Genomic DNA, 287,428 nt, shown 5'->3' on the forward strand with positions numbered 1-287,428 from the left:
ATTGAGTCAGTGATGCCATCCAGCCATCTCATCCTCTGTCGTCCCCTTCTCCTCCTGCCCCCAATCCCTCCCAGCATCAGAGTCTTTTTCAATGAGTTAATTCTTCGCATGAGGTGGCCAAAGTACTGGAGTTTCAACTTTAGCATCATTCCTTCCAAAGAAATCCCAGGGCTGATCTCCTTCAGAATGGACTGGTTGGATCTCCTTGCAGTCCAAGGGACCCTCAAGAGTCTTCTCCAACACCACAGTTCAAAAGCATCAATTCTTCGGTGCTCAGCCTTCTTCACAGTCCAACTCTCACATCCATACCTGACCACTGGGAAAACCATAGGCTTGACTAGACGGACCTTAGTCAGCAAAGTAATGTCTCTGCTTTTGAATATGCTATCTAGGTTGGTCATAACTTTTCTTCCAAGGAGTAAACGTCTTTTAATTTCATGGCTGCAATCACCATCTGCACTGGTTTTGGAGCCCAAAAAAATAAAGTCTGACACTGCTTCCACTGTTTCCCCATCTATTTCCCATGAAGTGTGATGGAACCGGATGCCATGATCTTCGTTTTCTGAATGTTGAGCTTTAAGTCAACTTTTTCACTCTCCTCTTTTACTTTCATCAAGAGGCTTTTTAGTTCCTCTTCACTTTCTGCCATAAGGGTGGTGTCATCTGCATATCTGAGGTTATTGATATTTCTCCCGGCAATCTTGATTCCAGCTTGTGTTTCTTCCAGTCCAGCATTTCTCATGATGTACTCTGCATATAAGTTAAATAAGCAGGGTGACAATATACAGCCTTGTATGTATGGGGTACTCCTTTTCCTATTTGGAACCAGTCTGTTGTTCCATCTCCAGCTCTAACTGTTGCTTCCTGACCTGCTTACAGATTTCTCAAGAGGCAGGTCAGGTGGTCTGGTATTCCCATCTCTCAGAGCATAGTCAGGTGATTATATATATATGAAGTAAAATGAAGTGAAGTCGCTCAGTCATGTCTGACTCTTTGCGACCCCAGGGACTGGAGCCTACTAGGCTCCTCCATCCATGGGATTTTCCAGGCAAGAGTACTGGAGTGGGTTGCCATTTCCTTCTCCAGAGGATCTTCCTGACCCAGGGATCGAACCCAGGTCTCCCACACTGAGGTAGACGCTTTACCGTCTGAGCCACCAGGGAAGTTATATATATATATGTGTGTGTGTGTGTGTGTGTGTGTATTTATATAAAAATATTTTAATTGTGGTAAAACACATATAAAATAAAGAATTAAAGTGTACAACTCAATGACATTTAGTGCCTTCACAATGCTGTGCAGCCTTCTCGACTTTCTAGCTTCAGAACATTTTTATCACCTTCAAAAGGAGACCCTATACCCAATGAAGAATGAAGCAGTCATTCTTTATTCCTGTCTCCCCCAGCTTCTGAGCACCACTAATTTGCTTTGTCTCTGTGGATTTGCCTGGTATGAATATTTCATATAGTAGAAATCATACAATATGTGTCTTTTATATCTGGTTTCTTTCACTTAGCATAATGGCTTGCACGTTCATTCCTGGGGTAACATGTACCACTTCATTTCTTTTTTATGGGCAAATAGTATTCCATTGTATGACTGAACAGCTATACTCCATTGTCTAGCTGCTCCTCAACTAATGGACATGTGGGTTGTTTTCACCTTTTAGCTCTTGTGAATTGTGCTGCTATGAAAATTTGTGAATGACTTTTTGTTTGAACACTTTGTTTTGAATTCTTTGGGGTATATACCTAGAAGTTGAATTGTTGAGTCATATAATAAGTCTATGTCTATTGCTGTGGTTGTTGTTATTCAGTCACTCAGTCGTGTCTGATTCTTGCAACCCCATGGACTGTAGCCTGCCAGGATCCTCTGTCCATGGGATTTTCCAGGCAAGAATACAAGAGTGGGTTGCCATTTCCTTCTCTATGTTCAATCTAGTGAGGAAATATCAAACTGTTTTCCTTAGCAATTGCATCATTTTACATTTATATTCATATAGCATTTACATTATATGAGGATTCCAATTTCTCTACATTCTTGCTAACATTTTATATTTTCCTTTTTTTTTTTTAGCATAGCCATCCTAGTGGGGATGAGTGTTAGATATATTTCAAAGTACATGCTCAGCTTAAATGATTCCTATCTACAAATGCCTTATTGTCAGCTGTAGAGAGTGACTCCCAACAGCTGTTTATGTCTAATGGGACCTTGACTCCTAGTCACAGTTGATTGGGTCAGGAATTCCTGAGCAATCTGGCCCAAAAGAGTTCCTTCCATGGGAGCTTTGTTTGAGAAAGAGGGATGGAGGGGAGAGAGACTGGGTTCATATGGCTGAGATATGAACTTTAGGAGCTGTGGGGGCCTGTCTTTGGTCCTACATGTGGACAGAGTAGCAGAGCCTAGGGGAAAAGAATGGACACAAATACTCAGGGAGAAACAGAAACAAAAGCTGGGGAGAACACATGTCCCCTGAGTTTCTGACAGTTACAAGTTCCCAGTTCTGAGTTTTCCTTGGGCCTGAGGCATTTTCGCCCCTAGGGTCTGTAAATCACCTTCCATCCTAACACGGGTGAGCCAACTCTGGTGAATTTCTATTTCTTGCACATAATAGAATCTAGGGCAGCAACAATTCATGGCTACTCTCACCACCTACTTGACTGAAGAGGGGCTTGCACACTGTAGGCCAGAAGAAAATATCTATAAGACCGCTTCCATTTTTTTTTCTCCTAAAAATCTGTTCTTGTGTCCTCACTGACATTGCCTGTGCCCACCAACCCAATGTACACTTGGAGGCAAATCGAATATATTAACTTCATCTAATATTCATGAAACACCCTGAAGGGCAGGGTGTCCAGCACTTTGCTACCACTTTGATGTGTCTCTTGGCATCTGTTCTAGATTTTTTCCCCCCAGTAGCAGAACTCTTTCATTCAGCTCCCCACATGTCATGTTTTGCTGATTTGGTGATCACAGTAACCTTTCCCAGTCTCACAGAGCTGTTCAAGGGCAGCAAGGTAACATGGCGTGGCAAAAAGGACACTCAACAGGGAGTTTTGTGGAACCAAATTCTGGTCCTATTCCTGTACTCACTTCGCTCTGCAATGCTGACTAAATCATGAGATGCTCTTGATCTGTTTTCCCATCTGTGGAAGTGGGAGAGAAAAATAATACTTTCTCTGCCTACTTCACAGAGACACCAGCTAAAATTAGGTCATGGATGTGAACATTCTATGAGGCAAAAATATAGAAATTGCTGTATCTAAAATGACAGTGAACTCTCTTGATTTCTATCCCACTCTCAGACATCAAGTTCAAGGTCCTCACTTAATGTTACTTGGATTTAACTCTAGTTTTTTTTTTTTCTTTTAAGATATATTATGACTGTATTAAAAACCTAGAGAGCCCCTGAGAGCTGGGGCCCTCTGCAGACTCCTCTGTGGCTTGGGGTGTCTCAGAGGGTATGCTGGGATAGGACTGATGCCTTGGAAAATTCACCACAGTTCCAGCTCTGTAAGGAGACAGGACAGCTCAATGTAAGGTGGAAGCCTGGGTGAACCAGCAGGAAAGGGCTGGGCTCTTCTGGGCACGGTGAGCGGTCCTCCCCGACACCATGACTGCACGACGGTGAAGGCAACCCTGGGGTTCTACCTTGCAGTGTTTGGCTTACATGTTAGACAGATGGTGTTGGTAGGTGGGGACTGAGGAAAGTCGTTTGGAAAGGGTTATGCCTTTTCTTCTGCTAGGACTTCAGTGTTGGTTTTTTGTTAATGCCTCATGAGTTAGGCTGCCTTGGAGGTTTGTTATTGCTATGGTTACCCTGAGCATACCACAGACCTCAAGACACAGAGAGATGTCTTATGTTTAGGGAGAGGCTGGTTTTCCAAAAGGTTTTAATTCGTGTGTCTTTGAATTTGTTTTAGTTCTTGGCCCCATGCTGTGCTTCAGTTTAATAAGAGTCTCTCTTCCAGCTCTCCTGGCAGCGTCCCCCTGCTGCTTATAACTGATGCTCAGTGGCCCAGTGGTGGGGAGCAGGGGAGTATTTCTGAGGATCTGGTTAATATTCAGGCTTGGGAAGGCCCTGTGTTGCTGGTGTCACGGTGTGGCGTGTTCAGTGCTCCAGCCTTGCCCGTCGCTGTAGTTACTCTTGTACATGTTTCTGCCTCTCCCCTGGGGATAGAAGTGTGTGTGTGTGTGTGTGTGTGTGTGTGTGTGTGTACTCCCCTTCCCCAGTACCTCAAGAGTGATACTCTCTATTACCCTTCCTTCCCAGATTAAGACTCTGCTTCCATCTAGGAGGTGGGGAAAATGGCCCAGGTTCTGTGTCCCAACCACAGCAACTGCATTGCTTCTCCTGCATTGCTCCATGAGGGAAGTTTCCTCAGAATCCACCGCCATCTTCCTTCCCTGTGAGCAATGGCAGAAGGCTAGGTAACAAAGACTGCAGGCTGAACCTCTCCCTTCAGACACTGTCCTGAGTGGCTGAACACTTCCCAGATTTCCACATGTAACATTCACCAATTCTTCAACTACTCTCAACATATCCAGGGTTGACATAAGGGAAATGCTGTGGTCCTCACAACTGGCTGAGTGCAGGAGCTGAGACTTGCATTCTGAAAAACTTTCCAACTTTCCAAGTTGGTTAAAGATCAGCAGCCACTTCTATGTGTTAAGCATACGTTTTTCACTTTTTCTTGAAGAAGAATAATATGTTGAGGAATGCTATTATATGCAAATAGGAGCCAAGATAAGATGAATCCACACTAAAAACACATCTTTATCTTAGTCTGTTTTACCAGGTAACAGTTTCTGCCTCTGGGTATAATTTTTGGCTGAGATTCATTGCCTCATGGATCATGTGTTATGGGAAAGGCAGTGAAATTAAGGCTGTAATCTCCATGCCTTTCTTTGAGTTGATTTACTGCTTTGACCTCTACACATGGTAGAAAATGTGTTTCTCAGAAGCTCGAAGATTATATGGTTTTTACAACTTGAACCTCAGAAAGAGAATTTATCAATTCAAAAATCTTGCCCTGTTTCTTCTGAAGGGATCATTAGACTTAGGTTGATTCTGTGACATATTATTTGTGGTGTGGGGATGGGGAGAGTGTCTGTGATGTGTGGTCTCCTTACCTGAGACCACATCCATCAGTCCAGAGTTTGTGCTTTTAACCCCAAGATGCCACTGACAGAATTAAAATGGAGCAAACAGGTTCATTTCCCGTTTTTAAGAGCTGGATGATGTTGAACTTGGAAAGATTATATCTAGGCAAGACAGTGTCCGTGTTGGATTCACACAGCTCCCTTTCTTGGTCCACAGTGTTGTCGTAATCAGGAAAATTCCTGCTCATCTTTAGAGGTGAAACACTCTAGGCATTTTCCTGCTGCAGTGATAGCAGCTTCATCCGATGTGCACCTCCTCTCATTTCCCAGCTGCGTAGGAGTCACTCAGCCCGTTTTGAGGCTTTTTTTTTTTTTTCAGAGGAAGTTCTTCCATATGTAGCTGTACGTTCAGTGTGTTCGTGGGAGGAGGTGCGTTCAGGACTCTCTTCCATCGCCATCTTGGGCCCATTTCTCTGTTTTGAATATGGCTCTGTCTCTTCATCCATTCCTCTTGGATGCTAACACACATTTTTTAAAATTACAAATAAAGGAAGTGAGAGACATGCCTCCTGTTCTGTTTTAAGGCAGGCTAATTTCTTGTCATTTCTTAAGGACTGTATTTATTTCCCTTTAACCCAACAGGCCATTTCCTAACAAATCTCCACAGTGTATGTATATGTCCATCAGACTGGTTTGCAAGCTTGTCTGCACCTTAGACTCTAGGGGAGCTTTGGAAAATACTAATGCCTGTGTCCCACCCCCTAGAGATCATGATGTCACTGAGCTGTAGTATGGTTTGGGCTTTGGAAATTTATAAAGATCCCTAAATGATTCTAACGTGTAGCTAGGTTTGGGAATCAATGTTTTTAAGGTTTTTTTTAAAAAAAATCTTATCAACTTGGGGTTCATCCCAGCTTGGCTCATCAGAAGCATTTCCCTCATAAACCACTGTAGGAAACAACAGGAGATTAATCCTAAATCCATCCTTCTTCCTACTGTGATTGCCTTGGTCTTCATCAGGTTAATTGAAACCCCTTCTGATAAGTGCAGGGAAACCATTAATGGAGGCTTCACTTATCTGCATGTACATTTCCTGTTCTGCTGTGTCCTCCCTCCAGGAATTTAGTTATGATTTGCTTTTTTTTTTTTTTTTTTCAATTCAAATGGTTTCTCACTGTACCTGAGTGGCTGACTGGGTCTGTCTGCCTGCTGTCTTCATTTCTGGGTGGACAAAATTTCCCTTTCCATGAATGTCATCTCCATCTCTGGATCTAGCCAGCCAGCTTGGCAAGCTTGTTTCAAGGGTTGCTTGGGCAACACCTCAGACTGAGACATTTCACAATTTAGAGCCAGACTTGGATGAAGCAATTCTGCACTTCTGCATTTATCTATTCCTGTCTGACTGGGGACAGTTGAACCTACTGTTGATTCTGTAACATAAGTAAATCCCATTAGGAACCCTCTGGTAGTTATAGCCAATACCATATCGGCTTTCATTAGGAGCTAATGCAGATACAAACCTGAACACAAATTCTCTGGGGTCTTTTGAGCCACCCCCTGACCCCTGGGAGTTTATGAACATCATCTCACTGAGGATCTGAATTCTAAAGTGCAAACTAAGACTGCTGTTTCATCAGAGCATCGTCCCCACTTAGCATGAGTCGCTGCGTTTCATCTACCTTAGCCCTCTGGGTTTATAACACCATCTGATTTCCAGGGAGTAGGGGTGATAGAAGATTAAATGCTTTCAGTCAAACAGGCATTACTGAGTCCTGGGTTATTTTAGGCCATGTGGTGCCATAGCCGGTGACAGTCCTTATCCTCTCCCTTCTTCTGTGGTTCACTGCTTCTCTAATTGGCTAGAGCCAGGGCATCAATCCCAAGCAAGGATGAGAGTTGAAACTCACCCAGGTAATCAACAGAGGGCCAAAATCATTATTTCCCTGTTAGGTTTAAGACCTTCTTAATTTTTTTAGTCGTTTAAATTATTTTGTTCTCTGTCTCTTTGAAGTAAGCTATTGTTACATTAAACTATCATTTTAGATAGTTTAAAGAAATTTATTATTACTTTCATTGATTAAACTGTAAAGGCATTTTTTCCCCACTTTACCTTTGCTTCAGGGACCCAAGAGAAGTCCAGAAAGGTATGTGATGCCCAAGGCCACGTAACTTCTCTAGATTAGGGCAAAAATGGGACATTTCACTTACGTATTATTCATGCAGTATCGCTATTAATAATAACAGAATCTATTGAGCATTTACTATGAGCCAGATACTTTACTAAGCTCTTTCCATAATTTATTTCAATTACTTCTTGTCCCACCCTATGAAGTAGATATTATTTATTATCCTCATTTTACATATGAGGATGTAGAAACTTAGGGAATTTAAAGCTCATACAGCTATTCATAGTAAATGGTGGGATCAGAACTTGAACTTATCCTGACTGCTACAGTGTTCATGTTCCTAATCTCTAGAGTCTTCTGAGATGATCTACTTTTATGGAAATTTTATCCTTAAATCGCAGTAATATATATTTCTACGACTTTAAAAACTAAGTCCAGAATGATTGTTGGGGTTGTGAATACGAGGGATCAATAGTTTAATGAACATAATAGTCACTGGAAAAATCATTATCAATGGGTTGATTGGCAAACAGCATTTTGTTCACTCAGATTCTGGACTGGGTTCTAGATGTTAGGAGACGATGGAAGGAGGGCAATTTGGCCTCCTGGGGGTTCTTTAGCCATATCTGTGCTCTGTCACTGCTCATTCCAGCCCTGCTCTAAGGCCTCCTCATTGCACCAACCTCATATAAAAGTGATAGAACTGGCTGACGAGGCTGAGGACTGCTGAGGCTTTTGAAGGAAAAGACAGCAATTTCAGAAAATGAATCCTGTGGTTTAGAAAGAAATCAGCTGAATTTATGATCTGAGCTCATTTTGTTCTGTTCTATTTTTTTTAATAAAGAAGAGAAAAAAAATGTTCTCATCACAAAGAAAACATTTTTGTTAGGTCTGGAGAATTACAGTCTATGCATGAAGGCTTTAATCCTCTGAGATACCTAGATTTTGGAAGTCAAAAGGGACCATTACAGATAACTTTTTCTTCTGAGTCCTAAATTTTACAGAAAGGGAACTGAGGCCTGGAGAGAGTTTGGGACCATGTATTAATAACTAATTAGTGGAAGCTAACAACCAGTTTTCCTGCCTTTTCTATCTCAATCCTTTTTATTTCTGCTCTTTAAATGACAGGATATTCATAGGCCACTGGGAGAGAAAAGAAAACAAGATAGCTTCTGCTTCTTCAAGAAAGGTCAATGAGAGCTCTGAAACTTCTAGAAGCAGAGTCAAATTATTTAATCCAATTTCAGGAATAGTCTTGATTTTATTAGCTGAGGGAACTGAATAAGGAGGTAAAGACCCCACAAAGCAAGATTTATTGCTGCTTTCCATGAAAGCACAGGGAAAATAAATATTGGCTTAATGGGAATTTGGGCCTATAATTTAATTCTCTGTCTCAGCTTAGAGAAACAACCCACAGACAAAAGGTCCATAGATCCTACTTGTGATCTCCTGAGCCAGTGAGGAAAGGGATCACCCCATTTCTCTAGGGACCCCTACAATGAGAGGTTACCTCTATAGTATGGATATCTAGAAGGGAAGAAATCTACTGGACTCTTATCGGCATGGGAAGCATGTTAAAAGGGACAGCGCGAGACTTCCCTGGTGGCTCAGTGGTAAAGAATCCGACTGGCAAGGCAGGAGACGTGGGTTTGATCCCTGATCTGGGAAGATCCCAGGGCTGAGGAGCGACTAAGCCTGTGCACCATAGCCACTGAGGCCTTGCGTCTGGAGCCCACGCTCTGCAACAGAGGAAGCCACCGCAGTGAGAAACCTCAGCACAACTAGAGAGCGACCCCTGCGCTCTGGAACTAGAGAAAGGCCCTCGCAGCAACAAAGACCCAGCACAGCCATAAATAAATAAATAAATAAAATTAAACAACGAAAAATTTTAAGTGCCAATGCTTCATCACCAGACCTGTGAAGTAAAGGGAAAGGTTTTCTTAGAAAATCTCTAGCAAGGATGCAGCCAGCGGTACTAATGTTAGTTCCCAGGGGAAGGGTTTGGAGGCACAGCGAAGAAAAGGAAAGAGGACTGGGGCTGTGTCAATTCAATAAGCACTTACTGGATGCTAACTGTGTGTTGGGTTGGTCAAAAAGTTCGAGTTTTCCCATAAGATCATATGGAAAAAACCCAAATGAATTTTTTGGCCAACTCAATAGTAGGTACCAAGAGATAAATAAAACCTTCTCTGTCCCTGGAAATACTTGCAGATGAGTAGGAACTAGCAACCACAGAGGAACTTGTTCCCCGGATTTCAGACACCAACATGCAAAACTGTCCTGCATCCTAGCAGCTCATTTCCATTTTGAGACCTTGTTCTGTTACAGTTCTTGGGCAGCTTAGTTCACTCCTGTGGGCTACGAAACTCCCCAACCAATTAGCAGCTCACAGATGTCAACCCAGCAGCTGGGTGCTGGGTGAGGCACACACAGCCAGCCAAAATCTCAGGATGCTTGAAAGGAAAAAAGAGAAACTCAGAATCAGCTGATGCACCCAGTTTCCTTCCCCAGACGCCATCCGTGCAAACTGGCAGCAGGCCCTGTCCCAGCCCAGCTCAGAAACTCAGTTCTTGACGGCAGCCTCACTCTATCAAGACTTCAGTTATTGAGGAGAGGGACTGTTTGCTTGTGTTTACAAAAAAAAAAAAAAAAAAGCATTATCTATTATGGGACCCAATCCAGGCCAGTGCCAGTTGGATCAATCAACCTTTTAAAAATCTTTTTAGGATAAAGATTCAGCTACAGTCATGAATTAAAAATGTGAGGGAGAGAAAAATAGTACACAGCTTATAGTGGTTAACACTGCGTTTAAAACCAAAGTGTGACACTATATTAATCTTGTTGAGGCCTAATAGACATTGACTAACATTTGTTTTCACCATTTCGTTTATGATTGGTAATCATTAAAGATTATTGAGTTTTGCGGAAGGTGAAAAGGAGAATGGGTTCAGTGGGGAAAGGGAACATAAGTCATGGCTAAATCAATCTTTTTAAAATTAAAAAGCCCTCAGAATTTCCCACCAAAGCCTTGTATCTGATTGCTAAATATTAAACGAGTGCCTTATTGGCCAGTTTTACTCATCCCTACAGATGTATTTCCAAGTCATGAATCTTATATATACATACAAGATAGTAGATGAGGTAAGTGGTGGTACCCATAGCTGTTAGGGTAAGTCTGTGCATCCCTAAGTGAATCACCCATTGTTCCTTTGTACTTTTACAGGTAGAGTCATGACAAAGATTTCAGGAAACTGCAGGCAGGCCTCATGGGCGTGCCTCCAGCGCTGTTACCCAGAGCTTCCCACTCAGAAGTGCCGTACACTTGAGTTTTAATGCTCACCATTCACCATCTTGAAATTGTTGGTAATTTTATCTTTGATTTCGTTTCTGGAAGTGAAGTCTATTGGACAATGGAGCATGAGTCCATGGACTGCAGGCTTTACTTTCCTACAGTCCTGTCTTCTAGACTTCCTGCCTCCCTGACAGATCTTGACTGTCTCTTCATGCCACTGTCACCTTCTGTTCCTGGCAGGGACCTGGACACAGGTGTGGGGAGGGTCCAAGTTGGGTGTATGCTCATGGCATCTCATGGTAGGGTGAGGGGGCAGGAGTCTCTGCTCTGGGCTCACAATGCCGCAGAGGGCGGTTGCAGATCTGGGTACCAAGTGCAGCCAGCATGGAGGCTGCAATCTCCCAGGGAAGCACTTGTTGACCATGGGTTGGGGCAGCAGGCCTACGAGAAGGGGGAAGTTGATTTCCTCACTCCTGGCCAGGGCCCTACATTTTCATTTTTGCAATGGACCCTGTTGGCAAGGGGTCAACTTCAAAGACTGTGAAAGTGGGGAGAACGTCTTGATACACAGAGTTTTTAACATGGTATCTAGCTTGATATAAGAGCTTCCCTGGTGGCTTAGTGATAAAAAATCCAACTGCCAAGCAGGAGACTGGGGTTTGATCTCTGGGTTGGGAAGATCCCCTGGAGAAGGAAATAGCAACCCACTCTGGTATTCTTTCCTGGGAAGTCCCATGGCCAGAGGAGCCTGACGGGCTACAGTCCATGGGGCCACAAAGAGTCAGACACGACTTAGCGACTAAACAACAACAACAAGCTTGATATAAAACTTGTTAGTAAATATATTAGAAGAAGAAAAAAAAAGTTCCTGCTCTCAAGGGATTTACAATCTAGTTGGAAATAGATGAAATTGACAAAGATGAAATAACAAGACTTCATCAAGGATGCAGAATTAGAGGACCACTGTCCTGAAAGTATGATTTAGGTATAGAGGAGAGGGAGGAAGTGCTCCACATTGTAGGGAAACCAGTGCACCCTAAGAACTTAAGCTGATTCGATGACTGTTGTATATTTCTGGTTCAAGGCCATTCACTCACAGCATTCCAAGGGCAGGACTGTCCTGGTAAGAAGGGAAGATGTGGCAGCAGGCGTGGCTGATGTGGATCACTGAGTGAGAGGCCTGACAGAACAGAAGGATTGTGATTAAGGTGGGAGGCTCACTGCATGGAACTGAATTGTATCAGGTAAAGGAGAGAAAATGGGTTAAGAGCCTCTCAGTTGTGTACACTGAGGTGTATATAGCAGGCTGCTACTATTCAACACAGTAGGCCACTCCAAGTTCTTCCTAGACCAGCTAAGAGAGAATAAAGGGAAATGACCTTGTGCTTAAGATGAAATGAACTCGAATTTCACAGGGAGCTCAACGATGAGGGGAAAAAGCAAATATTCTCTGGTGAAGGTTGACTTAATTAGCTATTTTAATAATTCATGAGCCTTTAAAATGTTTGCCAGAAGATTCAGAGCTCAGATTCTGCTTCTGGTGTTTAGCTCTGGGTTTTCTCCATCACAGATTGTGCTGCCTCATGAATCAACAGGAGCCTGGGAGTGTGAGGCCTGGTTGGCCAGACCCTGCACAGTCCTTAGCCCTTTGGGGCTTAAAGCCTCTTTGCGAATCTGATGAAAGGTCTGCACCCCTGCCCTAGGAAAATGTTTGTATATACAAATTTGGGGCTTTACAGATCCCCCTGAGGTCTACCTTGAACTCCAGGTTAAGAATCCTTGATTTAGAAGATCTCTAGGGACTGGAACATTCTCTTTTCACTTACCCACAAGCTGTTGTGTCAGTGTGTTACCTGCGGACATGCTGTGACTCCTGGGCTTGTGGGCAAGCAGCCTCCTGTGGCTGTTTTTTGCAAAGTGAGAGATGGGAACTGTGGGATCTGTTTATCAGGCTGAAGTAACAGCACTAATGCAGAAAAAAAACTGAACGAATCAAAAGCTGTGAGTCAGCTCCCTCCCCGCCACCTGCTAGCAGGAAGCCTTCTGGAGCTGAGGGGGTGAGCTCCAGAGTCACCGCCTGGAGCTCCCAAATCCCAGTTCATGCATTTTCTGGCTGTGACTTGGGGGAACCACTTAACCTTTCTTAGCCTCAGTTTCCTCATTTGTAAAATGGGATTTTACAGATTCACCCTGCTTCCTCATGTTCTGAGTAAACCACCTCCATCATGTACAGGGCCTGGGCCACCAGCGCTCAGGAAAGGGAGCTCGTACCCCTCATTCCACCCACAATGAAGAACGGGGCTGTGAATTTGGGAACATCTTCTTGATTTAATGCTGGGGGAGGGGACAGACTGAGCAGTGGCCGGGAGCTCTCTCTCTGAACCCTTGCCTATAGGGTGCCTCTCCCCTCCTCCACCCTCCAGAGGACTCCCCTCAGGGAACGTAGAAGGGGTGCAGCTCAGGAGCCAGTGGTCTGAAGTCGCTCCTCCCCTCATCCTGTCCGCCTCTGCTCGGGTGCGTGGAGGCTGCAGGAAACGTTGGACGGACATACTGGGGTTTTTCTGGCTGCCGGCCTGACTGCTGCAGAAGAGAGAGAGAGAAGAGGGGGAAAGAGGAGGCAGCTGCGTGCGATTCAGGAGGCCACAGTGACACTGGGGCTGTTCTTGGGGGACCTGCAGAGCTGGGCAGGCCGTAGCTGCTGCTCCCAAGGACCTTGCAACTTTGACGTGGAAATAAGACAAGCCCCAGGAAGGGGGATGACAAAGGGCTGCATTGCTGGATGCAGAACGTGCTGTCCAATAGAGTCCGGGAAGGGTGGGGACAGTGAGGGCAGGATGCTGGAAAACAGGTTTCTGCGGTGCCAGGCGGTCGACGGGCACTGACTCTAGCTCTCACAGTCCCCCTCCAGCATAGACCCTGTTACCCTTCACGGTGCAGCGAGGAAACGAGGAAGCTCAGTGTCGGTGACTCAATCAAGGGCCATCGCTGTTCCGTGGAGCCAGAGCATTCAAACCACGTTTTCCTGCCTCTGAAACGCTTTGCCCCCATTTCTTCGCCGGGTTAGCTAGGTGAAGCGGGAGGCGTCCGTAGCCCTAACCCGAGGCCGGCCAGGCCCTTGCCAGGTGCCTAGAGCGCTGCGCAAGCCCGGAGTCTGGCTGGGTAAATATTTGCCCTGGGATCGGGAAGGGGAGAATGCCCCTTTCTTGGCTCTCGGCAGCTCTGGGAAGTTCACGCGCGCTGTTTACCTTTCCTACCACATTCCCCCGCGAGGAATTCTCCTGCCTCGCTTCCCTCCGCCGCAGACCAGGCGGAGTGGACTGGAGGGCGGTGCCTGGGTCCTAGAGAGCAGGTCTCAGACCTGCCTGGGACCGCCCCACGTCTCATTTGTCTTCTTTCAAATTGCAACCTCTACCTGAAAATCCTAGTTAAGAAAAAAATACCTCACCGCATTTAACAAGGCCGACTTAGGAGGAATGTTTTGAGGCCTTTGCAACCCCAGCGCGGAGGAAGACTGCGTGTGTTTGAGCTCCTACAGAGGAGGCAGGTTGCATTTACCAGGATAAGCCTGCATCTCACAGACTGACTGTGGATCAGTGAGAAGCAGGTCTACAGCCAGCAGCCTCAGGCACGCTCCAGCCGGGCTTGGGCTTCTGCTGAACAGGAACCCTGTCATCATTCTAGGGAGTTTTCTGAGCCGTCTCCTGATCTGATTTGTAGCTGGTGATGTGAGTGCGTTACCCAATGCTGGGTGCCAAGCAGAAAGCAAAATGAGACCCTCTCCATTCATTTTCAGCCATTGATTTGATGACGTTGATGGACTATGATTTTTAAATGGAAAGGGCTTTGTCATCACGATTTTTCAATAAAATTCTAGCACAGCTCTTTATTTCCTGACTAAGGCCCTAGGGATCTTTTCTACCATGTTGGGTATGACATATTCCCCAGGGTCAGCTTTTTATTTCATTGCCATTTTAAGTGTATCAGAGCATGTGGCTAGAATTTACATATAAATAATAGATTTCTGGATGGTAAAAGCTTGTATTATTACTTACACGTAGTAATGTCCCTCTGGATGGTAAAAAACCCAGCATAATATTGATTTTTCTTGCTGTCACTTGAATATGAATTGACTTTGTGTAAGGACCAGGAGCTCACTGGATTGAATTTAGGAAATTGGTAAGACAAATTTGACCTCAGTGGGTTTGAATGATTACAATGTAATAAACATATAAAGGCTAGGGAGCTAATTTATCACTGCTTTCAGTTTTATTTATTTGAGATTGCTTCATCGTTGGTATAAATAAGCTTTATTAAAGATTATGGATTCAATTTTCAAATGACCTATAAATGGCTTTCTGTTGAGAGATTACTTGATTTGTTGGTTTCCTGAATAAAACATGTTTTTGCCCAGTGGGTTATATAGCCCATATATTAATATTAGAAGGTTATTCTCTTGAACTTGGCATCTCTGATGTGCAACGTTTGATTTGTTCTCTGATCTATTTGTCTTCACTCTCTTTAATACACTGAGATGGAATGCATAACCTCTTAGGACCTGCACTTCAATGAATCATAAGAAAATGTCTGTCTGTGTGGCAGTTCATCAGCTGAATGATAATTCTGGTTCCCTTTAAAAATGTTAAAGTGTCTGAGCTTCAAAATAGACTGACTGCAGTGAAAGGCATGAAAACTGTTGTGGGTCACTGATGGGGAACCATAATTGACCTCAGCTTTGGTCGCATGGTAACAGAGATCACTGCATACCACAGAATTACCAACACACTGCCCACAAAGTCGGGAAATTTCTGCATTTGCAGTTCAGAAAGCTCCATAGAGCAGACCCTTGTAGAGAAGAGGCAGCCTGTCAGGAGAGCTGGAGCTTCTAGGAAGATGGCAAAAGGGCGCTCTAGAAGCCCGCCATGTTGTAAAAACCAGTTCAATTTCAGTCCTTTCACAAAGGGGTTGTAACTTTACAGCCCTACCGGCTAATGAAAACACTGATGGGAAAATTAATTAGTATATATATGAAGCATCTCTGAATGCTGAGACTGGGGAGGACCTTGGGAGGCCATTTATTTTCATTTTCTGGAGGCCAGTTGGCATATTTCAATGTTTTAAAGCTATTGTCTAAAGTGTTGAGAAAGCGAAATGCCTAAAGAAGGAAGATTCTACTTCTCTCCAGGAAACTCCATTTGTTGCTGTCATTGTTATCTTCCTGCATCATAAAACTCCAGATTGAAGGATATAAAGTTCCAGTGGAAAGGAAGTCATCACCCAACGTCAGTTTTGGAAGAAATGATTCCACTTGTTGATGACAGTCAACATGATGTCAACATGACAGTCAACATAACATGATCATTCCATGATCAACAGCTTTAAAGGGGTCTCCAGTGAGGAGACTTGGGCGGCTCAGGTCAAACTAAATTGGGCCACAGACCAAACTGGTTTTAAATGTATTGACTTTAAGATTTTAAATTGACTGAATAACTCCAAAGTCTAACAAAGCAATACAAATAGTTAAACTATTCTCTCATAAAGGTGTTGAGATCCAGGAGTGAGTCAGTGCACACTAGTGCAATGAAGACAAATCAAATTCCCATCTTAAGGGAGCCTGCCCCTAAATGGAGAGGTTGGTGAGAAGCCTGGAGGGCTGCCTGGCTTACTGAGTCCTCACTTCAAACCCCAAACTTCCTCTCCTCTTTTGAAACCCTCCAAATACCAAGTTTGTCATTTTCCACTTCCCACTGAAAGATAATTCTCTTTCCCCAAGATGCTTCAGATGATCCTAAAGCCTAGCCCCTTCTGACCACATCAGCAATAAGGCACTATGCACACCCCAGTTCAGCTTTACCTCTGATTGGTCTGAGTGTTCCCACTGTCTTCTTGTCTTTCTATCTTCCAGGCACCCATCATTGTACCTATCATATAGTAGATACTCCAGTTTTCTTGTTGCTGGTAGTTTGTTGACACAATTTTAGTGGGATCTGAAAGTTCTGTACGAACAGAGAACTTAAGTTAGACTCTCAGCAGTAAACCTGCTTTTTCAATGCCAACATCGATTTTCTGTCTGACAAAAAAGATTATTTCCATTGTCCATCTAGAGCCCACTGTATTCTAGAAACTGTAGGTTGAAACCCTGCCTTTGAAAAGCTTTTAGTTAACTGACATAAAAAAAGAACTACTTTGAATTCCTATGTCATATATATTGCCTTGAAATGTGTTCTAGTTGTTTTACATTTATAGATTCTGTATCTCCTGTTAGAATAGGGTTTTCCTTTTCTTTTTATTTCATATAGTGCCCAGAACAGTGCTTAGCACTAGTAGGTGCTAGTAAGAACCCAGATAATGAATGGATGGATGACTAAGTACTGTATTCGCAGACAGAAAAGTGAAGTGGATAGGTTTGGAGGTCAGATAGGAGTTGAGTTATAAATCTAATTCTGAACTCTACCAGCTTGTGTGACTGGGAAAAATATGTAAATCCTTTAAGCTTCAGCTATTCCATCTATAAACTTGGATGGTTGTAGAACTGACCCTACAAGTTTGCTGTGAGGATTAAATGGGATACTAACTGTAAAATGCTTAGCACAGAACCTAGAATATAGTGTTTGAACATTTTAGCTACTGTTTTAATCAGAAGTGATAAAAACAGGGAAAGAAAGGTAAGGAGGGTGGGAGACAGGGATTACTGGAGTTATCATGGCTGGATTAGAGGGTTAGCAGAATTTTAAAGAGGATGGAGGTGGGAGCCAGTGGTGTATGGTGTAGAAACGAGTCGGGGACACTGGCTTTTTTAGACCTGGCTCTCCATTCAGCTGGATGCGGGACCTTGGGCAAATCATCTCATCTTTAGGGCCTTAATTTCTTTGGTAGAAGGTTACATTAAATGACCTCTGGAATCTCTTCCCACCCAAACAATGTATATTTTTAGGGAAAAGATTTCTATGATGTCTTTCTCCCTCTCCTTACTAAAAAAAAAAAAAAACCAAAAACAAAAACAGAGCAAACCCTTCAAATAAGAGATTACATGACTATTTGCAATCTGAGGTCCAGAGAGGTTATGAAACTTACCCCAAGATTACAGAGCTGATTGGTGGTGACTTGGATACAAATCCCTACCTCCTGAGTCCCTGGGTAGTGGTGGGCCCTCTATATAATGTCAGATGACTCAAAGGCAGAAGAGGGCATAGCTCAGGAGGCACTTTCTGGGGCTAGGAAAGCATAATGCAGGGCCTGCTGTGAGATAATGCCGCTAGATATAGAAAGGCATAGATGAAGGAGAACTTTGATCCACAGCTAAGAGCTTTAATAAGATGTAGATAGCTAGGAATCAAGGTACCTAATAATAGTTCCACTTTATTTACTGTTAAAAATATAGGCAGTCTGGAGAGAAGATATTCAAATATAGAAACAAACATGAACACAAAAGAAAAATTAGCAAAGGAGTTTTCTGTACAAATAGCCAAAATGATAGTCTTGTGGGTTCAGATGAATATGGGAATGACTTTTGGGGACCTAGAACAGTAGCTACCTCCCTTTCTTTCCTGCTGTTAAGGTAACCCAGCTGTGGATGTGACTGGTGATAGAAGCAAGGTCCCATGCCGTAAAGAGCAATATGGCATAGGAACCTGGAATGTCAGGTCCATGAATCAAGGCAAATTGGAAGTGGTCAAATAGGAGATGGCAAGAGTGAACATTGACATTCTAGGAATCAGCAAACTAAAATGGACTGGAATGGGTGAATTTAACTCAGATGACCATTATATCTACTACTGTGGGCAGGAATCCCTCAGAAGAAATGGAGTAGCCATCATGGTCAACAAAAGAGTCCGAAATACAGTACTTGGATGCAATCTCAAAAATGACAGAATGATCTCTCTCTGTTCGTTTTCAAGGCAAACCATTCAATATCACAGTAATCCAAGTCTATGCCCCAACCAGTAACACTGAAGAAGCTGAAGTTGAATGAAGTTCTATGAAGATCTACAAGACCTTTTAGAACTAACACCCAAAAAAGATGTCCTTTTCATTATAGGGGACTGGAATGCAAAAGTAGGGAGTCAAGAAACACCTGGAGTAACAGGCAAATTTGTCCTTGGAATACGGAATGAAGCAGGGCAAAGACTAATAGAGTTTTGCCAAGAAAATGCACTGGTCATAGCAAACACCTTCTTCCAACAACACAAGACTCTACACATGGACATCACCAGATGGTCAACACTGAAATCAGATTGATTATATTCTTTGCAGCAAAAGATGGAGAAGCTCTATACAGTCAACAAAAACAAGACCAGGAGCTGACTGTGGCTCAGATCATGAACTCCTCATTACCAAATTCAGACTGAAATTGAAGAAAGCAGGGAAAACCGCTAGACCATTCAGGTATGACCTAAATCAAATCCCTTATGATTATACAGTGGAAGTGAGAAATAGATTTAAGGGCCTAGATCTGATAGAGTGCCTGATGAACTATAGACTAAGGTTTGTGACATTGTACAGGAGACAGGGATCAAGACCATACCCATGGAAAAGAAATGCAAAAAAGCAAAATGGCTGTCTGGGGAAGCCTTACAAATAGCTGTGAAAAGAAGAGAAGTGAAAAGCAAAGGAGAAAAGTAAAAATATAAGCATCTGAATGCAGAGTTCCAAAGAATAGCAAGACGAGATAAGAAAGCCTTCTTCAGCGATCAATGCAAAAAAATAGAGGAAAACAACAGAATGGGAAAGACTAGAGATCTCTTCAAGAAAATTAGAGATACCAAGGGAACATTTCATGCAAAGATGGGCTCGATAAAGAACAGAAATGGTATGGACCTAACAGAAGCAGAAGATATTAAGACGAGATGGCAAGAATACACAGAAGAACTGTGCAAAAAAGATCTTCATGACCCGGATAATCACAATGGTGTGATCACTCATCTAGAGCCAGACATCCTGGAATGTGAAGTCAAGTGCGCCTTAGACAGCATCACTAGAACAAAGCTAGTGGAGGTGATGGAATTCCAGTAGAGCTGTTTCAAATCCTGAAAGATGATGCTGTGAAAGTGCTGTACTCAATATGCCAGCAAATTTGGGAAACTCAGCAGTGGCCACAGGACTGGAAAAGGTCAGTTTTCATTCCAATTCCAAAGAAAGGCAATGCCAAAGAATGCTCAAACTACTGCACGATTGCACTCATCTCACATGCTAGTAAAGTAATGCTCAAAATTCTCCAGGCCAGACTTCAGCAATACGTGAACCATGAACTCCCTGATGTTCAAGCTGGTTTTAGAAAAGGCAGAGGAACCAGAGATCAAATTGCCAACATCCACTGGATCATGGAAAAAGCAAGAGAGTTCCAGAAAAACATCTATTTCTGCTTTTTTGACTAGGCCAAAGCCTTTGACTGTGTGGATCATAATAAACTGTGGAAAATTCTGAGAGAGATGGGAATACCAGACCACCTGACCTGTCTCTTGAGAAATCTGTATGCAGGCCAGGAAGCAACAGTTAGAACTGGACATGGAACAACAGACTGGTTCCAAATAGAAAAAGGAGTACATCAAGGCTGTATATTGTCACCCTGCTTATTTAACTTCAATGCAGAGTACACCATGAGAAACCCTGGACTGGAAGAAGCACAAGCTGGAATCAAGATTGCTGGGAGAAATATCAATCACCTCAGATATGCAGATGACACCACCCTTATGGCAGAAAGTGAAAGGAACTAGAAAAAAGCCTCTTGATGAAAGTGAAAGAGGAGAGTGAAAAGTTGGCTTAAAGCTCAACATTCAGAAAATGAAGATCATGGCATCTGGTCCCATCACTCCATGGGAAATAGATGGGGAAACAGTGGAAACAGTGTCAGACTTTATTTTGGGGGGCTCCAAAATCAGTGCAGATGGTGATTTCAGCCATGAAATTAAAAGACGTTTACTCCTTGGAAGAAAAGTTATGACCAACCTAGATAGCATATTCAAAAGCAGAGATATTACTTTGCCAGCTAAGGTCCGTCTAGTCAAGGCTATGGTTTTTCCAGTAGTCATGTATGGATGTGAGAGTTGGACTGTGAAGAAGGCTGAGCGCCGAAGAATTGATGCTTTTGAACTGTGGTGTTGGAGAAGACTCTTGAGAGTCCCTTGGACTACAAGGAGATCCAACCAGTCCATTCTAAAGGAGATCAACCCTGGGATTTCTTTGGAAGGAATGTTGCTAAAGCTGAAACTCCAGTACTTTGGCCACCTGATGCGAAGAGTTGACTCATTGGAAAAGACTTTGATGCTGGGAGGGATTGGGGGCAGGAGCAGAAGGGGACGACAGAGGATGAGATGGCTGGATGGCATCACAGACTCGATGGACGTGAGTCTGAGTGAACTCCGGGAGCTGGTGATGGACAGGGAGGCCTGGCGTGCTGCGATTCATGGGGTCACAAAGAGTCGGACACGACTGAGTGACTGAACTGAACTGATCCCAAGCATTGAACTCTGAGATTATAGATATGCTCCTGCCAGCCTCCAGTTCTCTCTGGTTTCTAGAAAGCAAACAGGTGTGAGGATGAGAGCAGGGGCTGAAGGAAGATGTGGCCTCTCTGCCAAGGGCAGTTACTGCTGCCTCATGCCTGTGGAGGGTCTGTGCTTCTCTCTTGCCCAGGCCCTTCTTGTTTAAGCTTTCACCTTCAGCTTCCCAGTGGGCTTTGGGAGGTTATCCATTTTCCAGTTTGACTCAATGCTCACTTTTTACACCTGCCAGTATGAGACCTTGGGAAAGGACTGAAGGAGACATTAAGAGCTGTATAGAGATAGCACTGAGAGCAAGGATAAAAGTTGCACAGAGAAGAAAAACATCTGAGGACCTAGGGAGAGCCATTGAAATGTTTATTGGTTGGCTGAGTGCAATAAATACAGAATGATGAGTTTTTAAAAGTTTGGAATGAAAAACCAAAAAGAAAAGGGTGCATTTAGTATCTCTGAGGATCCTTGAGTTAAACAGCTGATTCCAGTTCTGAGCAGAGTAAGTATAAGGTAAGCCTGGAACATTTTGTGCCAGAAAGTAAGAAACTACTCAAAAACTGATGGAGATGTGTCAAAAGTACACTAGAGCTGGCATGAACAGTGCATACTGGCCAAATTTGGAACAACTTGAGCATGAAAAACTAAAATGAATGTAATTGATAGTACATTCAATTTTTTTTAAAACATACCAGTTAATAGGAATACTCAGAAAATGAAAGAAGAGGAGAGGAATGTACTTCTTTACAAAAAAAATGCCAGCTAATATATATCAAAGGGATCATAGAACTAAAAAAAAATTTTTTTGCAACCTGCAATATATTTATATTATTAAGCAAGGATCATCAGTGGATGATAAAATCACTAGGTGAAAAGTTATTAGGAAACAGGATATTCACACAGTGACAGAGTATTGTCCCACAGATTACTTATTAATTAAAAATGGAAAATATACCCTTACAATGATGAGGTCTCATAAATGCCATCTTAACTACGTGATCAAATTTGTCATCGCTAAGAGTGGAACAATGGCTGTTACGTGCTCTTGAGATGATGCAGTGTGAAAGACACAATATTACCTGTGAAGTATTTTTGCCAAGAGTCTTCATCCTGAATCTGTGAAGCCTTAAGACCTAAATTCTACTGTATAGGAAACAGAGGGATAGAGGAACAAGTTAAATGACACTAGAAGGAAACAATCAGACAAATCTAGCGTATGGACATTGTGAAAGAACACTGTACAGGATTCTTCAAAATATCAACATCCTGAGCAAACAATGAAGGTGGGGAAACCGATCCAGATCAAAACAATTAAAAGAGTCTAAGGAGGCACAACCTTGCAAAGTATAATCCTTGTCAGATCTAGTTAGGAAAAATGAAACAGCCATAAAACACATTTTGGTGACAATGACAGAAATTTAAGTATAGATTGGATCAAAGATAAAATTAAAGAATTTTAAAAAATGTGGTAATGGTGTTGTGCCTTTTAGGAAAATATCTTTATTCTTAGGAGAAATATGCTGAAATGTAGGGCTGAAGTGTAATGTCTGCAACTTACTGTCAAATGGTTCATCCAAAAAATTCCACATTTGTGTGTGTGTGCACATGCACGTGTGTGCTTAGAGAGACAGAGACTGAGCAATAGAGAGAGCACATACAGCGCATGCCAGCCACTGTTGGACCTAAGTGGATGGCACACGGATGGTTTACTGTACTCTTCCTTCAACTTTCCTGCCCAAAGTTTTAAAGATAAATTGAGAACTGACTTTCTGAGGAAATTGGCAGTCAGAGAAAAAGCTTATATCTGGAACATCCTAATCAATCCTATTGTTGTAATAGGGGCACCTCTCTGCCCCCCAGCCCCCACATGAATGACAGGGGCTCTGCCTGCTTCACTTTGAAGCCAGTGAACATGAGAATATGGCAGTAACAGAAAGGAGATGTTTTCGCTAAGTGACACCCCTTTTCTCAGGCAGAGGGAAGTCACTTGAGGAAAACATCTCACTACGTTTAGTTTAAGACATTAAAAATGAAGATTTACTCTAAGTTCTCTGAACAGAGCCTAGAAATATTGGCTAGATAATCAGATAGGGAATGGAAAACAATGAGAAACAGAGGACCCCCAATAATGATAACTTCCCAGTCTTGAGAATGGGAATCCTGATTTTTACCTGATAAAGCTAGTACGAAGAAAATGAAGTTAAAATTTGAGGTGCCATTGCAGAGAATTCACACCTCCATGGAGGCCCCCATACTACCAACACAATGTAAGCCAAAACATCAATTAGTTCTTTTCTGTGAAACCATTCAAAGTTGAAAGCACAATTTTTTTAGCTTAATTATGTGATGATTAATTGCTTTAATTCTTAATTTCATCAAACTAATATAGTCTGAATCATAAATTCTCAAAATAAGATGAGAAAAAATTACAATCTAAAAATTGTATAAACAATTATTGTATAATGACATCCAAAAAATTCCAAGGAAGATGAAAATTATATTTGACTACATATTTAGCATTTTCAAATTGATTTAAATAAAACTTACATAAGAAGATGAGAATTATCCTCTGGCTACTCTCTCTGATAAAAAAGATTTTGGTATTCATAAGACATCTCATGCTTTGTGAAAATCTTCTGAGTGCTATTAAAGTCACGTGGAAAAGGCATGTACAAAACAATCTTTGTCTGTTCATCCACTTATTCAGTCAACAAATTACTGAACATCAGCTATGTCCTAGCACCATGCAAGATAGTGAGGGTACAAAGACAGTTAAAGTCCCTGAAGGAAGTCAGTCTCACTGGGGCAGCTAATCTATAAGGATATTTTGAGAGAGAGTGATTCTTTCTCTTTGGACAAAGGAGAGAGGGCTTGTGGGGTTAGGAAGACATCACAGGGAATATGATGCTCGGGGCAAATATGAATGGATGTAGCATTGAATGCTACAATGAATGAATGCTACAAGCAATGAATGAATATGCAGCAGGTAGTAGGAACACAAAGAAGGATGTTCCAGGCAGAGGAAGCAGCAGGAGCGGACATAGGTATCCGCAAGTAGTGTGGCCTGGATGATGGGATGGAGGGAAGCACTCTGCAATGAGACCAGAATACAGGAAAGCAGATCCAGGTGAAATAATGCTGGGTTCAGTGTTTGATGTGATGTTTCAGGGCCTGAAGGCCTGTAAGAGGAGTTGTCAGTAGACACATTTAGGATTGCAAGAGAGGACCCTGTCTTAGGGCCCCATTCCGGCCCTCCTCCAGGTGCTCACCTCCACACAGGGCCACAGGGACCTCCCTACCCAGAGCCCACACTCTCTCCTACTCAAGACTCCTCTAGGTTTCCAGGATCACAGAATTCCTTGCTCAGATAGCACAGATCCTGCTTCTAGGCTCTGAGGGATGGTGGAGAAGCAGCTATTTGTGGGGCTGATGATGGACTTGGTCACAAGGACCAGAGTGAGTGCACATGTTGATGCCAGCCCCCTTATAGTATGTGATGGACTAAGGGTGAGAGGAGGACTGTGTGCCGTGGGTTGGAGGATGGCTTCCTCACACGTCATGGTCTGGTGTGGAAATCTGAACTTCTACAATTGACCACAGCCTTCCAGGTTATTATGAAAGTTTATCCATCAAGGTAGGAGGATAGAATATATTTTATTTGTTCATTAGATTGATTTGTGACGTTAACACATTTAACATATTGCTGTGTAAGCCTCCATTTGTACTCTCGACTGAGCCTACAAATGTTAAGGTGATCCTGAGCAGCTGAAAATACTAATCAGGAATTGAGGAGAGACTTTACCTCTGGCCATCTGTATTTGGGGGTGATCAGCACAGAGCCACTGCTGTGCAAGTGGGAGAGGGTGTTACAGTGGGTATCCAAAGTCACAAAGAAAAGAGAGCCATGGTTTAAACTTGGAGACATGCCATCTTTTAAGCAATAAGTGAAGGAATCAGCCAAGGAGCCTGCAGAGACACTGCCAGAGAGGTAGGAGAAATATTAGCAGAGCTAAGTTCCAAAAGCCAAGCAAGAAGAGGGTTTCAAGAGGAATAGAATGGTCAATAAAATGGACAGTGTATATAAAATGATCAGCACAGGGCGCGGCCGGAGGTGAGCAACCAGTCACCAGTGGCTGCAAGTGTCATGAGGATGGTAGAAGTGATGACGGTGATGACGATGTCTCTCTTCTTTACTGCTTCTTCTCTCTGCTTCAAACACCTTTCCCTCTTTCTCCACCTGAACCCAAATTCCTGTGGATTACATTCTCTAGGAAGTCTTCCTCTTGCCCATTGGGCTGTCTTCCTATGTGCCCCTGGGGTCATTCTTATCATAACTCATTCTTCTCACTGCACATTTATAACACATAATAGACTGCTGGTATTTATTAAAGGAGTGATCATGGTTTCTAGGGTGACCAACCACCCTAATTTAACTGTAACTGCCTGGTTTCAGCAATATAAGTCCTGTGTCCCAGGAAACCCCTCAATTCTAGGCAAACCTATATGGTTAGTCACCCTAAATTGATATCTTTTTTTTTAATGAATAAATGAGTGAGTGGCAGAATGTCAATATCAAAGTTAATGACCCTCAGCTTTTTCCATGTGTATATGAGCATAAGCCTATTCAGTAAGTCTGGAGGATTCACTGTTTTCCCTATACTCTTCACTCATCAAACTGACGATGCTGTGGACGAGACATTCTCATGACCTGGTTGTATTCTGGTCCCAGCTCTGTCTTGCCCTGTAGTCCTGGAAGGGGATAGCTTCCTTTTCTCAACCAGGGCTTCTTATCTGAACCACAGGAGAAGAAAATCATCTAAGTACTATTTTGTCATCTCTCTCCAGGTTGGTGCATAGGAGAGAAGTTGATGCACACTGTCAGTGCCTTAGGGCATTTAGGGCTTAATTCTTTCACCTGTTGAGAATCACACAGGACCTGCAGTCCAGAATGCCACTGGGGACTTCCCTGGTGGTACAGTGGATAAGAATCCACCTGCCAATGCAGGGGGGCATGGGTTTGATCCCTGATCCAGGAAGATTTCACATGCTGCAGAGCAACTAAGCTGGAACACCACAATGAAGAGTAGCCCCTTCTCTGCAACTAGAGAAAGCCTGCACAAAGCAACGAAGACCTGCATAGTCAAAAAAGAATGCCACTGAGATTGTCCTCTGCCTTTGTTCATAGCAGAGCTGGCTGGAAGAGAGAAGCTACAGAAAAGAAGTGTCAAGGATGAGGCTTGTGTTATCTCTATTCTGCAAATTGGGGAACTGAGGCCTGGAGAGGAAGTGAATTATTATTTTCCCAGGATAGACAAAGGTAGAAAGCCATAAGATCTCACCAGTTAGGAGAGGAAAGTAGACAACCAACCTCCCAGGCCTTGATGCAATGGTTAGTCACCAACTTTGCTTCTCAGCTGGCAGTTGCCAAAGTCAAGCTGCACTGTATGTCATCTTGTGGAAAACAAATGCTCTATAAATAAGTTGATTTGGAACAGTCTCAAATACACAAAACCCACAATGTGTTTAAATGTATGTCTTGACTTTTTTTTTTTTCTCTCATTTCCTTTCTCTTATTAGAGAGGTCAGCAAGGAAGATTTTGCAAGAGAGGCCTTAATAAAATTCAACGTAAGAAACCAGGAAGATCTTTTCTGTATTGTCTTTAAACAGACATATTTCATTACCAAATATTTATTTAAAAGCTCTTTGATTCAATACATCTGTCTGTAAGCATGCACCTGTATATTATACTCAAGCTGGTTATACATAATACATCAATCCCTTTAAAAACTCATTTTCTAGAAGAACTGATTATTCATTTTGTCATTTAATTTCTGATCATTAAAAATGTCATGTTTAAAAGCACTGCATACTGGTGGGGTATTGTATAAAGAGAGAATATTCTTAATGATTAGCCTGAAGGAAAAAACTGTTGATGGCTCTTCCATCTGAGGAAGAATCAGAGACAAATATCTGAAGAAAACTTAGACTTGGGTGATATCAGAATGAGGGGTAATGGGATAGTGGCCTTAGGGCTCTGATTTCAGCTCAATTCTGATGCAGTTACCCACTTTTAAGAAACATTCTCAGTGATACAGTGTGTTTCATTTGTGAGTGAAAGTAGTTCAGCTGTGTCCAACTTTTTGTAACCCCATGGACTATAGCATGCCAGGCTCCTCTGTCTATGGAATTCTCCAGGCAAGAATACTGGAATGGGTTGCCACTTCCTTCTCCAGGGGATCTTCCCAACCCAGGGATGGAACCTGGGTCTCCTGCACTGCAGACAGATTCTTTACTGTCTGAGCCACCAGGGAAGCCCTTGTTTCATTGGTGGGGTAAGTTAATTAAGCCCTCCCCTTGTGGCATCAATGCGTCACCATATTAGCAAGGACAATAGAAGCACACTGGGGGGTCCAGAACTTTTATTGAGTAGTCATTCATCTGACAGGAAGGTCACAGGGTTGCCAATACTAACTGAAAGAGCTCTTACTTTGTCTCTGATTTACCAGACTGAAAGAAAGAGAATCCACCTCTGGTCTATTGAAGACAAGAATACTCGAGTGTGTAGCCATTCCCTTCTCCAGGGGATCTTCCTGACCCAGGGATCAAACCTGGGTCTCCTGCATTGCGGGCAGATTCTTTATCATCTGAGCCACCAGGGAAGCCTAAGTTGTTTGCTGCTAAGTCGCTTCAGTCATGTCCGACTCTGTGCGACCCCATAGATGGCAGCCCACGAGGCTCCCCTGTCCCTGGGATTCTCCAGGCAAGAACACTGGAGTGGGTTGCCATTTCCTTCTCCAATGCATGAAAGTGAAAAGTGAAAGTGAAATTGCTCAGTCGTGTCCAACTCTTAGCGACCCCATGGACTGCAGCCTATCAGGCTCCTCCATCCATGGAATTTCTCCAGTCTAAGTTGTTTAAAGCAGGTTAAATTCCACTGAGGCTTTCCAAGTTGGTTCAGATAAGCTGTTAAGAAAGTATTTTGGTCTTGCTGGGCATTCTGGAGGTATTCTGGAGGGAACCTTCTTCTCAATAAGCAGAAATTACCTTGGTTTGCTGAAAATGCTATTCATTAGGTTTTACAAGGTTGTGCTTTTTAACCAGAAAATTATGAAGTCTTATTGTGGCCTAAGAGGATTTTTTCTGGTTCTACCAACATTCTTGAGGAACTGCAGTTTGAGCATGAATCCCTAGTTTCTTCCTAACTTCCCAGCACTATCTCCTGTAGTGGGCTCATCCTGGTAATGCCTAACCATTAACACTCCTCCACCGTGCCATGTAATTGCCTGCCTTTGTTCTTTCTTTCATCTAAACTTGCTGCTCTAGTCCTCCCTGCCTTTTCGCTTTTTCCTGGCCCATTATCATGTCAGACTCAATGAAGGAGTCATGTTCTCTGGAAACCCTCTTTGGAAACTCTATGGTGGGCCAAATCCTCTAAGCCCCCTCTAAGGTAACAATTACATTATTTTCAAATGAGTTTATACGATATGTAAATTGTTGCTATTCACTTGTTAAATATTCCAGGTTATACACACCCTTGCTTATTTTGGGTGGGACCAAGAAGGTAATTGTTTTTAAATGGGGTATGGGGAATATATGAAACAAGAATGACAGAATGCTGTAAACCTGAGTGATTGGTACTTTTTTTGTTACACTTTTCTCTCCATTTGTATATCCCTGGAGAAGTGAATGGCTGCCCACTCCAGTATTCTTGCCTGGAGAACTGACAGAGGAGCCTGGTAGGCTACAGTCCACTTGTATATAGTTTATATCTAAAGTTTTCCAAATTAAAAGTTCAAAAATTAAAAAAAAATTTTTCATGTGTGACAAAACGCGCGTAAAATTTACCATCATAACCATTTTAAAGTGTAGAGTTCAGTGGTACTAAATACGTAATGTTGTGCTACCATCACCGTCCATCCCCACAACTATTTTCATCTTGTAGAATCGAAACTCTTATCTATACTCATTAAACAATAACTCCTCATTCCCCCTTTCCCTGACAACCATCATTCTACTTTCTGTTTCTGTGATTTCTGAGTATTCCAAATACCTCAGATAAATGGAATCATACAATATATGACTTTTTGTGACTTACCTCACTTAGCATAATGTCCTTGAAGTTCATCCATGTTGTGGCATATTGCAGCATTTTTAAGGCCAAATAATATGCCATTTATGTACAACAGATGTATACCACATTTTGCTTATCCATTCATCCGCTGATGAACACTTGGATCCCTTTTACATTTTAGCTGTCTTGAATAGTGCCATGAACATGGGTGTAACAATATCTCTAAGATCCTGCTTTCAGTTCTTTTGAGTATATACCAAGAAGCACAATTGCTGGATCATATGGTAATTCTATTTTTAATTTTTTAAGGAACTGCCATGTTATTTTCCAAAGCGGCTGTACTGTTTTACATTCCCACCAACAGTGATTGCCAATTTCAGAGCTAATTTCTATGTGGCTTCAAAAATGTTCATTTAAACCTAAGAGATTAAAGACTCAAAAGGGCAAATTCATTAGGAAACTCAGTATGATCACATATACACAATACTATGGTTTTATTATGGTAACCACTGTGTGCCTATCCTGTACCGGGTACTTCAACACTTTACCTAGATGGTAATCTTTGCTGCTGCTGCTACTGCTGCTAAGTCGCTTCAGTCGTGTCCGACTCTGTGCGACCCCATAGACGGCAGCCCACCAGGTTCCTCCGTCCCTGAGATTCTCCAGGTAAGAACACTGGAGTGAGTTGCCATTTCCTTCTCCAATGCATGAAAGTGAAAAGTGAAAGTGAAGTCGTTCAGTCGTGTCCGACTCTTAGCGACCCAATAGACTGTGGCCCACCAGGCTCCTCGTCCATGGGATTTTCCAGGCAAGTGCTCGAGTGGGGTGCCATTGCCTTCTCCGAGATGATAATCTTTATATGATTCTAATTCTTATAACATTTCAAGATAGGTATTGTAACCTCCATTTTACAAATGAGGCTAAAGATTAAACGTCTCATCCAAGGTCGTACATCTGACCCAACCATTACTCATACCCAGGTCTCACTCCAAGCCAGAACCCTATTATTCCACAGTATCAAGGGGCTATTGGAATTTTGTATACTGCGTTTTTTAACCCCTCCCCTCCCCCCCGGTAAATTACCCCCATGATGAAGGCAAAGCGAAGTTGCTCAGTCGTGTCTGACTGTGACCCCATGGACTGTGGCCCACCAGGCTCCTCCGTCCATGACTGGAGGGGGTTGCCATTTCCTTCTCCAGGAGATCTTCCCGACCTAGGGATTGAACCCGGGTCTCCCGCATTGTAGGCAGCCGCTTTACTGTCAGCCAGCAAAGGGGAAGTATAAACGGAAGTTCCTTTAGGATTAGTCAGGTGAGCAGCTGCGTTCGCCCTTACCAAGATTTTCATGGGCTTTGTGGGCTCAGCTGGTAAAGAATCTGCCTGCAATGCCGGAGACGTGGGTTCGATCCCTGGGCAGGGAAGATCCCCTGGAGAAGGAAAAGGATACCCACTCCAGTATTCTGGCCTGGAGAATTCCATGGGGTCACAAAGAGTCGGACACGACTGAGTGATTTTCACTTTTTGCTTTGTGGGGGAGTTACATGGTAAACGTGTGGCCTCCATAAGGCGAATAAACGAGGCTGAGATGAAGAGCGCGGGGTACGGGTTTCACTGGGTCTTTCAGCTTCATTCTTAATCGCTATTTTCGTAGACCCCCTGCAGCGGGGCGGGAAAGCTTTCGTGCAAATGTAGCGAGGAAGGATGGGTGGAGGAGGAAACCTTTCCAGCCAACCGCAGTTGCCAGGACAGCGCGGCCCGAGCTGCAACGGCAGAAGCTGCACCGCGTCCCGGCAGCGGCTGCGAGCCCCAGTGACGCATTGCAGGTACGAACCAGCCAATCAGAGGAGGCTTCAACGATCATCGCGCTGCGCGTCGTTACTACGATGCTCTTCCGCGCCGCAAAGTAGCGCCTCTCAGGCGCCACTCCACCGGCTCTTCAACGGCTCGCTAGGGAGTGAAACACACTTACGTCATCCGTTCGTCCCCTTCCCTTTATCTTTTGCATCGTCTATCACATAATTGTGGATAAAAGGGTCTCGAGAGGAGTTGGAGGGGAGGGGGTTGGCCGGGACTCGTTTATGATGTTCCGTTATCTGAAGTGTGGCGGAAGGATCTGGCGGAGGGAGGTGTTTATGAGGCGCTGGGGGCGGAGGGGGAGAATTAGTTCGAGTGGAGCGAGCGAGCTGAGTAGTTGTGTGATTGTGTCCCGGAGACCGGTAACGCTTGCAGCATGGTGAGTGCGTCGCTAAGCTGTGGGCGCTCGGCCTGTAGGGGGTAAGAGGCTGAAGCGAATGGACGAAAGGGAACTAGCCTTTCTCACACTCTCTAGGATTGGTCTTCGCCAGGGGGATGGCGCGCCAGAGGCTGGGGGCGTCCACGGCGGTTGTGTCGCAGGTGCTCCCCCACCCCCACTCTCCTCAGGGAGGTGTCCCGTGGTGTACCGGGGGCCAGGCGCACCGCCCCCGGGACCTTGGAGGTCCTCAGAGGCTGGATGAGGATGGAGCCGGGGCGGGGGCAGCCTGGGTAGGCGAGGGTGGAAGGGCGGGAGGAGCGGGAGCGCAGAAGCCTTGGGTCGGGCATCTCAAAAGGTCAGCCAGGGGCCGTGTTCAAAAGCTCAACGGACGGTTGGTGCGGGCGCCAGGAAGCGCCTTTGTCCGCGCGCGGCCGCCATGCGCCGAGGGGGCGGGCGGGAGCGCGCGAGGCCCGGGGCGAGCGCCGGCGCCGCCGTTAGCCCGCAGCCCCCGCGTGCTGGGCCGGGAGGGAGCTGGGGGCGCGCGAGCGGGCGGGCGGACTAGCTGAGTGGGCCGAGTCCGCGGGGAGCGGCCGGGGGCGGGGCGGGCTCGGGACCGCGGCCGTCGCTCGCCAGACCCGGGCTCGAGCCCCAGCTGCTGCGCTGGCACCTGCAGGACTGCGGAGGTCTGGGCGTCCCGCGGCGCTGCGGGGTCGTCCGGTAGGGCAACGTTTGGGAAGGTCAGCCTCGTCCGATTCCCATCCCCCACCCCCGGTGGCTAGGAGGAAGCTCGGTGAATCCTGATCTTTCTGCTACATATGGGCCTTGAGGCCTAATTCCACTTCCCAGGCTAAATCTAAAAAAAATTTTAAGTGGTTTTGTCGTTGAAGGAAATGACTATATCTGAAGTTAAGCGCAGCCTCGCACTGCGCATCTCGTTAGAGAAAGCCAGAGACTCCAGCTGGCGTTTGAAAGGCGTTTTTCTATTCACTCACCGAAAGCCAGCTCCGAGGTGACTCCCGTTCTGTTGCCGAAGTCTATCTTACCCTCTAGTAACAATCGGAAGGATGCCTTTGACAGGGGCCACAGTCCTCTTTTGAGTGCTCACGTGCACGTTGAAATGTTTAAGATCCGTTAACACTGTATTGCCCCGCACCAACACCCTTGAAAATAGCTATTTCCGTAGCGAAAATGCCAGGTCATCTTTTAGGTGCAGTTTAATTCATTTGTACATTAATGATTGTCAAAGACTATGGTGATAAAAGAGTATATTGGGGGACGGGATTTTTTTTAAAGCATTTTCCTGTCACTTGAGACCGGAACTCTTGTTCTTTCCTGTTAAAAAAAGTCTAATGAGAGCGGTAATTTGCAATACTTATTTTGTGGTTCCTTCTGCCAAGTGGTTACAGGCGATGGGTGTGTCCAGGAGGCAAGGTGACATCTTAAACAGGAGTTGGGAATCCTTGCCAACTGAAACCTCCACCCTGTATGGGTGTGGGGAGAGGAGTTCACATTTGTTTGATGTACTCGTTCCATTTTGATATTTTAATTATTTTATCCTAAATTTGAATATGCTGGTTGAATTTACTCTTTAGGTGAAAATATAAGCATGTAATTAAGGTTCTGAATTGTGGGGTGATTTTTTTATATTATGTAAATGAAGTTTGTTTCTAATCACTGATAATTAAATCAAGATCTCCTTGATGAGGCACAGTTTGTATCTACCCTTTCGTGGTCCTTTGCCAAAAGTAAGCTTTTGTAGTTAGTGATAACGTCATTACTGTTTTGAGTGTTTTTGACCGTCATTGTTAACTAAATTGGGAAGCATCCTTGCTAAGTCACTTCAGTTGTGTCAGACTCTTTGCGAACCTATGGACTGTAGCCCGCCAGGCTCCTCTGTCTGTGGGATTCTCTGCGCAAAAATGCTGAAATGGGTTGCCCTTTCCTACTCCAGGGGATCTTCCCCACCCAAGGATGGAACCCTCCTGTCTTACACCTCCTGCATTGGCAGGCAGGTTCTTTACCGCTGGCATAGGTAATTTTATAATTACAAGACCTGAAGGTTTAAAATTAGGATTCCATAAAGTCAAAGAATGAACATTTATTTGATACGGAATAAGTTTGCTCACATGGCTCTTGGGTTTACATATAGTTGATATATAGTCATTGAAAGGGAAATTGATTAGTTTAAGAAGATTTGAGGCAGGGGTGATGAGATTAGTAAAAGATGTGAAGACGTGGAACTTTTGGTCACTTGAATCCAAGTAAATACCCATCGAACAGCAAGAAGATCTGTTTCTGTTAGACTAAAGAAATTAATTATGCCTCTATTAAAGTATTGAAAGTTCTAAGCTCAGATAGACTGATCAAATTAGGCCTTCAGTAAAGGTCCTAATTTTTAAGTAATTTATTCTAGTTTCCCTTTTGGGCCAAGATACTGTTCTATCAGAATTAAAGATATCTTTTAAACTCTATTGAAATAACTTACAGACTGCTTTTGATATAGGTAAAACAAATGCCCTGACTTCTGAAAGTAGAAAAATTTTTGCTTCGAATGGAAGCATTTGTTGTATCTAAGTAATACTTGGAGTAAACAGGAATGAATGCAAAATGAAAGTTTGTTCCATTTCAAGCCTATGGACTCATATTTATTGAGATAAGAATTTTGGATTATTTTTATACCACCTTTGACTAGATAAGCTCCGTGGTTATCCATACCTAATTCTGAATGCCATTTGGGAAATGTTAAATAGGCACATAATTCCCTTAAGGTCACACATGTAGTCTAGATTAGTGGACTCTGTTTTTCTCGGTGTTTACAAATCACCTGTGGTTCTTCAAAATGCAGTCTAGTCCAGTAAGTCTCAGCTGAAACCTGAGCAATATACTAATGTTTGGGAGCTTTCTCTAGAGTTGACAGTAGCAGTTGAAAGCAATATTTGTAGAAATAAAGGAGTAAGAAGTAATCATCTCTCTAGTGAATTACTCTTCACTGAGATAAACACATTTTAATGAGCTTGAGTTTTCCCAAAAGTATAATTCTTCTAGTTCTTCTACTAAGAAAATGACACTCTGCATAGACAAAAATAAGAACCAAATTTATTTGCATGTCATTGGAAAAAGCTTACAAATTACAGTGCTAGGGAGCTTTGAGTTTTTACTTTCAGTAGTTTTTAGTCTGAAAGTTACTGATGAAGGTTATTTTGAAGCCTTGGACTCTGGGTTAGTAGTAAATACAAAAGAAAGTTTTTTTTCTTCCTAAAACCTTCTCAGCTTTCATATGTGAGTCTTCCCAAAATCTCCTCCCTCACAACTTGTTGGAAAAACCCCACTGTCTCAGTTTCTGCAGATAGCAGTCAATCAGCTTTCACGTATGTTACTGTGTTTTCCACACGGGTTAACATTTTTAGTCCTAAACTGATTTCTTCTGCCCTATTTGTTCCTGGGCTTGTGGCTTCTGTTTGTGGAAATAGATTTTCTCATCTTAGAAAAAAGTTAAAAAATATGGAGAGTTTGCTGTAAAGGGCTTGATAATGCTCCACCTGTCTACCTTCATTGTGAAAGTTGAACTAGTCAGGTTGGTGTTTAATCTTAACATTGTAGGTTCTTTGGTTAATTAACTTACATAAAATAATTTTCACTGAACTTTTGGGGCTAGCCCTTTATATAGCTTCTAAATGCACAATGACTCTGCAAGGTAGGTATTAATATTCTGTGTTACAGATGGAGTTGACAATGAGAAGTTGAGTAACATGTCCAAGGTCACATGGTGGCAGAGCTGGGATACTAAACCAGTGATGCCTCAAAGCACCATGCCATGTTATTGTTATTTTAGAAATGATAGAAATCCTGCAGGATGGAATTAGATCAGAGGTAAATCGTCTATAGCCTCTAACAAAGTAAAAAAATAACAGTGGATTTACTGGATTTTAATTCTTATTTGTAGAGAACACAATCTGATTTTATACCAAATACTTGGAGAATTGGGATTTGTTAGGATAAAAGTAGATAATTTTTATTTTATAAACTTGTGCATTTGAGCTTGATTATTGGCTTTTCAATTTTAAATTGCTAGACTTGGCTTTTTTCCTAAAGACCTTGCATTTGCTTCAAGGTCAAATCAAAATTGATCGGGGAAAGAAATTTCTGCTTTTCTGGGTTTCTTCTCAAATGTTCTCATGCTGTCCCCTAGAGAAAATGTGAATGCCATCCTGTATTAAGGTTATTATCCTTTCCAGGGGTGTGTTCATTTAAAATGAAACCAGGCAGTGTTTATTTTTCTTTCATATCAATAAATGAATGGATTAATCACAGTATGCTTGACTTGTCAGTGCCTCTGAATATATGTTCCAATAAGCAGTGCATGTCCAGGGATGAAGGCCACGTGAGGAACAGGGAACCTTGTTATTTTGCAAGTATCTTTATAGTGTGCTCTGAATTTAAAACTTGAGGTATCGGCTGTGTCCAACAAGTGTTTAATCCTGACCCTACATGTTAGTTAGTAATTTTGTACTCCTGCTCCCTAAAATTTAACCTTAGCCTTTTTACCCGTCTGTAAGATAGAGTATTAATGGTGGTATTACCATTTAGGGTTGTGAAGATTGAATAAAAGCAACATATATAATGGGTTTCAGCAAATGCCTGAACATGCCCTTTTTTTAAAAGTAAAAACAAGTAAATCACTTTGGAATTTTAAACATCAAAAGAAAATGAATAACTGGACTTAACATTTTGTAAATAACGTACTTCAAATATTCAGAATCCTGGATTCTCTGCAGTTGCATGGCAGATGAGGAGGAGCAAAACTGGTAACTTTCATGTTGCCCCAACCAGTACACCTTGGATTTTTATCTTTTTGATAAAGAGTTTGCTTAGTAATCTTTGGGTTTTTTGAGGTTTGGAACATCACATGTTCAAATGAAGTATGTAATCACTTATAGGGAAAGTTTAAATGTAGTTCTTGTTTATTATTTTTGATTCAGTGGAGATTTCTGGTATTAATGGTTTTTATCTACCTGAGGAGATGAGCTTAAGTTTAGAAATACTTTGAGAAAGGAAACAATGCTTCTTTTCATCATCTATCCTTGCTTTAGAAGAATACAGTTCCAATTAAACTTTGTAGTGTTAGTGTGCTAGATTTGCTTTCTTAAAATTTATGTAAAATTTAGACTTTCTAATATATTCTGAAATATTTTCACGTCTTAAACTTGGGGGCAAGGTAGTTTAGCTTTGGAGATAAGTGAAGTCGCTCAGTCGTGTCCGACTCTTTGCGACCCCATGCACTGTAGCCCACCAAGCTCCTCCGTCCATGGGATTCTCCAGGCAAGAATACTGGAGTGGGTTGCTATTTGCCCCCTGTGTTTGGTACTAAGGAGTGAACTAAATGAAGTTGAGAAGTATATGAAACCAGATAAACCCTAAATGTTTTTAAACTTGTTTCTGTAACTGTTAAACTACATACTGTCAAGCCACTTACCTATTTCTTTGATTTCTTTTTAGGCTGACCAGCTGACTGAAGAGCAGATTGCAGGTGAGAAATAACTTTGCTAGGTTATACCCGTTGAATTTTATTATAAATTGAAAAGCCATTCTCAAAAAAAGATATTTGTATGAAAGAATTTACTTTGATCTGTGTAGTAGATGGGAACGAGTGTAATGTAAGAGAGTAATTGAACCTGCTTTGGCAAGTGAGAAGGTAAGCTTGTCTGTGAAAGATGTGTGGGGCTAACTGTAATTAAAGACATGTTTTTAGGTTATGTAGATATACTTTTGAGCCTGGTGTTGGGGTGCTCTTTGTTTTGTTTTTCTTGAAGTTATTTTAGTCTAAAGATTAATTCTGGGCAGTTTTTAACACTGAAACTTCAATCTCCACAAGAGGCCACGTAGTAGTTAACTTGAAATGTAAAATCAGAAAATGAATGTTGAATTTACTGTGGTTTAAAGTAGCTAATATTTTAACCTTAGAATTGCATATACGGTCGGTCAGTCAGGGAATAACCATTTCTCTAGTGAAAACTTAGGTCCAAAAGTTAGTATTCTGTTTTACAGACACAGTAAATTTGAGTTTTATCTTAAAAGCGGTGACAGCTATTGAATGAAATGTTTGTCTTGTATCCTTTAGTTTGCTGTGAAAATGTGAAATTGTTACATAAAACCTGATGTCATGTAGTCATCATGCTGAACCAGTAGTACTTTTGATTTTATTCTAATATTTTTGAGGTGGCTAGTTAACAAAATGTTGGGTAAACTTCTAAAGGGTTGTTTTAGTTGTTTTTTTTTTTTTAATTTCAGTGTTGAAATGCTTTTCAAAGTGTATTCCTTGATTTCCATTAAAGAGAGACTTGGTAACGAAAGCATCAGGAAGTTTTAACTGCAGTGGTTTTCCTGATAGGCAAAGAGTTTCAAGTGCTCAAAAGCACTAAAGCTTTTTTTTTTTTAACGCTAGAGAAAACTGAGAAACCCAGTTGGAACTCAGGTATTACTTTACTACCCCACACTTGATACACAGACTTGGCAGAGCCAGAAATCAATAATTTCAAATTCTCATCACAGATAATATTTGCTTGGACTGTATAAAGTAGAAGGCTGTTAGCACTGAGGACTTCTTACTATGTGCATTTGACTTAAGCTGGGAATTTGCTCTTTAGGGTTGGTAAATTTGTATGTATAGAGTATATTGAAGTAGGCAGGCAGAGCTTTGGAAATGATTTCTTTTGTTCATATATAGTATTTTAGGTGTATTGATGAAATGTAAGTTATTCTGGAATAGTTTTTTATGTATGACTCGGGCTATTATTTCCAATCTTAAGTTCTTACCTTCTCTAATAGACCTGTCTTCTTTGCCTTTGTTTCTCTGTAGTCTCAGTCAGGTAGTTCTGCATGGCACAGCTTGTTCACTTTAGGGTAGATAGTGAATTATTCAAAGTGTCAGTTACATAGCTGGTGCTCATTACTCCTTTCCCAAACACACATACAACTCTTTTAAAAAGTAGTTGGTGTCTGTTAAATTCAAGAGGATCAATCCTCAATACTTGATAGCATTTTTGTAAAGAATACATGCAGTTCATGGAACATTGTCCTTATGATAAATTCTATCTTTTCATTGATTCCTGTCATACAGTTAAATTCTAGTGAGAGTAGCAGGAAAATCTGTTCTAGGTTCTTTCCCTACCCTGCCTTTTCCTAGGCTTTTAATAAAGCTGTTCTTGGATGCCAAGTCTTAGTGAACCTTTAAAGTAGAGGAACTAAAGCTTTTATGCTACTAAAATAAAAATCCTTATTTTCTCGTTTCCCCACTACCTCCCACACAGTAAGGAGTGAGTAAATATTTCCTGAATATATAAATTTTCAAAGATATGTGCCACACAGATATGTTCTAAAGCAGTACCTACTCTATCCTAACAATTACTCTGCCTCCTCCTAGAGTCCCTTACTTTTGAGTTGCAAAGTTGAATATACTAAGGTACTTTTTCAGTTAGCTTTATCTTCATATGCTGACCGATCTAAAATTCCTCTAGCAGGTAACTTGGCCTAGAAAAATGTATGCTTACAGTTTAGGTGAAGTGTCTAGAATTGTTTGTTACCCTAGTCTTAAAGAGCAATCCAGAACAGTCTAGTGTGACATCAATAATAACAAGTTAATTTTGTTGATGACTTGCCATGATGTCGTTAGTTGTTGGTGTTTAAAGGAAAAATGTAAAATAATTTTTTTCTTTAAAGAAATTTATGCCTAAACTTTTAAATTTCAGTGTAGGGATAAAACTTCAGTTCAGTTCAGTCGCTCAGTCGTGTTTGACTCTTTGTGACCCCGTGAATCGCAGCACGCCAGGCCTCCTTGTCCATCACCGACTCCAGGAGTTCACTCAGATTCACGTCCATCGAGTCAGTGATGCCATCCAGCCATCTCATCTTTTGTCGTCCCCTTCTCCTCCTGCCCCCAGTCCCTCCCAGCATCAGAGTCTATTCCAATGAGTCAACTCTTGGCTTGAGGTGGCCAAAGTACTGGAGTTTCAGCTTTAGCATCATTCCTTCCAAAGAAATCCCAGGGCTGATCTCCTTCGGAATGGACTGGTTGGATCTCTTTGCAGTCCAGGCTTGATTTTAAAAAAAAGTACTAATCTTACTCAATAATAAAGGGCTTTAAGGATTTAAATACATGGCCTTTAAAGGATCATTAAGTTCAGAATTTTATAAATAAATAGAAATTGGTAAACAGACATTAGATGTTTCTTAATTACGATAACCTGTTTTAGTAATTGAATTTATGTAAAACATAATTAATTAGAAAGGTATCCTGTGGTTGCTAATGAAAATCTAAAATGAGTAATAATATGACTTCTGAAAGTTTCAACTTAGGCATAACTCTAATAGATTTTGGGAGGTTCCATCAGTTATATTGAAGAGAACTGTTTTACTGTGTATTGGAGTTTTGACTCCTAGGTTTATATTTCAAGTCATTCCTGGGAATTACTTGTTTAAAATGATATGCTTCTATATATGAAGATTAAACAAGTTCTGAAGCACAGGTGGCGAGCTATAAAAGCAGGTGAATTGATTTTTCAGTTTATTTTTATTTCAGGATTTTACAGGTATTTCTGCCTCTTAAACTTCTTGAAATTTAGAACATACATAAATGTGTAGCATGCATCTTTCAGAAATACTTTTTGAAATTAAGTCATTTAGTAAAATGATTATGTCTGATAGTTATATCTGGGGATTTTTGTACATAATGGTGTTAAATGATGCCTGTAATATAGCAGAGAATGTAATTAAATATAAATCTCTTAAGTAATTTTCCTGGAGGCCAAGTTACTAGGTGATAGATGCCAATGTGTTCAAACTCTTAATAGTTTATATACTTCAGACAGTATTTGTACATCCTGTTTTTAAAAAAACTCGGGTAAAGTAGAAATATTTTAATCAAATCCTGCTGTTTGCAGGACTTACTGATTTACTTTTGTCATTGAATTGGTCTAGGTTAGTATTGCATATTTTCATAAGATCAGTCAGTTTGGTTCTAAGCTTCTAATATCGGGACAGTTTCTCTGAAAACAAGTTAACATTTAAATGGAGTGGACTGTTTAGCACTGAGAGTAAGTAGCACTTACTACAGTGATACTAGTCTAAAGCTAAACAATTAAAAGAATCAAAGCAGAAGAAAATAGTGTGATAATCCAAAATGGTAATAGGACTCAGGTACTTGTGTGGGTAATTTTAAATAAAGAACCCATTTGGAGGCTATTGTGATAGTCTGGATAAAAGATGATGGGGTCATGAACCAAAATGTTGGATGTAGGGATGAAAAAAGAATCAGGCAGTATTTCAGCAGCAGAATTCAGCAGGCCTTGTTTCAGGGGAAAAGAGTTAAGGTAACTTGCTTGTATTCCTAGGGTTGCTGTGTATGGAAGTTTTCCCTGAGGTCAGCTAGGGGAGATGTCCTGTAGGATGTCAGAAATAAAAGTATTACATTGAGAGAGATGAGTGGACTAACTGAAGTCTTCATCATTAGTGGGCATAGATGAAATGGCCAAGGAGAGAGAAAAGAAGAAATTTGGTCAGATCTACATGCAAGAGACAAATAGCGAGACCCTTTGGCAGTATAAGGTAGAAAGTAAAGGACTTGTGAAAGTCAAGACAGGTTTTCCTCTGTAGTTTTGCTACAGGAAAATGACATCATCTCTTTTCTTGATATTTAAGTACTTGCCAAGCATAGTTCAATGTACTTTACTTATATTAATTATTTAACTTAGGAAGTAGGTACCAAGTGAACAAGTGAAAGTCACTCAGTCATGTCCAATTCTTTGTGACCCTTTGGCCTATGAGAGGAATTCCCCATGGAATTCTCCAGACCAGAAGACTGGAGTGGGTAGCCTTTCTCTTCTCCAGGGGATCTTCCCAACCCAGGTCTCGCATTGTAGGTGGATTCTTTACCAGCTGAGCCACAAGGGAAGGTACAGTTAGCCTTAAGTAACAAAAATGAGGAAGCTGAGGTGGAAAATTTGCCCAAGGTTCAATCACTAGTTAGTAGCAGAGCTGGCAATGGCACCCCACTCCAGTACTCTTGCCTGGAGAATCCCATGGATGGAGGAGCCTGGTGTGCTGCAGTCCATGGGGTTGCGAAGAGTCAGACACGACTGAGCGACTTCGCTTTCACTTTTCACTTTCATGCATTGGAGAAGGAAATGGCAACCCACTCCAGTGTTCTTGCCTGGAGAATCCCAGGGATGGGGGAGCCTGGTGGGCTGCCATCTATGGGGTCGCACAGAGTCGGACATGACTGAAGTGACTTAGCAGCAGCAGCAGCAGAGCTGGAATTCTTTTAAGCCCAGGCAGTTGAGTTCCAAATTCTGCTTTTAGTTTCTGCTTTATGTTTTTGTCTTTACTTGCTGATTGAGCCTAATATCTCTACTCCTACTCGCTTTGTTATTAGCTTATTAATGTGCTCTCTTGCACTGTTAAAGTAAATCTCTAGTTTCTCTGTATTTGGGTATCCTAGACTGTTCTAGTAGCTTTCCATGTAATCTAGTAGTGAACTATTGATAAAAACAACATCATTTCACAATAGTACCTTAAAGATTTTAGGCAATAATACATTTCATTCTGTTGCAAGCTTGGAATTTATATTCTGAAGAGAGGTCTAAATTATTTTTGTTTTCAATGATAATAACAGTTAAAACTGGCCATACATCCCTTTATCATCCCATTGTTAACATCATTACAGATTATTTGGTGATAGTCTCTTCTGTCTTCCAGAAAAGGAAACTAGCTTAATGCATGTTGTTCTAAAGTTTAAAGTTTTTTGTTTCTGATTTAGTAAGTGATTAAATGGACTTAATTTTGACTTTAAGGTTACTGTAAGTAGTACAGTTGCTGTATAGAAATAAACATATTTGGTCCTTTTCTATTGTGAGTGTAGGTTAGATCTGCAATTTAGAATTGTGTTCCACAGAAAATACAGAAGCCAGACATTTGGGGTTTTTTGGTTCTGCTTTTTCAACAATAATTTGACTTTTATCTAGTCTAGATTTTGTAGTTCCCTGTGAGATTTTAGATGGAAAAAACTCCCAGGTAGATCAGTATGAGCATATGATTAGCTTAAAAAGTTTGAAATACCACAAGGTTTTCCACCTTCAGGAATAAAAATCCCTTTTCAGGTCCTATCTCCATATAATATCTTTGCTTTGAGAGTTGATTAATACATTTCGCTTAGGTTACTTTATTTTTAACCTGTACATTTGGATTGTGTTTTCTTTTTCAAACAGAATTCAAAGAAGCTTTTTCACTATTTGACAAGGATGGTGATGGAACTATAACAACAAAGGAATTGGGAACTGTAATGCGGTCTCTTGGGCAGAATCCCACAGAAGCAGAGTTACAGGACATGATTAATGAAGTAGATGCTGATGGTACATCTTCTTAATTCTGGGTTTGAGAAGAGGGCGTTGAAGAAGTGGCATTTAAATTCTATTGTAATATTTCAGTATTTCAGATATTGTAATATTTCAACCAATACCATTGCAGGTAATGGCACAATTGACTTCCCGGAATTTCTGACAATGATGGCAAGAAAAATGAAAGATACAGACAGTGAAGAAGAAATTAGAGAAGCATTCCGTGTGTTTGATAAGGTCAGTATTTGAAACTGGATTTGTTCCGTTTTAATTTGAGGATTTTTAAATTTATTAGGATCTCTTAATCTCTGAAGATTTGTTTTTGTGATTATTTGCCAACATACTTTAATATCAAGCAGAAGCTTTCTAAGAATTTAGTGTAGATTTCCTAATAACATTATTTACCAACTGAGCCATGAGGGAAGCCCAGTAGTTTTATATATATATATATAGAGAGAGAGAGAGTATTAGTTTTGTGGCAGAAGAGGTATTGACTTTGAAACTAAGAAATAGTTAAATAAAGGTTTGTGTGGATTTCTAAAGTATATTTTGCTCCTGAATGTGAAGTTTAATAAACTTCTTATCTAGCTCATTACATCTATAATATTGCTCAGACATTCTACTAAATTTTTTGTAGGATGGTAATGGCTATATTAGTGCAGCAGAGCTCCGCCATGTGATGACAAACCTTGGAGAGAAGTTAACAGATGAAGAGGTTGATGAAATGATCAGGGAAGCAGATATTGATGGTGATGGTCAAGTAAACTATGAAGGTAAGTCTTCCACTGTCAGAGCCTTACCCTGTGCATCGCTGTCAGCTCCTACCCTTTTAAAAGAAGCACTGCACTCCAAACGAGGAGAAAACAATTTTTGGTAACCATTGTGGAACAGTTTTAAAAGCTTATTTCAGGATCCTCAAAATTAAGGTGACTTTAATGTCTTTCATTGGATTCTCCTTCCTCCAATTAGCTTTAAGTCTGAAATTATACATGCTTCTGTTCAGAAGTACTACATATGATAAACTAAAGCAATAATTTGGTTTATTTGTTAATAATCATAAGTAATTTTTGATTCATGAAGGACCCAGCCTTAGCAGTAAATTAGCTTTCCTCTGTACTTTATAATTTTGAGGAAAGACAGGGGAGTGGGAATTGCTCAGTAGTTGAGTAAATGTGATTGGTTTTGTCAGACTTTGCCATTGACTCAGCATCTTTGTATACTTCTTCTTTTTCAGAGTTTGTACAAATGATGACAGCAAAGTGAAGACATTGTACAGAATGTGTTAAATTTCTTGTACAAAATTGTTTATTTGCCTTTTCTTTGTTTGTAACTTATCTGTAAAAGGTTTCCCCCTACTGTCAAAAAAAAATATGCATGTATAGTAATTAGGACTTCATTCCTCCATGTTTTCTTCCCTTATCTTACTGTCATTGTCCTGAAACCTTATTTTAGAAAATTGATCAAGTAACATGTTGCATGTGGCTTACTCTGGATATATCTAAGCCCTTCTGCACATCTAAACTTAGATGGAGTTGGTCAAATGAGGGAACATCTGGGTTATGCCTTTTTTTTTTGAGTAGTTTTCTTTAGGAACTGTCAGCATGTTGTTGTTGAAGTGTGGAGTTGTAACTCTGCGTGGACTACGGACAGTCAACAATATGTACTTAAAAGTTGCACTATTGCAAAACGGGTGTTTTATCCAGGTACTCGTACACTATTTTTTTGTACTGCTGGTCCTATACCAGAAACATTTTCTTTTATTGTTAACTTGCTTTTTAAACTTTGTTTTAGCCACTTAAAGAAAATCTGCTTATGGCACAATTTGCCTCAAATCCATTCCAAGTTGTATATTTGTTTTCCAATAAAAAAATTACAATTTACCCAACTGTTGCTCTGAATCTGAGTCATTTAATTAATTTGATGTTGAACAATTTTGACAGTCAAATTGGGGGTGTAATTTCTTCTACTTGGTATAATTTAGATATTTATTTATTTTTACTATTTAAGATTGTATTTAGTTTTTAGATTGTGATACTTCCTTCAAAAGGTTTAACTGAAAGATTAAAAACTCTTGTGTAAGTGTACTTAGCATGGGGACTGACATAAGGTAGGTATCCAGTGTTGCCTACTTTTGTAATTTTCAGCTTTGGCTTTGTTTATCCATATTGACTTCAGCCATGTAATGATTTTTTTAAATATTTGGGCTTTAAAACCCCAAAATCCAAATTGGGGCAGGGGGTAGTTGTTTCACCTGTTTTCTAATTTTTTGCTCATAGTGTTTTTTAATTCTACTACATAAAACAAAGAATTTTCTGTTGTGCCTAACTATCTTCAACATGTTTTACAAATCCGATATCTTCTGTAGTGGCATGACAGTAACTAAACTTTGTTTTATTTAGAAGTTTTCCTTGCTTCTAGACTATTGCTTTCTTTGTACAAAAGGTGGCTATCAAGGTTTCTGTTTTTCTAATTAGTTTAAAATCTGTAGCAAACCAGAGCCAGGATGAAAACACTGAAGTATGTTCCTTGATTGTTAAAGCCACAAGGCATTTAATTTCCTAGAGGGCAGTTTGTTTGACAGGTTACTGTGCATTGTTGACTAGTATAATACCAATGTTAACCTTGCCAGAAAATGGAAAACTGGATGGTCGTGAAGGAAAAGAGACATGATTTAAATAGGACAAGGGAAGTTACAGGAATTGATCATCCTAATAGGGTTTTATTACATATTAGGCAGGTGATTAAGTAGGAAGACCTTCATTAGATACAAGTTTCATGTGCTGTTGAGGCACAATAATCTCCAGAGTATTAAACATGGGCTTTGGAGTTCTATTGAAGCAGTAGTCAGATCACTGTTCTGTATAACCTTGAGGTCAGTACTACCTGAGCCTCCGTTACCTTACACGTAAAATGGGTGTAATTTACCCAGGTGGTTTCTAACTTGGCTTTTGTAATAATCTTAGGTAAAGCACTTAGCATAGCTTCAGACATGACTGAGCACACACACAGCACTTCGCACAGTTCTTAGTATTTGCATTGTATTATATGCTGTTAATCAGTTACAATCCTTAAAAAATGAGGGAATTAGGCAAAGTTAATATTGGCGCTTTTCTAGTTCCAGTAGTTTGAAGTAAGGTGGTAAGGTGAAAGGGGAAAACATGTTTTTTGGTTACTTGTGCGCATCACACTGCTAATTTCATATTCTTGTAGTCTTAACAAAAGTCACACAGTTAAGCATTACATAATCTTAAATCAGAACTATAAAAAACCTTATCTTTTAAGTCTTAACCATATTACGTGGTTTATATTAGAAGCATCGTAGTAATTGTTAATTTTTTCTCAATACAATCTGTAGCATGTTTGCTTTCAGATAGTTAACCAAAACTATCACTGTGCAGTTAAAAATGATTCTACAATATGAAGTATTTTATCTAGAATTTTTTATTAAAAATCTGATGCATAGCATAGGCACCGTTGATCTCTACATAGTGTAATCTTGTCACAAAGAGAACGGCCTCCTCCCTTTAAAACTGCTGTTATGGTAACCTGAAAATCAAACAGTATACTGTACAAGACTGTTTTCTTAAGGGGACATTTTGTTTATTCTACATACTTAGTCTGTTTTATTGGCAAAGTCCTTGAAATCATTGACCCATGCTGTTTCTATTTTTGCAATACCCAAAACTATTTTCTCATCTAGGTGTTCCCTTATATTTCATACCTTCTATGGGTTTCTGGACTTCTCTGTACCTTTCATTGTATTCAGTCTCTAGGGTACCAGTCCCTAGTCTGCTGAGCCAGTTTTACAGGCTCAGCCAAAATAAGAAAGTAAAATGAGGCACAGTAATGGACTGGCTTAATCACTTTTGGTGAAAGTTCTGTATTTTACTTGTCTCTTGGTCTTGTAACTTCAGCTTTTTATTTCAAACCTGGTGCCTGGCTCCTCCTGCCCTTTGGCTGCTTTTAAGGCTTTGTTAAATGAATTTATTGAATAGCCCCAGTATTTTAGGAGAAGTTTAATGGTGTCTTCTCTTGCAACCCAGAAAAGTCACCCACCGATTACCTGTGAGTACTTGTTAGAGAATCTCAGTCTGTATTTTAACAACATTGCCAGATACTTCATGTGCACATTTGAAAAGTGCTGCTATAGTCCATTTTATGGTTTTAACATAAAAAAACTGTGTTGAAAGGGCTTGGATATGTTTCAAATTAGGGGAGACATGGTTTGTCACAGTGAGTCTTCAATAAAGAAGGCACAGGGTTCTTCAAGAGACTTAGAGGAGCTGACCCTTGAGGGTTGCCAGACCATGAAGAAGGGAATAGCACTTCAAGCAGAAGGGTCAGCATTTGGGGAGACATGGTGGGTGGCATGTTTGGGATTTGTAAGTGTACATCAGATCAGGAGGTTCTAATGGAAAGATGAGACTAGATTGTAAATTTTGCTTTTGTTCTAAAGGCAATAATTATTGAATGCATTGTGCTAAGACTGCAAGGTTTCAATGAAGTTAATCATGATTACCCCATGTGGGTTCCAATATGTTTCACCTCTTTATAGACAATAAATCAGCAAATACGAATCCTGGTAAGGGAGAAGAGGGATTCAAAAAGGATGGAAAAGGAATCGATGCAGTGATGAACTGAAGTCAAGCTTGCTAAGAGCTTGAGGAATCCCCATTGGTTTTGGCAACTGAATAACTGGCTAGTTTATTTACTAAATGCAGTTTTTAACTGAAAGGTGTATGATGTCAGAGTGACGGTTTCAGGGAAGTATGGGGCAGGTGAGGAAAGAAAGGAATCTACACTACTCTTGAAAGTTTGTGACAGGAACCAGAAACTCCATGGTATAGTGGACCATTGCGGGCACTGGAGTCAGGCCTGGATTTGAACTCGGTTCTGCCACTGTGTGTGATGCAGAGTCTGCTGTGCTAAACTGTCCAAGGAAGCCTGTTTCCCTCCTGCATAAAATGGGATTGATACCTAATTCACAGGGTTATATTGAGGATTAAATACATGTGAAGTATTTGAAACACAGCAGGTAATCGAACTATTAAGGTTGAGGGGACGTTTGGTTTTAAAGATGGAAATATGTATAGGTTGAGGAGCTACAGCCAAGATAGGCTGACAATGAAAAGGGTCTATACAGAGGGTAAAGGGTGGTCCGTGGTTTCACAGAATTGTATCCAGAGCTCACTGCACTTCTCAAAGCAGTGACACCCAGAAATTTCCTTCTGGAGGAGTTTAGAAACAATCTTAGAAAGCGGATGCTAAGGTTGATTTTCCCTTAAGCATGCTATCTCCTAGCATGGAGGTGATTTGGGAAAGGGCAGATGGAGATCATGGGATGCTCTAGCTCCTTTACAAGCCTCCTTGGCGCAGGCTCTTGGTGACTCCTGAGCCCTCGAGATTTTCTTACCATGCACGTGCGTGACGGTCTCGTCCCAGTGCGTGCCTGCCTCCCTTCCCCCACCAGCAGAGCCAAACCTACTGGCGGGTCTCCTGCGCATGCTCGAGAGCCGGCGGCCCGAGGCGCCTCCTGGCAACCGAACGCCAGCCTCGGCCTAGAGTGAAGAGGCAGCAATGGATCAATCTATCGCCATCACCTCCACCGCAGTAAGGAAGACCTGAGGCATGGGGCTTCTGCCTTGGGCTCGGTACCGCCTGCCTTCCCTGCCTTCAATTCTCAAAACACTGTTCCCCTTGCTGGGCTCCGCCAAAAACACCAGCTGTCTCTAATCCTGGGTCCTTGTGCCCCTCCGCTTCCTACCTCCATGCCTACGCCTGCAGTCCTTTCTTCCTGATCATTGAGTGCCCTTCATTTGCTTTTCTGCTGCCTAGCTCTCACTTACCTTTCCCCTTCGTCCTTTGTTTCCTGTCCTGTTTCCCACCTGCCACCCCCGTCTTAACCTATTGCTAGCTTGCGCTGGACAACTGCTTTTACAGGGTTATTAGATTCCTTCGTCTCCCTCCCTCCCCCACCATCTGCCAAGAGAGTGGGTTTTTCCTTCCTTGGGCAATTGGACATCTTTTTGCCTTGCTTCCTACTGTAGTATTTATAAAATATAACTCTTGTTTAGTTTTTAAATAAATTTGGGCAAGGGATGTTTAGCTAACTTGTGTAAAGTAATTCACCCCTAAAGTGAATATGAAGTGGGAGATAGGGGAAATTGAGGTCACCTGTCTTGGGCTAAACAAAACAGCAGCTGCCAGGTACCTTCCTTCAGATGTGTCGTGTTTACTTCTCCCTTCTTCGCGCTTCGTTTCCCTTGCCCTAGATAGTGGTGCCAGGAGGTCCAACCAGTCCATCCTAAGGGAGATCAGTCCTAGTTGTTCACTGGAAGGACTGATGCTGAAGTTGAAACTCCAGTACTTTGGCCACCTCATGCGAAGAGTTGACTCATTGGAAAAGACCCTGATGCTGGGAGGGATTGGGGGCAGGAGGAAAAGGGGACGACAGAGGATGAGATGGCTGGATGGCATCACCGACTCGACGGACATGAGTTTGAGTGAACTCCGGGAGTTGGTGATGGACAGGGAGGCCTGGCGGGGAGGCCTGGCGTGCTGCGATTCACGGGGTCGCAAAGAGTCGGACACGACTGAGCAGCTGAACTGAACTGAACTGAACTGAACTGAGGTAGTGGTGGAGACCTGTCTTAACTTGCCTGAAAACGTTCAATTTCTGTGACTATAAATGAGCAACAGAGAAGATTCAACATAAATCTAATAAAGGGAATGTATAGGAAGAAATTCAGACTTAGCAGTGCATATGAAGCAATGCTTTTTCAGAGAAATGCCTATATTTCATAGTAAAACTGAAGCCCAGAGTTCCTTATACATGGATATATGTTAGGAAGAATGAATTATATCAGTTTACTGATTAGATTATTATTTTTTATGCCTTGTTGCTTCAGATGACCTGTATTTCATAGCAATAAAAAAGCATTCTAAATGAAAGTGAAACTCAGTATTTTAACGATTTTGCCTAGTGGAAATAACAAAAGGAAAAAACTAAGCAACTGCGTTCTGTTGTCTTCACTGTTGACAGTGAAGCACCAAAATAATTTTCTTCTTAACTTGGCAGATAAGGTATTAAAAATAAAAGCCCCCACTTACTGAGTCCTGGTTGTGGGTACAGGTCTTCATGATGCCTTATTTTCGTGCCAGCTCTGGTGCCTTTTGTCCTCCTAAGAGGAAGCTGAGGTTCATGAGGGTTAACTTGCCTAGTGCACCTAGATAGTTGCTGAGCTGGAGTTCAAGCCCAAGTCATAGCATATGGAAATCTAGAAAATGGCACTTTCAACATTTGCAATATGGCCAGGAATTTGAGCCCCAATATTACATTAATTGGATGTCTATACATTTTTACCTTGAGCTCCCTGAGCCATAAATCATAATAACAATTATACAATTTTGGGTTTACATAACTCTTTGCTTCCCGCTGCTGCTGCTAAGTTGCTTTAGTCATGTCTGACTGTGACCCCATAGACGGCAGTCCACCAGGCTCCTCTGTCCATGGGATTTTCCAGGCAAGAGTACTGGAGTGGGGTGCCATTGCCTTCTCTGCTTTGCTTCCTGCTGCTAAGTCACGTCAGTCGTGTCCGACTCTGTGCAACCCCACAGACGGCAGCCTACTAGGCTCCTCTGTCTCTGGGATTCTCCAGGCAAGAACACTGGAGTGGGTTGCCATTTCCTTCTCCAATGCATGAAAGTGAAAATCGTAAGTGAAGTTGCTCAGTTGTGCCCAACTCTTAGCAACCCCATGGACTGCAGCCTACCAGGCTCCTCCGTCCATGGGATTTTCCAGGCAAGAGAACTGGAGTGGGATGCCATTGCCTTCTCAGCTTTGCTTCCTAAGAGCACCAAATTTTGTCACCTAATTATTCTTATGACATCTTGGTGAGATGGGGACGGTTCAGTTCAGTTCAGTTCAGTTGCTCAGTCGTGTTCGACTCTGCAACCTCCTGGACTGCAGCACGCCAGGCTTCCCTGTCCATCACCAACTCCTGAAGCTTCCTCAAACTCTATCAAGTGTGTGATGCCATTGAGTCAGTGATGCCATCTAACCATCTTGTCCTGTGATGGGGATGTTTATTACTCTAATTTACCCAAAGGAAATTTAGATGCTTAAAAAGCACTTAAGATCTTAAAATAGCAATTTAAGGAAATATTATAGGCAAAATTGATTATGGAGCTCTTGTTTTCATTCAGGGTGACCAGTTTCATACAGTACCAGTTTCTTCAAGTACATGTTTTATAAGTGATATTTAACTTCTAGTGATCACTTCTCAAATGAATAAGTACATTTTTATGTTTACTAATAGAAACCAACCCAGAAGTCATCATCTTTTGAAAGAGAAGGATGGTGGAGAACAGCATTAACGGTATGCGTATTTTCATCCTTTCCTATTTGAATCAGTATTTGAGTCTGACCTTTTAAATCACTAATACTTAATTTTAAGGAAACAATGGTTGTTCAGATCTACCTGGGCTTCTTTTATATTGATAATTTTAGTATCAGCACATGACTGAGAAACTAAAGTTTGAATGCAGTAAACCTTGGAAGTAAAACAACTGTAGGAGTCTAGGTGTTTTACACTACAGGTTATCTTGATAAAGCCAACTAAGCTTAGGCATTCTGGAAAGGTGTTTGACTTCAGTTTTTATCTTACTTCTTCAAAAAGTAAGAGCCTACGATAGCTTGTGTTAACATGGTCAATGTGTGAAAGCAAGATGGTGATAAAGGAAAGAAAGATGACCAGAAGGATCCTTCTCTCAAGATACATTATTTCTGTGTGGCAGAAATGTTTTCTATTCACACCTTTCCATAACAGAGGGGCCCTAGGGATCAAAGCCTCTTTGGAATGGAACTAATTTTAATGGTATAACTGAGTCGAGTGCTCAGTGGGAAGATGGTCACAAAAGCAGCAGTGACTAAACTGTCGGGCCTGGCCATTCAGCCATATTGTGGTTGTGATTTGAAAGTCCCAAACCTCTTATTGGACTAATTAGACCATATGTTCTGCCAGTTCATCCTCAATCTCGTGTTATTATCCTATAGCTTCCCACTTGAGGGTTAGAAAGAAACACGTGGTATCTATCCACTAAGCTGAAGTAGGATAACTTCTATTTAGTCAGGAAACTTATCCAGAGGGTTCTCATGAGAGACCTGACATTGATAGTCAAATAGAATCTCAAATTTAAGTATCTTTGAGGCTACTTTTTAAAAAGTTAAAGCTTTATCTATGGCCATAACCCATTTGCTATAGTTAAGCAATTGTCTCAGAAAGGAAGTCATCATGATTGTCTTGAAATGTTGTTCTGTGGGGAGTGTTTGCTTGATGGAATTTTATTAAAACATTTCTCTAAGTAAAACAAAGAGAAATGCTACTTAGGAGTGACCTTTGAAAGAATGATGCTTTAGGAGATGTTACCAATTTACATACTAACTTGAAAAATGATATCAATTCTCCACAGAACACTCCTAATCCTGGCACTTACCACTTGAAAACTTTTATTGAAGAATCCCTGTTAAATCCAGTGACAGCAACCTACAATTTTAAAAATGAAGGAAGGAAAAAACCACCTCTTTTGCAAAGAAATGATCCGGTGCTAAATGACCTTCCCCAGTACATGCCTCCTGACTTCTTGGACTTGTTAAAGAAGCAAGTGGCCACTTACTCATTTAAGGACAAACCGCGGTCAAGTCCCAGCATGCTGGTTTACAGAGATCAGGTAAAGTGCTAGTAGCACTTTGTGTGGGAAAGCTATCAAGAGGCCCAGAGGAAAATATTCTCTATACTTAGTATCTTCCCCAGGAGAAATTGAAAATCTATAGGGTGCCTTATTTCTTCCAGAAATCAAACAAAGCATGCTTCACTTGCAAATATGTCCAGCAAGATGTTTCCCTTCTCAGCCTAACGTGGACATGGGAAATTTTTTTTTCCTTGCTAGGCACTCTTGGTAGGATTCCCCTGACTTGGGGTCTTATCTATGATGGGGCCATGCTTCTGGTCTCTTCAAGCAGTTGATATGGTGTGTCCTCTTTTTCTTAAAGAGAAAACTGCCTTTCAGTGACTTGTCCTCATGTTAGAGTGTGAATATGACTATACACCATAGGAAAGCTTTTGCAAGAATTTCTTGCAGAAATGAGCATTGTGATATCAGTAGAGTCAGGTTGTACTCTAAGCTCTACCAGTTCATGCATCACATTAAGGATACTGAGCATGGCTGCTTATAGCCCTGGGCTAGGTTCTGTAAAGGGAAGATGTTTCTGACATAGAAATATTTAAGTAACAATACAAGAGCAAATAGATCACGTGCTGAGATAAATGGTGTTGCAGGAAAGGCCTAGAGAGAGCTCAGTGAAGGTGGGATTGAAAGGCTAGAATGCTCCCTGGATTGAGTAGGACTGAAGTTGGACCTTGGATAATATATAACATTCCTGTGGCTCTTAATAATTTACTGTGAGCTTCCACGTATATTCTGTTAGTAGTTCTTCCCAGGCATTCTGAAATAGGCAAGATGGATGTCACCCCCATTTTACAGATGAGAAAACTGAGATGAATAGGGATGAAGTAACTGGTTCCAAGGTGCATAGCTTATAAAGAAGGCAGTGCTTTTTTATGGTTGACCCAATTTTATTTTGTTATTATTTTTTATTAAAGTATCGTTAGATAGCATCACCCACTCAAGGAAATGGATTTGAGCAAACTCCAGGAGACAGTGAAGGACAAGGAAGCCTGGCGTGCTTCAGTCCATGGGGTTGCAAAGTCTCAGACATGACTTAGTGACTGAACAACATAGTTGGCTTACAGTGTTGTGTTAGTTTCAGGTGGACAGCAGAGTGATTCAGTTATACATATATATATCAGTTCAGTTCAGTTCAGTCTACCTCGTGCCTCTGGCCTTGAATGAGGGGCAGGGTTTCAGTGGGTGGAACCCAAAGGAGGCATTTCACAAGAAGGGTGGAGTTGAGACATGGACTTTGTCATTTGGGACTTTGGGCCTTAATATCTTCTATTTATAAAGGAGCTAATAATATGTATGAGCCTTTACAACCTTATCAGGATAGTATGATCATAATCTGAGACGATGCATTGCCACGTGGAGGTTGAATTGAATGGAAGGGGTTGTGGTTATTAGAATGGACAGGAAATCTTCAGCAAAATGAACCCATGTTGTGTCCAAGCAATGAACCCTTCCTAGGGCTTTGCAAATTATGGCTTTGAAACAGGACAGAATGATGAATGTGCACAGGGTAAATCTTGTCCTGTTCGGTTCAGTGGATGAATACAAGCACTGAATTATACATAGACTTTTATGGCTTGGTATCAGGTAACTAGGCGATATGTGAAATCGTCTTGGCCACCTCCTATGCAAAAATCATTCTTCCTCAGCCTCCTCCACCATTTACTTCCCTTCTGCTTCCTCTCTTCTGACTTTTTTGGGTTTCTGAAGGTAGACACAGGCCCACTGCTGAGAGAAGAAAAAATAGATGGTTGGTATTAGGCAAAATTTAATGCTTTAGAAGACCAAAAGAATTTGGCTTATCCAGAGGGATGGATAAAATGTTCTAAAAATACTTTCCTTATTTCTTTTTTTTCTTTCTCCTCTCTCTTCCACCTCCCAGAAAGGCTTGAGCTCCAGAAACTAGAAGAATCAAATGTTTTCCTAATTTTCTATTTCAAAGGTATATGATAACATAGTCACAAGAGGAGAGATATTCAGATGTAACTCTGTTTACTCACCAATAAAATTCATAATTCTGATTTTTTAATGGCAGAACTCAGTAAAACAGTCATTTGAATTCAAGGTGGTAGATACAGTATACATTATTGTTATTTACTAAGATCAGCATTCTCGGGCTTCATAATTCTTAATAGAATAGTCCTGTTATACCTCATTAATTCTGTTCTTTATTTGTAAGAAAGTTTTTACTATTTTTAACACCTTTATTCTGAAGCATATGATTCAACTAGAGAATCTGTATCGAAGAATCATCTGTGTGTTTATATTTATATTTTCACGTGTGTGTGTCTGTGCACGGTGGTTGTTCAGTCACTCAGTCGTGTCTGACTCTTTGCGACCCCATGGACTGTAGCCCCCCAGGCTCCTCTGTCCATGGGATTTCCCAGCAAGAATACTGGAGTGGGGTGCCATTTCCTTCTCCAAGGAATCTTCCCAACCCAGAAATTGAACGCACGTCTCCTGCATTGCAGGCAGTCTTCTGCACTGCAAGTGGGTTCTTTACTGCTGAGTAACTAGGGAAGCCCCATGTCTGTGTATATACTCATCTATATCTGACTCTTTCCAAAGAGTATTTGATATGGACCTAAAATTTTTACAATCATTTTTTTTCTTATCAGAGAAATAGTATATTTTTATTTTAGAATGTATATTCAAATATTCAAAAGTGGGACCATGTCTTTACAGTATGTGGTTTTATGACCTGATTTTCCCCAGTGTTGCTAACCCCTGGGTTACTTCCTCTACCTTATAGCTCCTTTGCTCCCTGCCACTCTTTCCACTACTCCTGTCACAATTTCAGTACTTTCAGAGATGATGATGATTTCCAACAATCTGGCTTCTCAGTGTTTTGAACTCTTCTTCACTTCAGCCACTCCCTCCTTAGATTTTTTTCGACCCCAATCATTTCAGCCATCCTTAATTTCAGTTGCATGCATTGCGCTATGATCACTGTCCCCAGATCTGCCTTGCTCACTCTGGCATCCCAGCCTCCACAATTTTTCTGTTCCCCCCAGTCTACAATCCACTGGTCCTGCTGTTACTGGAAAAATGGGTTTGCCTCTTGGTGGATGTTGAACCAAAAGATAAAACCAAGCCAAAGAGCAGAGAAGGAAGAATTATTGCTGCTGCTCTCAAGGCCTCGAATCACTGTCATCCCTTGGGTGTCCCCACCATCCACAGGCTCTGGACGAGCTTGTGCAAGTGTGTGCATGTGTGTGCAGCATGTGTCTGTCCAAGACCCTATCTGCTTACACAACCACCTTTCATTGCCTCTCAACTTGCTGATATTTTCCTTCCTTTCAAAGCTTAAGTTCCATAGTTACTCATTAGAGTTACTCCCTGCACACAACCTCGATTCCTTGACCTCTTGATGGCTCATCTTACTTGCTTGGCAAAGTCACAACCCTGGTCAGATCTCTCTGTGAACTTGGACCCTGCATTTGTATAGCTGAATGACTAGTCTCATTTTCAATTCTTTACCACCCATGGGTACAGAATTGTTGTCGTTCAGTCCCTAATCTGTTTACTCTCCCATTTTCCTGAGGTAGGTTTCTCTCACATCTTTCTTCTTTCTAAATCCTAAACACCTCCTCCTCAATCCTCATTCTTTTTTTCTCTTCTCAGCCTTTTGGCTTGTTCAGCCCCTCCTTCCTGCCTTCTTCCATTTGGAGGCCCAGGCATGCATACCTCTTCCCCATCTGCTCTCCCTCCCTGCTGATCTGATTTAGTCTCAAGGCTTTGAACACCAGCTGTTTGTTTGTGATTTCCGAATGTATATCTCCTGCCCAGACTTCTCTGTTGAACTCCAGGCTTGTATATCCAGTTGTTGTTTTGACTTCTCTGTTTTATGTCAAATTCAGGGTTTCTCACCCTTGGCTCTGTTGACTTTTTGGACAGGATAATTCTTTGTGGTAGGGGGAAGTCCTATGCTTTGTAGGATGTGTAACAGCATTTCAGGATAATTAGATGCCAATTAGCAGCCCCCTGCTCCCAGTTGTTCTTCGCTGGTGGCTTAGACAGTAAAGAATCTGCCCTACAATGCAGGAGACCTAGGTTCAATCCCTGGGTTGGGAAGATCCCCTGGAGGAGGGAATGGCAACCCACTGCAGTATTCTTGCCTGGAGAATCCTCATGGGTAGAGAAACCTGGTGGGCTACAGTCCATGGGGTCGCAAAGAGTTGGACACGATTGAGTGACTAAGCATACTTCCCAGTTGCAACAACCAAAACTGTCTTCAGACATTGTTCAAATGTCCCCTGGGGAAGGAGGGAAGTAAAAAAAAAAAATTTGATTGAGAACTTCTAGGTTTACTCTTTGTAACAGTGGGTGTGATCTCTGAGTGGCTCTTTTCAAGGCCAGCAGGTTGATGGTGAACTGGCTTCATCTGTGACCTCAACTCTTGTGTCTCCCCTCATTCTGGTCCTGACCAATGGCCTCTTCCAGGCTGCTTCTTGACTTTGCTACTCCCAATCCAACCTCATGTCTTTGCAACGGATCTTCCTTCATCTAGAATGCTCTTATCACAGATATCCATGTGACTTATTCCCTCTCCATCTTCAAATCTTTGTTCAAGGGTCACTTTCTCAATGAGCTTCATTTAAATTGGCCATCTGACACCCCGACCTTTCCTGCCCTCCTCTTTTGTTTCCTAAGAACCTAGAGCCATCAGTATACTATATAATTTATTTACAGTTTGCATTTATTATTTGTTGTCTGCCTCCTCCCATGAGAGTAAAGCTTTATGACGGCCTGAATACTTATCTGTTTTGTTCACTGTTAACATTTTTGCCTCTAGAATAGTGTCTGATTGGTTAATATTTGTTGAATGCATGGAATGAATTGATTGCTTGTATTTCTGAAATCCGACTGGGCCTTCATCATTTTGTTTCCCTGGATGTGTGATTATCTTTGACTGTGTATTGTTCATTGCCCCTGAAAGGTTGTTTCCTTGGATTCCCTAAGATGAAAGTGTTTTTCCTTCAGAGAAAGTTTGTTTTTGGTTTCTGCTAATATTTAGGGTGGTGCCACTTGAAATACACTGCTAATATATTCTTGGGTCACTCTAGTGATGGGAATTTGGACCAGAATCCATGAAAGGAACCAGCCCACGGTTATACTCTTTCAAGGATGGGTTTCTCCCTGTTGTCTCAATTCTGCGTAGCACCAAGACATCTCTTGCTGTACTCCCCTTAGCACTGGGGTGAGGTGGGAGGGTGGCTTTCAGGAAACTCCCTTTAGGGCCTCCAGTTTCTGTGGGTAGGACTCCCACCAGATCACCATCATCGATGATCCAAGCTTTAGCTTCTGGATTCTTCTAGGGCTTTAAAGTTCACTCAAATCCAGGTCTGTTCCTCTGCTGAGTTTAGTTTGGACCAGCTTAAATCCTTTGAGCAAAACTAGGCCATTTGTATCTCTGGTTTCTTGCTCTCTCTTGGTTTTGTTGTTGCTCAGTTGCTCAGTTGTGTCTGACTCTCTTGCGACCCCATGGACTATAGCCCTCCAGGCTCCTCAGTCCCTGGGACTCTCCAGGCAAGAAGCTGGAGTGGGTTGCCATGCCCTTCTCCAGGGGATCTTCCTGACCCAGGGATAGAACCTGAGTCTCTGATGTCTCCTGTCTTGGCAGGTGGATTCTTTACCACTAGCGCCACCTGGGAAGCCCATCTCTTGGTGTAGGGATCTTATATTCCTTATGACTTTATTATCAGTTTCATATCTCATTAAAAGCTCTTGTTTATTTTGTATATTTTGTCCCTCATTTCTAGTAGTTGTCTACAGTGGGAAGGTTCATCATCCAAGTAACCTAGCCTGCCATCAGCAGAAACCAGAACTTTTCTTTTTCCTTTGAAATATATTTTGAATCTTTTCCATGCATCATGATGCAAAGAAATGGAAAGATATCCCATGTTCATTGTTCAGAAGAGTTAATATAGTTGAAATGTCTGTACTACCCAAATCAATCTATAGATTTAATATAATACCTGTCAAAACACCCATGAATTTTTTTTTTGCATAACTAGAACATAATCCTACAATTTATATAGAACCACAAAAGACCTTGAATAGTGAAAGCAATCTTGAGGCAAAACAACAAAGCCAGAGTTATCACCCTCTCTGATTTCAAACTATACTACAAAGTTACAGTGATCAAAACAGTATAGTAATGGCATAGATAAATGGGACAGAATAGAGAGCCCAGAAATAAAACCATGCCTTTACGGTTAATTAAGTTACAACAAAGGATGCAAGAATATACAGTGGGAAGAAGACTGTGTCTTTAGTATTGATGCTGGGAAAACTGGACAACCACGTGTGAAAGAATGAAATTAGAGCTTTTTCCTATGTCATCCTAATGAGTAGGGTTGGATCTTTTAATTTACCCCAATTTTCTGACCTTGGAGTTGGTACAACACAACTGAAATACATATCCACACTAATAGCTTCCTGACTTTTTCTGTGACTCCAAGCTACTGCAGGATTTCTGAGTGCCTAATCAGCATGGATTGAAACATTGATTAACTAGGAGTAGCTGTTTTTATGGGCATATTGTCTAGATTCTCTGAGCCTTACATTGCAAGTGAGGAATGAAGCAGCATAGGTAGGAATTAGAGTAAAATGTGCTTACTGTATATAAATGCATGCATGCAAACATGCTTTACATACATGGACAAGGGAGCCCTCCAGGTAGCTTGCAGCATGTTCAGCGAAGAACAGAGAAGCAATCTCTTATGTAAGGCAGCTGAGTATTTAAGACTTCCTGGAAAAGTCTTAGTCCTCCCTCAGCTATATTGAATAGCAAAGAGTGGCCAATGCCAAGTAAAGCAGGACAAATAAAGAAGCTATGGATAACCAGTATTCCTTTCTAGAGTAAGGCTAAGAGTTTTTCCATGATTGCTTCATTGAAAAAAATCTTAGGCAATTGCTGAGTATAGATGAATAAAGAGTGGCTTTAAAGTTTTTTTTTTCCCCCTCACCTTTCAGTTCTCTTTCTTCCTTCTCCTCCTGTATATGTGTATATAAGGTGCCTGAGTGGGAGAGAGAGGGAGCAGAGAGCAAGGAGCATGAAGCATGCATTCACAGTGTAAAGTAAATAGAAAGCAAACACCTGTGTCATCGTCATCAAAATCAAGAAGTAGAATGCTGTGCCCCCCAAGAAAGCCCCCTGCTTAAAATACATTTCTATGCTTCCAGCATATAATAATAATAATAAATACCTATGTTCCCTAGATGTTTATTCTGTCAAGTGAGCAATTAACAATGCACAGGTGCATTAGGACATTGTGTCTATTTCATCATAAAATTTGTATTTACTGTTCTTATCACTGAATCCACAGAAAATGCCTCTGCAGTCAAAATTCTGTATTAATATAAGAAAGATAGCTGTAGGATCAGATACAATAGGTGAACTTACATGAGGCAGATAACACCAGGATATGAACGTCTCGTTTCCAACAAGAGCAGTATTGTATTTTTAAATCTGATTTTAAATTAATAGGGGTGGAAGAAGAGTGTCCGTTTTGAGAAGGATTCAACTCCTCCCTGCCAACTCCTTGAACATAGGAAGTTCCCATCTGTCTTCCCCTGGCTTCTCATTCTCTTTCTTTTTCTCCATCCCTCCCTTCACAGAGCCAGTTTACCAGTTCTATGCTTACCAGTTCCTAACTCTCCCTTACTTCTCTTACTCTGGGCTGACATCCACAGACCCAGGAATAATGGAGCTATCCAGGTGGTTTATAACAAGTTTCACAATGGGCAGAGAGACAGTCTGTTCTACAATGTTCTTCCTTCTTAGGATCTCCCCCTTGCCCCGCTCAAGGAAGTCTTACCTTTCTTTAAAGCATACTCAAATCTTGCTGTCTTTACCATCTTTATATCACCCAGTTAGATTTACTTATTTCTCCCCCCAACCTAGCTTTACTGAGGTATAACTGACAAATAAAATTGAACATATTTAAGGTGTACAACATGATTTGATATATGTATAAATTGTGAAATGGTTACCACAGTCAAGTTAATTAACACATCGATCACCTCACACAGTTACCATTGTGTGTGTGTGTGTGTGTGATAAAAACACATAAGATCTACTCTCCTAGCAATTCTCAAGTGTACAATACAGTATTATTAACTGTAGTCACTATGCTCTGCATTAGATCTCCAGAACTTATTTATCTTATAATAAAATTTGTATTTTGACCAATATTTCTCCATTTCCGCCATCTGTCAGCTCCTGGAATCACCATTTTACCCTGTGTTTCTATGAGTACAACCCTTTCATATTCCACACATCAGTGTTACAAAATGGTATTCGTCTTCCTCTGTTTGGCTTATTTGACTTAGAATAATGCTCTCCAGATTCATCCATGTTGTTGCAAATGCTAGGGTTTCCTTTTTTTTTAACAGCTGAACAACATAATATATCCAGTAAGGGGCTATATATCACATTTTCATTACCCATTCAACCATGGATGGACACCTAGTTTATTTCCATAGCTCGGTTGTCGTGAATAATGCCGCAGTGAATGTACACTGAAGATATCTCTTCCAAATATGGATTTTGTTTCCTTTGGATATATACCCGGAAGTGGGACTGCTGGATGATATGGTAGTTTTGTTTTTGATTTTTGAGGAATCTCCATACTGTTTTCCATAATGGCCATACCATTTTATGTTTGCACCAAAGTGCGCAGTTCAGTTCAGTCACTCAGTCGTGTCCGACTCTTTGCGAGCCCATGAACTGCAGCACGCCAGGCCTCCCTGTCCATCACCAACTCCCGGAGTCTACCCAAACTCATGTCCATTGAGTCGGTGATGCCATCCAACCATCTCATCCTCTGTCTTCCCCATCTCCTCTTACTCTCAATCTTGAAAATCTTCAGGGTCTTTTCAAATGAGTCAGCTCTTCACATCAGGTGGCCAAAGTATTGGAGCTTCAGCTTCAACATCAGTCCTTCCAATGAATACTCAGGACTGATCTCCTTTAGGATGGAGTGGTTGGATATCCTTGCAGTCCAACGAACTCTCAAGAGTCTTCTCCAACACCATAGTTCAAAAGCATCAATTCTTCGGCACTCAGCTTTCTTTATAGTCCAACTCTCACATCTATACATGACTACTGGAAAAACCATAGCATTGACTAGACAAACCTTTGTTGGCAAAGTAATGTCTCTGCTTTTTAATATGCTGTCTAGTGGTCATGTATGGATGTGAGAGTTGGACTGTGAAGAAGGCTGAGCGCCAAAGAATTGACGCTTTTGAACTGTGGTGTTGGAGAAGACTCTTGAGAGTCCCTTGGACTGCAAGGAGATCCAACCAGTCCATTCTGAAGGAGATCAGCCCTGGGATTTCTTTGGAGGGAATGATGCTAAAGCTGAAACTCCAGTACTTTGGCCACCTCATGCGAAGAGTTGACTCATTGGAAAAGACTCTGATGCTGGGAGGGATTGGGGGCAGGAGGAGAAGGGGACGACAGAGGATGAGATGGCTGGATGGCATCACAGACTCGATGGACGTGAGTCTGAGTGAACTCCGGGAGTTGGTGATGGACAGGGAGGCCTGGCGTGCTGCTATTCATGCGGTTGCAAAGAGTCGGACATGACTGAGCGACTGAACTGAACTGAACTGAGGGGGCGACTTCACTTTCACTTTTCACTTTCATGCATTGGAGAAGGAAATGGCAACCCACTCCAGTGTTCTTGCCTGGAGAATCCCAGGGATGGGGGAGCCTGGTGGGCTGCCGTCTCTGGGGTCACAAAGAGTCGGACATGACTGAAGTGACTTAGCAGCAGCAGCAGCAGCATGTTACACTTAAGCATTCAGTAATTTTGAAGGGTCTAATTTTGTTTTTTGCACAGGGACCTCCAGTCTCCCAGATACCATTTATTGAAGAGACTATAGCTTCCTTATTGTGTATTCTTGGTGCCCTTGTCAAAGATTAGTTGGCCATTTCTGTCTGGATTTATTTCTGGGCTCTGTATTTTATTCCATTAGTCTATGTGTCTGTTTTTATGCTGGTAACATCCTGTTTTGATTACCATAGCTCTGCAGTATAGTTTGAAATCAGAATGTGTGATATCTTCAGCTTTGTTCTTTCTCAAGATTGCTTTGATTATCTGGGGCCCTTTGTGGTTCTATGTTGATTTTAGAGTTATTTCTTCTATATCTTTGAAAAAATGCTGTTTTATGCTAGGGATTGCACTGAATCTGTAGATTGCTTTGGATAATCTGGATATTTTAACAGTATTAATTCTTTGAATCCATAACCATGGTATATCTTTCCATTTATTTGTGTCTTCAGCTTCTTTCATCAGTGTCTTATACTTTTCAGTGTACAGATCTTCCATCTCCTTAGTCAGATTTATTCCTAACTACGTTACATTTTTGATGCTATTGTAAATGAGCTTGTTTTCTTAATTTTTTTTAGATAGTTCATTATTAGTATATAAACTCAACTGAGTTTCTGTGTTGTTTTTGTATCCTGCAGCTTTACTGATTTTGTCATTAGTTCAAACAGTTTTTTGGTGGGGTTCTTTGTTGTTTAGTTGCTAAGTTGTGAACCCATGGACTCTTTTGTGAACCCATGGACGGTGGCTCACCAGTCTCCTCTGTCCACGTGATTTCCCAAGCAAGAATACTGGAGTGGGTTGCCATTTCCTTCTCCAAGGGATCTTCCCAACCCAGGGATCAACCCTGTATGTCTATATTGGCAGGCAGATTCTTTACCACTGAGTCACCTGGGAAGCTGGGAGTTCTTTAGAGTATTTTATATGTAAGGTCATGTCATCTGCAAACAGGGACAATTTTACTACTTCTTTTACAGTTTGGATACCTTTTATTTCATTTTCTTGCAGAATTACTCCCTAGGACTTCCAGTACTATGTTGAATAGGAATGGAGACTTAGGCACCCCTATTCTGTTCCTGGACTCAGAGGAACAGCTTTTCACCACTGAGCATGTGATGTTAGCTATGCGTCACCCAGTTGGGTTAATCTCTCTCTGCCCCCAGATGTCCAGTCTTTAACTTTTAGTATTGGTTATAGTGTCTTATGTTAGAATTGTTTATGTATTATGAGAACATGGCCTGTATTTCCCGCCACTCCTAGCAGTTCTTTACCAGCAGAGCAGGCTCACTGTTTTGTGGTCGATTGGATTTGTTGAATCAAGTATACTTAAAATGTGATTAATTGTACAACATTTTTCTACATACCACTGCAGGTGTACTGTCATAAAATTCACCATGTAAAGCGAGTATCTGTTGAGTGTTTTGAAGCTCTACCTTTGAAAATATACCTTTTCCATTCTTAAAATAGAAAATAAATGATATAATGTTGGTATGGTCATAAAATAAATTATATGAACGATAGATAACAAAGTGAGTTTGGGACCTCTGTTAATCTTTTATTGGTGTCCTTGTCTGTTCTGTGTAGTCAGTTAAGCTTTCGCCAGGGCAATACGAGCTGCTTCCTCCACCAGTTCCCAAGCAAGCTTCCAGGTAACTAAGTACTGATTAAGTTGCTTTTACTAATTTCACTCATGCCTCTCTATTTACATACTTAACAGCCAACACTAATGACTTTTAAACCTCATTTATGCCCATTATATTCAGATTAGCATTTTAAAATATTTAATAAGAATATGTTAAAGATCCTTACATTTAAAAATATGTTTGGAAAATCGTATCTTTTTTTTTTTTTAATATAGGAGCTTCGTATTTCGTTCTACGGTTCAAAGGTTTCCAACAGGCTGCTTCACTCCTGTAAGTATATTGATAGACCATAAACTCATGATGAATTTGATATTTAAAATAGGCAGTGATTCCTTTTGAGATGTCAAGATTAACATTTCACTCATCATAGTAGAAAGGCAGTGAATGATTAATGTGTTGATTCAAGATATACTTAAAATATATCTGAAGATACACCGGGGGTGGCAATGTAAGTAACACATTTGCAAAGTTATAGAAGAAAAGTAAAGGCTCTTTTACTCTCTTTAGCTCTTGATTCACATGACTTCTTCTTGAGGTCATCCCTAGTCACTTGTTCAGAATTCCCTGTCCCCCTTTCTTGGTTTGTCTTTCTTCATAGTGCTCATCGCCATCTGATACACTGCATCTAAAAGTTTACTTACCACGTTTTCACCTGTCTCCCCGCAGAACGCAAACGTCACAAAGGAGGGGATTTTTGTCTGTTCTTGCCTTGTATACTGAGCATCTAGGAAAATGGCTCACACAGAGTGCATAGTATTTGTTGAATTAATTATTAAAACCATCAGAGATATTCAATAGATCACTGTATTATTAATAAGAAAGAAAAGTATACCTAGTTTCTTTCTTTTCAAAAATGTAAAAATTCTTTCCTGTTTCTAAAAATTTTCAAATATGTGTACATGTGTTTGATAAAAATTAACTATTTTAGATAAGTAATCAGTAGGATGCCAAAAAATAAAAAGGGAAGAATGAGAAACTATGAAGTTATTTCAGGGTGTTTGGATGGACTTTAGTTATTTACTTGTAACTAGAAACTTAGCAGTGTGAGGGGGGAGACATACAGTGAACATCTGAAAGAGGAGCTGAGATAACTGAACTGAGCTCAAAAACGGGCTCCAGAATACATAAGATCTCTATATTTGATAAAGAAAGTATGACAACTCAGTAGGAAAGAGAGATATTTTATGCTAGATGATTAAATAACTTGTAAATATTATACTCTTCGTACCACATACAGTGAATTCCATATTGATTAAAGAATTAAATACTTTTGAACTATAAAACTAGAAGAACATATATTAGCATATATTTAATTTTGGGCTTCCAGGTGGTGCTAGTGGTAAAGAACCTGCTTGCCAATACAGGAGGCATAAGAGATGTGGGTTTGATCCCTGGGTCGGGAAGATCCTCCGGAGGAGGGCATGGCAAGCCAGTCCAGTATCCTTGCCTGGAGAATCCTATGGACAGAAGAGCCTGGTGGGCTACAGTCCACAGGGTCGCAGAGTTGGACATGGCTAAAATGACTTAACATACACAGACACATACACAGACATATTTAATTTTAGGATAAGGCAGATTTTCTGAGACAACAGAAATGGGTGGATTGCAAAGGAAAAGAAGCCTCAGGTTTGTTACATAAAATTTTGAATTTTTTGTACACCAGGAAACAAACTGTAAACAAAGTAAGTAGGCAAACGCAAATTAGGAAAAGTATTTTCAACATACATGGCAGATAAATAGTTAATGGCTTATCTTAAATTCTGTTAATAATTTATAGGAAATAGAAAAGTAAAACAGATAAAGACAGTGAATAGACCATTTGTAAATAAGAAATTCAGATATCCAATAAAGATGAAAAAATTTTGGTCTCACTAATACTTAAGTGTGGGAAACTGAAAAGCTGACTGAGGGACTTCCCTGGTGGTCTAGTGGTTAAAGAATCTTTTTAAATTGAAGTATAGCTGGTTTACAGGCTTCCCTGGTAACAGGGAAGAATCTGCCTGCAATGCAGGAGACCCCAGTTCGATCCCTGGGTTGGGAAGATCCCCTGGAGAAGGGAATGGGTACCCACTCCAGTATTCTTGGGCTTCCCTTGTGGCTCAGCTGGTAAAGAATCCGCCTGCAGTGTAGGAGAGCTGGGTTTAATCCCTGGGTTGAGAAGATCCCCTGGAGGAGGGAATGGGTACCCACTCCAGTATTCTGGCCTGGAGAATTCCACGGACAAGGAGCCTGGCAGGCTACATAATCCATGGAGTTGCTACGAGTCAGATGCAACTTTCACTTCATTTGATTTACAATATTGTGTTAGTTTCAGGTGTACAGCAAAGTGATTCCATTTTATATATGTATTTTTTCAGATTATTTTCCATTATGGGTTATTGTAAGATATTGAATATAGTCCCTGGCTATACAGTAAATCCTGTTGCTTATATGTTTTATGTGTAGTATTAGTAGTTTATATCTATTAATCCTGTATGTCTTAATTTACCCTCCCTCTCTCCCCTTTTGATAACCGTCTGTTTGTTTCCTGTGTTTTCCTGTTTTGTATATAGATTCACTTGTATTATTTTTTTGATTCTACATGTAAGAATCTAAATACATATCATATGTATTTGTCTTTCTCTTTCTAACTTACTTCACTTAGTATGATAATCTCTAGGTCCATCCATGTTGCTGCAAATGGCAGGATTTCATTTTTTATGACTAAATAATATTCCACTGTATTTCTACCACATCTACTTTATCCAGTTTCTGTTGATGGGCACTTGAGTTGTTTCCATGTTTGGCTGTTGTCAGTACTGCTGCTATGAAAATTGGGGTGTGTGTATCCTTTCAAATTAGAGTTTTCCTCTTTTCCAGGTAAATGCCAAGGAATGGGGTTGCTAGATCATATGGTAACACTGTTTTAGGGTTTTTTTTCCTTTAAGTAAGATGTGACTTTATTGCTAAATAATTGCTCAGTGATTATCTACAGAGTACTAAAGAATGAGATCTAATGAATTTGCAAATTGTTACCAAAGTATACATTAGAGTCATTGTCCCATGTTTTCCCATGAGTCTATTTAAATATTGAAAACGCCTTTTTCAAAATATATATCCGAAAAATTTGCTGATTTACTGTTTGCCAAGCATTCTGCTAGGCATTTTTTTAAAAATTTCTCTATTTTTAATTGGAGGATACTTGCTCTACCATATTGTGTGGGTTTCTGCCGTACATCAGCATGAGTCAGCCATAGGTGTTGTGTATGTCCCCGCCCTCTGGAGCCACTCGCCCGCCTCCCACGCTGTCCCGCCTCTCTAGGTGGTCACAGAGCACCAGGTTTGAGCTCCCTGCGTCGGGCGGTAACTCCCCACTGGCCATCTGTTTGCGTATGGTAATATGTGCATCTCAGCGCTGCTCTCTCCATTCGTCCCCCCTCTCCTTCCCCTGCTGTGCCCACAAGTCTGTTCTCTGTGTCTGCGTCTCCACTGCTGCCCTGCAGATGAGTTCAGCAGTACCATCTTTCTAGATTCCATATATATGTGTTAATATACGATGTTTGTTTTTCTCTTTCTGACTGACTTCACTCTGTATAATAGCCTCTAGGTTCATCTCCCTTGTTAGAACTGACTCAAATGTGTTCCTTTTCATGGCTGAGTAATTGTGCATATGTACCACGGCTTCTTTATCCATTCATCTGTCAGTGGACATCTAGGTTGCTTCCGTGTCCTGGTTATTGTAAATAGTGCTGCAATGAGCACTGGCACACGTGTGTTTTTCGATTATGGTTTCTTGAGGGTATATGCCTCGTAGTGGGATTGTTGGGTCATACAGTAGCTGTAGTCCTGGTTTTTTAAGGACTCTCCATACTATGCTCCATAGTGGCTGTATCAATTTATTTTCCCACCAACAATGCAGGAGTGTTTCCTTTTCTCCATATCCTCTCCAGTCTTAATTGTTTATAGATTTTTTGATGATGGCCGTTCTGACTGGTGTGAGGTGATACCTCATTATGGTTTCGATTTACATTTCTCTAATAATGAGGTGGTTGGATGGCATCACCACGTCATCCGCGTGATGTTGGATGACATCATCATGTCAATGGACTTGAGTCTGAGCAAGCTCCAGGGGTTGGTGATGGACAGGGAAGCCTGGCGTGCTGCAGTCTATGGGGTCGCAAAGAGTCGGGCACGACTGGGCGACTGAACTGCACTGAGTAATGAGTGATGCTGAACATCTTTTCATGTGTTTATTAGACATCTGTATGTCTTCTGTGGAGTATTTTTAGTTTCTGAAGGCACCTCCAGACTGTTCTCCATAGTGCCTGTACCAATTTACATTCCCCCCAGCACTGTAGGAGGCTTCTCTTCTCCACGCCCTCTCTAGCATCTATTATTTGTAGACTTTTTGGTGATGGTCTTTCTGACCAGTGTGAGGTGATACCTTGTGCTTTTGATTTGGAGTTTCTAATAATTAGAGATGCTGAGCATCTTTTCATGTGCCTGTTGGCCGGCTGTATGTCTGGAGGTTCTCTCAATTCCTGTTTTCAGTAAAGGTCCCTGTCTTTCCATCCCCTGGGATCCTGGATCCAGATCTATGGCTCAATCTCTTTAGAAATGAAACCTTTCATCTCCTACAGGGATGAGGAAAGGGCAGCTGCCTGACTGCTGAAAGTAGGTAGGTGGGGACCTAGAGAAAAGAGCTCAGTCAACCCTGCTGCACTTCACTGATGCCTAAGGCCTGAGATTCCTGAGCTTTTCTTGGATTCTGTGGAGGAAAGCAGCCCACTTCTCATCAGCAGGCCCTCTCCATGCACCAGGCTTCAGCTTTCTCCACCCTGCCACGTCAAGGACCATTCCTCCAAACTGCTTCACATTCTCTCAATATACATGATCTCTGTTGACTGTTATCTCTTCTCTTGATTGTATGTGTGTGTATATATGTGTGTATAGTGGTGTGTGTGTCTGGGTGGAAGAGGTAGTTGTGCCTTTTTATTTGACAAGGGAGGAGTGATAATAAATGCGTGTGATAATAAATGCATTGGCTTTGGCAGTAAGCGGTCAAGACAGTTCCCTTACCCTCACACACTGGGTGATATTATATTTCCTTTGAAATGCGTGCTTTCAATGAATGCCATGAGTTGAATAATGATTTGTTTATTATTAGTAAACAGTTAAAATTGAATGGGTTTTAGTCCAAGTTAGGCAGCAGGCATCCTGAAGGGTAAGCAGCCTGGTATGTGAAATAGCACAAAGCTGTTGGTTCTGACAGCTTTTGCCTTTGTTCTCATTGCTTTCTATGGAAGAGAAGGTTTTTGGAGATCCTTATTCTGCCATTTTCCTTGATGTCACCTCATCCATCCCGTTTTATAAATAAAAATGACTCACAGCTTGGAACATCCTGTCCTTCACCAAAGTGAAAAGAATACTTTCATGGAAAAGGTTCCAAGATATAGAATTAGCCCAGGGCCGTGATTCATGTCTGTCCTAAACATGCATTCCCAGAGCAGACTTGTGAGTTTAGTTTAGATCCACATACTGGTAAACGGCGGAGAGCAAACTGCTTTGATCCCAATGGTGGGAGATTGTGGCACTCGGTGTGAAGAAATGATGGTTGCTAGGAGAATATCATCTCAGATGTTCTGGAAATCAATGCCTTGATCCTTAGTATTACATTAATTTACACCTCTACCAGCAGTTAAAAGAGTATCCATTTCAAGAAATCTGTATAAATCTTGTTTAGCATTGTTAATTTGATAGTAAAAGAATGATATCTCATTATTTTAATTTAATCCATAGGATCTGAGGCTACACATTCTAATTATTTGTTAGCTAGTTCCTTGTGGCTTTTCTTGCACACTTTCTGGTCACATTCTTCCCCTAGTTATCTACTAGGTGGAATCACAACATTTTCTTTTTTAAGGTTTTTTTGGTGTGGACCATTTTTGAAGTCTTTATTGAATTTGTTACGGTATTGCTTCTGTTTTATGCCTCCTTTTTTTTTGGCTTGTGGGATCCACGACCCGGGATCGCACCCCTCGCACTGGAAGGCTTTTTTAAAAGTTTTATTGATTTATTTTTGGCTGTGCTGGATCTTCATTGCTGTGCGCGGGGTCTGGTTGCGGGGAACAGAAGCTGCTCTCTAGTTGCAGTATGTGAGCTTCTCATCGCTGTGGCTTCTCTTGTTGGAGCGTATACTGGCTCTAGAGTGCAGGCTCAGTAGTTGTGTGAAAGGGATTAGTTGCCTTGTGACACGTGGAATCTTCCTGTACCAGGGATCGATCCTGTGTCTCCTGAATTGGCAGGCAGATTCCTAATCACTGGACCACCAGGGAAGTTCCTAACATTCTTTTTTTGTTGCTTTGTATACACTCTATATATGAAGAAATAGTAATGCTTGCATTTGCTGAAGTTTTTGGGGAATTTTAGCTTTTACTTTTGTGTTTTCATATTTACACAAGTTTAAAATGTAAAATGTGTATATCGTCAGATCAGAGAGTTTGTAATTACCTTCTGGAACGTAAGTTCCATGAAAGAAGGGGCTGTCTTATTCACTGATGCCCCCAGCCCCTAGTACAGTGCTTCAAAAATGTGCTGAATCAACAAATGACATCTTTGTATCCTTTCCTTTTCCATTTCTCCCTTAAAAATTTAAAAAATTCCCTCCAGAGATATAATGTCACTTGTAATTCTCTTCAGTTTTGGGGGGCATTTTTTTTAAACAAATGTATCACTCTTTTAAAATGTATTATGTGTAAGATCACAGTGTCACTTGAGCCCTCTTGACTTAGGACAGGTTGCCTCACCATTGATACACATGAAACCTACAGTCACCAGAAATCTGACCTGCAGATCAGGTGCAAAACAGCATGACGACATACAGACATTCACTGAGTCACTTTAAACCCTTTAGAGAATAAGGCAAATTATAAAAGGTGGATACTTACAAGTATATCTCCTCCTCCTTTCATTCCATCATCTGTAAAAACCAGCTCGTTGAAATGTGTCAATCATTTATACCTAGAATCCCCAGGGGCAGCCTATCAAAAGAATGAAGAACCAGGTGAAAATGTGGCAGGTCACTATGCCATTTTTTAGTTGTAAAAAGGACAGTTACTTTGAATTTTAAAATACTTTAGGATCTTATGTGCCTGAAAGCCCCTCCATGTGGACAAGCCATTAGCACTTGTTAAAACACACAGCCTTTTCGTTTATGTCAGGAATTCCGTAGATGAATTTACACGTTGTCCCAGAGGTGTAGGTGCCTCTCAGGAGAGGCGGTTGCAAAGGGATTTGGAACCCTGTTGGAAGATGGTTTCTAATCTTTAGATTACCAATATAAGGTTGTATACTTATTGGATACTTCAGTTATTGATGAAATAATAATAATAATTGATTATGGCTGGGGCGGATGCATGCATGCTCAGCCATGTTTGACTCTTTGCCACCTGGATCAGTAGAATTGCTTTGTGTGTAGGAAAGACTGAGGGGAATGTTTGCGTGAGTATTTTGCAATAGACACCAGAAGCTATGTTCTACCAAAAGTAAAAAGGGCCCTTTTGTACTCACAGAAAAAAATTGTATTTGGAAACTTGTACCAGTCACCGTTTCCTTTTAGCACCATGATAATAATGACCAAGTCCTGCAGATCCCAAGATCCAATGCAAACACACAGTTCCCTCATAGCAAGTTTTTTTTTTTTTTCTTGGCTGCATGGCAGGCATGTGAGATCTTTATTTCCCCAACTAGTGATTGAATCTGCACCCCTTGCATTGGAAGCATGAAGTCTTAACCATTGGACTACCAGGGAAGTCCCCAGGATTTTTTCCAAGAGTAGAAAACAAACTGCAACAAATCAGTCATTCTTACCCAAGCAAAGCAGACAAAGTAGAACTTGCCATTTGCAGTTTCTCCTCCCCTCATCCGTCCCTTTAATTCTTGACCTGCAGAAAAATTGCGTGAACTTTGTTCCCTCCTGAATGCATTTCACAGTTTGGGCATTAAGGATGGCAGATATTCTGTACAACTTCTTTGAACATATAGGGAATACTGATGACTTTATTTAATACTCCCATTAAGGTAAGGAGGAGTAAGGAAGATTTTGTTTTTCCAAGTCTGTTTTCCCCAGTATCTATGAACCATAGCATCAGTGCTTTTCTAGTCTCTTGCTGGTGCAAGTATACAGAATACAACCCCTTGCAAAGCCACCAAAGTATTGAGCCACCAAAACTGTTTATATCTTTCAGCCAATTAATTTCATTGTTTGAAAACTCTCCTAAAGTAATAATTTATTTACAATAATATTCATCTATGCAAAGAATATCAAGGGATTGTTTATAATAGCAAGATGATGAGATAGCAACAATTTCATAGCTAGGAGAAGGAAATAATTTTAAAAGAATATTACATATCTACACAGAAGAATATTTTACAGCCATTAAAATAATTACTGTTAACATTGTAAAATAGCACCAGAAATGTTTATGAACTAACTTAGCAATCTCCAGCCTTTTTGGCACCAAGGACCAGTTTCATGGAAGGCGATTTTTCCAAGGAACGGGTGTGCAGCAGGGGAGATCCCTGATCTCATGCATAATGAAAAAATGCAGGTTGCAGTTTGGTATATCTATCATGATGAAAGTCATGTAAGAAAAGTTATGTTATTAAAAACAGGAAATGCAGCAAAATGCTTTTAGTGGCTATGCTGAGATGTTGTGATTAACGGTGGGTGTTTGCTTCCTTTCTCTCTTTTGCATTGCTATTATAATCTTTCAAAATACAATTTTTAAAAGTCAGAAAAATAGTTTGAAGAAAGGAGCCATGGAAATGGTCAACATAAATATATTTTGTTACTTTAATAAAGATAATGCCATTACTGCTACTTAATTAGGACTCGGTCATTCATATGGTTTGGGACTTCCAACAGTGATTTGCTGAGCAGATTCTTTTCAATTATTTCTCACAGTTGCATATAAAATGAAAAATGAGAGATACGCATCTTTCCTGGCAGTAGAAATAAAATCTTACCATGTCAAATGAAAAAAATGGGTTTCTTTTATTTGATGTCAGAAGTATTCAAGATGTTTCTGTATTTCTTAAAACCTGACAAGCCTATAAAGAATAGGAAAAGATCAGATAAACAGGAAAGAGTCTGTCCAGACACAAATGAGTGTTATGTGATTTATCTGTCTTAGTCGCATTTGACAGAAGTTTGAAGAGGGGAGAGCAGATTCACGGCATACTCTCTGCATTAAAACTAACATTATGGGGACTTCCCTGGTGGTCCAGTGGTTAGCACTTCACCTTCCAATACAGGGGGTGGGGGTTTGATCCCTTGTTGGGGAGCTAAAGTCCCACATGCTTCTCAGCCAAAACACTAAAACATAAAACAGAAACAATACTGTTACAGACTCCATAAAGACTTAAAAACGGTCCACATCAAGAAACCTTTTTAAAAAAAGTACTAGCATTATGAAAGAATGCTGAACCATTTCAGTTATTTCTGCAATTAAGGAATTAATTTGATTAAAAACTCAGCTTCAAATCCCGTGAGGAGCAGAAAAATAATTAGTAAACATGGTCACATTGAAAAAAAGCCAAATAGATGTCTGTTTGAATGGAATCTGAAAGTTAAGATGATTAAAACAGGCCCCAGTGTCAGTGTTCTCAAAGAGTTCACTTGTAGGTAACATTTTTGGAAAAATCAGTTCAGTTCAGTTCAGTCGCTCAGTTGTGTCCAACTCTTTGCAAGCCCATGGACCGCAGCACGCCAGGCCACCCTGTCCATCACCAACTCCTGGAGTTTACCCAAACTCGTGTCCATTGAGTCGGTGATACCATCCAACCATCTCATCCTCTGTTGTCCCCTTCTTCTCCTGGCTTCAGTCTTTCCCAGCATCAGGGTGTTTTCAAATGAGTCAGCTCTTCACATCAGGTGGCCAAAGTATTGGAGTTTCAGCTTCAACATCAGTCCTTCCAATGAACACTCAGGATTAATCTCCTTTAGGATGGAGATCTCCTTTAGGTTGGATCTCCTTGCAGTCCAAGGGACTCTCCAGAGTCTTCTCCAATACCACAGTTCAAAAGCATCAATTCTTCAGCGCTCAGACTTCTTTATGATCCAACTCTCACATCCATACACAACTACTGGAAAAACCATAACTTTGACTATACAGACCTTTGTTGGCAGAGTAATGTCTCTGCTTTTTAATATGCTGTCTAGATTGGTCATAACTTTCCTTCCAAGGAGTAAGCGTCTTTTAATTTCATGGCTGCAGTCACCATCTGCAGTGATTTTGGAGCCCCCAAAAATGAAGTCAGCCACTGTTTCCACTGTCTCCCTATTTACTTGCCATGAAGGGATGGGGCCAGATGCCATGATCTTAGTTTTCTGAATGTTGAGTTTTAATCCACCTTTTTCACTTTCCTCTTTCACTTTCATCAAGAGGTTCTTTAGTTCTTCTTCACTTTCTGCCATAAGGGTGGTGTCATCTGCATATCTGAGGTTATTGATATTTCTCCCGGCAGTCTTGATTCCAGCTTGTGCTTCATCCAGCCCAGCGTTTCTCATGATCTATTCTGCATATAAGTTAAATAAAGTGAAAATGAAGTTGCTTAGTTGTGTCTGACTCTTTGCAACTCTATGGACTGTAGCCCACCAGGCTCCTCCATCCATGGAATTTTCTAGGCAGGAGTCCTGGAGTGGGTTGCCATTTCCTTCTCCAGGGGATCAGCAGGGTGACGATATACAGCCTTGACATACTCCTTTTCCTATTTGGAACCAGTCTGTGTTCCATGTCCAGTCCTGACTGTTGCTTTCTGACCTGCATACAGAAAAATATAACCTTTCAAATATAACTACAGATGTACTAGGGCTTTTTAAGAAGTATGGAGCTTTAGAGATACCATCAATTCTTCAAATTTACTTTCATTTGTTTATTGGACTGTGCTGGGTCTTAGTTGGAGCACGTGAGATCAGGGTTTGAACCTGGGCCCCCTACATTGGGAGTACAGAGTCCTAGCCACTGGACCACCAGGGAAGTCCCAGTACTGTCAATTCTTAATTTCACAAACGTGGATAACTTTTGGCCCCTGCCAAGTTTAGTTCTACCCTAGCCACCAGCATACTTGTCTCCTTTCTCCTCTGAACCTTTAGACTTATTCTTACAGAATTCTAGAGTTTCCTGAGTTGGATACACCCTGCCACATGCCTCCTCCTGAATTCCCACAGAGGCATGTCCAGCTCCTCTATGTGCCCTCTCCCCTCCTTGCTGGGGCACCTCTTTTCTTCTGGGCAGTGTGGTCCAGTTATCACACCATCCACCCCACCAAATTTGGGTGAGATCATCTTTACCACCATGTCTAGTAATTTCAGTTTATGTTGTGTATTTCTTGTGTTTTGCATGTGTGTGTGTGTATATATATATATAGACATTTGGGGCTATACATTTTATTTTATCTCTGACTTTTTCTCTTTTCAAGTATGATTCATTGAAAATTGTTTGTGCCTAGGATCAGTAGAGACAGACCATGTGCTCTTTCGAGGTTCCCTTTAGCTTTATGACTTTAAAAGGAAAATAGCTTAAAACTAAGTACTGACACCTCCCAGCACCAAGAAGCATTGGATTAGGGTCCATTGTAATGACCGTATCTTAACTTATTATATCTGGTTGTTGCTGTTCAGTCTCTAAATTGCGTCCAACTCTGCGTCCCCATGGATTACAGCACACCAGGCTTCCCTGTCCTTCACTACCTCCCTGAGTTTGTTCAAACTCATGTCCATTGCATCAGTGATACGTCCCACCATTTCATCCTCTGTCACCCCCTTCTCCTCCTGCCTTCAATCTGTCCCAGCATCAGGGTCTTTTCCAATGAGTCAGCTCTTTGAATCAGGTGGCCCAAGTATTGGAGCTTCACCTTCAGCGTCAGTCCCTTCCAATGAATATTCAGGATTGATTTCCTTTAGGATTGACTGGTTTGATCTCCTTGCTGCCCAAGGGACTCAGGAGTCTTCAGCACCCCAGTTCAAAAGCATCAATTCTTCTGCACTCACCTTATTTATGGTCCAACTCTCACATCAGTACATGACTACTGGAAAAACTGTAGCTTTGACTATATGGACCTTTGTCAGCAAAGTGATGTCTCTGCTTTTTAATAAGCTGAATAGGTTTGTCATCACTTTCCTTCTAAGGAGCAAGCGTCTTATAATTTTGTGGCTACAGTCAGGAGTGACCCTATTTCCAGACAAGGTCACACTATGAGATACTGTGAACTCCAAATCCGCAGGTCTTAAGAATTTTGAGGGAACATCATTCAGCATTCAGCATAATGAAACACACCTAAAACTCAGAGGATTTATAGATTTTTGGAGAACTTAATTCAGTACACATCTTGGGATAACTTCATCTACCCTCACATATCTACCTTTCAGAGGTACCTGGCACCTTTCGGTTCCTGAGCAGTGTTGTATACATAAGCCAGTCCCATCCTCTCAGCCCTGGAGAGTTGGAGGTGGTGGTGGCAAAGCTTTAGCAGATGCCTGCAATGGTACTGAGCATTATGGTGCATGGAACTGGAACCAAATAAGTCAAGAAGTTCAAGATCAAGGCCATAGTATGTCTTCATACCATATGTCCATTTCTCTTCACATTCAGAGCCATCCTGGACCAAGCTCTCTTCTCTCCTTTCAGCTCTTCCCACTCTGCCCACCGTCCTCAGATGGGGCAGAAGCAGGAACTCTGTTGAAGCTGCTTCCCACCCATTGCAGGACCCTGGCCTGATCATTACTTCTCACTTAGAACAGGATTCCTGTGGCTTCTGGAATTAGAATTTGGGCCTGCATCAACTTCCTTAATGTTCCCCACTTAAGAGGTCCCCTGTGACACATGGGGGGGAAATAGCATTCAGTAATTTATTTCTGTCCCAAGTCAGATGGCCAAGCACATGCAGGAAGGCCACTGGATGGCATGGGCACATATCAGGGCTTTGCCAGGCCTGGCACCTGGACTCTCAAGCAGCTCATGACGTAGAAGCTTAAAAGTGAAAGCCACATGAGGCTTGTGGGGAAAGGGCAGTGTTCACAGCGTTTCTTAGCCATCCCACAGATGGATGGATGGGCTGTCAAAGGCATGGAGTCAGTGGTGACATCCTCAGCAGCATCTTTTGCCCCAGCTGCCACTCCAGCTTGAGAACTTGCATTTATTATGGCCAAACCATGGGGACTCTGGGCAAACCATTCCTGTCCAGACTCCCCTGACTTTCTATCCTGTGTGCTTATGGTGGCTTAGACTTCTCTAGTGAAGAAGCCTTGCCCTGACAGCGGTCTCTGTCCCACAGATGCATCAGGTTGAAGACACTGCTGTTTCATCTCTCTGCCGTGAGTTGTAAAATGATGAGACACAGCCCTTGATTATCAGACTTGTGCTTGGCTGATAATAACAGACTTCATTTGTGGCGGATAATTGAGAATGGTACCTCTAATTGTGCTGCTGTGCCACAGAAGGAAAACAGGGTTTTGAAAGCCTTGCTCTTAAATCGTGCAGAGGGGCCACATTTGGGTGCTTATTCAGCCAAATCCATTGGGCTAACCTGTGGCTCAGTCTCATGTGTTACAAGGATCTTACGGGATACATTTCTGTTCTAATCTTTCTGCTCATTTTATCTTTTTTCCCTACCCCCTTTTTCACTTACCCAATTCCCATATTCATTTATCTATGCATTAAGTATAACTTTTTTTCTTATTTCGAGAACACTTTCAAGTCCATCATAGAAAAATTAGAAGCAGCCAATAAGAAAAAAAAAAAAATTATTTTTACTCAGCATCTTACCACCTGGAGAAAACTGCTGTCGGTGAACATTCCATTCCCAGTTTTTTAATGCACATTTTTTAAAGCTTGTATTGTTCACTTAACAATATTTGGGAGCATTCACTTAATGATATTTGAGAGTAGACTTTATGTCCATAGACATTCATCAGCTTGTATGGCTGGATGGAAGAATCACAATTTATTTAACCAAGCACACGTCATTAGTCATTTCTTTCATTTCTGATTTTTCAACTCTTAGAAACAATGTTGTAGGGAATGTCTTTGTGACCAAATATTTGTACACATTCTCAATTGTTTTCTTCGGAAGAATTCCTAAAAATGGAATTGCTGGGTCAAAATAACAAATATATATTGTCTTTAACTTTGTATTGTGAAAACTTCAAATATATATACCACATAGAACTTGCATGTACTCACCCATTCAAAAATGCCCAGCTCTTGGCCAGTCTACACCCCCACCTACTTCCCCTAGTTCCTGCGTCATTCAGAGACAGATCTAAAACATCAGGCCAGAAAGATTTTTTTTTCTGTCAAATAGCACTGGTATTTGAAAATGAGAGAGGAAAAGAAGTGAATTGCTAGAAAGGAAAAAAAGGTTAACATTTTCTCTACCTTATCTACTGTGGCGTTTGGGCTGTACTCATTTTCCTGCCATATCTGGGCTCAGGACTCATTATTTGTCTTCTGGATTCCTGCAACAATTAGGAGTAACCAGACTCCTTTTTTCTTTCTCTCCCTTTGGATAGGTATATGTGTTTTTAAGCTGTTTCAAGCTTGCCTAATTATGCTTCAGAAAGGCTAATCAAATTAACAGTTCTGCCAGAGTCATGTAGGAATATCCACACTGTGGATGAAGTTTTAGTTTCTTGGGAATTAACTGGAGGTTAGGACTTAGGGCTTTCACTGCGGTGGCTCAGGTTCAGTGCCTTCTCTGGGAACCAAGATCCTGCAAGCTAAGTTGTGCGTGCCGTGGGCTCCAGCCCCCACCCCCCTTCCCCCCCACCCCCGCAGAAGGTCTTGGCTTCTCCCTCCCTTCTTCCTTTTTCCTTCCTTTATCTCTTTCTTTCTTTCCTGACCCCCACAAAAGTATATCTCATTGTTCTTTTAATTAGAACTTCAGTTCAGTTCAGTCGCTCAGTCATGTCCGACTCTTTGCAACCCCCTGAATCACAGCACGCCAGGCCTCCCTGTCCGTCACCAACTCCCAGAGTCCACCCAAACCCATGTGCATTGAGTTGATGATGCCATCCAACCATCTCATCCTCTGTCGTCCCCTTCTCCTGCCCTCAGTCTTTCCCAGCACCAGGGTCTTTTCCAGTGAGTTTGTTATTAATAACCTTAGAGCTCCGCCCCCCTCACTTGAGGTTTCCTCACTGTCTTTCCTCTCTGTGAGTTGCCTTTTGCTAACTTTTCTACTGAGCTGTTTGTCTTTTTAAAATTGTGTCCATCTACTTATGTTAATCTCATGGCATTGTACGTAGGGCAGTGAATTGCTAGGAATACCTTTTGGGGGGACTAAGAGAACATATGCTGCATTTGTGTGAAGGAATAAGTGTGTTTTATAAAACTAACAGCTCAGAGCAGTAAGTCACCATCAGCAGAGGGACAAGAATGCAGTGAGACCTGCTGGTGTGGGCAGGGGGGCCTGGGAGAGGGGAGACTTTCACATGTCATTTCCTCTGCAGTCTTCACAGTCATCCACAAGGCAGGTAAAGCAGGAAAAGCAGGTATTATTCCCACAGTGCCTAGTGCCAGGGGAGACCTTAACAAGATCTTCCATGTCCCAATCCAGGGATTCTTCTACCATATCACTCTGATTCATATGTTTATTCATACAAGACAAGTAAAGCATCAAAATGTGTCAGCTATCACTATTTATGAAACAAAAACATTTTTTTTCCTACAGCATGAAGGCCCAGGACCAGGTCATTATGACTTGAAAATACCTTCAGCAAGTTCTGTAACTTCTTGTTTTCAATCCAGAGTACCTCGATTCTTGCCTGCCTGTTCAGTGAGTGTCCTAAAAGACAGACACAGTTGTAGGTTTTGTGGCTGATGCGGGGGGTGGAGTGGGCATTGGGAATGGGATGGGGGCAGTAGAGTTATATGGAATTCTAGTGTGCAAGTGTGTGTGCTAAGTTGCTTTAGTTGTGTCCTACTTATTGTGACCCTGTGGACTATAGTCCACCAGGCTCGTCTGTCCAGGGGATTCTCCAGGCATGAATACTAGAGTGGGTTGCCATGCCCTCCTCCAGGGGACCTTCTCAAACCAGGGATCGAACCTGCGTCTCTTATGTCTCCTGCATTGGCAGGCAGGTTCTTTACCACTGGCACCACCTGGGAAGCCCCACAGTTCTAGTGTTTATACATTAAGATTGCTTGATAAGGCAGCAGAGTATCGAGCTCACTAGATAAGCCCTCAGCCAGCTTCAGGCTCAAAGTGACTCCAGGCCCAAAGACTATGGCTGAATTATGAGTCCAGTTGAGAACAGCCAGCACAGTGATTAGCCATCAACATTATGTCCTGGCTGCTTTGTGGGGAAACCCCTCTAACGAATAGAGGCCAGCAGTGGGCCCGTACAGAACTGCCCTTCTCTCTGTGTGTGCCTTCTGGGAACAAAGTCACAGCAGAAACATTATCTTTGAACCAAAGGAGACCATTGAGTCCTGACCCATCACCCTGCCCCCAAGGACTCAGGACAGACAGGAAAGAGGCTCGAGTCCATGGAGATATACACGGAGGTAGATTCTGGGAGGGTGTGAGAGCCTCGGAGGCCTGCTGCTGCTGCTGCTGCTAAGTCGCTTCAGTCATGTCCGACTCTGTGCGACCCCATAGACGGCAGCCCATTAGGCTGCCCCGTCCCTGGGATTCTCCAAGCAAGAACACTGGAGTGGGTTGCCATTTCCTTCTCCAATGCATGAAAGTGAAGAGTGAAAGTGAAGTCACTCAGTTGTGTCTGACTCTTGGCCACCCCATGGACTGCAGCTTTCCAGGCTCCTCCGCCCATGGGATTTTCCAGGCAAGAGGACTGGAGTGGGGTGCCATTGCCTTCTCCGTCAGAGGCCTAGAGGAGACCAAGAAAGATGGCGGAAGCTCAACATGGAGCTTATGAAAGTGGCTTGGGTTGTTTGTTTAATTATTTAAAGTTTTCATTCCTGTGGCCTTGTTGTTCCTCAGTCTGAAAGTTCCCCAGACTCACTGGTTTGTAGCTTGATTTGAGATGTTAATTGGGTCTTTCTCTGGAGGAAGACTGGGGAGGCCTCACCAGAAAGACTTCCTGGTAGCTCAGACAGTAAAGCGTCTGTCTACAATGTGGGAGACCTGGGTTCAATCCCTGGGTTGGGAAGTTCCCTGGAGAAGGAAATAGCAACCCACTCCAGTACTCTTGCCTAGAAAATCCCATGGGCGGAGGAGCCTGGTGTCCATGGGGTCACAAAGAGTTGGACACGACTGAGCGACTTCACTTTTCACCGGAAAGACTAAAAGCAGACAGACAGCTGGAGGCTAGTGGTTCCCTCCAGCAGCTGCTCACACCCTAGTGGCATGATCACGATCCAAACAGATTTTCATCCAAGCTCACGCGGCTGAGCTTCTTCAGGAAGTTGGAGTCATGCTAACCAAAATCCCAAGAGACTGATGGAGAAGCCGGAAGGTGGTGGTATTCCTTTACAAGTGTCCAGCGAGGGGGCTGGTGTCTGGAGCCACTGCTCCGTGGAGCATCTCCCCTTGTAGGAAACTAGGAAGGAGGCCAAAAAACAGTGGATTATGCTTGGTAGCAGTGACATCAGGGCTGGGGGACAGAGCCGGATGTTCTCAAGGTCTGAGGACTGCGGCCGGCAGCTTCCTGAAGGATGGCCTTTCGGGGTCCAGGCCCCCGAACCTCCTGTTCAGGCACTGGCCTTCCTGGACTCCACACACAGGCAGCTTCCTCATTAAGAGCACTAATAAGGGCTTCAGCTTCCTTTGACGTCTGGCCAGGACTTGATTAGATTCCCAAGCTGCCCCTTTGCATTTGGCCAGGGAAACATCCTGTCATTTAAAGCAGTTCTGCAGGCAGCTGATCTCATGCACCCTGGGCTGACCGCTCTGGTAATCTTGTTTGTACTCTCACTGCTTCCTGCAGAGATAGCAAACTGCAGGGAAGGATGGCAGTGACAAGCTGGTGATAATAGGGACTCATAATAGTGGTAGTAACTGGTGTGTGGAGCGGTACTTGCTGCCAGCCTGGCAGGTGCTGTCTGTCCCTGGGGGTCCCCGTGAACCTCAAAACCTCATTTGATGGGTGAGGAGTAAGAACCATGTGTCATATCGAGCCGTTCATGATAGGACTAGGACTTGAATCCAGGCCTGTCTGACATTAAGACCTTTTCCTTAACCATACATAGAGGTACCGTTGTCTCTCTAAGATAAAATTTTTGGGGTATTCAAGAATATTGCGTGCACCTCAGCATAGACAACACTGACATGAGAATGACATTCATTGGCATCTTACCATGACATAAGAGCAGCTTTGTTTAAATAATTTGTTGAATAATTTTTCAAGAGTCATGTATGGGTGTGAGAGTTGGACTGTAAAGAGAGCTGAGTGCTGAAGAGTTGATGCTTTTGAACGGTTATGTTGGAGAAGACTCTTGTCAGTTCCTTAGACAGCAAGGAGATCAAACCAGTCAATCCTACAGGAAATAAGTCCTGAATATTCATTGGAAAGACTGATGCTGAAGCTGAAATTCCAATACTTTGGCCACCTGATACGAAAAACTGACTCATTGGAAAAGACCCTGATGCTGGGACAGATTGAAGGCAGGAGGAGAAGGGGATGACAGGGGATGAGATGGTTGGATGGCATCACCGACTCGATGGACATGAGTTTGAGCAAACTCTGGGAGTTGGTGATGGACAGGGAGGCCTGGTGTGCTGCAGTCCATGGGGCTGCAAAGAATCAGACATGACTAAACTGAACTGAATTTTTCAAGCATTTCATCAAAATGAAAGCAGGGCTTTTCAAAATCAGAACTCATCCATCCCTTGAGCTTGAGGTCCACGCGCCTTGGTGGCGCTGCACGTCACTCTGTACTGGGGAAGATGATGGGAACGCAGGAGTTTGGGCTTCTGAGGTCAACTGTTCAGGTTCGGAATCCATCCTCTCAGACCCATGACCACTAGCGTGAAGTCACTGGGGGCGCTGGCATTCGCAGGGACGGGATGCCCCAAAGAGAGTATGTCCTGAGGTGTGGGGGAGAGTGAGCCCACCTCCCCTGGGCTGTCACTTGCTTGTCTGACCTTCTCTCAGCACCTCTGCAGCCTTGGGGAGAGCCGGGGACAGGAGCAGGCCTCCTGGGACAGGGGCCGAGGACAGGCTCCAGTTCTTAGGTGCACAGGCCTCAGCCCAGACCAGTGCAGCCCTCATCTCCCTCTGTGGGGGTTTGCCAGCCACGCCTGAGTCCACAGCCAAGCTCAGGAGGCTCTAGGTTCTGGTGTCACTATATCATCATTTCCTGTTCTCTGCTGTGTTTTCAGAAAACCCCGGGCCCAGGAGCATATACAGCTTCAGCGCAATTCCCCAAGCAGCCCCGCACCATAGCCAAAATGGGCCGAGAACACAGCCTTTTCTTCAATAACACAATTGGCTTTTAAAATAAATAAACCCCACCTTGGCCCTAAGCAACTCTTGAGTTTTAGTAAGTTCTATTTTGTCTCCTCTTTAGGAGAGTTTGACCACAGACCATATTCGATTGCCTGGCCTGACTGCCCAGCCCACTTATCTGGAATAGTCCCAGCAAAACGTCCAGTTCCCTCTCAGAAGTCTCCCGGTTTGAACAGTAAATTATATGCTCTCTCTGTGTATTGTCAGAGGCTGTGTCCCCAGAGGCTGGGTCCCTGGACTGCTCTCACAGCACCTGGACGGGCCCTGAGATGTCCGCTGGGCTCTGTGCCGCCTTGGGCTGTCTAGCTGAGTCTCCCCTGCACTGAGGTTGTCATTCCTCATGGACTCCTGGACGCTTCAACAAGGGCCATCCTGAACTTGACGGGAACCCAATAGTTTTTTCTCTATCTCATCTCCCTGAAAAGAACAATATTGCTTCAGCCTGATGAGCATTTGTGGTTTCAAGTTAACAAAAATATTTTGACGATATGCTCCAGGCAAAGCGCTCTGCTGGGGGTGGGGAGTGGGGGTGAAGACAAAAATGAACGAAGCATGTGACTGAATTTAGGGTGGGTTAAAGGGGAGACAAGGCCAGAAAGGTAGTTTGGAATAGTTTCTGGCTCAAGGAAGGCTTTGAGAACCATGCCCAGAACCTCTTCCTGGTTACCTTGTGTGTACGGCTCAGGGGTGGCTGCCATGTGGACGGCAGTCCCACTGGGAAGACACACCCTAGGCTCAGGAAACTGCGAGATCACTGCGGCCAGTGCATGGAGGAGCGATCCTGACCCTGCCTGGGCGCTCGGAGCAGAGACAGGGCAGCACCGCCCCAGTGGAGAAGGGTGGCTGCGTGCGGCCAGCAGCTTGGCTGGCACCCCTGGGACCAGGAGACTGAGACAGGCAGAGAGGAGAGGGAAGAAGGTGGAGGGCAAGGAGCCCTTTTTTGAGTGAAACGCAGGAAGAGATGTTTGCTGGAGGGGAACAGAGGGAGACAGGCCCAGCTAGAGTGGAGGGTGCAGGCGGAGCAGGAGGGGGTTGGGCAAGGCGCAGATCACAGGCCCAGCAGTCAGTCCCACTCAGGGACTCCAGCCAGGGCATGGGCTCGGGAAATGATGTCAGGAGAAAGGAAGGATGGGGAGACTACAGAGTCATTCATCAGTAATAGGAAGGAATCTTTTAAACTAAAAGAAAAAGAAAGTCTAACATAAATCCTTATATTTTATTATATTGAGAAAAACCCACTTCTCTAGTCTTATAAATACCATTGTAAAGTAGGCGTTGGGGACAAGGAAGGGGAGGCCTGCATCTCCCATCTGGGTTTATCCACGTTTTGCTTTTATGGAAGAAACTCCCTGCACTGCGTTCCTTCAGAGCAGAAAATGGCCCCTTGGAGGATGAGGCGGCCGCCTCGGGTGGCTGCTCTTGCCCCACTTTGATCAGCAGATGGCCACGGGGCAGTTTCATTCTCCAAGTGGGTCAGAGGCCCCGGCAGCATCAGAAGGTAGCACTGGTGGTTCTGAGGGAGGGCGTTTTCTCCAGGAGCAGTGGGCCAGGTTGTGCCTGGGGCACAGGGCAGTGGGGGCAGGGCTCTAGAAGGAGCGAGGTGAGCGGTGATCACATCTGTTTGGGGGCTTGTGGGTGGAAGGTCAGGGGAGCCCTCACGCTGGCAGGGGCAGGAGGGAGGCTGTGCTGCACATCTGTGGGGGTGTCTCCAGACCGCAGTGTGAGCCAGGGTGTGAGCGGGAGTGGGTCCTCTCCCTCCTTCAGCCTCCCGCTGTTTCTCCCTCAGGCCGGCTGCCTTGGGCCTAACACAGCTTTCTGTTTATGTCACCCCCTAAAGAAGGTCACCAGCCCCTCCTGATTCCCCTGCTGGGTTCCCAGGAGAGAGAATCTAGTTGGCCAGCTTGGGTCAGGGGTCCGCCCTGGCCCCTCCAGATCTGGCCAGGAGGGCCTCGGCCTCTGGGGCAGACAGACACAGCTGCAAGGGCTCAGCTCTGTCATGTGTGTAGTTGGGGTGGAGGGCAGCTCTCCTATGTTCTAGAAGAGAATGAAGACCCTTTCAGCATAAGAAGCGGGGCATGTCTGTTGCCTGGTCTGCAAGAAGGGGGTTTGGGAGGTCTGCCGGGACGTCAGGTGGAGGTGGAACGGCGAGAGAACATTCTGCAGGGCCACCTGGACACCCTTGAGTCTTGAGTCTGCACTAACGTTGCCCTCAGCTCCTGTGGCTTCCATCGTCTGTCTGGAGCTGGGGGGATCCCAGCTCTGTCCTCCCTAGCAGCCTTGCCCCCTGTCCGTGACACAGCTCTCTGCCTCCTCTGTGACTCGGGTGATATCACAGAAGCTGTGCCCTAGGTACTAGCAACAGGGCTGGCTGCACCCGGCAGTGAGGAGAGCAGGGTTTGCTTCCTCTTTTTGACAGCTTCTGGCCTTTTAAATAGTACTTCATACAGGTAGCGGGAGGCTTTCCCAAATAGCCCGGAGGGATTCTGGGTGGCTTTTTCCTGCCACGAGCCTAAAACCGGGACAGTGTTTGAAAAGCAGGGCCTCTTCCTGTCTTTTCCAACATGGAGAGACTGGACAGATCTGGGTTGACTTTGAGCTTGAGCTTCGAGACAGGATATTAACATCTAGCAGCTACAGCCATTGTGCGCATCCAGTGACAGGTCCAAACTGAGTTAGAAAAGCCCAGAGATGGAAGGGAATGTGGTGTTTATCCCACATCCCCGAGTGGCCTTCTCTCCAGGGTCCCTCTGCCCTCCTGCATGGACCACTGTGATGCTTGCTTCTCGAGGTCCCTGCCCTGGCTTCCCTGAGCATCCCTTGGTCTCTCCCCTCCCACTCACATACCCCAGTTGCCCTGGGAATTTGGCTTCAACCTAATGGAAGGGAATGGCTCGTCTTCGCTGCAAATATCATCTGCTGTTGCCCTGTGAAATTCCCTCTGCCCTGAGTCAGAGCATGTCAGAAGTCACCACACTGATGGGGACAGCTTGTCTCCTCTGTTCTCTTCTCCTCTTTCCCTCCTCCTCATCCCCACTATGAACCCTCCCACCCTCACTGCTTTCTAGGCCCACAGAGGACACCTTCCAGACCCAGAGACCAAGGGCCACAGGTTGCTCAGGTGAGCGGCCCTGCCTCCAGCACCACCTCTCACTCGCTCGGTGCCACCCGCCTCAAAACAGCACGAGCTGCCTGGGCTCCAGTCCCCAAGCCTGGAATCACTTTGGAAGCCCTGTTATCTTGAAAACACACTCCACAAGTTCCATATCAGTTGTTCTAAGCTGCATTTTAGAATCCCCTGGGGAGACTTTAAAAATCTCACAGCCTGGCAATTGCCAGCCATCATCAAACTCATTGGTAGGATTCAGACCCAGTAGTTTTTTTCCCCTGTCCTATCCCCACACCCAGGTGACTGCAGTGATTGGCCAAGATTGAGAATATCTGCTGGGACAGTGTGAAAACACCAATCACCAGTAACTCTAGGTGGGGCCGGAGAAGGCAACCCACTCCAGTACTCTTGCCTGGAAAATCCCGTGGATGGAGGAGCCTGGTAGGCTGCAGTCCATGGGGTCGCTAAGAGTCGGGCATGACTGAGCGATTTCACTTTCACTTTTCACTTTCATGCATTGGAGAAGGAAATGGCAACCCACTCCAGTATTCTTGCCTGGAGAACCCCAGGGACAGAGGAGCCTAGTGGGCTGCTGTCTATGGGGTCACACAGAGTTGGACATGACTGAAGTTACTTAGCAGCAGCAGCAGCAGCAGCTAGGTGGGGCCGCAGGTAGTCCTCCAACCTGCAAAGGTTTAAGACAGGGCCACCGTTGCCCTGAGAAGTCACACTCCGGCTCAGAAGAAGAGATTGGTCCATGGTGGTGTCTGGCTGAGTCCTGAGGGGAGAGGGCAGGGCTGGACCGGACTGAGTGAAGCAGGTTGTTGGAGCATTCTAATGGAGGCGGTTCTGCATAGAGAGGTGAGCAGGGCCTGAATCCAGTCACTCTTGCCAGCCTGATTCTAGGCTGGGTTCCTTACAGATCTTTCGTTTTGGCCCAAGGGCAGGGCTGCAGGCATGCAGAACCTGCCAGGCCCAAACAGAGGGATTTGAGTGCTGGATTGACAACCACAGGGGCTGGGTAGGCTTGTGGGGGCCACTGCCAGAGTCCCAGATCCTGGCCCGGCTCGTCTGCAATCTCCCTGGTGAAGACGTGACTGTGGATGGTAGGATGAGCCAGGGCTGACAGAGGCCTGGATGTTGAGGGTGGCAAGTAAGCAACAGGGGTCAGGGACAGAAAGAGGAGGAGCCAGAGGAAGGGGAGGCCCATGGGGTGGACACGTGAAGGATATCTCTTAGCAGGTCTTCGCGTTGCCTTAATGATGACACCCTTGGCCGTATCAGAGCCCAGCAGAACAGGATGTCACCCTTCTGAGGAGAGAGAGGGGCTCAGAGAGGCCCATCCAGCAGCGGAGGGAGGTGGCAATGTGGCTGCTTTGGGTCAGAGTGTAGCTTAGTCCCTGAGAACTGTAGGCAGCAAGCAGGGCTCAGGCCCAGTGACATTACATCTCCGGGCTTGGCGGGAGGCAAAGAGGCAGGGACCTGTGCCCCCCCACTTAACTGAGCAGCCTGGGAGGGGGCACAGTCACAGCTATTCAGGCTTCTGATCACCAGCCCCTTCTGGGCTGCTCATGGGAGCTGGACTGCAGAGTACCCCCGTGCCCAGGGAGCTCACTAACGAAATTATGTGTGTTAGTTTCCAGTGGCTGCTGTTACGATTGCCATAGACGTTGGTGCTTAAATCAACACAGATTTATTCTCTTACTGTTCAGGAAGTCAGGGGTCCCCAAATCAGTCTCACTAGGCTAAAGTCAGGGTGGTGTTATTGTTCAGATACTCAGTCGTGTCCGACTCTTTGCGACCTCATGGACTGCAGCACGCCAGGCTTCCCTGTCCATCAGCATCTCCTGGAGCTTGCTCCAGCTCATGTCCATTGAGTCAGTGATGCCATCCAACCATCTCATCCTCTGTCATCCCCTTCTCCTGCCTTTAGTCTTTCCCAGCATCAGGGTCTTTTCTAATGAGTCGGCTCTTCGCATCAGGTGGCCAAAGTATTGGAACTACAGCATCAGTCCTTCCAACAACTATTCAGGATCGATTTCTTTCAGGATTGACTGGTTTGATTTCCTTGCAGTCCAAGGGACTCCCAAGAGTCTTCAACACCATAGTTCAAAAGCATCAATTTTTTGGCGCTCAGCCTTCTTTATGGTCCAACTCTCACATCCATACACAACTACTGGGAAAACCATAGCTTTGACTATACAGACCTTTGTTGGCAAAGTAATGTCTCTGCTTTTTAATACACTGTCTAGGTTTGTCATAACTTTTCTTCCAAGGAGCAAGTGTCTTTTAATTTTGTGGCTGCAGTCACCATCTGCAGTGATTTTGGAGCCCAAGAAAATAAAAGTCTGTCACTGTTTCCATTGTTTCCCCACGTATCTGCCATCAAGTGATGGGACAGGATGCCACGATCTTCGTTTTTTGAATGTTGAGGTTTAGGCCAAGTTTTTCACTCCTCTTTGCCCTTCATCAAGAGGCTCTTTAGTTCCTCTTTGCTTTCTGCCGTAAGGGTGGTGTCATCTGCGTATCCTTGCCTGAGGCCAGTGTTGGATTGTGGGCTCTGGGATTGTAAGAGCTGGGATCTGCTGAAGAATGGGTGAATTTCCCAATGCCTACTACAGTGTTAACACACAGATGCTTACTGAATACTGTACTTTATTGAGGTATAGTTGATACAATATGATGTTTTCTGGTGTACAGCATCATAATTTACCATTTTAAAGGTTATGCTCCATTTACAATCATTATGAAATATTGGCTACAGTTCCTGTGTCATATTATATATCCTTATAGCCTTTTTATTTTATACACCATTGTTTGTTTGTGCCTCTTAATCCTCTACCCCTTCCCTCTCCTCACTGGTAACCACTAGTTGCCGCTCCATATCTGTAAGTCTGTTTCTTTTTTGCTATAGTCACGAGTTTGTGTTAGTTTTTGGATTCCACATATAAGTGATACCATACGTATTTGTCTTTCTCTGTCTGACATATTTCACTGAGCATAATACCTTCCAGGTCCATCCGTGTTTTTGTAAATGCCAAATTTTCACTCTTTTTTATGGCTGAATGGTATTCTATTGTGTAAACATTTTCTTTTGTTTATGGACAGTTAGGTTGCTTCCATATCTTAGCAATTTAAAAATATACCTATCTATTTATTTATTTATTTGGCTGCAGCATGTGGGATCTAGTTCCCTGACCAGGGACTGAACCTGGGCTCTCTGCAATGGGAGCTCCGAATCTTAGTCACTAGACCACCAGGGAAGTCCCATATCTTAGCAATTGTAAATAATGCTATTTACAGTTAGCTGTTGGAGTGCATGTATCCTTTTGAATTAATTTTTTTTTTCAGTTAGATATATATGCAGAGGAGAATTGCTGGGTCATGTGGTAGTTCTATTTTTAGCTTTTTGAGAGGTCTCCATACTGTTTTCCAGTGGCTCCACCGATTTACATTGCCACCAACAGTGTAGGAGGGTTCCCTTTTGTCCACATCCTTGTCAGCATTTGCTATTTGTGTTCTTCTTGATAGTAGTCATTCTAAGAGGTGTGAGGTGATATCTCATTGTGGTTTTAATTTGCATTTCTTTGATTAACGATATTGAGAATCTTTTCATGTGCATATTGGCCATCTGTGTATCTTCTTTGGAGAAATGTCTATTCAGGTTTGTGCCCACTTTTTAATCAGGTTATTTTTTTATGTTGAGTTATATGAGCTGTTTATACATTTTGTAGATTAACCCCTTATTGGTCATATCATTTGCAAACATTTTCTTTCGTTCAGTAGGCTATCTTTTCATTTTGTCAATGGTTTCCTTTGCTGTACGGAAGCTTTTACTTAAGGTCCTGTTTTTAATTTTTTTAATTTTAACTTTTAACACCAAAAGCATTTTGTATTGGGGTATAGTTGATTAACGATGTTGTGGTAGTTTCAGGTGAATGCTTTTAATTCTTTTGTCTTAGGAGACAGACCCAAAATATATTGGTACAATTTATGTCAAAGAGTGTTCTGCCTACATTTTCTTCTGGGAGTTTTATGGTTTCTGGTATTACATTTAGGTCTTTAATTCATTTTGAATTTATTTTTGTAAATATGGGAAAAATGTTCTGATTTTATTATTTTACATGTAGCTATCTACTTTTCCCAGCACCACTTCCTGAAGAGATGGTCTTTCTCTCATTGTATATTCTTCTTTGTCTTAGATTAATTGCCCGTAAGTTTGTGGGTTTATTTGTGGGCTATTTTAAAAAATATTAATTTTTATTTATTTATTTGGTTGTGCCAGATCTTGGTTGCATGGCATGTGAACTCTTAGCTGTGGCATGTACAGTCTAATTCCCTGACTGGGGATTGGATCCCAAACCCCTACATTGGCAGTTTTAGCTACTGGACAACTAGGGAAGTCCCTGGGCTCTCTTTTTGTTCCACTGATCTGTGTGTCTGATTTTTGTGCTAGCATACTATCTTGATTATTGAAACTTTGTAGCATAGTTCATGCATTGGAGAAGGAAATGACAACCCACTCCAGTGTTCTTGCCTGGAGAATCCCAGGGACTTGGGAGCCTGGTGGGCTGCCATCTATGGGGTCGCACAGAGTCCGACGCGACTGAAGTGACTTAGCAGCAGCAGCAGCAGCAGCATAGTCTGAAGTCAGGCAGTATGATACCTCCAGTTTTGTCCTTTCTCAAGATTGTTTTGGCTATTAGGCGTCTTTCCTGTTTCATAACGTCTTTTATATTATGGAAGTTCCTTTTATTTTGAACCACAAAGAATTGTCTGGGAAAGGACTGTTAGCCTAAATAACCTCAGCCATTTTTGGTGTTTGGTACTGGCAAAAGTCATCTGAAATGAATTAAGTTTTTTGAAAGAGAAGGTAAAAACATTTATTACTGATTTTAGAAATCATTCCTGGAAGGTTGACCTTAAGACTGCAGATGTTAGATGTTATAAACAAGCTCTGTAAGATCACTTAAAAAGCAGTCATGTTGGACGTTCCCCAGCAGTCCAGTGGTTAGGACTTGGCACTTTCACTGCCATGGGCCCAGGTTCAATCCCTGGTTGGGGAACTAAGATCCCACAAGCTGTGAAGCCTGGCCAAAAATTTTTTAAAAGTTAAAAAAAAGTCACCTTAAAAGTTATATTATGGGGAATGGGGGTTGGGTGGGTAGACAATGCCCCTAATATTTTTATAAGTAAATAATATGTGGCTTCTAATATGTGGCTCCAGGGGCCACATTATTCCAAAAATTTAAATATGCCCCATCTTATATGGAAATGAAAATGAAGCTTCTGGAAAGTTGTGTTTAATGATGCATGTATCTATAGTGTGGATGAAGATCCTAATGGTGAAGATATGTGAGTGCTTTTTTTTGGCTGTGCTGGGTCTTCATCATGGCGCATGAGCTTTTCATTGCTGCGCATGGACTTTCTCCAGTTGCAGTGAGTGGGGTCTATTTTCTCGTGTGTTGTGTGGGCTTCTTATTGTGATGGCATCTCTCACTGTGGAGCATGGGCTCTAGGCGTGTAGGCTTCGGTAGTTGTGTTGCAAGGACTCAATAGTTGCAACATGTGGGCTTGGTTGCCCCACGGCATGTGGGATCCTAATTCCCCCACCAGGCATCGAACCCCAGTCACCTGCATTGGCAGGCGGATTCTTAACCACTGGCCACCAGGGAAGTCCCTCTAAAGTCATTTATAAAATGAGATTAAGCATACATACAGTTTTATTAAGAGGATACAATGAATTAAGAACAACGGTAGGCCCTTGAACAGCCATGATATACTCAGGAGGGCTGTTGGGACCTGGGGACAGGGAGCTGGGGAATACACCTATGCTGTGATCTGCACACAGCGAAGGGATCCATCTCAGGCATCAGAGCTGACACCTGAGGCCAGCTGGTCTTTCCGTGGTGTCCCCACGCCTGCTCTGGCCCGTTTCAGCATACAGGTGCTCCTCCTCTGGTTGGCAGGTGTCCCAGGAAGAATGCAGTAGACGAGGTTCTCACATGCAGACTGCCTGCATGTCGACCACTGCCCTGGAGCATGGTGGTCTTTGGGCAAGTCACCTCACCTTCTTGCACTGACTTTCTGCAAGATGGGCTTTTGCCACACCCACCTGTGCCCCTTTGCCTCTGGTCAGAGCTCCTCCCCCTAAAGGTGGGTACCCTGGCACATGCCCCCCAAAGGCTGGTCTCCAGGTGCACACTGAGAGGAGAGTGTGCCTCTCTGGGAATGGGCAGAACCACCAGGAAGAGACACACGCAAGGTCCCTTAAGTCATGAGGGGTCATTGCAAGGACCAGGGAAAGGATTCAGATGGGAATCTTGACCTCAGGCTGCAGGAGCTGGAAAGGTTGGGACAGAGTCAATGAAGCTCTTGGGCTTCCATCATTTCCTGCCCCCTTGAAAATGGGCATCCATTTCTCTTTGGAGCTCTCTGTCTTTACAGAGATTCACCTGCTCTGCATTTTTTAATCTTCCTGACTCTTCCAGCCAGCTCGTGTGTGTGTTTGTGCTAAGTCACTTCAGTTGTGTCCGACTCTTTGTGACCCATGGATTTTGGCCTACTAGGATCCTCCAGGCCAGAATACTGGAGTGGGTTGCCATGCTCTCCTCCAGGGGATCTTCCGACCCAGGGATCGAATCCGTGTCTCTTACGTCTCCTACATTGGCAGGCAGGTTGTTTACCACTAGTGCCACCTGGGAAGCCTCCAACCAGCTCCTCGCCTTTCTTTCTGAACTGCAGCTTCTACTGCTTTTCAACCTCTGCTCCAACCACGAACTGCCTTTTCTTTTAAAATTAATTTTAGTGTGTTTTTGTATCATTTAAAAAATACAATTTATGATTTTGCCACACCATGCAGCATGTGGGAATCTTAGTTCCTTAACCAGGGATCAAACCCACGCCCCCTGTAATGGAAGCACAGAATCGTAACCACTGGACTGCCAGGGAAGTCCCCAAACTGCTTCTTTCTCCGACCACATTGACACCTCAGAGGCCAGACCCTCTGCAGCCTTCAGCACTGTCAATGTCATGAAGGGCCAAGAAAGGGAGAGGAGCTGTTCCAGATGAAAGGAAACTAGAGACATGACAGCTAAGTGGAGTATGGGATCTTGGGTTGGGGGAAGACAGTGCTTCAAAGAACAGTGGTGACAAACTGGCATATGAATGGGAGAGGAGAGAAAATACTGGGTCAGGGTAAATGCCTTCGTTAACTGTGCTGTGGTTACATAAGACAAGAGCCTTTGTTCTTCACAAAAACACACTGAATTATTAAGGGGTAAAGGGGCATGATTTATGCAACCTGTTCTCAAACGGTTCGGGTTGGGACGGTGGGGGGAGAAACGTTTTTAAAAGTGGCCCACAGTGGCTGACTTCTTGCCAAACTCCAAAGAGATGGTTAAGAGGGGAAGACGGTGAGAGTGTGAGGGAGGAGGGGGAGTCACGGCAGGCTGGGGGCCTCTCCGCCGGGGGCCCCTGCCACCTCTTGGGCGGTGGGCCGGTGCACGGAGGAGCAACTTTGGTTCTGGAAACCACCCATGGCCCAGTCAGCTGGTGGGCAGGCCAGGGGGGTCGCATCACCTGATGCACAGCTCCTGTGGTGACCTTTTTTTGTTTCTGGTTTGCCTGGTGTTTTGAGAACACTCTTGCTTTTGGGTGACTTTCCAGCTTCTTGAGTGATCTGTTTCAGAAACCACCTCCCTGGCTGCAGAAAGGGCGAGGGCGGCAGGCAGCATGGGTTGTTCTCCCCTAGAAGTGTGGGTCTTGGGCCATAGGCTGCAGCTGCTGGTGAAATGGGGTGGGTGGGGGGTGGGGTTCTGCCCCTGTGACACTTCAGCAGAGGATTCCTGGTGATACATGTTTCCATGGATCCCAAAGGGGTCATTCTGCTGCCTCGGTGACAGCGCTGCCTGCCTCTCTCCCATCCGGTGAGCTGGGGCGGGCTCCATGGGCAGGGACATTACGCTCTGCTTGGCTGTGTTCCAGGCTGTGAGCGGAGGCACCATAATCGCATCACCTTTCACGGGGACAAAACCCACTTCCCTAGGTCGCTGACTACCAGAGGAGCAATGTCAGAGTTCACAGGTAAGTAAAGTGCCTTATACCAGTATGGTGCAAGGAGAATGTTAGGGTTGTCATTGTCATCAAGAGCCAGGACAGGAGCCTCACAGTGTACCATAAAGTGGAAATGATAGGGAAGGCAAGGGTGGGTGCCAATTCTGTTGTCTGCCTTCTCCAGCAGGACCTCCCAGGTCCCAGGGCCATCTCACCCAGGGCCCAGGAGGGCTTGAGGGAGTTAATGGGCTGATGCAGGGTCTCAGAAGGGGCCTCTTACTGCTCACCAGGAGCTCCAGCTGCGCAAGCAGCCAGATTTCGTGTCCGGAGGCCCATGTCCCCTGGTCACAGCTGATTGTCATTAGAAGCCCGTGGAAAAATGAGTGGGACCAACAGGATCCTCACACCCAAGAATCTAAGCTAAGCTGTGTAGAGGGGCTGCAACCAGGGTATGTGGATTGAATGCAGTCCTTTGGGAGCATCTCTGAGTGAGCAAAGGCAGCCAGCAGGGAGAGGAGGAGGGAGCAGGCGGGGGCAGGGAAAGTCATCATAAGGTATCCAGTGGTTATCATGGCACTGTTCTAGGCTCTTTCTGTGTTTTTCTCACTAATCATCAGGATAGTCCACAAAACAGACACTATTCTAGGATTATTCTTTACAGATCAGGAGACAGGCAAAGAGAGGGTTGGTAACTTCTCAAGGGCATGGGGCCAGCCAAGGGTACACTGGGCCTTCGAGCTCACTCTGGGTACTGACTCCACCACCAAAGACAGATACGTAGCTGCTCTGGCCCCAGATCTGTGCCCTGCAGTCCCTGCTTTAGGGCTCCAGGAAACCCCCCTTGCCTCTTTTCCTAGAGCTACTTTCAGTGGGTCTCTGCTTTTTTTGCAACTGAAAGCTTGATGAAAACTCCAAGGAATTTCTGGCATGGGATACTTTCCCAGTAGGACCTCCCTAACTTCCAGAACCCAAGTCGGCACCATGTCGGTTGGTCTGACACATCACTGATGCTTGAGACTCTGACTGTGGGTTGTCGTCAAAAGCTGGCAGCATGGGCTGGGGGAGATTTGTTTAGCTGGATGCTTCCCAAGCAAGGCCAAGAAATATTTGCACAGTGACAACATCTGAGAGCTCCAGTAGGGTAGGGGGTGTGTCTACAACAATGAGCACTTTGGTACCAGAAAGAAGTCTGAGTGGTGGTGGCTGAAATTCCATTCATACTTGTGCCTGCAGATAAACACTGTTAACACTACACGGCTGTGGGCTAGAGGTTCATGCCTGTGACAGTGAGACCTTGAGTCTTGTCCCAGAACTCCAGCCATTGTTCTGGTGTGATGGGTTGGATACAAGACTGGCTCCTCTCTCTCCAGGGATGGCTCAAGTGTGAATGAGGGGTCTGTGGACCTGTAACTGGAGGTCAGGGAATGCCTGGGTTTCCATCACTGCCTGACTTTACAACATCTGACCAACAAAGCCTTCCTCAGAGCCAGGAAAGCCTCCCCTCCCCACCCCTCTCCAGATTCCTACCATTCTCTTCCTGGTAGGACTAGGTTTTCTAGATCTTTCTGCCAGGCAGGCAAGTGACACCATCTATAGCCTAGATGAAAAGGGAAAGTGTTAGTTGCTTAGTCGTGTCCAACTCTTTGTGACGCCATGGACTGTAGCGCACTAGGCTCTTCTGTCCATAGAATTCTCTGGGCAAGAATAGTGGAGTAGACAGCCATTCCCTTCTCGAGGAGATCTTCCTGACCCAGGGATTGAACCTGGGTCGCCCACATCGCTGGTGGATTCTTTACGGTCTGAGCCACCAGGGAAACCCCTCTGTGGCCTGTAGCAGGCTTTTAATTCTCACCCAGGGGGCCTGAGCTGGGGGTGAGGCTGTGAGACTAGCAATTTGATACTAATTGTTAAACCACTAAAGACTAAAGGTGTTTTCTAAAAAGTACCAGAGGGAAATCGAAGCTGGGCACCCAGCAGCTCCTGGAAGGGCCCTTCCTCACCAGAATAGCAAAACCATGACCTGACCACAGGGCTGAGGGGCGGGGTGGAGGAGGCCAGGGTGCTGAGTGGGCAGCTCTGTCTAGGCCAGCCCCGAGAGCCAGGGGGAAGCCTTAGGGTGGATGGGTGCAGCCTTGGGTGTCTTACCAGATAATCCCTTGGGGGCGCACTAAGCAAGCAGGGCTTCTGTGTAAACTGTCGTCATCCTTTGATGCACATATAACAGGCGTAGTGTATCACAGGCGGCATCACATCTGTTAGAGAACCTGTTTGGACTTCTCAGAGCAGGTGGCTGATCTGGGTGTGGCTTGGCCCCTAACCACACACCCCTGCCTCCTGTGTTCTCCCCCAGCTGCTAAAGATGCTCCTGGCTGTGCCCTCAGGGCAGTCCCTCCTGTTCAGGCGGCAAGTCCAGCCCTGGCTTCTCCCAGCCCGCCTGAGGGGCAGGTGGCAGGCCAGAACAAGGCCCACTCCCGCCAGCCCTGCCAGGACCCCTCTGCCTTCCCACGCCCACCACAGTCCTTAGCGCCTACCCCAGGCCCCCATCACCACCTCCTCAGCGGGCCCCTCCCTCTACCCGCCCCCACCTGTGCAGCCCTGCCCTGGCCTCCTCTCCAGGGCTCACTCAAGGCCGGGGGTAACTGGTAGATAAATGAACATGAACACACTGCTTCACACAAACCAGCCTTCCCTTCATGGGTCTCTTTATTCAAGACCTTTGAGCTGTCAGCAACTTGCCCGGCCCTCCAAGGCCTCCCATCAGGAATGAATGCTTCAAGTCAAAATGCAGGTGTTGCTTTGCCTTTCGCATTACCACGGACTCACTACCCACCTCTCTGGGCATCCCAATGTGGACCAATGGCATCTGCTTTTTCTTGTTGAATTTTTTCCCAACAGAATTTCAGAATAAAAATAGATCTCTATCTCATATATATATATATATATATTTATACACATACATACACACACAGAGCTCCTTCACCCAGGTAGGAGAAGGATCTGGTGGTGTTAGTGTCCCCTGGCCCGGCACGGGAAGGCAAGGAGGTATAGGCTGGTCCTGGTAGCACCTGGGGGGTGTGCAATGCTGAGCCCAGGCCAGGAGGTTAGGGAGGGGGGTGTCCTCCTACAGCCCCTCCCCTCCAAGGAACAGCCCTGGCTCTGACAAACCTGGGCAGCCCTTGCCCAACCTTTCCACACACCTTCAAGTGAGGAACGTACCAGATGGAGCTTTAAAAACTAAACTCAAGGTGCTCATGGGGAATTCCCTGATGGGCCTGTGGAGGCTGACTTCCTGGGGAGAATTCCAAGAGCACTGTGCAGCAGGGCTAGGGAAGCCAGCAGGGAAGACCCCCCCGCCCCCTGCCCCTAGGACCCCTGTAGACAAGGGTGTCATGTACACAGAGCCCAGCCTGACTAGAGAGGAGGGGCTGGCTCCTCCTGGGGTCTCTAGTCACCTTCCTTGTTTGGCCCCAGGCAGGGGAAACCAAATGGCCAGGGCAGAGCTTGAGTCAGCCAAGAATGGGCTGTGGTTAGTGAAAGGTGTTAAGGCCAGTCTCCGTATCATAACCCCCAGAGGCATCTATGTTGTACCCATTGCCCAGAAAGGTAAGCCCTGAAGGAATGAGGTGCTGATGCAAGGTATTCAGGAAGGGCTGAGTCCAGCAGCCATGTGTGTATCTTTGGGGCTACAGCCCAGGGCCTAAGGAGGCAGCCGAGGCATACTTCCAGAGAGATGGGGTGGGCAAAAATGGAAGGTTAGCTAGGGCCAGAACCCAGTTCCCCTGGCCAGACACCAGAGGCCTTAAAGGCACTTGGCAACAGAGGGGGACAAGCATAATAGGGCCCGACAGCCTCATCAGACAAAGGGCCAGGCCAGGCAGCGCCCACTAACTTAAACCTGGGAAAGGCCCCAGAGGCCTAGCCTCTTCCCGCTTGCCAGCAAACGCTCCAGCCATGGCCACTCTGGAGGTGACCTTAGAGTGGGGTGTGAGACCAGGGCCAGGGAGCTCCCTCAGGCACAGAGGCCTGGAGGGCGGTGATGTGCAGCTGGGAGGCTCTCCCACTAGCTCTCAGGGAACCGGTCCAGTCACCATGCCTCTCAGTCACTTAGGTTCAAGCAGACGGTCTTCCAAGGGGCTGAGGAAGGAACCCAGAACTCTCTCGGGCCAGCCAAAGGGCAACATGTGGGGGTCATCTTTGGTGTTTGGGAGCTGAGGTTTGAGACTAGAGCTTGTGCAAAGCTGGGAAACCCAGGGTTAGGGATGTTGAAGGCAGGTACAGTAAAGGGGCTTCCAGACAGGTACGGGGGTATGCAAGCCTCAGACTCTGACTGTACACCTAAACGATACACAGGTACCCTGGGGAGCGGCCCCCTGTTGATGCACCTGCCAGCTACTTCCTTGCTCACAGACACCACGATGTCCAAGTCCCAACGAACAAGGGATTTGTTTCTGATGCAAATCTGGTCCACCCTGCTCCAGAGGAGCAGCTCTCAGTCCTCACTGGCCCTGGAGGGAGAGCAGGGTCAGGCGGGGGAGGCGAGGAGAACCAGGGGTGCAGCCGGCAGACGTGCTCCCTAGAGATGTATTTCCCTGAGGCCCCGGACCTCCCCTGGCCGTGCCCCCTACTCCTCGCCTTCGCCTGCCTGCCCCCCACCAGGCCGCTCCCTCCATCCCCGTGGCTGTGGGCAGCGTCAGAGCTCTCTGGGGATGATGGAGAAGGGCAGCACCGGGCTGCTGGCCTCCAGCTCGAGGGCGGTGAGAAAGCAGTCGACAGCGGCCTCGCTCTGGCCCTGGGCTTGCAGCACCTCGCCCAGGCCTTGCCACGCCTCGTGGCAGGTGCTCTGCCTCTCCACGGCGTCCCGCAGCACCTTCTGGGCCAGGCTCTTGTGGCCCAGCCGGCTCAGCATGAGACCCTGGGGAGCAAGCACAGGGTGCGGGGAATGAGGCTGTGCTGGCGGAGGGGCAGTCCTGGCTGTCAGGAACCCTGCATTTCAGGCACTATCAAGGGCCCCTGACCTATGCAAACCCTCCCTGTGTCAGTCCCAGCCCGGCCTCCCAGGTCACCCACTGAGGCAGCTCTGTCCCCTCCTGGTCCCAGCGGATGGCCCTGAAGGTCAGCAGGCCTGGCTTTGAGTCTCCCCTTTACAGCTGAGGGCTCCTGAGCAGGTCACCCTTACCAGAAAATGGGAAAGACCAGTGTGCCCACTTCTGGGGTTGCTGTGAAGTTGACACCACATGTAGGCAAAGCACTTGAACATCGTTGGCCTATGTGAGCTCTCAGTCCGTGGGTCTGTTACCCTGAGACCCCAAGCTGCACCGTGGCGCTGCCTTCTCCCCAGGGACACGTGAAACCAAGGCTTGTGAGGTCCTCAAGCCTGTGCTGGATGGACGGGTCCTGTGCCTGCATCAGGGGCCTGTCTTCCTGGGACCCAAGCCCATCCCTGCCTTGCCTGGCAGGTGAGGACCCCAGATGGCTGGGGATCAGGGACAGATGCTGGGTGAAAGGAGGGCCTCTGAGAAGGGGTCAGGGCTGCCTGGGAAGCGTGGCCCTGCTATTTGCCTTCAAGCAAAGTGAAACTGGCACACTGTCCCCTCTATGTCCACCCACACCGGGAAGGGTGTGGGAGGTGGGGGAACAGGGTGGTGAGCAGGAGGAGGGGCCAGGGTCCCCTTTCAACCTCCAGTCTCAGAAAGACTGCTCTGCACCATCCTACCAACCTGTGTCCCAGCCTTCAAAGGTGGCACAGGGGCCAGCCTCTCGCTCAAAGTTGTGAGGTAAAGCCCAAACACTGACTTCCTGGACAGCCGGGCACCAAAAGCTGCCTTCTGTGTGCCTGGAGCCCCCTCTCGGGTGCCCGCCCACTGACGGCCATGTACATTTTTAGCTGGAACATTTTCCTCCTCGCTGCATTCCCCAGAGTTAGGCCCTCTGTTGCTATGGAGACCCACTGGGGAAGACACACATGCCTGGTTTCAGAAAGTCCTCCGAGGGCTTGGAACACAACCAATTAGCCAAGAGTGAAAGATGGTGCTCAGGAAGCCCTCAGAAAAGCCTGTCAGAGGTGCTGGCTGGAGGTCAGGTATCCAGGGGGCCAGAAGAAAGGGAAGCACTTCAACCCAGGGCAACGCTGTCCCCAGGGGACCACAGGGATGGGGGAGGATGGGGAACCAGGCACAGGATGGAGCCTTAGCAGAGCCCTTGGATCTGGACAGATGAGAGCAGTGCTGACTCAGGGCTGCCCAAGACCAGAGAGCAGTGCTCAGCGTGTCCAGGAGGGCTCTGGGCCAAGCTGCTCTGACTGCATGGCCTTGGGATCTGGACCCCGAGCTGCGCATGATAGAACAGGGCCCACAGGGAGGAGGGCAGGAAGGCAAGATGACAGGCCGCCAGACTCCAAAATTAAGCACCAAAAATGGAAGGTTAGAGCCCGGGAGTGCTGTGCACGGGGGAGCGACAGAGGACAGATGGGGAAGGCCGGTGGGCCGCCCGGGGCGGGGCCGCAGTGGTGTTTACACACACGTTTGCTATGTCCAGCTTCCATGTGAGATTCCTGTCTGAAAAGAGGGCTGTCTAGTAAAAAATGATTTTGAAAACCCCTGATCTCAACAAGTGTGCAGGTGTCTGGGAAGGGCTGCATGGGGTGTCGTGTGTTGGCTTTACTCGTGGTTCAGGAGGTTGGGGCCAGCTTCTCTGTGTAGAGGGGGACACAGGGCTCAGAGCCGGAAGACCTGGCTGGGTCAGAATCGAGCCCTGCCACTGACGGGGGCTGTGACCACAGGCAAGTGGCCCATTTTCTCTTAGCTGCTGTTTCCTTGTCTGGAAACCAGCAGATAGAGCAGTCCTACCTTGCAGGCTATTGTGAGGATTCTGCAAGAATGAATGTGAAATTGTGAGTGGGCTGCTCGGTGGGCCGACAGCAAATGGAAGTGTCCCCAGGATGAACAGAGGGGCCTGGGCTGGGGGGTGGCAGGGAGGGTGCAGAGAGGGGGTTTCTCTGGAGGGCCAGGCTCCCCATGGAGGAGACTGTGGCTGGGGTGGGGTTGAATCACCTCCCCCAACCCTGGGGTGCTGACCTGAGAGCCTGAAAGGAAACACCGGGTCAGGCTGGGCCCCGGAGGCCCAGGGCCTGTAACAGGATCTGCTGCCACCTGCCTGAGACACCAGCCCGTCGGCTTCATGTTTGGTAGCAACTCAGCGCTGTTTGCTGCCTGACAACTGGGCGGGGCCCCACTCCATGAGGGTGCGAGGTCTCACCTGCTCTGCCCTGAGCCCAGCACTGTGCCCAGGGCCTGCCGTCAGTCACTCTCTCAGCACCCGGCATCCCCAGGTCTCCAGGGAGGTGGTGGGAACACAGAACCGGTATTTCAATTCCATCCAGATACCCCTCCTGACTCTGCCCCATCCTGCGCTGAGAGGGGAAGACCAGACCCCTGCGTGACTCTCAGCCTGACGCCTGGCCTGGCAAATGCCACAGCTGTGCCCACACAGGGATTAGAACAAAGTGCAAGTTGCTGAATGTGGTGGAGCATCACGCCTTAAGGGGAGCTCAGGGAGGGGCAGGGCTATGGGGCGGGGGGTGGAGTAGGGGGTGGGGAGTCTCCAGAAATTCCTGAGATCATCCATTTCCTCTTCCCTCCCTCCCTGGATCTCAGGGAGGAGGGGGCCTCTGGCCACATCTCGTCTACCTGCTGCTCCTCCAGGAAGTCTTCCCCAAGAATGGCACCCTCTGCTCACACCACCACCTTGACACCATGCTCCTTACTGTGGCTCTGAATGCCACCCCTGACCCACCCCTCTTAGACTGAAAGAGACTGAAGGAGCCCTGGCTCCTGCGCTGCTCTGTGATTTCCCACAGGACTGCAGCTCAAAAGAGTGTTGGCAGGAGGATGGTCCTGGATGCAAAAGCAGACGCACTGGAGGCCTTTATGTATAGTGACCCGCTTAGGGCCACACAGGCTGGCAGGGCCTGGCCTCAGGAGTGCACGGTGACTCTGAGGGGCCCCTCCCTGTTAGGACACAGGGCACAGGGCGGGGTCAGGAGCTGCAGCCTGGGGTGGGGATGAGGGGGAGGGAGGGTCCCACCGGCCTCTGTCAGAACTGCCACTGCATGCGTGTCACCCTGTTAATGCAGTGCTTGTCCCCCGAGTGGGGGCAGGCAGTGGGAAGATCTGGCTGTGTGGGGGAGGTGGTCCTGGGAAGCAGCCCCAGGGCTAGGCCAGCTGCAGGCCAGGCCAAGCGCTCCCTCCCCATCCTTCCCCTCAAGTATTTATAGAAGTTATTTTGGGAATTTTCTTTCTGAGCTCAAGGCACATTCCTGGGATTCTGTCACAGCCTTTCCAGCTGGGAAGCTGGGCATCAGCTGGAGGCTGCTGGAGCCTCCTGGTGCCTGGAGCCCCCTGCTTGGGGACCCTGGGGCTGCAGGAAGGAGCCCCAGGCAGGACCAGCTCTGAGGCAGCTCCAGGAAGGCTCCTTCCATCATCCCAGGGTTGAAGTGGGGGCGAGGGGTTGCTGACACGCCCCTCAGGGAGGCCCGCATTCCAGCCAAGCCCAGGCCCTCTCCCGCACTCCAAATTCTTCCAGGTCTGTCAGCCGCAACCTGTCCAACCAGACTGGGAATGAGGAATCCGTTGAGAACCTAGCCCACGCGCGGCCACGTCCCGCCTGGAGCTGGGCAGCTCCAGGGCCACAGGAGGCCCACCTACATTCCTGTTGTGGGGAAGGGCACGGCTCCTTCTAGACCCACCCGAGGCCTGGCTGATGAGCTCCCCAGGGCTCTCACAGGAAGAGGCCCCTGCTGAGAGAGCAAGCCCCCAGACTCACTCAGAGCCCAGCTGTGTGGTGGTGGGTTCCGGGGCAGCAGAGGTGGCTCCCTCTCTCCTGGGGCTCCACAGTGAGGCTTTCCTGGTGCTGTCTGCAGAGGCCACAGCCAGGCTCAAGGACAAGCACTGGCTTGGTGAGAGGGCAAGTCGCGACCTGGGCAGGGGCCCTTCCCAGTCCCAGGTTCAAGGCAGGGGGCTGGACCTTTTGGGGTTGGTTTCAGCCTGGGCTGGGTGGGGGCTCTGCCCACTCCAGAGCACAGCCTGGCCTGTAGGGCCAGGTCAGGAGACTGCAACGAGGCCTCCGGACTTTGGGTTCCAGAGAACACTGATGGGCAGTGATGGCAGATGCTGCCCTCTGAGCAGAAGGCAGAGCTTGGGGGGCTGGTGACAGCCTGTTTTGGGGTGTGCTGGCCTCTGTACAAGGGGAGGGGGGTGAGCCCTGCTGAATCCTCCAGACGTGTGGGTCTTTCCCCTGATCACTGATTCTGGGGTTAAAGTAAGCCAACAATGCCCACCCATGGCTCTGCGCTGAGTCTGACACTGACAGAAGGCTTCCTGTCCACTTCCTCATCAGGGTTGGTGTGGACTTCAGAAGTCCACACATGGACCTAAGGTTTGCCTACAAAGTCCTGGGGTGCAGGCAAGAGGACATGCCTCCACCTTCCTGAGCCTGGGGCGAGGGTTCAGGCTGTGTGCTGGCTGCACCAGCGTGGGCACAGGGGGCTGGGGAGGGGCCGCTGGACACAGGAGGCCCAGGCTGAGGGGACACACTCTGCACCTCCCTTCCCCTCCACTTCCCCATCAGGGAATGCAGACCTCAGGCAGCCCTGGGGAGGGGCCAGGAAGCAAACTCAATAAAACTACTGCACCAGGGGGTCAAATGGTCAGCAAGACATTCCTACTGAATTTTGCTGTCAAACAGAAGCAATATTCCTGCCCGCGGGAGCTGGGGGGCGGCTCAGACTCTGCCGATGAGGTGCTGTGTGTGCAACAACTCAACACACACACCCACACACCCACACCCACCCACACACACCCCCCAGAGCGCAAGACTTCTGGGTCCTCCCATTCTTCAGGCTGCCTGGATGCTCTCAGCCCCTGCCACAGCTTAGGAAGCCAGCCGGGAGGGAGAAGCCTAGAGCAGGCATGGGGCCTGGAACCAGAGACCCTGCTGTGTTATGGTACTGTCCACCTCGTCCATCAACCCAGCCTAACAAGACTGTGGGCCCAAGCGCAGGGCTTCTCCAGAGCCTGGCCTTCCCAGTTCTTCCTCTCCAGCAGCCTGAGGGCCCAGCCACCCCTTTAGCTACAGAGCCTCACTCACAAGAGGGGGTCTCAAGTCCCCCTCGTCTCTCAACACAGACTCTAGCCCACTGGGCCAGCTGCCCTTGCTCTCAGCCAAGGTCAGCCTGGCCTCGCCGTGTGCATACTCGTCCCATCCACAGGGCAGCTGGGGCTGACATGCTGCACCTCTGTGCCTTGGCCAGAGTCACTCACTGTGCTCTGAGAGAACAGAGCAACTTGGCTACAGTGAGTGTCCGAGACTTGACTCTGGGCATCCTCTCCCCTCTGCAAACCAAGAGCATCTGAACTTGGCCTGGGAGCCAAGTTCAAAATGAAAAAGGTAAAGGTAAAAGCTTTCACAACAGCATAGGAAACCATAAACAAAACAAAAAGATAACCTACAGACTGGGAGGAAATATTTGCAAATGATGTAACCAACAAGGGATTAATCTCCAAAACACACAAACAGTTCATGCAGCTTAAAAGCAAAAAGAACCACCACCACGGCAGTGATGTCAAACAGCCCAGTCAAAGGTGGGGCTCCTGCCACCTGGCCTGCCTTGTGAATGGCACCAAAAATATACCCAATGTTGACTTGTCCTTTCATCATCTGAGCCCTAAGACTATCCCCTGGAGGTCACATTATTATCCCCATTTGATAGAATAAAAACTGAGCCAGCAAGAAGATGTAATCTCCAAGTGTCCCCAACAACCCAGGGGCTAGCAGGGCTGAACCTCTCGTGTGTGGTCCTACCCTCCAGGACTGGGGCGTCCCAGGTGCTCAGCAGCAAAGAATCTGCCTGCAGTGCAGAGATGGAGGAGACCTGGGTTCAGTCCCTGGGCTGGGAAGATCCCCTCGAGAAGGAAATGGCAGCCCACTCCAGTATTCTGGCCGGGAGAATCCCAAGAACAGAGGAGCCTGGCAGGCTACAGTCCATGAAATTGCAGAGTCGGACACAACTGAGCAACTAACCCTTTTTTAAGTTTGGCAAAAATGGCTTGGCTTTTCAAAAAATGAGTTTGTGGTGAGTCAAGATAGAATATGCGTACAGGGGGAGAGGGGACGACAGAGAATGAGTTGGTTGGATGGCATCACTGATTTAACGGACATGAGTATGAGGCAGCTCCAGGAAAATGGTGAAGGACAGGGAAGCCTGGCATCCTGCAGTCCATGGGGTCACAAAGAGACTGTGTAGGCAGGCACCCTCCAGGATCGGGGACAGGACCCTGGCGGGGGGGCGGTGGGAGGAGCTCTGTGCAGCCAGAGTTTACCTTTCTGACCTCAGCAGAGCCTTCTGGTTGGATTTCTGGAGCACCTGCAAAAGGCCCAACCCAGAACCTCAGGTTTGGGTGGGACAGAGCCCTGGCTCTTGCTGACTCAGGCCCTGCCTCAGGGAATCTGAGGACTTAAGTCATGAAGTGGCACACCCCAGCCTAGAGAGAGGGGGAGGCAAGAAGCTTTCTGGGATCATGGCCACGCTTTTGATCCCCAAGTCCACTTAAAGACGGCCACGTTGGGAGCCACGGGGAGAGAAAGCACGCTTGAGTGCATGCTCAGTCACGTCCAACTCTTTGGCCCCGTGGACTGCAGGGTCCTCTGTCCATGGGATTACCCTGAAAAGAACAGTGGAGGGGGTTGCCATTTCCCTCTCCAGGGGGTCTTCCCGACTCAGGGACTGAACCTGTGGCTCCTGCGTGGCAGGTGGATTCTTTCCTACTGAGCCACCTGGGGAGGCAGGGGAACAATTCATCAGCCGCTCTCATAGAGGATGATGGATGACAGAAACGCTGCCTTCCCCATCCCTGATGTGTGGAATCTAAAAAGAAATGATACAAATGAATTTACAAAACAGAAACAGACTCACAGAGTTAGAGAACTGACTTATGATTTATGATTATGGGAGGTTGGGGGAGAGAATTGGGGGAAGGGATAGTTAGGGAGTTATATTTGTGAACAAATATATCCACTATATTTATAATGGATAACCAACAAGGACCTACTGTATGGAACTCTGCTCAATGTTATGTGACAGCCTGGATGGAAGTGGAGTTTGGGGGATAATGGATACATGTGTATGTATGGCTGAGTCCCTTCATTGTTTACCTGAAACAATCACCACCTTGCTAACGGCTATATCCCAGTACAAAATAAAAGGTTAAAAAGAGAAAAAGAAACACTGTCTTCCTGGCTTTCCAGGGGCATCTGGAGAGAGAACAGGCCAGGTCGCAAGGCCAGGACCGCTTCAGAAATCACATCTCTGGGAATTACATCACAGGAGCCAAAGCTCATGCAGGGCTGTTTCCTCCCGCGGTTGGGGTGCCTGAAGAGGAAAGGGTTCTGGGGAGATGGGGCAGCAGGAGCTGGAGCTCTGTCCCAAGAAAGAAGCATTACCAAGAACAGGGGCCAATGAGGAGCAGGGCAGCCCGGCAGGAGAGGGGCCAGGAAATCCCTCTCCCCCAGAACCTGTCCCTGATAGAGAAGAGGGTGGGGCGCCACCCACACAGGCAGCAAGGATACGGTCATGGCTGTCCGCTCCTGGCTGAAGCTTCAAGCTGCACGTGGAGTGAGACAGGCTGCACTGAAGCATCCATTCTCCCGGCTCAGCCAAGCGGAGGGTAGGGAGAGTGAGGCAGTGGACGGCCAGGCTGAGTGACCCGCCTGCCACTAAGGTCAGGCGACCTCAAAGGAGCCCCCCCTTGGGAGGTTCTCAGGGGCTTGATGACTCCTCAGTCACTGCCAGGCTCCATGCCTTCCCTCAGCATCCCTGCTTCCTAGGAAGTCGCCTCTCGGCCACGCTCTCCCTTACATAAGTGCCAAGCTGACTCAGACCGACAGGGAGTGACTCCCATTATGCAGTACCATGGTGAATAAGATCCCAAGATCCCATCTGTGCTCAGTGGGAAAAAGTGCTGTGACCGATTAGTGATGTCTGTCTTGGGCGAGGGACTAGGGAGTGTGGCGTGTGTGCCGTGTTCTGCCTTCTCTGGTACTGCACGGCAGACTTTCAGAAGTGCTTTCTCATGTATCAGCTCATTTGATTATAACACCGCTGGTCTAGGAATGATGAAGGTCATTGTTCATTTATAAAAGGAGACATTAGAGTCGTGGAAGCCAAGTGTGTCTTTTCCTAGATCACTCAGGTGAATTAGGGCCAGAGCTAGGATTAGATCCCAGATGTTCTGAGTCTCAGGACAGGACAAGGGAGACACTGAGATTAGGGAATGCTGGAGACCAATACACCAAAGCGTTCATGTGTCTTTAGGAAAAGAGTGCTTAGTAAATCTTCCCCAGACTTGAAATTTGCTATTCTTTATGCATGTGTGTGGGATGCTGGCAGGAACACAGCGTGTGGAAAGGGGATAGGCTGCCTACGCAGCCAATGCCCCTCTGGTTGCCTGTAACTTCACAGGGGGCAGTCCTTTCTCAGAATGCATCAAATCAGCAAGGCACCCCGGGAAGAGAAAAGGGGCCATTTCAGAAACATCTGTAGGGAGCCACTCTGGACAGCTACTCAGTTACCATGGAAACCCACCCTTGGAAACTGCCTCAATTTCAGGGAAACAGCTACAAACAATAATAAGCATAAATGAAAAATGGTACACTGTTGCTTCAAAATTGTACTTGTTACTGGATTTGGCTGGGTTTTCCAGGAGGGCTGAGACAGTAGGCTCATATCCGCGACCGTAGGGGCAGGCAGCCGTCTGCCTGGCTGCAGGCCTGATGACAGCGCCCACATCTTCTGGCTCCTTAATCAAGTTTCTGGATGTGACCTTGGGGGAGGCATCTATCAGAGAAGCTAATGTCTGAAGTGCAGGGGGAAGGACAATGTGCTTTGCAAGAAACAAACATTTGCTGAGCAGACTGGAAGGCAATACAGCGCCAGGGAACCTGAACCAGGCTGAGATGTTGCTATGTGGGCCTTAGCGAGGAATCAAGAGATCAGGCTGAGATGGGAATCCCTGCTTTTAAGGACTCTTGGGGTTAGCAAGGAACTTATAAAGATGACCTGGTCCAGCTCCTCCTCCATGGGATATTTACATTCTCTGGGCAGCATCCTCACCAGATGATTCACGAGTCTGTCCTCGGACTATGCCAAGAGTTAAACCATTCTACTCAGGAAAAAAGCAGACCCCTTGCGGCAGTGATAACCCTTCAGCCATCTGGAGCCATTCCCCTGGGGCTACTGTGTTGTCCATGGGGCAGACATCAGTGACACCCTCACAGCTGTGCTCCGCAGAGAGTTCTTAAAGCAGGGCATCTAGGTGGAACCCAGACCCCGAATGTGTTGTAACTATGGGGTCCTAAATCATACTTCAGAAATCACTGTACATGCAGGCCTGTCCATTTCTAGGTCATTACATTCATCCTGATACCTGCTCTTTGAAAGCAGGTAAGGATGGCAAGGAAAGAGTCCTCCCTAGGTTCTTCTCGACCGCCTGTTGGAGACATTCCCTGGACCAGAGAGTCCCCACTGCACAGGTAAGTAAAACTGAGGTCCTGAGAAGGGGCTTTGCCAACAAAGGTCATCTAGTTAAAACTATGGTTTTTCCAGTAGCTGTGTATAGATGTGAGAGTTGGACTATAAAGAAAGCTGAGCGCCAAAGAATTGATGCTTTTGAACTGTGGTGTTGGAGAAGACTCTTGAGAGTCCCTTGGACAGCAAGGAGATCAAATCAGTCAATCCTAAAGGAAATCAGTCCTGAATATTCATTGGAAGGACTGATGCTGAAGCCAAAACTCCAATACTTTGGTCACCTGATGCAAAGAACTGACTCATTGGAAAAGACCCTAATGCTGGGAAAGATTGAAGGCAGGAGGAAAAGGGGACGATCGAGGATGAGATGGTTGGACGGCATCACTGACTCGATGGACGGGAGTTTGAGCAAGCTCTGGGAGGTGGTGAAGGACAGGGAAGTCTGTTGTGCTGCAGTCCATGGGGTTGCAAAGAGTCGGACGTGACTGAATTGAACTGAGAAGGGGCTGACATGCCCTTGACCACCCAGGAAAAGAACAGCAAAGCCAGGGCAAAAAAACCAACCTCCGGTATGGTAAAACCAATACAATACTGTAAAGTAATTAACCTCCAATTAAAGTAAATAAATTTATATTAAAAAAAAAAAAAACCTCCTCCTCCTAGCTGCTGAGCCTTCCCACAGGAAAGTCGCTGAACCCTGGACACCCACACCCTGGCCTCCATGTCCTAAGGTTAGGGGCCGTTGGCCCCTCTTAGCACCCCGAGGCCATTCTCTATGTGTGCTTGAGTCAGGCCTGACACAACAGTCCACCCCAAGACACTGCCTGAATCCCACAAGGAGGCACAGAGCTCCTCTCAAATGGAGGAGGCAGCCCCGTGATCAGGCAGGGCCTGGGGATGATAAAAAAAGCATTTTGGTATCTGTCTAGAGTCTTCAGAGTACCTACTCTGAAAACCCTTGAGGCTAGATGGCCTTACAGAAACACACCAAGAGGAAGTCACAAAGAATCAGCCAACCCTCCCAGGTTTTTTCATCCACTCAGGCAGGGGATTGCAGGGGAGTGGCCTGCCAGAAGGTCTCCATTCTCCCAACAGGGCAAGGAGAAAGCCATCTCCCACAGATACCAGGGCACCGCAGGCAGGGGAGGGGATGAGGTAGGGAGGGGGCGCTGAGGTCATCTGAGGGGGTGCGGGCTGACTCACCAGGCTGTGCATGATACGCACGCCGTCGGGATTCACCGTGAGCGCCTCGCTGTACAGCTGCTTGGCCTCCTCCAACCTGCCCTTCATCTCGGCCAGCCGGCCCCGCATGTAGAGCACCGAATGCGAGGTGGGAAAGAGGCCCGCTGCCTCCTGGATGCAGAAGCCTGCTTCCTTGAGGTGCTGCTGCTCCATGAACAGCTCGGCTGTGAAACCAGAAGGGCAGGTGAGGCGGTGGGGGAAGTCAGAGGCGGTGGCCCCCTCCCACATCTGACCGTCAGCCCCTCGAGTTCAGGAGCCAGGCTTGGGTGAAGGTACCAGCCCCCTGAGACACAGCACAGGATGGGCTCACTCTGGGGCATGGCCGTAGCACCAGGCAGTGGTTTCTGGGTCAGGTTCATGCCACGTGCTACATGGAGACCAACTCTGCCAACACGCCCCAAACCCTACAGAACCATCACTTCTATTACCCACTTCGGGGAGGAGGAAACGGGCACAGAGAGGTTGAGGAACTCTCCTAAGGCCACAAGGAGAGAGAGTGATGGAGCCAGGGTTCACACTGGGCTGTCTGACTTCAGACCCTGGCAGTGGGGGCATGAGTGAGGTCCCTTGCAGCTAAGTATTTGCTCGGAGCCTGTTCATCACTTGTTCATCTGTTCACTACATGTCTGGGTACAGGGTGGGGGGCAGATGAGGTGGCTCCCCAGGGATGCCAACCGACTGGAGAGCTAACTCTACCTGCATCACCAGGACGAGGAGAGCCACCAAAGATGGGACAGGAAGGAAGTCCCGAGGGTGCCTGCGAAGGGGCAGGGCTGGGGCTCACATCGAGAAGCTAGAAAGCCACCAGCACATACTGAGAGCTGACTGTGGACCCTGGGCCAGGCAAGCATCTTCTCTTATTTAATCCTCATAGATCTGGGAGGGAGGCAGGTTCTCTCCCACGCCCCAGGCTGATAGAGGGAGGACCTCACCCCAGCCCCTTGGTAGAAGGTGCAGCTCCCGGCCTCCCTCCAGATTCAGGGCTTTCCATCACACAGAGGAACGACGTCTTTCAACTTACTGGCAGGGAAGATCTTCCCACAACCAGTGTGTCTTCTGGCTCCACATCAGGAGAAAACGGGGCAGTTTCTCCAATCCCGGCCCAGCCCACACAAATGCATATTTCAAACCCACGCTGTGCAGGCACACACCCACCGAAGGTGCTTTTAAAATGCAGTGCCCTGGAGTTGCCTTGCAGCCCACTCAGCCCACTTCCTGTGGCAGCCTGGGCTTGGGTGCCCCCCTCGGGGGCTGGTGCCCCACACAGATGGGAGGGAACACAGAAGGGCAAGCAGAACCTGGCTGGTGACTCTGCCAAGAGCTTTTCCTGGCAATGGCCGAGAGCTGAGGTCACACTGGTTCGGATGAGGTCTGGGGGTCGGGGTGGATAACAGACCTTCCAAAGGAAGCTACCAGAAGGAGGTGGAATACCCAACCCAGGCCCAGGCAGCCCACCTTCTTTTTCTAACAAGCAGCAGGAGGAGGCCTAATACCAGCCTTGACTGTGCACACAGCACCGGGGCACCCAGCGTGAATGCAGGCTAAGAGCCGCTGGGTAATCAGAGCAGTGTGAACACTGCAGAAGGCTTTCTGAGCGGGGCACTCTTTTCCTTTCCTGGAGATGAGAACGTGGGAGAATCAGAGAATTAGCTCAGAGGAGCCAGGCTTGCATGATGAGGCGGGAGAACAGCACAGGCTCCTGTCCTCAGAGATGGCCTGAACCGGAGCTGCCGCCTGGGCTCTCCACTGGCTGCCTTCACAGCTGCGTCCAGCATCCGGCTGCTGAGGACCGACCATGTGCCTGGCCCTCCCACGAGGAGAAAGACAGGAGGCGGGGGAAGGGGAGCAGCTGAGCCACCAAACCACCGGAGTGACCAGGGCAGCAGAGTGACAAGTGTCATGGCTGAGTGTTTGGAGCACTCAGATGGGGTCGGGCCGGCTGGGCTGGTTTGATCAGGGGAGTCTTCCTGGGGGAGGTGGCATCTGAGCTGGGGCCTGAAGGCACAGGGGCACTCGGCCTGACAGGGCAGAAGGGAGGCCAAGCTAGGCTGGGTCTGGAGGGCTGGGCAGGTCTTTCCAGGGCCAGAGGGGAAAAGGAGGGAGGAAGTGTGAGTGGTGGGGGTGGGGAGGCCTGTCCGCACCAGCCCCTGGGCTGCTTCATCCACCACCAGGAGCTGAGCTCAGAGAGCTGGGCTATCTCCTCCCCTGGACCTTGTCCCAGCAGACCCTCCTCGGGCCTGGCCCACCTGCCCGCCTGGTCCTGGCCCAGCTCATTAAGCTGTTTACAACTTGCTGCCCTGACTCCAGAGCCTTGTCTCTGGAGGATGGCCCCCGTCCCTCCCTTGGGATCTCCTCACAGTGCCTGCACATCAACAGATTTCAATTACGAGGCTCCCCAGCACCCTCCTTCCTCAGGCCCTGGGCTTTGTCCCAGCCACACAACAGAGGACATGCCCTGAAAAATAGGTACAGCTGCTCTGCTCTGATGGACTTCATCACCAGTCAGGCAGGAGACCAAATGCCACAGAACAGAGCCAGAGGCGAGGGCCAGACGGCCCCTGGCAGGCCCACTGCCAGGGTGGGATCCCGGACCTGCACACAGACCCTCAGGTCGGAGGGCTGCAAATGTACCCCTTTTTGTCTAGCCTCAGCCTCCCTGGGCAGCTGTTTTACCAAACATGGTGCTCCCCAGACAGCCAGCGTCGGCTGCAGAAGGAGCCCTATGGCACAGTGCCTGCCCACTGCCCAGTCCTCTACCTCCCAGCCTGGTGACCAGGGCCCCAAGGTGTCCACACCCAGCCCAGTCTCCCCTGGCCAGAGCTGGATATGCACCCACTATCACTGGGTTTTCCTTGGATCCTCATAGTCGAGGTCATCCCTCCAGCAAACGCTCCTTGCAGCCCCCGTGTCAGAGGCTCCTCTCTGATCCCCTTGGTCCTTCCTCTCTCCTCCTCCCTCCTGGTCTCCACTTCTCTCGGCTTCCTCTCTTCCTACCCTGGCCCTGACCTCCTCTCCTGTGTTTCGGCTTTTCTTTTTCCCTCCATCTCTCTGCACCCGCACCCCCCTCTGTGCTTTCTCTCAGCAGACTCCAAATGGAAAACATCTGTTCCCTGGAGCTTTGCAACAGTCCTTTTTATTATTTTTTTTTCTGAGGCATCCTGATCTAACCCTGCACCCAGAGCTGGCTCCAGTTTCCTGGTCATTCCTGCCAGTTCTGAGCCCTCTCTGCTGGGAGGAGGGCTTTCCTCAGCTGGTCCTGAGGAGCAGTGTGAAAGAGGGCCCAGAGCCAGGCCTGAGGCCTTGGAGGCACCTCCCCAGGTGAGATGGCTTCCTAGAGGCCCCCACCCCGGAAACCCCACAAAGAAAGGGGGGCCACCCAGGCTAAAAGGGCAGAGCCCTTCCAGGGCAGGAGATAACATTAGACCCTAAAAAGAATCCACCTTGAGCTCCAAGTCGGCGGGGTGGGGGGGAGGTGTCTCCAAAAGTTATCCCTTAAAGGAAATAAGCACTTCCCTATATGGGTGCCCAGAATAAAGGAGAAGGAAGGGTCGGGGAGGGCAGGGGAGGAGAGAGAGAGAAGACCAGCTGAAGGGAGGATGGCTGTGACAGTAACAGAGAATCCAGAGGTCTGAAGGGACTTTTTGGGTTGGCCTGGGACCCAGGGGTGCGTGACGCACTGACTCAGGCCACATGGCGTCAAGGCCCTGTGGGCCTGGGCGCCCGACTTCCTGTCCTGGGAGCTCTCCTCACGAACTCAGGAGGAGGGGTTGACAGAGAGAGGAGAAGAAGGACAAGCAGGAGCGCAGGAAGCGAGGACGCAGGAAGAGGGCATATAAGGCCAGAGGGAGAAGGGAGAGCGGAGGGAGAGAAGGGAAGAAACGAGGAGGAAATGGAAACACGGAAGTCGGGGGAGCCCGTTGGACCAAGGGTCAGACGCAGCTTCTGCCTTGACTGTAAACGCCGCCTTATGGCCCCACCCCAGGTCCCCGGTCTGCCTGGCCAACAGCGGGGGCAGCATCCACTTTCGAGGCCATCTAAAGAGCCAGGGCACCAGCGCCCAGATGGTGTGGATCTGCCATCTGGAAGCTGAGACTCAGGCCAATTTCCCCCCGACACAGGGAATGCCCACAGCTGCCTGCGAGCCCTTGGACCCCCAGGGGACTCCCAGGTCCCCAAGGGGACCTCTCTGCACCCACAGCCCTCTCTAGCATGCTGTTAGCTTCCAGAGACGCGAGCTGCAGTGAGAGGAAGCTGGGTCTTCCTGCCCTTCTGGAAGGCACCTCCCGACACTCATGCTCCTGGAGCACCTATGGGGCTGGGTGATTCTCCCATGTTCACACAAATCCACCGCCAAAGAGGAGACATTTTTGAAACTCACTGAAAGAGGCAACATTTTTGAAACCCATCTCTCAGGCAGAAACCCTCCTGAGGCTTCTCACTTCAGACTGGAATAGGAAGGAGTCTTGAAAGGGGTCGGAGGGGGGCGCGCAGGAGGACAGTTGGGAGACGAGGGATACATTTCCCAACCTACGTGTGGGTTAATGGTGGAACTTACTGCCAAGACAGACTGGGATGCAATTAATCTTGAGCCAAACTGAGGGATTAGCTCATTCCAAAATGATAAAGGGGGTTAGTTTTCTCTTCCTGGAAATCTGGTGCAGCTGGAGGAATCATTAGGCTGGGTGGGTGGGGGTGGTCATGGGGGTTGCTGATGACAATACTTGTAGCTTGGGTCAGGTGGGGGTGTGGAGGCTTAGGGTGATCTGCTCCTGGCAGTCTTTCAAGGGGTGCTCAGCACATGCTTGCTGGTGATGATGACGGCCAAGGGAGGGGAGGGCCTCATGCAGTGAGGAGTCTCCAGAATCCTCCCACGCTCAGAATGAAAGACCTAGGATACCTTCTTGCTTCCCTTTTTGCCTATGGCAGCTACCCACCAGTCTCTCCTCCTTTCTTCTATAATGACAGATCCCCTGATTTTTGGTGGGACACATGTATACCCAGAATAATGGCACCTCTCAGAGTCCTTTGCAGGTAGCTGTGGTCATGTGACTAAGTTCTGGCCAGTGGATCATGAGGGGAAGTGATGTGTGCGGATTCTAGGATGTGTTCTTCTAGGTACGGAGTGTGCCCTTCTCCTGCCCTTCCTAGTTATGCCTTGGAATGTGAATGTGGTGGAGAGCCACCTTGGATCACAAGGGCAAGAGTGACATTGCATTAAAAGCAAAGCCAACAAAATGGAAGGAATCTGGGTCCCCGGACCAGGAGAGCAGAGCTGTCATCCTAGTCAAGACTGCCATCTCTGAATTGTTACACAAGGAAAGAGAAGTGTTTACCTTATAGAAGCCACTGCTATTCTGCATGGGTCACACACCCCAAGCTTGTCTCCTAATGCCACACAGCCTAACCCTCACGTTGCACCACAATTCAAGCATCCAGATTTTGTTCTCAGAGTTCTCCATGGGCCAAATATCTAGGATAATGTCCAGAGAAGAAAGGCTAATGTGCAAATTATTGAAGGATGTTGCTTATACCAAAATTCCCAAGTCTAATTATAGGCTTCAGGAAGGCCTTTAACCTTACTTGGAGTTACCAGAACATACTACCACCCTAGCAGAAAGCAGCATTTCTCAGAGATGCAAGCAGCCTTGTAAAATGCAGAAACGGCTGTTATGTGCTAAGATGAGTCAACAAGACAGACCATTAACACAAAAGGCCTTGGGAGTTCCAAAGCAGGTAGCATGCACCTCCCAAATCCGACCACTCATCAGTGCACTGCCAAAATATTCCTTGAAGCTGGTGAAACCCCTGGGGAGGGTGAAGCTTTCTACCCCAGGCCCCTGTGGGGGTGGGGCCCCAGTATGCCCATCGGGAGCTCTTAAGAGCGCCACGTCTTAGAAGATGACAGGGCATCTTTGCCTCAGAGGAAGCCTAGCTTGTTATCCCTTTGGATTTTTCAAAGTTCTTCCTACTTCAGTTGCAACAAGTGACACCGGAGCACAGCCCCTGCATCCCTAGCATCCCAAGGGAGCCTGATATGCTAACTGGGGCAATATCTGCATTATTAACATGCTTCCCGGTCTAGTCTTTTTATGAATCCTTGTCCAACTTTTTCCCCCAGATTTAGATCCTGTGGAGGGGAGAGTGGGGGCGTCCTGCATACTAATGTGTCCATATGTGGAAGCTACCAGTGGGGAACTGTAGATCCTTAATCAACAAGCACATTCTAACTCTGACTTGCAGAATCCGCAGGTCCCAGGAGGGGAGTATCTCCTTTGCCTCTTCTCTCTCTCTCTCCTCGGGGGTTATCAACACTGCCTGGGGTGGGGGTTGGGGGGGGAGGGGCGACAGGAGGGTAATCAGTACCAGGTGAGGAGCTTCATGCCTGGGTCAAGGGGTCATGTTGGATTCCACTCACTCTACCACCTTCCTTTTCCTTTTGCTGCTGCTGCTACCATTTTATCTCATTCAGGCACATCCCCCGGTTTGGTTCTCTCTTCCTCCATTCTAATCCCCCTCTCACGCCCACTCCAGTATTCGTGCCTGGAGAATCCTATGGACAGAGGAGCCTGGCGGGCTACAGTCCATAGGGTCGCAAATTAAACTTTGCCAAGCACCTACTATGTATGTGCTAACTGCTTGACACACACTAGCTCATTTCAGATCAGGACAGTAAATGAGCTGTGGGACTCGGAACCTCCTGCCTTCTCAACACTAACAGACCCTCCAACTCTAGGGTGGCAGTGGTGCCCACGAGCTATCAAGAGAGATCATAACCTGAATGGCGATCCTTGAGTTCCTAGCCCTCTACTTGCAATGAACTCGGCCACCAGGTCTTGCTTTCTTGGGGCCAGCACACCTCACTTCTGCTCTAGCTCTCCCAAGAGTTCTTGGGGGTTTGAGTCCTAACGGGTTTTCTTCAAGACACAGCTTTCCCACCTGGGCTGCCAGGGCAGACCCACAGGAGCCAGAGGGGGCCCGGGTGGGAGCACTCACCAGCCTGGAGCCAGATCTGTTCCAGCGTGGTCCACAGCTGCATGGGGCCCTGCTTCAGGACCGAGCTGGGCACGGTCAGCTCCGACATGGCCTCCTCCAGCCGCGAGGCAGCAATGGATGATGCCCGCCGAGAGCCTGTAGAGCAAGATAGGAAAGGCTGAGCTGCAGGCCTGGTGACAGTGGCCGCATAGCCCTGCAGGAGTGGCAGGGCATGCAGAGTCACAGCAGGGTGGCCCGGCCCTGCAGCCGCAGAACAGTGCATAGACCCACTAGCAGGGGCCCATCTAATACCCTCACCCATCCAAGAGAGAGGGGGTGTGTTTCTGAGGGGCAATGAGGCAGTAAGCCCACTTCCAGGAGTCAGTCCCTAAGGAAGGACACCGTGAATGTCGGCAGTGGTGGGCATTCTACCACTGCCCAGGATACTGAAGACAGAAATGATCTCGATGTCCACCAGTGGGGACTGATTAAAAATGAGTGAGAGTATAATCATACTGGACAATGCAGTCATTAAAATAACAATGCATAACTATGGGTATTGATGCAGAAAGATGGTGACGTTATGCAGTTTGGTAAAAAAGCAGCAGACTGTGAAAGAGGAGGATCAGTTTTACGAGAAACAAAATACAGGAATGTTTCCGAAAGTCTGAAAGGCCACTTATTAAGGTTTGAGTGGTGAAATGATGGATGACTTTTCCTTTCTCCCTTTTATATTTTTACTTTCTGTTTTCACAAGTGCCTATTATTTCTTTACAGAAAAGTACCCTGGAGGAGGGCATGGCAACCCACTCCACTATTCTTGCCTGGAGAAGCCCATGGACAGAGGAGCTTGGTGGGATACAGTCCATAGGGTCGCAAAGAGTCGGACACAACTGAAGCGACTTAGCACACACGCATGGTGGAATGGTGGATGAATTGTCCTTTCTCCTTTTTATGCTTTCACTTTCTTTCACAAGTGCCTATTATTTCTTTATAGAAAAGTCCCATTGGAGGTTGGGCTGTCAAGGATTCTTGGGTAGCAGCTTGGGCCAGACCATGTGCCCTCTGGAGAACTTCTCCCCGTGGCAGTCCTGAGTAACACTGGGTCCCTGTTCAGGATATACAAGCTGTTGACATTTACCGTTTATGTGCAGGTAAAATGTAAGCACTTTTTTTTCTCTCTCTCTCTCTGAGGCAGTAAAGGCTCCAATAAACTCAGGAGACCTTGGGGCAAACCACAGATGACTTCAGTTTATAAGGCAAGTGTTCATAGAGTCCTAATAACTTTGTCCAGAGTTCTTCCCTCTCTAATTGCAAAGGCGCTACACTCCCCGGCACCATTGCCTCCTTGGAGTCAGCAGCTCTACGTCTAGCCCATCGCTCCTCAGCTCAAATCAGGTGCTGGGTGTGGCTTTGGGAATCAGCTTCATCTCTTGACAACAAAGGCGCAAGGTGGTTCACGGCCACAGAAGTGGACAAGATGAGCAATGACACCAAATACAACTCCCTCACGCTTTCATTCCCGTGACTAATTTTGCTTGTGTTTTTGAGGAAGGTATTCGCTTTAATCAGGTCCTGGGTTAAAACATGTTAAGTCTGCAGATTCCAAACTGGTTTGAATTTCACAAGCCATGGATGTCAGGATGAATTTTTCCAGGAAACTACAGTCAGATTTAAGCTGAAACAGAAGCTCAGCCCTTCCTTTCTACTTGACTTGATCTGTTGAGGACATTATCATGGCGGACCTTGGCCTTGAGCGTTTTTTTAAAAACAAAACAAAACATTTATTTCTTTGGCCGTGCAGGATCTTCGTTGTGGGAACTCTTAGTTGCGGCATGTGGGATCTGGTTCCCTGGCCAGGGATTGAACCCAGGCCCCTGCATTGGGAGCGTGGAGCTTAGCCACTGGACCACCAGGGAAGTCCTCTTGGCCTTGAGCTTCAGCCTGAGGGGAGACGGCCTCTGTGCTCCACAGCCATCTCTCCACCCCAGTCTTCCCCACTCCCACACAGAGGATGGGGTCTCTCTCTTGCCTACGCCATCTGCCTACTTCCTGCCCCTGGACCAGCAGCTGTCTTGCCACGCTGGGCCCTAAAGAGGCCCGAGGGCAGTTCCTTAGCACAGGACCTTGGGCAGCAGCCAGCCAGAGGCAGGATGGATTCCACCAGGCTGGGCAGATGCTCAGGCTGGGATGGGGAGCCGTGGGCTCATGTGGACAGCTGCCCACGGGGCACGTTCTTACCAGAGTCTGCATCATGGGCATCGGGCAGAGTCAAGTGCATGCCACTCTGTTTCTTCAGCGTGAGGCCCTCGCCGAGGCTGCCATCCTTTTCCAGGCCCCTGGAAGGCAAGGGGGCGCCAGGCCCCAGTGAGCTGGAGGGCTAGCAGGGAGAATGAGGGGAGCCTTACACCAGGTAGGCTCTGGGGCTGAGAGTTCAGACCTGAGAGCGGAACTAAAGATCACTGGGAAGGATGGAGATGAGCAGCAGGCCAGATCACAGCTCAGGCTCAGGATTCTAGAATCTGGTTCATCCCAGAGCTGAACTGACAAGCTATTTCTCCTGATGGCCTCCTGCCTGCTCCCTCCTTACTCCTGATCGCCTCCTGCCCGCTCCCTTCCTCGTCCACAGGTTGTGCGCCTGCAAGGCCATCAGCCTCCACACTAGTCCCTACCGTGACCACATTTTGTTTCCAGAGCTACATGCTTACTCATGCTGGTGCCACCAAGGCCGTTCCTTCGGTTCTTGAGATCCACCCAACCACTCACCGCCTTTAGAACCCAGTCCAAGGTCCCCGTCTCCCTCTAGCTGCTCATGTGCCCTTCAGCTACTTTCCCTCCCTGCTCTCTGTCACCAAGGATCCCAGCGCACTCGGGCGCGCGCGCGCGCACACACACACACACACACACGCATGGACGCACACACACGCACGCGCGCACACACACACACACACACATGCACACACACGCGCTGAGGAGGAGAAACCCTCCCGTCCGTCTAATCCCTCTTCTACCTTTTGTGTCCTCTAGGTGTCCAGCAGAGAGCCAGGTACAGAGCAGGCGCCGTGAACTGGCTTCCATGGAAAGTCTGGGTTTTGCGGACCAGCCCGCCCCTCAGCCCGCCCTCCAGGCACAGAAGGCCCAGAAGCCACTCCCTGCCTCAGGGTCCCTTACCCTGGACTGCCAGAGTGGCCCTGGAGGAGGCGGAGGGGGCCCTTCGGGGGCAGATAAACAGTGTGGCCGTCTTATCACACGTCCCCCAGTTCCCCAGGTCCCTGCAGCTCCCACACAGCTAGGGAGGCTCCTCTAAAGAGTGGGGTGTGGGGGAGCCACCAGTTCAGAAAGGTTATGCCCATCTTCGGGCACACACAGCCCCCGACAGCACCCTGTGGGTGCTGTCGCCTTAACCTGCTGACTGCGGAGTCTCAGAGGACTGAGGCCGAAAGGGCAGGAGAAGAGGAAGCGGGCCCAGAGGCCTCCTCCCTTCAGAGTGGACCCACAAGGAACACCAGGGCATCCTTCCATCTTAATGCCGGTTCACACTGAGCTCAGGCCTCTGGGTGCACAGCCATCTTTGTGGGCATTAGAGGAAACCATCCACAAAAACACAGTGGGAAAGGGCTGGCTCCCACCTGGCATGCCCACCTCTCATTCTGGGGAGGCACACCAGGGTGAAAGAGCCAGAGACCCTGGGGGAAAGCTGGGGGCTGCCCCTCCTTAGCTGTGTGACCCTTGGCAAAGCTACTTAACCTTTCTAGATCTTACTTCTCTTTTCTTGAAATGGTTACTGTGTAGAGTTAATGAGCATGAGAATGTCAACACCACAAGGCTGCTGTGAGGATTGAATGAGGATGCGGACTGGGGCCCCTCCCATGCCACGCAGAGACACAGCTGCTGCTCCCAAGGGGGCTATCCCAGGGGCTCCAGAAACGGCTCAGCTCAGGGACCTCTTGCCGCCTGGTCCTAGGCCCCTACCCTGAAGAACCTGACAGCCGGACAAGAGGAGAAAGTTCACACTAAGCATTTAACAAAGACCTGGATGGAGAGTGTTGCACTGGGACACCAGAGGCCAGGCACGGGGGGCTCCCCAAGGGGCCGTGTGGGCCGGGCCAGGCAGAGCAGAGGAAGAAGGCCAAGGTGCAGAATGGGAGGCGGGGCTGGCAGGGCGGCGTGGCCCAGACCTTCAGGCTGTGGATTCTGGCCTTGATCCTGGACTGCCCCAGCCCAGGTGTGACATGTTTTTGCTCTGTGGCTTCAGGTTCAGAAAGAACACACCCTATCCTTGGGAAAGCCAGGAGGGGACTGGATTTGACTCTCTGCTCCTAACAGTTTGCCTCCAACTAGCTGGCCAGGCTGAGCCTTGCTCTACCCTGAGTGGGTGGGGGGTCCCCCAGAGGTAAGGGTGAAGGTGGTAGCTTGAAAAGACCCCAAGGCAAATCTGACAGCTCTGCTGCTCCTGGAGGGGAGCCACAAGCTAAGCCCTGCACATGCAGACAAGGCTGCAGCTCAGAGGGGCCCCACCACCATCGCCTAGATGAGCAGGCAGCCAGCCATCCGGCTGAGAGGCGCACTCTGCCAGCTCTGGGGCACTTCTTCTCTGCAAGTGGAGCCAGGCCATGCACCCGCCTGCCTGTCACAGCTGGTGAGTGGCAGGACGAGGGATATCCAAAGGCGGGCCCCCCACACACCAGAGTTTGGCCCTTTCTCCACAGCACCCAGCGGCCAGGTGGTTCCCCATTTCCTTTCTGAAAAGTCCCTCACTCCAGAGCTGCCTGCTGGCAGCTTCCACCCACTGCCCTGCTCTGCCCTGGAATCTTCCAGGCCCAAAGCCTGCAAAGAGAGGGCTGATCCTACCCTGCCCAAGGATTTTATTCGGTCAGATTATCCTGGGGCCTCCTCTGTGAATTCCAACTTTAGACACATTGCTTTGGGGATTGTAAGAGGTTGCTAGGCTCCCAGAGTCCCAGTGAAAGGACAAGTGCCCACCAGAGTGGGGTCCCCTGAGGCGGTGGGGAGATGACATAGCCAGACAAAGAGAGTAGATCAGAAACGAAGCCAATTTCTGCTTGGGCTGCACAAGCTGAGCCCAGGTGTCTTGACAGGTTTCAGCAGAGACGTTCTGCAGATTCAGGCTGGATAAGAGTGCCCTGCTCTGGTCAAGGAGAATCTCAGAGCTGGGGACTGGAGCAGGAGATGAGATGTGTGGAGATGGTAGGTGAGTGGGGGGCCCTTCCGGAACTCAGCTTCCTCCTCCTCCTCCTCCTCTCCCAGCTTCCAGATGGAACCAGGAAAGAAGTGACAAGCTCCACAGGCTGGGGTTCAGGAGACACAGGTTTAAGCCCAACCACTACCACTCATAGGACAGTGGCTCAGATACGTTATATAAGGTCTCTGGGTCTCAGGTTAAGAACCCTGGGGTGAGGATAAACTATGACAGTGGATAAGATAAAACCAGCTGATGGGGGAGGTGCTTAATAATGATTTATCTTCCTCCTTACCCCCTTGAACTTTAGTTTCCTAGAGAGCCTTTTTCTGTCCTTCACAGAGGATTGTCAAAAGATTAAAATTAGGGCAGGCTGTAAAAGGCCCCAGGAGAAGTAAGTCCCATGCCCTCATTCAAACATCCTCACCACCCTCTCACCAATCAGGCATCATGCCACTCAGCTGTGGACTGTTGCCCTGGCAGCCACCACCTCCCACCTCCGTCTGGAAGGACCCGCCGCTCACCCCAGCTGGGAGAAGCTGTACAGGGTCTGCCACAGCCGCAGCATCTGTCTACAGGTCACCAGGGCTTCCTCTGGGCCTTTCAGGATCTGCTCCAGCTTCACCTTGGTGAACATCAGGCTGTGGGAGGGAGAAGAGCAGTGAGAACACCTGAGGGGGCCCCTTCCCCTGGCTTTCCTCCCAGGGTGGAACCCCAGGGGATTCTGCCCCACCAGCCCACCTCCCCAGCACTCAGGAGGCAGAGTGCCCACACGCACGGTGGCCTTGGCCGTATCCCTGGATCACGTGCTCTCTCTCTGCCTAGCTCCCCATCCTCTCTGCCAAAGCACAGAGCACTCCTCTGCATTCGTCAGCATCCCTATGGCTTATCCCAACCATGGTCCACCCCGCCCACCTCTCAAGCACTGCCTGCCGTGGTAGCGGTCACCCCCCACACCCTCAGCTCTGCAGCGTCCTCCTCACCAAACACATGGCTATCTTTTTACTTACACGCTCTCCAGGCCTTATATCAGAGACGGACCCAGAAGGAAACTGACTCAAGGAATGAGGCTAAGCAAGGAGCGGGTGAAAAGGTCACAAAAGGGCAGGGTTCTGCTTTCCCTCCTCACCAGCATGCAACAGGTGCTTGAATGCAAACTGTATCCTGACCCTGAACACCTGAGGATGATCAGGTTTTCCTTTATCTTCACTGAATACCCTAAAGTCGCCAGTTCTCCTCATATATTCAATAAGATGAAAGTGACACGAAGTCTTATTCAGTCACCGTTTAGGAACAACAGAATCTCTTTCAACGCCCCCAAACCTGAAGTCCTCTAGGGTAAGAACAGGGGAGAACAGTGGGGATGTGGTCCTGAGAGAGGCTGGGAAGAGGGAAAGGGCTGGTCCCACCGGAAGGCAGGTCCACAGCAGGGGCGGGCAGCTGCCCTGCTCTGCCCAAGAGAACAGCAGAGACCATCGGAGCACTGGCTCAGCATGGCCAGGGTGGTGCCAAGTGCCCAGCCTTTCGTTGTTGGGGAGTCCAGGGTCCTGATGAGGGCCAAGGCAGTGGCTATTTACCAACATGTATGGAAACGCTGCAGTCTTTTCACCATGGGTACTGCCAGCCACACTGACGCACACCAGCTGCCTGGCAGCCTGTGGAGAACTTGGCTGAGCCACTGAGGCCCAAACAAGGCTGTGACTCCTGGTTCTCCTCAGGTGGTGAGCGGTGAGCCTCCTTCATTCAGAAAACTGCTTCTGGGCAAATCCGTGGTCTCAGTACCCTGGTGGGAGGTGCTGGGGACACTGGTCCTGCCACCCCCAGTCCCTTTTTCCAGATTCTTGAAAGGTCCAACACTCCACAAGTATTAGGAGCCTCTGCTTTAGGAACATGAAGACACAATCTTGGACTTCCAGGTGACAATTAGTGCTAAAAATGACAAACTGCTCACAGAAGCCAGGGCTGGTGTTTTGGGTCAGACTCAGAACAAGGAAAGGCACAGATGAAGGGGGTCTTGCTGGGACTGGTGTTTGATGAAAAGGAACGTGGGGTAGGATGTGGCTGAGAGTTGGGGGAAGGAGGAGAACCGTGCTGGGCTGTGGCTAGAACAGGTGTTGGTGCAAGTGAAAGCTCTCCAGGGGGCAGGGATACCCAGAACAGCAGAGTCCCCACGGCAGGGTGACTGGGAGCTGGTTCCCCAGACAGTCCCTTGGGCAGCCCAGTCCTGCAGCACTCCTGCTCCCAGATCTCCCCAGACTGGCCTTCTCTGCAGCATGCCCCTCCCCACCAGGGCCCGTCCCCCTCCTGCTCGCTGGCTGTGTCCCTGAGAGCCGGCAGGGGTCCGTGGGGTGGATCCAACCACACCATGTGCCCGGAACAGAAGTGGCCGAAAGCTGAGCTGGTGTTACAGTGACTTCTACCAACAGAGGCTCTTCTCCTCACGGCTGCTGACATTCCATTAGCATGAGCGACCCAGAGTGGAATTTCTCAACCCAACCACATCCTTTCTGGGCTGGGGCAAGCGCTCTGACAGCCCTCCTCTGGCTGGATCCCTCAGTCCCAGATCCCTGGAGGCCCAGGTTAGCTCCCGAGACTTCCCTGGTCTCACTTCCCACCAGGACCATCTTCCTTGCCCTGCGCCAACCATGACGTCAGTCAGAACGCCTCTGTGTGCCACCTTCCATCCCTGCCACTGCTACCCGTGACCCTGGGCACCTGTGTGGTGCTCACAGGGTATCAGTGGCACCCTGGACCACAGGGCAGGCTCCCCGGCTCATCCATGCTTTGTTTCACGTTGTCGCCCCTGCCAAGGCTCCCCCTTCCCCTGACACGTGGCCAGCTCCTAAGCAGGTGTCACCCTCTGACCTGTGTGTCCCCATGGGGGCCTCACCCCCAGGGTGGGCACATGGGCATCCACACACAGTGGGCACCGCCAAACACTCTTCATCTGCTAACAGGGATCAGCACACCACCCCATTCCTCGCCACTCTTCTAGGACAACCAACTACTGGTCCTGCTGGAGCAAAGGACTCTCTTTCCCTCCCGTCTGCCAGGGTGGGTGGCCCAGTTTTTCAAGCAGTGGTACAAGGAGGCTGGCAGGGCCCTAGCGTGCCACTATGGATGGTGGGGCCACAGCCTCGTCAGGACGCTATGCTTCCTGGGTGGAGCCGTGGGGAGGCTGCTGGCAGTTGGGGCTGGGAAGAGAGGGGGCAAGCCCTGGCTCCCCACTCCCTTCAACCAGCCCAGCCCCCAGCATACCTGTTTTATACACTGAATGAGTCTAACATGTCATCTGAAGAAACGATTCTGAGACTTAAAAAAAAAACACAGTTTTAATCCAAAGTTCTAGTCCTCCCCCAAGAAGTGTGATTACCCCTGCCCTTCTCTGCTTAGGACAACCTTCAGTTAGCATTTAAATCACTCTCTCTCATTTATACGTGTGTGTGTGTACACGTTTTCTTTTTTTCCACATAGGCTTATGCTTTTAACAGTGAAGAAACACTCACATCAAGCATTTACAATCTCAGATACTCTAGGGAACACTCAGCAGCCAGCCCTACGTAGAGATGGTAAAACTACCATCTATCTTGTCCTGGGTCTTGCTGTGCGTCCCCGCCTGGGTGACGAATGCCTGCAGGGCAAGACCCTGCCTCCCTCCACGTCAGCATCCTCCTCGCTTCCCTGGTGCCTGGCACAGAGCTGAGCACACGGTGTCTGTTCAGCTTAATACTATGAGGATGCGTGTGTGTTGTTACAACCCTCCAGCCGCTTTCTGGGTCTCATGGTCCACGGTAAATCGGAGCCGACTTCTGAAGGCACCGATTCCCGCTGCTGGCTCCCAGCTAGGAGGCAGGTGGGGAATCTGCTCGCGGATGCCTCAGAACTGCAGCAAGGGCTGGACTCATGCAGCCAACAGGCAGAGTGCCAGCCGATTCCATTTTAAGCTGTCCAGAGGCAAAATGTCCCAGGGCCTGGGGAGAATGGGGAGCTCGGGACGTGACACAAAGGCATCTGGCGCCACGTGACGGGGGTCTTCATCCCAGAGAAGGGTCCCCCAGGCAGAGCCAAGAGTACAACAGAGAGGAGTCTCTGAGGCAGGAAGGCTGGGGCACTGGAACCCAGCAGCCCTCCAACGCCCTGACATTAGCCATTCCAGGAACGGCTCCACTGCTGTCCCGACCCTGCCCTGTGACGTCGCCCAGTGCACAGACACTGGCCCAGCAGTGAGAAACCCGAGCCAAAGTCCCAGCTTTGCACTGCCACCCAGCTGGCATGTCCCAGGTTCCAAACCTGTGACACAGGAGTGAAGTCTCTTGTCCCATCTGCCCCAGAGACTCCTGCTGGATGAACTGTGATGACCCAGAAGAAGCAGCTGAGGAGCCCACAGCTGCACTAACTCCTCAAGCGCGGGCCTGCCCAAGGCTCTGGGGATCCTTTTATACTTGCAGGTCTGAAAGGCCCCGAAAATCAGCGTCCAGGCCAGGTGCCTCCGAAGGCTCTCAGAAAGCCCCAGACCTTCACAGCTTGTTCAGCAAGGCAGGTGGGATGAAAGATGGGCATAAGAAAGGAAACGGATGAGAGGGGCTGGACAGAGCCACACCAATCCAGACTGAGTGAAACCACCTCGGCTGTGACCCCCACTTCCTGCAAGCCCTTTCCTGTTTTTTAAGATGTAGAATAAACAGTGAGGTCTTTTAAGGCCGAATGCCTTCGCCACGCCGCCACGGCGTCTGAAGGCAGATGTGAAAGTGAGTGTGCTCTCTGGGGAAGGCGAAGGCGCAAGGGGCAGTGTAGACACCACCGCAGGGGTGAAGCTGCCAGGGCTGCAGGAGACCAGCGTAGCTGCGGCCCACCCTCTAAGCACTCACATCCTTCCTGACGACCACCAGGGTCGTGGCAGTCCCTGCTGGCCCCCTTCCGGGTCACCTGCACACGTCAGCACCTGGGGTCAAAGACAGGTACTCATCGGACCTAAACAGAGCCAGTCCCTGTTGAACCATGACCAGTCTCGGCCCTGCAGGGTCAGTCTGTCTGTCTGCATCTGGGCCAGCCCTCCTCCAGTGGGGGAAGACAGAGACCAGTGAGGTCAGCATCTCTGGGTGTCGCCACAGGTCACGGCCTCTGTAAGTCTTTCTGGTCGCTCTGGCCAGGGGCTGATGATGGAGGTTCCCAGGGGAAAGCATGGGTGGGCCTAGCACCCGCCTCTCTTCCCAGGCCCTCTGCCTGGCCTGCACTCCTGGGCCAGGATCAGCCTTCTAATTATTTGTCAAGAGGATCAAGACTTGGAGCCATTCCCACCTGAGGCCAAGACAAATCATTTCTTTCCACTGCTATGAAGAGGAGCTATCTTAGAGTGGTCCTGCTTAGAACTTGGTGAGCATGAGCCTTTCCAAAAACTTTTCTTAGAAACAAAACATTATCTTGTAAATGGGGGATATTTTTGTGACAACGGCTCTGGCTAAGCCAACAAGCACTGTCCTGGGGTCAGAGTTCATCCTGTCCATTCCCCCACCCAGGGTCTCCAGTCATCTTCCTCTGCGTTCCCTCCCTGCTGCTCACCCCAGCACCCCACCCGCAGTGGCAGAACTGAGCTGGCTGCAGGGAAGGACATGGGCTGTGTGGGCAGCAAGCACAACAGGTCCCCATTTTTACTTCCATGTTCCTTGAAAGAAGTTCCCTGTAAAATATACTCAGCATAGGCAGTAAGAAAGACTTGGGCATGGTAACTGCTGTGTACCTGAGGGAGCCGCCTCTGACTTACTGCCCAGCAAATAGGAGGACGTCGTACTGAAGCATGGCCTCTGGCCTCAGACAATGTGGGTCCATTGCTAGGCCCTGCTGCTTCCAAGCAGGTGCCTTGGCCTCTCTGAGCTTAACCGGCTGTTGGTAAAACAAGGGCGGTAACAGCATCATCACAGAGGGCTGCTGGCGGGACTACAGGCAACAGAAACCGTGAAGGCAGCCGGCTCCGCTGCATGGCGACTCCTCAAGAAAGGTCAGCCGTCATCCTGAGACCCCCTCCATCATTACTGGTCTTTCCTACCAGGCTCCGTGCTCCAGCAGGGACCACATCTTTCTCATCTTCATATGCCCAGTGCCTCATCTAACGTCACTCAACAAATCATTGTTGGATAACAGAAGAAAGTTGAGTCACGAGGACTCACTGAGGCCTGGAAGGGGAGGGGGATGGACAGGATGACCAGCCAAGCTGCAGAGCAGCCTGCGGAAACTCTCCCCTCTTCCCGGTCCCGCTGCCCACGTGTGTCTCCCTGGCCCCGGCCTCTGGCTTCTGGCCCTCATGGGAGTCCTCTGTGATGGGGGAGGGTGGTGGCAGGTATGGGAAAGGCACGAAAGGGGGTATTATCTCTTTAAAGGACAGTAATTAGTAATTCCAGCTGATGGCCATGTTACGTTGTTTTAATGAAGAGTTCTATTTTTATAGAAAACACATAATCGAGTGGAAAAAGCAGGCCATTCTCTGAGTCACCACAGCCACACCTCTGGAAAGTCTTAACTCCTCAGCCAGGAGGTCAGAGCCTGCGCACAGCGTGGGCTTCGGTGGGAAGTGGGTCTCTTCCCAGAAAACGGGGCCTGAGTCTGACGACCCAAGTTCAAATCCCAGCTTCCCTTCCTCTAGCCCTGTGACCCCCGGCCAGTCATTTCAGCTCCTCCGAGCTTCAGTTTCATATCTGTAAAATGGGACAACAGTATCACTAACCCCCTCGGGTCTATTAGGAGCAACAAGGCACACGCAAGGCCTCGCCCTTCCTAAAGCGTTCATCGACGCGTGCCCTTCCTCACTGCTTACCCAGCCCTGGTTATGCACAGCCGCTTACGCATGCCCTCTCTGCCTCTGTTTCCTACCTGGAAAACAGGAGTTAACAACAGTTTCTACACCTCCCAGGTTGTGAGGAAATTGAGTGAATGCGTGGGAAGTGCTCAGAGCAATGCCTGGCACACAGTCAAGCACTGGGTGTGTTGCTATTTTATTATTATTGAAGTGCTTGGGGTCCAAGCATAGCAGGGTTGTTCAGCTAATCAGCTGGCTGGGGTTCTAGTCCCTGCTTTGCCACTCATCAGCTATCTGACCTGGAGAGACCGGCTAACTCTCCAGTTAGTTTCTTTAGAGTAGGAGGGTAAGACCGAAAACGCAACAAATCAAACCAAGACAATGACAGAACAGGGTAAGGGGGTGTGAGCGCACTCTGAGGGCTGCAAGAAGCCAACATCCCCATGCGCTCCCTGCCTCCCTCCCTTTCCTCCATCCTTCCAAAAGAACAAACAAAACAACCCCTTCAGTCTGCCCTTCAGGAGGCCTACGTATGTGCTGGATGCCCAGCTGTCAGTTCCCGGCAGGGAGGAAGAGGAGCCAGAAGACAGGCCATCATCTGTCCTCTGTCCCCAGGGTGCTTCCACATGCTCAGGGAAGCTCGAGCAACACAGCCAAGGCAATTAGGAAAGGAAGCAGAAGGGAGTCAGATACTCAGTGAGTGGGTCAGCTCTGAGTGCAGGAGCTACAAGGCCAAGTGGAGCCCGAGGGGAGTCCCTGAGGCTGGGCAGAATCTGGAAGCACGGCGAGGGAACGGAGGGCAGCCCCTGGGGCTGGGCCAGCAGGGGCAGGATCGAAGGCCTGGAGGTGGGGCTCCACGGCCCCACTCCCAGCCCTGGATCAGGGCAGGGGGAACGAGAGGAGCGGCCACTCCCTCACCTCCACTGGGACTGTGATCGTCTGGCTCTCACCCTGGCCATGGCAGTGCTGAAGGACACAGGCCTCAGGGTCCTCTAAACGCCCTGCCTCTGGGAGAGACTCCACCAGAGCAATTAACTGATTCAGCTCACACACTTGCTCTTCAGGACATTATTTCAAAGCTCTAACAGACCTCCCTGAAAGCGAGAGGGACACTTACGGTAACTTTTCTCGGCCCTAAAAACCAGTCATTTTTCCTTGGTTCTGGAGAATTACATTGACTCATGTTCCTTAATCTTTTATGGTTCACACTGATCCTCTTCCTCAGGGGTCCCCCACCTCCAAGATCTAATAACTGATGCTCTGAGGTGACGCTAATATAATAATAGAAATAAAGTGCACAATAAATGTAATGTGCTCGCATCATCCTGAAACCATCCCCCCACGACAACACAATCTGTATAAAAAGTGTCTTCCACGAAACTAGTCCCTGGTGCAAAAAAGGCTGGAGACAGCCACTCTACCTCTTAATGAGTTCATTGTCAATATGATCTGACTTTGAAGCTTTCAGAACCTTTAAAATCAACAGCCCCACAAGCTTTCACCTCCAGGAGCAAGCACCTCTGTTTCAAAAGTTCTGCCCCACCCGCGGAACAGCCGCCTCCACCCACGGCACCGGAGGCCTAACCTGAGCTGACTGACGGCTGAGCGGCTGGGCCTTCAGGCCTGGCTTCCCTCAGCTCTGGGGGAGCAGTTCCAATTACCTTCAGGCGACGCCCCCAAAGGCACATTCTCGATCATGAAAGATATGAACGAAAACCACACAGAAGCCATTCCATAACCACTCTGGGGTGGAAGAACTTCCAGAAGGATCGTTAACTGGAACAAAAGTTGGCTCCCAGCTCAATATAAGAAACCAAGACGCAAACACCTTGGTCTGTAATTGCTGCCCAGTGAGATGATCTGGGGACCTGAAGACTACCCACTGCAGAGGGCAGCCCTACTTCATGGGTATCAGTGTGCCTCCTGGGTCCTCTCCCACCTGCAGAGGCCGGGCCACTCCGGCTCGAAAACCAAGGGCCCAGCCACAGCACCCGCCTCCAGCAAATGTTGACAGCAGTGAGACTCAGGAAGCAAAGAGCTAAAAACTACTTTAAAACAAAGAATTCCTTCTGGAAAAATCTGTTTTCCTTCCTTCCTTCCTTTCTTCTTCCCCAAACAAAATAACAGAGATCATTCTAGCTGGAGTGTGAGCAGAGGACTGCAGGGAGACGGAAGACTCGGTGGCTGCATGTCACATGCAGTGAGGTCCTAGGAGGCTCCCCAGAGCCACCAGCGCAGGGAAATGCTGAATGTCAGACTGGCTGAGCCGAAGAGGAACTGACCTTTGGGGAAGAGCAAGCCGGTGCCAGCGATTACGCCTGGCTTAACACTTCCCTCCACCACATGGCCTTGCAAGTTCACCCCAAGGCTGCTGTCTTCATCGGGGCCTGTGGCAGCCAAGAATGTTTAATGAACCTGGCGAAGTGATAAACTATGTTTGTGCTCATACCTTTGATTCCAGCCCCTCACTGGCGTGCTGGTATTTTAGGCATCCTTTTGATCCACTCCAAGTCCCTAATAAGAATCACCCAATAAACACAGTGGGTTTAAGTCAAAGACATTAACGGAAGCCCCAGGACTCTGATCCCTTCCGCTTGGTGGAATACACAACTCAAAGTTTATCACATGCCACCTGCGACAAAGGTGAGGCAGGCCAGGTGGAGATCAGAAGGGTGCCCTTGAGGCCTACGTTGGCCGTAACGGGATTCAGTCACGGTCTGGTCCCAGCTAACGCCTAGTTATCAGCTCAAACATTTTCCAAAACAGCCCCGGTTTCCTGGGGGAAATGCTGTGACTGGTTCCATTTGTTTACAAGTGGCAAGCCGAGCTCTGGCTTGTTGAGAGAGCCATATAGCTCCTGCTCTGGGGAAAGCTCCCTAGGGCTCCAGACAACCTTTCCCCTAGGACCTTCCAAGGCCCACAGGACCTGGGCTGGGCAGAAACTTAAGAGGGATGGTAAGAGGGGAGGGGAAGGGCAAACCCAGTTTGCTCCTCTCCTGCCAGCCCAATAGCCTGGGCTTTCAAAACCGGTCTGGCAGGCTGCCAGGCCTGGGGTGGGAGCAACGACTGACAGGCTGGTTATTGGAAAGCTCCCATCATTAGCCCAGGAATGTTGTTTGGTTACTATGGCGACCTTCCCTACAAGCAGCCTGACTAAAGCGCAAGGAATCTGTTACCTAAAACCAGCACCCTGTGGAGCCCATGGCTTCTGGAACAAGCTTATCAGCAGCCTGTTCCCTTGACTCTCCTAGCTGAGCCTCCCAAGCCCAGGAAGGGAGAAGAAAACAGCTAAGACATCTCTGAGCTTGCTATGGGGAAACTCACGAATTCCAAGGCCCAGCCTGGCTTGGAACCCAGGTCCAAATAGGGAGCCTGCTGCCCCCTTGAGGCCCCCTGCAGACTGGCCAGGGGCAGCCTGGCCAGCACATGTGTCCAGGGCTTAGTGGAAAGCCCTCAGCATTTCAGGAAGCAGCTCGGGTGTCTGGTTCTCGTCACGCCAGGTTCACGCTGTCCCTGCAGGGCCGTCAGACACTGCCTCATCACGTTTCTGCCTTTCTAAACTCAAGCTCCATTAACTAAAGGTCACCCCACAGCACGGAAATAAAGATCCCCTTTGCTATGTTTTCTAATCCCTGAATTTGAAGTCAGCTCCACAAAGGCTAGGATTTTCTCCAGGAGTCTTGAGTCCTGGAAATGGTGACCTCCTGGTGGCCGCTAGGGAGCCGGGAACACGTCTTCTCAGCTTCCACTGACCCTCATGTGCAGGACGCCCTCCCCTGGCCCACTACGTGCGCTGCCCTCCTTGAGCCCCCCGTCACAGCCTTATGCTGTGGACCATTTCCCCTTCCCCCTCTGCTGCCCTTGAACACGGCGGTAAACTGACTGTGAGATCTTCTCTTGTTTGAATCTCACAATAGACCCTGGAAGCAGAGGGAGGCAGGAGAGATGTCAGTCTTTCAGCAGCTGAGGAGGAGGGGACATGGGAAGGAGGAGCAAGCTGCTGGAGGGAGCATAGCTAAGTGGCAGCCAGGGACCTGCTGCGGCTCCCACGTGGGGACAAGCCAAGAGGAAAGGGTCCATCCCACTCCCCAGCATCCCCGTGTGCCAGCCCTCCACCACCCGACACGCACCTGCCAGCCTCTCCTTCACTTTGCACAAAGGAAGAGCAAGGTCTCAGCCATTGGAACCGGCAAGGCGCCGGGTGGCACCCAGACCTGGTGCCTTTGAGTGCCCACAGGACAGACCTTGTTGATAATGCTGAGGTCAGGGCATCTACCCCATCACTGGGGGCAGATTTTTTTGTTTGGCTGCACTGAGATTTATTGGATTAGGGGTTTAATTAACTGCTGTGGCAACAGCTGGAGCCACACACAGCTTGTTCCCAATGAAGGGAGCAGCTGGAAGAGCAGGCTACAGTTTCAGCTGAAGGGCAGTGACACTCTCCAGTGATCCCTGACCATAATGGGCACAATGACATTTCCTGCTAGTCCATGGGTCTCATCCGTGGGGAAAAGCACTGAATTATTTGCAAAGACCCACGGTCACACCCTAGGTCACTCCACAGTGCTGTGGTAGGTGGCTATTCCCCCCTCATACCCCACTGTCCCTCCCTCCTCACACCCCCCTCCCTTTTTTTTTTGGCTTAAGACAACAGAAATATACTGTCTCACAGTTCCGGAAGCCAGAAGCCCCTTATATTTTATTCAGTTAGTTTTGTAGCCTTTTAGGGCTGGCCCAGTTCAAAGGGGAGCTCCCCATGGTCACGAATGTGAGGGGCACACGGTGGCTCAGAGATAAGAACCTCCTCTCTCCGTGGATGGGCAGGTTCACAGAAGCACCACGGGGGATGGGACGCTCTGGGCCCCCAACGCTCCACAGCAGGCTTCTCTGTGGTGACAGAGGAACACAAGAACCCCAACTGTGCTCTGGGAATGGGACCTCCTCGGGCTGGAACGCCAGAGGTGTCTCCCCGTGCTTCCAGCCCGAGAGGGCCTGAGGCCCCTGCAGTGGCCCTGCAGTGTTTGGATAGAGGGGCTCTGCTCCCAGGGCAGAGGCTGCCCCAGGCTGAAGGCTCCTGCCTGCAGAAGCGGGGACCCAGCTGACACTGAGCAGCAGCCACCATACACGCTGACCACCAGCACAATCTCCACCCAGGGCTCCCCGCTTTTTTGGCTTCTGTTCTCCCGATGCAGGCACACAGGCGCAAATGTCACCGCTTGGGTCCAGGTATTCTTGGGGGCCCAGAAGGCCACCCACGGGACTCAGGGGGAAGTCACCAACCTCACAGCAAGGCCCCACCCCTGGCCCCACCTCTCCAAGACACTTTGAGTGACTGAAGCATTTCCTGGGGAAAGAGTCCGCACCTGAGTGAGGTGAGAGGAAAGAAGGGGGTGGTGGAAGTACACTTGGAGGACCAGAAAGAGACGGTTCCGCACTCAGCCCTAGAACCAGGCACAGGTGGTGGGGGCGGGCAGGAGACGCCTTCCAGGGCGTGAAACAAGACAGGCGAGGTGGGCTTCTGCCTCACACACGGGAAGTGTCAAGCCAACTTCAAAAAGTGGTGCTGGCCTCGCCACATCAGGCCAGGGAGGGGATTCTGCCAGCACAGAGCATCCAGCCCAGGGGTTAGGAGGAGACACGCGCAGTCAGATGGGCGACACTGGCATGAGAAGCTCCTGCACGGGATCGGGGGCCCAAGGGAGCAGTGTGTGCAGCCCCTTCTGCGGCTTCCACGGGACAGCCCTGCGCCCATCTGCTCGGTCGCCATCTGTTAATATATGGAAGATTTCACTCGGATAAAGGACAACGTCTGACGCCTGGCCCAGCCTCTGGTTTCTTCTGTGACACACACTGACCCAGGGGCTGGATAAGGACTCTAACCCGTTTACTGTTCTAACCCTTCCGCAGAAGCCTAACTGACAATAAAACACACAGAGGCACGCCCGTACACACGCATACGCACACACACGGCTGGCAGCAGGCCACGGGTCTGACCCTGCCAGATAGTCTTGAGCTTGGGAAAAAGCCAGGTTAACTGGTACCAGAAGAGGAAGACCTTTGTCCTTCCTGTATTTTTATAAAAGTAAAAAATAAACTTCTAAACAGTAGGTCTTGGTGTACTGTATTTGGGATTAGGTAACTACACCTTGTCCACACACGGTTCTATCTACGTGGTGCATGCCCTAGGCGACTTGCCTTTTAACGTGAACTAATTTCAATTTTAATAATCTCTCAAATATAGAAGGGAGGCCAAGAGCCAGGGCTGTCTTGTGAACACAAAGGACAGGCTATGTGGAGCTGGCCTTGCACCATCTCGGCTCACACCTGACCAGGGGCAGCTGGGACTACCTGGGCTCTGCTGACCCTAGTCCAGACTAACACCCCCACCCCGCCGTTCTGGCCCAGGTGGGTCCCAGCTGCCCCTGGTCAGGTGTGAGCTGAGATGGTGCAAGGCCAGCTCCACATAGCCGGTCCTTTGTGTTCATAAGACTTGGTGAGGACGAAGCCACTCCCAGCAAAGTCCACAGGCAAAGCCACCGTGGCATCTTCTGAAGGAGGCCCAAGGCACAGGAAAGCCCGAGCCCCTGGCGCAAGGGTCAGTCCTGCCTCTGCTGGACTATAGGTAAACAGACAAGTGCTTGGGCTCTCCACGTGGAGGGACTCTCCCTGGGCCGGGGTGCCTGCAGCTCCTCTCGATCACTGATCTCAGCTGTGGCACCCACCAATTTCCCTAATTCTTTGCGGAACTGTTTTCACTGCCAGCGTGAGTCACCTCTCAGGGCACCAGGACCACACTCCTTTCTGCTGTCTAAAGACAACTGCCTTTGGCTGGTTCCAAAGGGTTCTCTTTCAAACCCTGAGCACAGTGGGAGTGGGGGTGCTCAGGGCCCTTCAATCTGGGATCAGGGGATTCAGAGAAACAGGGTTTATTAGCACCCTATGTTACCTGTCTCAGGGAAGGAGGGCAGAAATCAAAAGATGACCTCCCCCTCATTTCCTCCCAAGGGGCAACGCACCCTCCTGCCTCAGCTAGTCAGTGAGGCTCTTGTTCCCCAGGGCCCTGGTTGGATGGCAGCAGGTCCCCTGTGTATAGGTGGGGGCAAGAGGGTCTAGTCCTGCCCCACCCACCACCACTGGGGCCACGTATAGCGTGAACCCTGCTCCCTAGAGACAGGCATCTGGGTGATGTGGCAAGCAGGAGCTGTGGAGGAGTCGAGGATAGAGGGAGAGGCCAGGACCACTCTGTGGGGATATAAATCTTCGCCCCGACGGCCTGTGGCCTTCTTGGAGGTAGGGGCCAGCTCACATGGCCTCTATCAGCCCAGCCACTGTTAGAAACCATCCTTGGCTGGCTATGCCAGGGTTAGGGTTAAGTCACACAAGTTAGTGTCCCCATGATGCTCAAATGTACAGTGCAGGGCGGGATGGAAGCAGCTCGGACATGTTATCTTAGAGCACAGTCTCCTTGGTGGTCCACACAGCCCCCCGTGGAGCCTGCAGTTACCATCAAGAGCTTCCTCCTCCACACACGGTGCCTCCTGGCACCAAACAAAACGCCAGAGCCAGGCTCCGAGCCCACAGGTCCTCGGCCCGCCTCGACTCCCAGTGTGTGCCCGACCAGCCCCAGCCCAGAGCATCCACATGGAACTCACTTGAAGTTCTCAGGGTACTCCGTGATGGCCATGTTGATAACGTCCAGGGCGTGCTGGTAGTGTTTCTGGGCGGAGAAGAGGAGCGCCAGCAGATGGAGGGCATTGGCGTCGTCCTTGCACACTTTCAGAGCCTCCTGCAGCTGCTCCATGGCGCTGGAGATCTGCCGGAGAAAACTGCCGGCTTAGCGACCTTCCCCAAGGCCCAGCCTGCTCCCCGGACTCGGGGGCCAGGTGCCAGCCCACGAGGCGCAGCAGACCCAAGTGAGACCGCAGGCACTGTGGGGCAGGCAAGGGCTCTGATGAGGAAACACCCGTGAACACCATGGCAAGAAGAGTCTGCTGTTCCATGTCAGTGCTGTCTCACAGAAGAGAGAAAAGAGGGGCAGGTCCACAATGGATCATGAAGGACTGGTCGGGAAGCCCCAGCCAAACTGGAGGAGGGGGACTGTGAGAGGCCACCCAGACCACTGGCTACAGATCTCTCCTCTGAACTGAACCCGTTCTCGCAGTGACTGGGGCTGACAGACACATGCTGCCTCCTACTCAGGGACTCAGTGGCAACAGCTTAGGCCTGGGGTCAGACAGAATGTGAATTCCAACTCTGCCACTTCCCAGCTGGTGCCGGGGCAGAGGACTTGGCCTCTCTGAGCCGCAGTTCTTACGCTACAAAATGAGGATAACAGTCCTACCTACGACACTGGCTGAGGGCGAGACAACATAGGAAAAACATCCTGCTGGGCACAGAACACGTCTGAAAATGCGAATTTCCCTCTTCAAGCCCCCAAAGCCCAGGCAGCTAATGAACAGGTTAAGAGCCTTCCTTCCAGTCCAAAGAGACATGTTTGCTCAGGGGCTCAGGCTTAGCAGTTGTCAGCTATTCGAGACACTATCCACACCAGGACCTCATCCTCCCAGGAACGTCAGAGTCATTTTCCAAAATCTTGCTCTTGACCAAACCTCAGACCTACATCTCCAATGCTCCTGGAGGGGTCTACAGTACACAGGTCAGCTGGGGGCTCTGGGCCCTGGCGTGCCTGACCCCTGCCTGGTCTTCACCTGGTCTCTGCACTACTGCCAGGCCCAGAGTTCTCCCATGGGGACTTCCTTCTGTGGAAAGGTCACGGAAAGTAAAGGAGGAAGCTGAGGTCAGTGTGACTGCTGGCTCAGCTTGCCCATGCCCCCCACCCCAAGGCTGCTCCAGCAGCATGATCCTGGGCTGGGTGTCCAAACCCGCAGCCCTCACTGTCTGAGCAGCCAGACATGTTTTGGGCAGGATGGCGCAGAGGGCCTCAGAGACCCAGGTAGGCAGGACTAGCTTAGAGTCCATTCAGAGACCCTCAACCCCCTGAGGTTACCAAGATCTGGGGGCCCCAAGGACACGGGGTACCAGGCTCCACTGGCCTGGCCCAGCCATCTCTCCCAGAGGACAGACACCATTCATCAGAGGTGACTGAATAATGAAAGATACTAAAAAATGCATCACGGAAGGTTCATCAGGAACTGGACTGGCAAGGAAAGTACTGGTTCTCCAACTGAGGGCTAAAAATAAACTGGTCTCGGATATCTTTGTGTCCACGCTCCAGGGAGCACCAGAGTGGACTGATGTTTCTGGAGACAGTGGTGGACAGCGCCTGCTCTAGGACCTGGGAGTCGGAAACCGGGGGCAAGTGCCATGGGGGGCTGGAAGGATGGCTCCTTGAAGAGAAGACCAGGGGCCAGAAGTTGACACCGACCCGTAAAAGCAACCACCAGGCTGGTGGACAAGGCTCCAACTGCCTGCTTCCAAGTGGGACAGGGGAACAGGATACTTAGAGCCACACGGGGCTGCTTTAACTAGGTCAGAGTGGGCTCTGAAGCTGAACCGTGCAGGCACAGCCAGCTCCCAGCTCCTGAGCTCAGCAGAGCCACAGCGCCTCAGGTGTCAGATGGGGCCAACGGCACCCTCCTCATCAGCTGCACCCGTGGAAAGACAGCAGCACTCGTCAGCCGGGCTGCCCATCCCCCGACCGCGAGCAGCCACCACCCAGAGGGCTCTGCGGACTCCTCTCTGCCAGGCTAGAGCCCAGCCCCAGTCCAGCAGGCTTGTCTGCAGTCCCTGAGTGGCCCAGTGTCCACACTCACCAGAGCAAGGCCACCGAGAGGCCCTGCTTCACACAGGGCGCCAGCCTGAGGGGCCCCTCTGACAGCAGAGGCTCTGAGGGGCCTGGGGGATGGGAACCTTCCCTTTTTTTTCTGACAGGCAACCAGCTGGGTGGGTGACTACCTGACCTCACTCAAGTCCCTCAACAGACCTTTCAGCACCAACAGCTCAGCTCAGAGAAGGAAGGCAGGTGGGCCTGGAGAGCCTTGGGAATCGAGGTGGTCAGCGGACAGGAGGCCCCAGAGGCCGAGCCTGGCGGTGGCGTCCATATGGTCAGGGGAAGCTCTGTGTCACACAGAAGCAGCTCCACGCGACAATCTCTCTGCTCCCCCAGCCCCCTGGGGAAAGCTCAGTGGAAGGTGAGGATACAAATGTTTACTGAGGCCTCCTGTCAACTTCTCAGGAGACGGACGTGTTGCAGGGGGAGTGAGGGCAGAGAACAAGCCCTTCCTGTGTGCCCACCAGAGGTCAGGGGCTTTACCACAGTAACTGACTTAATCTTTGCCTGGGCCCTCTGAGGTGGAGTATGAAGGCACTTACATTAATAGATAAGGAACAGAGGCTCAGAGAGGTCACAGCGCTGGTAAAAGCAGCAGGGCCAGGAGGAGATCAGCACCCCCAGAGACCTGGGTGTTAGGAACTGGGAGGACTCACCTGGCGGATGAGGGCCAGCTGCAGGGAGACATACAGGATGACCTGGGGGTCGCCAGGCGCCAGCTGCTGGGCTCTATATTGGCAAGGGGAGCAGTGAGTCAACCAAGGGTCGACAACCAGCGTGATGAGGGTCTCCAGTATGCCAGCCCTGTGCTGGGTGCTTTTAGCAGGGCCAAATGCTGGAGATCCGGCCAGCCCCACCTTGGAGGGTGCCCTGTGGGACATGACGGCTGGGGTGGAAAGCCCAGGGGCAGCCCAGGCTAGGGCGGTGCCGGCCAAGAGGGTTGGCTCTGGCTGAAGTGGGGGATACCTGGGAGGGTGGGACTAGGAGTGAGAGAAGCCCCTCTCCTCCGGGCAGCTGTTGGCCTGGCTGGGGCCTGTACAGAGCCTGCAGCCTGCCCTCTCCACATGGGACAGTGAAGACCTCTAGAGGATGGAGGGGCTGGATGGCCTCTCTGGGCTGGAAGCCTTGGGAGTGAAGAGCCGGTGGGGAAGGAAGGAACTATCCCCTGATCCTGGGGCTCAGAGGGAGTTGGCCAGAATGGGACTCTCCTTCCTCCCTGGGTTTGAGAACAACCTGCCCCAGAGGGGAGCTGGATGTTCCTAGGAAGCTGGCACAAGGAGACTGGGGCAAGCCCCGACCCAGCCCCTGCCATCTATGCTCAGATGGAGCAGGGCTCAGAGGGAAGAGCCCTACAATGGCCAGAGGAGGGAGGGAGAGCAATGCTCAGGCAGGGCCGTGCTGAGGTGGAGAGGAACTCCCAGGAGGGGCCTGGGGGAAGGGTTTCTGTGCCTCTCCCCCACCACCCCCAAACCTAAGGCTCCCTCCCAGATTCTGGGCTCTAAGGAAAGCTCTCTGAGGGCTGAGGGAGGGAGCCTCCCAGCTCCCAGGTTGGGGAGGGGCTGGGAGGAGGCAGATCCCTGTTTTGAGCCCCAGCTACTTGTAGATGACTGTGCAAGGTGCTTTCCTGCTTTCTCTCATGGCCCCTGAACCCGGAAGCAGGGAGCTGAGCCTGGGGGCAGCTCTACCACTGCAGAAATGCTCAACCAGACCACCCAAGCCCACAGGCCTGTCCCTGCTTCCTGTGTGAACTCTCAGAGCCTCAGTTTGCTGTCAACAAAATGGAGACAGAAAACTCTGCCCTGTCACACCAGAGGGTCCCCTGAGACAGGAGAACAAGCCGCCTCAGGCAATGCTGCCCTTTGGCGTCCTCACCTCTCCAGCGTCTGCAGCGCTTTCCGGTGCAGTTCATCTTGCTTGGATTTCAGAGTCGCTGCAGGAGATAGGACAGAGACAGAGCCGTGAGGGGTTGCTGGAGGGGGGCCAGCCCAGCCCTGCCCCACCCAGAGCATGGAGCTCTGCGGGAGAGGCCCCACCGGGACTCTGTCTGGCAAATGCTCCGGACTGGTGCCCTGGTTACCGGGGGAAGGGGTGCAGATATACCCCTGGCCCCAGCCTCCCGGCAAGCACACTTCCTGGCACAACAGGTCCTTCTACCCCTTTGCCTTCCCTGCCGCATGGGCCGTCTTGATCCTTCCAAAGGTGCGAGCTTCTGGAGAAGTTTCTGGAGCTTCTGGAGAAGTTACACCTCTGTCCTGGCATGTGCCTCCCTAAGCTTCCTTACTCATGAGGCTCCTTCTTTTCTAACCATTTTAACAAATTTCAAGTGGACAATTCACTGGCATTAAGTACATTCACCATGTCTTGCAATCATCACTACCATCCATCTCCAGAACATCTGATCATCCCTAACAGGGTCTGTACCCACTGGACAAGACCTCCTCTTCCACTGGCCCACCAGAAACCTCTATTGCACTTTGACCACAAGGCTTCTTGCTTTAATCCAAACCAGATACCCCCCCTGGTAAATTAAATCAGCTTTAAATGCAGCAGGATAGGCATTTGAAGCCTCAGCTACACACTAAACCCCCTGAGAAGCTTTAAAATGATGGTCACAGGCTCCAGCCAGACTAGGTCAGGATGCTGCTGGCAGCACCAGGCAGGGATAGATGTCAGGGGTCCCAAGCTCACAGAGCAGCCCTGCTTCTAGAGGATTAAAGACAAAGGAAGGGTCTCTGGACTCTGACCAAGGGACTGATGACTCCCTCACTTGACCAGTGTGTGGGGACCCCAGTGTTCCCTATCAGAGCCTCACTGACACCTCGAAGTGACCACTGTCACTCAAGAACAAAGAGCTGGCACTGCACCAGGATCTTACCCTTCCTCCTCCCTTCCTTGTCCAAGTACCAGCTGTTCCTACCTCTCGCTGTGTGGGCATCTGAAGCCCGCTTCCAGGAGCTGGCATTTGGGGAGTGTGGGGGGCTGATGACTATTCTGGGTTTGGCCTGGGTGGGGACCTATCGCTCCCTTTCCCTCAGGCTGCAAGGATACAGAAGTAGGTGGAGCTGGTGGGGGTGGGGACGGAATGCAGGCTCCAGGCACCAAGCTCAGGTCAAGTATTTAGTAAATGCTTGCTGTGTACCCAGCTCTGTGCCATGCATCGGGGGATTTTAAAAGACCCCAAAAGATGGCAGTCATGCTGCGGGTAAAGGTGAACCAGAATGAGGACACTGTGGGCTCAGGGCTGGTGGCACAAATGCCCCAGGAGTTCCAGGGGCAGAGATCAACTGGGGCTGGGCCTTGAAAGGAGAAAGAACTGGGTTCATGAAGAGGGCGTATCTGAGGCTGGCAAAGTTGCATCAAAAGCAGAAATGAACTGGGGTGTGTGTGTGTGTGTGTGCACACACTCATGCACATCAGTGGGTGAGTGTCTGTGTCTGCACATGTGTATGTTATGTATGTTTGCACACCCATCCTAGAAGAGTCAATGGAGGTGTGTTGGGGGGTGGACACTGATGGGACAAGATTAGGAGGCCCGAGTCACCCCGAGCAGAGGTTCCCGGGCCCCGACACTCACCGTCGGTGGCCTGCAGGCTGTAGGTGAGACCCAGTGCCAGGTAGCCCTTGGACAGGAACTCCCCGGCTTCCTCCCCAAGGTGGATCACCATCATGGCAAAGCGCTCTGCCTCCTCTAGCTGCAAAGAGGAGAGGCAAAGGTCACTGGGGAGGGCAGCTGTTCACAGGCACCCAGCCTGGGACCCTTGGAACTGCGCCCAGGCACCTTTCAGAGGCCACCCAGCCACTGAATGGAAGGATAGCTGTTTCCTCCACCTGCAACAATCTGGACCCTTTCCGCCATCCAGGGGCCTGTGTTCCAGGTCATGGGATGCTACCTCTCACAGAGAAAGTCTGCCTTGCTCCAGAGACCCCAGCTCCCCACAGCTGCTCTGAGAGCCTGGACAGTCTGCGGCAGCCTCTTTAGTCACGTGGCCCCTGTGGCTGTCCCTGCCCTGCTCATCAGCAGAGACAAGGGAGCCGGAAGCGGGCAGGGGTGGGGGTGGGGTACAGGCAGGGCTTGGGGACCAGGCCCTGGGATAGCCCACCCTGCAGAGCAGGCAGGCCGCCATGCCTTCTCTGGCTGTGAGCTCGCTACCCAACACCAGGCACTGTAACTTTTCAGGGGAAAAAGGCCTGGGGTTGTTTTTGTCCTGGGAGCAGGAGGGACTGTTCCAGTTGGAAAGGGACCAACTGGTGCAGGTCATGTGTACACACATCACACACCACATGTGACATGAAAGAGGGGCACACAAGGCGGCCCTCACGAGCCCTCTGGGGCACCCACACAAGCAGGCAGGCCTGCTGCAAAGCAGGGGACAGCTGGGGGCCTCAGTTGTGCCCACTCACAGGCCTTCCAGAGGCCCCTTCCCTTCGCCCAACCCTGGAATGTCATCTGCCCACATGGCTGGTATGGCAGTGTCACCAAGAATGATTGGTACCGCCCTCAGCAAGGAGATTCATACCCACAGCCCCACTGCCACCCAGAGGCCAGGGTCCCTTGTGGGGGGCTCCCCTCCATCACCCAGAAGGGCCCACCAAGTTAAGCTGGGTTCTGACACCCCAGCCAGTGTGCCTGCCCCTGCCCAGGTCCACCTCCCTCGGCAGGAGAGGGACAGCTCTGTGCATCTTGTCACCTGACTGCAGGCCATAGCTAGGGGCACTGGTAGGCTCTCCTTCCCTGGTGTATTAGAGGAGCCTGAGAGAGAGGCCATTAGCTGTGGAGAGGCGAGCTGGGCTGAGTACACCTTGAGGGCACAGCTGTAGGGAGCTATGTGCAAGAAAAGGCTGACGGAGCAGAGAACCCATGGAACAGAGGAGTTAAAAACTCCTGAAGTACAAGAGAGGTAGAGTGGGTGAGCTGAGAGCCCAGACAGCGATGGTGGGGGGTCGGGGGTGGCTTCCAGTAGCCCAGCCAGAGCCCTGACAAAAGCTGACAAGGGCAGCTCTCCAGCCCCCATGTGGTCGAGCTCAAGCCACTGACCTGGGCAGTGGACCGCCTCCAGGTTGGCAGACTGGTCACTGGAAGGACACGGAAGCTGAGAGCTGGGCCTATATCACCCTCAGGCTTGCGGTCTCAGGGTTCAGGGGAAGCAGGCATCTTAGCAAACCTCACAGCTGCCTGCTGCCCAGCCTCGGCTGCCGGGAGGACTGAGGGCAGTGGATGCAGAGGGCAGTGGATGCAGAGATCTGCCTCCTGGAGCACATGGCCCAGCAGGATGCAGGAGAGCTGCAGGGCCTGAAGTCAGAGCCAGGCTGAGCACCGGGCAAGACCCCAACATCCCTGGAGAAGGGAATGGCAACCCACGTGTCTTCTCGCCTGGAGAATCCCATGGACAGAGGAGCCTGGTGGGCCACAGTCCATGGGGTTGCAAAGAGTCAGATGACTGAGCACCTCTCACTCACTCAAGCCCCCCGACACAGGCTTGGCGCCTGATAGATATGGGACCTCGAGCAAGTCACCTCCTCTCCTCTCTGTGCCCCAGAGGTCCTCATCTGCAAAATGAGGAGCTAGGGCCAACCCCTTCCCAACTCCTAACTGCTCCTCCCTACAAATCTCCACGGGGGTTCTGCAGCACTCGGCTCTATGCTGCGCTTGGCTGGGGCGGCCCAGCGTCACAGGCACAGGATGTCTGGATGAAGCACACATGGAATCTCTAACGGGGGAGGACCCCATGGGACAGGGTGGCCCTTAATTAAGGCTCCATTGTGTGGTGCTGGCCTGGGGCCATGGACGACGCAACAGGGGGAACTGCCTGGCCGGGGTTGTCGTAGGAGGCCTCCGGGCAGAGGTGACAGGAAGCACCAAGGAAAGGGCAAGTGAGCAAACAGCATCTTGCCTCCTCTGAAATATGCACAATGCTGGTGTGGTTTGTCTCCCACACAGTCTTCAGGCATCACTATGCCCCATTCAAATGGGAGTGAGCTTTTTTTTGTAAAGAAGTGAAAGTGAAAGTCGCTTAACTATGACCAACTCTTTGCGATCCCACAGACTATACAGTCCATGGAATTCTCCAGGCCAGAATACTGGAGTGGGTAGCCTTTCCTGTCTCCAGGGGATCTTCCCAACCCAGGGATCGAACCCAGGCCTCCTGCATAAGAATTATAAATAGAACTCAGAAGCCTCCTGCATTCCATGTATATACACTCTTCTCATGTCCATGTCCTTCTCCTAGGCAAATGCCAACTTCTATTCTCCTGCAACTCATGCACAGAGGGTGCCAGGTATGAAGTTCAGCAACTAGGCATATAGGCAAAAGTTACTCTGCAATTCATGTATATCATATTCTGGATTAACAGGGCTCACCAGCCTTTAGTTTCAAAAAGTGACAACATATATCCTTAGTTTTCCAACTTGTGGTCCACTCTGATTCCAGGTTAGTAGCCATCCTTGGCCAGTACTTGCCAGCCTTGCCCACATAGTTTAAAATGGTCTCTGAGCGTGGTGTCAGCATTTGCCTCAAATCAAACCCACAAGGCTTCAGTGTACCACTTTTTCACGTGGCTGACGTCACTTTTGATCTCCATTACCTACCACAAAAGTTTTTTGCATGTGGAGTCAAAGTGATGATTATGAATGAAGAGAAACACTATTACTTTTATTAAATATGATAATATATAGTGTTAATATATTTATTCATGGGTACTTTAGCTAGGGTTCTATTTCATAATCCAGTAGTCGGTCTCAATCTATGATGTGAAAAGCAAATTGCTGACTGAGCTGCCCAGAACCTGCCCATCTACAGCCAGCCAGCCATCTGATACCGCACTTGCCCTTCCCAGTCCCCACATGCCTCCTCCTGTGGCCTCCACAGGGAACAGCTAATGGCTCTAGAGTTGCGGCCCCTGCTTCAGTAAGATCTGCTCAGGTTACAGCACTGCGCCCTCCTTGCTCATCAAAATACTTCTCCGGTGAGGGGTTTTCAAAGCTTTCAACCATTCTCCCGCACTGCTTTTTTTGTTTGTTTGTTTTTGGCTGCACGGAGTCTTTGTTGCATCAAGAGGGCTTCTCATTGTGGTGGCTTCTCTTGTGGAACACTGGTTCTAGAGTGCTGTCTCAATAGCTGTGGCACGTGGGATCTTCCCGGACCAGGGATCAAACTCCTGTCCCCTGCGTTGGCAGGCGGATTCTTAACCAGTGGACTACCAGGGAAGTCCCCCTGCACTGCTTTGTAACACCTCTTTTAGCTGTAACTCTGCCACAAAACCCAGGAGGAGAGCCCCCCATCCTCCCTTGCCATTCCAGAGCAGCTGGGTGCCCACTGGAGCGTCACAGCACGGTGGCCACCTGACAGAAGGGTTTTTCACAGCTGAGGTTGAGAGGTACAGGGCACTTAGGGGACCCATCTGAGGTCACCCTGCTAGTAAATGGGAGAACTTTTTGTAAGTTTTCAACCCAGGTCTTCCGAGTCTCTATCTAGGTCTCTCAGAGCTGCTCGATTCCTGGCTGCCCTCTGTGGGTCTTCATTTTTCTCCCCTGTGACCCTCTGGGGAAAAGGATGTAAGGGAGGGTGTAGCATTCTGAGCCCGTGCTTTTGCTTTCTGCAAGGAAGGAAAGCGTTCCCGCGTTTTCCCAAGCTCCTGCCTATCTCCAGCTCTCCTAATTTGGTCCCCCCACAGCCAGGCTCCTGACCTGTACACTTTGCTCCTTCTCAGGCTGCCTGGCTCATCTCGCAGGCGCCAAACTGGTTGTACCCCTTCCTCCTGCCCAGGGAACCAGAGAAAGGTCATTTCTGAGCCCGCAAAGCTCTGTTTAAACAGCACCTCCAGTTTGACCTTGGTTGCTTCCCACAGGGTCCAGGAGCTACTGTCATCTGCTCTCCCCAAAACACACTTTTTCTTCCTGGAAGGAACAGGTACTCTTCCTTATCTCCACAAGCTCAAGGCAGGACAAGCTGGCATTCTTACTGGACTCCAAAACACTTAATCCATCTTTCTGAATCTCAAAAAATAAAGGCAAAACCACAAAGGCACATCCTTTCTGAGAGGCTGCTATTTCAAAGGGGCCAGCACAGGGATGGTTACCATTGACCAGGCACCTCCCACGTGCTAAGCAAGGACACTGCTAAGCTCTGGGGGGGTCACAGCCATCCTGTAATGGTAGATACAATGATCTCCAGGTTACTGATAAGGCACAGAGAGGGCAAATTACTTACCCAGAGTCACACAGCTACTAAGTGGGAGGCCAGGGATTTGAACCCTATCCTCTCAGCCTCCAAAGCCTGCACTCTTTCCACTACCCCATCCACCCCCTTAGGGGAAGAGGCTGAGGGACAGCACCACAGACTTTTTAAAACCTTTCCAGTTCCACAACCTCCTCCCCTTCCATGTGTGACACACACACACACCCCCATCCCCTAGCCACCTAGAAAGGTTTTAATCTTTTTAATTAAATGAATCTGAACTAATTTTGTTTGCAGGGATATGAAAATTTTTTTACAGCTCCTCTTTCTCCTGCCTCAAATAACTGGCTGGGGACCCTGGCAAGACACTGCCACGTTGAGGCAGGAGGCTGCCCCACTGCTGTCACCAGGTCAGGGCCTGGACACGACATCCTCCTCCACTCAGAATAAACGGTGGGACCAGTGGTCTCAACCCTGGGACATCACAGGTCCCTCTGCCCAGGCCCCTCCTCACCCACTCTCACTTGGGCAATCTTGCTCTCAAGGCCCAGCCCGGAGCATCCCACACTGGCTCTGGGCACATGACCACCTCGTCCGCTTTCACCCAGCACAACTCATTTTTCCAAGTCCCAGTTTCAGCCTCCCTTCCTGCAACCTGGGCCAACCTGTCCACCCCCAGATCTCCATCCCCTGCTCATGGGGCTTGGCTGCGTAATGGCTGGGCCTGCTGGGGGCTGACGTGAGTCAGAAGAGTTGTGAAGGCAGGAGACGGAGGTGGCATCAGACGCCTTTCAGGATTTGTGCTTGCCACCAGCACCAGCGCCCCTCCGCCTGCCTGTCAGATCCATTCTTCCTGCTCATAGTCTTGAGGACAGAGAGCGTGGGCTTCCCTTCCCTTGGCCTCCTAGGAGAATGGGCTGCCCCTGGCCACCCACAGCCCGCTCTCGGCCCAGCACCAACCCAGGGAGCAGGCAGGCCCGTGAACCAAATGTAGATTTCCCACACCTGTCCCTCCCGGCTGGCTGGAGCCAAAGTCAATCTATATATTTCTGAACACCTCCTGTGTGCAGGGTTTTTTTGTGGGGGCAAAGGACTGAGGATATGAGACACAGTATGTGAAGAAGCTTCCTGTTTAGATGGAAAGGAAGTACCCTACAAGGCAGAACTCCTTGCCAAGTAGCATCCATCCAATCAGCACCCGGCATGAACTCTGGGCTGCAGTTTCAAGAAAGAGGAGAGAGAGTTCCTGCCTTCAAGAAACATATGCAACAGGAAATGCAATGCATCATGCTAAGCGTCCAAGGCAGGTATAAATGGGGCTTTAGGGAAGGGAAGAGAACATGAGGTTCCAGAGCAAGGAAGGCTGTCAGGAGCCCACCCCAGCCCTACAGCAGGACCACGCTCTAGCCTGGACCTGATTTAAACTCTAGTTCAAACTGGCCCCCCAAACCCAAACATGTTTCTCAGCCGAGGTTAAATGGCTCACTCACCCTCCTCCCCATTTCGGATGTCAAGTCTGCATGCTGAGGTTTCCTTTTGGGCTTTTCTATTTATGTTGTCATTGATTACTTTGCTCCCAACTCATCTGATTTCAATTTGGACTGACTGGATCCTAATTTTATTACCATGTAATCTGAATGCACATAATTACTGTCATTATACTGCTGAGGGAAACAGCTCCTCCGCGACGGGAAGACCTAAATTTAGGGCTTCCTGGCAAGGGCGGCACTGCCTGGGTGGACCCACAGCCGTCTCAGAGCCGGCAGCCCCTGGGAGCACAGATGCCCTCCCCACCCACCCTTGGCGAGGTGGGTATTTGGGCTTTGTCCCAGGGATGCACTTGAGGCCCCTCTCTGGAGCCTTGGGAACACACAGGACTGTGAGCTAGGGTCAGCGAGCTCACCCTCTGCATCCTCTGGCTCACATGACTACCCGCCGCTGCTGTGCTCAGCCTGGGTCCTCACTCTGCTGGCACCCACACGCCCCTATCCTCTAGGGTGGAAGATGCCAACAGTCTTCCCGAAAAACACTGGGGGGACAGGCAACGTCCCCAGTAACCATGAGGCTGAGGAAAGCAAGCTGGGATGGAAGGGACCACCTCTGAGCCCCATCCAAGGCCCCCTCCTCCTGGAGGCCTCCCTGACCTGTCCAGCCCTCTCCTGACTTTCGTCATTTACACCACACAACAGTGAAACTCTTACCTGCCTCATCACGCTGCCTCCTCCAAATGCTGAGGGCCTATTACAGAGCAGTCTTACAGGACATCATAAAGCCTGGGGCCAAAAGCCATGCTTTCTCCTCCCCCATCTCCCACAGTCGGGTGGGGCCAAGGCAGGGCCACACTCGCACGTCATACACGGGTACCCGAGGACCAGGGAACAGAGGGAAAGGTGTTGCTCCCCGGCCCCCACCCCCAATCCGAGGGAGCCAGTCCCTGCAGCAGAGCCAGGATGAGGCTCACTGGGTGGCGAGGCAGGAGGCCCTCTCAGAGGGTCCTCAGCATACTTAGCGGGAAGGGTTAGAACGCGAAATCTCCCTCCCCAGAGCTGGAGGGGTTGGAGAGGCTGCTAATTCTGAAGCACCTGCCAGAGGCACCTGGAACCTAGCCCCTGTTGCCCTGGAACAAGCTGGGCACCCGACAGCAAGGGCAGGCAGGGGTGTCAGGACATCAGGAAGGGGAGGGACATGTATGGGAGAAGCTCCCCCTTTGGGAGACACTGGGCCAATGAAGGAACTAGGCTTATTGAGCTTGAAGAGAGATGGAGGTGGGGCTGAAAGCCAACACGTGGGAGAGACGCTGCATTGTTCTAGTTGCTGAAGAGGGTGGAAACAGGACGGCCTGGACGTAGGAGGCTGATGTGGGCCTGTGGAAGCCAGGAACGTGGGCAAAGGAGCTCCCAGTGAGAGCAGACAGCTGGGCAGAGGCGCTGCTGCAAGGTCCCCGAGGCCGAGCGCAGCAGCCAGGGAGCCAGGGCGAGGGGATCGGCAGGCGAGGTCTGGCGCTCTGGGCTCCTGGGCCAGGGCTCCTTCCCCACTCCCCCTGCTGACCTCCTAGAGGGAAAGCTGCTGTGGGGAGAGGGCGAATGCTGAGCTCGTCCGTAGTTCAGCCGCCTCAGCAGAGAGTGGCAGGCAGGCAGCCGGGCACAAGGCAGAGACTGGGTGCTGGAGTCCAGGGGGAAGGAGGTGGCTGACAGAGAGACCACCCTCCCATCCAGCCCAGAGCTGGTTCTGACTCTGGACGGTGGGCTAGCCGAGGTAACTCCAAGGTCCTGCTCACTTCCCCTGTGCTGGGCAGGTGGGGGGCACCCTGTCTTCTGACTCCACATTTGGCTCCCTGGAGACAATCAAGGCTGAAGCACAAACCTGACGTCATCCTGAGTTGCGGGATGAAGGCTGGAGTTTTCAGAAGCAATTCTCCACTCCCCCACCCCTTCCACACACAGCAAGATGCACCCACCTGCTGCCACCCTCCTGCAGGAAGCTGCCAGGACCTGGGCCCTGCGACCGGAATCACTCACCCAATGTAGGGACCCGATGCAGACCTTGGCGGCCATCAGGGGCACGGTGGGGTCCGAGGGCCGCAGCTTCACGCACTCCCGCAGCAGCGACACGGCGTAGGATGACTGTAGGAGGAAGGGCGGCGACATGGTCAGCCACAGCCCTGGGCTGCAGCAGACTGGGTGTGTCATGCCTTCAGTGGGGGCAACTCCCCAACGGCCAGCCCCCACCCTGCACCCCTTTCCTCCCAAGCCAGGAAGAGGCCCACTGGAAGGAGCCCAGGCAGCAGCGGCAGGCAAGTCCCCCCGGGTCTGTTTCCTCATCTGGAAAATGGAGGCTGTGACCCTTGCCAGAGCTCATGTAACAAGAGCTAAGGAGGAAAACACAGGGAAACTCTTCAGAAGGAATTCACATGTGAACCACAGGACTTGTAGAGGTAGAAGGAAACTCTCTCAAATCTCTGAGAGGTGACAAGGTTTTACAGGTGATAAGAAGACAAAACCACATGGAGGCTGGCGGGAGCAAAAAGGCTGTCAGAGAAGAAGCCATGGAGATGGGGCCACAGACATGCTGAGGATGGCCAAGTGTGGAGGGTCAGTAAAACCCAGCCCACAGGCCAAATGTGGCCCGCTGCTTGCTTCTGTAAATAAAGTTTTATTAGAACTCGGCCACACCCATTCAGACGAGTATTGCCTACAGCTGCTAGCATGATGCAAAGGCAGAGTGGAATAGTTCCCACGAAGACTGTTTGACCTACAAAGTAAAAAATGTTTACTCTCTGACCCTTTACAGAAAGTCTGCTGACCTCTGTTCTAAGCGCTTTATAAATACGACGTCATTTATTTTTCACAACTCTCCTGTGAGGTAGGTTGCTATTGAAACCGTGTAACTCGATTGGGACTTGAACCTATGGTATTTTAACTGAGATCACACACCTGGTTCTCAGGACTTAATGCAGCTCAGGTTCTTGATGTCTCATCACAGAAAGAATTCAGTGACAGAAACAAAGTGATAGGTAAGAAGTGGATTTATATAGCGAGAAACACACTCCACAGAGTGTGGGACAGAAGAGAGAGCGCCCTTGAAATACGGCACGGTTAGTTTTTACGGGCTGGGTAACTCTACAGGCTAATGAGTGGGAGGATTATTTCGTCACATCCTAAAGGCTGTCCCTGCGCCATTCCCTCCTGTTTCACTCTGTCCCTGTTCACAGATGAGGAAAGTGAAATGCAGAGAAGTGATATGTTTGAAGCCACACTGACGATAAACGGCTGAGCTGGGGTTTGAAGAGTCTGACTTTAAGCTTGTAACCACTGCTCTATCCTGCCTGCCTTGGCCAGAGAGGAGGCTTCCGTCTCCCTCCTACACACACATGTACACATGTTTGTAACGACAATTCCCACAAGCTGGGCCCTACTGTTGGCCCAGCTCGCCACCTTAGTCAGCTTCATCCTCCCTGGCTACTCCAGAGGCCCCGTGAGGGACAGGGGGACTCTGGAAGGCTCTCTGTCCACAGCACAGTATGGAGACTAGTGGACGCCCCACTGGTCTGCGTCCACCCTGGATCCCCGCCTTTCTCTACCTGCCTTTCCTTTCCCCGCGGAGAAAGGGGAGCTTTCCTCAGCCCAGATGTGAGACTTCCCCGGGCTCTGGCCTCGGGCTCATTAGGCCGATTTCAGGTGCCTCAGCCTCGAGCCTGCTCCGTGTCAAGCGTGGCACTCGGAGTTGTGGGGTCCCTGCTGGGAGGGGCAAGAGACTCACAGAAAGGCTGGGTGGAGAGGACAAAGCCCCGCCCCACTGCTCTCTCAGGAAAGAGGAGGGTAAGAGACCAAGAGAGTGTTAGCATACGACCAGCTGGGAGGCTGGGGGCCTGCGGGCAGGGGGATTCTCGGTGTGGGCTGGGGCAAGAGGCCAGCGAAGGGCTGGCAGGAGGCGCCAGGCCACCCCACTCTCCCGAGACCCTCTCCTCTGAAGGCTGCTCCCCGCTCCTCGCTGTGGCCCCCTCTGCCCCAGCCCCCCAGCAAGCCCTTGCCCTTTCCCTGGCTGCTAACCTCAGCATCCCTGAAACAGACTTCTCTAACCCTGACCCTCCGCATCCCACCCCCACCCGGACCAGGAAACACTGCTATTTAAGGAGCCATCTGAGGACTCCTCAGTCAGAGCTGCGGGCTCTTTTTTTTTTTCCTTTCTTTTTTTGTCATGCTGGTTACCTAGCAACGCAGCCGCTGAGGAGACCAAGAGAAGAAGCGACCTAAATCATGCCAGGGAACCTGTCCTCTCTTCCTGCAGGTGGAGGTGCCGGATCTACTCATATCCGCCTGGCCTCACCTTCTGCACACAACTGCAGGGACATAACCTGGATTCCCACCTTAGGCTCCTGGCAAAGGACAAGGTCTGGCTATTCTTCCCAGGGCTGCCTGGGCCAACCAGGCAGGCTGAGTCGGTGTGCAGGGTTCCTGAGGGGTGGGGATGGAGAGCCTGTGTCCAGAGCAATCTCCTGCTGCACTAGGCCCAGGTGTAGGTGTGACCCAGCCTGTGGGGCCTCATGCATGAGGCACTCACTGATCTCTCCAACCTCCTCCCTGTAAGCCCATTCTTGTGTCTACCTTGCTGTTCTGGGAAGGAGCCAGGCCATGACACTGGCTCCCCAGGTTCTAGGGTGTGCTAGGCTACGTCTGAACCTCTCTGAGCCTGGCTCTTTTCAGTAAGGGTGTTGAAGACCCCATAATTCCCAGGTTGGTGTGACATTTTCTCCTGAAACGGGGGCCTTCCAGGAGCACCTCCAGAAATTAAAGCTAACTTCTGAGAGCAGTGCATTCTTCTGAGGAGGGGTCCCCAGCTTTCCTCAGCATCTCAAAGTGGTCCACGACCCACAGAAGGGTGGAGACCTAGCCCTGGTCCTCTCCTCCCAGACCATACTCAGACTAGAGGTTCTTTCTCTGTTTCCTCAAGGCAGAAAGAAGCTGTCAAATGTCATCATCAGCTACCTACCCAGGCTCCATACAAGCCCAAGCCCCCCTTGTTCCTCCCCTAGGCCTCAACCCATCTGTGTTCTGAGCTCCCTCTGACCCTCAACAAGACCCTGCAGAGCACACAGCCAGGGCACATCATGTCATGACTTACAGGATGCCCTGTGAGGTGGCCAAGATGATGAGGGAAGGGGAAGAGGCTGGGAAGAAAAATGCTTGGCAAGGTAACAAGGGTGCAGAGAAGGCTCCCGCTCGATCCTTGGCTGTACTTCTCCAGCCCCTTCCCACCTGTCAGAAGAAGCACTTGCTCTTCCCCCCTCCCCACCAGACCCTGGCAAGCACACCGTCCTTTCAGTGGGGGCGGTGGGAGGGTGCTGGCAAGCCCAGGAGGACCCTCCTTGGAGACGACTGCGGGGCTAGAAGAGCAGGTGGCACAAATGGCTTGGGGGTGGCGGGGGAGGAATTCCCTCAGCCCCACAAATGGGCTCTGGGTGTTTATAGCTCTTGGAACGATCTGTGAGCTCCAGCCTCCTTACTTCCTGCATTCGTAGCATCCTCAGCCCCAACACCCTCAGCACCCAGCTCCGGAAAGGTTTTCCTTTCATGTCACTGCTGAGAATAGAGGCTTATGTAAGTGTGATTCTCATGGGAGGGAAAACCAGTGGGTGCAGGGACAGGGCTTGGGGAGAGGGTGGTAGAAGGCAAACACAGTTCCGGACACCTGGATAAGATCAGCCCTGCTCCGGGCAGGACTCCTCCTGACCACCCCAGCACGTCCACCTCGCAGAGCTCCCAACACACTTCCCTGGGAGAAGAGGGGTGCTCTGCTCTGCCCTACCCTTCAATCCCTCCCTCCTAGGGAAGTTCTGGATTTGCAAGAAGGTCCTTCCTGCTGCCACACTCCCAGGTGAGAAGAGATGCAGCCCCTAATAGAACACCATTCCCCTCGCTGGGAACCCACGTCCATGCCTGTCTCAGGCAATCACACCAACCGGCTCACAGGCAGAAATGCTGCGACGCCCCGGGTGTGCACACATACTCAGAGAAAACCATCCACAGATTCACACCTACACACCTGGCCCCGTCATAACTCACAGATAAGACACCAGGTTCACCCTGGGGGTCTGTGGGCCACCCTTCGTGCCCCTCATTCCCTGGAGATTAACATACATTGCGGGACAGTATTTCTGAATCATTGCCCCAGCCTCTGCCAGCCTCTGAGAGGGACAAGTGGACAGTGGAGCCCCTAGCCCCCTCTGAGGGGGAGTGTGCAGCCCCCTCTGAGGGGGAGTGTGCAGCCCCCAGCATGCCCTGGGTCTTACCTTCCCGCAGGCCACCATGGACAGAGCCACCTGGTACCAGAGGTGAAATTCTCCAAACGCAAACTTCATGGCTCGCTCCAGGCACTGCGAAGAGGGAGTCGGTCAACACTTTCCCTCCAGGGGTCCTCCCTGCCCTGGCCCACCCACACCGTTCCAGGGGAATCCCTGCTCCAGCCACTTGCACTCGAGGCAGCCAGAGCTCACACCTGGTTCCTTCAGAGAACTCCAGGGGTAGCCTGTCTCTACCAGCAGCATGCTGCGTGTCCTTGCACAAGTTTCTCACCCTCTCTGGCCCTGGGTTCCCTCCACCGTATCATGTGAACATCAGGACGACAGTGAAAAGCGCATGAAATGAGATTTGTGAAAGCGCTTTCAAAATGTGAACCTCCAATAAAAATAATAGTTGACAGTTCTTCTCACTATTATGCCTGGCACCATCCTCAGCTTTCTACATGGATGAACTCATTTACTCTTCCCAACAACTCAGTGAGGCAGCTTCGCTAATTATCCCCATTTCACAGATGAAGAAGCTTGAGATTTGATTGATTTGCCAGAGCTGCAGGGCCAGTAAGCAACAAACTTACTGACTCTGAAGCCCGTGTACAGAATGATGCCCGAATGCACAGGCTTCCTTCTGCTCTTTGTGCCAACCATCAAGAAAAACCATCTGCTCCCTGGCCCTCTGATCTGGGCCACCCCAAGTCAGGGGCTGTCTGTGAGGCCTGACAGTCACCAACAGAAGTGGTTCCCGGCAGCAGAGGCAGGCCAGCGCACGAGGCCAGGATTCACCGCGCGGCCCCAGTCAGGCGGGCCGGGGAAAGAGGTGAGGGGCACAGGGCCACACACAGGACCTGCAGAGCTCAGTGGCCTGGGTCTCCCATGCTGACTCAACACACTTCCTTGCACCTGGGCAGAACCACCTGACCGGCCCTCGCCCATCTCACTGGCGAACTTAGGAGACCACTTATCTCTCGATACTAAAGATGGTATCTTCTGGAAGCGCCTCCCGTGGTGCCTTGGTGTAAGCAAGGGCTCAGCAGGTGTCACTGCCCCTCCTCTCGGGAGCTCTCCCAAACATGTGGACAGAGAATCTGCTGCTGAGAGGGCCATCTAAGCCCAGGGCCCTAGAGCTACCCTTGACCTCAGCCTGGATCTGAAAGCTAAATATGTGCACATGCCATTCACCCTGGCTGGCGGGGAGAGCAGGAGAGAGGGGCAGCTCTGTGCCCCTGGTCTTCACATCCTGGAGCGGGACCACTGCCTGGGTCCAGCCCATGGAGCACTGCCCCAGTAGGGTTTGCCCAGTACAATGGGGGTGCCCATTCTAGAGGGGGTGGGAGGGGGATCCAGGCTCCCAACCACTCTCAGCTCAGAATCCTCCAGGAGAGGCAGTCACAGAACACCAGCATCACCTCCAGGGGAACCGGAGGGGTGGATAATTACCCTCTTGGGCTTCGCTATACAACACTACGTGCTCTTTCAAAGGAAAAGACACATGACAACATCTGAAAAAACAGATACACCCTGCCAGTGAAGGGCAGCCCCTCTCTGCGCTGGGTCTCCCAAGAACAGAGCTGGAGCCCTTAGTGGTGGCAGGGGAGGGACAGTGGAGGGGGTTGTACCTCGGAGAGCATGACATACTGGCCCCGCCTGCCCAGCGTGATGCTCAGCAGGTCATAGATGGCCGCTGCATTCTGCAGGCTCATGGCCCGGTCCTCCTCCTGCTCCGGTGCCCGGCTCAGCACCACATCCCGAGTGGCCTGTGGGGAGACATGGTTTAGAAAAGAGTGAGGACAGAGTATAAACAGGTGTCTGTCTCCACAGGGCCCCTGCCTCTGAGGCCCAGTGACCTTCACCCTTTTGCTGCTGACCCAGGCCACTCTCCTAGAGCCAGCCAGAGCCTTTCCCCACCACCACAACAGCAAGCAAACCCTCCACCTGTAGCCCAGGCTGGGCTGATGGAGCAGTCCTGAGTCCCTGCTTCTGATTTTCAGTGTTTTATTCTGCAAGCTGTCCAACCTATAGAAAAGTCGCAAGAACAGTAATACAACAGCAGTAAACCCAACTTGGTAACATGGGCCACAGAGGCTTTGACTCTCTTAATAACAGTAGCAAAAAAAAAAAAAAAAAACAAACCACAAAACAGTAGCAGCAGCAGCAGCAGTAGTTATGGTAGCCAGTTAAAGCAACTTGGACTTTCATCCCTAAATAGGACATTCTTTCTATAACCACAACAGAAATGCCAGATTCAGGAAATGGAACACTGTTCCCTCTATCTCCTAAGAGCAGCTCATATTCAGATCTTGCCTCCTGTCCCACCAATGCCTTCATGCAAGAGCCATCATGCCAGGATCCAACCCAGGATCATGCTCTGCAGGTGGGCACCAAGTCTCTTGTGCCTCCTTTCACTGTTAGGAGTCCCGCGGCCCTCCTCTGTCTCCAGGACACTGGCACTGTTGAGGGTACAGGCCAGCTGTCCTCTGGGACAGTCCTTTGTGTATGTGTAATCGTCCACTCACAGGACAACCTTCAGATAACACTGGGAACTGACAAGATTGGGGGGCGGCTCTGTGGCTTGACTCACAGGACGAGAGTTTGGGCGGTGGCCCCTCCACGCCCTTTTCCTCTGAAGGTGCCCCCAAGTTCCTCCGATAAGGACCCCTATACCTCCTTCCCATCACCCCCATGTCAGGCCCAGACCCTATCCCTGACTTCTCACTATGGAACTCTCCTCTGTCCTTCTCAGAAACCTCCCCACAACCCAAGGTCCCTGTGCTTGGCACCGGCACCCAGGAGTCCAGTAGCTCAGAGTTGCTGGGGACTGCTCAGGGAGGGGAGGGGCAAGAGAAAACGTGCTTTAGGAGTGGGTGAGTCTGAACAATCTGAAGGGGGGCTCTGTAAACCCAAGCTAGAAATCCCCCCACCAGGAACTGGGGACCCACTTGTTCTGCGGCCTGTGGTCCCACCCACTCTTGTACACTCACATCCTGGGGACAGCGCTCAGGAGAAGCCAAACAGGGGTCACGGGGATCCTGACAGGGCAGGGATGCTCTGGGCCCCCCGTGTCTCCTCCAATCATAAACACACACACACACTCTCTCTCTCTCTCTCTCTCTCTCTCTCTCTCTCTCTGAAGGTTGTGCCTGAGCAGAACCAAAGCTGGGTTCTGGGCAGACGCTCCCGCTGGCCGCTCCCAGCGTCTTCCCACCTCTTGCCTCCTCTCCACCAAAGGGGTCCCTTCCCAACACCCCCTCCCTCTGTAGAAAGGGCTGAACCCCCTTTCGTGAGTCGGGACTCACTCTCCTCTACTACCCCACAAAGGACCTCAGACCCAGGGACTTGACCTCTTTGACAGCATAAAAAAGACCTCCTGACCCTTAAAACCCAGATCCTGCTGGTCAGGTTCAAACGATGTGTCCATAGGTGGTCCTCACAACTTCCTTCCATGCAAGACTACTATTGCCTCCTCCAGGGCAGGGGTTGGGGCTCCCAAAGGTGATGGCTACAGAGGCAGAAGCTCAGTGGTCTTTGGATTATAGGTTCTGGACATGTCCCACTGTGCAGGCTTGATGTGCAGTCCCACAGAGGCTTCTAGAAGCCAAAATGCCTATAAGACCCAAGGATATGACTCACTCATGGGGGCTTTTCAGTAAGGCAGCCCAATGGCCTTGATGGGGCTGCTCCTCCAAGCACAACAGGCCAGGGCTGCCCACCACCCCGATGGGCATGGACTGCCCCAGGAGAGGGTGCTGGGGATGGAAGAAGATCCCCAGAAAGGTTGAGTCCCAGTGCCAGGCTGGTAAACAAGAGCCGCTCAGATGCCAAAGGGTTACGGGAGAGGAGTGGAGAGGGAAAGTGCCAGAGAAGTCCCCCTCCTTCCCAGTGAAATCCACCCACACAGGCACTAACAGGAAGAGAAGAGATTCTAAGGAGAGCTTTGGCAGCAGCTATTTCACCAAGGAACACAAAACCCACTCTGTGCCCAGCCATGGACCTGCCCACTTCTCCACCTCCAGCAACTCCCCAGCTCTTAGCCACCCAGAGTGGGGGCTGCCTCTATGGTGGGATGGGGCCCAGAGGTTTGGGACTGAGAGGAGGGGAGTCACAGTCCCTGCCCTCAAGGAGGGGCTATGGAAAAGGACACAGCAGCAGTACCCTGTGCCCGCAGCGAGTGGACTTGACCTAGAACTCTGGGGGAGAGGGGTTCCTCATGGAAGGGGCAGGGCAGGCAGCCAGCAGGGGCGGCCTTCCTGCAGGATGCATCCAGGGTCGAGGACCCAGTCTACTGTAGGGGACGGTAAGCAGTAAGCTTTGGTTGGCACCCTGCCAGACCCCCACTCCAACCCACCCTCCTTTCTGTGGCTGCCAAGGAGCCCTGGCCAGCTTCTCTCCACTAGCTCCCAGGTCCTTTCCTGCAGCTCCCTCCCCTCACCAAGGCCCATCTATGTTTTCAATTTGGGGATCCCTTCCTTCTGCTGCTCTCCCTGACTTGTCTTGCCAGGTGAGGTTGCCCACCTCACATCCTCTCCCAACCCTAGGCACACACCCGGGCCCCACATGCCCCCCTCGCTCATTAGTTCTCGGGGCAGGAATGCATCTCACTCATCTCTAGCCTCCCAGCCCCAGCACAGGCCCGCACACAGCACTCTCAAGTGACATCTGAAACAGAAAGATTCTGGCCCTCATGTGCAAACTTCCTCCTGTTGCCCTGGACCCTGACCCTTAAGAGAACAGTGTCTCTGAATGTGTGTGGCTGGTAGGAAGAAGGCGTGGACTCCTAAGCTCTGGGCAAGCATTAGGTTAGAAGGACAGGAACGGATGAGGGAATCACAGCAGCATCTCCTCTGTCTGAGGACTCCCTCCCACCTCAACAGGGAGACAGTAGGAAAGGCATCTTCCCAGGGGTCCTCAGGACTTGGCACCTGGGCCAAGAGGGAAGTGTGGGTCCCCAAAGGAAACCCAAAAGCAGAAGTTTGCAAGCAGTTGCTATGGTTCTGGGGCAGGGCTGCGGTGAAACGCTCCAGGGTTTGCAGGGCAGCTGGGTAGCCTGTGTATGTAACCATGGCAACGGGGTGGGGTGGGGGAGAACCAGAAAAGAAAAAAGGAAGCCACAGTGCGGGACGGGGGTGGGCGTGGGGCGCTGGTGACAGGGTGAATTCACGTGCAGCTCAGGGGCCAGAGCAGGCCTCCGTGCACAGGGCCTCAGACCTTCCGGGGTCTTGAGTCCCCGCCCAGGGCGCCCTAGCTGCCCTGCCCCCTCCTCCTCCACTGAGCTCCCTCCTACAGGCCACAACTCTGCGCCCAGCTCCATCAGCTGCCTGCCTCACCCTTGGCCCCCTCACATACTTCCCTTCCACCATTTAAATGTCCTCACAAGGACGTCCTGCACGTCAGACGCAGTGACAGTCACGGACTGTGTGGAAACGAAATGTTCTTCTCATCAACCCACTCCTTACTAGTCTGGGATAACCACAGGCTATTCTCCAGTTTTCCCCTGCAAAACCTCGGTCAGGCTCCTCCACCTCGGGGGGGTGCCCTGCTCCTGTTTACTTCATGCACTTCATCCCAGGCAGGGTTCATCACCTGTCCCAGCTCCTCGCCTTGGACCCTCTGCTCTGCTATCCTTCCAAGGGGCAGTCTCCCCAGACCAAGCAGGTCAGAAAAGGAAAAGTCAAAGAAACATGCTCTTCCCCACCCCTCCATCATCCAGTGTGACCCACTGTGGCCTTTGGACAGGTACCCATGAAGCAAACATCACGCCTTAAGAAAACGCCCACGTCTGTCACGCCCCAGATGGACCAGTGGCGTGACACCTCAGGCAGGATGGTTCTTGCTCAAACAGCCAACCCTCGAGTGGGTGCCACACATTTTAGAGGCTGAATTATCACTGCCATGATCTTATACTAACCCCATGGAGGGGCGGGATGAAACTGCCGGTGTTCCCTTTACAGATGGGAACTTGTGCGAGGAACTTTGCTAACTTGTGCGAGGTCTCCAGGAGTTAAGGCTGAACCTCTGATGGCCAGTCTAGGACAAGCTTCTACTGCCCTAAGTACCTGCGGCCCTATGGGCTTCTTGGCCAGCCCTGGTTCCCAACCTCTGTTGGCTGCAGGGCCATAGACAGCCCTGACAGCCCCATTTCTCCTCTGATCCTGGACACAAGCAGGGTAAAGGGAAAGGGAACTAACTTGTACTTTGTAAGTATTATCACATAATGCTGACAATGACCATCCCCTATTCTATTGTCCTTTTTATCAGATGAGAAAACTGAGGTCCAGAGGGACCAAGGAGGATACTCAAGGCATACAGATAGGGGGTTTAGGACCCAGATTAGAACCCAGACATTCTGACTTTACCCCAACTCATCCCCTGCCTCCAGGTGTCTCTTAGGAAGAATCCGCCAGCCCCGCCCACACCCTCAGAGGCCCTGGGCGGCTCTGCTTGGGAAGCACCAAAGCAAAACATGAGGCTGGGCTTCTCACTCAGGTCTCAGGGGCTGCTTCTCAGCAGAGAACAAGCTCCCTGGACCACATCAGCCCCGTTCTCAGGGACAGCCTCTTGGCTGGCCAAGGACCCCGCCTCAGGGCCTGCTGCTCACCCCCCACAGCCATCACCCTAGAAAGGAGTCTCCCAGTGGCATTTGCGCCTGTCCCTCCCTGGAGGATGAGGTCATGTTCTGCTCCTGCTGTGCGCCCCACCAGCAGACATCGTTACCACTGTCTCAAGAGCCGCCAGCCCACAGAACCGAGAAATAACACGTTCTATGTCACGTCTCATCTACACAGGATCCTGGCCAGGCCCCTGTCAGCCCCCAGCTTCTGCAGCAGAAGCTTTCCTGCCAGCGAGGGTGTGAGGCTCTCCCATCTCCACTGCCTCGAGCATTCTGAGCTGGCAGTGGTTAACAAGCCCTTTCCCCTCACAGCCTGCAGCACACAGGGCCTCATGTCCGAGCAAACCAGGTGCCAGAAGCTGGAACAATCTGTGCTCATCTGCAGAGTTCCAAATGGAATCAACTCCGGGAAGCACTTAAAAAAAAAAAAGAAGATATCCTCAAACTGGTTTATCATCCAACCAGAACTGAACCTAAATGTTTGCTAAAATTACTGAGTCAGAACCAGGTATCTGTTAGGATAAAACGAAAACATGTTGACCACCCACAATGTACCAGGGTTCATTTTTGTACTTCATCCACCCAGTGGAGAAGGAGACCTTATTAGCCCCATTTTACAGATGAGAAAACAAGAGAATCAAGGAGGTAAGAAACCTGTCCAGGCTATAAAGGTTGTGAATGGCCAACTCAAGATTCAAACGGCTGGCTGCCTGCCATTGGGCATGGAGTTTGTTGACCTCAGGATCCCAGGCCCCAGAGACTTATCCACCCACCCACCCTCTCTTAACCCAAGCCTTTGTGTTCTTTCAGTTCCCAGGAGCCTGACACCAGCAGCCATTTCTCCCCTAGCTGAATGAAACAGGGGCTTGAGGATTTCAGTTTGCTACAACACATTTTCATGCCTGAGATCAAGGTTTTAGAAATGACAGAGTCCTATACCCTCTGGTTACCCAGTGAGAAAATCAGGCTGATTTTGACACATGGGTTTTTCAAAAACCAGAATATGCATTTGAGGTTCAGCAGACTGAGCTAATTCCTTCTGATTGGGGGGCCAGGCCCTCCTCCTAGTCCCTAGATGCATGTTCCCCTAGGTAGGAGGACATCTGGGCAAGGGCTGTGATTTAACTTGTCATCATTCTGTCACCAGTGCTGGGCACGCATGCCACATCATCGCTGCTCAGACGAGACTGGATGCATGGAGAGTGGGTGGGTGGATAGATGGGTAGGTGGGTAGGCATTTTAAATGCGCTTTTGGCCCCCCAAATTCAAACCCGAGTACAAAACACAAGTCTCCTTTAGCCAGTTGTAACTCACGCCCCATGCATTTCTATGATAGCATTTGTATGGTTTCTATTTACCTCTTGCATGACAAGGGCTCCCCTATTCATTCTGATCGCACTCAGCCTGCCACAAAAACCATACCCACGTTACCAGCCCTGCACTCAGACAGAATACTCCTCTGAGTTCCAGACCACAAAACAGGGGCCGAGGAAATCTGCAAACACCCTTTGCTGAAGCAGCTGCACCGGGGACCTGGAGGTGGAGAGCTGTGATGACTCTGCCTCTTGGGCTGGTTGTGCTGGAACAGCTGTTGCTGTAGCCTAGTGAATCCTGTAGGGATTTGGATAACCGAAGGAGCTGGCAGGGCAGCCATCTGCTTCTAGAAGTTTCTCCCGACCACCTCCAGCCAAACCCAGCCAGCATTAAAGGGAGATGAGGAAAACCCTGCTGGTACATGGAGGTCAGGCTGAGCCTCAGGTGGTCAGTTAAGGGGTCAGAGCAGGAGCATGGCAGGGGTGCCCCCACCTGATGGAGAATGTGACCTGTGGGGAAGGAGGGGGTACATCTAGGGCAGGTGAGAAGTCAGGGACGGTCTGGTCACTCAGAAACCGCTTGGAGCCACAGCGGCCAGATCCTGATCCCCAGGTGGAAAACCCTCAGGTAAGACATCAAAGCTACTTCCATCGCCAACACCCTCCTCCAAGATGTCTGAAACTTCTAGATGTGTGACAGGCTGGGTGAGAGGAGGAGGAAACCAACCAGCCAGCCTCGAAGGGCGCCTCCTTCCAGCCACAGAGCACCCAACGTCTGCACACTTCCTCTGCTGCGCATGCTTCAGGGAACTTCCACCACCTCCCCACCAAGTCTCCTGTGCAGGCCAGTGAGCAATATACCCTCCCTCAAAAGGGAAAGAGTTGCTGGGAGGGAAACCACCTCGGCTCCAAGCATGGGTCATATTTTAATAAAGGCCATTTTCTACTTGGAGTGTTTAGGGGGAATCGCTTTAATGGAAAGGCATCTAGATTCTGGTTCACCCAGATCAAGCAACGGCCATAGGAAACTCTCTGCGGAGAGAGAGTCCAGCCTCTATCCCTGCCAGGGAGATAAACGCTGACCATTCTCACACAGACAGCCAAGGCCCTGTTTACAAAGCCCTCTCCAAGCCCTGTCTCACTTGATTCTCAAAGTTATCCGCCTGGCCCTTTTGCAGATGAGAAAACCAAGTCAGTGAATCACGGACGTGATCTGAATCATGGCTGTGAGGGTTATAGTATGTGACCTTGACCAAAGCTGTGGTTTTTCTAGTAGTCACATATGGATGTGAGAGTTGGACCATAAAGAAGGCTGACTACCAAAGAATTCATGCTTTCAAATTGTGGTGCTAGAAAAGACTCTTGAGAGTCCCTTGGACTGCAAGGAGATCAAACCAGTCAATCCTAAAGGACATCAACCCTGAATATTCACTGGAAGGATTGATGGCTGAAGCTGAAGCTTTGATATTCTGGCCACCTGATGCGAAGAACTGACTCACTGGAAAAGACCCTGATGCTGGGAAAGACTGAAGGCAAAGGAGAAGGGGGTGGTAGAGGATGAGGTTTGATAGCATCACCTACTCAGTGGACATGAATTTGAGCAAACTCTGGGAGATAGTGAAGGACAGAGGAGCCTGGTGTGCTACTCTCCATGGGGTCCCAAAGAGTCGGACATGACTTAACAACTGAACAACAAATGACCTTGACCAAGACACACATCTGTCCTGGACCTTACTTTTCATATCTGTAAGATGGGAACATAGTAATATTAGATTAAACAATATGAAACTTACTTTTCATATGGCTCAACAACAGTGCCTACTAGAAGAGATGATCAGCTTGGAAACTGGCAGAGAAAGGACTCAAGAAACATTTCCAGTTTCACCTTTTGATGTCCCACCTGCAGACAATACTGTAACCCTCAGCACAGGAAAGTGAAAATAATGGCCTGTGTTTCCCAAGGCAGGTGACTTCCCTGCAGTCTTACCTGATGGTGTAGGTGCTGAGATGGCTGAGGTGTGTGCACGGGGCAGGGAGGGGATGCTGGTCTACGGCTGAGGGTCCATAATTATAAACTGGGGTTCAGTCTGTACGAACTGCCCTGTTCTCCCATTAGAACCAGATCTGGCCTTGGTACCGCTATGCCCACATCAGGCTAACCAGCTAGATGCCCCTACTCAAGCACATGCCCTGCAAATCTTTCAGGACCACATCCTGGCCACTCTGCTCTTGGGATCCAAATATCCACACCCCTTCCTGGGCACTCTTGGATCTGAATGGACCCTACCTGGCTAGGGAAGGATACACTCTTTCTCCCCTAATCCAGTGACCCCGCCCCCACCTCCCTACCCCCCATCTACTTGCAGGAGGGACCTGCTCAGCTAGAGACAACCCACTGACCAGAGTTCTCTAAACAAACCCTGGCATCACACAGGCCCAGGTGTCCAAAGAGACATTTGTTTCTGGCTGTCTGGGGGACCTGGTTTCTTAAACTCCACTTTCAGTCACCGCTCTGAGATGCATCATTTTTAGAAACCTAGTTCTCAACCCAGGGGTCCCCAGCTCATAAGCTCTGAGGGGCCCCTCAATCAGAGGACACGACTTTGCTGCTCCTGCCCACCCCTCCTCCAGTCCCCTCGGGCCACAGCCTTCATCTCACCACCTCCTGGACTACCCAACACATCTCTCCGCCTCACTGAGCCTCCATGGCACAGGCATGGGTGTGTGTATACGCACATGTGTGCGTGTGTGTCTGCATGGGGCAGGACAAGCGGTCTTAAGAAAAAATCTAGACAGGATTTCACACCATATCCCCTCCGCCTTATTTCTGCACAGCACTCAGGCCCTGAAACCCTGGAAAGCTGAAGATTTATTTGTTTACTGCCCACCTCCCTCACTAGAATGTAAGCTCCATGAGGGCAGGGAGTCTTCTCCATTTTGTCTGCTGCTCTTTTCCTGGCATCCAGAAAGGGGCCTGGCACAAAGTAGATGATACTCTGAATTAAGAGTGGCATGGGACTTCCCTGGCAGTCGAGTGGTTAAGACTTTGCCTTCCAATGCAGCGGGTAAGGGTTTGATCCCTAGTTGGGGAGCCAAGATCCCACATACCTCGTGACCAAAAAAACCAAGATGTAAAACAGAAGCAATATTACAACAAATTCAATAAAGATTAAAAAAGGACTGGCACGAGTACATGAATACTTACTTATACAGGCATCTCACCCCGTGAGTTACTGTCATTTTAGAGGGGAGGTGCTGAGGCTTGCAGAGCTTAGGTGATCTACCCAGGGCCCTCAGCAACTGAGTGGCAGGGCTGGAGCCTCCATCTAGGCCTCCTGCCATGAAAAATTACATGTTCCTTCCACTCCCCTCCATCACTGCAGACCCAGCTCTGAGCTGTTCATGCAACATTCTGTTGACAAGCTGATGATACCATTTAATTCCAGAAGTAGGAGGCAGGAACTTGTCAGCTCAGTCCCTGGTCATTGGAGGGCAGGCCCCAGGCCCCCGAAGGCAGCCTTGTACACCACACCTAAAGCTCATAAGCAAGCCGCATCCCGCTGGGGGGCAAGCAGAGCCTGCTGCAGTGGCATCCACGGGGGACTGACCTTAGCCAGGACCTGGTGGTCTAAGCCTGAGCCCCGCAGCTTCCCCCACGGGGCGGAGGCTGGAGGCCCGGGTAGCGCCTTGGCACTCACCATGGACTCGCTGATGAGGAGCAGCAGCAGGGCTTCCTCAATGTTATCCTTCGGGCAGTAGAGGCTGTGGAGGACAAAGCAGGCAGTCTGGCTGCAGTGCGGCCCTCACCGAGCAGCACAGCTGGCCCGCCCCGCTGGCCCTTCTGCCCTGGAGTCGGCACCAGCCCTCGTAAGGTGGCCTTCCCCTGCATAATTCACAGGCACCGGACTCCGCCTGCAGTTCTTTATCGCGCCCCAGAGTCACGGATCTGAAAGGCTGTGGTGGACGGGGAACACTGCAGTGCTCTTGGGGTGGGGGTGGGGATGCCCCTTCCAGCCCCCAGTGCCGCCGGTAGCGAGTGGCTGCGGCAAGCTGCAGAGAAGAGTAGGAAAGAAGCTCACAGACCCCACCTCCAATTACTGGCACAAACAAGACAGATGGTGCATGAAGGCAGGGACTCCTCAAATAATTGTTTGGCCTTTGGAAGCCATACAGGACCCCCTACACCCACCGTGAGCCCTGCCTTCTCTAGTCTACTCGGCTCCTGTCTGTTTTAAGGAGTCTTCCTGGCAGGGAGCTGGACGGAAAGTGCAGGAGAGTTCCACAACAGAGAGAGGGGCCACCTTGGGCACCCAACCCCAGGGACGGTGGCCTGAGTTTGGAGTGGTCCCCCGAGCAGACAGGGCTTACTTGTCTCCTTCATAGAGGTGAGGTTTCCGCAGGGCCTGCGTGATGAAGGAATTCTCCTCCTTGCTCATGAACTCAGGCAGAGGCTGAGACAGGGGGCTCCAGTAGCACTCCTCACTCAGGGAGTGCAGCAGGACCCCCGCCAGGTGCTTGGCGGCCATCTGGCAGAGAGGGTGGGACTCAGATGCAGGCGCACGCTGGCTCTACCCTGCTGGACCCTCCACCCACGGCCCGGCCACATCTGCCTGCTGGCCACGTGCTACCCCTCCAGGAGGCCCACCACTCCACCCCCAAGGAACCGCCTCCCTTCTCTGTGCCTCTAGCACTGAGCTGCCCCCACCCCTTCCGTTGGCCTTTGATGGCTCCCACTTCATCTTTTGTCCTCTTTCTTCTCTAGACAAGAGGTACATTTCCTCCTCCTTCTGGCCCCACGGAGCCCAGCATGGCTCTGAGTGTTCACAGGCCCTTGCAGAGCATAAGGCCCCCTGGTACAAGCAGCTTTCTCCACCAGACACCTTCCTGATATTTGACAGAGAAGTGTAGAGTGAGAAGCAGCTGTGGCTCTGATTCGGGGTGAATAAAAGCCTAAGAGGGCAGGCCTGAAGTGGGGCAGGAAAGCGAGGCAAAGTTCTTTATTAAGATCAGAAACAAAAGCCTGAGAATTAGCACACCACCGTGCTAGGAAGGGATGTCAGGAGGTTTCAGCACTGATCTAACGTGAGGGGCTTTGCACAGTGCTGTGATGAGAAGGATGCTGAGGGCGTGTCCCAGGCTTGGAGGAAAAGAATGCTGCAGTTGACTAGCAACGTCTGCCGTGAGCATGACAGGGAGAGGATAAACACGTGCACACTTGCACGCGACATATGGTCATCCCTGATTCAGAGGTTGCCTGCTAGGACTTCTGCAGCCTCCTGCTGAAATCAAGCCCTGATGAACCAGCCAGAGCCAGCACCCAGCCCTGGGGCTCCTCCATTACCACTTTGAAGTTCTGAGTTGCTTTGGTCTCCACAGTGCGCAGCACCTCCCGGAGCTCCCTCATGCCTTTCACGATGTTCCTAGTGGGAAGACAGCAGAAGCAGGGTCATTACCAGCCTAGTTCCCACAAAGACATCCTCATCAGACCTGAGGATGCTAGGAGGAGCCTGCCCATTTGAATGTTATCTGACAACATCCAGTAATTGGTAAGAAAGGTCAGAATTGTAACACCAGGATCCTAGGGGCCCAGGACTTCACTGATCAAAGATACAAAGGCTTCCTCTTTCCTACAGCCCTCCAGAAACCCAGGCCTCTGGTTCACCATCAGAAAGGGACCAAGACTGAGTCTTTCAGATAGCCAGAGGGAATTTGTTATATGATCCAGGGAGCTTAACCAGCTGCTCTGTGACAACCTAGAGTGGTGGGATGGGGTGGGAGGCAGGAGGGAAGTTCAAGAGGGAGGGGACATAGGTATACCTATGGCTGATTCATGTCGATGTATGGCAGACCAACACAACAACTGGTTTACATGCAATTGTAAAGAAATTACCCCCAATTAAACAAAAAAAAAAGGATCGGGTTACTTCAAAGATATCATTCTGGCCCAAGTGCTCTGGGCTGGTGTCAAACTTTCAGACTTGAGGTCAGCCCCAAATTCTCCATCTTCACCCTCCACATCTGGTCTACACTAGAATCCATCCTCACCTCTCAGTCCTTACATCACCTGGGGCCTAGATGACAGCGACAGCTGGTCTCGCCCACTCCAGTCAGGCCTTTGTGCCTTAAGCTTTTTAAAGTGTGACCCATAGTAAGAAATACACTTGACATTGCAACCCTATATATATGCACACACTGCTTACATAGAACTGAAGTACGTTTCTTGATCTATTATCTATCTCTACTACACGCAAGGCAATCCACTCTGATATGTTCTAATTTACATCTCCTGCGACTTCCCCTTTTTAAAAATGCTTGCAGCAGCCCACTAAACAGATTTTGCAACCCACTGATGGGTGTGACCTGAGTTTGAAAAACTGCTGCCACTGTCCCTTGAGGACTCCACCTGACATGCAAAAGACATCTTGTTCCCCTCCATGTTCGCTTTTCATTGGTTCCCCACAGGCTTACAGAATCCAGTTGAGGCCCTCAGCATGAGGCTGTCAGGCCTGCTCCTTGCCTCTCTCCCATGTCATCTCTCACCACTTGAGTCCCTTCTGAACAACTGTCCACAGTTCCCTATGTCAAGTCTTGGCACAGGCTTCCCCCACTGCCTTTAAGAGCCCTTCCCCTACACATCTTTTTTTAAAAAAACCTGTGTTTTTACACATCACTTTCGATATCACCTCTGCCTTGCAGCCTTCCCAGGCCCTCCTGTGTAGCTCTTGCCTCGTGTTAAGTCCTCTTTCGAAGCAAGCATAGCACTGTGGTCATTTCCCATTTACAGGCTGACCCCCTTCGCACTGTGCACTCCCTGAGGGCAGGGTTCCTGTCTTGTTCCTGGACCTCAGCCTGGGCATATAGCATGTGCTCAGCAAATGCCCTCACTTGTTCTGGGGGGTTCTCTAGATCACACGGAAAATCAACAGCTGCCAGGCCAGCAAATTTAGAAATCAAAGAGTGTAAAAAGCCAAAGGTGACCGCTCGGGAAGTCACGTGAGTCCCTCCTTGCATGAAACAGATTCCTGGGGACTTTGAGCTTGGAGCCCTAAAAGGACAGAAGCTCAATTCCTTGCCTTCTGGGAACCTCTGGTTTCCGACAAGCAAGCAAGCAAGCAAGCAACATTATAAATTCAGATCCCCGTTTGTAAGATTGAGAATGGAGACTAAGACCTGGGGGATAGAATAAGAATCACAGCAATCTTCCCTAGTCTGTCTAGAGCTTCTAAAGAGCCAGAAAGGGCACGAAGCACAGGGCACCACAGGGTCCTTAGAAACTTCATGTCTGGGGGCTGCTACTGAAAGTAGAGTTCACCTCTGCGGGCTGTGCGCAGCCGTCTCCTCTATAAAATCACACCTTCAGTTTCAAACAGCATCTCCCAGGCTCCTATCATCTACAAGCCACATCTACACTTTCGGCTACTAGCTGTGCACCATTAGTGTTACTGTTCTGTGCCATACTTTTCTTTACATCTTCTTTCTTTTTACTTCAGTAGACATCCCACCTTCATCAAACATACCTGAAATCATGGATTTAGTGTACAAGCTGTTTGGCTTCAGGTTTCGCATTTCTTTTTTTGCTAATAAATACTACATACAGAAGTACCTTTTTTTCCCCAGAAGTACTTTAAAAAACTTAGTCTGTGTATCACTTAACAACCATCTGTGTACCACTAGAGGTACTGAGGTGGGACCAGCAGCATTTGCATCAGGGGAACTTGTTAGAAATGCAAATTCTGAGGATCCCTACTCCAGATCTGCTGGATCAGAAATTCTGCTGTAGAGTCCAGCAATCCATGTTTTATCAAACTTCCAAGAGGGTCCCAATGACATTCAAGTTTGAGAACCACTGGTTTAGAAGATTCCTCAATGTCTTCCAGTTCTCCTATACTAAGCAATTAGGTTCCAGGAGGAACAACCTGACATGGAAACCCTGGCTTTGCAACCAGATCCTAAACCTGCAATCTTAGGACAGCGAGGTAGCCAATCTGAGTTCTAGTCTCCCTGTCTGCTGGAGGATTCCTCGTTTGCTCACAGTGCTGTCAGGAAGATGAATGTATGTGAAGCCCGGAGGACACCAGCCATGTGGTATAGACTTACTGAATATTAGCGATTTTCCCTACTTTCCTTTCTAATCTGGGTCCTAAAGGTCACATTACTTATGTTTTAATTTGCCACATTGTTTTGCACGGAAGTTCAGAAGCTAATGAGTGAAGGGAGGGGAAGGAAGTACCCAAGGGGATCCTCCAGTTTTGCGTCCATCTTTCTCCTTCCATCAGCCCCGCCCCCACAGGGGACATGAGAACAGGACTCCCTGATAGGCAAGCCACACCCAGGGACAGGCTGGGAGCCCCCACAAGCCCGGAAGCGAGAGTCTGCAGCAGAAGTCCTTCAAGCCCGCTGAGGACTCTGCCTTGGAAAAGGACCCAGAGAGGGACAGCAGGGGGAGCTGAGAGGAAAACCACACGGCAACCATTACTAGGAGAGTGAGAAAAGCTTGCATGAATTCTCAGAAGAGAGGGAACGGCTGGCTCTGGGAACTCAGTCTGCGGGAGAGCTCTGCTGGAGCAGCTGGGCCAAATGGCCACAGGCTGAGGAGGGTTGGACCCTGGGGCTTCCCCAGGGGCCCTGTGGCCCAGAGGAAGCCGGGAGCACCCCGGACCTGTGGGTGATTTTCCACTCTGTGAGCTACCTGCCAGCTTCCTCCCTGGCAGCCTGGCCCAGGCTGCTTCCAGGAGGCCAGAGCCAACAAGGACTGTGACCCCTTCTTCCCACTGCCAGGCAAGGACTGTCCTCCCCTTCCCACTGCCAGGCAAGGACTGTCCTCCCTCTGCCTGTGGTTTCTAATCATCAACACTCAGAAAGCACTCCCAGGTCAGCAGTACTGGCACTGCCTGGGGATTTGGGAGAAATGCAGTCTCCCGGGGATCCTGCTTCTCCCAATACATTCACAATTTAGGAATGAGCACTGTATTTTAACAAGATCTTGTGCTCCCAAAGTTGTATATTTTTTACTGTTTTCAAATCTGTAAGGGAACTGGGCACCTAAAAAAGCTTCCGAGAATTTTTTAGCAAAGTAATCACCCTTAGGCATCTTTTGGGTAAGTTCCAATTTTTATTGAATTCAGATAAAGAGAAAAACCGACCAAGGTTCTGGTGGCCAGAGCTAGACAGGGAGAGACCCAGGCTCCCGGCCAATGCTAACCTGTTCTGAAATGTCGGGAATGCCCCTCTGCCTCAGCTCACCCCTCCGGGAAATGGGAAACAAGCTGGGGTCTCTCCCACCAGCCTGAATAATCCTGTCACAGGTCTAAACTGCCAGTGCCAGGTAGAGCTGGGGCTTTTCTGAACCCCGTGAGAGGCCAGTTTGAAAGATCTCTTTGTTCCAATCTCTCACATTGACCTTTCTGAGCAAAGCTGCCACTTTTAACAATGTCCAAACAGGAGCCTCCAACAAACCCTGGCCCAGAATCAGGCTGCACGCAGACAAACCAGGAGGCCATGGATTCCAACTCAAGCAAACCCTGGCTGGTCAGGAGCAGAAAGAGGAGATGTGCGTGCAGGCATGGGTTAATGGAAACAACCTGTCTTAGAGCAGCCTGCAAGTGGGCCACACAAGGAGGTGGCAAGCTCCCTGGGGCCCCTGGTCAGCAGCAGGCAGTGGGGAGGATTTTGCAAAGCATTTTATCTCATCCAGCCTTTGCAACTTCTAATGATATTGGTGAGGGAAGCTTCAGATTCCCGGGCACCAGCTCAATGCTTGGAACACAGGAGGCACTCGAAATTATTGTGGAATAAATCCATCCTCATTCTCCAAAGGGAAGATTAAAGCCCTGAAGATGCCTGCCTTTTTAGGCCATCACTCACCCAATGGAAAAGGTGGGCTCCCTGCAGGCACCAAGGGATTCAGAATTCACTCCCTTCTAGCTAACCAGACTCTCCAGAAAGACAACAGTGTTCTGACTTGGCATAGTTACACTTCCCTTTCCTGGCTATCTGAACTCCAGGACTCCCTCGACGAAGTCTTTTCAAAGGGCTCACTGCATACCAAGTACCTGGATATTGTCCGATGCGATGGACATGAGTTTGAGCAAGCTCCGGGAGTTGGTAACGGACAGGGACGCCTGGAGTGCTGCAGTCCATGGGGTCACAAAGAGTCAGACACGACTGAGTGACTGAACTGAACTGGATATTGAACACCAACTATCCTGTTCTCAACAGGCATCCAACTAATACAGGGGGAATGAATTAAGAGACTGAATGATGAATGAATAGCTCATTTATGGGCTTGCACGTAAGGTGCTCATGGTCTATAAATTTAGTCACGCCCCTGATTTATTCAAGAGCTTAGCAAAATATTTTGCATACAGTAGGGCGCTCAACAAATTTTCTTGAGGGGGAGAATGAGAAGCAGGGAATGAGAAAATACATGGAATCACCACTGAATGGAACCTAAACAGGCTCTGGTACGCACGGCTCTGGCTGGAAGTCTCCGTTTCAGGGCTGGCACTGCTAATCACGTATGAGAGGTTTCTGGTCAAAGACCCAGAAATGCACAGCCAGGCTCCAACAGCTGGAGGGCTGAAGCAGAAGGCAGGGTCAGGTGAAGTTCAAATGGTTATCAAGCTATTCCTTCCTGCCACAGAACCACATCATCAGTTTCAAAAACTAACGCTCTCCTCTTCCCTCCCAACCCCAGAAAAAGACTGTGACACTTCTGGGCAGGGCCCTGAGGACATCCAGGCAAGGGGACCAGTCTAGCGAGGTGGGGGATGGGCGGTGGGTAAGGACAATAAGTAAAGACTGTGCATTGAGAGAGGCTGGAAGAATGTGCCTTCTCTGATGGGCCTCCGAGTTCTCCCTTTGCCTAAAGAAGTCTCCTCCGTGACCACCAGAAGGCTCTCCTGGGTTTCGCTGCTGGGTGACTCTGCTCCCTGGATGCCCCCTTGAGCCATCTGTCTCCTGCCCTCTCCCAGCACTGCAGATACTGGGTGGCTGATGAGAATACTAAATCACTGCTGATTGGACACATCCCTCACTGGGTTATACTCAACAGCAGGCTGGGTTTCCTAAGGTACCTAGACACACACACAGTAAAAGGGAGAGTGTTTTCATAAGGCTTCACAGCCTGCCAAGCCCTGCAACTCCCTTAGAAAATGCACATTCCCTTCTCTATTGTTTGGTTTTGGTACAAAACCAAATATTGCTTTAGTGATTAAAAAGAACCAACTGAAAAGTTTTTTTAAAGAGCATGAACAACACATTCAGCCCACCTGGTTCAACATACATAACCCAAGCTGGCTCCCAGACCTGAGCCAAGAATGAGCTCTGTACGTCTCGGGAGAAGGAAGGGAAAAAAAACACTCCAAGGAGAAAATGGCCCCTTGCCCACTGTGGGGGAAGGAGCCCAGGCAGCTCACATTCTTTTCTTGGGAGATGCTCAGAGACCCAGTTCTAGTGAGGTCAGGGTCATCAACAGTTTCCCTGGCATTGCACCACCCTCAGCTACCCCCTGCTGCTTCACTCCTGGAACTGCTCCATGCAAAGGAGAACCAAGCCTCCCCCACAGCCAAGACCCTGGGCTCACCAACCCCCAACTGAGAGATGCCTCCTCCTGGCAGTTGTCATCCACAGAACTGCCTGGGGTGAGGCTCCAACCAGAGTCCACGGCTGCCCTCTGGTGGCAGCGAGGGGGAAGTGGAACCCAGGTATCCCAGGTCCCTGCCCCTTGGGAGGGGCCTTCAACTCTGGACTTTCGGGCCAGCACTTTCAGTCCCAGGTCAATTAGGAACTCTGCCATCAGTCATAGAGCAAGGGGGCAGGAGTCAGCTGGGGAAGTTAACTGCAGGATCAATAGGGCAAGGCCCTTGGAAAAAATGAATGTCCCTTAGACAGTGAATGAGTAAGCGGGCAGCATGAGGGAGGCCCAGGCCTCAGTGAAGCTCAGGATTAAAGGAAAAGCACTGTCTGGAGGCCAAGCAAACACCACTCACACTGCACAGTGGAGAGCACCACACCCTTTAAGTTATGCAGATCCTCAACTGGAGGGATCAATCCTCAATCCTCAACAAGCCAGGCCCTGGGAGCCAGCACTACTCATGGTCATCTGGCCCCTGGGGCTGGGCACCCCGTTCTCAGCAGGCTCTCCTCTGACCCTCTGGAGCCTGGGTCCACACCACGCCCACACGGGAATGAGCTCCATCTCTCAGATTCCAGCCCAGAGTCTGAGAAGCAGATACCACCACCTCCTCCTGTTCTTTAGGCCCTAACTAACGTCCTCTAACACCCAACAGTGCCGGAGCTCCAGGGACTCCACTGCACCCAGCCTGTCAGAACAAAGTGTCTCCCTAGAGTCCACCCTGTCCCAGGCGGCACCCAACTCCCTGCCTTCTTTTCCTCCAGCACAGGGCACTGTCCACCATCCACACATGGCTCCCACAGCTCCCACTCAGACGCGGGCTCTGTGAGGACGGACCTGGTCTGGCCCGGCAGCTAGGGGCGGCACTCAGGGGGCTCTCAGCAGCAAGCTGGGAGAGGAGCTGCTGTCTCTCCTCAGGGCTTTTCCATCTTAGCCACCTTTCCCCTATTGGGCTGTGACCTCTTTCAACACAGCAAAGGGTTTCTCCCAACCCTTCCCAAACACCCCAAGAGCCCAGGCAATGGGAGTGAATTTAACCACCAGCAAACGGCTCTGGAGCCCTTTAAAAGACTCTCCAGAGCTGCCCCAGAGACGGTGACGGGGGTGTCAGGTATCTGCATCCATCTCCCCCTGACCTCCGGCCTCTGCACCCTGAGCTAAGACCGTGGTTCTCAAGTGTGGTGCCAGGCTGTGGGTGGGACAGACACAGTTCAGCACCAGGTTTGCTGGCAACACCACCTGCTGGCCTTGTGACTTTGGGCAAGTTCCTTAACCTCTCTTTCAGGAAACTGGGGATATTACTAGTTCCAACTTTACAGGATTACATGTAAAGGCATCAGCATTCTGCCTGATATGTAGTAAGTATTCAACAAGTATCGGCGACCATCAAGAAGAAAGGTATAAAGACATTATTCAAAGCCCACCCAGGCACCCAGGACTACTTTATCTTTGTCACATTCCAGGGTCACCTCTGGGCTGGATGAGTTCACAGGAAACAGAGAGGGAAGGACCGCGCTGCTGCCGCGCATCCTGAGAACTGCTCCTCACACTCAGGTTTTCAAAAGTTCGGGCTGTTCGCTGGGAGAAAAATGATGATTCAGTCTCTATTTGTCTATATGTGGGAGGCAGGGTGGAGCAGGGGTTGGGGGAGTTGGCATCCTGGCTCTAAGGACCAAAATTTGTGCTTCAGGAGGCAGAGGACAAAGACGGGAACAAAGCGACAGCCTCAGAAAAGAACTGAAATGATGCTGGCTTTCCCGGAGGGGTGGTGGCTGGTTAATGCCTCTGCCCACAATGGGCAAATGCGCGCACACACACACACACACAGCTTGAGTGTCCGGAACAAAGACAGGGCAGGAAGCAGGCCAACTCTGGGGAGGAGCAGGGGTTCCGGAAGAGGAGCCGCTCTCTGAGAATGTGACTCAGGGTCCCAGAGAAGGAAGCGGAGCCCTGACTCAGCACAGCAAGGATCAATGGGACCCTGTCCTTCTCCCACACACCCCACAAGTGCCAAGGCTGCCCTCTGACACCCCCAAAACCTTAAGTGGCATGGGTTTCCATGCCACTCAAATCTGAAGCTGGAACCCCCGGGAGTGATGTCAAGCAACTGACTCAAGCTCATTTGAGCCCTGGCCTCGGGGGTCACATGACCTCCTTCACAGAGCACATGGTCCAGCTTGGCACACAGCATGTGCTTGATAACTGCTGGCTCTCTCCTTCCCTCCTGGCTGTCCAAGATGCTCACCTTGACCTCATCATACCAGCAGAGAAGCTGGTATGCAGAAGGGAGCAGGCAGCCCTGAGGGGTGAAGGGAAGGGGACCTCAGGGAGAGGGAGTTAACAGTGCTCTGAATTCCATACGCCAGTGTCTTTTCATTCCCACTCTCCTCTTGGACCCTCACACCCTGGGATGCAAGACAAACAGAGACCCCCTGTTAGAGGTGATGGTGGGGGCAGAGGAAGAACTCACTCAGAGAAGAACTCACTCAGGGTCACTGAGTGGCTCCCCATTTCTTAGCCCTGCTCTGACGACCACCGACTCTTCAAACCAGAAGCTGAGACCATGCACACCAAGTAGGGGCATACTCGCAGGAACACATGGCAGGCTGTGAGCACCTCGGGGGGTGGCCATGGGGTCTGAACCTGGGTATCTGCTGTGGGCAGTGTAGCCTGGTGGTTAATGGTGCGAGGCAAGACCAGCACACACAGTCCTAGCTCTGCTCCGGACAAGTCACTTGTGTTCTCTGTGCCTCAGTTTCCCATCTGTAAAGTGGGGATGTGAGTGACAGTGCTCACCCCAGAGGAGCGCTGGAAGGACAAAGTGCACAAGCAAGCAATGCACAAATTCAGCACTTAATACGTGGCATGTATTAGCAAGAGGGGTATTTCTTATGAATGAATGAAGGGCACAGAACACTAAAATCAGAACCACCTGGGGAACTCACTGGCAGTCCAGTGGTTAGGGCCTGGCGCTTTCACTGCTGCGGCCCAGGTTCCATCCCTGGTCGGGAAATTAAGCTCCCACAAGCCATGCTGCTGCTGCTGTTGCTGCTGCTAAATCGCTTCAGTCGTGTCCGACTCTGTGCGACCCCATAGGCGGCAGCCCACCAGGCTCCCCTCTCCCTGGGATTCTCCAGGCAAGAACACTGGAGTGGGTTGCCATTTCCTTCTCCAGTGCATGAAAGTGAAAAGTGAAAGTGAAGTTGCTCAGTCGTGTCCAACTCTTCGTGACCCCATGGACTGCAGCCCACCAGGCTCCTCCGTCCATGGGATTCTCCAGGCAAAAGTACTGGAGTGGGGTGCCATCGCAGTGCCATCAAGAACTGTTCCCTCTCCCAAAAATCTACTCGTCTGCTCCACAGGGCTCCCCTACAGGAAAAGAGCACCTCTTCTCCTGCGAGAGGCCCTGACAGGAAGGAATTTTTAAGCAGAGAGCAGGCATCAGCAAACTCTTTTCTGTAAAGGGCCAGGGAATAAATATTTTAGGATTAGCCATCCAGTCTCAAACCCAACTACTCAGTTCTGTGGGTGAGACAATATGCAAATAATGGGTGTAGCTATGTGCCAATAAAACTTTATTTGCAAAAACAGGGTGACAACAGTCTCCTGCTAAAGGGAAGCAGCCAGGTGGCAGCTGCCTGAGCAGTAAAAACAGGAACCAGCCTGCCAGGCCACCATCTCACTGAAATTGAGGTTCAGTAATCAAAGAAGAACAAAAAAGCAGATGGTGGATGGAGCTAGACCAAACAGGGTGCCACCCAATGGCCCCACCTCCCTGGCCTGGTTGGTGTGAGGCACCCAGGGGCACCCAGGCCAGTACCACCCTTGGGAAGAAAACTGCCTCGGCTCTCTGGGCCTCCTGATCCTCGCATCCCAAATGGGGACACCACCACCTCCCTGGCCTAGCACTTGAGAATTTTTTTTTTTTAAGTGTAAATTTAAAGCTTGAGGCAGCAGCCCATCTAGCTGTGGAGTGCTTCTAAAAGATAATACAAATAAATGCTAATGCCTTTCTAAGCAGCTGTGGCGAACAGGGTGCTGGGCTGGGTGTTCACGTATGAGGGAAGAGCAAGGAGGGAGCCTGTGTTCCTGGCCGGGACCGTCTCCCTTTTCTTACCGTTTGGAGGACAGGACTTGTGGGGCAACCCACTGCCTCTATCAGGAGGGTGGGATAGGGAGAAGGGAGGGGGCACAGATCTCCTTCAGGCTGGGGTCCAGCTGGGACAGGACCACCTCTCCCCAGGCCCAGGCCCACTTCCGGCCATCTCAGCCACCTCTGCCTCCGGGGAGTAGCCTCGCCACCGCCTGCTCCGCATTCTGGGCAAGGACTCTGCTTCCTTCTCTTCCAGGTATTAAGCGCTGAAGCTCAGAGCTTCCAACACCCCAAATGGGATGTGGCTCTGATGGTACTGGAATGCCTGCTGGATGGAAAAAGCTGCCTGGGCCAGAAACCATGCCTCCATCCAGCCGATCCCCCTCAGAGTCCCACCCCAAACAAGGGCTCCATGTCAAACCAAGCTGAAAACTTTACGTGCCTTTGCCTCCTCCTGAAAATTTACCAGCTGCGTTCAAGCTCCTTGGAGTTCCTACAGGGTCTGGAAAGTCTTTAACTCACTGTTTCCCAAGTGTATTTGGCCTTGGAGCGTCCCAAGTTCCCATCTAGAATCCTCAGCCCCATCCTATCTTCTGCCCCACACAGACTCCTCCTGTCTCTGGGAATCTCCTTTCCCTCAAAGCCCAGCTCAAGGATGACTGTCCCAGCCACACAGCCCACCAAGTCCTAAGCCCACCTGCAGGTGTGGGCCTGGCCATCTTCCCCTGACCCCACAGGGAGCAACTTCATAGGGAAAAGAGACGAGCAAGGACACAAAAGAGGCTTGCAACCAAGCCCTGAGTGGAAAACGCAGGCTACGAAGCAGCGTACTATAAATTATGATACTGTTTTGTTGCTGTTTAAAAAAAAAGGAAAAAATACACCTGTATATCTATACATAGGAAAACGTGAAAAGACATATATCAAATGTTAATAGTGATTATCTGGAGTACGGGAGCCAGACAATTTTCTTCTGTACAGAGTCAGACTGTAAATATCTTAGGCTTGGAGTCATATAACTCTGTAGATGCTCTAACGCAGCCACAGATCTAGAAGATATCTACACCAATGGGAGAGCTATGTTCTAAAAACAACTTTATAAGAGCAGGTGACTGGTCAAAAGGTCATAATTTGCCAGTTTCTGATCTGAAGATTGAATATGTGATTTTTAATTTGTCTATTTTATATTTTTAAGTATTTTTCAAAATTTCCACCATAAACATATTACTTATATAAACTAGGAAGGAGGGAGTAACCAATAAATTGTTCATTTTGGGGGAGGGAGGGATAAAAATTAGGTATTTGGGATTAAAATACACATACTACTACATAAAAAATAGATAACCAATAAGGACCTACTGTATAGCACAGGAAACTATAATCAATATTTTGTATTAACCTGTAAAGGAAAAGAATATAGACAAATACATGTACATATATGTATAACTGAAGCACTTGGCTGTATACTTGAAACTAACACAACTCTGTAAATCAACTATATTTCAATAAAATTTTTCTTAAAAAAGCTTGTACTGTGCTGTAAGAGCTTACAAAGCAGCCTCTCCCACACATCTTGGTGGCACAGAAATGCAAATCCCTACGAGGTCCAAGCTGGCCATCTCTGTAGCTCAAGCAGGACTTCCCTGTAGCTCAAACGGTAAAGAACCTGCCTGCAAGGCAGGAGACCAGGGTTTGATCCCTGGGTTGGGAAGTTCCTCTGGAGAAGGGAATGGCAATCCACTCCAGTATTCTTGCCTGGAGAATTCCATGGACAGAGAAGCCTTGAGGGCTACAGTCCATGGGGTCGCAGAGACGGACACGACTGAGTGACTAACACATACATGAGGTCTAAGCTGGCCATCTCTAGTGAAATGACCAATGCTTACCTTTTAATCCAGAATGTCCCTCCCACTGAAATAATGCACCCGTACGGTTCTGTTCTGGACTCTGGCATATGCTGAAAAGAGCCCAAGTCTGGAAGTGACCTATTTGTTCCTCAGTCGGGAACTGAGTAAACCAATTCCCAGTAAACTGAGGACATCTGAAGTCAGACATCTGAACTACAGGGTACTACAAATACCACCCAGCAGTGTGAAGAAAAGGCAGCTCTGATGCGGAACAATCTCCAAGAGATACATTTTAAGTGAAAAAAGGCAAATGGAGAAAACGCATTTTAAAAAGGAAGAAAATGCTACGTGCATATAACCACTTGGGAACGCTGCTAACTATCTGGGAATGACACGAGATCCTAGGAACACTGCCTACAGAGGAACCAGGAGGCAGGGGGTGGAGATGGAAGGAAAACTTATTGTCCCCTGTACCTTTTTATTTTGGTATCTTGTGTAAGAGTCTTCTATTCCAAAAATGTGAAAAGAATGAATAAAGTGGAATTTAACAAAATGAATCACACCCAAAATGACACAGGGGCCTCATAGGACTCCAGCCAGTCAGAGCAACGAAAGCTGATCCTGACCCTGTTTCCGCACCTGTGGGGAGGAGGTGACCTGTGTGGCAGGTCCACCTCCACCTGGGAGGCTTGAGAAAGGCGAGGTGTTCACCCAGCCTGCACAGTGACCAACTCCACTGAGCACGCGAGTCCCCACTCCCCCAGGTCCCCTTGCCTGCCAGAATGTCCTCACGGCCCCAGCCCACAGTGTTTGCAGGAGGGGATAATGCTGAGGGACTCGGGGCGCAGGAAGCCCAGACCCCTATCTGCCAGTCTCCAGCCCGGTGGAGGCCTTGAGTCCTGTAGAGCTGCCAAAGACCCAACGCCACCAGCAACACACCCTCCTGGTTGGGTCGCCTCTTCCTCCATCTCCACCACCACCCAACACACCCCATGAAACACCACACTGGGCCTGGCACCTACACCCCCAGCCCCACCCCCAGCAGGTGGGAACATCTACCAGGCTCTTCACAAGGGAGGGCGCCCTTCTGAACCCCAAAGAGCAAGAGACTAAGAAAGGGGTTCTCGGCCCGTGTCTGTGGATCCCAAGCCCTCCAGTCAACACACAGGGGAATGAGCTTCTTGCCACCTCATCTGCAAAACGATGCCAAGCCTTTACTTTCACATCTCCCCTGGTATCTCACAGCCCCCTGAAAGATGGAACAAGCAGGAATTGCCTTTTCCATTATATTTTGGAAAGAATGAGGCTCAGGGAAGCAAAATGACTTCAGCCGACACTTCGGGCGACAGCAACCACAGCCAGACCGCCTGGCTCACTGTCCTTCCCTCTTCCCATACCCTGTCGGCTCCCAGAACCTCCTCTTCTAAAGACGACCATCCCGCAACACGTGCAGGCTTCACTGCTTCAGCAGCTTCCTGAAGCCCGGTCCCGCTCCCCAGCTCTTGGGCATGCGCATCTGACAAGACGGGAACAAGCCAACCCACCCCCCCACGCTGTCCTCTCCAGGGAGTCCACACACACATGTCCAAGAGACAAGGGGGACCTGATTCAGCGAGACCAACGTGAGCAGCTCCCAGGACGGGAAGAAATGACCAGGTCCTGCTCTTCTGCCAGCAACCTACCCCTTCTTCAAGTGCGTCACGTAAGCGCTCTGGAGGGCGGCTTCCAGGAAGTAGGTGAGCTCGTAGTCGACCGGGTGCGAGCCTTTCAGGTGCCGGGATGTGGTGTTACTTGTGACCTAGCAAGGGAGACACAGAGAGAGCTGCTGTCTGCAGGTTCCAAGGCTGAGGGGCTGGGGCCAGCGTCAGTCCAGGCAGGGGCAGCGGCTCCAGCACCTCCCAAGCCCCCAGGCACCTCAGGGACACGTAGCGCAGTATTCAGACCAAACACAACCTGATCTGCTTCCACTTAAAATAAGTCTACAATATAATACTTTCCAGCAATACTAACTATTCACATGAAATGTTACAGGAGTATCTAAGGGAACACAGAGACTAGCAATGGTTATGGAAGAACCTCAGCATCCTCTATGCTTTAAACTGAGTGGATGGTTTCCTACCCACTAAGTATTACATTGTATGATTTGAAGACAGACTACATGTCATTTTATTATACTCTGTCAATCTACAATATATTAGACCAATGCTTTATCTAAAATGCTTTGATTTTGTATACCTTGACAAATTTTACTACCCTATGTAATAAATGTGTATTTTTGTACTTGGAGAAACTGTTGCTAAATTTTAAAGTTGTTTGGTTTTAAAGGCATTGATAAGGGATATGTATGAAGCCCATGCTGTCTGTCAAATAAAACACTACCCTTCAGAAAAAATAAACAAATAAATAAAATAAGTCTAAACGATTCTCTGCATGCAAATGCCGGATGCCCACAACAGCCCTCCAACGCTGCTTTTATTTGCACTTCAGAGGAAACTGAGGCTCAGAAAGTGCCTGAGAACACAAAGCTGGCTTGAGCCATGATTGCAGACTCAAGTCTGGCCAGCTACACATTCCGGGCTCTGTATTTATTGGTACATTCATTCAACAAGCACTCAAGTGGCTACCAAATGCCAGGCACTGCACTGTCCTGTCACATACCTCAGAACAGCTGGATGGCTGAGCCCGGGTCTCTGGGGAAGCTGAGGAACAACTATATTATTAACTGAGCTGTCACTTAAGCTCAGCTCTGGGAGGGCCTGCCTTCACTACGCCACCTTCCTCTCTGATCCAAGGGGAAAAAAAATTAACGAGCCATCCACCCTATTTTTCAAAAACTGACATAGGTTTAAGAAGGATTCTTAGTTCCTCAGAGGATGGCGCTGGGTCTTAGAAGGCATACCCAGTCTTGCCGAGAATGCACAGGGTTCCACGGCCTGCCCTCCCTGGACCCACATAACCAGTTATCAAGGCCCATCTGTGAGCCCAGAGTCCCCGGGGTGCTGATTCCAGCCCTGAACACCATTACAGCTCATCGCCTACATGGTCCCCTTTACAGAGTCCAAAGGCCAGCTTCTACTGAATGGGTGACTTTCTTTTTTTCCTGAATGCTTCCTCCAAACCATATGTAATTCAAATGTGAAGAGCTTCTAAAACACTGCATGTGACCTTGGCAGAGGTCAACTCAAGTCTCCACGTGGACCTGTGCCGGTGAATACACTCGAGTCCTGTTTCTGCAGCCTTAAGAATGGGCCTCTTCCCCACCAGGGGATCCAGTGAGGGACTCCCAGGGCACCTGAGAGTCGAGAAGAGCGTCTGGCCTGACTGCACCCCTCCAAGGGGAGTGGGTGGTGCTGACCAGTCGCTAAGTCACGTTCAACTCTCTGAGACCCCATGGACTGTAGCCCCCCAGGCTCCTGTGTCTGTGGGGGTATTTCCCAGGCAAGAATACTGGCGTGGGTTGTCATTTCCTCCTCTAGGGGATCTTCCGGACCCAGGATCGAATCTGTGTCTCCTGCAGTGGCAGGTGGATTCTTTACCACTGAGCCACCCAGGAAAGCCCTCCAAGGGGACAGGAGTGGGCAAATAGCCTAACCTAAGCCTCATCTATTAAAGAGAGATGACTATAATACTTACTTCATAGAGCTGTTGTGAGGGCTGTCTCAGACAGGGCTGTCAAATTTGGTCATACGAGCTGAGCTCATCAAGGAGTTTGCTGGCTCCCGATAGACAGCGTGGACTCTTCTATTATTAAAACAGTTTTCTGGCAGTAAAGAGTCTCATGCTAACAGGATCAGGATACTATAAGGAGTTTCCAGAGCATCTTAAGGATAGGTGCAGGGCCCTCTTTTCTAATTTGCACAAGCATAACCTATGGGGTTAGTTGGCGGGGCTGGAGGGCTGGGTGGTGCACAGATACACGTGCTCAGCAGAGGGCAGTGATGACGACGAGGTTGTCATTTCCAGCTTACCTTCTCCAGTTCCTGCAGGAACACCTGAGCGATCCAGGAGGCTCTCTCAAAACAGGTGATCACTTCCTCCTCCCTCTCAGTCAGGCGGGGGCGGGAAGCAATGGAGTTGGGCAGGCGTTCCAGGGAGAGGCCTGCAGGAGGAGGGGTGCACTTTGGACCTGCCCTGCTTGAAGGTGGGGGCGCCCAACTCCAGGCCCCTCTCAGGGGCCCAGGGTGGCCTCATCTGAGACTCTGGAGCAGCCAGTGGGAAGCAGAGGTCCGGGGAGTGGGGGGGAGGGCCTAAAGCAAGAATGGTATTAGCAGCGGCTGGCATCAAGCGGTGGGCAGACAGCAGGCACCCGTGCCCCATGTGGGGAACCACACTGGTGGTACCCGCATGCTCAGCTCCTGCCTGGCCTTCCAGACAGCACTCCACAAAGCAACCCTGACCCCTCCCGAGGCACTCTCCATGTCTGCATCCTGGAGCGGTTATTTACATCCAACTCTTCTCTCCCCCAGTAGTTAGACTTGAGCAAATGAGTCTCTCTGGACTGTATCAGTGCCAGTCCTTGCACATGGTAGCTGCTCCATTACACAGCACTTACACACAGACCTCTCGAGGAACCAACCAATCTCTACCCCGCCTACGTTATACGCTCAGATCCTATGTGCCTGCAGGAGAATCTGCTGTTTTTGTGTCCCTGGCATTCACTTCCCATTCTTTTAGCAGCAGCACCTCACTTTCCCTTCGAGTGTCCATCCCGCAGCCTCAGCCCCCATGGTTCACAGGGTAAAGACCCCATCCCATCTCCAGGGCAGGCACGTGATCCAGGCTGACTTATTATCAAGCCCACAGTGATTGGCTAGGGTGTGCACGTGGCGGGGTGGGGCCAAGAGGACCCCATCCCAGAATTCTCACCCCTTCCACTGGGCTTGTTAAGCAGCTAAGAGGTCAGACTGGAAATGTTAGGGAAAGCTGACCTTAAAATGAAGCAACATAACGTGAATGTCATTAACATGAGGGTACACTTAAAAACGGTTAAGATGGTATATTTTATACATGTGTGTTTTCTTACCAAAATTTAAATATAAGAAAAGTGAAGTGAAAGTGAAGTCGCTCAGTCGTGTCCGACTCTTTGCAACCCCATGGACTGTAGCCCACCAGGCTCCTCTGTCCATGGGATTCTCCAGGAAAGAATGTTGGAGTGGGTTGCCATTTCCTTCTCCAGGGGATCTTCCCAACCCAGGGATCGAACCTAGGTCCCTGCATTGCAGGCAGACACTTTTAACCTCTGAGCCACTCTAAAGTCAAAACAAAAACAAAAATCCCGAAACTATTAGAAACCAGGAAGAGAAAGCTGTGAAGGAAAACAACTATATTTTTATCTGTTGTTTTAAGACAGGAAAAAGACTGACTAAACTCTTAGTCATAAAAAAAAAAAAATGAAGTCTACACAGAGCAGAGATGAGACTTGATGGTAAAGGGCAGATTCCTGAAGAGTTTGAACACCTTGCCTGAAGAACTACACCCTGAAAACTTCCAATGTATGCACCAATAAATCACTTCCCCTACTTCTCCCTTGAGGCAGGGGAGGGGTCAAAGTCTGCTTAAATTGTACTTCTGACTAGAGACAGCTGCCCTAGATGGCGGTTCTCAGTGGGCAGAACTCAGATCGTTCTCATCTTTGTGCCCATACAGTATGTGACATGTAGTAGATGTTCAAGATGAACTAACTGAAGGAAGGGATAAGAAGAGAATCCTCAACTCTCTGCTTTTGGCCCTAACATCCAACTGATGACCACTTAACATTTCAAACCTCCTCTCCCCTCCCCCTCTCTTATCTCCTAATTTTGGGCTTTATATCTTGAGTAGATAAAGAGATAAACTGCCTTCCTGTCATGTGCAGCTCATAGTTCTGCCTCCAGGCTCTCATCCATCCTGCTCATGGCTCCCAGGGTGATCCTTCTAAAACTCTACTGCTTACAACCCCTACAAGGGTCCCTGCTGCTATAGCAAACTCCTGACTCTCTGTACCACACCCTCCAAGGTTCATCCCTGTCAACTCCCTAGCCTTGTCTCTCACCACACATTATAGATTAAATGTTTGTGTCCCCTTGAAAGTCACATGTTGAAAACCTAAAGCCCAAGGTGATGATATGAGGAGGCTAGCCTTGGGGAAGTGATTAAGTCCTGAGGCTGGAGTCTGTAGAGACCCCAGAGAGCTCCCTCAACTGTTCCATCATGTGAGCACGCAGCAATATGCTGGCAGCCTGCAATCTGGTTCAGCAGTAAAGAGCCCATCTGCCAATGCAGGAGACACACGTTTGATGCCTGGGTCACAAAGATCCCCTGGCAAAGAGAATGGCAACCCACCCCAGTAATCTTGCCTGGAGAATCCCATGGACAGGGGAGTTTGGCAGGCTACAGTCAGGGGTCTCAAAGAGCCAGACACAACTTAGCAACTAAAATCAATAACAAACAATCTGGAAGAGGGGCCTCACCAGAACCTGATCTTGATTTCAGACTTCCAGCCTCTAGGACTATGAGAAACAAGTGTCTCTGGCGGTACAAGCCAGCCAGTCTGTGGTGCTTTGTTCTAAGCCTGAGCTGACTAGGACACCGGACCTGCTGCACCCGCACCCAGCCTCTGCTCCCAGATGCCGACTGCTCAGACTGTTCCTCTTGCCTGGAATGTAAGGACCCCCAAAGTCCACCCAAAATTACAGCTCACCTTCTGCCCCACTGAGTGCCACCTCCTCTGTGGAGCTCCTCCTGGTACACCCTGGTATAATCAACCATCTCTCCTGGTCTATACTTTACATATTTCAGCCCCACCATTTTTTATACTTATTTGTGCACATGTTTGCTCAGTCAGACTGTAGGCTCCTTAAAGGCAAAGGCCTCATCACGTTCCCCTTTCTACAACCTGGCACACAGTAGGCACGATGCAAGCACTGGCTGGCTGAACAAACAGCAAGCCCGATCATGTCTGACAAAGCACAGAGTATTCTACAAACACAAGGTAAGGAATGACTGCTTTTCTTGGCTAGATGTCAACCCATATGGATTCAGTGACCTTGCCCTCTGCCAGGATGGGGTGTGAACTGGTTCAAAGGTCGGGGTGCCTCAGTCTGGGAAACACTGGGCACAGGCCATGAAGGCCCTTGCTCGACACAAAGACTCAGTTACCCGGGTCACCAAGTGTCAACATGCCTCTTGCCAAATGACTCAGAACCAGGAGAGGACTGAGAGGGGAGGAAGAACAGAGGGTGAGCTGGAGGAGACGCAACCAGAAGGCAGAAGAAGGCAGGACCCCCGCATCACTGCTAGTGCTGGCCCAGCCTCTCCTCTCGAGACCCATGGCCGATGCTCCCTGAAGGACAGCGGGACACAGAAACTGTTCACACCTGGCCTGGAAGCCAAGCGCAGATGGCTGGAGGGCACAGCCAACTCCAGAAGACACAGAGAGGGTCTGCTTCCACACATCCTGTGCCCGTCCTCCCCGCCCCGGGCCAGAGATACGCTACTGGTTGGGTTCCCTACTGCCTTACCTCTGGGCCCAGAACTGGGATGGGTGATGCCAGCTGCCTGGCAGGTTCAGGCTGCCAGTTCCAAGACCCCAGTGGGCTGGCCGCAACAAAGCATCTGTCTGTGGGGCTGCCACCTTCCCTGCGCTTCATCCGTTCCTTCAGCTCCTAGCAGGGGCCTCTCCACTGTGCTTCTTGGAGAATTCTAAATCCATCCTCCTTGGAAGCTCACAGCGAAACCACCTCTTCCCTGAAGGCTTCGCAAGTCTCTCGACTCCAGAACCAGCAGAACGTTTTAGCTGCGTCTCCTCTGCGTGTGCCCTTCCCCTACACTGTAACTTTCCTCTGCCCATTTCTGGTTGATCTTTGCACCCGGCGAGAGCAAGACCTGGTGTTCGTGAGTGGAAGGGTACACAGAGGAAGGTGCACGTTCACTCAGGCAGAGTGCAGAGCCTGGTGAAGCGCCTCCCGCTCTAAAAACAGTTCATGCTGGGTTTATAAACGAACCGTGCCATATTTATACAATGGAACACTACTCGGAAATAAACAACACAGATGAATCTCTCAGAACTTATAATTGTGCAGAAGAAGCCTGATATCAAAAAGTACAGGCTCTATGATTTCAGTTATATGTTATTCTAAAGCAGAGCAAAATTATTACCTGTATTAATAGAAAAGAAGCAATCATTGCCTGGGGTGGGATTGGGGAAGGGACCAACAGGCAAAGGACCTGAGGGAATTTTCTGGGGTGATAAATATGTTCTTTATCTTTACTGGGCTGTTGGTTACATAGGTATCTACATTTGCCAAATTCATCAAATTACACACTCAAGACCTAGGAACTGTATAAAAATATATCTAAAAACAATAAAAATATTCCTCTTTTAAAGGAAGCAATTATGACTCTAGGGAACTAATGAAGATCAAATTAGAGGGGATATAGTCATTGAAGTGGTGGTGTATGAAATAATTTCCAACATACAGAAGACCAAAAAGCTTCCTGGAGCTCCTCCTAGTGAGAGTCACGGTCCAATTACTGAGTTCAGTCCATAAAAAAAGGCTTCTTTGCCTTATATTTGCTCTTTGATTCAAATGAAGGTCCATTTTCCTGTCTATGAATATCTAATGGGAAATATACCAGGGACTCCAGGCCTCGAGTTTCTTCACCCTCCGCCCTGTGTGTGAGACCACACTAGGTCCAAGACGGAGACAGGCTGCTCCTGAGCCTGCTCCCCCAAGATCCCAGTGGATCCCAGCCCTGTCAAGTGTCAAGAAGCCAGGGGCTACCAGGAAGCACTGGGTGCTACCTCCTGAATTTCCACTAGCAGAGGGGTCTTTCTGTGAAAACACCCTGTCCTATGAGAGAGGGGAGTTCCTCTTTCAAGAAGAACTCTTGCTTTCTCATGAACTCCAAACTTTCCGTTTGGAGGCAAACTGACCCTGGCACAGCCCTGGGCTCAACACACAGGCTGGCCCTGGCCTCATCAGTCTGAGTGACTCATCCCATCCTGGACGGCAGTTCTTCCAAGAAGCCCTGCCCTTGGAGCCTGGGGTTCTGGATGTGGAGATGGAGAACGCGATGCTTTCTGTAGTGGAACTTTCCAGATATGTGGAGCCCTCCCTCCTGCCTACCCAGCTGGTCAAAGAGTACAGGGCACGCAGGAAGGGCACACCCCATGGAGGTGGAAGATGGCAGAGAGGAAGACATGCCGGGGACTGCTCCAGCCCTCAGGGGAAGCCTCAAGGCCAGGCTGGGAAGAGATCTTACAAATCACACTCAAAAGTGGACAACTGTGGGAATACAAGATGGTACAGCTCGGTCATTCCTCAGAAGATTAAAAACAGAATTACCATATGACCCAGCAACTTTACTTCTGGGTATATACACAAAAGAATTGAAAAAAAGGTCTAGAAGAGATACTGTACACTTATGATCATAGCAACAGTATTCACAATAGCAAAAAGGCAGAAGCAACCCAAGTGTCTATTGATGGATAGATACAGAAAATGTAAGATATATACACAGGGGGATAGTATTCCGCCTTAAGAAAAAGAAATCTTGCCATATGCAACAACACGGATGAACCTTAAGGATATTATGCTAAGTGAAATAAGCCAGTCACAGAAGACAAAGTCTGTATGATTCCACTTCTACAGGGCACCTACAGTAGTCAAATCAAGGACGGAAAGTAGAATGGGGACTGCAAGGGGCTGCGGGAGGCGAATGGAGAGCTGTTTACTGGACGCAGAGCTTCAATTTTGCAAGATAAAGTGTTCTGGAGATTGGTTGCACAACAGCATGAATGTACTTAACACTACTGCACTGTACACTTAAAAATGGTCAAGATAATAAATTTTATGTGTATTTTACTGCAGCTGAAAGATTGTTAATGGTTAAGATGCTACATTTTATATTTTACCAATTGAAAAAATTTAAGAAAAGAAGAGCAGCCAATTTGACTTGTATCAGTCTCTGAAAAGTGCATAGACTTTGGCTTCACTCTACTTCTAGAAATTTATCCTTAAAAAGATAATGTATGCAAAAAATTTAAAGATTTAGTTTTAAGTATATCCAGTACAGCATTGTTATAATGGCAAAAAAAAAGAGAGAGAGACAGACTTAACCTACAGGTTCAATAACAGGAGATAAGTTTGCTAAACTGCAATAGATTCTTGCAATGAAATGCTATGATGCTACTTTAATGTACACATATACTAGAAACTAGTTTATAAAATATTAACTTCAAAAAACAAGTTACAAAATACATGAATGCATGAACTTATTTTTCTTTAAAATATAAACCTACAGGAAAAAAAAGACTGGAAGAATATACCCCAGAATATTTACAGAGATCTAAGTCTCAGTTTCCCCAAACACAAAATAAGGTCGCTAACAGTGTCCACCTCATAGGTTGGCTGTGAACATTAAATTTGACGATATTCTGAAGAACAGAGCATGTGCTCTCAGAAAACATTTCAAGTAATGCTCCAAATGATCTCTTAGGTAGGGGTTTAGCCCTTCCCTAGAATGACAAACAGGGAAATCTAACTCAGAGAGAAGAGATTCCCTCCAACACCTCTCCACTCTAAGTGCCAGCCAGACCCAGGTCTTCCGGCTTCAACACCATCCGTCCTCTCAGCCCAGACTCCACACGTCTTTCCTTACTTACCTCGATGACCCGCCTGCGGTTCCCAAATCTCAGGCTTCTGGCCACCCATGGGGGCCTGCCTTTCACATGTGTATCTAATGGCTGAATGACAGCTGTCTACCCTGGCACAGCTGGGCCATGGTGTCAGTGCTGGTTTCTCAAATGCACCCCTCTGTCCCCTGTCCACATTTCACACCCCCACCAACTACTCTCGGGGGTGGCCTCCAACGACGGAGGAATGGGCCATCAGGAGATGATGCAGGGACACCACACCCAGTCCTTCACTTCCAGCTCCACGGTCTCCCTTCTGTGAGTCCGCCCACCTTCCTGCCCTGTTTTGTATCTCTCAACCCAGGCAGGACCTCAGTAAAGTCTTGGTGAGCACACAATGAACACACCAGCCCCTTGCAAAACGCCCAGACTGCTCATTCGTCTCCATCTGCACGCCAGCCTCTCCCTCCAGGGCTCACAGTCTGGGGCCAGGGCTGACCCATTTCCCACAAGGCAGATGGCCCACGCCCCTTGAAGAAGGAAGCCAAAATAAACAGCTAATTCCTGCCATACCAGGACTAAAAAAAAACCCCAAACCAAATATCCCCACCATATCCCACCCTAGGAGCTGCCTGGTGTTCTTTCATTTTTTCAAAGTTTTCTTGCCTGGAAAAAAATCCCATGGATTGAGAAGCCTAGCAGGCTACAGTCTTTGGGACCCTACTGAGTGAGCATGCACACATAAATGGTTACTTTAAAAAAAAAGGACATGTGTGCATAAGCTTGAACTTACACACACACACACACACACACACACACAAATAAAGCTACAGTCTTTGGGACCCTACTGAGTGATTGAGCATGCACACACAAATGGTTACTTTTTTAAAAAAGGACATGTGTGCATAAGCTTGAACTTACATACACACACACACACACACACACACACACACACACACACACACACAAAGCCATAAAATCCCAGGAGAGAGCAGAAGGGCTGGCGGTTTCAGAGACTGAATGAACAGAAAAAAAATTCTTGAGGAGTGAGGAAAAGATAATTCTCACAGCTACTTAATGTTTTTTACATTTTTACTTTAAAATTTTCACAGCACTTTCACAATTTAGCATCATACTGCAGTATTTTGGGTGAACCAGGGCTATCTCCCTCCATGGCCAGGTCATCCTTTTATTAGCTGGCCAGGAGATAAACCTCCCAGAGTAGCCTCCCTGGTGCTGGACTGTGAGCAAGAGGCAAAGGGATTGGCTTGGCTAAAGCACAAGGCACCTCTGGCTTTCAAGGGGTCCACAAGCCCCAAACTAGGCAGCAGTGACTAGGTCTGCAGGGTTTCAGGCAGGACACATGGCCGCAGAAATGGGGGATCATTGCCGCAAGGGCCAGAGAACAGGAAGCAACACAGGCTGGAGGAGAGAAGGAAGTCATCTGCCAAAGAACTGCTGAGAGGTGGACAGCGACCCTAGGGCTTTCAGGGCTGAACTGGGTAAGGCTCAAGATGTCAAAAGAACAGGCCTTGAAGCATCATGCATGTCCATGAGAACTGGGGATGCCCTTAGAACTCAGATCAGCAGAAAAGAGGACAGTTCATTACGTGGATCCACAATGGCTTTGCCTAGACTGCTCCAGATAGGCCCAGACAGGGTGCTGGCCAACAGATGAGCCCAGTTTTACGGGAAACAGGCTGTGCCACACCCCATGGTATGGCCACCTAGGGCCAAAATTCTGGAACACCAGCAAAAGGGATACCACAAACCTTCCTGCCGGGCTCTCGATGCCCCCTCATTTCCCAGTCCCTCCCACACACTCTTAATTCCAGAAAGGTATGACTATACTCTACTCCAAATAAGTCACTTCCATTTCCCCAGGGCCTCCCTCTGGATTTTTCCTTTACCTGGAAGGCACCTCTTCCATCCATCTGCAGCTAATCCATCCTAAAGTTCAGCCTCACGTGCCAGTTCACCTGGGAAGGCCCCACAACTTGCTAGGTCTCACTGACTCCCCTCTCTGGAACAGAGTGGGTCAAACAAGTTCTCCCTGGGCATCAGTGATTCTCCTACTTGGAGATGGGCAGCTGAGGAGCTGTAGCCCCCAAGGGGATTCAAAGACCGACCCTCCCACCCCCACCAAGATTTCAAGGCAGAGCAGCCCACAGAACTGGGGGCAGCCACGTGGCCAGGACACCACGGCCGGGTAGCAAGCCTGGCATCTTGCCCAGCAGGCCATGGGAGTAAGCTACAGACCAGCCACCACTGGGAGTTCCCGTTTCCTGCTTTTCCCAAATGGTGGACTTCACTGACACTACAGCCTGCTGATGCACAGGCAGGGTCGGAAAGTGTGGCACTAGGCGGCTTATGACTCACCAGCGCTGGATGGCCGCTGCACGCTGTGGGCCTCCTCCAGAGCGGCCGCTTCTCCCCAGGCACAGCACACCAGCAGCAGGCTTTGCTCACCTACCTGCCACTCCTCTGAGAGGAGGGACCCGAGGTGTCCATCGTGGCACCCCCAGCGGGCACTTGCTGAATCAACTGCTGGCAAATTTTACTCTCTCCAGTGGGACCTGGGCCAGGGGCACAATGACAAGACACCAGACCCCTGGCAGGAGAAGCAAACCGATCTCTAACTGGGGAGACTGGGCCAAGGTCCAAACGAGCTTGACAGAGGGAGAGAATGCTGTAGTCTGCAGCTACAATCAGGGGGATCTCCTGGTGGAGGGGGCACCTGAACTGTGTCTGGAAGAAAGTGTTGGTGCTACCTACATGTAGAGGAATAAAAATGGGGTTGGTTGGCGAGGACAGTGGCCCAAGAAAAGGTAAAGGGACAGAACTTTCTAGATCATGTTGAACACCAGGAGTGACCTCATTTATCAGAAACATGTGGTCTGGGAAGGGAAGGGAGAAGAGGGAGAGAAGACTAGGAATGTTGAAGAAATGACCCTCTATCCTCAAGGGGCTTCAAGTTTCGTAGGAAGACAAGCTGTCAGCCACAAGCACACAGAATCAAACCAGCAGGGCTCTGCAAAGATGGGCGGTACTGAGGACAGGTCTTCTGAGAGGAGCCTCGACACCAAATTCTTCTAGATTATCTTTAATCCAAAGTAAATGGAAGATGTTTCCCCCAAACCAACCAGAATGGTATCAAAAGGAGGTGTCTACTCATGCACCTCTGTGTTCACAGCAGCACTGTTCACAATAGCCAGGACATGGAGACAACCTAAATGCCCATCACAGATGAATGGATAAGGAAGACGCAGAACATACATATTAGTATGACAGAATATTAGTCAGCCATGGGAGCTTGGGAGACAACCACCGGCCACCAGTCCAAGCTCTGCTACTCACAGGCTGCACAATTGTGGACAAGCCTCAGTTTCTGCATCCAAAGAGCGAGCATAAAAACTCCCTTCCATTCTAGAGATGAACTGAAGGTCAATCCACCAGCCAACAAATGTTTATTAAATGAGAGTTCCAGGGCATTGTTTCTCAAACTGTAAGGTGTATACACATCACCTGGGGATGCTGTTAAAAATGCAGGTTCTGATTCAGTACATCTGGTGTGGGGCCCGAGTCTACACTTCAATAAGGTCCTGGGTGGTGCAAGTGATAATCCTGCAGCCCCATGCCCTGCCCCCATCATACTCTCAGGGTCCAGAGCGGGAGGGCCCACCCCTCACATTTCTGGGTATACCACAAAATCAGATAACCAGAGAAGTTTGGAAGACTAGGGGAGAAGGGACCAACTGGGGGACTGCGACAGGCAGGGACAGGGCCCTCAGCTCCATCCGGGGCCAGCAGGGGACTTGGGAGCAGCTGGCCACAATATAGGCCTATTTCTCTGTGGCAGACCCATCAACTCGGCAGCCAGGAGGAGCTGGAGGACCTGGGGAGAGACAGTCCTTTCTTAAAGCCAGAGGCTTTGACAGAGCCCAGCCTATGTCCTGGGGGCCTATGTGAGGCCCTAAAATCCAGTCCTCCGCTCCTGGCAGGATCAGGTCAGTCTGATCCCAGGTGTGATGTTGGGGAAGAGTTCATTCAAACAGGGAAGTGAAGCTGTTTTATTTTTCTATCTTAGTGAAAAGTTTGTAGTTTTCATATTGTTTCTGATTAGATTTGACATAGACAATAACTTTTTTCCCCTTAGAGGAGTTGGAGATATGACCCTCCCCCACTCCATGCAATATCCGTGTATGTGCACACAAGGCTTCTTCACTTTAAGCAAGAGAAAACCACAACTGCTTCAGCTGCCCCCTCTCTCAGGCTCCTGGGATGGTGTCTGAAGCCCTCCCTGAGAATCAGGAAGAAGTTTCTGTTCTCATCCATGTTCCCCCAACTTCAGAGCAAGGTCAAGTCCTGGTGAGTGACCTCCCAGAGGACACACTGCCAAGTCCCTCTGCTTTGAAGGGGAAAGCAGGTGAGTTGAGTGTGTTTTTATGTCTCTCGTGATTGAAGAGACCCAGAGCCTCTTGAGACACCCACACTTACAGCCCCACTGAGCCTCCAGGCAGGGCGCTCAGGCCCCTCCCACTACGACACACGGCCTCACCCCCTTCCCTCCAGGCAGGTGGGCTGCAGAACCCAACTCCCAGCCCCACAGGAAGGGACCAGGTGGAACCACAGAGCAGACTCCAATGCAAGATGGTACAGAAGCCCGGCTGTAATGGCTTGGTCAGGCAGACTACTGGGGAGCAGGCACGTCAGGCTTTTGTGGGAGGCCACCCAACATCTGCTGACAAAGGCTGAAAAGAGGCAGCCTGGAGGGAGGGCATTCTGGTTCACACACAAGCTAACTGATGTCCAGGTAAGTTGTTTCACTTCCGCCAGCCTTTTTCATCTGTTACCTGAGAACTGACCTATATCATTTCCATGATTCCTTTCAGTCTAGGACTCTGAGCAGCACCATCACAGAGTGTTTATGGGATCTGGCTGCTTGGGTTCAAATCCTGATTCTGCCAGTTCCAGGGACATCCACAAGGGTCCCTTCTCCTCGTTGCTTGTAACTCCTGGTCTGCTGCTGCTGCTGCTGCTAAGTCGCTTCAGTCGTGTCTGACTCTGTGAGACCCCATAGATGGCAGCCCACCAGGCTCCACCGTCCCTGGGATTCTCCAGGCAAGAACACGGGAGTGGGTTGCCATTCCCTTCTCCAATGCATGAAAGTGAAAAGTGAAAGTGAAGTCGCTCAGTCGTGTCTGACCCTCAGCGACCCAATGGACTGCAGCCTTCCAGGCTCCTCCATCCATGGGATTTTCCAGGCAAGAGTACTGGAGTGGGGTGTCATTGCCTTCTCCAACTCCTGGTCTAGAACATAAGAATGAAGAGAACACCTACTCGGCGAGTTACTGTGTAGACTGAAGGAGGGCATGCCTGCCGTGGAGTGAGGGTTTAATGAATGTATATTGCTGTTTGCTGAACTCTGGGGCATGCTGCCGCCACCATTCTGCTTACAGACTGAATGTTTGTGGGCCCCAAGTTCATCCATTGGAGCTCTAACCGAAATGGGGTGGTACCTGGAGACGGTGTCTTTTGGAGGTAACTAGGGTTAGATGAGGTCATGAGGTTGGGGGCTTGATGATGGGATTAGAGCTTTTATAAGAAGGTGAAGAGATCTCTCCAGGAGCCCACAGGGAGGAGAGGTCACGTGAGGACACATCGAGAAGGCAGGCACCCGCCACCCATGGAGTGAGCCCCCACCAGACACCAACGCTGCTGGTACATGGATCTTGGACTTCGCAGCCTCCAGAACTGTGACAAACTCCTATTAAAGTCACCCAGTCTGTGTTGGGGCTTCCCAGGTGGCTCAGTGGTAAAGAATCTGCCTGCAATGCAGGAGACTCAAGAAACAATAGCTCAATCCCTGGGTCAGGAAGATCCCTAGGAGGAGGAAGAGGCAACCCACTCCAGTTATTCTTGCCTAGGAAAGCCCATGGACAGAGGAGCTTGGTGGGATACAGTCCATGGGGTCGCAAAAGGGTCAGACACGACTGAGCGTGAGTCAATGACATTTTGCTCTGGCAGCCTGGCAGGCTCGCACAAGCCCCATGCTCACAGATGGAGTCAGGACCAATGATGAGCCATCCCCACCCCCTACTCTCTGCTGGGGAACCCTGCTGGATCCCCTAGACCCAGGAAAACCAACACCATGCACACTCTGGAGGCCACGTGCAGTCTCAAGCACACACAGGGTCCCATGAACCTCAGCATGCCAAGCAGCAGGGTACAGGCGCTGCAACAGGACAGAGAGGACAGGCAGAGAGGAGGCAGGCAAGCACAAGGCCGCGTGCAGTCAGTGGGGGCTGGGGAGCCAGCACAGCCAGGTGATCGAGCAGCCCACGCCAGGGACACCCGGCTCCTTACCTCCCCTGCAGCACCTCTGACCACCGGGCCTGTGTTCCCCCAAGAAGCTGGAGGCGTGCTGGAAAGAGTAGAAAGCGGGAGACAGGGAGCAGTAGGTACCGAGCCAGGTCTACAGGAAAAAGTGCCGGAAAGGAGCCCTGCGGAAGGGTGTTAGGTTCGGGGAATTGGTGGCAGAAGTGGTTTCCAAATGCCAAATGAAGATCGACCCCCCAAGACCCCCCCAGCCTGTGCCAGGGGTGCAGAGAAGGGGACAAGAGAGCAATGGAGAAGACCCCACACTGGACCCCCCGAGACGGGCACCTGCTTCTCACAGCCCGGCACTGGGTCTGTCTGGGGTGAAAATCTCAGCAATTTCCCGGGAGGGCATTAACAGTCTCTCAATGGTGAAAGGGACCCAGGGACTCGGGGGTGGACAAACAGCTCTCAAAGGAGGCTATGCCCTGCTCAGACTAGCCAGTCCTCCGGGACCCAAAGGAGACAGAAGACTCGGAGTGGGGAATCACAGTCCAAAGCCAACAGGAGGTGGAGGTTCCAATCCTGGTTCCACCACAGATCTCTGGGTAACTCTGGGCGAGGTACCTTCCCTCTCTGGGCCTCAGTTTCCCTGTATATAAGATGGCAGAATGTCCCCGTCTACAATAGAAAAGAGGGTGACAAATACTCTGCCAATACCAGGCACCAAATCCCCACCGGGCCACATGTGTTTCTAGACTCTGGGGGTTGGTTTGTGCTGGAATAAAGGGAAGACTGACCATCCAAGAATCCTGGCAACAGTCTGGACAGACAGGTTCCTGCAACCCTCACTGCCACCAAGAGCCACTGCTCAGGCTCTATGACCCCAGGGTTCAAGGATCCAGGGAAGAAGGAGCTTGCAGTGCAAAGTCTGGGGTAGGGCTTTCACTACCATGTAATGCCTGCAAGCTCAGGTCAAGGGCACTCTTTCCCCACGTGGGCATCCACAACCCCCACCATGAAATTCCTACATTACTAAGCCCATGTGCCTAGCTCCCCACCAGAACACTACTCACCCTGGGAGGTGGCTCTGACCCGCCCATCGCAGGATCCCAGCACCACCCCCCTGGGCCGCTCACAGCAGGAGAGCAGCAGATACCTGAGCAATTCCAGGTTTCTCTGCCATCAAGCACCTGACCTGTAGCCAATATCAATACTGGTGCCAGCCTGACGACAGGTGGCACATTTTTTAAGCCTTTCCCAACCTGGTTACACAACTGATTCCTCTTGTTCATGGTAACCCTGTGAGGGCAGGTTATTATGCCCCTGTCTTATAGATAAATCAACAGAGGCCAAGAAAGGTGAGGAGCTATATGCCCGAGGGCACACAGTTGGGTTCCTATCTGTCAACAGAGCGAGGGCGGGTTACCCAAGCCTTCTGACCTGACATTCAACCCACACCCGCAGTCAGCCAGTGGTGTGGCTGGTTACCCTGGCAACCACCTGGCCGGTCAGTGTTCCAGGGACGTGGGGGTCGGAGTGTAATGACCTGGGCACAGTGAAGGGGAGCCCCAGCTGGTGCCCACACCTACCTTTAATGACAAAGGCCTCTGCCAGCAGACGCATCTGATACAGGGGCTTGCTCTCCATGGACATGTCGTCAATGCCGGCCCGTGCGTACATGCTGATGGCATCTCGGTATGAGCCTTCCACGTAGTGCAGCTTGCCCAGGATCAGCATGGCCTCACACAGATACTGCGGCTGAAAGGACAAGGACCACATCAACGGGTTCCTGCTGCAAAGCCCCTGGCCCACCCCCGCCAGGTACCCAGGGATGAATGCGCCCCTCTCTGAGCCCTAACGGTTTGCCTAAGACCCTGCTCACAACACCTCTCCTCTTCCAGGAAGCCTTCCCACCCCTCAAGTATACGTGGACAGCTCTGCAGACCTGTGGTCCCTGGCCTACACTGTGGCTCTTGGTGATAGCTTCACACGAGTCCCTAAATGTGTCATGTGTGTGTGTGTCTTATGCCTCCAACCAGACTGCAAGTGGCTTACAGACTTGGCCCTGAATCCTTTCTCCTGAAGCTCCCAGAAGCTTCACCCAAGGCAGGCACTGGCACTCAGTTCAGGCACTTGCTCTTAACACAAGCAGGGAGTCAGAGACCCAGCCAAGTTTTGTGGGGCCTAAAGCTTATATAATTGTGGGTCCTCTCTATATATGTGCGTGCATGCTAAGTCACTTCAGTCACGTCCGACTCTTTGTGACCCTATGAACTGTAGCCCTCCAGGCTCCTCCGTGCATGGGGATTCTCCAGGCAAGAATACTGGAGTGAACTGCCATGCCCTCCTCCAGGGGCTCTTCCCAACCCAGGGATCGAACCCGCACCTTTTACATCTCCTGCCCTGGCAGGTGGATTCTTCACCACTAGTGCTACCTGGAAAGCCCCATCTACACAGATAGGTAGACAGATGCATATATGTATAAATATTTAACCAGGTGAAAGGCCTTGGAAAGAGTCCTGCTGGTGAGGGGCCTGAAGCTGAAACCCTCACCCGCAGCAGCAGGACCCCTGTGGGGAGACGGAAACAGCCACAAACGTGGCCAGAAGACAGAGGAGCGAAGGTCTGTGAGGCCCCCACCCTTTTCTTATCAGAATCAAGTGCCTGCACTCAAGCCTGTTTTCTTTCCCCTACTTGATCAAGTGCTGCTGACACTCAGATCTCCGCCCCACATGCGCACTCTTGGGAACTCCCTCAGGACCCGAGCAGGTCTGGTCAGCCCTGCCTGAGAGTCCTGGCCTTGGACGTGGGCCCAGACTGCTCTAAAATCTCCCACCTTCTGAGGCCACTGTTTGTAGCCCTCCACCTCCATGTCTGTGCTCAGCCAGCCCACCACCCCTTTGGCCAGGCTCTGGGCACCACCCCCACCATAGAGCACCAGTTCTGTCCACGAAGCTCCCGGGAGATGCAGTCCTGTCCTGGTCCCCACTCCGGCCTCTGTCACCAACAGGAAGGTGTTGCCCTTGACCCCCTGTAGGGAGATCAGAGTCTCGGGTACTCATGACCCCAGGGGAAGCATCCACCACTCCTCACCACCTACTGCCCTCTCAGAAGCCAACAAAGGGAAGTGGGACACGGCAAAGCCCAAATCCCCTTCCTCACTGGTCCAATACACGTTCTTCCTTTGGTGCTGCTCACACAAGCCCCATCTATAACAGTCTTCCCTTCCCCTCAGTCTATGCAGATCCTCCCCTCTTCTTCGGGGCCTTGCTCAGGCCCGCCTCCTCCTAGAAGCCTCCCTGGCTACCAGAGAGCTCCCTTCTGCTGACCTCCCACAATGTCTCCACCAAGCGGACCCACTGGGCCCCCTGCATGCCTGACCTGCTGACTGTAGACCTGCTCAAAGGCTGAATTTTTCAAGGGGATTTGCCAGTCTCCCCCAGTAGGTCACCTCTGCCCTGGGTCAGGGCCACAGATCACACACCTCCTAGAGGCACATTTCCTCCCTGCTCTGTCCTGGATTTCCCCATCACTGAGGGCGAGATAATAACAGCCACCCATCACCTCCCGTCACAGCGAAGCCAAGAGCATAAGTAGACGAAGTCCAGAAAAGAGCTTTGAACTTTTCTCTAGAAAGGAGCTACATAAACACAGGCCATGAGTAATTATTATTATTATTCTGTTCTCCTGTAAAGAAGGAAAAGGGCAGCTAAGCTCAGGACATGTTTCAGGGCGAGATGACATGGTGTAGCTTGGAGTGGTTCCTGGGGAACCAATAACAGTTTACAACAGGGCTTCCACCAAGCTGGTGGAAAATTAAGGACAATGCGGTGAATGTTTTATAAAGTTATGCTAGTTAAAAAGCTGCCTTTAATTCTTAAGAATTAAGAAGGGCATAATTCTTAAACATATCTGTCTTGTGTTTTGATGTTAAGATGTTTGTTCTTTTATGGACTGACAGTAATAGAAAATGGTATGGTTCTGCTGTTGTGTTTGGGGGCTTTGTGAATGTCCTTTCCTGGCAGAATGACAAGTTGGCTATGCTCTTTGGGACCCACGCCTTTGAATTTGAACCTGGCTTGTCAATTCAACAGTGTGGGAACCACAGAGCCTCGGCCCCAGGGAAGGATGCCCTGCAAGAAGCCACTGGGTCTGGGGGACAGTCCCTCGACTGGACAGATCAGGCCTGTCACCAAGCCTTTTTGTGCCTCACTGTCTCTGTCAATAAACAGGGAAGAGTGACTTCATGTGTACACTCAGGTAAGAGGAAGAAGAGATGAGGAAATACTTCACAGACGCCAAATGAGATCTCTAAAAGCAGAAGCCACAACATCGCCACCCACATGAGTCCCGGTTTCTCAGTCATTATTTAATTTCTTCTCCAGCACTCGGGACACAACACTGGAAAATGGCAGAGAACGTGGGAACATGGGAACAGGGTCAGACAGGCTGTGTTCGAGACTTGCGCTGCGGTCCTTGGCTACGTGACTACCCTCTCCTAGGTCTCAGTTTCTTCATCTGGAAAATGGGAATAACAGTAAATACCACTGTAGAAGGTTACTGTGAGCCACCAATGAGATGGGGCAAAGCCTGGCACTCACTGGACACCCAAAGTCTGGACAAATGGCTCATTTTCACCCGCCTCCAAAGCACGGAGCTGTCCAGGATCTCGGAGGCGACTGAGGGTAGAAGGTTCCAAACTACCCTGAGGAGGTGCCCCAAGACCCACCTCTCCTCCTCACCCCATGAGAACGCCTCAGAATGCATGGGAAGCCACCTGAGATTTCATCTGCTGCCAAGAAATATCCCACCCCAATCACGCCTTTGCCTTTGGGGTAAGATAGAGAATCCCACAAACTACTTTTAATATTTTATTTTGCCTGATCAACATGGAGATTTTAGCCTTGGTCCATATAACAGTGAATTTCTCAATGTCATCAGTGCCCATCTTTGTCTCTGGTTAATAAAGCACGGTAAAATCTGTACTGAGTAAATTTGATATGGTAGATAAAGCAGTTTTCACAATAATACATGTGGACACTATTCGGCAAATACAAAGAAGGAGGTATTGGCACGGAGATAGCATCAAGTGAGTTTTTGGTGCAAAAGAGCAACTTGACAAGTCAGAACCCTATAATGCTAAGAAGAAAAGAAAGCTCCATACATGTGTACATGTGACTATTAACATAGAGAAGGCATATGAAGCTCACAGCAAGTGATGGCCAGAGCTCAACTCGGGATGGGAGTGGGAACATGGACCTATTATTATGCAAATTAGTTTTTTTATTTTAGTGGACTTTTTTTTTACAATAAGCCTGAGTCATTTTTATTTTTAAAAAGAAAATTTTAATATACAATTAAAAAGTCTACCGGAAAGAAAAAAATTTAAAGGGTCTTGATGGGAAAAACTTGAGACCTACCAGTCAAGTTCAGCCATTTTGATGGGCAGATGAGAAACTGGAAGGCCTGGAAGATCAGGGGACAGGCTCAGGGTCAAGCAGCTATTTTAATCCAGGACAAAACCTCCCAGGACTACAGTAATCCCTGTCAAGGAGTCTGAAGGCAGTAACCTTAAACTCCCAAGACAGTTTCCCCACACCGCTTACAGAAAACACCTACTTCCTGGCCTGGTATTTCACTCCCAACTCTCTGGCCACAATGTCCCTTTATACCTAATTAAAGCCATTCCCTGATGCTCCTGCTAATTGACATACTTTAAGGAAATCCTTCTAAGAGGAACTTTTGCATCATACATTGCTTCCTGTAGCTTAGAATGCCCTGTTCTATCTGTGTAAGTCCATATCCTGACCCCTTTCAAGGTCCAGCCCCCAAATGGGTCCAGTTTCAGAACTACCATCAGCCCGAGTTTGACTGCCCCAGCTCACCCCAGGGACTGTCCCCCTAAGACTTGACTCCCCTTGTAAGCTACTCCAGTGGCATGCATCACAGTCTACCCTGTACAATTTTTTAATAGGACTATCTTCTCAGTAGCCCTGCAGCCTCCCTGAGGTAAATATTTAAGTCAGGAAATATACTACTTTGGAATATCTCTTGAAAAATTACTTCCTCTGTGGGTCTCTAATGACATACCAATACTTCTATTACAGCTCAGTATACACTGGAATTGAGAACAGTCTCAAATAAAGTGCATGAGAATCACCAAGAGAGCTTTCTTAAATGCAGATTCTGAATCAGATTTTGTATTTTTTCCCTTATATTTATGTTTGTTTATGTGATTATTTTGGGTCTTTGTTGCAGCATGTGGGATCTTTAATTGCAGCAGGCAAACTCTTAGTTGTGGCATGTGGGATCTAGTTCCCCGACCAGGGATCAAACTTGGGCCCTTGCACTGGGGGTGCAGAGTCAGTCACTGGATCACCAGAGACGTCCCCGGATTTTGCATTCTTAACAGCTCCCAGATAATACCCAAACTATAGGCGGGTGGACCATGCTTTGAGCAGTAAAGGTCTAAAGAAAGTTGAGACTGTACCTCCCTTTATATCACTCAATGCCTTGCATTCAGTAGGTGCTCAATAAATGCATGTGGACTGAAACTGGATTGCCATGTTATGGAGTGCTTCCATTGCTAGACAACAGCATATTTGCCTGTTTCCAACTAGACAGTAGGCTTACTAGGTTTTATTTCCCTGAGACCCTCGAAGAGGCCAAATGATCAGGGACAAAGTAGGTCAACCAAACACTGTGCAATAGAAATATACAACTTGGGCCACAAGCGTAATTTAGGTTTTTCTAGTAAAAATTTCTAGTCACATTAAAAAAGGTAAAAACAGGTGAAAATAATTTTAATAATATATTTTATTTAATACATTCAAAATATTATCATCTGAATATATAATCAATATAAATAATTAATGATCTTTTATATTCTCTGTTTTGTACTGTCTTCAAAATTCACTGTGTGTTTTACACTCACAGCACGTCTCAATTTGGATGAGCTTTGTGGCTCGTGGCTACTGTACTGAATGGCACTAGGTTGACCCTTAAGAGATACATGCTTCTCCAGCAACCAAATGACCCCGGCAAGGCTGGACAGCAGACAGGAGGGAGAAGAGAGGAGAGGCAGCCCCCAGCTTGGCGGGTAAAGGGCAGAACCGCTTACCGGCAGCTTCCCGTGGTTAAGGATGCTGCTCAGGTAGTTTCTGGCTTCATTCATCTTCGGCTCATTCTTCTCCAGCAGAGGGATGGAGTCTTTTATCATGGCATGGTTCCCCTTCAAACACTGCTCTAGGAGGGCCTCAGCCAGGAGCAACTTCCCCAAGTCATCTGGAAAGCAGGGCAGGAGTGAGAGTCGGTACGCAAGGGCAGCAGTCCCCTTACCAGGACGAGTGTGAAGACTGTACGCACCCAACCACTCCCGCCCCAGGCACATGAATGGTCCAAGTCTAAGAAAATAAAGACACAGATTCCACAAACTTTAATCAGCCTTTGAAGAGAAAACACAGACATTCTACCATGGTCACAGCACAAACTGCCCCCTTTGGTTTAATTTCTGCAGTGTAGCGGTTGAGGAGGTGGAGTTCCCAGGACTTGGAACAAATTCCGGAATTTCAGAATTTAAAATGACAAAATCATATCCGTGCTCCACAGTGATAAGTTCTTACACCAAGAAGGAAGGTTTCCCAAACAACTGAAGAGGAAAATAAGCATGGTGGCTTACACATTTTAGGAGTTTAGTGCTCCTAACTTCCATGTAACCAGAATTGGTTTTCTCTGTTTTTAAGGTATTTGAACATGACCCTGGGAAAACCTGGGCTTCCTCAGTGGCTCAGCAGTAAGGAATCCTCCTGCAAGGCAGGAGACGTAAGAGATGTGGGATGAATCACTGGGTCAGGAAGATCCCCTGGAGGAGGGCATGGCAACCCCTCCAGTATTCTTGTCTGAAAATCCCATGGACAGAGGAGCCTGGTGGGTCACAGTCCATGGGTCAGAGAGAGTCAGAGACAAACAACTGACTGAACATGGCACGGGACTGGGATAATCCAACAGCCAAGCAGAGCTAAGGCGGGAAGCAGATTTACTGGTGTAGCAAGGCAAATCCTTGAACATCTTCAGTACCTGGCACTTTCTGGAGTTCTCTCACATACGCTAGCTCGTCTATAGACCTCACTAGTTGGCTAGTGATTTTATACTGCTTGGTTTAATTTGCTGTCTCCCCAATAGCACTGAAAACTCCAGTCTTGGGGCCATCACATTCCTACGTACATCAGAGGCAACCTGGGTGAGGTGGGATCCAGGTGCTCAGGGTGCAGGGTTTGAGGGTGACGGTGATTTAGGGAGAGCCTCAGGTGGCTGTGCTCGGTGTGACTGGCTCGTGGCCCAGTCCCTTTGAATAGAGCAAGGACCGCTGAATATAGGCGCCCAATAAATATTAGCTGCTGAGTGAAACAGATCCTTTCCACTCCCCCATGGGGAAGCCGTGGGGCTTGGGGACTCCCATGTGGATCCAAAATGCCTCCAGGAAGGTGAGTTCAGTCCCACGTCCTCTAGAGCTCTTCCTGCTGCTAGGATGGCATTCTCAGACCTACTCAGAAAGCCACTCACTCCTTACTCTCAGGACCACTGCAGTTTGCTCACAACTCAAAGCCACGGGTATACAATTGCCTGTCCCTGAGTAAGAGTCTTTCCCCGTAAGGGAGATGCCCTACAGAAAGTACCCCGGAAGTCCAGACCCGGGAAAGCTGCCACAGGACACGAGCCCTCTGAGTATGCCACAGCCTACAAGCCCATTCTTTGCTACCGACCTCATGGTTTCTAAAATTAACATTTGGACAAAATGGGCAAAAATGATGGCTCAAACTATCATCCATTGCTGGTGCGGCAAAAGTTGGTGGAACCTCTATAAAGTACAATTTGGTGACATATGTTAAAATTATTCCGTGCACATTCCATTGACTCAGCAATCCCATGGCTACAGACATCCTCAAACATGTGTAAAACCACTGACATATAAGGCCATTCCTGCAATGTTGTTTATAATAGCAGAAAACTAGAGACAACTTTTATGTCCATAAAGAGGAGTCTGATTAAATAAAGCATGATACATTCATTCAAAGGGACACTGTACTACCATATAAAGAAATTAGGAAGTTCTGTATGGGTCGTTATGAAATGAACTTCAAGATACACTGATCAGAAAGTGGAGCACACACAGTGGGCCACTGTGCATTTATGCATAAAAATACACAAAAGAATAACATAAATCTGCTAACTCTGCTGCTTTATGGGGAAGAGCAGAAATGGAGGGAGGCTTTTCACTCTTTTGGTTACCTCTGGAAGATTGACCCATGTGAATATATTGTCCAATCAAAAATAAAATTTAAACCAACCCAAGAATAAAGGGAAATATCCTACGTTTCCAAAATCTTCAGGCAGGAAGGGAAGTGAGCTGCTTGGAATTGGGTGCCTGAGCAGCATTTCTGAGCTGTGGGCCACCAGGCAAGTTGCTGTCCCCTTCTAATGTGTAAAACTTGAGGCAGAATTAGGAACCTGCTACTTCCCAGGGAGGAAACAGCAACCCACCCCAGCGTTCTTGCCTGGAGAATTTCATGGACAGAGGAGCCTGGAGGGCTACAGTCCATGGGGTCGCAAAGACCTGGAGAAGACGGAGGGACTGAGTGCACACGTGATTTTGCTGAGAACCGAAACCCTTCCCAGGCTCCGCCTCCTGCGCTGGTCCCACCTCTCTGCTGCCAGGAGCACCTGCGCACACAGCTCCCGCCCCAGGTCTGCAGCCCAGCCGCTGGACCACCAGGTCCTGCCTCAGCCACTCAACTGCCCAGCCCAGAGCTCCCTGGATCCTTTCTTTTCATGCCACAAGAAACCAAGTCCTTCCAGGCAAACCTCAATCTTGAAATACTCTCCAGGGCCCATCAGTTCAGTTCAGTCGCTTAGTCGGGTCTGACTCTTTGCGACCCTATGAATTGCAGCACACCAGGGCTCCCTGTCCATCACCAACTCCCAGAGTTTACTCAAACTCATGTACATCGAGTCGGTGATGCCATCCAGCCATCTCATCCTCTGTCATCCCCTTCTCCTCCTGTCCCCAATCCCTCCCAGCATCAGTCTTTTCCAATGAGTCAACTCTTCGCATCAGGTGGCCAAAGTACTGGAATTTCAGCTTTAGTATCATTCCTTCCAAAGAACACCCAGGGCTGATCTCTTTTAGAATGGACTGGTTGGATCTCCTTGCAGTCCAAGGGACTCTCAAGAGTCTTCTCCAACACCACAGTTCAAAACCATCAATTCTTCGGTGCTCAGCCTTCTTCACAGTCCAACTCTCACATCCATACATGACCACAGGAAAAACCATAGCCTAGACTAGACGGACCTTTGTTGGCAAAGTCATGTCTCTGTTTTTGAATATGCTATCTAGGTTGGTCATAACTTTCCTTCCAAGGAGAAAGCAACTTTTAATTTCATGGCTGCAATCACCATCTGCAGTGATTACCTCTCCTCTAAATAATGGAACTGTCCTCGAAACACATCCTGCTCAAAGTGTGGTCCATGGGCTGGGGCAGGTCTGTGTATGTTTGTGACCCAGCCCTGCAGGTGAGTGCAGAAATTTATAAAGTATGTTTAGAAACACCAATAATCATGTAACAGAATAACTGCTGAATCAAATACTAAAAAACTGGGGGTGAGTGGGTATCAGTTTATATATTTTAAGCAAGTATCAGAGCACAACAGATTGAGAATCTAAAAAAACACACAAAACCCCAAATCCAGAACATAAAACTGAGCCTTCAGCACAGATAGCTTGAGAAGCACTACTCTAAAACACAAGAGTGCCTTTTACTGCCAAAGGAGGCTGACGTTTGCTGAGGGCTCATTGAATACCTGGTGGCTCAGCGGTAAAGAATGCCAATGAAGGAGATGCAGGAGATACGGGTTCGATCCCTAGTCAGGAAGATCCCCTGGAGGAGGGCATGGCAACCCACTCCAGTATTCTTGCCTGGAAAATCCCATGGACAGAGGAGCCTGATGGGTTACAGTCCATGGGGTTGCAAAGAGTCGGACACAACTAAAGACGCACGCACGTACTGAGTATCAGGTACTTTATCATTTAGTATCATTTAATCTGCACAGCTCTGAAAGGTAGAAATTATACTCATTTTATAGGTGACAATAGAGATGCAATACTGTTATGGTCACAACCCACCATAACGTAACGCAGCCAAAGAACAGTCTGTCTTCCCCACATCCCACGCAGAGCAGAGCCTCTGATAGTCTGGAAATGAAGAACAGTCTAAGGAGCTGTAAACAGTAGGTTAAAAGCTAATTCCAAGGTCAGGAGTAAGAACAGTTCTTATTGTTACGCACTTGTGAGTTACAGACTATTTTGTAAATTAACACTCCGGGTCCTTCTCCAGAACCTCTGCCCTCCCCCTTCACTCCCTACTCAGTCCCTGTTTTTCCACTTAGCAGACAGTCAAAGTGGGTGCTGGGATTTACTTTCTTTTCTTCCTTGTCCGACTCTCCTCCCTGCTCCACACTTTCCATCCCACTGTCCTCAAGTGGTCAGTCTATGGAGCTGAAGGCTATTCTAGGTTTTCAGTTGTTAAATAAGGATAGAGGTAGATCGAGGCTCTCCTATCCTTCTCCAAAGGTAAAACAAATTGCTCTTTATCATTTTAGTGTCTCACATCTACTCCCTATCCCAGGTTGGGTTAAGTGTTCCAGCTTTTCCCTTCCCAGGGCATGAGAAAGGCCTTTCTCACAGACGGTGCCACAGACTCTGACAGCCTGGCTCTTGATTCTGGCAGCCCAGCCCAGCACAGCCCTCTGCCTTAGCAGAGGCACAAAGGAAGCCCCTACTTAGTGGCCCCCCAGTCTTCCCACCTTGTTTTGGAGGCCTCTGGGGCCAACTTCCTTTCCATTCTTGCCCCTCTCCAGGCCTCTCAATGGGTGACAGGTCATAGGGACCCACTTCAAGGATATCAGCCTCGTCCCCAGAACCCATACTTTCAGGGCAGAGCTCCCTTCTCTTCCACTTGTCAGTTCAGTCAGGAAAGCTGGGTCCAGCCAGCGGGCCAGGTGCTCAGATCAGCCCCTTCCCTCCTGGTCAAAAGGGGACACAGTGGTCTCTGCAACTGCTCACTTCACAGAACTGCAAAGGGTGGGACCTTCCAACCACAGCAAGAGGAGGAAGAGGGCACAACTCATGACAGGCCACCTGCCTCAAACACACTCCCTCTAGCTTCAACTGAAAAAAAAAGCTCAGAACAATCGCCAGGTTTTTTTAATCACTAATTTAAAAGCGGGATAACTACAGATTAAGAGACTCAAGCTGAATGGAGAGTGTGGCAGAAGTGATTAAAGACAGTACAGTAAGAGAATATCAGAATTTAGGTGGCTGCAATAATAATATGGTAGTTTTAATTTTCAAAAGTGTTATTATTTAATAAATAAATACTGAAATAGCAATGTGGGGGATAAATGGGCCAGGGTATAGCTCAAACAAGACTATTCATGAGTTTGTGATTACTGACACTGGTTGATGGATACATGAAATTCATTTTTCTACTTTTTTGATGTTTAAAAAATTTTTCATAATAAAGGTTTTTTTTTTTTTCTTTTTTTTAACCACTTGGATGGGTCCTTTGTTTCTATATGAACAAACCCCATTACAGTTAGCCACACTCTGGGGTTCCCCTGCTGCATCCTGACCAAATCTAAACCGGATATGTTTGAAAGAAAATGTACAAACAGTAACAACACGTTTCCCCCTGGGCAGGTGGTGGGGAGCAATCTCCCTGGACAGGAAAGGGGGGTATAAGGGGCCCTTTTGGGGGAGCATCTCCTGATCCTTCACTCCTTCATCTCTGACCAGAAAGAGGGCCCCCCTCCAGCTGGGTCTTCCCTTCCTGCTGCCTGGAGTGAAACCCAGGCTCTGGGAGCTATTCTTTGGTTCTGGAGGAAACCCCACAGATACAGTGGGGCCTCAGTCTGTAAAGCAGGGTTCAGCCGGGGTTCAGCGTCCTCCCGTCTCCCAAATTATGTCATTATGTTGATGCTTCTGGTCCTTGTCTGTAACAATCTAATCGACCAGGTGGCACTTTTAAGAATCTCCCTTTTGGGCTGCCGGGGGGCGGGGTCAGTCCCAACACCTCCTCAAAAAAACAGGCTGCTAGTCCTTCCAGTGATCAAGGAACTCAGTGGAGAAACAACCAAAACAGCAGACAATCCAAAAATGCCCTACACATGGGCTTTGGAAGTCACTTGTTTTCCTTCCTTGTGTGTGTCTGTGTGTGTGCATTTTGGAATAAGTGTATCTAGATTTAACAGTGGGAGAAGATCACTCATAGAACCAAACCTCAAAATTGGCAGTAAAGACCCCACTGCCCCCAGCCTCCCTCTTTGGGCTGGCCAGTACTCACTGGGAAGCCCAGCCAGGCTTCACACTGTCCCTAGTAGACTTGGTGGGTGAGACTCATGTTTGGGTACACATTCTCTGCCACATACTACTCATTATGTGACCTTTCTGGGCCTTGGTGTCTAAAGTGGGGACAATCATTCCTGCCATCCCACTGGGCTGTTTACCAAAAAAGTTTGTTCAAATAGAAGCACTTTATAACTACACATACCATTTATAACTATGCCATGCCAGTGCTTCCCAATAATGCTTCATAGCATATGGTCAAAGTAAGTTTGAGCAATGTGTTTATACTCTAATCTGGGCTTGAATATCACTGGCAGGTGAGCACATGAAAGGCTCTGAGAAGTCCTACAGTTTTAAAACATCAGTTTAACCATATTGAATCTATTAAGCCTAATGTCTTAGCTTTTGGGATTCCCCAAACTCTTTTGTCCTGCAATACCAGTGACTTAATTAATCAACCTCCTTGAGATGTCTGAAGAACGGCTTAGGAAGCACAGCCCTGTGGAGCCTCCAGGAGGCCCCGGTTCGTTTCGTGGGCCCAGCATGTTTCTCTGTGGTGCTGTCAACCACATTCAGATTCCCATGTACTGTCCAGGCCCCAGTGCCCTGGCATGGCTCAGTTTCCCTTCCACCCTCACCAGCCCCACCCTACCACATCATCCTACACAGGGGACAGAGGGAACCTGAAATTTATCAATCCTTCCCTGGAAGACAGATGCCCATCAGTTTCTTCCACGTGCATCTTTAGCTCTGGCCAATGCAACTCACTGCCACATTCAGACCTACTTGAGAGTCTCAGACCAACTGTCCATCCCTGCCATCTAGCTCCCTCGGTGTCCATCTATCCTTCCTCCTCACCAGGAAACAATACTCTGCCTTTCCCAACACCAGTTAGAGGCCAGCACCAGTTCTGCTCTTTCCTGAAACCTCCCCTTTCTCTGAGCTCCACAGTCTAACACACAATTGCCCTCTGATCACCCCTCTGCGTCCCATCCATTTTTGTCAGGTCTTCAAGCTCGGTTTTTGTGTAATACATCCTTGAGAGGTAATGGTGCAAGTAGTTAAAAGGAGTACTCAGAAATCTGGGTTCAGGAACTTCCCTGGCAGCACAGTGGATAAGAATCTGCCTGCCAATGCAGGGGACACGGGTTCCATGCCCGATCCGGGAAGATTCCACATGCCGCGGAGCAACAAAACCGATGCACCACAGCTACTGAGCCAGTGGTCTAGAGTCCAGGAGCTGCAACTACTGAAGCTCTTGTGCCCAGAGCCTCCTCCACAACCAGAGAAGCCACTGCAATGAGCCGGTGCATCGCAACTAGAGAGCAGCCCCAGCTCTCCACAACGAGAGAAAACCCACAGGCAGCAGCGAAAGCCCTGCCCAGCCGATAAATAAGTTATATAAAAAAAAGAAACCTGGGTTCAAAACCTGGTTCCACCACTTACTGGCTGGATGATAAGTTGCTTAAGTAATCTGTGCCTCAGTTTCCTTGTCTGAAAAAGGCAAACAAGAGTACCTGCTTCATGGGGTTGTTGGAGAAATTAACGAGTTGATTACAGGGCTTAGACACTGGCACACAGTAAGTGAGCAAGTTACTTATTTACTGATATTATTATTATCATTCTGTCTCCTTACAGAGCCTTCCACGGGCTGGGCAGTCCTTAAAACTTTATATCTGTATTGATTTACTTCCTGCCTCCTTCCACAAAGGCTCTGAAGTTGGATGAGCACAGAGAGGGCTCAGGCAGGGCTCGCTGGGCTGAGCTGAAGGTACGAGGAACAGGATTCGAGGTTGGAGACTGGGGCGGGGTGCTCCCCACCGACACATCAGGCTTCTTTCCCGCCCCGGCACAAGAGCCCAGCCCAGCCAAACCAGCCCTACTGCTAAAGTCACCGACTGCAGGGCTAGAGGCGTCCTGAACCAGAACATGGAAGAGGAAACTAAGGCTTAACCAGCCCTCTTTCCCACTTCACCACTCCACCTTGGCCGTCGTGAAGCCCCCAACCGTACTGGCTGTGCAGAGCTTCACTGTCAATTTGACAGGGGAAGAAGGGGAGGGCAAAGAGAGACAGTCTTCACCTGACAGAGTTTAGGAACCGGAATGGGGGTTGAAGGGGTAGCGCAGGGGTCCAGCCCACGCCCTGAGCTGATATGTGTTGGTACCACCATTTCACAGTAGTCGGAGTAGCCCACAAAATCGGAAACGGCAGACAGCAAAACCCGTTTATTTCTCTTCCCCAAAACACCCTGCACGTGAGTTTTCTCCTGGGGCAGAAGAACCTTCCTAAGTACCCTGGCTGTTCCTAACATCAGCAACGCAGGACGAGTAATACCGAAAGCAGCCACCTCCCTCCCCAGGCAGTCGGGGCCCGCTTCCTGGAGGAGGCGGCGCCTTTCGCGCGCTCCGCGCTTGTGAACCGGCCCCTTCCCTTACTCACCGGTGTCCAGAGAGGTGAACCCGGCGCTCGGGCTGCCTCGCCGGCCGCCTCCGCCGCCCAGCATGACTAGCGCCTGCATCTGCCGAACCAGCTCGGGCATGCGGTCCCAGTGGCCCTCGGCGCGGCAGCGCTCCAGCTCGCTCTCCATCTTCAGGTGGGAGCCGTACGCGCCCTTCGCAGCCATCTTCGAGCGGGCGCAGTCATGGGAGGTGCGGCCGAGAAGTGGAGACCGGGCCGGGGGCGGCGTCCCGGCTGGGGCACACACGCGGGCGGGGTCGACGGGGGCGCGAGCTGCGGCCGGGTCCCGGGTGGCAGCAGGGGCCCGGGCAGCAGCAGGCGGGCAGCAGCCGCAGCACCCAGCGCACCGCCCGGCACCTCCGGGCTGGGACTCCGGCTGCGCGACCCGGACGCGTCCAGGAGCAGCCTCCGCCTCTGCAGCAGCAGCTCCTGGCGCCGTTGCCGCCGCCGCTGCTGCAGCTGCTGCCACAATCCCCGCCCTAGGCCCGGGCGCCGCCAGCAGCGGGCCCGCCCCCGGCCGCAGCTCCACCCCCGCGGGGGCGTGGCGCGGCCCCGGCGAGCCAGGCGCGCGGGCCGCCAACGCGGCCAGAGCAGCCAGGCGCGCGCTAGGCGCTCGCGGCCGCACCGGCGCCCCCTCCGCGCCGCCGCCGCCACTGCCGACTCGGCGCTCACTTTAATACCGCGCGGAGCCCCGGCGCCCGGGGGCGCCTCGCTCCCCACCCCCTCCCCATCCCATTGGGGCTCTTGGCCTGGGAGACCCCCGCCCCGACGACCCTGCTTTGTGTGGTGGCCCCGTCACCACCGCTGCCCCGGCACGTCACAAATCCGGGGAGAGGCCCGCCGACCGGTAGCTCCCAACTCGGAGAAGGAGCCTCCCCGGGAAGCCACCGGCAGCCGCCCGGTTCCCGCCCTGCTGGGCCGCGCGAGTCTTGCGCGCCAACCCCGGGACGCTCTGGAGAACCCGCTCGTTGCGAGGCCCGCGACTCTCGGGATGCCTCCCCTGCGAACGATTTGTACGTTCTTTCTTCAGAGTGGAGTTCCTCTTTTCAACCTGTCTCTCCACCCCAGCTGGCAGGCCTTTTCCTCTGCAGAATCCCGTTGCCCTGGATTTCTTAGACGTTTTAAGCCGTTTCTCCAACTTGGCATTTACTTATTTCTTAATTCTAGTGTATAAAGACTACTTTGATCAAAGCTGTACCGAGCTCTTAGCAGGACTTAGCCCTGTGCTGTGGGTACTAAGTTCAAAGGATTACAAGGCAGGCGGGGTAGACGGGGGAGGCAGACCTACAACCCTTTGAGACCCGTTTATGGTGGCCCCGCTTCCGGGTACAGCCCAGGGTGGGGATGGAGGCCATCACGCAAGACCAAAGCGACAAAACAGGATTATTTAAGTGACAGTGCATGGCACAGACCGAAGATTCCAGAAGACCGGAGAGTCAGAGCAAGCTTTTGAGTATAGACCTCTAAGAGCTAGAAGATGCACACACCTTCTTCCCCAGCCGTTGCCTGATACGTAACCCTGGGAGTGAGCTTGACCACTTTCAGTGTCAGGAGACTCGCTACTTCGTGCTTCTGGACAACTGTAACCCGTGGGAAATTTTTGTGAAGTGCTCAGGCTTCTGGGCCCTTTGTCTCTGCAGCCACAAGGGGGCGTCTGTTGAAGGCAGCCTCCCTGCGCCCCCGCCCCCGCCGATATCCTACTACTTCAGTGTTGGTTAGTGGGTCCGTCGTGTGGTCTGCAGCCTACCAGACTCTTCTGTCCATAGAATTCTCCAGGCAAGAATACTGGGGTAGGTAGCCATTCCCTTCTCCAGGGGATCTTCCCGACCCAGGGACTGAGCCCAGGTCTCCTGTACTGCAGGCGGTTTCCTCACCATCTGAGCCACCAGGGAAGCCTGCAGCTGCTGCTGCTGCTGCTAAATTGCTTCAGTTGTGTCCGACCCTGTGCGACCCCAGAGACGGCAGCCCACCAGGCTCCCCGTCCCTGGGATTCTCCAGGCAAGAACACTGGAGTGGGTTGCCATTTCCTTCTCCAGTGCATGAAAGTGAAAAGTGAAAGTGAAGTCGCTCAGTCGTGTCTGACTCTTTGCCTACCCCATGGACTGCAGCCCACCAGGCTCATCCGTCCATGGGATTTTCCAGGCAAGAGTACTGGAGTGGGGTGCCATTGCCTTTTCCAGGGAAGCCCTAGATGTCCTCTTCTCCAGGTTCCAAATGCAGCTCCATTCCTTGCTTGGGAGGCAGAATTCCTCACCTTGACTGCTGCTCTAGGGTCTGACCTGAGCTTCTAGAGATGAGGAGATAGATGAAGGAAAAGGGGGTGGCTTTGGCATTTACTCAATTTATGCAGACTCCTTTTGGTTACCCTTTGGCTGCCCTTGCTCGTCACCAGAACCAGATGTCACTTGGAGAGAGCTATGTGTGTCCTTTGGATGGAGGCGGCCTGAGGACACCCTGTGATTTGCCCGTCTGGCATTCCCGAGTCAGCCCTAGGGCAGCCAAAGAAAAGCAGAGCTGATAAGAGGAATCCTAACAAAATACGGAAAACCTCTTCTCCCTCTTTTCTCTCCAATCCTTTGCTAAGCCTGCCCCCAGGTTGCTGGACTCCAGGGAACTATCTGAGGCAGGCGTGTTCAGATCATGTTGGGGTCAAACTGTTATTTGGGCTTTCTTGGTGGCTCAGATGGTAAAGAATCTGTCTTTGATGCAGGAGACCTGGGTTCGGTCCCTAGGTCAGGAAGATTCCCCTGGAGGAGGGCATGGCAACCCACTCCAATATTCCTGCCTGGAGAATCCCATGGACAGAGGCGTCTGGCAGGCTGCAGTCCATGGGGTCACAAAGAGTCAGATACAACTAAGCAACTAACATGTTCTTTGACGGGAGCACCGATATTTGTGTGGGCCTGGGGCACTGGCAGGAGGAACATAGCAGGATGTTGAAAACTTAACGAACACAAACACGTGCTGGACCCCGGTAGAGCTGTTTTCCAGAAGGGTCAAGACCCCAGCCCACTAGTCACCACTGTCTTTCATGGGAGTAAGAGGCTGCAGAAACAAGAACAAAGAACAACCATGATCCAATCAGTAATATTTTACAAAATCAGTGGCAAATATAAGTGTAGATATTGTTTTTAATTAATTTTTAATAATCTAGAATCTCCCAAATGAGAGTTTAAGACACATCCTGATAAAGAATGCTGTCATTGCCAGCTCAGAAATGCTGCCAAAATAACTTGCTGATCAGGTGAAGGAAGCTGAGTTCATTGCTTACCAGAGAGGGAGAGTACTGCCTAGACAATCTTTGCAGCATCTCAGAGAAGGGAAGGAAGTTAGCAGGAGGTAAATCGACTTAATGAGAAATGTGTGTTTTCAGGGAGCAACAAAGATGGTACAGGGACCATCTGGTTTAAAGGAGACTCTTACAGCCAAGCCAGTAGGAGACTGTTCCTTTAGCTGCTGCCCCTGAGCAGAGAGGGAAGTTCTTGCCACTGGATCATCAGAGAAGCTAAGCTACTGGTGTTTATTCTCATGAAGTTAAGGTCTCGGTGAGATCTCTTATTGAGTTGTAGTTGGGCTTCCCTGATAGCACAGACGGTAAAGATTCTGCCTGCGGTGCCAGAGACCGGGTTTGATCCCTGGGTTGGGAAGATTCACCTAGAGAAGCGAATGGCTACCCACAAAGAGTTGGACACAACTGAGAGACTAACATAACACTAGGCCCAAAGTAAGAGGGTTTTGAACAGTTCATTTGAACTAAAAAAATAAGTTTATGTTTGTTCTCAGAGAAAAGACTTGGTTACCAGGAACTTGGGTAAGTCAAATAACGGTGTGGGAGCATAAGAAAACTTGGAAACACAGCCCACAGTGGCCAGTGAGACTCAGTTCAATTCAATCACTCAGTTGTGTCCAACTCTGCAACCCCATGGACTGCAGCATGCCAGGCTTCCTTGTCTATCACCAACTTCCAGAGCTCACTGAAACTCATGTCCATCGAGTCAGTGATGCCATTATGAGGATTCATCTCAAGAATCCTCATAATTATCTCTTAGTTGGCTGGGAAGCTTTTGCACAGCTGGTTGTCTGGAGTAAGAGATTTACCTCATGGGATAAATCCTATCTTAGGTCGTGCACTGTCCTCTAACAAATTGTTAACGTCTCTCTGGAACCCATATGCCCTCTCTGAGCTAAAAGTAAACAGATGCATCGGCCTCAGAGCCAGCCTCATCTTTGGAACAAGAAAGATTATCTACATATTGGCTAAGAATAGGATCACAGGGCAAGTTAAAGCTCCAGAAGCCCTGCTTGAGGATTTGTGAAAAGTAGGAGGGCACGTCAGAGGCTGAGGCATACCAGTCCAGGTATGTTGATTTTTCTTGAAGAAGACAGGTATTCACTTTTAACTTAAAGGCACACCAAGGAAAGCACAACAGTGTTCCATAGTTGTCCAACACATGCCCAGTTCACTTAGACCTTGAGGATGAAACAGTATTTGAGTTTGGTTCTAAAGGGAAACGGAGAGTGACATTAATATTTATGGCCCCAGGGAACTATTAATAAGTGAATCTATGCTCTTGCCCACTGGGTTTTTTGACTGGGGAAATATGAGCTTTACAAAGACTGGGATGAAGTATGAAGACTCCTTTCTCTTTGTGGCCTTTGATTATTAGTTTTATTCCTTCCTTAGTGCCTTATTTTAAAGGCTGTTGGGCAAATTCGCATAGAGGTGTAGGTGGGTCAGTCTGAACTGAACACCATGCATTTAGTTCCAGTAGACTGTAAGTGGAATTGTTTGCCCACAAGAGAACTGCAGTCTATGCTTGATTTACCACCAAAAGTACTGGTAAATCAATATTCACCTTAGCCAGGACCTCATTATGAACAGGGAGGTCCTCGGGGACTGAAAGGAAGAGGCCATCAGGAGAGCATTTAATGTGGCAATTCCATTCACACAGTAAATCCCTTGCTATTAAGTTAATGAGTATAATGTCACAAAGGAGAAAAGAACAATCCTTGGTTAAAAGTACAAGGTGATGGTTAAGTGCTGGGGCCTAGGGAAGGTGTGGTGAGAATTATCAGACAGATTCCTGACCACATAGTTTGTTGAATCCAAGGAGAGGGTTGTTTCAGCAGGTCCCCGGCTTATGATGATGCAACTTCTTCCACCTTTAAGACGGTAGAAAAGTGATACCTATTTGGTGGAATCTACACTTCAAATTTTGAATTTTGATCTTTTCACCAGGTTAGCAAAATGCAGTAAGATCCTCACTAGATCCTTTGTGTTAGATAATTTCGCCAAACCATAGTCTACTGTAAATTCTGAGCATGTTTAAGGGCACCAAGGCTAAGCTGTGATGGTAGGTTTACAGAATGGAGTTTTGACTTAATATATTCAACTTACGATGGGTTTATTGGAATATAACCTCTTTATAAGTTGAGGAAAATTTATATAATAGTGCTCAGATTCAAGATTGTTGTTATTGTGATGAAATCAGTCAAAATTGTAAGATTGCCTTTTAATTTTTAGACAAGTGTTTCCTTGTGGGTTTGCAGGTAGAATGGGAAACTGAACACCTTCACTGATAATTTTTTAAATTTCTTTTCCCTTAAGTCTGTTAGTTCTAGGGCTCTTTTAAATAGAGCTCTTCCAAGGTTTTGGAGATCTGGCCATGGGCCTATTTCCCACCCTACTTGTTGCTTGCATATTAAATCCCCTATTTCTGCTTTGAGGCAATTTATAAAAAAGATGAGAGGGAGAGCCAGGGTCCCAGCTGCTTCAAGATTTACTGCTGAACCCTCCCACTACATTTTAAAGAACCTATCCCTAAAGTCTCCATCAGACTTCTCTTTTTTTGGCTTGAAGAACTGAATCAGAGCACACACTATTTTCACAGAAAAGACAGAGAATAGCTTCCAAAAGACCTTGACTCACATCGGCAGTGTTTCTAAGTCACTTCCTTTTCCTGTTCAAGTCAAGGTGTTTTAAGTCATCATTGGAGGTTCTGACCTTTTCACTGAACTTTTTGCAACATATGAACTAATTGGTATATATCTGGTCACCCTGGATTATATGTCCCTCAAACTAATCTGAATTTCTCTCCACTGTTCTCCTTATCTTGTCTAGGCCTTGGAAAGTCTTTGACAATGGCTTTCAGCTGAGAATGGAACCAGAGCTTAAATTCACTATTGGCAGTTTTCTCTGTGCTGAAGAAGGTTTACCTTGAAGAGATAAGTAAGGATAGGGTTGGACTTCCATGGTAGTGCTAGAGGTAAAGAACTTCTGGAGTGGTAAAAACCCACCTGCCAATGCAGGCAACATAATGCGGGTTTGATCCCTGGGTCAGAAAAATCCCCTGGAGGAGGGCATGGCAACCCACTCCAGAAGTCTTGCCTAGAGAATCCCATGGACAGAGGAGCCTGGTGGGCTACAGGCCATAGGTCACGAAGGATCAGATGCAACTGAAGTGACTTACACACATGCACGCAAGGTTTGGGGTATCTGGTGGGCTAGGAGGGAAGAAGAGTGGGTCAGAGGGAGAGATGGGGCAGTAGGAGGTGGAAGAATGTGGGATAGAGGAAGAAGAATAGTGAGTTGTGATTTGTGGGAGATCTAAAAGACACATGGTTTTAAGTTCAGATTTTTCTTTTGCTTTGGCCAAGGAATCTGTTAAGGAGGCGATTTTAGAATCCAATTTTTTTGGATTCTTCCTCATGCTAATAAAAAAAAAGACCGTTGGATATTTCAGTTGTGTTCCCTTTTCCTTCAAAGACAATTATCAAGTGGATAACTTTATCAAGTGGATAATTTTGTTCATGTCCAGAGTTCTTACAGTGGTCACTGTAATTCCAAAGCATCCTTGGTAAAATGATGCTATTTAGAAAGATAAGTGCACAAATTTGGGCAATAGCATAAATGCCAGTAAGAAGCGGAAGCTGGGCCCAAGGAAGACATGGACTGAGGTTTACACTAAGAGAACCCCCAAGACAGCCTGGGAATCTCAGTGGAGAGCTGCTTGTGCACCCTGTAGCTTGGGGCCCTTGACCTCACAGCTCGACCTTATCCAATTGCAGCGCTGATGAATTTACAGCTCTCAGCAGCTGAAAGGTGTGTGGAGATCTCTGTTGATCCAAACTCTCACAGACAAAATGAGTCTGAAGAACGTTCTCATAAGGTGTTGATCAGTGTCCTGAGACTGAATTTGCCCTGGGCGGGCTTAGGGATGGACTTATTGGGACCCACACTTGTCGTCTTCACCATAAACTCTGTTCTTGTAGATGCACAACAATAAATGACCAGGGTGGATATAGACAAATAGTTGGCTGGTTAGTGATAAGGTAGATATCCACCAAGGAGAAAAAAATTTCCAAATATGGTCTGGTAATCAAAGAATTCCTAGGAGACAAAACAGACTCAGCACTTGGGGAGCTCAATAAAAAAGAGACTTAAGAAATTGGAACTCGGGCCCAGGGCAAGGCTTACATCCCTCACTAGTGATGTCTGGAAGACACCTGAGGGGCTTGAGGGCCTCAGAGGAGCACATTATTTTTGAATCAAGGGTTTTTCGCTCCAGTGGTGAAGGGTGTCTCCATCCGATTTTGGTGGGCTTTGACAGTTGAATGGTGGCTCCCTGAAAATACCCTCAAAAGAGCTCTGTGATAATGTAAAGCCAAATTTGTTCTCATCACAGGAAGGGAGAACACAACTCTGCAGAAGCATAGCAGCATCTAGAATGAGGAGGCAGAGTTGGGATTTATGAAGCGTTGGGGTCTGTTTGAAGGCAGCTCTTCCAGTGGAGGGAGCCTGATTGGGAATTGGCAAGAATCATCATGTAGTAGTTGAGGATTATTGAGCAGGGCAACGGGAGGGTTTTGAGGCATGGATTTCAGTCTTAGAGAGTGATTGGATACAAACTAAAAAATTGCAAAGTTCCTTTATATGTTTTTCTTCTTGAAATTGCTGCAAAAAAAAAAAAAATGATATTTACAACTTTTACTATCCCAGGCAAGAGTTTCCTGCAACAGAAAAGTCAAGTCAGTGTCAACAGTAAGCTGTCAGGATGTTCAGTTCTTTCTATGCACTGACTCAAAGATGTGTTCTGTATGATTATTCTGACATCCCCTTGAAGCCCGCATCAAATCCATTGCTATTTATGCTAGCTATCACAGTGCCCATGAGTCATTAGGTCATCTAGAGGGACAGACGGCCTGGGGAGGAGATGTCCTCCCACCTATTACTCCAGCCTCTTCTTTCATGCTATTGTGTTTACCATTTGGGGTTCCCAACAGGAACCCTAAAGATACTAAATTTGAGTCAACAGTCCCTTCATCCACCCAGCCCTCAGGGTATGTGATGTAGAACAGAATGGCAACTGCCTTCCCAATTTTCTGTAGTTGTAGCCCAAATTCTCATATACAGAATCCAACTTTTACTTATTAGCATAATTACTGGCTCATAGCATTTCTAGTCCGTGATGTAACTCATGTCTTAATTATTAGCGCTGTGAACTGGCCAGCCCGGCCAGCCCTCCTACAATGTTGACGTGAATTCTGCCAGAGGCTGACTTGCATGGTCAGTCTTTCCCTTTATAGCTGCCATAAAATCTAGGGGGTGATCATTAGGTAAGGGAAAGAGACCATAGAAAGGCAAGTTTCAGAACCATGAATTCTTGTGTTTGTGCATGTTAGGCACTTAGTAATTATGCTTATTTTATTTTATTTTCCCGTTTTACTGAGATATAACTGAAATACAACACTGTGTAAAGTTAAAGCATATAGCATCATGATTTGACTTATATACATCCGTTTAATGAACATCCATCATCTCATAGAGATACAAAAGAAAAAGAAAAAAATATTTTTTCCTTTTGATAGTTCTTAGGGTTTACTCTCAACAACTTTCATATGTAGCATACCACAGTGTTAACTGTCCTTATCATATTGTACATTACATCCCTTGCTGCTTAGTTGCTCAGTCGTGTCCGACTCTTTGCGACCCCGTGGACTGTAGTCCGCCATTACATCACATCCCTAGTGCTTATTTATATTATAACTGAAAGCTTATACTCTTTGACTGCTTTCATGTAGTTCCCCCTCCCCTCTGCTGTGTTGTTAGAATCCTAGAAATCTAACGTTTCCCCATGCCGGGGAGACGAGGGCTCTGGGTGTCTCCTGTCCCCACCCACCCACTTCATGGTCTGGATACCAGCGCCTCCCTCCGTGCACATCCCTCTCTCCCGTCAGCCCCATCTGTTCTGTTCCCTGGTCTCCCAGGCGACTCCTGCCTCTTCTTGGTAGCTTTGTGTCAGCCTGTACGACTGCAGTGGTGGTTCCCCTCCCAAGAGGGGTGGTCCGTGCTTCCTCCCAGCCTGCCTTGTACTGATTCCCTGCCCAGGTGCTGCCATCCTGGGGCGAGAAGTTAGCCCTACCCACCAGCTGTGGTTTAATCACTAAGACATGTCCGACACTTTTGCCACCCCATGGACTGTAGCCTGCCAGGCTCTTCTGTCTGTGGGATTTCTGAGGCAAGAATACTGGAATGGGTTGCCCTTTCCTTCTCCAGGGGATCTTCCCAACCCAAGGATCGAACCCACATGTCCTTTACCACCATTCTTTGGCCACCAGGGAAGCTAGGCTGCATTAACATACAATCACTCAAAAATCTCAGGACTTTCAACCAACACAGTTTACTTCTCGTTCATGCTGCCTGTTCCATCCAGATTGGCTGGGTTCTTTTCCACATTGTTTTCACTGTGTGACTCAAGCTATCAGAACAGTCAGTCTAGAGCATTGACAACGCTTATGACAGAGGGAAAAGAGACAGCATGGTAAACTGTATGTAAAACTCCTGCCTAGGTGTGACGTATCACACTTCTGTAAACGCTTCATTGACTGGTGCAGAAAATACAGCTAAACTTGACTCCAATGCCCAGAGGTAGGCAGTAAATCTTTGTGAGTACTAGTATGGTATCCAATATTTTATTTTCTAGAATAGAAAATAACTTTTTGAAATAGAATCTTAGCTCATTAATTTTAACCTTTGTTATTTTCTAATATATGCATTTGAGACTATAAATTTCCCTTTATCAGCTGTTCCCCATGAATATTATTCTAATTTTCTTTGTGATACCTTATTTAACCTATGTGGTATTTAAAAGCACTTCTTAATATCCAAATAAATGTGGAGTTTTAAAAATTTTTTCCTAGTGTCATTGCATTGTATCAGAAAATATGATTTGTATACTTTCAAATCTTAGACTTTTTTTAGACCTCATTTCTGCTTTCAACTACAAGGTCTGGGTAGAGGACCTTGATCCTCAGATGAGACCCTGGCCTTGGCCAACACTTTGACTTCAGCCATGTGATATTCTGAGTAGAGAACCTATTTGATCCTTGCCTGGACTTCTCATCAACAAAACTGTGAGATAATAAGTGGATGTTGTTTTAAGCTGCTAAGGTTATAGTAATTTGTTATGCAAAAGTAGAAAATTAATACAGTATTTCTGCTAGTGGGTAAATCACTCAGTTTTTATTTGTCTAAAAATGTCTGCTCATGTTTATTCTTAAAGGACCTTGTAGCTAGATGTAGAATTTTGGACTAGCAGTTTTCTTTTAGCACTTAGAAGGCAGTCCATTGTTCTCTGGTTTCCATTGTTGCTGTTGAGCAACCTCTCTAACTGTTTCTTCTTTGGAAATAATCTTTTTTTCTCCTCTGCTTATCTTTTTTTTTTTTTTTTTTCAGATTTAATGTGCCAAGAATAGATTTATTTTGTTAACTTTTCTTGGGGTTTTTTGCTTTTCTTGATTCTGAGCTTGACTTCTTTCATCAGTTCTGGAAAATTCTTAATTATCTTCAAAATTGTCCCTGCTCATTCTCAGCTCCAAGTAGACTTATCCCAGCTAGATATAAATAAGAGCTTCTCTCTGTATTCTGTGTCTGTTGTGTTTGCTTTTGTGTTTTCTGCCTTGTCGTCTCTTCTTCATTCTAGGTAGCTTCCTCTACCAAGTTTCCTGATTCATTGATTGTTTCTTCTCATGTATCCAAACTGCTGTTAAACCCAACCCTTGAGTTTTTTAAACACCTATTATATTTCTTTGTTCTCAAGTTTGTATTTGATTCTCTTTCCAATCTGCTACTTGGTTACTCTTCTGTTTCATCACAGAGGGAAACCTTCCTTGGCTCCCCCCATCCTCATATCAGACTGTGTACTCCCCTCTCCCACTGTGTGTTGCCATGGCAACATGGGCTCTGCCAGGCATTTACTGTGTTTCTTACATTCTCTCTCCAGCTAGACTGTATCTTGAGGATAGAGACTATCATTTACTCTGTGTATCCAGCATTTGTCACAGGACCTGGTAACAGCAGTCACTCCATAAATATTGTGGAACTCAACTGAACTTTACTTAAAGAAAACTCCTTGACCATCAAACATTTCCACTTTGAAGAGACGGAAAAACTTCAGTTAAGTCTCCACTACTCACGACTACTCTTTGTGTGAGGAGATTCTTCTACAGAGAGAATGCTGCTGCTGCTGTCACTTCAGTCATGTCCGACTCTGTGCGACCCCATAGACGGCAGTCCACCAGGCTCCCCGTCCCTGGGATTCTCCAGGCAAGAACACTGGAGTGGGTGGCCATTTCCTTCTCCAATGGGTGAAAGTGAAAAGTGAAAGTGAAGTCGCTCAGTCCTGTCCGACTCTTAGCGACCCCATGGACTGCAGCCTACCAGGCTCCTCCATCCATGGGATTTTCCAGGCAAGAGTACTGGAGTGGGTTGCCATTTCATTCTCCAAGAGGGAATGCTAAGAGATGCTATTTCTGCTTCCAGGCTGATGAGAGGAAAGAGCAGAAGGCAAAACAGACAAGGAAATAAGAGGCACCTCAGGTGAGTGAATTCTAGGAATGAAGAGAAATTATTGGACAAGCTCAAATGTTTCCAAACTATGGAATTACCCAGACCTCCAAAGAATGAGGGGCTCTTGCTGACATCTGAACGGCACTGTTTCAGTATATCTAGGAACTTCAGGCAGAGTGGTTTCTAAGAAAAGAATCTTTTATAACCAGTATGCTGAACACACAGAACTTGTGGGTTGTGTTCATCAAAGCCACTTTATTTTTGTCTTCCATTGCCTTTTTAAAAATTGAGGTATAGTTGATATATATATCAACTATATCAAAATATATAATAATTTATGTTTCAGGTATAAAACTTAGTGACTCACAGTTTTTTAAAGTTATATGCCCTTTATGGTTATTCTAAAATATTGGAAATAAAATTATAATATATAAAATATTGCACTATATAGCCTTGTAGCTTATTATACCTAATACATAGAAGTTTATACCTCTTAATCCCCTACCTCTGTCCTGCTCCTCCCTCCTTCCCTCTCCCCACTGGTAACCACTAGTTTCTTCTCTGTATCTGTAAGTCTGCTTCTTCTTTGATTTACTAGTTTGTTTTATTTTGTACTTTCACATATAAGTGATATCATACAGTATTCGTCTTTCTCTGTCCTAGTTCACTTAGCATAAGAGCCTTCAAGTCCATCGCTTCCATGGCTTTTGTGAGGGTTTAGGATGGTCTTTTCCTGGCCATGTGTAAAAATCCTGTTAAGCTTGTAAATTTTTCTGGGCACCCTTTGTTAAAAGTCCAAGGATCACAAATAAAGACTTAATTACTTAGCATTTAAATCCTCATTCAAAGATAAGATTTCTATCTTACTTCCCCAAAGCTAGGGCCAATGGCAGGTGGGTAGTCTGCAGCCTCAGGGAGGGTTGTGTTCAGTTTTCCAGTGAGTTAACTCTTCGCATCAGGCGGCCAAAGTGTTGGAGTTTCAGCTTCAGCATCAGTCCTCCCAATGAACACCCAAGACTGATATCCTTTGGGATGGACTGGTTGGAAATCCTTGTAGTCCAAGGGACTCTCAAGAGTCTTCTCCAACACCACAGTTCAAAAGCATCAGTTCTTCAGTGCTCAGCTTTCTTCACCGTCTGCCATAGGTCCCTGGCAGATGTTTAAACGTGACTCCTGGGGGCTTTCATGGAGTCCTGAGAGACTCCCACGCAGGGTTTCTCAGACCCAGCTCCCTCTCCTCCTGTCCCTCTGCTCCCCACAGCCTATGCCTGAGAATCTGCCTCCTGGCCCCTAACTGCTAAGTCTCTTTTTTCCTCATAGGTCGCCCTCTTGGTCAGGCTTCACCGGGGGTGGACCTTGCCTCTGCCTCTTCCTCATCTAGTCCCCAGGATTCTAGTCTCCTTTGATCTGCACTCAGAATGTAGAGCAGTTCGCGCCCAGATGCACTTCTCTTTGCCAAGGCTGCTTAATTTTCCAGGGCCAGCCAGGACCTGAGCAGAGTATGTGCCCTGTGGCAGAAGCCATGTCACACTCCCGCAGTGCTCAGTCCCCTTGAGACCCCTCTCACTAGACTTTAGGCGAGGGGGCAGGTGGCTCCTTAGATTTTCCCAAATAAATCCTACCCCCGAAACCTCCCCCCTGAAACCTTCCCTTCTTCTGACTCTTCTTCTCTACTCTCTGAGTGAGGGGTCAAGAGACAGGTAACCAGATTTTGACATTTCTTTTGAAGATCTGCATTTTTGTGGTCCACTCACACCTTACTAACATCTTCCCTGGTGGCTCAGATGGTAAAGCGTCTGCCTACAATGTGGGAGACCCGGGTTCAGTCCCTGGGTCAGGAAGATCTCCTGGAGAAGGAAATGGCAACTCACTCCAGTATTCTTGCTGGGAAAATTCCATGGATGGAGGAGCCTGGTAGGCTACAGTCCATGGGGTCGCAAAGAGTAGGACACAGCTGAGCGACTTCACTTTTCACATTCACTTTTCACACCTTACTTTGACTATCAGTAACTATCTTAGCATGTCAATAAAAATTCCAACCTAACATCCTTTGTTGTACTTTTTTTTTTTACTGGAATTAAAGCATCATTATTCTTTTTTCCGGTTATAAAATTAATGCATCAGTTCAGTTCAGTTCAGTCGCTCAGTCGTGTCCGACTCTTTGCTACCCCATGAATCGCAGCACACCAAGCCTCCCTGTCCATCACCAGCTCTTGGAGTTCACTCAAACTCATGTCCATCAAGTCCATGATGCCATCCAGCCATCTCATCCTCTGTCGTTGTCCCCTTCCCCTCCTGCCCCCAATCCCTCCCAGCATCAGGGTCTTTTCCAATGAGTCAACAGTTTGTATGAGGTGGCCAAAGTATTGGAGTTTCAGCTTTAGCATCAGTTCTTCCAATGAACACCCAGGACTGATCTCCTTTAGAAAGGACTGGTTGGATTTCCTTGCAGTCCAAGGGACTCTCAAGAGTCTTCTCCAACACCACAGTTCAAAAGCATCAATTCTTCGGCGCTCAGCCTTCTTCACAGTCCAACTCTCACATCCATACATGACTACTGGAAAAATCATAGCCTTGAATAGATGGACCTTTGTTGGCAAAGTAATATCTCTGCTTTTCAATATACTATCTAGGTTGGTCATAACCTTCCTTCCAAGGGGTAAGTGTCTTTTAATTTCATGGCTGCAATCACCATCTGCAGTGATTTTGGAACCCCAAAAAATAAAGTCTGACACTGTTTCCACTGTTTCCCCATCTATTTGCCATGAAGTGATGGGACCAGATGCCATGATCTTCATTTTCTGAATGTTGAGCTTTAAGCCAACTTTTTCACTCTCCTCTTTCACTTTCATCAAGAGGCTTTTAGCTCCTCTTCACCTTCTGCCATAAGGGTGGTGTCATCTGCATATCTGAGGTTATTGATATTTCTCCTGGCAATCTTGATTCCAGCTCGTGCTTCCTCCAGTCCAGCGTTTCTCATGATGTACTCTGCATATAAGTTAAATAAGCAGGGTGACAATATACAGCCTTGACGTACTCCTTTTGCTATTTGGAACCAGTCTGTTGTTCCATGTCCAGTTCTAACTGTTGCTTCCTGACCTGCATATAGGTTTCTCAAGCGGCAGGTCAGGTGGTCTGGTATTCCCATCTCTTTCAGAATTTTCCACAGTTTATTGTGATCCCCACAGTCAAAGGCTTTGGCATAGTCAATAAAGCAGAAATACATGTTTTTCTGGAACTCTCTTGCTTTTTCCATGATCCAGTGGATGTTGGCAATTTGATCTCTGGTTCCTCTGCCTTTTCTAAAACCATCTTGAACATCAGGAAGTTCATGGTTCACGTATTGCTGAAACCTGGCTTGGAGAATTTTGAGCATTACTTTACTAGCATGTGAGATGAGTGCAATTGTGCAGTAGTTTGAGCATTCTTTGGCATTGCCTTTGGTCTGAAAACAGACCCTTTCCAGTCCTGTGGCCACTGCTGAGTTTTCCAAATTTGCTGGCATATTGAGTACAGCACTTTCACAGCATCATCTTTCAGGATTTGAAATAGCTTAACTGGAATTCTATCACCTCCACTAGCTTTGTTCTAGTGATGCTTTCTAAGGCCCACTTGACTTCACATTCTAGGATGTCTTGCTCTAGGTGAGTGATCACACCATCGTGATTATCTGGGTCATGAAGCTCTTTTTTGTATTGTTCTTTTGTGTATTCTTGCCATCTCTTCTTAATATCTTCTGCTTCTGTTAGGTCCATACCGTTTCTGTCCTTTATCGAGCCCATCTTTGCATGAAATGTTCCCTTGGTATCTCTAATTTTCTTGAAGAGATCTCTAGTCTTTCCCATTCTGTTGTTTTCCTCTATTTCTTTGCATTGATCGCTGAGGAAGGCTTTCTTATCTCTCCTTGCTATTCTTTGGAACTCTGCATTCAGATGCTTATATCTTTCCTTTTGTCCTTTGCTTTTCAGTTCTCTTCTTTTCACAGCTATTAGTAAGGCCTCCTCAGACAGCCATTTTGCTTTTTTGCATTTCTTTTCCATGGGGATGGTCTTGATCCCTGTCTCCTATACAGTGTCACTAACCTCCATCCATAGTTCATCAGGCACTCTGTCTATCAGATCTAGTCCCTTAAATCTATTTCTCACTTCCACTGCATAATCATAAGGAATTTGATTTAGGTCATACCTGAATGGTCTAGTGGTTTTCTCCACTTTCTTCAATTTAAGTCTGAATTTGGCAATAGGGAGTCCATGATCTGAGCCACAGTCAGCTCCTGGTCTTATTTTTGCTGACTGTATAGAGATTCTCCATTTTGGCTGCAAAGAATACAGTCAGTCTGGTTTCGGTGTTGACCATCTGGTGATGTCCATGTGTAGAGTCTTCTCTTGTGTTGTTTGAAGAGGGTGTTTGCTATGACCAGTGCGTTCTCTTGGCAAAACTCTATGAGCCTTTGCCCTGCTTCATTCCGTATCCCAAGGCCAAATTTGCCTGTTACCACAGGTGTTTCTTCACTTCCTACTTTTGCATTTCAGTCCCCTATAATGAAAAGGACATCTTTTTTGGGTGTTAGTTCTAAAAGGTCTTGTAGGTCTTCATAGAACCGTTCAACTTCAACTTCTTCAGCATTACTGATTGGGACATAGATTTGGATTACCGTGATATTGAATGGTTTGCCTTGGAAGCGAACAGAGATCATTCTGTCGTTTTTGAGATTGCATCCAAGTACTGCATTTTGGACTCTTTTGTTGACCATGATGGCTGCTCCATTTCTTCTAAGGGATTCCTGCCCACAGTAGTAGATATAATGGTCATCTGAGTTAAATTCACCCATTCCAGTCCATTTTAGTTCACTGATTCCTAGAATGTCGATGTTCACTTTTGCCATCTCCTGTTTGACCACTTCCAGTTTGCCTTGATTCATGGACCTAACATTCCAGGTTCCTATGCAATATTGCTCTTTACAGCATCGGACCTTGCTCCTATCACCAGTCAAATCCATAACTGGGTATTGTTTTTGCTTTGGCTCCATCCCTTCATTCTTTCTGGAGTTATTTCTCCACTGATCTCCAGTAGCATATTAGCTGCCTACCAACCTGGGGAGTTCCTCTTTTGGTATCCTATCTTTTTGCCTTTTCATACTGTTCATGGGGTTCTCAAGGCAAGAATACTGAAGTGGTTTGCCATTCCCTTCTCCAGTGGACCACATTCTGTCAGACCTCTCCACCGTGACCCACCCGTCTTGGGTGGCCCCATGTGGCATGGCTTAGTTTCACTGAGTTAGACAAAGCTGTGGTCTATGTGATCAGATTGGCTAGTTTTCTGTGATTATGGTTTCAGCGTGTTTGCCCTCTGATGCCTTCTTGCAACACCTACCATCTTACTTGGGTTTCTCTTACCTTGGACGTGGGGTATCTATCTCTTCACGGCTACTCCGGCAAAATGCAGCTGCTGCTCCTTACCTTGGACAAGGGGTATCTCCTCATGGCCGCCCCTTCTGACCTTGAACACGGAGTTAATTCACGCATGCTTCTTATAAAATTGAAGTGATGCATAAATGTAAAAGAGTGTAGTGGCCCAGGGCTATCCCACCTCCCAGAGATAATTCAAAGATAGGACTTTGCAGTATACCTTTCCAGACTTTTTTTTGCTTTAACACACTTGCCCTTTTTGTTAATAACTAAAATGGGATTATAACATACATGAATTTCAAAGAGCCTTTTGCCTACCACCATAAGGATATGTAAGCCCTCCCATCACCTATATACCTAAAACTATCTTGGAGTGGAATAGGAGAAGAGAGAAAAGCTGAGATATTGAGAAGTTACCAGGATAGACTGAGGGTCTAAAGGGACAGGTTACATTATTCAACTGTGATTTAGTGGAGTGGACAAATTTAGTTTTCTCTCACTTTCCACCAAGATAGCAGCTTTAGAGGAAATGAGATCAGTTACATAAAACCAAAGGGCTGCATTTGTGTTTCACACTAGGGAGTATTAGGTAAAATTTCAAAACCCTACTACAAATAGATCTTCCCTGTAGCTCAGATGGTAAAGAATCTGCCTGCAATGCAGGAGACCTGGGTTCAATCCCCGGCTCAGGAAGATCCTTTGGAGAAGGGAATGGCAATCCAGTCTAGTATTCTTGCCTGGAGAATCCCACGGATAGAGGAGTCTGATGGGCTACAGTTCATGGGGTCACACAGATTCAGACACGACTGAGCGACTAACCCACCCACACCACTATGAATGAAATTACTGAGTTGGACCATATGCACCTGTCAAGTAAAAAATTAGTCACAGCCTGAAAGTTGAGAAGTCCTTTATTTGGTGGGAATGTTTAGGACTCTCTGGGAGACAGCATCTTAGCAGCCCTAAGGGACTGCTTCCCAGAGGCAGGAGAGGGAGTCGGGCTATACACAAGTGTGCAACAAAGCAGGCAGGCAGTCTGAACATCAAAGATTATTGTTGAGTAAGGAAAATAGATATCAAGTTAAGAAATCTAGATGCCTGTATGGGAAGATGCAAGAAACTGGGACATCCTTTAGTTCCTCTTGTAGGGAGTGATGCTGCTTGTTGGCATGGCTCAGAAATTCACATTTGGAGGGCTGGAATTGTGATAGCTATGACATTTCTTGCCCACTGATATAGCATGAAATACTTCATTTTCCACACCTTTTTAAGGCTTTGTATATGTATACTCTCATATACATTTCCTGTACTCTCATACACTTTTTCTGTACCCTCCTAACAATGGATATTGCCAGTGTAATAGGCCAAAATTAAGAATTAAGCTGTCGACTAAAAAAGATATACAACTTGAGAGTTGTGAGGTAAGTTTTATTTGGGGCAAAATGAGCACTGCAGCCCCGGAGGCAGCATCTCAGATCGCTCTGAGAGACTGCTCCAAAGTGGCAGTGGGGGAAAGTCAATATATGAAGTTTGGGTGAAGGGGGAGTCCGATACCATGAAGCGCTCAATTTACAAAAGGATTTTGTAAGTCATGAGGGTCTGATCTCACCATGAAGGGGTTTAGTGCTTCTCTAGATATGAGGAGATGCAAGGATTGAGATCATAAAATCTGTTCCTAAAAACATCCAACTATCTAACCCACCAGATTCCCTGGAGCAGAGCGCCTCGCTCAGGGGTTGTTGAAGGTCGCCAGCTATAGCAGCCTGGGGTTCAGTCTCAGCAGAGGCAGATGGCTAATGCCTTGTTGTTTAGTCATTGGCAATGCTCTCGGTAAGGGCCAATTTGTAGTTGACAAAGCCTTTCTTTGATTTGTAATAAGGTTGAGGAAATTTTGCATTAGGATATGACACTTGCTAGTTATTAGGGCAGTATGCTTTCTTCACCTAAGTGTTTGTTTTGATCTCCCAATAAAATCTTAGTAACTTTTGCTCCAGTTTTAAAGGATCCTAACTAAAACAAGTGGGTTTTAGAGTGGGCTGCGAGAGGCCTGTTCCTTCCCGGCATGTATGTGGGCCCTGACAGGAATAAAAGCTGAAGGAGATACTTCCCCAGAGGACTTTTGAGAGACTACCATCCAGGCTGCTTCAGGCTTGATCAGTCATTCTCTCCTCCCTTCCATGAGAATCTGCCCCACTCATTCATAGCCCCAAAATGAGCCTCAGCAGGTCATTCCATGACAAGAAACCTTGTCTGTTTAGATATGAGTGACCCCGAGACCAAAGTGGAGACTCTTGCTTCAAGGGAAGCCAGACCACCCATGGACCAATCAGCTGTAATGATGACTTGGCACAAAAAGATGGCCTCAACTAGATTCTTTTTCCCAAGGATTTCAGCTAAGAAACTCAGAAAGAATTTGCTTGTGAACTGTGGAAATTTGTAAAGATAAGGAGATAATGAATTGAGCCCTGGGCCAGCCCAAGCCCAGCTGAATCTGCAGGGAGAAGATATTCTGAGTAGAGGAGCTGTTCCTTGTGACCCAGGCAACTCTCCCAGGAGGCGCTACTGGCCCCCTCCTGCCTCTGGGGCTCCAGCCTTGGAGCTGCAGCCATCCTTCCTGACTCTGAGAGCCAGAATCCTCTGCTCTCCAGGCTGCTGGAAGACTGCAGTGATTTCAGCTCTGCTCCAGGCCACACTTCCTTGTATATCCCCAGTATTTCCATAGATGTGTCTTCATCCTTTTTGCCTTTTCATACTGTTCAGGGGGTTCTTAAGGCAAGAATACCGAAGTGGTTTGCCATTCCCTTCTCCAGTGGACCACGTTTTGTCAGAGCTCTCCACCATGACCCGTCCGTTTTGGGTAGCCCTACATTGAGTTAGACAAGGCTGTGACCCACGTGATCAGTCTGGCTAGTTTTCTGTGATTGTGGTTTTCATTCTGCCTGCCTTCTGATGGATAAGGATAAGAGGCTTGCGAAAACTTCCTGATGGGAGGGACTGAAAGTGGGGATCCAATTTTCTGTTGATGGGTGGAGTTGTATTCCCTCCCTGTTGTTTGGCCTGACGCCAAACTATGGTAGGGGCAACCTCCTTCAAGAGGATTTATGCCAGCACTGTTGTATTCACTGCCCCGACCCCATGGCAGGCCACTGTCAACCCACACCTCCGCCGGAGACTCCAGGACACTCACCGGTGAGTCTGACTCGGTCTCTTGTGGGGTCAGTGCTCCTTTCTCTTGGGTCCTGCTCTGGACAAGGTTTTGTTTGTGCCCTCCAAGTTACCCTAGTCCTGTGGAAGTTCTGTAATCAAATCCCACTGGCCTCCAAAGTCAAATTCCTTGGGGCTTCTCAATCCCTTTGCCGAATCCCCAGGTTGGGAAACCCGTTGTAGGTCCTAGAACTTTTGTAACAGTGCGAGAACTTCTTTGGTATAATTGTTCTCCAGTTTGTGGGTCATCTGCTCAGTGCCAGCAAATTTGGAAAACTCAGCAGTGGCCACAGGACTGGAAAAGGTCAGTTTTCATTTCAATCCCAAAGGAAAGCAATGCCAAGGAATGTTCAAAGTACCACACAAATGCACTCATCTCACACACTAGCAAAGTAATGCTCAAAATTCTCCAAGCTAGGCTTCAACAGTATGTAAACTGAGAACTTCCAGATGTTCAAGCTGGATTTAGAAAAGGCAGAGGAACCAGAAATCAAATTGCCAACATCCATTTGATCATAGAAAAAGCAAGAGGATTCCAGGAAAACGTCTACTTCTGCTTTATTGACTATGCCAAAGCCTTTGACTGTGTGGATCACAACAAACTATAGAAAATTCTTAAAGAAATGGGAATACCAGACCACCTTACATGCCTCCTGAGTAACCTGTATGCAGGTCAAGAAGCAAAAGTTAGAAATGGACATGGAACGATGGACTGGTTCTAAATTGGGAAAGGAGTATGTCAAGGCTCTATATTGTCACCCTGCTTATTTAATTTATATGAAGAGTACATGATGCAAAATACTGGGCTGGATGAAGCACAAGCTGGAATCAAGTTTGCAGGGAGAAATATCAATAACCTCAGATAGGCAGATGACACCACCCTTATGGCACAAAGCGAAAAAGAACTAAAGAGCCTCTTGATGAAAATGAAAGAGAGTGAAAAAGCTGGCTTAAAGCTCAACATTCAGAAAACTAAGATTATGGCATCCAGTCCCATTACCTCAGTGCAAATACATGGGGAAACAATGGAAACAGTGACAGACTTAATTGTCTTGTTCTCCAAAATCACTGCAGATGGTGACTATAGCCATGAAATTAAAAGATGCTTGCTCCTTGGAGGAAAAGCTATGACCGACCTAGACAGCATATTAAAAAGCAGAGATATGACTTTGTCAGCAAAGATCCATCCATCTAGTCAAAGCTATGGTTTTTCCAGTAGTCATGTATTGGATGTCAGAGCTGGACCATAAAGAGAGCTGCTGCTGCTAAGTTGTTTCAGTCATGTCCGACTCTGTGTGACCCCACAGATGGCAGCCCACCAGGCTCCGCCATCCCTGGGATTCTCCAGGCAAGAACACTGGAGTGGGATGCCATTTCCTTCTCTGATGCATGAATGTGAAAAGTGAAAGTGAAATCACTCAGTCGTGTCCCACTCTTCATGACCCCATGGACTGCAGCCTACCAGGCTCCTCTGTCCATGGGATTTTCCAGGCAAGAGTACTGGAGTGGGGTGCCATTGCCTTCTCCGTAAAGAGCTGAGCACTGGAGAATTGATGCTTTTGAATTGTGGTATTGGAGAAGACTCTTGAGAGTCCCTTAGACTGCAAGGAGATCAAACCAGTCAATCCTAAAGGAAATCAACCCTGAATATTCATTGGAAGGACTGATGCTGAAGCTGAAGCTCCAATACTTTAGCCACCTGATGCAAAGAGCCAACTCATTAGGAAAGACCCTGATCCTGGGGAATACTGAAGGCAGGAGAAGGGGATGACAGAGGATGAGATGGTTGGATGCCATCACCTACTTGATGAACATGAGTTTGAGCAAGCTCTGGGAGTTGGTGATGGACAGGGAAGCCTGGCATGCTGCAGTCCATGGGGTCACAAAGAAACAGACATGACTGAGTGAATGAACTGAACTGAACTGTCTCCATCCATCACACAGGTAGCAGGTTAACTGATACCTCTGGAAGACTCTGGGTTGGCCTCCCCAAAGCCACTCAGAACACCAGAGGAAAGATTTTGCTTAAAAGGATAAAGGGTATGTGAGCATTCTTGAAACATTCTGAGCAGATATGGGGCAAGTTTATAAAGACCTTCCACAAAATACAGTACACCATAGCATTTTACAGTGAACTCTCTTGTTAAGACTGGATGGGAGAAAGTTGTTTATTAAAATCCTCTTGGCAATTCTGGTAGTAAACCCAAAGGATGGCATGTAAAATGGACATGCTTTCACCTCCTCTTCACTCACTCTACCTCCAGACAGTAAAAGGTAAGCCATCAATCAATACAGACAGGTTCATATAAACATTCTGCATGGTTCTTTGGATGCAAGGCAGCCCCTAAAACCTGACATTCTTCTAGAATGATCAGAAAGACTCATACCTTTACCCTTTTCTGAAAAAGAATCCTCTGTCAAAAGAAGTCCTTTCCTCAGTGGCCTCACAGCCGAGGGAAGCCCTTCCTTCCCAGGGCAGGGCCAAAGGAGGACCATGTGGATGACCATGACGTGGGCCAAGGGTCCAGGTTCAAGTTTGAAGACGCTGCCAGAGCCCTTGCCAAACCTCCTGTCAGCCGTTGTTCGGGACCCTGATTCTGAGGTCGATGTGTAGAGCCACAGCCTAGGACTTTCAGGGATGTCTAGAGGTAAAGAGGTACTCTTGCCTGGAGAATCCCATGGGCGGAGGAGCCTGGTGGGCTGCAGTCCATGGGGTCACGAAGAGTCGGACACGACTGAGCGACTTCACTTTCACTTTTCACTTTCATGCATTGGAGAAGGAAATGGCAACCCACTCCAGTGTTCTTGCCTGGAGAATCCCAGGGATGGCGGAACCTGGTGGGCTGCCGTCTATGGGGTCACGCAGAGTCTGACACGACTGAAGCGACTTAGCAGCAGCACCAGCAGAGGGAAAGAGGAGCTAGTGATCAAATGAAAATCTGCGATTATCTACTCTATGAAAATACAGTACCATTAATTAACATCCCCCTGCACCAACCAATAAAGGAACAGGAGCAGAGTGGCCTGGCATGCTGCAGTCCATGGGATCCTGAAGAACTGGACACAACTAGGCAACTAAATAACAATAAATAATAACAACAACCAACAAAGAAGTCCCTTTAGCTTTAGCACATTCCTTTTGTCCATGTCAAGGGTGGTCTGAGTGTACTGCTGATCCTGAGAACACTTATTTTAATTACTTACAAAGAATAATGAACCGGTTGATAACTAAGCAGAGGGTCTGAGCTAATATATCTTGGAGTAAACACTATGGCTGGGAAAACTCCTCAAGACGATGAACTACCTTTGTTCATGCAGTAACTTCAATGCTGGAAAGTAACATATCAATTAGAATTTTGTAAAATTAAATATTATTAGAAAGGCAGAAATGATCATCATAGAAAATGCCCTCTATATGAAAGGACTTTTATAATGTGACTAGTCAGGCTATAACCTATAGTTTATTGGGTTTGTTTACCTAATGGCTTGTAAGAATCCCTGTTTCCTGAGTCAATACCCAGGGTATTCACTTCAATTTGTACCTGTCCTATGAAGCCTTCCCCTCCAATCTGGGTTTTATAATTCCCTTTCATTCATCTCTGAAGTCAGTTTTAATATTGTCTGTGTCCTACAGTTTAGCTCTTTTTGCTTTCAATATTCAATTCCTGCAATATATTTTTAAAAAAAGAAGTATAATACTCAGTTTAAAACATTTAAAAATGTTTCTCTTGCCTCTTCCTTCTTTTCCCTATTTCTATCATTATGTTCTTCAGTATATTTATAATAATCAGAATTTCAGGTATAGGTCAAAAAGTGTCACTGTAAAAAGTAAAATTTAGAAAGCTTATCAAAAGCTACAAACTTCCAGTTATAAGATAAATAAGCACTGGGCATGTAATGTACAACCTGATAAACAACTGCTGTATATGTGACAAGTTGTTACGAGTTCTCATCACAAGAAAAAAGCATTTTTAAAATTTAATTTTGCATCTATATGAGATGGTGCATGCTCTAAAGTTATTGTGATAATCATCTCATGGTGTATGTAAGTCTAATATGCTGTACAACTTAAACTTATGCAGTGTTCTATGTCACTTATATCGCAATAAAACTGGAAGAGAAAAAAACAGTAAGTAGATAGGAAAAAAAATTTGATTAACTGATTCATTCACACATCCATCCCTTCATTTATTGTTATTAAAACTGTGTGAGATGTTGGGTGGAGAAAATAATCATTAATGTTGCTTGTGTACGTGCTCAGTCACTTCCTACTCTTTTTTGACCCCATGGACTGTAGCCTGCCACTCTCCTCTGTCCATGAGATTCTCCAGGCAAGAATACTTAAGTGGGTTGCTATGCCCTCCTCTAGGGGATCTTCCTGATCCAGGGATCAAACCTGGGTCTCCTGCATTGCAAGTGGATTCTTTACCCGCAGAGCAACCTAGGAAGCCTTAATGTTGCTTAGAGGAGATTAAACCATAACAGTGGGAATCTGGGAGGAAAGGTAGAAAAAGAGTCAGTGTAGGAACTGGTTTATGAATTACCTTTATCCACCAAGTAAATCAGTTGATATAGTCAAGTTAATTTATTCTGAGCAGGCATGTGTCAACATTTTACCAAAAAAAAAAAAAAAATGCAGTGTACTGAACTAACCTGTACTTTAAAAAAAGTACTAAAAGCTAAATGGAAGCAGCCCAGATCCCTAAAGGTCAGTTCATGGAAGGATCAGCTAGTTCAATGTCCAAGCTACTCCCAATTTGTCAATGTGTGATTTATCCAAAACTTAAGAGCACTCTTGAAAATACCCAATGAATATTAAGATTTTTTTTATGAATACCACGAGGAGTATTTGTTATTCAAGATAATCTTCAAGATATTATTGTCACATATTCTAATTTAAAACATTTGTATTCAATTATTCTAGAATATATTTTTCTTCATGAATGTGAGTATGTTCCATAAATGTATTCAGTTCTGTTTCTTCCAAAACACGTTAAGATGCTTGTAAAATAAATTAAGCTTTCTGTTAATTGGATAGCTAAGCTCACAAGAAAGTAGGGAACATTCTTGATGGTCCCAAGGTTAACAGGGAGTTAAATTGGCGGGGCAGCGGGGGTGGAGGATGCAGGAATGTTGGATGAGCTGAGGCAGAGGCTTCCCTGGGGGTTTACTGGACTTTGAATTTTAATGGATGCAGAGCAATGGTAGAAAGACCTTGGGTTAACAAGAATAAAGAGGTAGACCTGGTGCTTTCCTGTAAAGTTAGAACTCTGAAAGGGCTATACCTGTGGTGAAAGTATGTACCAGAAATGAAACTGCAGAAATGCACAAGGAAATAGAGGATGTCCTGTTATAACCTCTTTATTTGGTTTAAAAAAAAAAAAACTTCCCTTGAGAATTTAACCCTTGAGAAACCTGTACTCAGGTCAGGAAGCAACAGTTAGAACTGGACATAGAACAACAGACTGGTTCCAAATAGGAAAAGGAGTCCGTCAAAGCTGTATATTGTCACCCTGCTTATTTAACTTATATGAAGAGTACATCATGAGAAACGCTGGGCTGGAAGAAACACAAGTTGGAGTCAAGATTGCTGGGAGAAATATCAATAACCTCAGATATGCAGATGACATCACCCTTATGGCAGAAAGTGAAGAAGAACTAAAGAGCCTCTTGATGAAGGTGAAAGAGGAGAGTGAAAAAGCTGACTTAAAACTCAACATTCAGAAAACTAAGATCATGGCATCCAGTCCCATCACTTCATGGCCAATACATGGGGAAACAATGGAAACAGTGACAGACTTTATTTTCTTGGTCTCCAAAATCACTGCAGATGGTGACTGCAGCCATGAAATTAAAAGACTCTTGCTCCTTGGAAGAAGAGCTATGATAAACCTAGAAAACATATTAAAAAGCAGAGACATTACTTTACCAACAAAGGTCCATCTAGTCAAAGCTATGGTTTTTCCAGTAGTCATGTATGGATGTGAGAATTGGACCATAAAGAAGGCTAAGCACCAAAGAATTGATGCTTTTGAACTGTGGTGTTGGAGAAGACTCTTGAGAGTCCCTTAGACTGCAAGGAGATCAAACCAGTCAATCCTAAAGGAAATCAGTCCTGAATATTCATTGGAAGGACTGATGCTGAAGCTGAAGCTCCAGTACTTTAGCCACCTGATGCAAAGAGCCAACTCATTAGAAAAGACCCTGATGCTGGGAAAGACTGAAGGCAGTAGAAGAAGGGGATGACAGAGCATGAGATGGTTGGATGGCATCACTGACCTGATGAACAAGAGTTTGAGCAAGCTCCAGGAGTTGGTGAAGGACAGGGAAGCCTGGCATTCTGCAGTCAGTGGGCTCACAGACAGTCAGACATGACTGAGCAACTGAACAACAACAAGTGACCAGGTCTCATTTAGTGTGCTTTGCTCTCAACGCTAGCCTTCTTGGAGGACTTTGGAATTCTTGCCTCCCTTGGCTGAACCATGCTGGGGCTCAAGGGACTGAGGGCTTGAGGATGCTCTCAGGCCCATCTTCCTAGACATCACGCTCAGTATCACTTCTTCATTGTTCAGGTTTCATACTGGGCCCCCTGGGGATTGTTGTCTCCTGGAAAATACCCAAGGGAAAGTGGGTACTCTACCCTCGTCTCCTCTCAAACCCAACCCAAGTCATGAGCTCTTGAACTAGATTGGGATAATTTTTAAAGGGATTCTGCCCAAATTAGTGCTTGTTGGACTACCAGGGAAAACAAGATTTTGAGAGAGGACCAGAAAAGAGGTGGAAGTGAAAATCTTATTCATTCATGTCCGACTCTGTGACCTTATGGACTGTAACCCGCCAGGCTCCTTTGCCCATGGAATGCTCCAGGCAAGAATACTGGAGTGGGTAGCCAGCCATTCCTTTCTCCAGGGATTGAACCCAGCTCTCCAGCATTGTAGGCAGATTCTTTACAATCTGCCACCAGAGAAACCCAAGTCTTCCAAAAGAGAGTGCTGTCCTCTTGTCGGGGCACCTTCAGTGAAGGGTCCAGCAGGGGAGCCACAAGAAAGCACTCAGCATTAAAAATCAATCAGATGGAGGGAGGAAGGAAGAGCTGACTTACTGGGCCTGTTGAGTAAGAACTTCCTTATCCCGCTTACTCTTCTCCAGTCCAGCCCCCCACTCAACCCTGGTGTGGTAATAAACAGCAGCATGCAAGATGGGAAGATGTGGTGATTGAGAGAGAGGAACTTGGCTTTTTATCAGACAACTTTCTGTTCTAATTTTTTTTCTAGCTATATCCATGTGTAACTTAAATCCAACAAAAATTTTTTAATTAAAATTCACAAAGTGTACATTAACCATTGTATAGAATTAAATAATTATGCAGATTACCATTCTAAATGAGTGATCCCTAACTCCAACTGAGCTTTCAAGTCAGGCAGGAAAGTCTTCTATCTCTTCTAGGCAGCTTGCTGTCCCAGTTTCACAATGATGGTTTCAAACTTTGACCCAGCTGCCTGCCCTTCCCCCAGTCACAGCACTCCCAGAACTAGTGGGCTTCCCTGGTGGCTCAAGCAGTCAAGAATCTGCCTGCAATGCATGCGGGTTCAATCCCCCGGTAAGGAAGATGCCCTGGAGGAGGAAATGGCAACTCATCCCAGTATTCCTGCCTGGAGAATCTCATGGACAGAGGAGCCTGAGGTCGCAAAGAGTTGGACACAACAAAAGCAATTCGGCATACCCAAATTTCAGGCTAACACTCATCTTAGCTTTATATCCATTCTCTCCTGCCTCCTCAATAACCTTATTCTTTCAGTTTTTTCCACTCTGCTCTTTTCAATATCGTCTTTGCTGGGCTCCTTCTCAAGATGATTTTGACATGCACAAGGTCCTCCACCTGAAGGACAGCCCTTCTGGATCCTGTGTCCCCCTCCAGTTACTTTCCTTTCCCTCACAGGCAAACTTGAAAGGCTTGCCCACACTTGCTATATGCAGTCTTACCTGCCAGGCACTCACCACCCACTGTACATTGGCTGCTGTCCAGAATTCCACGTAAACTGGTCTCTGAGCCCGCAGTGACCTCGCATAGACAAATCCAGTTCCCATCTGAGTCCACATCTTGCTTGGCCTCTGTGTCCCTTGGGAATTCTTTGGACTGCAAATAACTGTCTTAGAGCAGCTTAAACAAATAGGAGTCCTGTGCTCTTAAGAGGATATCTGGAAGGAAGCAGCTGCTGGTGTTGGTTCAGTGGCCCCAGAGCATTGGGGTAGTCTTTCTAAATCCTCTCCCACTTCCCTCCATGGTTGAGGCTGTACATCCTCATTCACAACTGGAGGAAGGGGAGAGGTCTGCACTTGTCTCTTTTATTAGAAAAACAAAAGATTTCCCAAGTTCCCCCTATGTTTCATTGCCCAGAACTGTGCTCCCTGGTCATCTAACTGCAAAAAAAGGATGGGGAAGTGAGTGTTTAATGTATTTTAGCCTTTATTGTAGAGATAGACAAGAGAGAAGGGTGTTGAAAATGGAAACTGGGCTACCACCCACCCTAACTAACCAGTGTTGGCCTGGTGTCTCTCTTGGGTTTCTTAAAGCCTACGCACACCCCCTCTTTCCCACATACATATTTAACCTGGGGGGTGGGGGGTGGGGCACTCACTCCATACAGGAGGTAATCCTAGGCAGGAGTCTCAGCCAGCTCCTGCCTACCACATAGAGTCCAGGTTCTCTGTGTACTCCGTAGGACCCTCTTTGAGGTTCAGGTGTAGCTTATGGTTGGATGATTTAAGCCAAGTTCATTGTCTGCTAAAACGAGAAAGATGGGATGTACCAAGTGTTGGAGAGAACGGGGACCAACAGAACACCATATGCTCTTGCTGGTCGAGATTGACGCAGCCACTTTGAAAGACTTTTGGCGCGATCTCGTACAACTGAACACCTGCGTTCACTCTGAGCCGGGTGAATACCTGACACAGACGTGAGCAGGTGTGCAAGAAAACGTGTTCTGCAAAGTTTGAAGCAGCATAATTTATAACCACCTGAAACTGGAAACCACCCAGACGTCCACTGATGGTAGAAGGGAAAAGGGAGCGCATACAGAAATGAGGATGAATGTTCCCGACGTACACACCATGTACAAATCTCAAAGTGCAGTGTAAAGGAAGCTCTAGACAAAAAGAGGATGTGCTGTGTGGTTCCATTTATAGAACAAACAGAAACAAGTCAAAGCCGCTCTGTGGTGTTAGCAAAAGTCAGGATAGCAGCTGCCTGTCAGGGAGAGGGTGGTGCTTGGAAGGGAGCACAGGCAGGTCTCCTAGGATGCGGGTAATGTTCTGCTTCTTGATCTGGGTGCTGGTTACACGGGGGCATTCAATTCCCGAAAGCTTATTGAGCTGTATGCTTTTCTGTACGTGTACTTTTGTGTGTACTATTGTGAAATAATAGAAAAAAATATATATATATATGCCCTTGGTTCCTGGCACAGAGCTGTAATTCCATTGTAATTTCATAAGTGACGGGAGCATTAGGAGCATCTTTGTTCTAATATTTGGCCTTTCACTCTGGTTCGTGATGATTTTTAAATCCCTTGGAATTTCCTTGGTGATTGGAGGGTCCTTTGTTCTAATGTGGTGACCCTTGGTGGGCCCCTGGATGGCTTCAGGATGGGTCTAGTCACCGAAAGACCAAGCCATGACTAGACAGGTGGAGCTTTTAGCTCCACCCACTAGCCTCCAAGAAAGGGAAAGGACTGGAGATTGAGTTAATCATTGATTATGTCTGTATGGGGAAGCCTTCATAAAAATCTCAGTGGTACAGGGTTTGAACAGCTTCTGGGTTGGTGAGTATATCCACATGTCTGCAGGGTGGGGTACCGCAACTCCAAAGAGACAGGGGCTCCTGTGCTTTGTGCCTTTCCAGACCTCACTCTATATATTTCTTCATCTAGCTGTTCATCTGTACCCTTTATGATAACCTGTACTATAAAATAAACTGGGAAGTGCAAGTAAATGTTCCCCTGAGTTCTGTGAGCTGTTCTAGCAAGTGATAAAATCTCAGGAGGGAGTCATGGAAACCTTCAATTTGTAGCCGAGTCCAACAGAAGTCATGGTTAACCTGAGGACCTACTTACTGAGCTTGGAATTGGAAGTGGGCAGCCGTCTTATGCAGCTGAGTCCTTTCCCTGTGGGGACTGTACTAACTTCAGTTAGTGTCATGATTGAATTGCATTGTAGAACACTCAGCTGGTGTCGCAGAGAATTGTTTAGTGTGGGGAGAACACCCCACACACCTGCTGTCACAAGTATTGTGTGTATGAGTAAAGGAAAACAGGAGTGTGTTTTTTCCTGAACAACTGTGCATCAATAAGCTCTAAAGAAGAAAACCAAATCAAAAGGCAGGGAAACACAGTCAATGCACAATGTGAAGAAATAATAAAACTCCTTTCTTTTCAGAAAAAAAGAGAATAAAAAACATAAGAGTAGACCCCAGTCAGTAAGCCACATCCAGTCCAGTCCTGCTGGACAGAAACAAGGGGTGTCTTCCGTGACCATGTATCAGGTTCTTGTAGGGAATCTGGCAGCTCTTCCCTTGTTAACAAGGATGACCACCGTTGACCAGGCTTGAGATTTTAGGGATACATGACTCCCTCCATCATTTGTTAAGCTTCTGGTCAAGTTTATGCATGAGTAATCACAATCATATAACTTATCTAAAGTCTTCAAATGGTTTTCTAATTAAAAACTATATTTCCCGGCCCCCCCATAGGTAATATATTTGACTTTTTAAAAATGAAAACAATACAAAAAGATATAAAATGAGGTCTTATTCTCACCTCTGTTCTCTTTTATTAGTTTCTTGTGTATACCTCAAATGTTTCTTTTTGGAAAACAAGCAAGACCAGGAATAAGAATATTTAAGTCTTACAGGGTCTCTGTGTGCTCAGTTGCAGTGGAGGTAATTCAAAACAAAGCGAGTAGAGAAGCCACCTGTGGTCCCCACCTGTGGTCCATCTTTGCTCCCTTGGGGCTCTATCTTATCTCCTGATAAAGCTGCCTCTTCCCTGTTTCCATGTGTTCTGACTTCAACTTGGATATTCAAAGAAAATTGTTTATTTCAACCCAGCAAGGCTCCAAATTGTGAGACTCAGCTAGTTTAGGTTGTGAGCTGCACCTCATCAAGTCCTTCTCTCTCACCAAGGCCTTATTTTCTTTAACCTCTGCTTTCAAATCCGTTCTAATCTGGATTTGCCACTCTCTTGAAGGACTTTGCTGAAAGCTACTTTAAAAAGGATGAAAAAAAGGCAACACTCTCAAGTGTTCTGTATTGTTCCTGAGATTTCTCCAATAATACAACTTTGGTTAGCGTGTGGGTTTTTTCCAAGGTCTAGCAAGTGACAGCAGTTCAATTCTTTACTACTTAACATGTTGGTCACTAACTTTCCAATATGGAATAGAGAGTCTTCACCACTGGCTACCTTAATCTTCAGTTAGCCAATCCCACATTTTAGTATTTGGTTTTTATGTTCTACTTCTAGTAACAAGTTATTTGCCTGTTAGGAATGGATTCAGCTACAAGTTCTAGAACACTCTATAAATGGCTTAAACAAATGTCTCATGGACTAAAATGGGGCAAGGGAGGTCAATAAGGAAGTTCTCACAGTAGTTTAAGTAGCGGATGATGGTTTCCTGGGTGTTAGTTATACCTCAGTAAAGCTGGGGGTGGGGGGGAATGTAGCTCCTAGAATCTGGCTTGAATAACTAAATGGATGGCAGTGACATTTGCTAAACTGGGAAAAACAGAGAGGTACATGTTTGGGGGTGAAAATATTTCAGTGGGCCAAGTTAAGTTTGGGATCCTAGTTAGACACTCCTGTGGAGATGGCAAGTAGGCAGTTATTTTGAGGAGTCAGGACTTTACAGGCTTGAGGTCACTGTTAGAAATCTTTTTTTGGAGTCATCTGCTTGTAAATGGCACCTAAGACCACATGATTAGATGAAATCACATAAGCAGAATGGATAGGTTGACAAAGAAGGGGACTAAGGATAGAGCCCTAAGCACCCCGCTATTTATAGGTTGAGAAGTAGGTGAGAAGTCAGTGAAAAGAACCCAAGAAAGAACAGCTAGTGAGGTACGAGGAGGACCAAAAGTACATGGCATCAAAACACAAGAGAAGGTGTTCCAAAGTAGGAATGACTGACAGTGAGAAATGGTACTGAGAGGGAGAGTGAAAACAAAGAAGGCACCACTGAATTTGCATGGAGACTGCAGTTTCAGTAATGCAGTGGAGAAGAAACCACAGCAAGATGAAATGATCCTGGGGATGGCCTATTAGATGGGGAGCAATCGGTGATTCAAGAGAGAGATGACACGGGATAAGATCCACAGAAAAAGTGGAAGTGTTGGATAAATAGAATGAGAAATGCTTTATCCATCTATCAGACACTGAACTTGTTGAAGGAGACCATTTCTTGTTTGTACTCATTTCTCAGGTTAACTCCTAGCACAGAGCCTAGTCCCTAGGAGGTACTCAAGAAGTGTTAATGAATGAATGAATAAACAACCAGGTGGAAGAATGGATGGACGGCAGAGGGAGAGCTGAAAAATGAACTAGATCAAACTAACTCAAACTTCAGAGTAAGGAAAGGAGGAGTCTGGGATTAATAGGGTGTCCTCTATCCTCAGGTGGTAAAGTATCTGCTTCTAAAGCGGGAAACCTGGGTTCAATCTCCGGGTCAGGAAGACTCCCTGGAGAAGGGAATGGCAGTCTACTCCAGTATTCTTGTCTGTACAATCGCATGGGCAGAGGAGCCTGGCTGGCTACAGTCCATGGGGTCACGGAGATGGACATGACTGAGCAACTAAGACGCTGCTATCCTGCCACAATGGTCAGAGAAGGGAGGAAATAATTTTCTGAGCTATTAAAACTAGAAAGTGGTACTTGATCCTAGACAATATTTTCACCATCCATGTTTCTTTCTTCATTCTGCCAACCCATAAAAAGATAGGAAGCCTGGGTGCTTGATTCTCCGTTTGCAGACTCCCAACATGATTCAACCAGGTCCCTGCATTATCTTCAATCCCTGGCTGAGCCCACAGCAGTTCTGTATTTCCTAGGCTTATCTGAGTTTTTTCCTTAGAGATGCAGCTTAACCTATCTAAGTATACCTGAAGTACATTGCTGCTGCTACTGCTGCTAAGTCGCTTCAGTCATGTCCGACTCTGTGCGACCCCAGAGACTGCAGCCCACCAGGCTCTCCGGTCCCTGGGATTCTCCAGGCAAGAACACTGGAGTGGGTTGCCATTTCCTTCTCCAATGCATGAAAGTGAAAAGTGAAAGTGAAGTCGCTCAGTCTTTCTCCATCCTAAAATTGGTCCCAGGGCCCACGGTTGGTGAGCAACTGCAGGGGCTAATGGCTTGAACCTGACAGAACTGGAATGGCAGGCAACAATTTTTTTCTTCACGCTATTATATTTTTTCTTAACTTGCAGTCAGAGAAACCCAGGAACCTGTAGACATGGAGCTGGTGGTGGAGCTGAAAGTCGGTTTGGGGGCCAGTTGCATCTGCCATACAACGTCATCAACCTACTACATTCCTGGGGGCTTCCGGGCTTGCCTAGCCCCTACGGACTTGGGGGTTCAGGTGGTCCAACCCAGGATCCAACCGAGTGTCGCCCTATGGAAGGTAGACAGAAGAGATGCCTCCGCCCAGCCCTTACTGGGCCTGAGGCCGTTACACGTGGAATCACCCCAGAGGCCTGGATCAGGCACTGGTCAGAGGCGGGGCCCGCGGCGCCAATGGGCGGGCAGAAAGGGACGCGCGTGCGCACAGCGGGCCAGGGCGGGGGCGGAGCCGAGGGAAAACGTACTGAAGACGGGAGCTGGCGAGGCTCATGCTGGAGGGCTTCGCTTTGGGGGAAAAACTGGTGGCAGCTGGTGGCAGCGAGGGTGAGTGAACCGGGGGCCTCCCGCGATCCGGTTGCGGCCTGTGACCCCTGTGACCCGACCTTGGAGGACGAGTTCCGTGGGGCGGCATTCAGGAGTCTGCAGCGGGGCGGAATCCTGGCCTTCCTTCGGGGGGTCTCGGGGCTTCTGGCTAGGGTTGGAAGGCAAGAGCGCCCTGGGTGCGGGTCTCGGACCCCGAGCCGCAGCGGGAAGCTAGCCGACTAGGAGCAGAGCCTCCCTCCCGGGGCATATGCCGTAGGGGCTTTAAAACCTGATGGGCCGGCCGGGGTCGATCTCCACGCTCTTGGAGGACCTGCGGTGGACCTGCGCGCGGGCCCGAGTCGTTGCTGTCGGTCTGCCCCTGGTACCCCGTCTCTCTCTGGGAGAGACAGCAAACACTGACGGGGGCCGAGCTTGGCCAGGCTGTGCCAGGGGAACAGGGAGGCGGGGAAGCCGGTATTCCTCTCTTGTATCCCCTGTGTGAGCATGGCACCGCCATCCACCCAGATGCCCAAGCAGAGACCTGCACGTCATTCTCACATCCTGCACGCTTTACCCATCCACATCGAATCCATCACAAATCTCTCTTGGGTACGCCGACTTCTCCACGCCCAGGTCCTCTGCTCTAGCAAGTTCAGGCCACCATCATCTCTCCCCTGTGCCCCTTCTCCATCCTCTGTGCTTTGTTATGTATTGGAAAGCCAGAGAGATGGCCTTAAAACCGAAATCTGATCACGGTCACCAGAACCCTCCCCCCATCCCCTGATCTTCCTTCTGTGGATCCCCATTGCGCTTACAAGCTCTTGAACATCGCTTTCAATGCCCTTGGTGACCTTTCTTCTTTTTTACTTTACTAACTCATCCATCTCCACTATACTGTCTTCACATTGAATCCTTTTTAGTTCCCAGATTGGACCAAGTTCCTCCTAGGCTTAGGTGTTTATGTTCCCTCTACCTAAAGTGCTATCCTTTAATTGAAAAAAATCATCCTTCATATATTAACCTAGGTGGGGGTTGGGGCTATTGCCATACCCTACAGCTATCCCATTTACTGGTCTTTTCCACTGGGCCTGTCTGGTTCTTGTCACACAGATTATCCTATCCTCAGACATGCCTGTCCTCAGAACCTTGTGCAGCACCAGGCTGTTTGGTGAAGTTGTTGTTGTTGTAGCTTAGTCACATCCAGCTCTTTTGCAATCCCATGGACTGTAGCCCGCCAGGCTTCTCTGTCCATGGGATTTCCCAGGCAAGAATACTGGAGTGGGTTGCCATTTCCTTCTCCAGGGGATCTTCCCCACCCAGGGATTGAACCCCATGTCTCCTGCATTACAGGCAGATTCTTCACTGCTGAGCCACCAGGGAAACCCAGGAAACAGTTACTTAAATGTATAAATGAAGCATGGCAGCTCCCTCCCAAATGAACAAATAGATCAAGTTATTAACTGCCTGCTTCTCCAGAACCAGTTCTCAACCCCCAGCCCATGTAGGGGTTTGTCTAGGAACTTGGTTCTTTCCTTACTTTCAGTCCAGAACCATGGCAGTTTTAAATGGAGAAGTACCAGTCAGAGTTTTTCTTTGACATCGACTCTGGGTACAGGATGTGTGGCTACTTTGAGTTTGATTCTTAACTGAGGGCGGTAGCATGAGAGAAAAGTTGCCCACAACTCATGGGAGGAAGGCTGACTCCAAACTTTTTGGTGCTGATAAGACTAAGGACACAATGAGAGCGGGCCAGGCCAAACCACTGCTGGGAGGACTCCCGAGGGAAGTTATTTTTCTAGCTTAGGTCAGATCCTCTGTGATAGGGAACAACACATCTGGGTTCCAGGACCCAGAGCCCTCATACAGAGTGAAGCCATGCTGTTCCAGGTGAGCTCAGTATTTTGTTATCAATTCACGAAAGGAGTAAAGGAGAGACAGAGAAAATAGCTTCCCCATTTTCACAGAGGGAGGGAAAGAGAAAAATAAAAGGAGAACAGCAGGAGACCATATGTTAAGGCCAAGTGAGTGTGAGAGACCGCAGACTGAGGTCAGAGGAGAGAACAGTTGGCTTTGGCTGAGAGAACACAGAGATGACATTTGAATTGGGCCTGGAAGGAAGAGGGCGGATGGACAGGTGGAACAAATGGGGACAAATGCCCTAGGACTGGAAGAGGCTGCTGGAGCCAGGAGGAAAGCCCTGTTACAGTCAAGGCCCTGTGGGAGCCGGCTGCCATCAGTGGTCTGGCGCTTCTCCCCAGAACTCCTGTGAAGGATGTCTCAAATTCAGAAATCTCTCCTCCTCTGGATTTTTCTCTAGCCTAGCCTTTACACTTTCTGAAAGGCCAGTGAACCCAGGAACTCCTGGGGCTTATCTGCCAAGCTCTTTGCTTATGGCCTTGAGCTAAATAGTTGGGAGTGTGGATGATGCAACTTGTTCTTTCGGCGGAAGGGGTTGCTAATATTTCCTTTTCAGTGTGAGCAGTATGGTTTGTCAGGTGGCAGTCAGATTCCCTGTTCTTCTTGTAGCACTTGCTAGGGGGAGTTTCTCTTCTGTGTTTGCAGATTTGGCTTTTGTGGTGGTCTCAAGGTTAGAAACCAGGCACAGCAAACCAAAATGGGGTAAGCCCCAAATGGATGGTTCTTGGCCTTTATCCCATCTCCTTTGAAGAGGGGATAATTTGGACTCAAAGTTACTGTATTACCAAGCACTTGGTTGCTTTTTGGTGTTATTCCAATAGAACCTCTCCCCCACCCCCCACCCCTACCTGATATACTGAGTGTCCAACCACATGGTTCTCAGAGATGGTGCCATGGGTCTGTTGATCACTGAGCTCTACTATTTGATAGATAGCGCCAAAACCAAGTTTCATCCTCAGTTACATTGACATCAGAACCTGGCAGTGTATGGGTGAGTCTGATAACCCCCCAGCTCCCAAGGACCATGGCATGAAGGCTGAGAACCTCCAGCCTCTGTGCAGGAACTGTGCCCAGTGCTGTGAATGTGAATCCAGTCCCCAGCTTCACAGAGCCCAGTCCAGCAGAGGGTACCGAGAGGTCATCAGACGTGTTCACAGGCGCATGCACAGCTGTTGTCAGCAACAGATAGGACCTTTCTGAAGAGAACCACTTAGGAGCATATGGGAAGACCTTCTAAGCCAGACTTGGAGTCGAATAAGGCTTGCTGGAGAAAGAGACATCTAATGCATTATGAATCTTAAAGGCTTGCCCCTCTGGTCCCTCCTGTCCCAGAACTGCAGTGTGTGGTCAGAACAAGCTGCTCTTCTCTGGTTGGGGCAGTCTTTGCAGAGAGTAACCTAAGACCTTGTTTTCAGGTACCAGGTAGAAGGGCAGTGGCCTCATCAGTGTCTGGACACTTCTCTTTGGTAAAATTGGGATGTAGTTTCTGGCTGTTCCTGAATTATTTTCTAGAGATGAGACTCAACCAGAATCCCCCTTTTCATTCCATCCATATAGAACTGGAACAAAATTATGGGATGAATTGCATTAAATATATATTTGTAAAGAAAAAACATGCTTATAGTAGAAATTTTAGAAGCATTGGAAAAGTAAAGAGAAGAAAAATAAAAGTCACTCCTAATCTCATAATTCAGAAAGTAATCTTTCTTAATAGTTTTTAGTCTTTGTTCTGTGTATGAGAAATATACATACATTGTTTTGTTTTTTACAAAAATGATTTTTTTTTTTTTTTTGGCTGCACCACGCGGCGTGGGATCTTAGTTCCCCAACCAGGGACTGAACTCAGAGCCACAGCAGTGAAAGCCCCGAGTCTTAACCACTGGACCACCAGGGAATTTCCCCAAAATGAATGATTCTTTACAGACTTTTGTAGCCTGCTCTTTTTCATTTGGTGTATATTGAATGTCTTTTTCTATTGTGAAATATGACAATTGCATTTTGATGTCCCTATTCAGTCACGAGACTCGATGCTTCTTTTTACACCTAGAAGTTATATATCCCAGGGACCATTGTGTCCTTAAAAGGGAGGGTATACTGCTGATATCCAGCAAAGCGGGTTTGGGAAATTTTCCTAAACATTGTGGGATGGCATTTTCCTAGGATGTCACCCTCCAGAGCCTCTTGGGGTAGCCGAGAGGGGCCAGAACACCTCTGAGGAGAGGTCTCCTGGCTGTCCTTCAAGTTCTTTTTTTATAGAGGTCAGTCTGTAAGCCCTGGAAGGATCAGGACTTTCAGTTTAATAGCAGGTAAGGCTGCCTGAGCCTTGGTGGAGTATAGGTGGGAACAGGCATTCCTGCCCTCGGGGAGCTTGCTGTGTAGCCAACTGTTTCTCCTTGTTGACTACGACTCCAAGTCCAGCCAAACCCGAGAAGTACTAGATAGACCTAATCCCTGTGGAGCTCTCCTCCCTGGTGCTCTTTCTCGTGGCTCAACTCTTTGCCTCCCTCACAGCCCTGGGAGGTGGATGAGGCAGGGGATAATGTCCACTGCCATGGGCCTTGATCTAACCCACCCACTGTTTCCCCGAACCCCTGTCTCTGGGCTCACTCTGCCTAATACCTTCCCCATTGCACTGCCAGATGAGCCATTCTGAAACCACCTCTGCTCTCATCTCCCTCAATGGCTCCCATTCATCCCCAGGCAATGTCAGCCTCTTTGGCCTAGCATGCAGAGCTGCCTCCAGCATGGCCTGGTCAGCCTCTGCAGCCTGCTGCCCACTGTTCCATCCACTTCATACCCTCTAAGCTCAAGTCTGACTCACCCACTTGGAGTCTCTCTCCCACTTGTCTGCACCTATCCTTCTACTCACACCTCCCATTCGTCCTTCAGTTCCTGCACGTCCACTGCACACGCCTCTATCTGGACCTGCTGAAGTGTCCCCTTGTCTGTTAACCTCTGGCTTTCTCTAGCCCAAAGGACACTTCATCCTCTGAACTCTCAGAGGGTTTCATCTTTCTTTAGTACACCTCACTTTCTGCCTTGATTAGTGCTCTCGGCAGGAAGTATTTCTCTCACCAAACTGTAAGCTGCTCTAGGCAGGAGTGCTCTCCAGATCCTGGTAAGCTCTCATTGAGCTGCTTGGCATTCTGAAGGGGCTTCGGGAAAGGTTGTGAACCCACCAGCCCATTTGAGTGATGGGGACCTGGAGAGCCCGAGGTCATCCTGCAGTCTGGTGGCGGAGCTGGCCAGTTCTCTTCCCCAGCCCTGCTCCTTCACCCAGTTCCCAGGAGTGTGCTGTGTCAAGTCTTGAAAGAACCTCAGTTCTGCTGTTCTTGTCTTCACCTTCTTGTTCCCCACCTCCCAGGTACCGGTGACCATGAGATCTCTGCGACTGCTCAGAATCCCCTTCCTGTGTGGCTTGCTCTGGGCCTTTTGTGCCCCAGGTACCAGGGCCGAGCAGCCCGGGGCCAGCTCCTCCCATCACGGCAGCATGGGCCTGGATAAGAACACAGTGCATGACCAAGAGTACGTATTCAGCCAGGGCTGTGGTCCAGGGGCCTCCCCGTCTGCAGCTACAGCCAGCTACAAAGGCACACGCCGTCCCCTTTGCCTTCTACTATTTGTCTAACCCCTTGACATTTTTCCAAGCATGGTGTTTATTCCTTGTAGCCACCTGTAAGTCCAGGTGTTCTTGTTTTGCCATCACATCACAGATGAGACCCAAAAAGGATGAACGGCTTTCCTGAGTTCATTCTGTCTCTCTTTTTCAGCACAGACAGGCAGATAGACACAGACACCAGCAGCAGTGGCAGAGTCCAAAACAGAGCTCGGGTTTCTTGCTTATGACAAGATCTTTTTCTTTTTTCCTGGCATGTTCAAACATTGTATCATTTGTTGGAACTTTTACCCTGGGCCAGTTAGCCTCACACATTCTTGCCTACAATTCCTGCTCTATTATCCTTAAATTGCTTTAAGAAAAAAAACACATTAATACCTCCCCCAACAATGTTAGGTAAAGAACCTGCCTGCCATTGCAGAAGACCCGAGAGACATGGGTTCAGTCCCAAGGTCCAGAAGATCCCCTGGAGTAGGAAATGGCAACCCACTTTAATATTCTTGCCCAGAAAATTCCATGGACAGAGGAGCCTGATGGGCTATAGCCCAAGGGGTCGCAAAGAGTCGGATACGACTGAACATGCACACACACCCCCAAATGTTATGACCATATTCTAATAATAAAAAGGAAAAAGCAGCCATAATCTTGCCAGCATAACAGATGAACTGTTTGATTTTTTTCCCCCCTACTCCTTTCATGGCCTTGCCTATGTCTATCTTCTTGGAGAGTGGTCTGCCACTGTTTCTGTTAGTTTTTCTGCGATGGACATACTTGAAGATCTTGAACTTTTCAGAGTCCTTAAGATTTCAGCAGGATCCTAGCCCAGTACCGCTGCCAGGTGGTCTGAGCTTCACTGTTGGTCTTTAGGCATATCATGGAGCATCTCGAAGGTGTCATCAACAAACCAGAGGCGGAGATGTCCCCACAAGAGCTGCAGCTCCATTATTTCAAAATGCATGATTATGACGGCAACAATCTGCTTGACGGCCTAGAACTCTCCACGGCCATCACTCATGTTCATAAGGAGGTAGGTCGGGCAGAGGCCCGGGGGCAGCACCTTGGAGGGGCTCCTCTGGTGACTCGGTCCCTGCTCCTGATGGCTTCCCCTGTCCCCGTGCAGCACTATTTCTGCTTCTCCTTCTTCCGCTCACCTTCTGCTCTGCCTTTTTTCCTGGTCAGAGGGCCTTCTCACACAGCGTGACCAGCTAAGGCAGGGCCCCAGAGCCTGCCTCGGATCTTTAGCGAGTGCCACTGGCATTCCCACCATGTGCCAGGGTCTGAGAACTAGCTGAAAGGCAGACCACATTCAAAAGGCAGGACTACAGCTACATCACTTGGGAAGAATGGCCTTTCTGGGCCAAGGGATCGAGGGATTTGATGATGAGGGTTTGGGAGATACAGTATGGTGGTCATGTCCTGGTTATTATCTCTAATTTGAGAGGTGAGGAGACTGAAACTCAGATCTTATGCCTCCGTATCTAACGTCTGTTCCACTTGACCACACTGTAATCTCAGGAGAGGAGGAGAGGCAAAGGTGGGGGGGCGGGGAGCGTGTGCTCACACCGGCTGCCAGCCGAGCCGGGCTGTGTTTGCTCTGAAGGTAGCGGGGAGCACCAGTGGCTTTGCACAGGAGCCTAATGCAGTGTTTTCTGTGGGAGGCAGACTGATGGATGCTAGCAAAGACTGGCTTTGAGAGAGGAATTGGGAGGCGAGGATGGTGGTGGGCAGGAGAGGAAAGGGTCGGGACATGGGAGAGGTGACAGAGGACGAACTGGCCACAGATATGAGCAGCATTAGCTCAGCCCTTGGCAATGTGAGCCCTGCCACACCTGCTTCTGGAGCAGAAGTGCCTTCACCTCAGAGACTGTAATGGGGTCTACTGGTTGGCAATGCCTTCTTCCTCTTGTCCTGACCCCGAGATGTCTAGTGTGGGCTCTCGCCACTTTAGCAGAGCTGACCTGTGGGAGGGCCTGGGCTGTGAGCTTTTCTTTAGGATAGATTTGTGGGTCCTGGAATCTATGAAACTCCGAGTTCTCTGTAAGCCAGACCCAGCTTTCTACAATGAACGTGTATGACTTTGGTAATGAAAAAAGAATGAAAAGTATTTTTTAAAACAAATCAGCAAGGGCCTACTTTGATTGCCTTGTCCTTTTAACTGCCAAATATAATTTTTCAATTGGGTTGTTGTGAATTGACTCTGGATCTAACATGTGGCTTGTGATTTCCAAGAAGTAGAAGTACTACATTTGAAGGAGTCTATGGACATTTTATTTTGGACATTAACCAGGCACTTTCAGTAAAAGATGCAGCTCATTATGGTGTGATTTGTACCTTGCAGGAGGGAAGTGAGCAGGCACCAATGAACGAAGATGAGCTGATCAACTTAATAGATGGTGTTTTGAGAGACGATGACAAGAACAATGATGGATACATCGACTATGCTGAATTTGCAAAATCCCTTCAGTAGACCCGATCTCCCAGTTAAATGCAAATCTGACCCATCATAATGTGATCGGACACTTTCCGTAATGCAAAATAACTCATTTCCAAAATACTGCTTTGGTATTTTGGTAAAAACCTGTAGCAACTTGTTACACTGGGGTGAGAAAGAGAAATCAAGAGAAATAAAAAAGCAGAGAAATGGGACCTACTGTAGTCCCCAAGTACTGTTAAATATCTTATTGGACAAGGGCTTGATAAAAAAAAAATCCTTTTAAGAATATTGGATGATAGGAGCTGAGCACTCAGGAACTTGGATGGAGCATGCTGCTAGGCTCTTGGTTTTAATTCATGCTACCTGGAAAGTAAGACAAGCTTTTGCTAACTGGACACACTTTTCAGTAACTGAAGGAATGGAATGAATGCCAAATGTTTCCCCTGGGGGTGTCCTGTCTCTTCAGAGGAACGTGGTCAGTATTCTGTGAAGTTCCCCTGGCCTAAATGATTACTTGTTCTGGTCAAGGGAGTATTTATTAGGCTATTCAAAGCCACAGATCAGAAGAATGTCAAATAGCTGAGCTAGCCAGAGTCTAAGATTCTGTATCTCCTGGGACTTTGGGAACACCACACCACTGACCTAAGTGATTCACCGTTTTCAGTTTCTCAGTATTTTATAATAGTACTGCCACATCCTTACACTATCTTTTATGTCTTCTTCAACCAAGGAGAGACCTCAATTCTAAAAGTGTTCTCTACTTCTCATCATTAGGAAACATTGTAGCTTTCTAAGTATTTGTATTTAACTCTTGTTTCTAGGGTTTTGTTTTTGCAGTTTAGAAACTCTTAAGAATGTAAGGACTTTATCCCTTCTGCTTGATACTGCAGAGGTGAACTACCAGCCAGTCTAGCCTAAGTGACAAGTAAATTCTTCACCAAGCACAGTGATTAACCTGACACACACGAGACCTAGAAGGAATGTTGTTTAAATTACCTCTTCTGCCTGAATACGTGAATTCTTTCAGATCAGCAGAAAAAGAAGCCTAAAAACTCTTAACAGTGTGAATCTCAATTGTAACTCAAAATCAGAAGTGGCTGCAGATTATAAGTTGGTTTATGGAATGTGATGGATATGCTGTGATAGGAAACCTGAAATGATGGTTGAATGGGTTAAAAAAAAAAACAACTGCATAAAATTTGCTGTAAGATATATAGACTTATTTTCTGTACTAAAGTATTCTTATAAGAAAAATAAGTATTTGTTAAACTGGTTTCCTGTGTCAAGTATTTGTGCAATCAGAGCTGAACTGTAAACTATTCTTGTAATAACTGGTTATTTTGAAAGATTTATATAATGAATTCTGGATATATGACCAATAAAACTGATGAAAGAGCAGTTGATTTTGTCCACATAGGCTTGTCCTACCACGCAAAGGGTTGGTTGGTTTAATGCCCACGTTTACAGGTAGGACCCATCCCATGGGCTGGGACCCTTTCTGGCACTACCTTGTTCCTTTCTGCAGGGGTAGATCTAGGGTTCACAGTCACTTTCCTTCTGTAGCCACTTTTTTCCTCTGCATAAAAGCACTTTTTGGACCGTCCTTCTCTGGCCAAGTTCAGAGTATGACGACATTGTCTAGGAAAATACAGTGTTTTCTCTTTGAGTCTCGGAGACTGTTTTTTCTTAGCCAAAAAATTTAAATTAGATAGCGTTATTGCAAGCACCCTTGGCCCAAGCAGGAAGCACAGTCGCCCCTGGATTTTTGGAAATGACACTTTGTTCTGCCAGTTGAAAGGAGAGCAAAGGAAGAAGTTACCATTGCCTCCCTGACTCCCATCCCCTGCCCGAGACCCCTGGGTCTTGCCCCTCTTCATCCAGAGCTGCCCTTCGGGATGGATATAGTGAGCAGACCCACGGTTGAAAGAACCTTGTATTTGGCAGCTAGGAAGTGAGGCAGCTGGAGAGGAAGAGGCAGATTCCTACAAGGTAGAGTCACCCAGTTACACAGACCAGACAGACACCTCTTCCCTCCTCCCCAGTTGGCTGCACTTTGAAATTGTTCCACACTGGCCTATATGGTTAGCCTGCCTTTCCTCATAGGAAATTCCCTGTGGGTGCACCCCCACCGCCCCCACCCCCACCACTGCCTGGCCCACAATTACCCATCACGGCCCCTTTATCTCCTTTCCCCTATGTGAGGTGTTGGCTGTCCCAGCCCGCCTCGATTTTTCAGGTTGTATAAGGAACATCTCTGCTCCTTAATTTCTTTATCTCTAAAATGGAGACAAATACACAAATACACCTGAGAGGCCGACTTATAACACCACAAGCTTTGAACTCAGGCAGAGCTGAGTTGAAACCCCAGGCCTGCTATGCTGTTAAAGTTCTCTAACTTTCTCATCTAAAAACATAGTGAAATTTACCCACAGAGTGGTTAAAAGTATTAACAAAGTGAGAGAAAATATATATAAAACATCAAGCGAATGGCCGGCACAGGGTATGAGCTACACAGAGTCAGTCCCCCCTGTTCCTTAGCCTGGCCGAAGCATCTGGGCCCCGTCTCACTGAAGAGTAGGGTCTGGAGAGGCTGGGAAGAAGTGGGTGGCTCCTTAGGGGCAGGCATCAAGTGTCTTTTCTGCTGCCTTTGTTTTTTAACCTGAATTGTTTAATTTTTTTAAAATTTTGGCCCACTGTGCAGCTTGTGGGCTCTGTTTCTGAACCAGAGATGGGGCCTGGGCCACAGCAGTGAAAGCACTGGACCCTAACCACTAGACCACCAGGAAACTCTCTCTTCCCTGCTGATTATATTCCTCAATCAAAGCGCTGAATGAATGAGTGAGTGTAAATTGTCAGGGAAGAAATGAAGGGTCATACTGAATGCAATGGTGAAGGACACAAAAGCGTGGAAACAGAAATCAGACCAAAGGAGTTTTCTACTCACCTGGCCTCCCAGTGATTTCACTGGTCCTCAGCTAATCCCCCTTAGAGAGGGGAAAACAGACCACCTCCCAGACCTCCTTAGTCGGCACACAGAAGGCACTCAAGCCGTTAGCTGTGCCTCCTTCCTTAGAAAGATCTAGAAAAGAGAAGAGAGGTGCCACCAGTGCCCAGGGCTGTGGAGATGGAAACCACAAAGGACAGCTGCCTCAAGCCTGCTTTTTCACCCCAGGGCATTTTGGAGGTGTGCAGGTTTGAGAAAGCACTAGAAGAGGATTTTTTTTTTTTTTTTAATAAATGGCAACTGCAAGATGACGGAATAAAAGCACTTGTATCTCCATCTCAAGTAATTAATCTCAAATCAAGAATAAGTACAAAAAAAGACAAATTCCACCTTCAGTGACCTGGGTTTGCCAGACCCGAGGGTGGAGAGCCGGCAGGGGGTGTGGGCCCGGAAAGAATGAGGGCGGCATTGAGGAAGGCAGCTTCTTCGTGCCCTAGAATCTAGGAGCACAGGAACTGAAGGAACCAGGCGCCAGGGGAGGCATGAAGCAGTAGCCAAAGGCAGGGGTGAGAGGAGGGCATAGGCCCGGCCAGGCCCAGCCTGTTGCATCCAGCTAGCCCCCTTGTCCTCAGAACACAGCAGCCTGGCTCTGAGGAGGGAAGCCAGAGATGCTCTCGACTTGGGAATGCCAAGCGAAGTGTGGGGATGAGGGGACCATGCCAAAAGCAGAGTGAAAGGCTCTTCTGCACGTGATCACGAGATAGCCAGGGGCCAGGCTTGTGTTCCTTGTGAATGCAAAGTCCATTCCCTGAAGAAACTGAAGGGCCCCCTGTGTGAAGACCTGCAATTACTGACATGTTTGGGTTCCCAGTGAAAAACCAGGCTGGCCACCTGCCCCCACACAGATAACTACCAAATGGAGCCTGTCCAGACATCCATGGCTCCCAATCAACTTGTTAGTGTCACACTTAAATATGAATAGGTTACTTACGATTGTAAATCAGTTCAGGGGAAACCTGCAACATGAGAGAGACAGTAACCAAAACAAGCTGAGAAAAGGAACACTGAGGAAACTGAATTAACACAGAGGGGAGCAGACAATTAAAGCAATTATGATCCATATCTTCTGAGATATGAGACTTGATCACATCCAGGAAACATAAGCAGGATGCCATAAGAAAGGAAGAATTGGAAAGAGGATCTAGAAACAAAAAATGTGATACTACAGAATCTGGAAATAAAAATTGCCCTACCCCACCCCCATTATGTTTTCCATGGATGAAAAGTAAGGTCAAGGAAATCTCCCAGGAAGCAGAACAAAAAGACAAATTGTTGGATTATCGCAGAGAAAAGAAAGTAAGAGGATTTACTGAGGAGATCCAACATCCAGTTAATAGATAGAGTGCCTGATGAACTATGGAATGAGGTTCCTGACATTGTACAGGAGACAGGGATCAAGACCATCCCCATGGAAAAGAAATGCAAGAAAGCAAAATGGCTGTCTGGGGAGGCTTTACAAATAGCTGTGAAAAGAAGAGAGGCGAAAAGCAAAGGAGAAAAGGAAAGATAAAAGCATCTGAATGCAGAGTTCCAAAGAATAGCAAGAAGAGATAAGAAAGCTTTCTTCAGCGATCAATGCAAAGAAATAGAGGGAAAGAACAGAATGGGAAAGACTAGAGATCTCTTCAAGAAAACTAGAGATACCAAGGGAACATTTCATGCAAAGATGGGCTCGATAAAGGACAGAAATGGTCTGGACCTAACAGAAGCAGAAGATATTAAGAAGAGGTGACAAGAATACACAGAAGAACTGTACAAAAAAGATCTTCACGACCCAGATAATCATGATGATGTGATCACTCATGAGGCGCTCGTGTGGAGTGACTGAGGAAACACAGGTAACATTTGCAAAACCCTAAGAATGGAGCCTGCAGAGAGGGAGCAGTTTGTGTCAGTCAGAACCATTAATATTCTGAGCCCTGAACCCATCACTGAGGCCAAGGCCATGCCACACAGACTGGTGGGCTCAGGCCTCGGCTATAGCTGCATTTCTGGGGAGGGTCTGGAGCCCCAGTAGCATAAAATGACTGATGGTGATGAGGAGGCATTTCTGCAAAGTAAATCAGGGTACAATTTTTAGAAAAGGGAGACGGGAAGCTCTGCGTGTCCTGCCCTAGGATGGTTGGCAGTGAAATAGTCCATTCTTTCAAAGAAATCTCCTCACTCCTCACCATCCAGGGCCCGGCCTCAGGGGCCGCTGAGACAGATAAATACTATACTTGAAGGCCCAGCTTCCTGCCTGTTCCCACCTGGGCCTCCATCATCAGCACGAGGGGAAGCCGTGTTCTGTCCTCTTCCTGTCAGTCTCTCATCATCCAACTTGGACCCAGACTGCCTGGAATCACTCGCACTCACTTCTCAGGAGTAAATAATCATGGTCAAACATGGTCCAGTCTGACACCATTTAGGAAAAATGTCTGCAGCTGTACAAGGGCACACAGTAGGGCTCTTGGAACCAATTTACCCTTCTCTACACCTAGATCTTCAGTGGGGTTACTTCCTCCAGTCTGAGGTGTTCTCTAAGTACCATGAGTGTTTGCCTTTTTGCTGGGAGATTGACGGAGGCCCCTGGGAGCTGCGGCCTGAAAAAGGGGAAAGATCTGCCTACTGAAGTAAAGTAACTGAGTCCCACAGCCGGGAGGAGAGAAAGGAACTATGTCAGGCACACACAAGAGGAAGACTAGGGAAATGAGACAGAGGGCTGATAGGAGGCTTGGCAACACTCCAGTCCACGGTCAGGACTTGGAGGGCATCAGAGAACTGAGGACAGAAGTCGGGTGGGGAGAGTCCATGGGATGCTCTGAGAGGATGAGCCTGCAGCTGGGGAACTCAGGGGTCTTTGGATGTCAAATGTAATTGATGTTCACAATAATGGGTTTTACAATGTATTAATGTGTCAGCTTTATTTCCCTACTTTGTGCTCGACTATGTACACAACCACAGCTTACTCTCTCCCTCTTGGTGCTATAGGAACAAAATGCTGGGATTTCATTAGAAGAATATACTACATTTTCATTAAAAATAATATGAAGGGCTTCCCTGGTGGCTCAGTGGTAAAGAATCCACCTGCCAACACAGAAGACTCAGGTTGGATCCCTGATCCAGGAAGATCGCACATGCCACAGAGCAGCTAAGCCTGTGCACCACAAACTATTGAGCCTCTGCTCCAGAGCCCGGGAGCCGCAACCCCTGAGCCCAAGCGCCACAGCTTCCGAAGCCTGTGCACCCGAGAGCCCCTGCCCTAAAACAAGAGAAGCCGCCGCAACGAGAAAGCCGAGCACCGCAACTGGAGTAGCCCCTATTCGCCAAGGGGAGGAAAGCCCGAGCAGCAACAAAGACCCAGTAGAGCCAAAAATAAAATCATTAAAAAAATAATAATATGAGGGCTTCCCTGGTGGCTCAGTGGTAAAGAATCTGCCTGCCAAAGCAGGAGACATGGGTTCGATCCCTGATTAGGAAAGATCCCACGCGCCGTGGAGGAGCTAAGCCCATGTGCCACAGCTGCTGAGCTTGTGCTCTAGAACGCCTGCTGTGCAGCAAGAGAAGCCGCCGCTATGGGAAGCCCACGCACCAACTGGAGAACAGCCTCCAATTTCCACAGCTGCAGAAAAGCCCCAGCACAGCCGCAAACAAACAGAATCAAATAAAAATGAATCAATAATAAAACAAAAAGAAAAGTCAATACATAAAAATTTAAATAAGGCCTCTTCAGTGTGAGTGAAGAGTATAATAACAATAATATGAAAATCCAGAATAGTAAAGAAAGGAAAAAACGAACTCATTCAACAGGGTTATATATGATGATCTATTTCCTCATAGTCTTTCTTTTCTTTTTTAACATTGTTTTAATCATGGTATTTATACAATTTGTGTGTGTGTTGATCAAAGACATGCTCCTGTCCTCTGATGTAGTCCTTGTAAACTTCATTTTTAACAGCAGCAGGTTATTTTGTTGAACAGATAGACCCTGATGTCGATCCATTTGTCCACTGAGGAACCAGATAACATGTGAGAATGTTCTCATCAGTGGTGTTAAGTTTTCATTGTGATGTCTCTCTTTGTGCCTAAAACTACGTCTATCTTTACTATCATTTCTTGAGGAAATAGAGTTACCGAGGGCTGAATAATTTTAAGCCTTGATAGGCACTGCTAAACTGTGGTCCAGAAAAGTCAGACTAATTAATACTCATCTCTATGGTATAAAAAGAGCCCATTTCCTTTAGCTAGACCCATAGTATATCCCAACAAGTTTCCCTAAGGATAGAGTGACCAAATGTCAGTGCTTTTTACATTTTGCTCAAAATAGTACAGTCTACACCAATGCTAAAAGCAAGCGATACCATTTGTTCATTTACTTATTGGCTATTTATTGTGTGTTTACTATGTGTCTAGATTTGAGTACCTCCTGGAGAAGAGAAAAAGAAAAAAGAGTCTTTTCTCTATTTTCTTCACCCTGCCCCACCACCCACCCTGAAAAAGGCTTTTTATCACTGACCAGGTTTCCCTAGAAGGTGCTGAGGTGAACAGAAAAATATTCTTGAGTAGCATCTCCAATGAAACAAAAGCTAAATCACATTTCTACCACAAGAGGGAATCCATTATATCAAGGACCAAACCAAATAGCTAGCATTTCAACAGGGAATTCATTGCAGAAACCATGAACATTATATCTGAACTTTTTGGATATTAAAAAAAACTACAGGACTTTTGCTTCTGGGAAGAGCAAGCAGACGCGCTTCTCCTTGTTCAAGCACAACAAAACCCTGGGACATTATACACAAAACAGACATAGAAAGACTCTGAAAGGTGGAGAGAAGATAGGCTGGCCAGGGGCTCTGGGGCCTGAGCAACAATATGGTGGTGAGTTCCCTTATCTGTTTTCATTTTTTTAACCTCATGTTTCCCAGACCTGGAGCTAACTAAGCCAGCAACCCAGAAATGCCAAAAGGCACAGACATAAAAAAGCCCCTGTGAAAACCTGCTGTCTCTGGCCAAGGATGAAGACAAGAGCAGCCTAACAAGGCAGAAAACATCCAGACAAAGACTGCTTTGCTCCTGCCAGACACTGGGGAAAACTGGCCCTTCCAGCAGAGGCCGAGTGAGCCCCAGACTTTCTCCCTTGCCAGGCTGTGATGAGGGGCCCCTCCTCCTTCCTGCCCGAGGAGGCCAAGAGCCGGGACTTTCATTCCTTCCACCTGCTAGGCAGTACCGAGGCCTGAAATTCTACCTCCACCTGGGTTCACTCCCACTTCCTGCTGGATGGATCAGAGGAGGCCCAATAGAGGGTTAGGATTTCACCACTGCTCAGTAACAAGGGCTTCCCAGGTGGCTCAGTGGTAAAAGAATCCACCTGCCAAAGCAGGAGACACAGAAGATGCGGGCTCAGTCCCTGAGTGGGGAAGATCCTTGGAGAAGAAAATGCAACCTCCTCCAGAGGAACCTGGCAGCCTACAGTCCCCAGGACACAAAGGATTGGACACACTGAACACGCAGGAAAAAGACAAAAAGACAGTGATAACAGGTCACCTGCCCTGCAGTGTCAGTGGGGACCACACAGTTCCCAAGCTCCCAGCCCCGCCCAGCAGCAATGAGGAGTTCCTGGCTTTGGGCATCAACACGGGCCTAGTGGAGAGTCTGGGCTGCTCCCTCCATCTGTTAGTGATAAGACAGAACCCTACCTGCTCCCTGCTAGACTGATGTCATAGAAAACCAGATAATGAGGTTTAAATAAGATCCAGTCTCATTACATAACAGGAAAATGTCCAGGTGTCAATTGAAAAATCCTTCATCATACTAAGAACCAGGAAGACATCCAACTGAAGGGAAAAAGATGCTGATACTGAAGTAACAGATGCTCTGTTAGATATCAGTTGTTAGAGAATTAGATGGGTTAGAACTATCTGATGAAGATTTTAAACCAGTTGTGATAAAAAGAATACTTCAACAACCACAAACAAGCATGAAAAAAACAAGTCTCTGCAAAGAAATAGAAGTTACAAAGAATGGAGAGATGAATGGATGAAGAAGACGTGGTGCATATATAAAATGGAGTTATTATTCAGCCATTGAAAAGAATGAAATAATGCCATTTGCAGCAACATGGATGGACCTGGAGATTATCATACTAAGCGAAGTCAGACAGAGAAAGACAAATATCGTATGATATTGCTTGTATGTGGAATCAAAAAAAAGAAAAAGACACAAATGGGGTCTTCCCTGGTGGTTCAATGATAGTCTGCCTGCCAATGCAGGAGACAGGGGCTTGGTCCCTAGTCCAGGAAGATCTCACGTGCCATGGAGCCGCTAAGCCTGTGTGCCGTGACTATTGAGCCTGTGCTCTGGGACCCTGGAGTCACACCTGCTGAAGCCCGAGTGCCTAGACCCCATGACCTGCAACAAGGGAAGGCGTCACAATGAGAGGCCCACGCACTGCACCTAGAGAGTAGTCCCTGCCCACTGCAACCAGAGAAGATCCCGCACAGCAGTGAAGACCCACACAGCCAATAAATACATAAATGAAATGACTTTTTAAAATGACACAAGTCAGCTTATTTATAAAACCAAAACAGACTTAGCGAACAAACTTATGGTGACCGGGTTGGGGGTGGGGTGGGGAGGATGCGGGTGGGGATAGATGGGGAGTTTGGGATTGACATGGCCACAATGCTGTATTTAATATAGATAACCAACAAGAACCTACTGTATAACACAGGGAACACTGCTCAGTTGCTAAGTCATGTCTGATTCTTCACGGCCCCATGGACTGTAGCCCTCCAGGCTTCTCTGTCCATAGAGTTTCCTAGAAAAGAATGCTGGAGTGGTTTGCCACTTTCTACTCCAGGGGATCTTCCTTCCCAATGCAGGGATCGAACTCACATCTCTTGTGTCTCCTGCATTGGCAGGCAGATTCTTTACCACTAGTGCCGCCTGGGAAGCCCAATCGACTATATTCCAATATAAAATGAAAATTTTAAAAATTGCTGGTCAAACTACTGTCTGGCTAATAAAATTTCCCAGAGTGCGAAAACTCCCGGAGAGAATAATAAGTGCAAAGAAATCTATACTGAGACTTATCACAGTCAAACTTCTGAGATCTAAACTCAAAGAAAAAAAATCTTAAAGGTATGGGAAGAGAAACAAAACCTTACCTCTTAGGGAGAAACAACTTGAATAACAGCCCATTCTCATCAGAAACCATGGAAGCCAGAAGGAACTGGCACACAGTTTTTAAGTGTCAAAAAAGATCCCTCAATCCAGAATCCTGTATCTAGCGAGAATATCCTCGCAGGGAAACCAAGATATTCTCAGACAGTGGAAAATGAAGGGACTTTTCCACCAGCAGATCTACTCTAAAAGAATGGCTAAAGAGAGTTCTTTGAACACAAAGGCAACAATAAAAGAAGGAAACGGAACAGCAGGAAGGAAAATAGAAAATTGACTCAAAAAAACGTTAAAAAAAAAAACCAAAAAGTTTTGAAAAATGTAGTCTTTTCAACCCCACCATGGCAATTTAAAATATGGGCCCTGTGAGCCAGGGTTAGAAGAGGCCCGTTGCTTGGTGTTAGTGCCCCGGGGGCTGTACTGGCAGTCCTCACAATTAGAGCCTGCTTTCAGAGGCTTTCAGAGAATTTGATTTGCTCTGCCAGAAACATTGCGCTGGGCATTTTCTGTCCATGAATTTCTAATTGCTTCCCACTGGGTGGCTGGGGAAGGACGTACACGTCACTCCTGCCAAGGCTAAGAGGCCCAGGGAGGGGAGAGGAAGGTGAGGAAGCCACTGCGTCTCTGTGGAGGGAAGTACGTGGGGCTTGCCTGAGTGGCTGGAGTCCCACAGGGCAGAAGAGGCTGAGGGTCCCTTGCCCCTGGCTGTGGATATAGCCAAAGAAGGCTGGAATGAGGGCAGGTGTGGATGTGATGGGTGAGCCTGAGCGGAGAGACCCAACGGGTGTCCATATCTAGATTTCAGGGAGAGACCTTGAGCTCCACAGATACTGGGGAATTGGAGTGTGGGAAATACTAGGGGGTCACCCACAGGGCAGACTCTGGCCTTCATAGGCTAAATTCTATGAGCTCTATGGGGTGTGATTCTGGGAGTAGAGTGACCACATCTGAAGGGTTAAGGGTATTGAAAGTACCCGTTCTTGTGGGCTGTGGGAGCCCATGAACAACAACCTCATCAAAACTGTCCTTGGGCTGTTGGAGAAAGTCACTGGGTGGGAAGATGGTGTAGATGGAGCAGGCAAGGAGCAGACAGTGAAGTCACAGGGCTACAAGACTTCCCTCTGCCTCAGGGTGGGACCTCCAGGCAATAGCTCATTTCTGCCCTCCTTGAAGGCGGACATACCCATGCTGTAAGGCTATACTGCCCATAGTTTCAGAGATAGGCCTGGATACCCACTCAGTTCAGGCCAATGCCTTTTCTCTCCCGGGGATTTGATGTTTTGGACTGAGGGACAATCAGCAGGCAGGCACGGTGGTGGAGACAGGTGTGTGGGACCCTTGCTACTCAATGTGTGGTCCATGGACCAGCAGCAACACCCAGGGTGAGGGTGTTTATAAATGCCCATCCCAGATCAACTGAGTTGGAATCTGCTCTTTAACAGATTCCATGATTCATATGCTCATTTAAACTGGAGAAACTGCTCTAGAGAAAAGGTCCCCAGACACCTCTTGCGAGGAGGCCTGAGCTGCCGCTCTGAGAAGGGTGGTTCCATTCTAACTTGGATTCCAATGGCCTCCACTGAATTGCCTTTTTTTCTAACTCTGGCCAGCTTGGTTTCTATATTGTTTATGACCAAGAGAATCTTGCCAATGCACACAGACAAGGCCTTGGGAACAGTGTAACTCAAGGGCAGGCTGACCGAGTCTGCCATGCCAGTCCAGTTCCATCACTAGTCAATCCTCTGTTTTCATAGAGGCTTTAAGTCACATATAATGAAAATGCTCCCAAAATGAAAATGATTTAAACCATTCTTCCTTTAGGACCAAGTTATCGTCTCAGATTCTTTCCAAAGGGACCATTTGATGGACTGGACACAGAAGAAATCATAGAGACCTTCCCATATTTACATTTTAGCAAAGCCTGGCTCTGCTTCCTCAGGAAAGGCTTGTATTGAAACTTCTCTGTGAGGCCCCTTTTAATGAAGTGCAAGGAAGACCTTCATCCCTGCCCTGACTAGTCCAGCCGGTGGTCACCAGTCCCGCTCCTGAGCCTCTAGAACAGCACGCCTTGACCTCTTGTGCGCCATGGATCCCTTTACAGAATAATGTCTTCAAATTTGTAAAAGACAAAAGACTTCAAAGACGTCAATTACATTGAAATACAGGTTCCAAAACATTTTAAGAGGTGAGCCATTTAATAATATAAATGCTTCTTAATTCACATCAATAGCATCTACCAGCACTTACAACAATCACTGTAATTTCAAAGTCATGATAAGTAAGTGATTTGAGACATTCGCAATGACTACAAATGATAGGAAAATATTCAAAAATTTTCTGTGAATGAAGTCACCGTTTCTGCTAATACCACCACGGTTTGATGCCTAACTCATAATTGAAGAAAATGCTAAATTTCAGCTTAAGTTTCCTGAAAATAAAGATGTCCTCTTTTTCCTGCCCAAGTTCATGGAACCCCTGAAGTATATCTAGGGACAACAGTTGGTGGACCTGAGGTTTAGAACCCTTGCCCTAGAGAATATCAAGTCTGTAACACGTAATAAATTATTTATAACCTTAGAAATAATGTATTTTTAAATGCATAATAGATGTGTATTACAGTAAGAGTCCAAGCCCCATCACTCCTCTGCCTGCCTGCCCCCCACCCGGATCTGGTCCTCTCCTAATTGGTGTTGTCTTGGCAGGGTCCTATATTCAGTGGACCTGAGTCTGTCTTCTCTTACCTGCTGGACCGCCACCCAGACTTAAATGCACGGCAGAGGCTAGGCCAGGAAGGACCACTTAATCAGCATGTGTTGACTGCCTGTGATGACTTGTTGAATGTCTGTATCTTAAGATTCTGAGATTTTTGTTATCTATTGATCCCCTCTGTGCTGTGCTTAGTCGCTCAGTCTTGTCCGACTCTTTGCGACCCCATGGACTGTAGCCCGCCAGGCTCCTCTGTCCATGGGGATTTTCCAGACAAGAATACTGAAGAGGGTTGCCATGCCCTCCTCCAGGGGATCTTCCCAACCCAGGGATGGAATCCAGCTCTCCTGCATTGCAGGCAGGTTGTTTTTATGGATCCCCTCAGGTCTGATATAAAATCTGTCATTTGCATTTGCACCACTAGATGGCAGCAGCATCTCGCAGAATCTCCTTTCCCAGACAGTATCCTATCCAAGGGCTATTTTTTGAGTCAGTTCTACTTCTCTTTTGGAAAATCCAAGTCCCTCCCCCAACCCACGCGGATTTCCCAGACAGAGTCATCACTGCATTATTTTGCTCCTCCAGTGGGAAGGCAGTGGGGAAAAGTGGAAGACTGTGGGTAAGTAGGTAGACAGTCTAATGTCAGTGCAAAATGATCTGACTGGTCTGAATGGAGACTTCAGCTCCTCCCAGCATTTTCTGGGCACCTACTGTGTATTAGCTAATACTGTGTATTAGCTGTGTATTACAGCTATGCTTCATTTACAGGGTACACTGTCCCTGTCACAGGTGTGTGGTCACATCCTGAGAATGAAAGGAAAGAGTAGCTGTGGCCTTTGCGGGGATGGTTTAGAGTTGCAGTGGGAACTGGTGCTGGTCTGAGCAGTACTGCTCTCACTGAGCTGTTTACTCCACTTGGAAAATATAAATTACAGACAGACGCTGAATGTAGCGAGCTAAAATACGTATGCGGATGCAGTCTCGAAGGTGACATGCAGACACGAAGTCAGTAATCGGGATGCGACTAAAGGATGACGGTCTATGTGAAATGTTCTCTATACAGAGGACTTGGTCACATTGCCATTATTTAATTAAAGAAATAAAAACATTAAAGAATATATAATTGATGATCTTAGTAAGAAGTAGACCTTAGGCTAACCCCGAATCTATCACACATGCCATGTGTGAATTCTTCACACGTGAATCGGGTTTGGTGAGAAACCTTACAGCAGATAGTGTTTGGGTCACTGAACTTGACAGGAAAACAGAACCTTTCCTTGTCGGTCGGCAGCTTTGTTTGCTTCAAGGTGGAACAAAAGCCTTTTAATCTTCAAATTCAAGAGCCAGGCTGGCTGACATCAGATACCTCTGTGTATTCCTATGCGAGCAGAGCCAAATCCCAGGGTCTTTTCAACTGGAGGTGCCCTCCCTTCCACATGCTTATTTAGAAGGGCAAAGGGATAAACTGACTCCTCTTCAAATCTGCCTGCATCAAACGGCCACCAGAACCCTTCTTCCAACACACACATACAAAATGACAACAAACCATTCAAAAGTGAATACGAACTTGAAAAATTTCTTTGGGGAAAGGCATTATTAGCCTTTCCCCAGACAATGGAAGGGATGACCTGGAAGGGCAGAGGCAAAGGTGTTACTGTGGACTCGGTAAACTCTAAGTGGGCCAAAGTGACAGTGAAAGTCGCCCAGTCATGTCCGACTCTTTGTGACCCCATGGGCTATACAGTCCATGGAATTCTCCAGGCCAGAATACTGAAGTGGGAACCTATCCCTTTGCCAGGGGATCTTCCTAACCCATGGATCGAACCCAGGTCTCCCTCTTTGCAGGCGAATTCTTTACCGGCTGAGCCTCAAGGGAAGCCAAAGCAGTGTACGAAGTCCAGGTGTAATCAACCTTTGTGTTACTGTGCTTTCTTTTCCTAATACCAATGCCTTCTGAAAAACCTCCACCCTATAGCAGTTCGGCCACAGAGAAAAGGGATTTCCACCCCCCGCCCCCCCGCCCCCCACTCCCATCAATATCGCTCATCAGGGGAGCAAGGCCACCGAGAGGTTACCACAGTGTGGGGACGGGGGTGGAGAGGCATGGGAACTGGTGCAGATTAACCTGAGAAAGGGAGGCCTGGAGTGTCTGGTGTGCTGCAGGCCATGGGGTTGCAAAGAGTAGGACACGGCTTAGTGACTGAACAACAACAACTTGGATTTGGAAAATAAGGTAGCTTGAAAGAGCCAAGCCCTGAGGGAGAGGCGGGCATGTGGGAGCTCGGCCCCACATGGTTGGGAAGATCTCCTGGAGAAGGAAATGGCAACCTACTTCCGTATTCTTGCCTGGAAAATTCCATTGTCAGAGGAGTCTGGTGGGCTCCAGTTCATGGGGTTGCAAAGAGTCAGACACAATTGAGCACACACACACTATGCTACTACGATACGTTAAGCTATGCTACTTTCTTTGTTGGTGGTAAATTAAAATGAAATAATGGTGTGACGACATCTTACAGTTGGTGAAAAACAGTAATAATCATAGACACAGAGGGACCAGCTCACCACCATGATCCAGCCCCTAATGGACACCCAGAACCAGAATCTCAGCACAGGTGACACAGAAAGAAAAGTGTTAGTCGCTCAGTTGTGCTCAATTCTTTGCAGTCCCATAGGCTGCAGCCCACCAGGCTCCTCTGTCCATGGAGTTCTCCAGGCAAGAATACTGACGTGGGGATCTTCCCAACCCAGGGATCAAACCAAGGTCTCCTGCATGGCAGGCAAGTCTTTTTATTATTTTTTTTAATTGGAGGCTAATTACTTTACAATATTGTGGTGGTTTTTGCCATACATTCACATGAATCAGCCATGGGTGTACATGAGTTCCCCATCCTGAACTTCCCTCCCACCTCCCTCCCCATCCCATCCCTTAGGGTCATCCCAGTGCACCAACCCTGAGCACCCTGTCTCATGCATCAAACCTGGACTGGCGATCTATTTCACATACGATAATATATATGTTTCAATGCTATTCTCTCAAATCATCCCACCCTCACCTTCTCCCACAGAGTCCAAAAGTCTGTTCTTTACATCTGTGTCTCTTTTGCTGTCTTGCATATAGGGTCATCGTTACCATCTTTCTAAATTCCATATATATGCGTTAATATACTGTATTGATGTTTTTCTTTCTGACTTACTTTGCTCTCTATAATAGGCTCCATCCACCTCATTAGAACTGATTCAAATGCATTCTTTTTAATAGCTGAGTAATACTCCATTGTGTATATGTACCACAGCTTTCTTATCCATTTGTCTGCTGATGGACGTCTAGGTTGCTTCCATGTCCTGGCTATTATAAACAGTGCTGTGATGAACATCGGGGTACACATGTCTCTTTCAATTATGATTTCTTTGGTGTGTGTGCCCAGCAGTGGGATTGCTGGGTCATAAGGCCATTCTCTTTCCAGTTTTTAAAGGAATCTCCACACTGTTCTCTGTAGTGGCTGTACTAGTTTGCATTCCCACCAACAGTGTAAGAGGGTTCCCTTTTCTCCACACCCTCCCCAGCATTTATTGCTTGTAGACTTTTAGATAGCAGCCATTCTGACTGGCATGAAATGGTACCTCATTGTGGTTTTGATTTGCATTTCTCTAATAATGAGTGATGTTGAGCATCTTTTCATGTGTTTGTTAGCCATCTGTATGTCTTCTTTGGAGAAATGTCTGTTTAGTTCTTTGGCCCATTTTTGGATTGGTCGCTTATTTTTCTGGAATTGAGCTGCAGGAATTGCTTGTATATTTTTGAGATTAGTTCTTTGACAGTGGCTTCATTTGCTATTATTGTCTCCCACTCCGAAGGCTGTCTTTTCACCTTGCTTATAGTTTCCTTTGTTGTGCAAAAGCTTTTAAGTTTAATTAGGTCCCATTTGTTTATTTTTGCTTTTATTTCCATTACTCTGGGAGGTGGGTCATAGAGGATCCTGCTATGATTTACGTCAGAGAGTGTTTTGCCTGTTTTCCTCTAGGAGTTTTATAGTTTCTGGTCTTACATTTAGATCTTTAATTCATTTTGAGTTTATTTTGTGTATGATGTTAGAAAGTGTTCTAGTTTCATTCTTTTACAAGTGGTTGACCAGTTTTCCCAGCACCACTTGTTAAAGAGATTGTCTTTTCTCCTTTGTATATTCTTGCCTCCTTTGTCAAAGATAAGGTGTCCATAGGTTGCAGGCAGATTCTTTACTGTCTGAGCCACAGGTGACACAGGATGCTGTCTTTTTCTGTCTTCCGCTGTGTCAGCTCCCCTGCTGCCTTTGGAGGACAGGAGTGGGAGGGGCCTTTGGGTGGCTGGACTCATCACCTTCTTGGCAGATGAGGGCTGGGCAGTACCCAAACTCCAGTGCACGTACAAGTCCATGTTTAGAATGCAAGCCCTCAGGTCCTGCCCTGGGGTGATCTTGTTGGGTAGATGTGGGGATGGAGCACCAGGTGGCTTAGCCAGTCCTGGTCCCTCCCTAGCGCCAGATGATTCTTTGCTGGAGGAGAGGGTCTGAGCTCTGGCCCCAGGAAAGGATCTTCACCAAGAAACCTGAGTTTGCGTCCAGATGCTGCTCATCCAGGAGTGTGCTGATGCTGCCACTCGACTGCCAGGCAAGTGCCAGGCGACTGCCAGTTAGTGTGAATACAGGCATGGAGGAAGCACTCAAACCAGAGCAATGGGCCAATACGCCAGATGTTTTTTCCCCTTCAGAGAGTCATTTTACCAGCACACTTTGTGACTTCTCCTGAGCTGGGTGATCTTGAGTAAGGAGGTAATGGAAAACCACTCTGAGTGAGTCTGTCTTTCCATCCGAATGGGGATAATTATATTTCTCACCTCATGAGGCTGTGGAGGGAATAAATGAGTTCATGAGAAAGCATCAAGCCCAGGGCCAGGCTCCATCACTTTGCAGTTTATTCTCTTGCTCCAGAAGTTTCCTATAATGTTTTCTCCTTGGGAACATATCGTGGCTCTTCAGTCACTAAGTCGTGTCCAACTCTTTGTGATCCCATGGACTGCAGCATACCAAGCTTCCCTCGTCTTCTGTTCTCTCCAGGTTCTTATGCAATATTGTTCTTTACTGCATCAGACATTTTCACCATCAGACCCATCCACAACTAAGCATCATTTCCACTTTGGCCTAGCAGCTTTATTCTTTCTGGAGCTATTAGTAATTGCCCTCTGCTCTCCCCTAGAAGAGTGTTGGACACATATTGGGTCAGCCAAAAAGTTCATTTGGGTTTTTCTGTAAGATGTTACGGAAAAACCTGAACAAACTTTTTAGCCAACTCAATAGTAAGGAGAGAATGAAATGAACGTCCTTCATGAGACAGTTTAAATCTCCACGTAGGTAACTAGCATTTAACAGCAAGGATGTGTGTGTGTTATCACTCAGTTGTGTCCGACTCTTTGCCACCCCATGGATTGTAGCCCGCCAGGCTCCTCTGTCCTTGGGATTCTCCAGGCAAGAATACTGGAGTGGATTGCCATTCCCTTCTCCAGGGGGTCTTCCTGACCCAGGGATCAAACCTGGGTCTTTACATTGCAGGCAGGTTCTTTACTGTCAGAACTACTAGGGAAGCCCAACAGTAAGGATAAATAGTAAGCAACTTTATATGACCTTTTACAGTTTAATCACCTGTATTTAATGCGGCACAACCTCCCAGGGCAGACACTGCTCTCCTCACTCTTCAGATGAGGAAATCAGGCCCCAGAGAAGTGACTCATTCTGTGTCAGCTAGTAAGTGAAGCAGGAACCACAGCTTTTGAGGTACTTTGTTTCTTCCCCATCTCATCGCAACAGAGCCTGTGTGAAGAGTCGTGGGTGAGCAGGTAGGTGGGTGGTGGTGAAAACAAATCAAACTCCCAAGCCCCAGAAGTTTCCTGCCCAAAGCTTAAAATTTAGTTGGAAAGCTTCAAACAAGCAATTCCGCAAGGGGAATCGCTTGGGAACGATGACCAAGCAGAGTCACAAAGAGCAGATGATTTAGTGAATTCACTTCCTCAGACACATGGAGAGGTGATCAATGCAAAACCAGACCATCTCAGAACTTTCAAACGAACAGATCTGCTCAGATGTTCCCCTGGACAGTTTCTCAACCATGCTGCGGTTCTGCTACTACCTTCGCTCCGGTGTTTGCAGGCGAAGCCGAGCTTGGGGCTGAGGCAGCCTTTCTTTTTCCCTTGGTTGCAGTCAGGCTCTTGGTTTTCTCCAAGACAAACACTAAATTCTTGAAAGCTGAGGCTGTCCACCCTGGGTGTGAATGCGGATGGTGATTTAGTCTTTGGTTTCTGCAAGTACGAACTTTATGGCCTGGGCTGCTTATTGACTTATGAGCTGATTAAAAGGCAGGAAAAAACCTCTCCCAACTAAAGACATGCACCAGACCTTTCCAAAGTTTAAATAAAGTTGAAATTCAGCAGCAGTTTGGCTGCGGTTGAGGAAAGGGAATTTCGGCCAAGTTTAGCCTTCATGTTCTGAAGGTGTTCAAGGGTCCAGCCCTACGGCTCCAAGAAGCACAATGTCTTCCCTTAGAAAAGGGAAAAAGTTTGCTTGCAACACTGGTTGCCTCACCCTTGGGCTTTGCTGAGAAGATAGAGGCAGTTGTTCAAAAAATTCAGGAATCCAGAGGGAGAAGGTGGAACACCTAGTTTGTGGACATGGTGTGACAGGATAGTGACCATCAGCTGTTCTGATCATGTCACCCCAGGGCCACCCCCCAGGCACACAGCCCGCTGGTTCTCTGAACCCTCATCTGTGGCTCAATGAAGGGAGTGGCTTCTTAGGGGCTGGGGCTAAATCTCGCATGTGATGTGTTTGGCCAACACAGTGTTTTAACTTTTCTTCCCTTCCTTTTCCCAAAATGTGTGTGCCATTAGGAAGGAAATGCCTCTACAATTCACTCTTCTAACCATTTCCTGATTTTTAACCCACTTCACACACCCACAGAATAAAGATTTTCAGCTTTAAAGATTCCATGAGTTTATGATTCCTTCACATCTTGAAACACTAAAATCACTTTGTTGAAAATATTTGTTGATATGGGGAAAATATTCTCAATGTAGAGCTGAGTGTAACAGTAATAATATTGGTACTAGGAAGTCACGAAATGAGATGTGAACTCTGGAAATCTCTGGTCTTTGAGATGCAGGGTGATGTGCTTTTTATCTTTCTGCAGCAGATTCCATCATAATTATTAGTTTCTGAGTTCTGGGTGAACAGTCAGCTCTCTGAATGCAGGATCCATGCTAATATATTTCTTGATGTGTCCATAGTGGCAAGAGCCATTTTAGTGATATGGGAGCCACTGGCTAAATATTTGTTGAATGAATGAATGAGTGCTTTTATGGGTTGTAGAAACTGTGCCATGGTCATATAACACTTTTATTTATTATTGAAGAGTCGGGGAGCAATCAATGATCATGTACAAAAATAAGAAAATTCATATTCTTAACTGTCTTTATTAAAAAACAACAGCTTCAATAAACCACAATGGAAAAAATATGAAAAAGAATATATATTTATATGTATAACTGAATCACTTCACTCTGTAGCGGAAATTAATACAACATTGTAAATCAACTACACTTCAATTAAAAAAGAAACATTTTAAAAAGTAAAAAAATAAATCAACAATACACAGAAGTTTTAATATCGGGCAAGTAAACAGCCTTGTTAAACAGGGCTTCCGCTGTCATTTCAACTTTGGGAGGAGATATTGTCCAGTCCAAGGAACCCCCATCCCCTGCCCTGGAAAGCCCCTAAAGAGCACAGAGTCTCTGCCATAATGTCAGCACGAACCCTGAGACCCCCAAGCCACCCCTGGGCTGAGGGAAGGGGAGACAGCAAAATTGGGTGAGAGTTTGGGGCTTTGATATTCAAGTGAACTGGCTTTTTATTGTAGAAAACTGGCTTTTTTTTTTTTTTTTAAATACATAAGAGTAAGTGGAAAGCTATGGAACCTCCCTGCAGAGAACCACAAGTTATTAGAAAATCTTCTGAACCTCCGCATGTGCCCCCTGCGGTAGTGGACCAAATGGATGGATTCCAGCTGTTGTGGATAAGAACCCCTATGTCCTTGAAGTAGCCCCCCATGTCCCTGTTTCTACCAGGCCGCTGTCTCTGGTAGTCCTGGTGCTCAGTACGAACCCGAGGCAGTCAGCAAACGTTCGTAAGTGGAGTGAAAGGGGATCCTCAGGCAGCTGGGTGTGGGACATTCAGGACACCTGGTGAAGGTCCAGGGAGCAAGACAGCAGAGATGAACGGGTGAACGCCCATGGGAATGACAGCTTTGGGAGGGGAGCCATGGCTGTGTGCATTGGTGGGAGCTCCCAAACAGATCAGATCATCTTCTGGGCTCACCTCAAGCTTGGGCTTGCTTCTCTCCAAGGGACCACATCCTGCACCCAGGCCTCCTCACAGGGTCCCTGTTGCCCATGGGATATGGGGAGTCAGAAATACAGCTTCATGTAAAGGAGCCTGAGTAGAAACTGTGTTTTATTCCTGGTCCTGCCCCCCCACCAGCCCGCACTTGCTAAAAACTTTCTGTTCAATTCATCGGTTGGCAGGGTGGGGTAAGGTCTATTTAGCCGTCCATTTGGCTGTACATCAGAATTATCTGAGCCACCATTTAAGCCCCCAGTGCCCAGGCTCCACGCTGGACCCATTACATCAGAATTTCTGGGGGTGGGAACACCAAGAAAACCTTTTAAAGACCTTCTCCTTTGCCCATCCCCTATAACTGATACCTGTAAGGAGAGCCAGGATGAGAGCCGGGAATATTCCTACATTCTGGCTGCTTCTCCTGGCCTAACCCTGGCCCCCGCTCCGACCCCTCAGGGGTCTCTCAAACCGGGAATCTGGGGCTTAATAAGCAGGGGTGAGGCTGGGGTGATCCCTGCCATCTGTGAGGCTGCCTCTGGCTGTGAAGGATGTAACAGGGTCACCAGCAGTGCGGGCTGACCCCTCACAAGTGCAATTTATGAGGCAAAAATTTCTCTCTTCATAAACAAGTCCCATGTTCCTGTCACGAAGGGTAATTGAGGCTTTCAGCTTCTCTGTCACAGTCATCACCCATTCTTTATGTGCCTGGTGGGATCGCCCACGGGGAATTAAGTCACGTTCTTGGTCAGTGGGTAGCAGAGAGGCCATATGAAGCGGACATCCAGGCAGGTGACTCAGCCGGGACCTGAGCCCTGGAGAGCCCTGGAGAGCTTCTCCTCCCGTGTCCAGTCCCTCAGTCCACTCAGACCGTCCTGCGGAGGGGGCGTGCGGGCTGGGGGTGGAGGTGGGAAATCTGGAGCGGCTCCTGCTTCCTCGTCTGTGAAAAGGAGGTGAGCGTGTTTATTTCTCGGGGGTGACTGTGAGGGAAAAAAAGGAGGCAGTGAACATGAAAACCTGGTGCCTAGCGGGCGATGGTTCATTCAAGCCACTGACTGCTGCTTCCATTCGCCTCTTCCCTCCCTCTCCCCACAGGGCCCCAAACACACAAACACCGGTTTACGTGCAGCCGGAGCTGAGAAATACCTGTGGACTGAATTCCAAACAGCTGGGGTCCGGGCCAGCGATCATACTGCTGGGGGGACTTTAGGCCCGTTCCCTTTCCCTCCCAGGAAGCCCTGTCCTTTTCTCCGCCTAGGGTCCAGACGCAGAACTCCTCCCTGAGACGGGAGCCGCCTAGCGGCAGGCTGAAAAGACAAAGAAAGTCAAAGTCGCTCGGTCCCTTCCGACTCTTTGCCACCCCATAGACTATACAGTCCCTGGATTCCTCAGGCCAGAATACTGAGTGGGCAGCTGTTCCCTTGCTCCAGGGGATCTTCCCAACCCAGGGATCGAACCCAGGTCTCCCGCATTGCGGGCGGATTCTTTACCAGCTGAGACACAAGGGAAAGCCCTATGGCAGGCTCAAGGGCCTCCATCACTCCGCCCCTGCAACCCGATGTGGTAAGTAGACCCGGGAACAAAATAGCTATCATTCTTCCTTCTGACACATGAGGAGACAGACTAGAAGTAGCCAAGCTATTTCTCTAGGTCACAGAGCTAGTTCCTGTGTTCCAACCATCACCCCAGGCTTGGTGCCCAGCGCTGACTCTGCACCCTAATCTCTCTGCACTTGGGGGGAGTGAGGGCGCCCCCTGGAGGCTTCTCCTGGGAGTGCAGTCTCAGTTCAGTTGCCCAGTTGTGTCAGACTTTGCAACCCCGTGAACTGCAGCATGCCAGGCCTCCCTGTCCGTCACCAAGTCACCAGCTCCCGGAGCCTGCTCAAACTCATGTCCATCCCGTCGAGATGGGAGAAAACCTGGCATCGGGAGCTCCCTCCCCAGGGTCAGGGTACTGCACTGAAAAATTCAAGGACTGGTGGTGGAGACGCAGGATACCTGGGAAAAGGAAGGATGGGGTGTGAAGATCTGGACTTCGTCCAGGCTCGGTCCTCTGCTCCAGTGCAGCAAAGGTACCTACTCTCCGCGAAGAATGGCCAACTGCTGAGTGACCAGCTGGTCTGTCCTCCGGCCAGAGAGCTGCAGTGGAGCCAGGGTTGCCTGTGCTACGGCTTCAGGTCTGCAACTGTAGGCTGGTGATCTCAGGAGATTGAAGTAGGCGTGTTAAGGAGAGTGTGTGAGAGGTGGCAAGGGTTCCTAATCCTGGTTTTCCTGGTCACCAGTGGGTGGTCTTGGGCCCAGCTAAACGCCCCCAAAATGTGGATAATAGTACCTGTTTCAGTAGGCTGTTGTTATTTAGTCTCTAAAGTGAAAGTGAAAGTGAAGTCGCTCAGTCGTGTCTGACTCTTTGCCACCCCCTGGACTGTAGCCTACCAGGCTCCTCCGTCCATGGGATTCCCCAGGCAAGAGTACTGGAGTGGGTTGCCATTTCCTTCTGCATTTAGTCTCTAAGCGGTATCCAACTCTTTGTGACCCCATGGACTGTAGCCTGGTGGGCTCCTCTGTCCATGGGATTTTCCAGGCAAGGATACTGGAGTGGGTTGCCATTTCCTTCTCCAGGATCTTCCCAACCCAGGGATCGAACCTACGTCACCTGCACTCTCAGGTGAATTCTTTACTACTGAGCCACCAGGAAAGCCCCCAGTGGACTGTTCAGTTCAGTCGCTCAGTCGTGTCCGACTCTTTGCGACCCCATGAATTGCAGCACGCCAGGCCTCCCTGTCCATCACCAACTCCCGGAGTTCACTCAGACTCACGTCCATCGAGTCAGTGATGCCATCCAGCCATCTCATCCTCTGTCGTCCCCTTCTCCTCCTGCCCCCAGTCCCTCCCAGCAACAGAGACTTTTCCAATGAGTTAACTCTTCGCATGAGGTGGCCAAAGTACTGGAGTTTCAGCTTCGGCATCATTCCCTCCAAAGAAATCCCAGGGCTGATCTCCTTCAGAATGGACTGGTTGGATCTCCTTGTAGTCCAAGGGACTGTTATTTACAAAGATTATTTAACACATAAGAAAGCTCTTGTAAAGTTACTGGGCCAGTGCAAACACTATGTTTGTATTTGCTATCACCCTAAATCCATGAAGGCAGTGAGACACTGCTGGTATGCCAAGCTCAGTGAATCTGCATTTACTGGGGTTTTTTTCCAGGGAGCGAGCCCTCTGTCTTTAGATGCCCCTCTGTGGATCCACTTTGTACTTCTATGACCCAGCACTGCCTGGTCAAGGTGGGTAGCCCAAGCTGGGGTTCAGGTTCAATTTACTTGAGACTTGAGGACATTCTGTGTGTGCTTTTTGTTTCTTTGTTTGGCCAATCTGATATAGGTGAGATATTGTATTCTTTTTGTTTTAATTTGCAAGTCTCTGAATACCAGTTCTACCCATCACTGTATTTGTTTCTCTTCCTTCTAATCTCAATCCAGAAATTGACTAGTGTGTGACTTTTACTGTAGAGCTTACAAAGCATCCTCACATAATCGCTAATGCAGGCCTCCCAACAAGGAAATGACGTGTGCATCATCCCCACTGCAGGATTATGGGAAGTGAGGCTAAAGGTATGAAGCACCATGTCTGAGATGCAAGTGGGCCTTAATATGGATCTTCCAATGTTGGAGCCTATAATGTTCTTTCCATTAAATTCCTTTCCACCAATTTGTAACAGAGTTCTACAGACTTACACACTTTAAATCCTTTTATTACCTAATATTATTTCAGAAATAAGGTTACTTTATTTAACACTGTCATTCTGGTTATCATTTGAATGACTGCATAATACAACATTTTATTGTAATTTATTCATTAGCCCCAGATAGTCTCTCATTTAGGCCATTCTGGTGTTGCTGTGTTAGAAGCAATGCTACAGCCTTTTGGGGCCAGAGAAATTTTCTGCTCTGAATTATTTCCTTAGAGTGAATTCACAAGAATTGGATTAGGGACTCAATGAGCATTTTTACAACTCTTGATTCACCTTGGTATTATTGGCCTCCAAAGGAACCAAGCCTATTTGTTAGTTATCCATCAATGTATGCATGCTTTGTTTTGTTAGTCAGTTCTCCATCCATCCACCCATTCATTGATCCTTCCACCCATCCAAAGTATACTAAATGTCCTCTAAACTTTAAATATATTGCAGAAATCCCAAACCAGCCTGCATTCTGGTAGATGCATATGGATGTGGATATAGTGGGGGAAGTCCCTACCCCACCCTCCATCCTGTCTCCCAGTTTCCACCCTTTTCTTAGACCAACCCCTGTTGCCCCCTGGGTCCCCTGAGCGATATGTTCCCAGGCTCTGCCTCCACCCCTACCCCACCCACCCTTCTGCTGCCCTCAGCTGACTCCTTCATTGATGCTGGCAGTCCTGACTCCCTCAGCTTTCCTTTGCTTATTTTGGAAGGTCTGGTTATTTAACTGCAGCCACTGGAGTCATTTGGTTCCAGCAGTTTCCCTAGAGGCTGGCTGCTTGGGGGTCTATGCCAGAGACAGCTGGCCGGAGTCAAGGGAAGTCAGGACCCTGGGGGAGAAAGAGGCCATCAGTAGCTCTAGGACATCCTCGAAGGCCGGTGGCCTGTTGTAGGAGAATTGGCTGTGTGTGAGCGTGGCCCCAGCCTTCCTTCATGGCCTTGGAAGGTCATGGATGTTTTTGAGATGCTCAGCCTTACAACCTGCAGACAGGTTATCATAGCATGTATGTGTGTGTGGTGTGTTTCTAGGAACATCGGGAAACACTGCTGGAGGGGACTCTCTTTTCTCCAAGAGAATCTTGACAATGATCTTTTAAAAAAATTAAACCTTCCTTCTGTTTCTTTAGTAAATAAGTAAAACATTGCTGTGATAGAAAGTACAGATAAGCAATAAAAAATATCACTTCTGATTCCGCCATCTGGCAGTGGCCATGCTAACACAGGGGGTACACCCTTTGAAGGGGACTGGTGTGGCTAAAGTGTGGCTGGGAGGTGTGGATTGAGGCCAGATTATTTTGTGTCACCAGGAGCCATCTGGAGAGAGGTCATGGGCCTTGTTTTCAGACCTGAGGTCAAAGCCTAATTCTGTCCATTTCCCAGTTGTGTGACCTTGGATAAGTCACTCAACTTCTCTGAACCTTTACTTGCTTATCTGTAAGATGGGAACAATAGTATCTACTTCTTGGGATTAAATGACAGCAAATGTGTCTCATGGCTGGCACGTGGTAGAAGCTGTTTAGTCATGTCCGTCCCTCCCCAGGGAGTTTGGATCATCGCCTGTGAAGTCTATTCCAAGCAAGGGAGGCAAATTTTTACTTATGACTGATTGATTCTTTGAAAATCATTTGCAGGCTCAAAGGACCCAATGTCAGTGAGGCCTGAGGGAAGGTACACTCTCATGGCTGCTGGAGAGAGGGTTTGATTGGTACAATTTTTCCTTGGGGAGAAGTAGGTGACATGCTTAAAAACACTTGAAAACCCCAATGCCTACCCCCGTAGTCCAGCAATGCTACAGTCAATAACCATCCGATGGAGATGATCACTCAGCATGTGTGTGTATAACAGTGGTCCTTCTTAGTGTTCTTTCCCATGTTAAAGTGACAAATAAGCTGTCAAACATGCATCTAACCCTGCCATGTCCTTACAACAGAAGCACTGTCAGTAATGAATGAAGTTTTAAGTCTAAGTTTATTAACACAGAAGAATGTAATATATTGTTGAATGAAAAAAAAGAGTGACTGTACAGTTTGATTTCTTATTTGTAAAAACTTATACTTGTACCCACATTTGTATAGAAAAGGTTTTGGGTGATTTCTAAGGCTCTTATCCTTGGTTTGGGGCTTCCTTGGCGGCTCAGATGGTAAAGAATCTGCCTCTAATCCAAGAGACACAGGTCATCGTTGGTTTAAGACGCCCTCTATTCTTTAAATTGAATTCTCAGAGGCCAACTCTAGGGGGCGGTGTTAGTAGCCAAACACACCCCAATCAATTCAGAAACAAGTTCTGCTTGCAGGGTTTGTGTTCTTCAGAATGCTCCCTGGATCATAAAACACACACCTCCTATCTTGGTTTTCCCAACTGGGTCGGGGAGGCATGTGGAGACCCACTGCTCTCAGCCCTGTCCGCCAAGGGGAACTCAGGCTTCCACAGAGGTGGGAGAGGCTCTGCTCATTAACTGGGTAGGGAACAGCGGGGGACAAGGTCAGCACTGGTCTTGGGACATTGGCCTAAAAGTACTCAGGGAGCATCCATTGTATGCAACTGATGCTGAAGCTGAAACTTCAATACTTTGGCCACCTGATGTGAAGAACTGATTCATTTGAAAAGACCCTGATGCTGGTAAAGATAGAAGGTGGGAAGAGAAGGGGATGACAGAGGATGAGATGGTTGGAGGGCATCAGCGACTCAATGGACATGAGTTTGAAAAAGCTCTGGAGTTGGTGATGGACAGGGAGGCCTGGCATGCTGTAGTCCATGGGGTCGCAAAGAGTCGGACACTGAGCAACTGAACTGAACTGATTGTATGCAATACACTCCGCCAGGTGAACAAAGATGAATGAGCCACAGCTGTTGCCCTTAAGGAGCTCAGTGACTGGTAAGAGGGGTAGGGGTGACCCAGAGGAGGAAGGGGAGCCTTCTTGGGGGAGCTGGGAGAGTAGTTCCCTACAGCATCCCTAAGGGATGGTTCCAGAAGCTAATGTTGTAAAGCCTTGACCCTGTTATCTTAAGACACAGGCTTGTGACTGAAGGATAGTCATTTTTACCCCAGATGTGTTAGGAAATAGTGGTTTTCTGTGTACGTGCTCTCCCATGTGCACACACACAGATGCACACACAGGCACACACACACACAGTCATGAGCCCAAAAGGAGATGAGAAAAGTCCACTTCCCCGAAGTCTGACTGATCCCTTCAAGGCTCATCCACACAAACAATGCTGGGTGACTCATCGCTTGTGACTCACAGCACTGCAGGGCTAAGGTCCTGGCGGCACGGGGGCAGACATCTCATTAGCTGTCCTTTCTGTCCTCTGAGATGGACGGTCCCCCTAGCCTGCCCTCTACCTCCAAACCAGGTGATCCTGGAGCGGAGGAGGGGGGCTCGTTAGTGTAGGAAGAGGGGGAGCATCCAAGAGAAACTCTGGGCAATGGGGGTGATGGGAGGGGGTGTTACATTACAAAAGGATTTACGGAAGATGTATTTCAACACTTCATTCCCCACTGGGCATTCAGAATAGGGTATGATTTCCCAAAAAAATCATTTCCTGGCATCTTCTCAGGAATTCATCGATTGTGCAAAGTGAGGTTGGAGTGAGGAATGGTGGGGGGAACAGAAGAAATTCCCCATTGAAAAGTCAGAGTGGGCTTTGGACCTTTGGGGACGTTTCCTCCCACCACCTTGATCCCTGTCATCACCTTTGCTCCCCTCTGGCCACCCCCCCCTCCTTCCTCCTCATCTGGCCCTGCACTCAGGGCTGGAGACTGAGGGGAGAGGCTGCTCCGGTCCCTGCTGGCAGCTTGATTCCCTTCAGCTACTCCTGAGAACACTGTGCCAGAGAAGCCGATTCCTTCCTCTGCTGCCAGTATTTTTATCAGGCATTCACTGTGGCTCTGCCATGTTCTAGGGTAATGAAGTGGGGGTGGGGAATGCAAGAGGCCAGACATTCAGCCGGGAGCCAAAGGTCCCATGTGGTGTGCCTAGGGAAGGGCGGTTTTAAAGTCTCATCATGGGGTGGAGGTATACAGAAAGGCTGCCATGTGGGGGCCAGGCTTCAGTTCAGAGAAGATGTTACTGCATTCTAGAGCAGGCTTCCACAGTTCTGGGCAACCAGATATTCAGATCCGTAGGTCAGTAGCTTGGGAATGTCCCAGATTGGAGGAGAAGGGGGCTTTACCTTTGAGATAGGCATAGACAATGCTTTTAGGACATCCCTGGTCTAAGAAAGAAGATGGAATTTCTCCCCTTCCTGTTCCCATCCTTCATAACAAGTAATTAACATTGGCAATGGGAACCCGAAGTGGGCAGAGGAATCCCAGGTTTCTGCTAATCCCACTGGGCCACTCATGAGAAGCCTTAAACGTGGCCTTATTTGTCAGATGATTACAAGGAATAAATGAATCCTTTGATGAGAAAGTGCTAAATAACAAAAACAATATTATTAATTATAGATCACTTAAAAGACCAGGGGGATTTCCCTGGTGATCCAGTGGCTAAGACTCCAAGCTCCCAGAGCAGGGGACCTGGGTTCGATCCCTGGTCAGGAAACTATATCCCACATGCTGCAACTAAGAGTTTGCAAGCCTCAACTAAACGGTCTTGCATGCTGCAATAAAGATCTAATATCCCATGGGCTGCAACCAAGACCCGGAACAGTCAAAAAAATAAATAAAAATAAGTTTGTTGCCTATGCTAACGTCTTTGTGCAGATCACAACAAACTGTGAAAAATTCTTAAAGAGATGGGTATACTAGATAGACCACCTTACCTGCCTCCTGAGAAACTTGTATGCAGGACAAGAAGCAACGGTTAGAACTGGACATGGAACAACAGACTGGCTCCAAATTGGGAAGGAGTACGTCAAGGCTATCTATTGTCACCCTGCTTATTTAACTTCTATGCAGAGTACATCAAGTGAAATGCTGGGCTGGATGAATCACAAGTTGGAATCAAGATTGCCAGGAGAAATATCAACAACCTCAGATATGCAGATGACACTACTCTAGTGGCAGAAAGTGAAGAGGAGCTAAAGAGCCTCTTGATGAGGGTGACTGGTCACAGGTTGGTTGGCTGGATGTCAAGGCTGTGCTATCATTGTTCAGTCACTCAGTCGTGTGCGACTCTGCCACTCCGTGGGCCATACAGCACACTAGGCTCCTCTGTCCTCCGCTATCTCTTGAAGTTTGCTCAGACTCATGTCCATTGAGTCAGTGATGCTATCTAACCATCTCATCCTCTGCCATCCCCTTCTCCTTTTGTCCTAAACCTTTCTCAGCATCAAGTCTTTTCCAATGAGTCAGTTCTTCATATCAGGTGACCAAAGTACTGGAGCTTCAGCTTCAAGATCAGTCCTCCAGTGAATATGCAGGATTGATTTCTTTAGGATAGACTGGTTTGATTGCCTTGCAGTCCAAGGGACTCTCAAGAGTCTTCTCCAGCACTTTGAAAGCATCAATTCTTCAGCACTCAGCCTTCTTACGGACGAATTCTCACATCTGTACGTGACTACTGGAAAAATCATAGCTTTAACTATACAAACCTTTGTCAACAAAGTGATGTCTCTGCTTTTTAATATGCTGTCTAGGTTTATCAAAGCTATAAGGATGTTCTAAAGACTGGACCATATCTTCACCCTGGAAACAGGCAGTCTCCTGTAGGGCCAGCTTGGGGGAGGAAACAGAACCATAGGGCGGAGGTGAGAAATGAAAACAAAGGCAGTGGGACTGTTGTGCTGGGGTTGGGGAGGGGAGGGAGAGGATGGAGAGGAAGCTTGGGAATTGGGAAGGAGAAAAGGTACCTTATCTTCTGGGGTGGAGTTAATGGAAGGGGTCCCAGTATTGTGTCCTAGGGTAGGAAGCAATAGAACAAAGTTATAGTATGGAGGGTAGAAATCTTGTGTGTTGACTCATGAGGACTGTGGCAGAAGACTGAACTTGTGTAGAAATGTGTACATTTCAGATAGACAAGGACAGACAGAAAAGAAATAGAGCTCATGAAAACCTGGAGCCGAAAGAAGTCTGACCTCCTCAACCTCAGAGGGGGCGGTGGGGGGTGTCCCTCCCCACTCTGCCCAGAGACAGGCTCACAAATGTCTTGGGGGCTGTGGATGTGGTGATTGGGAAGGTGGGGCTGGCATGCGGAGAGGGGTTGGCCTGAAGAACAGGGAGGGGGATCCAGGCTCTGGAAGTGAGGCCCACAGTCTGTCTGTGGACCAGACATAAGAGCCAGGCTTTACTGTCCCAGCCCCACCTCCTACCCCCACCAATGAACAGTGCATTTACAGCAAAGAGCTGTTTGACTCTTCCTCAGAGTAGTACCCATCAAAAAAGAAGGAATATAACAGCCTCTGCTGGAAAAACTGCCCCCTCCCTTTTCTTGCCTGGTCAGTGCCCTGGGAGGTGAGTGGGGGAGGCTGATCTCAGATCTGGTCAGAAAGGGGACTGGGCTTCACCCCCATGTGCACCCCCGCCCACCGGTGGACCAGAGGCCAGGACTCTAGTGCGCATGCTTCACAGAGGAGCACCAAGGCGCGTGTTAATCGTAAGAGCTCTTCCTGTCACCTAGCGCTAGGCCCCGCTCTGAAGTTCTTTGCAGCTGGGCGTTCTCATCACAGCCCTGCTATCCCACCCCCTTTTACAGACTTGAAGGCAGGCACAGAGAGGTGAAGGAGCTTGCCTGAGGTCCCAGGGTGGAAAGGGCACAGCTGGACTCCAGG

The 287,428-nt window shown here is 48.0% G+C and overlaps 4 protein-coding genes and 1 non-coding gene across 5 annotated transcripts; 4 read left to right on the forward strand and 1 right to left on the reverse strand.

Annotated features, from left to right (window-relative positions):
- Nucleotides 1-42,571: 42,571 nt before the first annotated feature.
- On the forward strand, nt 42,572-44,567 carry CALM2 (calmodulin 2). The gene is made up of 4 exons (XM_068964129.1): nt 42,572-42,715; nt 42,831-42,937; nt 43,338-43,473; nt 43,935-44,567. Exons 1-4 carry the CDS (start codon nt 42,646-42,648, stop codon nt 43,961-43,963), a joined length of 342 nt encoding a protein of 113 aa, XP_068820230.1. The 5' UTR covers nt 42,572-42,645; the 3' UTR covers nt 43,964-44,567.
- Nucleotides 44,568-48,277: 3,710 nt separating this feature from the next.
- On the forward strand, nt 48,278-83,371 carry STPG4 (sperm-tail PG-rich repeat containing 4). Its single transcript, XM_068966956.1, is given in 8 exon segments — nt 48,278-48,310; nt 51,019-51,078; nt 52,172-52,429; nt 63,868-63,932; nt 64,142-64,196; nt 79,638-79,742; nt 83,250-83,349; nt 83,352-83,371. Coding segments are annotated over 8 exon segments (696 nt in total).
- Nucleotides 83,372-91,475: 8,104 nt separating this feature from the next.
- Nucleotides 91,476-91,548, forward strand: TRNAE-UUC (transfer RNA glutamic acid (anticodon UUC)). Its single transcript has one exon. It is a non-coding gene; the product is annotated as a tRNA-Glu (tRNA).
- A 7,412-nt stretch (nt 91,549-98,960) lies between these two features.
- TTC7A (tetratricopeptide repeat domain 7A) lies at nt 98,961-213,529 on the reverse strand. The gene is made up of 20 exons (XM_068986889.1): nt 213,346-213,529; nt 204,627-204,790; nt 199,096-199,264; nt 184,539-184,669; nt 182,253-182,368; nt 168,337-168,415; nt 167,364-167,521; nt 166,694-166,757; nt 156,695-156,832; nt 155,073-155,156; nt 150,802-150,906; nt 142,684-142,801; nt 140,982-141,039; nt 139,766-139,838; nt 136,972-137,132; nt 123,054-123,170; nt 119,571-119,668; nt 117,351-117,485; nt 110,319-110,521; nt 98,961-99,449 (listed from the first exon to the last, which is right to left on the reverse strand). The coding sequence occupies exons 1-20, from the start codon at nt 213,527-213,529 to the stop codon at nt 99,228-99,230; spliced, it is 2,577 nt and encodes an 858-aa protein (XP_068842990.1). The 3' UTR covers nt 98,961-99,227.
- A 34,137-nt stretch (nt 213,530-247,666) lies between these two features.
- On the forward strand, nt 247,667-257,077 carry MCFD2 (multiple coagulation factor deficiency 2, ER cargo receptor complex subunit). The gene is made up of 4 exons (XM_068987012.1): nt 247,667-247,748; nt 253,009-253,169; nt 254,128-254,287; nt 255,599-257,077. Exons 2-4 carry the CDS (start codon nt 253,021-253,023, stop codon nt 255,725-255,727), a joined length of 438 nt encoding a protein of 145 aa, XP_068843113.1. The 5' UTR covers nt 247,667-247,748; nt 253,009-253,020; the 3' UTR covers nt 255,728-257,077.
- Nucleotides 257,078-287,428: the final 30,351 nt, after the last annotated feature.

The sequence above is a fragment of the Capricornis sumatraensis genome, chromosome 1 (genome assembly GCF_032405125.1).
Source record: "Capricornis sumatraensis isolate serow.1 chromosome 1, serow.2, whole genome shotgun sequence".
NCBI lineage: Eukaryota > Metazoa > Chordata > Mammalia > Artiodactyla > Bovidae > Capricornis > Capricornis sumatraensis.

Excerpts from the sequence above, each read along its gene's own strand:
- TTC7A (XM_068986889.1), bottom strand. The coding sequence starts at position 213,529 with ATGGCTGCGAAGGGCGCGTACGGCTCCCACCTGAAGATGGAGAGCGAG. Across the intron at positions 156,833-166,693 it reads TCCTCATCAGCGAGTCCATG|GCCACTCGGGATGTGGTGCT; the intron begins GTGAGTGCCAAG and ends GTCTCCCCACAG. Across the intron at positions 99,450-110,318 it reads TGCGTATCATGCACAGCCTG|GGTCTCATGCTGAGCCGGCT; the intron begins GTGAGTCAGCCC and ends CTTGCTCCCCAG.
- MCFD2 (XM_068987012.1), top strand. The coding sequence starts at position 253,021 with ATGAGATCTCTGCGACTGCTCAGAATCCCCTTCCTGTGTGGCTTGCTC. Across the intron at positions 253,170-254,127 it reads AACACAGTGCATGACCAAGA|GCATATCATGGAGCATCTCG; the intron begins GTACGTATTCAG and ends GTTGGTCTTTAG. Across the intron at positions 254,288-255,598 it reads TCACTCATGTTCATAAGGAG|GAGGGAAGTGAGCAGGCACC; the intron begins GTAGGTCGGGCA and ends TGTACCTTGCAG.
- CALM2 (XM_068964129.1), top strand. The coding sequence starts at position 42,646 with ATGCGGTCTCTTGGGCAGAATCCCACAGAAGCAGAGTTACAGGACATG. Across the intron at positions 42,716-42,830 it reads TAATGAAGTAGATGCTGATG|GTAATGGCACAATTGACTTC; the intron begins GTACATCTTCTT and ends ATACCATTGCAG. Across the intron at positions 42,938-43,337 it reads CATTCCGTGTGTTTGATAAG|GATGGTAATGGCTATATTAG; the intron begins GTCAGTATTTGA and ends AATTTTTTGTAG.